Source organism: Neofelis nebulosa, chromosome 7 (assembly GCF_028018385.1).
Source record: "Neofelis nebulosa isolate mNeoNeb1 chromosome 7, mNeoNeb1.pri, whole genome shotgun sequence".
In the NCBI taxonomy this organism is placed as follows: Eukaryota; Metazoa; Chordata; class Mammalia; order Carnivora; family Felidae; genus Neofelis; species Neofelis nebulosa.
The window spans coordinates 19,484,852-19,728,644 of NC_080788.1; the positions used below are offsets into that span (position 1 = coordinate 19,484,852).

The 243,793-nt window shown below is 46.3% G+C and overlaps 2 protein-coding genes, 2 long non-coding RNA genes and 1 other non-coding gene across 8 annotated transcripts; 3 read left to right on the forward strand and 2 right to left on the reverse strand.

Annotated features, from left to right (window-relative positions):
- The first annotated feature begins 62,698 nt into the window (after positions 1-62,698).
- ALDH1A3 (aldehyde dehydrogenase 1 family member A3) lies at positions 62,699-101,622 on the forward strand. 2 transcript variants are annotated; one of them, XM_058736772.1, is made up of 13 exons: positions 62,699-62,950; positions 68,056-68,160; positions 70,144-70,284; positions 74,762-74,891; positions 75,648-75,709; positions 77,925-78,053; positions 79,620-79,733; positions 81,924-82,026; positions 84,671-84,855; positions 90,474-90,638; positions 91,836-91,993; positions 93,296-93,370; positions 99,719-101,622. In XM_058736772.1, exons 1-13 carry the CDS (start codon positions 62,852-62,854, stop codon positions 99,789-99,791), a joined length of 1,539 nt encoding a protein of 512 aa, XP_058592755.1. In that variant the 5' UTR covers positions 62,699-62,851; the 3' UTR covers positions 99,792-101,622. The 2 variants fall into 2 exon arrangements, with proteins under 2 accessions (XP_058592755.1, XP_058592756.1); XM_058736773.1 differs by lacking the exon at positions 62,699-62,950 and adding an exon at positions 66,962-67,063.
- Positions 101,623-104,982: 3,360 nt separating this feature from the next.
- On the forward strand, positions 104,983-239,257 carry LRRK1 (leucine rich repeat kinase 1). Of its 3 annotated transcripts, XM_058736774.1 has the most exons (34): positions 104,987-105,133; positions 110,473-110,688; positions 152,374-152,537; positions 161,083-161,254; positions 163,903-164,082; positions 164,765-164,913; positions 185,742-185,968; positions 187,198-187,325; positions 187,443-187,606; positions 188,431-188,568; positions 191,145-191,257; positions 192,345-192,421; positions 197,530-197,659; positions 198,342-198,454; positions 198,888-199,102; positions 201,141-201,305; positions 202,020-202,192; positions 203,233-203,353; positions 203,924-204,083; positions 204,471-204,747; positions 208,024-208,195; positions 210,951-211,114; positions 212,097-212,236; positions 214,029-214,278; positions 217,306-217,472; positions 219,780-219,977; positions 221,826-222,103; positions 223,747-223,941; positions 224,912-225,063; positions 230,774-230,891; positions 232,018-232,134; positions 234,727-235,574; positions 235,955-236,056; positions 237,859-239,257. In XM_058736774.1, exons 2-34 carry the CDS (start codon positions 110,592-110,594, stop codon positions 238,034-238,036), a joined length of 6,042 nt encoding a protein of 2,013 aa, XP_058592757.1. In that variant the 5' UTR covers positions 104,987-105,133; positions 110,473-110,591; the 3' UTR covers positions 238,037-239,257. The 3 variants fall into 3 exon arrangements, with proteins under 3 accessions (XP_058592759.1, XP_058592757.1, XP_058592758.1); XM_058736775.1 differs by lacking the exons at positions 104,987-105,133; positions 110,473-110,688 and adding an exon at positions 117,657-117,940; XM_058736776.1 differs by lacking the exons at positions 232,018-232,134; positions 234,727-235,574; positions 235,955-236,056; positions 237,859-239,257 and adding an exon at positions 231,038-231,392 and having other exon boundaries at positions 104,983-105,133; positions 230,774-230,988.
- On the forward strand, positions 153,194-153,357 carry LOC131518468 (U1 spliceosomal RNA). The gene has a single exon (XR_009265143.1). It is a non-coding gene; the product is annotated as a U1 spliceosomal RNA (small nuclear RNA).
- Positions 200,038-201,670, reverse strand: LOC131516137 (uncharacterized). The gene is made up of 2 exons (XR_009263913.1): positions 201,519-201,670; positions 200,038-201,389 (listed from the first exon to the last, which is right to left on the reverse strand). It is a non-coding gene; the product is annotated as an uncharacterized LOC131516137 (long non-coding RNA).
- Positions 232,965-234,730, reverse strand: LOC131516136 (uncharacterized). Its single transcript, XR_009263912.1, has 2 exons — positions 233,744-234,730; positions 232,965-233,039 (listed from the first exon to the last, which is right to left on the reverse strand). It is a non-coding gene; the product is annotated as an uncharacterized LOC131516136 (long non-coding RNA).
- Positions 239,258-243,793: the final 4,536 nt, after the last annotated feature.

Sequence of the window (243,793 nt, forward strand, 5' to 3'; positions counted from 1 at the left end):
GAAGTGCTGTAGATGTCGACTTGTGAGTGATATCTGCATATCATGCAAAACCATCTGTAAACCAGGCCCAACTTTTCCCTTCCTCTGTTAGCTGATTGTGGAGAGCTCCCCATTAAGCCATAGGTGAAGACAGGGAAAGAGGTTAGTATTGCAGGAATAGGGAACATGGGTCTTTGTGCCACTTCTCCATGTGATTTACTTGCACCTTCAGGGTCTGCTCTGACCCAATCACATATATGCCACTTCATTTGATGATAAAGTGCCACTGTGCACAGCCATCTTTATGGCTTAGTGTGTCAGACAACACCCAGTTCATCACGAGTGGCTCAGGTCATATGGTAACTTGGTGGCCCATGATTAAATGTCCAGTCTCTAATAAGGCCTAGGTTCAGACCAAGAGCTGTTTCTCAAAATAAAAGTAGTTATCTACAGAAGTGAAAGGGCTTTGCTCCAAACCTGACTGTTATGGTTCTAGAAGCAAAGAAGTATATATGCGTGTGGGGCGGGGGGTGGGGTGGGGGGTGGGTGGGAGGGGGCGGAGGGTCTGAAAAGAATCAGCATTGTCTTGCATGGCAATTGTCTCAGGGAGACTGTGACCATTTCCTCTGGCAATGTATGGTTAATCCCTTCAGATGGGGGATAGAGAGGCTGCTTCTACTGGGAATGGAAAGGCTGCTTCCACTGGCAAAGAAAACTCAACAGAATTTAAGGACTCAATGTCCCCAGGTTCATCAGGGTCTTCCCCTATATCCCCATTCCAACTTTCTCAATGAAAATTACTTTAACAGTAGATACTTTGCAATATTGGGAATTAAATTTGCATTGTAAGTCAGCCACTCACATGAGGAGATACACTCTTTGGTTTTCAGCAATCTTAGTTCTGGAACTACTGGAGATATGGGTCCCTTTAAGAGTAGATGTAGGGGCGCCTGGGTGGCACAGTCGGTTGAGCGGCCGACTTCAGCCAGGTCACGATCTCGCGTCTGTGAGTTCGAGCCCCGCGTCGGGCTCTGTGCTGACAGCTCAGAGCCTGGAGCCTGTTTCCAATTCTGTGTCTCCCTCTCTCTCTGCCCCTCCCCCGTTCATGCTCTGTGTCTCTCTGTCCCAAAAATAAATAAAAAAGGTTGAAAAAAAAATTTTAAGAGTAGATGTAGAAGATTTCAGTTCATTCATTCAACAACTGAGCTAGAAATTTGAATCTCTGAGCTCATCCTTTTCTTTTCCCACTTTGCCCAGCAATGTTAGGAGAAATCAGCCAATCTCATTATACTCATTAGTTTGATAAAAGTGTTTTAAAGTATCATATATATGATACTATAGACTCTTGCTTTTTATAAGTTGATTAAGAATATCCACTGGTGATATTTTGCATATCTCTATTGCCAGATCCTGCCACAGACTATCAGTGCTCTGTTTACTACCAGAAACAAAGTGATTGTGTCTTTAAACCTAATCAAATTAGAGAACCAATTCTAGGAACCCTAGCACCAATTCAGAAAATTTATCCTTAAGAAATTTTGTTCCTCTAGAACCACTCTTGTTACCAAAATCTGGTAACAAAATCTAGGTTCCAGGCTCTGAGCTGTCAGCACAGAGCCCGATGTGGAGCTTGAACCTACAGACCATGAGATCATGACCAGAGCTGAAGTTGGATGTTCAACTGACTGAGCCATTGAGGCACCCCAAAAAAACTATGATTTTTTAAAAAAAAATTTGGCAAATCAAGAAGTGAATTTCCTCAGTCTGATAACGGGCATATACAAAACAACTACAGCTAACATAATTCTTAACAGTGAAATCTTAACTGGGAGACACAGTTGGTTGGTTAAGCATTCAATTCTTGATTTTAGCTTAGGTTTCACAGTTCATGCAACCAAGCCCCATATGTCAGCTGTCAGCACAGAGGCTACTTAGGATTCTCTCTCTCTCTCTCTCTCTCTCTCTCTCTCTCTCTCTCTCCCCGCCTCCCCTGCTCTCTCTCTCAAAATAAATAAATAACCTTAAGAAAATAGTAAAAGACTGAACACCTTTCCTTTAAGCCTGGGAACTAGGCAAGACTGTATACTTTTACTGCTCAGTACCATACTGGAATGTTAACAAATGTAATAAGGCAAGAAAAAGAGTTAAGAGATATTCAGATTTGAAAGAAAAAATAAAACTATTCCTATTCAGAGAAGACATTATTATCTTTGTAGAAAATCTCAAACAACCTATTTTAAAAATAAGCTCCTTGAACTAATAATTGGGTTTATCCGGGTCATAGCACTTAGGAGCGAATATACAAAATCAATTGTATTTCTATATAATAATAACAGACAATTGGAAACTGATATTTTTACAAAATAGTAATATTTACAGTAGTTTTCAAAAATTAAATAGATATAAATGTAATATTTGCAGGATCCGAATTCTAAAAAATACAAAATCCAATGAAAAAGATCAAAGAAGACCTAAATAAACAAAGTGATGTACTGTGTTCACAGATTGGAAGAATTACTTAAGGTTAATCTCCCTAAACTGATTTATAGATTTAATCTTAGTAAGATTCTTTGTACATATAGACCAGTTGATTCTAAAGTGTATGCACAAAAGCTAATGAAATAGAATAGCCAAAACAATTTTGAAAAAGAACAAAGTTCAAGGACCCGTATTATCTGATTTTAAAGCATATAATGAAACTCCAGTGATCAATACAGTGTAGTATTGACAAAAGACTAAAGATACACATCTCAGTGGAATGGACTAGAAAATCTGGAGATAAGTCACACAAATATGGCCAACGGAATTTTGACAAAGTTGCAAAGGCAGTTCAGTAGAGAAGGAACAAAATTTTCATTAAATGGTTCTGGAATGTCATGTGCAAAAAAAAAGAACCTTGATTTTCACCCCACACCATATTAAAAACTGTTATTTTTAACTCTTATTTGAGTTGAAAAGTTAACTCAAATAAGATTATAGACCTAAATGTAAAATATAAAACTTTTAGGAGAAAAATCTTCATGACTTTAAGTTAGTGAAAGAATTCTTAGATATGACACCAAAAAGAAGTTTTTCCACAAAAGAAAAAATTGATAAATTAAATCCAATCAGAATTAAACTTTTGCTCTGCAAAGGGTACTCTTTAAAGAATTAAAAGATGGGGCGCCTGGGTGGCGCAGTCGGTTAAGCGTCCGACTTCAGCCAGGTCACGATCTCGCGGTCCGTGAGTTCGAGCCCCGCGTCAGGCTCTGGGCTGATGGCTCAGAGCCTGGAGCCTGTTTCCGATTCTGTGTCTCCCTCTCTCTCTGCCCCTCCCCCATTCATGCTCTGTCTCTCTCTGTCCCAAAAATAAATATTAAAAAAATAAAAAAATAAAAAAAAAAAAAAAAAAAAAACGTTGAAAAAAAAAATTTTTTAAAAAAAATAAATAAATAAATAAAATAAAGAATTAAAAGACAAACCAGGGGTGCCTGAGTGGCTCAGTCTGTTGAGTGTCTGACTTTCGCTCAGGTCATGATCTTGCAGTTCATGAGTTCGAGCTCCACATTGGGCTCTGTGCTGACAGCTCAGAACCTAGAGCCTGCTTCAGATTCTGTGTCTACCTCTCTTTCTGCCCCTCCCCCAATAACACTCTGTCTCTCTCCCAAAAATAAATAAACACTAAAAAAAAAATTAAAAAGAAAAACCACAAACCATAGGCTGGGAGAAAGTACCTGCAAATAATGAATCAAAGAACTTGTATCCAGAATATGTAAAGAATTCTCAACAAAGAGAAAATAATAACAAGATGAACAAAACATTTGAACAGATACTTTATAAAGAGGATATATGGATAGCAAATGAACACATGAGCAAATGCTCAATATCATTAACTATTAGGGAAATGCTTATTAAAACCACAATGAGATACCACTACACACTTATTAGCATGGCAAAAAATAAACAAAAAACCCAAAAATGTGAACAATATCAGGTGTTGGCAAGGTTGAAAAGCAATTGGAACTCTCATACATCCATTGTTGGTAGGAGTGCAGAATGTACAGCCACTCTGGAAAATAGTTCAGCAGTTTGTTTTAACAAGCTATTGATATGCACGGCAACTTGGATGAATGTCAAGGGCATTATGGTAGTGGAAGAAGTCATTTTCAAAAAGTATTCACCATGTGATTCCATTTATATGACATTCTGGGAAAAGCAAAACTGTATTGATAGGGAACAGGTTACCTGTTTGCCATGGGTTGAGGGCAAAAGGAGGATTTAACTACAAATCCCTTGGCAACACAAGGGATTTCTTTGGAGTATTGAAAATGTTCTGTATCCTATAAGTAATGGTAGTTATAGGAATTTATGCATATGTAAAAACTCCCAGAACTATTCACAAAGAAAAGTAAATTTTATAGTGTATAAATTAAAGCATTAAAAATTCATAAGTTTCATATTGTATGTATATATTATAACATATAGATCTTATATATATATATATATATACACATATATATCATACACACACACATACATATATACATATGAGTCTCAAATCTCTAAAAGTCATTTTGTAATATGAAACTTTTACCAATGGGCTAGAAATCTTTTAAATGAGGAGAAAAGAAAAAAATCATTTTAGAATGCTTAATTATACATAATTTATTGATGAATAGAGTCTGTAGATTTTATAAAATGTTTTGTGGGCATTGGATTCCTAAAATTACAGTTGTCACATTTCTTGGGTATAATTAGGTGGGGAATAGCATTTTACATTGTTTAAAAAGAGGGAGTGGGGAAGAAATGTCAAAGCTTTTCTGTCTGGATTAAATGATAGGTCAAACTGCACAGAAATCTCTCTGGTTTTGGAAACTGGCATTTGGGTCTAGATTGTCCAATTATCTGAGCCATCAGCCTCAAGTCTGAGCTGTCCACAATGATGCTTTCTAGGCCCAAGGCCAAGGCCGCTAGGCCAGAAAAAACCTTCACTGACGTCAGGAGGCAAAACTGGAGAGGAAGGGAGGGAAGGACCCTGCAGTGATCTGTGTCTGCCTTGAAGGAGATATTTGACTGGTACTGTTCAGGATAAGAATTTTTACCTTTTCAAATTAGCTCATTATGATACGGCATATCGGAGCTCACTCAAAAGTCACAGTTCATACTTTGGAAGGAGCCCAAGATTATGCAGCTGGAAAACTTCTGTCTTGTTCTCTTTCTGACAGTATATCTGCTTCCCAACAAAGCCCACAGTGAAATCCCTCCCAAACTGTGGAGCCCTAAGGTGAAAGGCCCCCATCCATGCCAGCTCCTCAGAGACAAATCCACGTTGTATCCGGGGACAGTGTTCAGCTTGAGACTCCAGTATTTCAGGAAGGTTCCCATATTCCTCATGCTTGGATATGAATCTTATCTTCATAAAGTCATCACCACCTAGTTGGAGATAACTTGCCAATAGTTTGCTTTCTCACAACTTATTGGGTGATTTATAACTTGAACACTGTGCCAGCTTCTTGCAGCAGCCTGCATGGATTGATGTGAAGGGCTCTGGAAATCATCTGCTCTCTGAAATATCTTCTCCATTGGCCCCCAAATGCTTCTAATGTTTACTCTTTGGACTAAGTTATTAACATGCAAATGTTAACCAGGATGGAGTCATCCGTTAGGTCAACACCACACAGTAAGTTGGCTATTTTACCAAGAAGGAGAACCCTGGAGAGATGGGACTGAGAAGGTTTGACATCAAGGAAGAAAGCATTTAGAATATAGGACGTTAGGGTGGTTCTATGCACTGGGGGCCTGAGAGAAGGGGAGGAGCAAGGGGCAGGTAAGGGTACACCCCAAACCTTGCCATGTTTGTCATTCCTTGTACCAAGATGACCCTCCTCTCCTAGAGCATCTGTCAGGTGCCTGAGTGTGTATCTTTCCTTGAGTTTCTTGCACTGAGTGAAGAAAACCAGTATGATTCCTGCATCCTGGCAGCTAACACATCAGCACAGACCACACTGCCAGATCAAAATATTAGAAACAGACATCAATTAATAAATTGAGGGTTTACATTTTTATATTAATGAAAAGCAAATGGGTCTATGTGTTTGGTGAAAGAATGCGTGAGGAAGGAATTGTAGTAGGAAATCAACACCCGTTATCTAAATATTGGAGGAATTTCTTAGTGGGCATATATACCAGAAATATTTTAAGAACTGGGAAGCAGAGTACTTTAGTGAACTGGCAAAGAGAGGGCATTCCAGTGCAGACATGACTTTAGAGAAAGAGTGGAACAGAAATGGAATGTTAAAAGATAGGTGGATATGGGCAAAATGTGGTGGGGGGATGGAAGACAAACCTTGAAAATGATACAGCCCAGTGTGGGACAGACTTCTGTCTTGTGTACTTGATGTCCACTAGATTTGGGGTGCCCATGTCAGATCTCTAGCTCTTCAAAGGTGATGGTCTCTTGGAGGGACCCTCTGGCAGATGCAGCTCACCTTGGGCCTGAGATTCCAGTCATCCTGGACTGAGAAGTGGACAAGCTGGGCAACAGAGATTGGGGAAACTCTGCTGGTTCATGCCCAGGAACACTCAAAATTCATTTGTGCCTAGTTATCCCATCAAGAGCATCCCTCCCACCCTCCCCCAGCCCAGCCCTATGGGAACTTGGCCTGGCCTCCCTTCCTCCCTGGGCACATGACTTCTATTTCCTTTCCAGCTATCTTTGGGGACCACTTTAAAAAAACATTTTATTATGGAAATTTTCAAATATTCTCAAAAGAAGAGAAACTAGACAAATGTACCTACATGCACCAATCATCAGTTTCAACAAGTATTAAGTCATGGATAAGGTTGTTAAACCTATACTTTGACTCCCCCTCCACTTCCCCTTACTGCATTATTTCAAAGCAAATCCAAGATATCATACCATTTTGTCAGTAAATAATGAAATGTGCATACCCAAAAAGTTAAAGACTCGTTTTGAAAAAAAATGATAAGCACAATATCATTACCACATTTAATATTTTAACCCCCCCAAAATTAGTGTCATCAGATATATGGGATTTTTCCTGAGGGTCAGCCCTGGAATTGATGAAATGAGAGATATGGGTCAGGGCTCAGGCTCTGAGTTCCATGGTAAGGCCATCCTAGAAATCTGACAACCTTGGCAGAACCCAATGTTTTAAGCTTCATGCCCCTTGAGTTTGTCCACTCTCTTTGCCTTCCAGCTCTGTATTAAGTGTAGAATAGGAAAGAAAAAACAAAAAAAAAACAAAAAACAAAATCTACCTGTGCTTGATGAATGACCCTGGTCTCTCTTACTTATTAGCTGCCTGGTCTTGGGCCAACACTTAATGACAGTTTCCTCATCAATGAAACGTGACAATAGCGCATCATATGACAGTGATGATCACTGAGGACAACGATTTGTCAAATATTTATTAAACACCTGCTTCACAGTGGGAACTCATAATTGTCCCTCTAATTTTGATTCTGAACTTGATGACATCACTGATTTGTTGACTTAGCATCAGATATCAGCTTGTCTCCCGCCCACCCATGAGAAGTCCATCCCACTGGCTATCGTTTGACTTTAAACCCACCTATATCATTACATCTGAAGTAGGTTTCTTGTAGACAGCATGCAGTTGGGTCATAATTGTTCATCTAGTCTGCCAATCTCTGGTGTATTTACATCATTTACATTTAATGGAATCATTGATGTATTAGGGCCTAAGTTTGACACCTATTGTTTTCTGTTTGTTCTCTCTGTTTTCTCATTCCTCTGTTTTCTTTTTCTGGCTTTCTTGTTAGTTACTTAAACACTATTTAGAATCCTATTTTTATTTATCTGAAGTATTTTTTAATGTTTATTTATTTTTGAGATAGAGCATGAGCAGGGGAAGGGCAGAGAGAGAGGGAGACACAGAATCCTTACCAGGCTCCAAGTTGTAAGCTGTCAGCACAGAGCCCAATTCAGGACTTGAACTCATGAACCAGGAGATCATGACCTGAGTCGAAGTCAGATGCTTAACCAACTGAGCCACCCATGTGCCCCTTATCTGAAGTATTTTAAGTATATCTCTTTGTGTCATTTTCTCAGTGGTTGCACTAGGTTTTAAAATATACATACATAACTTATCATAGTCCGCTGGTATTAATATTTTTACAACTTCAAGTGAAATGCAGAAATCTTAACATTTACCTTAGGTCACTTTAGCACTCCCCTCTCCATTTACAACAGAATTCCCTTAAATATTTCCTTTACATACACAGTAACATATCAAATGATGTGACAGTTTTTGCTTCAACCATCAAACTTAAATTTAAAAACTCAAGAGGAGAATACTTTATTTTATTTAATTCTGTTTTTACCTGTTTCATTATTTCTTACTTCCTGATGTTCCAAGTTTTCTTCTGTTATCATTTCCTTTCTGTCTGAAGAAGTGCCTTTGGTCATTCTTCCAAGGAAGGTCTTCGAGTAGCAAATTCTGGTTTTCCTTTATCTTAGAATGGCTTTATTTTCTCTTCATTCCTGAAGAATATTTTTGTTGGATATAGAATTCTGAGTTCACAGTTCTTTCCTTTCAGCACTTGAACAATGTGTCACTTTCTTCTGGACTTGGTAATTTCTGATGAGAAATGCACTATCGTTGAAATTTTGTTCCCCTATAGGTAATATAGTATTTCCCTCTAGGTGTTTTTCCTATGTTCTTAGTTTTCAAAAGTTTGATTATGATGTATCCTGGCCTGGATTTTTTGTATTTATCCTATTTGGGATTCACTAAGCTTCTTGAATCTAGATTTATGTTCCTTTCCAAATTTGGGGAAATTTCAGGAATTATTTCTTTGAATATTTTTCCAGCCCCATTCTCTTTTCCCTTTACTCTTGGGACTCTGATAACGTGAATATTAGTTCTTGAGGGCCTGTTCATTTTCTTTCAGTCTATTTTCTGTCTTTTTTTTTCAAAGTGGGTGATTTCTATTCATCTGTCTTCAAATTCACAGATTCTTTCTTCTATTACCTCTTATTATCTACATCAACCACATCCAGAATTTTAAAACTTTGGCTATTTATATTTTTCAGTTCTACAGTTTCCACCTAGTTCTTTTTTATATTCTTTATTTTTTTCCTGAGCTTTTCCATTTTTAGATTTGTTTCAAGAGTGTTCCTAATTGCTTATTAGAGCCTTTTTTTTATGATGGGTGCTTTAAAATCCTTGTCAGAAAATTGCAGCATCTGAATCATCTCAATGTTAGCATCTGTTGATTGTTTTTTCTTAAGTTGTGATTTTTCCTGGTTCTTGATATAACAAATGATTTTTTTTAATTATATCTTGGACATTTGGGGATTAGGAGACTCTGGATTCTATTAAAATCCTCCATTTTACCAGGCAGTCATCTGTTTAGACTTAGCACACAGGTCTAGTCTGCTTCATTTGTGTTACCTTGAGGCTAATCTGAAAACCTAGGTGATATTTCCTACTGTAGTGTTCAACCTTTTGTCATGTTAATAATGGAGGTTAAATATGTTAAATATGTGGGTCACTTGGGGTCATTTCATATACAGGTTTAAAAAGCTCCCTTCTCAAGCTCCTTTCACTCTGAAATCTTCCTGAGTCTCTAGTTGGGAAAGGAGGAATACAATGCCACTTCTGAGTGCAGATGGAAGTCCATCTCCTTACTTGGCCTCTTGAACTCCACCCTAGCTTGGGAATGAAAGGGCTTCCTGCTATTGCTGAATAGGGAATGGAAGTCAAGGCTCACCTCTCAGCCTCCACTGGCACTTGAGGGCTGGGGAAAGCTGGAACTGGGTGGGCATTAACAAAATGGTTTCTGTTCTGCTGTGCAGCCCTTTTCCTTGTCCTTTGGCTAGAGAGACCAGGCTTTTATTGTGACTTTAAAAAATCTGGACCTTTTGGTGTTTTCCAGTTAGAAACTTTTCCAGCACCCAATTCAGGACATCTGGGAGATAAAAAGAAAATCCAGGAACACATTACTATATCATTCTTTAAGGCCCAAGATCCCTAGCCAGTCTGCTCTATTTTTCCCCATTATTCAGAGGCTTCCTATGTTTGTTTGTTGTATCATAGCCAAGGTTATTAGTTGTCCACATGAGAGGAATATAAAGAAATGGGCCTAACACCATTTTGTCTGGCTTGTTGCCTTCAGAAGACTCTCTGGGACAAGGCAGAGCTGGCACCTCTTCAGTGAGAGGAACCACACCCTGTTTTGCCTCTGCCTTGGACTTAGGCATTTTCCCCTGACTTTTCCAGGATAAGGGATCTGCTTCCCAACTTGGGATGGCTCCTCTTGAAAGTTCAGGGTCCTTGGGAGTCTTGGAACCATCATGGAATTCTTTCTGGATTCCACAATCATGTACAAAAATGACTCTGTTGGCCAGAAGCATCTGGCTTGCCTGTGTGCATACTACCTGCCCCTCACTGTATTGGGGAGGTAATAGTCAAGTATCAACCACAGTATTCTCACCACAGGACTTCTGTCCCCTGAATTTCACAGCTGTGCCATAGAATTGTCCTGTCTTCAGTATCTGGAGACTAAAAAAGCCAACAATTAGGAAAAGAAATCGGTCCCAGAACTGCCATTTCAACCCTGTGAACAGTTGCTAACTAAAAAAAAAAAAAACAAAAAAAAAAAACAACTCCCCAGATCATTCCAAAGGCAGGTGCCTGCAGTGTTTCTTTATCTTTACCTTTGTCCCAGAGCAGAAAAATCACACTTATGTAGTGAAGTATTTCCTTTCAAAAGGAAAGTCTCATTTGAGGCTCCAATACTCATGTTTTCTCAGAGAAATCTATTACCAAACAGAAATCCTATTGCTGTAGGTAATCTTTTATCATGTGAACTTTTTTTTTTAGTTGTTGGATTTAGAAGTTATTTCCCCAAACATTCCATATCAGATATCCAAAAATATGCAGAATTTAAATCCTATAATTCACAGATCTCAGATGTGCTTACCTCCAGGCTGACCTATCAGGAAATGGTGAGTTTTCAATGAGGATTGCCTACAGCATCCCAGAGACACCCTACTTGATGGATGTGACTCCAGGAATGGGCTCACTGGGCTTGCTTCCTCAGGAGAAGGCCTCTTTCATTTCTGGATTTTATGAAAATTCATTTTCTTTTACTCTGTCCATTTCCCAGGAATTCCCCAAAGTAACTATTACCTGAGTATTAGTAGTTACTCAGGAGGCCTCTGCTTGTGGCTTAAATTATATGGGACTACACAGGATCTCATATGTTCTATACCCTCTTTTTAGAAAAATTAGGTAATTACCATTAGGTGGAAGTAGATAAGGTGTTCTTGTTTGGTACAGAATAAAATCAAGATCAAAGTCCTTTCTAAAATTACTATTAAAGTCCAGGACAACTTCTAACCACCCACTAGTCTCTCCTTCATCCCGGGAATTTTCCTCTTGAATGTGGATGTAAAGGTGAGGGGGCTTTCAAAGGAAAATCCCTTCCTTTTGGTGGAAATGTTACCATTGCTTTCTGATTCTACTCATCAGTTTGGCCCACCCACTTGTTCCTCTTGAGATAAGAATGAAATTCAAAAGACATGAAGAAAATGGATTAATAGTAAATCAAGTCAAATCGCTGATGGTTGAGAACCCACCCCCCTCATCCCTCATTTTGGGAGCATAAATGGTTCCCTAACTTTTCTTTGTGGAAAAAGCCTCTCATAAGCAGCTTTGAATTCCTTTTATAATTAATGTAAAACTGCAGAGTTTCCATCAACTGAATAGTGAATTCCAGCACCAGGCAGGTGATATGGATAATTTGCCTTTGTAATGACATAGAATGTTTAATCAGATGACCATGGGTAAGTCTGGGCATCCAGATCCTGGGAAATGTTCTGATTTTTGACAGTGGTCTTTGAAGATTGTCTCCTGGGGCCATTGAGGCAAGACGCAGCTCCATCCACGGAGATCTGGTTTAAGACCTGGGGAGCTTTAGAACAGGACATAGAGGCGGGATGGTGGATGCAGAACCAGGAGAGTCCTAGAGGCCAGGAAAAACACAATCCAAGTGCTGTCATCCTGGAGAAGATGAAAAAACCCTAAGCACCCATGGGAACAGGCAGCAGGAGGGAGTCAGGCCATCAGTTGGACTGCCCCAGAGCATACACAGATGTGTAATGATTGGATACCAGATGATTGGCTCCATGGGAAGGGAATGTGGTGAGTAGGGGATGAAGAGACAGGGAACCAACTTTCAGGTCTCTGGAGGCCAGCTCCACTAGCCTCACAGGGCACAGAAACAAATGCCTTCATGAAATTCATCCATTTCTAGCTGGCTCCCTTCCTAGGGGTGGTGCCAATCCCTATAAGCCCAGGAAACTGGTACAAAGTTCTAGTCTTAACACTTCTGGCTTTCCCGAATGATGATCTCCAATGATGCTGGCATTTTAAATGCTTCTCATTGACGCCCAATCCTCAGAATGTAACTCAGTCCATGAACAGATCACAGACCCAGACTAGACTTTCTGAAATGTAGAGGGGGTGCCTGTGTGGCTCAGTCAGTTGAGCGTCTGAGTTCAGCTCAAGTCATGATCTCTCGGTATGAGCCCCATGTTGGTCTCTGTGCTGACAGCTCAGAGCCTGGAGCCTGCTTCAGATTCTGTGTCTCCCTCTCTCTCTGCTCCTCCCCCACTCATGCTCTGTCTCTGTCTCTCTCTCTCTCTCAAAAATAAATAAACATAAAAAATTTTTTAATGAAATGTAGAGGATTTTATTCCACAATCTTTGGAAATCCATAAGGATTCCTTTAGCTTCTTTCTGAAAGGCTATTTTCATTGCAGATTCCACATCAAGAAATTGGCTTCCAATGACCTTTCCTTCACCTTCTATCTCCCCTCCTTCTTTCTCCCTTGTCTTGTTTCCTCCATCACCCCACCCCACCCCCACCCCCCGCTCTCTCTCTCATTTTCAGATTCCCCTGGATAAAGTCATCCAAAGATTGTTCATAAAACAGAACTCCAGAAGTTTCTAAACTACCATTAAGTCACATGCCTTCATTTTATTTTATTTATTATTATTTTTTAATGTTTGTTTATCTTTGAGAGAGACAGAGTGTGAGCAAGGGAGAGGCAGAGAGAGAGGGAGACACAGAATCCAAAGCAGGTTCTGAGCCATCAGCACAGAGCCCCATGGGGGCTCAAACTCACAAACTGTGAGATCATGACCTGAGCCGATGTCATACACTTAACCGACTGAGCCATGCAGGCATCCCAACATGCTTTCATTTTAAAGGAGGAAATTAGGGTACAAATCATGAACACAGAGCAAATAGTGCTCTGTCTCAGCCAAACCCATTTTTAAAATGAGCATACAAGCCAAATGCAAAGTCAGATATTAAAATTGCCTTCAAAGATGTTATCACACTGGTGACACATTATGGTGAGTGAAGTGTGGTGTGTAGCGTTTGAGACAGGGACAGGAAAGAACATGAAGTCAAACAAGCCTCAAATGACTGTTGTTTTGATGACGGAATTTGCAAGGTAAAAATATCAGAGACTTGAAAATTATAGTATTCCAGATGAAAGACTTTAAGTAGCAAAAGAATATTCATTACTATAATAAAGAGGGTAGAAATAATACAATATAGTAGGTTCTCAATGTTTGTTGAACAAATGATCAGAAATTCAAGTTAGAGTGAGCTATGGTTTCTAACTAATTATGATCACAAAGCATAGCTCAATCAAGTGGGTAACACACAAAGGATATTTCATGCAACATGTTCACAGGTGATCTGACGAGAAAAAAATCCTGTCTCCCTTTTCTCAGGGAGCTACCGAAGGATGTTTTCCACAAAAATGAGGGAATAAGCCAAGAAAGAGAAAGATGTGGGTTCAAGGAAATGAGATCCAATGAAGAAGAAGGTAAAGAAAATTTATAAGACAGTGACAAAGAATCAGAGATCAATGGCTGTGCAGCAGGCTTCAAGAACTGTCTGTGGAAATTGATGCAGGGTGGGGCATTGAGGCAGGATGGGTCTCTCACGCCATGGCCCGAGGGAGCTGACTGGCATCTGCATGTGGGAGCCGATTGTTAAATATTCGGGAATTTTACAAGCCAATTGTTAAACATAGCCATTATGTAAATGAATAATTGAATAAATCATACTAAAGATGAAGGTAATAAATATCCAAAATGCAATTCTTTCTAATTATTTTTACTTCATTTTACTAATATATTTTACTACATTTTACTAATATATAGTTCTTGAGGTTATTTGGTTTTCTGCACTTGGATGGTAGAAGGGTATCGTAGATGCAATTACACGTTCCCCCAGATCTGTGTTCAGTGATGTCACATTAAGTAGCTTGAAATTGGCCAGGGTGGGAATATTTGCACTGTGGAAATTGGCAAAAGCTGCAAATCAGGCCTTGATTTACTGTTTTGATTGTCTGTACTTATGAAAATAATGAAGAAATGGTTAACCACGCAGATTAAACTTTAAAGTGTATTATGTTTGAAGTTCCCTTCAAACATAAGAAAGCAGGGAAAAAAGCAAGGAAATACTTATTCTTCCAGCATTTGAAAACTAATATTTATTGCAGCAAAAAAGTTGCTCAAATCATTTGAACAAAATAAATGAAGTTCCAAGAAAAGTTCGTTGTTGTTCCACTTTTGTCTTACTTGTTAACATAAATGAAAACATCAATCGACCATCATGTAAGAACATTTATTATGGATACATAAGAGTTCAGCAAAAAGTAGTGAAAGCACTCTATGAGAACAGACGTTATAATAAAGAGTATTGCATATTGTACTATTAGCTGAAAATTGTAAGTTGGATGTTACATATTCTGTATGTCAGTTGCCATGCACTTTGGCCCACGTCAAGCAAGCTACCTTGCAGAGCTGCTGAGAGAGGTAACCTGGAGCAGGTGGCCCCAGTCTGCTGGTCCGCCTTCTTTCCCTTGCAGTCACATGTGTAAATATGCATAGACTGTTAGCATGCACATAGACTGTGCCGTGTTTATAGAATTTTTACAACGAGGCAGGCACTATTCTTATGATCCTTCATTTACAGATGTGGGAACTGAGACTCCCAGTGGTTCATATGCCCCACAAAGTCATACAGCATAAGCTCGCTTCCCCACACAGCCCTGCAAGAATCATGCCCCACAAAGCTATCTACCTCCCCGGGGTTGGGTTGGGGGTCTGGAGGTGACCAGGAGTGTGGAAGAGCACTCCCTGCCCACCCAAAACATTCTCTGTTCACCTAATGACATCATCTTCTGCTCTGTGTGATGGCGGCAGTCCTATCCACTGCGTGCTTTCCCTGAGAAAATAAGTTAAAGCAGGGTCCCTCTCTGTCCCCAACCTGCCTTCACAGTCTTTGTGTGAGAAAGTCCCTGCATCTTTAAGACCCTTTAAAACATGTATCTGTCTTTGGGTGGTTATTTCTAGAATTCGGGCCTTTGAAATTCCACTCAATTTACAAAACTTGTTTTATGTTTCATGCATCTCACTCATTCATTCTACACATGGTAGTCTTTCCACCCAGAGAAGAAGCTTGCAGCCAGTCTTGAAACACAGGCCTTTCCCACACACCTTACCAGGGCCCCACAACCTTCGTGACAGACTGGGAGGACACGTGGAACACCAGGGAGATCTTGGGGTTACACCCAACTAGGTCAGGGAACACATAGCACAGCGGAAGCACAGATGGACAGACTCACAGATGTCTACCCACTTTCAGGATTGGATGGGCCAGGCAGCCTCCAGCATGCCTCATCTGGCCACGTTCCAGCAGTCCAGGCAGAGTCACCTGCAGCCACAGATCAACTCCAGAACCTTCCCTGAATCCCATTAAGGCTGTTAAATCAACATCTGACTCTGGCCAGATGAAGCCCCCCTCCTGCACTGTTTGCAGGAAGAACTACAGACTTTGTGCCCAATGCTTTTCATTTTTGTCTGTGTCAAGCCAATGCTCATCTTACTGAGGCCTAATTTGTGCAGTGACTGGTGCCAGGACACCCTGGAAAGCCCTGATCAGGAGTACCCTCCCATGAGCCAGGGTGGCCCTTTTCCATACTACAAGGGTATCGAGAATCAGACTGTATTGCTTTTCTGTGTGCTCAGAAGAGTGACACCTGGGGATGGCCACCACCAGTTCAGACTCCTTGCATACACCTGCATCCACCTTGCTGCTGTTTACCGATCTCAGCTAGCATCTAGCTCCCGTCCGAACAAGGAAAGCCAGGTCTCATGGTAGGAGACCAAATCCCATACACCAGTTCATGAAACTAAAGAAGAAAGTAAAAAAGCAAGTGGAAAACTCATTGTAAGAACAATCACTGGTGACAACACTAAGTTGTTATGGGATTTGGGATTTATGCCAGTTGAGCTGAAAAAGGCAAGTTAGCTGAGGTGCAGTGGAGAGCTGCAATCTGAAGACAGACCAAGACTGAAATGAGTGAATTACATGATCTTGAACCAACCACACTTAGTATAGGGCTGGGCACATAGTTAGTGCTCAATAAATGTTAGCCAATGTTTTTGCCTATTTGCTATTATTATTAATATTTAAATTTATGTACAAATTGACTCTAACTTGATGTACAGTCCTATGAGTTTTCATCCATGTGTAGATGCGTGTAACCACCACCAGTAGGTTATGGAAAATTCCACCACCCCAAACAACTCCCTGGTGCTGTCCCACTACAGTCAAATTCTTCCTCTACGCCAGCCCCAGGAAACCATTCACCTGTTTTCCATCTCTGTAGTTTTACCTCTATGTCATCAATATCGATTTGGACTGCAGGGCACCTTCTGAGACTGGTTTCTTCCACTCAGCACAATGCCTTTGAAACATTTATGTTGCCATGTGTTATCAATAGTTCATTCCTTCTGACTGCAGAGTAAGTAGTGTTCCATGGTATACATGTCCATAGTTTGTCAATTCATCCATCCAAAAATACTGGGGTTCTTTCACTTTGGGGCAGTTACGAAGATTGTTTCTAGAAGGATTCATGAATAGGTTTTTGTGTGAGCGTGTTTCCATTTTTCTAGAACAAATACCTAGGAGTGAGATTGTTGGGTCACATGATCAGCAGGCGATCACATTTGTAAGAGACTGACAAATTATCGTCCAGAATAGCCAGATTCTCATCAGCAATGTATGAGAGTGCTTGTTGCCACATTCTTGCTAGTACTTTGTATTATCACTGCTTTTCATTAAAACCATTCTAGTAGGGGCGCCTGGGTGGCTCAGTCGGTTAAGTGTCTGACTTCGGCTCAGGTCACGATCTCACGGTCCGTGAGTTCGAGCCCCGCGTCTGGCTCTGGGCTGATGGCTCAGAGCCTGGAGCCTGCTTCCGATTCTGTGTCTCCCGCTCTCTCTGACCCTCCCCCGTTCATGCTCTGTCTCTCTCTGTCTCAAAAATAAATAAACTTAAAAAAAAAAATTCTAGTAGGTGTGGAGCGGTACCTTAGGGTGGTTTAAATCTGTGTTTCTCTAGTGGCTAATGATATTGAGCATCTTTTTATGTGCCTATTTGCTATCCTTACATCTTCTTGGGGGAAGTGTATATTCAAATATTTTGCCCAGTTTTAAAATTGGGTCATTTATTTTCTGACAGCTGAATTTTGAAAGTTCTTTATGTATTCTGGATATAAGTCCTTGATCTAAAAAATGATTCGTAAATATTTTCTCCCAGCATGTGGCTTGTCTTTATTTTCTTTAAATAGTGCCTTTTGTAGAGCAAAAGGTTTTAAATTTGATGAAATTCAATTTATGAAGTTTTTCTTCTATCCATCAATCATCTTGTTGATGTCATATATGAGAACTTTTTGCCTCACCCAATGCCATAAAGATGTTCTCCCATTGTCCCTAAGAGTTTTATAGTTTTACATGATCTATTTTGAGTTAATTTTTTATAAGGTACGAGGTCAAGGGTTTTTTGGTTGTTAAGGATTCTTGTTTTTGTTTTGTTTTTGTTTTTGCTTATGGATGTCCAATTGTTCTGTTAGCCAATATTAACACAAATTTTTACTCCTTCTATTTGACCCCCCTTTATATCAGTTTTTCTTTCTTTGTAAATTGAAGGTCATTTTTCTTACCTCAAATAAGAAGATATATATGTGAAAGGGACTAGCCCAGTGCCTGGTATGTGGTTCATGTAAATTTAAATAAATAAATACTGGTTTAAAAATACACACCCACTCCTAGGAAAAAAAAAATGGAAACAAGGCCAAATGTTAAGATCCATTACCTGATATTAAATTCTAGAATCACAAGGTCGCATTTGCAGGTCTAACTCAGCCACTAAAGACCAGTCATCACCGTCTCCAAGGGGCCTCTATGGAGACCCTTCCAGAGAAGAACATCCTTGCCTTCCTGTAGAAATGAAGTTGGTGCCTTGTCCACTTCAGTTAGTGGTCAGACAGGCTCACCGTTAAAATGCAATGACCTCAGCCAAAGTGAAAAATTGTCCTCTTAAGTTGCGTCAGGGAGCGTGCGTGCGGGCGCGCAGAGATGTGCGCACACGCGTGGGACGTGTACGAACCCCACGCCTTCTGGGCGGACTGCAGACCCACGGACTCTGCCCGTGCAGACCCCTCATGGGAGCTGTCTTCCTGTGAACGATTTACCCCGATGACTTCAAGACCACAGAACTCATCCAACAAAGGAGCTCATTTACTTTCTGACATGGTTAATGTCCTGATTTAATGACCCTCTTATATCACACTCAGCACCCTAAATTATAGGGCAGCCCGGGCAATTACGCTGCGGGATCTCAGACTGCACCTCTCCGGAGAGCTGCAGCGTGGTTGTCACAAGCTGCCTTCCAGTGCTCCAGTGAGCGGCGGGAGGGGCTTCCAGCCTGCCATGGGCCGCAGGCCTCTGTCCCATTAAAGTAATTGTTTGCACCTCCTTCTTACCCAGATCGCGATCTCCCGGGATTTTCAGCCACAGGAAATATTATTCTGAACATAAAACTGCACGTGTGAAAGACTAAAAAATGGCTTTCTTGTTATGACCAAAGAAGCAGAGTCCATGTTTCTTGACTGTGTATTCAAGGGGAAAAAATCCTGTCTTCCTGGCATGCTCCGAACTGTCTGTGTTATGAAAGCTCATTTTCCATAATGACACTTGGGGATGAAAGCAGTTATGGCAAGGAGTTCAGAAACCAGAGTCCCCGGACTTGCTCAGAGCACTGCCAGGCACAGAGCACTGCCAATTAATTAGGCAGGTTTAGCGCCCAGCGAAAATTCTCTCAGATGGGTTTAAGAGATTTTTGTATCCCTGGCATTAACTGTAAGGTTAATGTAAGGTAGAAAGGTAAAAATCCGATGTCCAGGACCCACATTCAAGGGCTTACATCCAAGAAAACTTGTGATAACTTACAGGTCCACACATTCTAAGAAGCATTTCTTAGCCTTGATCTACTGTTTATTCAGTAAATAATGACTTTCGAGGAAATGAAACAGTTGAAAACATAAATTGTCCCTGAAAAGAAAATTCACCTTGAAAACTAATGTCACACTCTAAAACTTAGACTCCACTTTATAAATATGAGAAATGAAATAATCTGTGTTTTGATGAGACAAAATAGGGAATGACAGGTTATAGAAATTAGCATTCAGAACAAGAAGAAATAGCTGAAAATCCTGTAATTATATCAATTTGGCTCACTAAAAATAGATCAGGTGGAAAGGAGAGCCCTCTTGAGAGAGAGACATTGCAGGCGGGTAACAAGGGGACTGGATTTTCTGTTCCAAACACTGCTTCACTCTGTCCTGAGTCCTCAAACTCCTGATGTGACTCTAGAAAGGGATGTGTCGCCACTTTCGGGGAAAAGATTCTTAGGAAGTCATAGAAAGGGAAATAACAATGGCTATTGTCTTCCCTTAGGGCACTGCAACAATTCTGGGCTTTATCTCACTCCCACCTGAGATGAATTAATCCCTGACAGCCCTCAGTTTCCTCATGTGTACGATGGGAATAAAAATTCCTGTCTTAAAAGAGTTGTTGTAGGCACTAACTGACGGAAGATCTGTGAGGCTTTTAGCAAAGACTGCTTTGACATAGGTTGAAGATTCAACAAAATTTAGCTAGTATCATTGTCATGGTTATTTGACGATACTTGAAGATGTTCAAATCGGGAGATTTTGCATAGTTTCATGAACTGATGACTGACCCAATTAGAGGCAAACCCTCTCTTCCTTCTCCTTCTCTTCCTCCTTCCCTCCTCCTCCTCCTTCTCCCTCTCTCCCTCTCTCCCTCTCTCCCTCTCTCTCTCTCTCTCACACACACACACACACACACACACACACCACATAGAACTGAATTTAATTATAAGTTATTAAGCATTAGAATGCCTGGTTTCTTTTGGGCTCGTAATTATAAAACAATAGTAATTACTTTAAAATAATAATAATTATTACTGAATGGCACTGAAGTCAAGTACTGGTGGAATTTATAAGGAACATGAGTGAGCTACTCTGAGATTCATAGACAGCTGTGTTTGCTCTAAAGGAAAAAGGAGCTGTGGAAAGAAAGAAACAAAAAAAAGACATTCAAGGCAAAGTATAAGGGGAGAAATAGTAGGTAATGTATTCTCTCTTCTATTCTGACCTGATGGACTAGGGGGACCCAGGCCATTCCCTCCAGCTGGCAATGGAAGGAAAGCCTGGCTCACAGGGGCAATATAGAAACCTTAATAGAAAACACCCCTCAGCCCTGTGGAACTAAGGCCTACTATAGTCGATAGCATGTAATACAAAACACATTTGTCATTTTCCTTTATATCTAAATAAATAAATGTCCAGGGGGAAGGGGAAGCTTACTACAGTAATCAGATTTGGTGATGTGTCTCAAGAAAGAATGCACACCCAAGGACTGGCACGGAAGATGTGGACAGCAACCAGCCAAGTGAAACAACCAGAAAAGACCCACCACATTGGGACAGGGTGGAAAATGGCAGATGGTGTGGGCAATGGAACCAAATGAATCCCCTGAGAATTATATCATTTTTCATCAGATTGAGTCATTGTGGGAAGATTTGGGGGAACAAATCAAACTCCATTACTTAAGGGAGCATTCAGGGCTAAAGTCACAGTTTTATAGGTTGGATGTGAAAATTCATAAAACCAAGGTCGGGTTTTAGACGCCACGTTTCTGAATGATTTGGGAGCAACACCTTCCCTTGGAGACGCATGGCAGAGGAGGGAGGCGTCTGTTGGAGAGGCTCTTGATGTCCATAGTGGCACATAGAAAAACAAGGGATGGAGTGAGAATCACTGCCCATCTAGGAAGGTAGCCAAGCTTATCTGTTCTGAGATTGTTGACTAGATTCTGAATTTCACTCCTTCCGCAGGGCACCAAAGGGCCTGGATTATTTCTAACAAGGATTCCAAGAACATCCTAGGTTAGTTCTGGGGGCTAGAGTCACGTGGCTTCCCCGGGTATGAAATTCACAGAGTTAGGAGAATATTTCAACACTTCTTTCTCCCCTCTATGTCCTATATGTCTCTATCTTCACAGATGCTAAATTTCTAAGCCCATGCAACCTCTCAAAATGGCATCATTTAACTCTGTAGGTCCTTTCATTTAACTGAAAGCTCAATCCCACCCCTGGTAAATTGGGAAAGTAAAGTTAAATAAGCAAGGAAAAGAAAGTCGAATTTCTCAAAGTGTCGGGGAGCATGGAAGAAATGAACATAAGTGTTTTGCTTTTATCTGCTTTTGATTTATCACAAATATTCAGGATCAAATAGCATTCATAGAGAAAAACATTAACAGCAGTTACTCACCTGTAAGGACTTTTTCACAAATAAATATAATCAATCTAGCAAGAGTTGTTTTTATTTTTTTAATTTAAATTCAAGTTAGTTAACATACAGTGTAATCTTGGCTACAGGAGTAGGACCCATTGATTCATCTCTGCATATGACACCCAGGGCTCATCCCAACAAGTGCCCTCCTTAATGCCCATCACCCATTTAACCCATCCTCTCACCCACCTCCCCTTAAGCAACCCTCAGCTTGTTCTCTGTATTTAAGAGTCTCTTCTGTTTTTCCTCCCTCTCTATTTTTATCTTATTTTTCTTTTCCTTCCCCTATGTTCATCTGTTGTGCAAGTGTTGTTTTGAAAAGCAACTGATACCCACAATTTTTAATAACTTTCTCTTTTACAAATCTCAGGCCCTAAATTAAATACAAAACAGAACTATAGAATATTAGAAAATAGGGGTGCCTGGCTGGCTCAGTTGGAAAAGCATGTGACTCTTGGTCTTGGGGTTGGAAGTTCGAGCCCCATGTGGGATATAGAGATTACTTAGGTAATAAATAAATAAAACTTTAAAAATATATTAGAAAATAAAAATACTAAGTATATATCATAAACTATATAATACAGCTAAAACAGTACTCTGAGTAAGTTTCATAGCCTCAGGTACTTAATAAAGTATGCACTTAAAAATATTAGGGAGAAAGTAATAAAATAAGTCTGAAGACATTTCAGGGACATAAATAGTAAAAATAAAAGGAGATAAGAGGAAAATGTGGTCCAACCACCAAATAAGTCTAAGAGATGCCTCACACCCCAAGGAAAAAGGAGTAAACTATGGGGCGCCTGGGTGGCGCAGTCCGTTAAGCGTCCGACTTCAGCCAGGTCACGATCTCGCGGTCTGTGAGTTTGAGCCCCGCGTCGGGCTCTGGGCTGATGGCTCGGAGCCTGGAGCCTGTTTCCGATTCTGTGCCTCCCTCTCTCTCTGCCTCTCCCCCGTTCATGCTCTGTCTCTCTCTGTCCCAAAAATAAATAAAAAACGTTGAAAAAAAATTTTTTAAAAAAAGGAGTAAACTAATTATTAAATTAAAAAATTTCAATTTTAAATAAAATAATTTACCAAATGGAGGGAAAAGGACAAAACCACTAGAAGAAAGAAAAAATATAAAAACAGGGAAAATTCTCAGCTACAAGGGAAAATTTTGAAATAATAAATGACTTCCCTGCCCAGTTCTACAAAAGTAAATGTGAAAACCTCTATGATTTTCCGACAAAATATAATTACTAAAAATAGAAACCAGAAGAGATAGAAATAGAAACAAAATGACTTGTATCGTAGATAGTTTACAAGTTATCAAAAGTTACTTTCCAGAAAACAGTCCAGTTGGTATTGTAAATGGATTCTACCAAACATCCGAAGTACAGATACTTACAGTGCTCTTTAAACTGCCATGGATCGGGAAGAAAGAAGGAAAGCTTCCAAACTACTTTTTATTTCAGAATTTTTTATTTGAAATACTGTTAGATTTATGGAAGAGTTGCCAAAGTAGTAGAAAAAGTTCCATATAGCCTTCTCCTAGCATCCCCTAATGTTAATGTTTTATATAATCAGAGTATATTTGTCAAAACTAGTTAACTAACATGGGTATAAAACTATAAACTACAGACTTTATTTGAATTTCACCAGCTTTTCTCAGTAATGGCCATTTTTTTAAATTCCAGAATCCAATCTAAGATACTGTGTGGGCATTTAACAATTTATTTTTATGAGGCAAAAATTAGATATTGATAACAAGATGTGAAAACATGCCCCAAAGGAAAGATATAGATTAATTTCACTCACAAACATAGCTCCAAAATGTCTAAATAATCCAACCATGTTTTAAAAGAAAAATATACTATAGCCAGATGGAGTTTGATCCAAGATGTGAGTATGTTCTAATTTAGATAATCTATTAACATAACACAAAGTAGGTCAAAGGACAAAAGTCAAATTAATTTATCTATAGCTTTGGGAAAGGCATTTATTAATTTCAACAGAATTCATAATTTAACATTTTTAACAAGTTTATAAAATAGACACTGGTGCTCACAATTTTTACACACACAGACACACATACACACACACACACACACAGCAAGCATTTTGCTTAAAGACAAAAAAAAATTGGCAGTATTTCTATTGAAGTCAAGAAAGAGATACAATTACTACAGTTATGAAAAACTTCACTGGAATTACTAGCCAATTTAATAATGTAATTAGACAAAAGAAACAGAATGCAAAAAAAAATTGAGAAGGAAGTAAATTTTTCATTATTTGCAGATGACAGAATAGTATGCCTCAAACAAACACATACACACTCACATACATACACAAGAGAAAAAACTGTTACAAACAAGGGAATTTAGTAATATGGCTGGTGAAAAAATTAAAAAAATTAATAGCTTTCTCATGTGAAAGCAATTACTCATTAGAAAATAAAATGGAAGTAAAGGTTAGAAAAAAGGATAGAAATGGAATGTCTGGAATCATACCTCATAATAAATGTGCAGGTGCTGTATAAAGAAATTTTAGGGATGCCTGTGTGGCTAAGTCAGTTAAGTGGCTGACTCTTGGTTTCAGCTAGGTCATCATCTCACGGTTTCATGAGTTCGAACCTCACGTGGGGCTCCAAGCTGACAGTGCGGAGACTGCTTGGGATTCTCTGTCTCCCTCTCTCTGCCCCTCCCCCAATTGCTCTATCTCTGTTTCTCTCAAAATAAACAAATAAACTCAAAAAAGAAGAAAATTTAAATGATATTAATGGTCATAAGAGAAGATTTTAAAGTGAGAGACATTACCTCATCGAGTAGGAAAAAACATGTAAAGATTTGTAAAGATGGTAATTTCCTTCAATTAATGTGATCTCAATAAAAATACCAACTAGATCTCCATAGCTTTTCTTTTTCATTCTTAGATTTTATTTTAAGTTATCCCTACACCCAGTGTGGGGCTCGAACTTACAACCCTGAGATCAAGAGTTGCACGTTCCGCTTGACTGAGCCAGCCAGGCTCTCTACCTTTTTTTTCAACTGCACAAGCTAATCCTGAATTCACATAGAAAAATAAATAAGCATTTGATTATTTCCAGAAAAACTGTTAAAACTCAAGAGCAATGAGAGGGAATCTGCCCTACCACATGTTAAAATATTATAAAGCTGTAGTTTGGTTTTTGCACACGAATGGGCAAAACGCAATGGAACTGTGTAATGAGTACAGAAACAGGCTAAATGCATATGGGAACTTGGCATATGATCAAAACTGGATTTCAAATCAGTGAGTAAAAGGGTAGATGATTCAGAAGTAGAGTTGGGGCATGGCATAGCTATCTGCAAAATACAATATGGAAATCCTTATCTCATTCCATTGAACCAAAAACTTCTAGATGGACAAAAGATTTAAACACATACAAGATGAAACTGCTGACATATTAGAATAAAACTCAGAAACATTTGAAAGAAATACCCTTGGATGAATAGGTAAAAATAATGTGGTCTTTACAAACAATGGAATATTATCCAGCTTTAAAAAAGAAAGAAATCCTGCCATATGCAATAACATGGATGAACCTGGAGGACATTATACTAAGTGACATAAACCAGGCACCGAGAAACAAATGTAGTATGATTTCATTTACATGAGGTATCTAAAATAGTCCAATTCAAAGAGTAGAATGTGTTTTCCAGGGACTGTGGGGAAGGGGATATGGGAAATTGCTAATGAATGGGTATGAAATTTCTGTTATGCAACATGAATAAGTTCTGGAGATCTGCTCGACAGCAGCGTGCCTATAGATAACAGTGGTGTATTGTACACTTAACAATCTGTTAAGAGGGTAGATCTCATGTTAAGTGTTCTTACCACAATAAAGAAAAAGAACTAAAACCCAGAAATTATAGCATAGCATAGCATAAAAAGGCATAAAGTAATTATTATGTATACTAAATAAATAGACAAATAAATACCTTTGAGTGTTTTTAAGAGGTCTTTCAACATAAGATATAATATCCTGACATAATAAAGGCAATGAATCTGACCACAAAATTTTGTTTAGGAAAACTTATCATAAACAGAATCAAAAAAGAAATGACAATCAGGGGGAAATAGTTGTTACAGATAAGATAGGAAAGTGGCTGATTTCCATAAAGTGGAATGATCTGTTGAGATTAAAAAAAAAAAAAGAAAGAAAGAAAATAAAGAATTAACAAAGAAATAAGTAAGGCTATTTTCATGTAAAAAGGAATATAAATGTCTGCCCAACCTTAGTGATAACGAAATAAATTTTACTTGATTTAGAAGAGTAAAACTTCTACTTTTCACAATGGCAATGATACAAAAGGTTTTTTTTTTAATTTTTTTAATGTTTATTTATTTTTGAGACAGAGAGAGACAGAGCATGAATGGGGGAGGGTCAGAGAGAGGGAGACACAGAATCTGAAGCAGGCTCCAGGCTCTGAGTTGTCAGCACAGAGCCCGACGTGGGGCTCAAATTTACGGACCGTGAGATCATGACCTGAGCCGAAGTCGGATACTTAACTGACTGAGCCACCCAGGCGCCCCGATATAAAAGGTTTAAATTTCACACTACTGTGATGAAGCGGGCCTCCCGTTCAGCAGCCACAACAGGTACAGCTTCTCAAGAGGCAAATTTGGCACCATCAACCCTTTGACTCAGTTGACCTAGGACTGTATCCTTCATTAAACTCACAGAGGAGTGCCAAGACTCACTTAGAAGGAGGTGCACAGCAACAAAATTTGGTCCAAACCACCTAAATGGCCATTGGTTAGAAGACAGATGAAGTCAACTATGGTACATCCAGACAAAGGAACACAACACAGTTGTGTAAATGAATGAGGAAAAGGCAAAAATGATGAGATCCTGTTTACAGATTATTACCTATAAAGTAAAATGGTATTTATTTTTTTATTTTACTTATTTACATTTGACTTGAAGTAAAATGGTTTTTATAGAGCAAGGTAGTGCACACGAACCCCCGTAGTGTTGGACAAGATCTGGTTCTAAGCAGCATTAGTAGGTTCAAAGGTCTGAGTTTTATTACTATGCTTAATACTATATACACTCCTTATAGGTCCTATCATACCTACCAAGTATTGTGCAGTAAGAGCTGTCTTTTGGAAATGAGGTGGCTCTGGGATTTCAACGTCAGTAGCAGTCACACAGGTTCTGAGTTCGGAATCCTGGGCTGGCCTCTCAGACCGGCGGCTTTGGGCAAGTCATGCCCCCCTCCATGCCTTTGTTTCCACATCTGTAAAGTGGTCTTAATAACTGTACCTACCATATAAGAGTGTCGAGGGGAGGAACTGAACTGAACACAATATCCTTCCTGCACAGAAAAAGAGCATGTAAGAGTCAGGCATTCTTGCAGCGAAGGAATGACCTACAAAAAGCGAGAGGCAGAAGTGGGTGAGGGGCCACTCCCTTTGGTGTTGTAGGTGGGGGAGAAGCACATTTTGTGAACTCCTGGAATACTTACGCCCACGTAAGTTGGGCAATAATGACTCCTCTGGAGAGAAGAACTCAACAGAGTATTTAGGACAGGATGGAGACTTGCCTTTCATGGTACAGTCTGACTTTCTCCCCACCATGTGTATGAATTCCTTTTTTAATTAAAAAATAAATCTTGCATTAAGCCAGTACTAAGCTGAAAGTTTTTCTGCTCTGGCTAAGAGGGATTCCACATGCCCACAGCCTTTCTCTCTGCCCACTGATGCTTAAGCTATCAGTAATCATGGAGCTTGATGTCATGCCAGTTCCCAGTGGTGTTGACAGACTCCGGCTCAAAAGTCCCTTTATTAGACCTTGTCCCTCAGTAAAGCTTGCAAATTGCTCTGATCTTAGCAGACAAAACCATCGCTCATTCTCTGAATCTCTGAGCATCCTACACAATAACGTAAGAATTGGCGAAAATTACCCGAGATAAAGCGTCCTTTAGAACATCAAAGTCCCTGATTTCCAGGCTGTAGGCTGCAGGTATGCGACAGGCCTGACAGGCCAGGTGGACGGCAGAGATAAAGCAAAAAGTGAAATTCTCCAGCCAGGGTGCCCGAGTTGGATTTGGTGCTAGGTTCTCTGCGAAGGGGATTAATGTTATCCTCGGAGGCGTGAGCACATTTTGCTTTTACCTTCAAACCCAGGTAATCAGCAGAGGATAACAATCAGCGAATGAAGCCTTTAAACCCAGCTGCAAAGGAAGCTGCAAAGTCTTCCTCCTGCCGGGTTTAATTTTGGACTGGGTCATTTCAAATTGTGTGCACATATTTTATTTCCCATGTTTTGACTAAATTCTTTGATTCTAACTTAATTTATGACGAGAGCATCTTTCTCTTGTTGCTTTTAGGAGCAAGAGCAGCCTATGCCTGCATTTTTTTTTAATGTTTATTTATTTTTGAGAGAGAGAGAGCGTGAGTGGGGGAGGAGCAGAGAGAGAGGGAGACACAGAATCTGAAGCAGGCTCCAGACTCTGAGCTGTCAGCCCAGAGCCCGACGTGGGGCCCAAACCCACAGACTGTGACATCATGACCTGAGCCAAAGTGGGACGCTTAACCAACTGAGCGACCCAGGCGCCCCTGCCTGCGTTTTTGAAGATGGATCCTGGCAAACTTACCACTTCACACAGTTGACATAGATATTGTACGTAAATACAGCCAAGGTGGAAGTTTACATATTTCCCCAAATACAAGCACATCCAGTCTAAAACCAGCAAGATGAGTTAGAAGTTTAGATATCTTCTTAGAGGAAAGTGATGGTGTTTTACAACTCACAGAGAAGTTGCCCAGCTTGACCACTGAGCTCTAGCTGTCTCCCTGGAAAGGAAAGATTTTACCACATAACAGAAAGAAATGTGAAGCTTTTTATATTTAACAGCTGGATTATTGGCTTTACCTTGACTATTTAAGCATTAGGAGTTCTGTTCATAAAAATAAACTCAAGTCATGGAATCGAATATGCCCTTGTTCCTTTAAGGTAGATTATGGGAAACTAACAAGAAAGAGGTCAATAATGTGGACATAATAACTGAAGGTTCTGGTAAAAACTTAGATGTGAAAAAAAATTGTTGCTGAGTTCAAAGTAATGTGGATGTAAGTAGAGTTTGTAAATGTCACTGATCCACCATAGCCCTGGAACAGTGTTTTTAAGGGAAGCAGAATATAATTCAAATAATTCCAGGGCTATGATCTCTGGCTCAGGAAATTTAATAATATATAGAATTTATCGTTTAGAGAAATGTTTCTTGAATCTGGAAGCAACTAAAATGCATGTGGATCAGTCTGTGGGGAAACGCTGTGAAGTAGAACAGACAGCAAGATGACGTGTGTCTGTCTGAGAGCACAGTTAGAAAGTGTAAGGCCTGACGAATGAAATAGAAGGATTCCCGAAAAGTTGAGTCCAAACCTGCACATTTAGTGGAGCACAGCCTTCCGAAGCCACCTCCTCAGGAGGCTGGACACCCACTCTCACAATGAAGCTTTGGAATATTCTTGGAAGTGCTGATTAATACACCTCATCAAAAAAGTGGTTTCATTCCTTTCTTAAGATTGCAAGATTTTCTTTTCTTTTTTTTTTTTAATTTTATTTATTGGGGGGTGGGGCGCGGTGCAGAGAAAGAGGGAGAGACAGAAAGAATCCCAAGCAAGCTTTGTGCTGTCATCTCAGAGCCCGACTCAGGGCTTGATCTCACGAACAGTGAGATCATGACCTGAGCCAAAATCAAGAGTCAGACGTTTCACCAGCTGAACCACCCAGGCATCCCTAGATCACAAGGTTTTCTTAAATAAAAAAATGGCATTACCAACTCACAATTATTTTTTTCACCATATCTGAATGATTTTACGCCTGTTTTCAAACATTAACATCACCCTCAAAGAACAAATATTTGTCACCCTTGAGAAAAATCAAAATCATGCAGCGTCAGCCCTGAGCCATCCAGTCACATGTTAGACAGAGCTGGATGGCTGGAATGAAGCATTGGTCCCCTGAAGAGCCCGCTCCTCTCAAGACAGCATTGGTTGTTTGTGTGACAGCAATGTGTTTTCTACACATTGGTTTCATGGCTTCTATTGACACCTGTGCACTATGTGGTCCACACCCTGAATGCTACCTACCCCCATGTCGGGTCTCTGGAATCTGATCTAGTGAAGGGCTGAAGGCCTTGGAATCTGGACAGGATGTACTGGTATCTTGCCTCACCTAGCCATACTTCACCATTGTCCAAAGGTCATTTAGAGCTACTGTCCCAAGGTGATATGGAGTCACTTAAGAGGGTTCCATCTACTGACCTAGTCTTGCTCCTGAAGGGCTCAGGTCACAGTTGCCTGATTCTGGCAGCTTAGGAAGGCCCTTCAGCATCACCAAGGGAAGCAAGGGAAAGAGGTGAGAAGGGTGAGCAGACAGCTGAACATGACCTTGTGCTTCACAACCTTCTCAAGTAGCAGAAGCTCAGACATACCAAAACCCTCCAATTGTGTATTTCAGAAAGACAGCAGGGCACCAGGAATTATAAGGCAGCTCAGTTTTTGGTTCATGGTTAGGTTCAGTTCAAGACCCCAATGAGAATAACTTTTTATTCACCTAAAATATCTCAACCCAGGGGCAACCCAGGGGCAACCCATGTTGAGCATCCAACTTTGGCTCAGGTCATGATCTCACTGCTCATGGGTTTGAGCCCCACATTGGGCTCTGTGCTGACAGCTCAGAGCCTGGAGCCTGCTTCAGATTCCATGTCTCTCTCTTTCTCTGCACCTTCCCTGCTCACACTCTGTCTCTCTCTCTCTCTCTCAAAAATAAATAAACATTAAAAAAATTTTTAAATAAGATCTTTATTAAAAAAGATATCTCAACCCAATGAACAAACAACAAAATGACATATTTTTCAACTCAGAAGCCATCCATTTTTAATGAAGTGGCCTCACTTAGAAATAGCTTCTCTGTCCTCACCTCTGGGAACCGACATTTAAGAATGCTTTGTAGTGTGTTTCGATACGGTTAAGGCATATGCACGTTTGGGATCTTAAACTTTAAAAAAAAATTTTTTTTAATGTTTTTATTTATTTTTGAGACAGAGAGATACAAAGTATGAGCAGAGGAGGGACAGAGAGGGAGACACAGAATCTGAAGCAGGCTCCAGGCTCTGAGCTGTCAGCACAGAGCCCGACACAGGGCTTGAACCCATGGAGTGTGAGATCATGACCTGAGCTAAAGTCGGACGCTTAACCGACTGAGCCACCCAGGTGTCCCTAAACTTATTTTTAAAAAGAGAAGAGAGTGAGTCCCTTCAGGCAGGTGAGTTGAGTTGGGGGAGCACTGGACAGGGCAGAGGCACATCAAGTGCTCAGCCACGCTTCATGAGCAGTCATCATTATGATGCTTTATAAGTCACCCATGCTTCATCCCCCCGGTTGCACCTGTTAATATTGTTTTCAAAGATAATAAAGAGAAAAAAGTAAACGTCTTCAGTTGCTCAAAAAGAAAACTTTGATACACACACCTACACACACACACACGCTGAAAATTATTCAGCCACAGAAAAGAAGGCATTCTGCCATTGGTGACCAGCATGGATGGAATTTAAGGGCATTATCCTAAGTGAACTAAGTCAGACAGAGAAAGACAAATACCATATTACCTCACCGATACGTGGGACTTAAAAACAACAACCACAAAACCCCCAGAACTTATAGATGCAGAGAACAGATGGGTAGTTGCCAGAGGAGAGGGCTGGGGGGTGGGCAAAATGAGCGAAGGTGATCAAAGTTACAAACTTCCAGTGAGAAAACAAATGAATCCTGGGGGTGGAATGTACTTCATGGTACTCTAGCTAGTAATACTGTATTGCATATTTGAAAGTTGTTAAGAGGGTCGCTCTTAGAAGTTCTTACCACAAGAGAAAAATTTGTAACTGTATATGGTGATGGATGTTATAAAAATTTTTTTCAACTTTTAATGCTTCAATTTATGAAAGAAGCTTTTTTTAATGTTTTTTAATTTATCTTTGAGAGAGAGGAACAACACAAGCAGGGCAGGGGCAGAGAGAGAGAGAGAGAGAGAGAGAGAGAGAGACGGGGGGGTGGGGAGGGAGACACAGAATCCGAAGCAGGCTCCAGGGTGTGAGCTTTCAGCACAGAGCCCGACACACAGGGCTCAAGCCCACGAACAGTGAGCCGAAGTCAGACACTTAACCAACTGAGTCACCCAGGTGCCCCAAAAGTTAAAAAAATTAAGTAAAGGTTGTTATTTACTAAGAGCCCATACTCACCAGGCACATGATCATCAAACACACCTGTGCTCTGCACTGACAGAGCTGTGTTACTGTTGTACAGAAGTAGCATCTGCAACTTTCAACACACCACCCAGCCGAGAAAGGTCCAGAAAGGTCCAAGCCAGGACTGAGGCTCGGCAGTGTCTGACCCAAAGCTGGCATACTGGCCGCGACCCGCGCCCTCTTTGAGTTGGACCATGTGTTGGAAAAACAGGCTGTCAGTGACATGGTCCTGACATCCTTTGTTTTTATTTGTATGCAATGTGTTGCTGAGGATTTTAAAAAGTAAATAACTCTCCTAACACATGCCTTAAGCTGAACAGAATTATGAACCAAACCTGGGACAAAGCTACTAATTAAAAAAAAAAAAAAAGATTTTGTTTTGTTTTAAAACAAAAAAGGGGAAATAATATATGAATAAAGACAGTTGCACCCATAATTTCACTGTCTTCTCTTTCAGAAGAGAAGTTACATCATAATTATTTTCCCCATTTCTTGCACTTACATAATTTTTAATTGCTAAATATCATATCATACATTTGGCCTATTGAGATATATATATGTATATGTATATATATTATATTATATTATTTTATATTATATTATATATATTATATATATATTAATTCCAGCTTTTCTGCTATTATATACTATAATGAACACCTTAACATATACAGTATTTTGTTGTTGTTGTTACCTTAGGATAAAGTCCCAAGTCAGCAGCATGGAATATTTTATAGCTCCTGATATGGAGCACGAAGTTACTTTTTCAAAATTCTAGGGCCAGTCCACTGCCACCAGAGCAACCACCATAAGCAGTACCACTGTTTTTGAACATTTTTTAAAATGTGTATTTATTTTTGAGAGAGCACAAGCGGGGGAGGGGCAAGGAGAAGAAGACAGAGGATCCGAAGCAGACTGTGCTGACAGCAGAGAGCCCAATGTGGGGCTTGAACTTAAAAACTGTGAGATCGTGACCTGAGCCCAAGTCGGATGCTCAACCGACTGAGCCACCCAGGTGCCCCCAGAAGTCCATTCTTATTACAACCTTGCCAACCCAAGTGGGCAAACCTTCTAGATAATACTAACAGAATGGCGTGATCATTAGCTGTTTAAGATGTCATATATTTTCTGAAATGATTACAGTGGAAAACAATGAAACATCAGAAGAAATGTAAAACAGAATTTAGGTATGATTCTAATTACTGAATTTTAGAGCTCACAAAGACCTCAGGAGGAGGGGAAAGCTGGAGACACTTCACCCTCATCCTTTATTTAGCACATGAAAAATCTGAGACTCATTTGCCTGAAGTCACAAATCAGGTCAGTAACAAAACAGGGTGGACAAACTGACAGAGACCTACTGAAGCTTTTGGTAAGAAGTCCAGAGAGATGAGCAGACTCCACCCCTCCTCCCTCTCAGGCAAAAGCCCCAGCAGGAGTCCACTACTTCCTCTGGAAGGGACATCCGAACATGTCCCTGTGATTCCTGGTGACCCAAATCAGGGTGTTAGAGCACTTCCAAAGTCACTGCACATGGTCTCTGAGTTGCAAGAGCAACATGTCCCAGACGACTACCCACTTGGATCTCACCGTCTCTCCTTCCTCCACCCTCCTGCCTTCTGTTTTTAATTAGGACCTTGGAACTCACTAGGTCAGATCCAAGCAATTTAAAGAATGACTTTCAAGTCGTATCTTTTAAGGAAAATGACTCTTGGTCTCCAGCCTCTATCAGTCATTATGCCCTCAGGGAAATTAGCAACCTGATTCTTCCCCCGGCTGTCATTTAAAATAAAAAGCCTTCTTATTTGCCATTCAAGAAAAAGTACAGTAAACCTAGCAGCAGGCGGATAGGGGTAATGAAACATAATTAACCGTATTCAACAGGTTCCCAGTATCATATGTACCTGCATGTTTCTTGGTGATGTAACTTGGGGAGGATGAGTATTGGCAAATTGGGATCACGCTGCCCGTGAGTGTGGAGTTTGTCTGGGATGGTGAGAGCAGTATGTCTCACAAAATGACCTCGGTGTTCCCAGGGCTGTCCACACTGCCCCTATGCGGGGTATAGAGAACCAGCATCTGGGTTCAACACAGAGCCCTCAATGAACCCCACCGTGTGGTACTGGGGTCTCTGCACAGAGGCTATTAGAATGGCATTTACCTCCTCTGATGATTGATCTCCTCTGGCTAAACACACGTTTCCTCAAACCTCACGTTAACCCGTGCTTACCGTGTACCACACTGTCCTGAGCACTTTCCAGGTATTAGTGTAGTAAGCCCTCTCAACAAAACTACAGGAAGATTCTGGTACTCTCCTCAGATAAGGAAACTGAGGCACAGAGGGGGCAGGTACACACCCAAGTTGCCACGGTTTGAAGCCAGGCAGCTGGGCTTCTGAGGCCACCTCTCCCGGTGGACAGTATTCTGGCTCTGCCTCTCAGGCAGCTGTGAGTACCCTACAGAGATCTGTACATGCACACCTCACCTGGGAGATATTCCTGCCAGTAACATGCAATCTGCATCCAAGCCAGTCTTTATTTATTGTTTTTTTTAAATTTTTAATGTTTATTTATTCTTGAGAGGGGGGAGGGGCAGTAAGAGAGAGAGGGAGACACAGAATCCAAAGCAGGGTCCAGGTTCTGAGCTGTCAGCACAGAGCCCAACGTGGGGCTCAAACCCATGAACTGTGAGATCATGACCTGTACCTAAGTCAGACGCTTAACTGACTGAGTCACCCAGGTACCCCTAAGCCAGACTTGGGATTGAATTCTAGCAGCACAAATTACAGAATGCCATGAGGAAATAGGACATTCAGTTTAAGTAAAGCATTAAGCCAATCTCTTAAACACACACACACACACACACACACACACACACACACACATATACACCAATGCCATGGCAGAAAGAGCAAGCAGAGGCAGGATGGCTGTTTTAGATGAAAAGAAACTAAAGAGACATCGTGTGTCTTCTCAGATGATGTTACAGTATCACAGGCACTAGAGTTATATGATATCTCAGTATTGTTCATTTTCTTAGGAGTGATTTTGGTGCCGTGTCATGCAGAAAAATGCACTTATTTCTAGGAAATGCTGAGGTCTTTAGGTATAAAGCATGATAGCGTCTGCAACTCAATTTCCAGAGGTTTACAAGGACACACATACACAAAAAACAAGGCAGATATGGCAAATGTTAGTAATTGTGGGATCCAGGTAGTATGTACACGGTATTTAAAGCTTTTCACAATTTAAGTTGGAAAAAAAATAGATCTGGCTAGACTTATTTTGGAGTGTGCTAACTGAAAAGAGACCCATAACCAAAATCTTAGAATATGAAATTGTTGGGAAGAGGAACCTGAGATATCACTCAGCCCCTCATCACTTTAAAAATGAGAAAAGTGGGATGCCTGGGTATCTCAGTTGGCTGAGCATCTGACTCTTGATTTCGGCTCAGGTCATGATCTCAGGGTCATGGGATCAAACCCCACATTGGGTTCCACACTGAGTGTGGAACCTGCTTAAGATTCTCTCTCTCTCTCTCTCTCTCTCTGCCACTCCCCTCATGCTCTCTCTCTTTCTCTCTAAAATAAAATAAAAATAATAATAATAATAATAATAATAAAGATGAGAAAAATGAATATGTTTCTTAGCTAAAAGCTATTTAAAATACAGTGTTATAAATATTTCTGTTAAGTATTCATCTTTTTAATGGCTTTCACAATTTTGAAGTTGGAAAAAAATGAAAGTGTAAAGCATCTAAATATTTTACTAATTATTTTTAAGACGTTTTAAAATTTTAACAAGTTAATAATACTGCTAGATAATCATGCAGTATAAATATAAGTGACTGGAGTATTTGGCCCATGTTGTAAATGAAAGTAAAGAACAGAAAAAGTCTGGGACTTTACTGGAAGAGTGAGTGGGCCAGGCAGTCTCGGGTTTAGTTCCAAATGACTAGAGTGGACAAAAGGCGAACATTTTAAAGCCTAGGAAAAGGGATGGAGAGAGGGTGTAATGTGATGATTTTACCAAGTACTTCTATGTTATTTATACCAACCAGGCAGCACCTGGTGCAATAAATAACTCTGGGAAGCCAGGTCCAACATGAAGGGACCAAAGCACATCTTAGCAGTCATTATTGATGTATTTCCAGATGGCAACTTTGTGACGTGACTGAGGTGCCCTGGTTGGACCAATGCAGTATGCATCTGTATCCAACATGGAGTGTGCCCAACTGGAGGTCTAGGATAGAGGTGGTAGGCCAGGAGCATGGATCTGGAAGTTACCAATAACTCAAAGTGCCTACATTCATGGTTTTCAACCTCTTCCTAAGCTACCCCCAACCTGTGTATGCCACCCCCAACCATAACTGTCCTCTCCCACTCCCCAAATCGACGACTGCGGGTCACACATCAGCTCTGGCTCCCCAACAAATGGTCTCAAAAGAATGAGAAACAAGGGTGCCTGGGTGGCTCATTTGGTTAGGCATCCAGCTCTTGATTTCGGCTCACGTCATGATCTCACCGTGACACCTGACAGGGAGGAGCCTGCTGGGGATTCTCTCTCTTCCTCTTTCTCTGTGCCCCTCATTCTCTCTCATGATAAATAAATAAACTTAAATTTTTTTTAAAAAAACAAACTTAAAAAAAAAAGAATGAGAAACAAACACATAATCGTTTTAACTGTTGGTTTACTACAATACCTGTCATCCAGGTATTTAAAAATTCTCCACCTGTTGTCCTTGTTATGTGCTTGAGAAAATGACCATGGGCACCTCTTAGAATTGTGAGCAAGAGTGAATCTGAGGGCTTGCAGAGCTGCTCCAGAAAGGTTTCCACTCTTCCAGCATTTTGCTTCCTGGCCCTGGACAGCAAGAACCAACTCTTTAAGAGTACTTGAATAAATACATCATCAGATCTGGGAACAGATAAAAACCTTCCTCGAATTACCCTCACACTATATGCAAGTGTTTCTTAATGCTCTTGGTCTTGGATAAAATATGTTCCAATAAATTAGATTTTAAGCCATTCATACATATCATAAATGGAATATACAATTATTTCAATTTCACTCTTGTTAATTGATATGAATCTTTATTTATATTTAATTGATATAGTAGTTCTAAAAATAAAAATTCCTGGAAAGATATGAATTAATAGAATGTGTTTAGAAAAATCTGTGGGTATTGTTCCAAGTCACCTTAAGTACTTTATAAAATTATGTTTTTCAGGTACCAGCTATATGACACCCCAACAAATCTGTAGCAGTTGACTTTCGACACTTTTACAGGTTGGAACAAATGCTATTTGTTCGGGCTGTAGAGTTACACATTAACAATCACTAGAAAGATGAAGTCAGATGGAATAATGCAGGTCATGGAAACTGTTTGGGATGTTATACTTAGAGCAATGCCAACTAAAGTTCCCTCCTGACCCTGACCTCAGAAGGCGGCTGGGGACCTGGCAGCCTATTGTAGGAGGTTCTGCTCAGAGGGCTCAACACTGACCCCACTGAACGTTGCATTAATGAGCTGGGATCTCCACTCCCCCCAGCTCCCGCCTGGAGTTTTCCCAGTTACTACATGAATCAAATTACGGGCACCTCTGCTGGGTTTCCTGTGAAATAACAGATCTTACTGTAACCAAATATTACCATCTCGGAAAAACTTTATGCAACTAGCGAGGACTCTTCATTCTCAGGCAACAGAGAAAAGCTTCTTTGTTTTGAGATTGAACACCTGGAACAAGTTATCCAGGGGGGCCTCCCGGCCCACAGTGGAGAGAGGGCTCCCAGGACCCAATCACATCCCTGCCTGTGGACGGCCAGCCGCCCAGAGCTTCCTCCCATCTCCGTCTGGCCCAGTTTCATTGGAACTTGCAGGTGGCTGTAGCCCCATGGCCAAGGAAGCCTTGCATCTATAAGGAAAGACGACAGTGATAAGGAGCCCAAAACTCCAAGGCAAGTTCCACAAGACAGAGGAGAAAGAGCTAAGGATTCGGAGATGGGAAGCATGGAGCCTATCCTGCCCCTAGACCGCTCAGACCCCCCTGAAGCAATTACCAGATAAGAATGCTGGCTGTGTCTCTGAGAGAGCAAGCAGACATCTGGCATGGGATCAGTCAGTGTGCGCATCTGTGCATGGCTTCCCTTGGAAACCAGTGAAACCCTGTGTTTCCACCTTTGCCTCAAAACATTTACTTTCCAGAAGAAAACCTTGTGTTGCTTCTTTTATCTCTACAACCATGGCTGATCCAGCAGTCCCAAGGAGGAATCTAACTTGGGCCAGGGTGGAGGCAGGAGTCAGGGCTGGTGCGGTAGGAGTTAGGATGCAGACCCTGGTGACCTCACCTGCCGAGAGGAAAACAAGACCACTCCTCAGTGTGGAGAACCCAGGCAATCATAAGACAGACAACCATCCACCCACAAACGCACCTTTTTGAACCCATCTTTGGTCACATCTTAATGAAATATGGGCTCCTTGCTGGAAACGACCAGCTCTCACCCATCTTTGGGCCCCTCATTTGCGATGCCCAGATAAAAGTGTGTGGTCTTCAGCACATATATGACTAGAACTAGTCTTTCGAATCCTCCTGTGCACAGCAGTGCCCTGGGGGCTGGGGACATGCAAATTCTAAGTCAGTGACAGGGTCAGGCCTGACGCAGCACTTTTCTAGCAAGCTCCCATGAGATGCTGGAGAGGCTGGTTCAGGTCACACTGAGTTAAGGGATGTCCTAATGACAGTTGTTTGCCTACAGAACAGGCAATTTCCCACATCCGTTGAAATTCCCATCTTTGACTGAGTATCCAAGATAGTTGTGTGAACATAGCTTCCCCCACCCACCACCAAATAACAACAAAGTGTAATTGTGTTTCTTGTTAATTCTTGTGTCATTAATTCATCCATTTATATGTGAATGGCAAAAACAAATCTAAGCAATTCCCTAGGAATGCCTCACAACACTTTAGATAGGACTTGGGAAAACAAAGCTGAGAAATGCACACTTTTTTACAGAATGGCAGGAACTGTATATTATTACCACTGAGATATTGCTATATTTAATAATTTTAAATAAATTTTAATAAAAAACCATTAATTCTTGCTAAATACACAGATGTGGGTTTTTTTTAAATTTTTTAATTTTTATTTATTTTTAAGAGAGACAGAGAGACAGAGCATGAGCCAGGGAGGGGCAGAGAGAGAGGGAAACAGAATTTGAAGCAGGCTCCAGGCTCTGAGCTGTCAGCACAGAGCCTAACGCAGGGCTCAAACTCATGAACCCCGAGATCATGACCTGAGCCAAAGTCAGACACTTACCCTTAACTGACTGAACCACCCAGGTACCCCTACACAGATGTGTTTTGAGAGGAACAGAAAACTAGTTAAAGCCACTCTGAAGACTCTATCCTTTGCACAAAAGTGATTGGGAATTTTTACCTGATTGATGCTTTAAAAATGTATTCCTTGGCGTGCCTGGGTGGCTCAGTCGGTTAAGCATATGAATTTGGCTCAGGTCATGATCTCACAGTTCGTGGGTTCGAGCCCCATGTTGGGTTCTGTGCTGACAGCTCGGGGCCTGGACCCTGCTTTGGATTCTGTGTCTCACTCTCTCTCTGCCCCTCCCCTGCTTGCAGTCTGCCTCTCTCTCTCTCTCTCAAAAGTAAATAAACATTAAAAAAATAAAAATGTTTTCCTTTACTTCTGAACTGTTGATAAAGGGCTCTAGCAGTTAGCAGAATGTTTCCTTAAAATGGTGGGGGGACTATTAATTCTTTCCTTCCCAGTGTTCTGTTTCAAGGGACCCGGTGTGATTTTACTCAACGAAGCTGGTCTTTCTAGCAAGATGCAATTTAGCTGCTTCTTCTTGCTTTAAAGCAAGTTTAATTTACTTGATTAAAAGTATGTCTATGTTCATCGTGTCTCCAAAGGGCCAGGGAGAGACATTCATGAAGACTTTCCCTTTGAAATAAAATATACAGATTTTGTTTCCCGGTGTTTCCATGTCGATCTTCCTTGCTTTGTTAGTTTTTATGTAGTATCCAATATCACAGAGGTTGGCAGGAGCAGGACATGGAGATGCTTCTGATGAGGGCCCATTCTCTGGGCTTGTAGGCGTAACATATATTTTACGGGAACAATGAGAAATCAGTGAGGGGTCCACTTGTCATGTCCCCATGGAAGAAATGCTCACTGCGGTAGAGGTGTGGGGGTGGGTAAGTGGCTTTGATATAAACCCCTCACCAGAAAGACAAGCACCCCCCATTCCTTGGGATTTTCTGTCACTACAGTCTCTTCCACAAAGTTCTTCTCCCTAGACTGTTCACACAAACCAGAAAAATTCATGAAGAAAAAGGAGCCCTACTGACCAGAACTCATTACCCATTTTTTTTTTAATTGAGTGTTTTTTATTTATTCGTATATTTATATCCTTCAGAGGAAAATAGGTGACATATCTTATTTTTACCATGATGTGCAGAAATTCCTTAAGCAAATACGTGATCAGGCATTTTGAAACGTAAGACGTATTTATTTATAGCTCACACCCACGCATTTACTTTTATTTATCCAAAAGATTAAAACTGTACTTTTTCCCTGGCCCTTTCTTTGGTTTCCTGTTAAAATATATAATTAGGCAGATTTTTTAATGTACCTAATAGCCCTGAGGAGACTAAGCAGTGATCTTTTTGAAACTTTAAAAATATTGGTAGGAAGCGGTTCTCTTTTCTTTTTTCCCCAAGTTCAATAGCTCAGCTATTCGTTTCCTGTTTCCAATAGCCGAGGTAATTAGACCATAATGAGAACTCTTTGCTTGGAAGATGACATCTGAAAATTGAAACTATTTGCTGCACCAACCTCAACACAGAGGGGAGGGGGCAGGGATCGCCTCCTTAGGGAGAGAAAATTCTACAACTAGAATATCATTCCTCCAAAATTATTTCTTCCTGGAAGGACTCTAGTCTGGGAGGTAAAGTGACATTGGTACTGTTTTTTTTTTTTCCTTTTTGGTTTTTTGTTTTATGGAGTGATCAATTCTTCATTGTCACAGAAACATCTCTAAAAGCTCCAGAAAGAGCCAGAACATACAGGAAACCTGTTCGCCACATTAACTGTTTTTCTTTCTAGGCACAGCACCCATACAGTAAAGTGCACGTCTGTCTTGATGGCACAGCACGGGGAATACAGCAGTGTTTTAACAGTGTTGTATCATGGTGTATGTTCACAGATGGTAGCTACAGTTGTGAGCACAGCATAACAGCATAGACTTGTCCAATGACTACGTTACACCTGAAAACTAAAGTAACCTAGTGTGTCAACTATATTTCAATAAAAAAGTATATCTTGATGATTTTTTCAGCTATGATGTACCTGTGAGGCTACCACCAAGGTAAAAAATTAGTGCATTTCCAGCTCCCGAAGGCTCTCAACCCGTTCCTGTCAATACCTATCCCCCAAGGGAGCCCCCATTCCTCCCCCAGAATGGTTTTGGCTGTCCTTGGATTTCACATAAATGGACCTATGAAGCATATACCCTGTCTGTCTGGCTTCTTTCTTTCAGTTCTGTATCAAATTCAGCCTCATGGTTCTGTATACATTGGGCTCTCACATTTTCATTGCAGTGTGTTTTTCTTTTCTTCATGTGGTTGTCCATTCTACCTTTCTATCTATACATTTGCATGTGTCCTGGTTCTTAGAAAGTTGTTATGAAAATTCCATGTCTTTGGGCAGAAGTGCTTGTTTCCCTTGGGTAGGAGTGGAACTCCTGGGTGTCAAGTATGTACCACACTGACAGATTCTGCCAAACCTCTTTCCAGCAAAGTTTTATCAACCATCCCTCCCACTGGGCACCCACTGAGCACTTGTGAATGGCAACAGGGGCACAGCCTCACCACTGGAAGTAAAGTCTCAAGTGTTCCCGAAAGGGAATACACTGGGAGTGAGTGACAGGAGAGGCAGGACAAAACAATTTACAAAACGAAAACTATTCCCCAGGGAGGAAGCTCGCCCTGGCTAAGTGGGCTTTGGTCAGGGTCCTAGAGGTCCTAGGGCTTCTCTGGGGGGATCATTTCCCATCCATGCTGGTCGGGAAGTCATGGCCAGTGGCACCAGCTGGGAAGCTCACGTCCTCAGGGCTTTTGGCCACACACACGTGGCCAAGGCTCTTCCCAGACAAGCAAGACTTTCTCAGGGTCACAGCCCTGAATAGGGACACTCACACGAGATGACTACTTGACTCAGTAAGTTACCCAAGCTTTTCTCATTTGGATCAAATTCCATATGTTCTCTTTTCCAATAATCTTTCTAATGATTGACCAAAGAGTGAATAGCAGAACTATTTAAGGAATAGTCCTTGTGGCCAGTAATCCCCCAACCCACAGTGGCCCTGCTGCCCTCTATGGGTCCTGTCTGCCTTCTGGGGACCACATCTCATCCTCTTGATTTATATGCAAGCCCCCAGAGGTTCCCAAAAGGGAGGCTTGGAGCTCTGGGCTCTACATAGGCCTGAATCCCAGGGGAGATAAGAATTCTAACCCCCACCCCCAGCAATTCTAGAAACAAAGGAGATACGGAGATTCCTAAGAGACCATTGCTCCTACCAACAACTTTTCTGAACAACTAGCAGGATGTCGCTTTTAGAGTTTAGTATTTCTGCTGCTCCCTCTGCAAATTGAGACTCCTCCGCAGATGGGAGCTGTGTGGGTTGTCAAAGGGTAACTTGGGAGGCCCTCCCAGCCACTGGAGGCCAGAGCCCCTGGGTCAAGGCCGGTGGCTGAGCAAATCTTGCCACCTCACTCCCCGCCTCCACCGCTCCATTTGCCAACTTCCCACTGGCTTTCTTCTCAGAGCTTCTGCTCTTTCCACTTCTCTGGAGCCCTGATGGGTTGAAATCTCTGCTGGGAGTTTCACACAGGCCAGGATGTTTCAGTTTCACTCAGGATGTTCAGCTGAAGTTTCACTCATAACTCAAAGCGTTACGTGCGTAGTCGTTTGTCATTTCTCTGTAGCACAGACTTGAACCCAGGCCCTGGCAAGCTTATGTGTTTCGTATCTACTTAGCTAGTGAAGGAGCCCAATTGTCAGTTCACCTTTTGCACAAAGAGCATCCCAATCTGCCCAGGCAAAGACCCCTGACTCCAACAGGCCATACCCACCAGTGGCAGAGTAAAACTGGCTTAAGCCAGAGAAGTTGGTAGGGCAACTTCAAGGACTTAAGTATTTCCCTTCTTTCTCTCTTTGTCCTTCTTCACCAGGAGTCTCTTTTGAAATGTTTGCACTCCTCCCCTCCCACTGTCCTCCAAGTTGGAGAGGAACAGGGATGGATGGAAAAGCCCTGGCTACAACTAAAGAGGGCTGAACTGGGGCCCTATGAACTCATGGCTCTGCACACTGGTCCCAGGCTCCAGACAGTTAGCTGGGGAGCACATGCAGGCATGAAGGTATTAAGATATAACCCCAGGTTCTTGAATACTCCTCCCTTCAAGAGACAGAGTCTAGGAGCACCTGGGTGGCTCAGTGGGTTGGGCAACTGACTCTTGATTTAGCTCAGATAATGATCCCAGGGTCATAGGATCCAGCCCCACATCAGGTTCCGTGCTGAGCATGGAGCCTGCTTAAGATTCTCTCTCCTCTCCCTCTGCCCCTTCCCCACACATGTGCTCTCTCCTTCTCTAAAAAAATCAAAAAAATTTTAAAAAGAGAGAAAGAGCCTAATTCTCTTCAACTTAAGTGTGGGCTGGACTTAATGTCTCCATTCTCCTGAATAGAAGAAAGCAGGAGTGATGGTGTACAACTCCATTATTTTTTAAAGTGAACTTTTTAAAAAATGTTTATTTATTTTAAGTAATCTCTACACCCAATGTGGGGCTCAAACTCATGATCCCAAGATCAAGAGTCACATGCTCCTCTAACTGAATCATCCAGGTGCCCCAATAGTGTACAACTCATAAGACTAGGTCCTAAAAGATACTGCAGCTGGCTGCTTGTTCTCTCTCTCTCTCTCTCTCTCTCTCTCTCTCTCTGTCCCTCTCTCTTTCTCTCTCAAATCACCAGCTTTGAGGAAAACCAGACTCCATGTCATGAGTACTCTTGGGCAGCCCAGGGAATGACCCACGTGGTAAGGAACTGAGGCCTCCTGCCAAAAGCCATGTGAATGTTCCATCTCCCTACAGCCCCAGTCAAGCCTTCAGATAACCATAGCCCCAGCCAACATCTTGACTGCAATCTCAAGAGAGACCCTGATCCCGAATCACCCAGCTACGCTGCTACCAGATTCCTGAGTAAGAAAATAAATACTTGTTGATTGAAGCCACAAAGTTTTGGAGTAACTTGTTACACAGCAATACATAACTAAATTAAAAAGTTACTGGTACTACTAACCAATACTTCTGGTCTACTTCCTAGAAACATAACAAGGCACCTCAAGAACCAGTGCACAGTCTTGGTCTCTTTCTCCCTCTACCAAACGATTGGTAAATTTTGCTGATAATGGGACAATGCCCCATCAGCCCAGGACCCAGAGTGGGGATGATGTGGTGCAGAGCTCTGAGCCAACCCACCACGGACATGTAACAGAAGAAGAAAAAAAACCTTTGTAGATTGTAAGCACTTACATTTTGGGTGTTTGTTACAGCAGCAGGACCAGAACTATATGAGCATAAGCAAGGACACAAAGGGGTCTCCATCCCTCCACCTCCATTTCTTCCTGCCAGCGTCTCCATCGAGGGCAGCAGGATTGCACTGCTAATGTGGGATCGCTACCATCTGCACAGGGAACAGCGCTCTCTCCGAGGAAGCCTCGTTCAGGAGTATGTTCGGAGGTCAGGCACTGTCACTGTGGCTCCTGTAGTTTAGTCCCCAGAGGATGGGAAAAGCTTGTGTGTGAGTTAGAGGAGTTTAAGGTGTTAACAGCCAATGTGATCCAGTTCTGAAAGTCACAAAGTCAACACTGATTGATCCTTTGCTTTCTTTTCCGGAACCATAGAGAATTTGGGGGAAGTTACAGTCTGGCCACCCAGAAAACAAAGGCCAGTTAGGATTTGTTTTATTTTCTTTTCTTCCCAGATCAATCCCCAGTTCCCCAAGGATCCGGTGTGGTTTTGAGCTTCCTCTGTGCCTGTTCTGCTCTTCTCCACACACCCCCTTCTCGCCCCTCCCAGCCACCCCCCCCAACCGTCTTCTCCTTCCTCACAGCCTCCTCTCCTTCCCCCTGTCCTCAGGCTGTGGCCTCCTCATTAGGAAGTGTTAGAAAGTTGCTGGAGTGAGAAATGAGCCTGTGAAAGCTCCTTGTCCTAATTAAACTTCAACGAGGAGAGTGACAAGAGGCGACGGAGAGGAAACGGGTGCCACGGGGGTCTCAGACTGGGTCCAAGCTGGGGAGGCCATTGTCCTGCAGAACAAAAGCCGCTGTTTGCATGTGTTAAACCTCATCAAACTTCATCAGACCCAGGTGCAAAAACCCACATCCCAAATGCCATCCCGGCTTATGCCACCTTCCAGAGCACTGTTGGGGCCCCAGCCGTCAGGCCTAATCAGGACAGGGCCCCACATCAAAGCTGCACTCCCTCCACAGACAGCTTCTGCTCCAAGATGCATTGTTGTTACGACTTCCTACGCTCAGCCCTTGCCCCATGAATTAGGGCACAGAGCCCCCCATGGCATGGCTGGTCCCTGCTGGCGTTGTTGTTAATGAGGTAGGAAGGGCGGGTTCGTCCTAGCCTGGGACTAACATAATCACATAAAGCTGTTGCTTTGGAACAGACCGAACTGCCCCAGAGTCAATTTCCCTGAAAGCAACGCAGAGCAGAGCTTCCTGGGAGAAGACACAATACTGTCTATTGTCTCTGTCATTTCCTCTGCACCCTCCCAGCGTTGAAGCATATAGTTGGGAGCCACGGCCCTTTGCAAAAGCTGTTTGCTGAGGCCCAGCCGCGGTTTTCTGAAAACCCCCGTGAGAAGCAGTTTTTCTCCGCAGTCATTGTTTCCAGACGGGCCAAGCCGGCTGGGGAGGAGAAGCCAGACCCAGGGAGACTGTCTTCCAGGCTCTGGAAAGAGGCCGGGCTTGCGACACAGGACCCTGTTTGCTCATGGCGTCTCAGGGTCTCTAGACGCAGCCCCGCATCTGGGCAGAGGCCAGGCCGGTGCCAGGCCCAGGAAGAGGCTCTCATGGGGCGGGGACCTGTGTGAGGGCAGAGCAGGGATTATCTAGGAGGTCCTCAAAATGTTGCTGGGCCCCTGAAAACGAGCCTCCGGGCCTTTCTGCTCACCCACCCCTCCTTCCTAATTACAGCCGGTTCCCAAAGGCGCCGGCCTTCTCCCGGAAGAGGCCAAGACTGGGCAGAAGTTCCCCTCACACCCACCGAATATACCCACGTTTCTCTCTCCTCCTCTTGCTACATGTTCCGAAGAACCCAGGCAGGAAGAGGGTGGGCTGGGGGATCCCCAGTGTGGGCCAAGGAGGGCCCAGGGCAACACTGGGGTCGGGCCGAAGTGCAAAATGGGGGGAACCTGGACAGGGTGTGGGTGCTTGGTCTGTGCTGAGTGCCAGATAGGAGGTCGGAGTTTGCAATGGAAGCTGTGACTCCCCATCTCTCCGGCTGTGCGTTTGGGAGGTTCTGCTGCATTCCCCAGGTCACTGAGAGCTCTGGAAGGCCAACGAGCTGCTAGGGTGATCAAGACATGGCTCTTCTCTTACCAGCCAGGAGATTGAACAATTAATCCTAACCCAAAGCAGAATTTTCTAAGGGCTGTTTAAAAGGTGGCCTGAATGAGGAACAAAGAGAAAGGTTTGATGTGGGAGGAAAGACTCCTTCCTGGAAAGGCTGCCCTCACTCAGGCCTCAGTGGCCAAGCGGATTTTGCAGAGAGGGAGCATAGGTGACAGGAAGGCTTTGCTAAAGCATTGCTTATGAAAGGGGTGCAATCACTTACTTCACTCCCAGCCCTGGATTAGCCTGTTTCTCCAACCGAGTCTTTGGCATCCCTAGAAAACTGTGCCTTTTCTAACCTATGGCCAGCCCACCGCATCCTTCCACGTCTCATTTTGCAGTCTGGTGTGTGTGGTGGGCACTCCAAGAATTCTTGCTGATCCTGAGGGTGAAGCCATACTGTGGGGCCCCTGGAAACCAAAAGGGCCTACTTAAGCAGATCACTCTTGGATGCTGGCAAGAGTGAAATCACTCGATAGGTATTTTGTCGTGTGTTTCTTTTTAACTATATAAAAAAAGGGTGGATGTGCAAACCCAACCCAAGAATACCTTGGCTCAGGCTCAACTAGATGAAACTTTAAAAAATGATTTAATGTTATGTTAGACTGTTGCATATTAAAGCAATGTAATGCCTTCTAAGAGATGAGAATCAGCTCCTAAAAGTGATGACTTGGACACATTTAAAGAGTTATAGCTCACTTATCAAAAGAGCAACAGTAAACATTTCGCCCAATATGTACAACAGGCTGGACCTCAGAGGAATGTATGGAAATGTCCTTTTCTTCCCAGATTATGATGCCATCACCTTTACGTCCTTTCCTGAGCTGCACCTTTCCAAACAGCAACTGTGTGAGGGGCAGGAAGCTCATGGGAGAAAGGGAGTATTTGGGACCATGTTGGCCCATGGAGTGGGGCTGTGTGATCACTGGTTTGCAAAGCCAGAATTCTTCCTGGTAAACACAAGTTTCCAATGCTGTCTGGCCAGGGTTGGTGGGGGGCAGGTGGCGGCGAGTGTATGTGTTGGGTATGTTGCAGCTGTGTAACCTTTTGGTACAGAGGCATTCGTGGAAAATTATTGGGCACTTGGCCCACAGCAGATGCGATGAGAAATCAAGCCAGCAGGAATTGGGATGCAGAGGAGACGAGACATGGAAGGACCGAGGAGCTTTGTGAGGTGACCACAGGCGGAATCCTGAAAAATGAAGACATTCCCACCAGTTCCAGAAAATGGGGCTAACTCAAAATGTAGGTTCTTTCCTTGGAGTGGGCTTGGCATACCCAATTGTTGAAAGGTAAAAATAATAAAATAAAATAAAATAAAATAAAATAAAATAAAATAAAATAAAAATAATAATAATTTGTTTTTAAAAAGAAAGGAAAGAAAAAAAATCAACATGTTTGACATTTGTCTAGCCTACAGATCTAGCTGAGTTCCCTCCAGGCCCCCTTCACATGCTGAAATGATGTGTGAGATCACAACAAAAGGCATTTAGTCTTTGCCATAGGGTCCAAAAGCTAGGGAGGCTGTAATGGGAAAATATTGTCTCACACATTCATGATGTGAAATCAGCAAACAGGTAGCCGCATGCTGGGTCCTCTTGGATGCCACCCGAGTCTCACAGCTATAGCCTCCCCAGCCATTGCTTAGGAGGGTCACGTGTGCCCCTTGCCCTCAGCCCAGAAGCCAGAGGAAAGGGTACATCTCCCCTCGCAGAGTCCTTTCCAGCACCTTAGCTCTTCACCTCCCTCCATCCTCCAAGTCTGTTCCTCTGTAGAGAGTGGAGACCTGCTTACGCCCTAATGTGAATGCCAACCCCAGATTTTTCTTAGGATGGATAAGAAGGCTCTTGTTCCCATTGGGCCTAAGCTAAAGTACACTGTTAAGCACATGAGGGAATTAGATTTAGGGGCAAAAGTTCCACACTGGACTCCTATGAGTTCCTTGAAGTCTCCATGAAATTTCTTACCCTCAGGCTTTATGCAGAAGTTGGTTCTCTCCATCTGCAATGCTTTCCACCTAATTGACTCATGCTTTCTTTCTACTTGAAGATGACACTTCTCCAGAATGGTCTTCTGGGATTAGGCGTGGTCTCTGTAGCAGAAACTGCTAGTTGTCTACCAACACCTATTCCCCTTTCCTCTTGACCAACAGACCCCTATGTTGTTGGGAGCAGCAGTGGGGCCAGCTGGAACAAACAAAACTGCATTTCCCAGGTTTAATAGATACCTGTGGCCAAGGAGATGTAAGCAGAAGACATTGGGAGGGCTTCAGAGAAAGTTCTTCAAAAGGAGGATAATTAAGCCAGGAGGCAGTTTTTCTTCTTTCCCTGTCTCCTTGAAATGTGGTCATGATGGTTGGGACCTCCAGCAGCCATCTTGGGACAAACTTGAGGATGGAATTTACAAGCTAAGATGGTTGAGAAGAAAGAAAGAGATGTCAGGTTTTCTGATGATTGAGTGTGGAGCTGTCTTATCAGCCCTTGACTTCCCATCTCTGTATTTCTTTTATGTGAAAACAAACTTCAGTCTTCTTTAAGTCACCATGGTTTCCAGTTTCTGTCGCTAGCTGAACTAAGCCTAAGTCCTCCTCTTTCTGCACTTCTCCTGATGGCTATTTACACTTCCAGCTCCTCCTTCTGAGTTTGTCTTCTCCCCAGTCTGTAAGAGCTATGAGGTCAGCAGTGTATCTGTTCTTTTCACCTTTGGAGCTTCAGTGCCTGCCTTGGAGTCTGGCTCATAATGGCAGCCCTATACATGTTTGTTGAATGAGAGGCCCCTGACCTATGGCTCTGCCTTTGGGTGGGCACACTTGGAGCCCTTTTCCATGGAGTTAATCCAGATTCCAGGATATCGAGAGTCAGAGCCCATGAGAAGTCCGTGTTTAGACTAATTTGGACTCAGAAGAGGGAAAACAGCCTACTTACATTTATTCATTTATAACAAAAAAAAATGTCTATTTTTGACCACCTGCCATGTGCCCCAAATATTGGCTCCCTCTGTCCCACTTCATCCCATTCTTTTAAGATTTCTCCCTCTGCATCATTGTTGCAGATTAAAATATATCCCCACATGCACCTTGCCTACCTTACCCTCTCCCTCCTCAGCCAGGAATTTCCCCCATTGAATCTCTGCAGGTGCAACAGGAACTAGGGGCCTCCCTGGGTGGGTGCTCAGGAGGTGGGAGACGGAAACATGACTCCAGGGCCCGGAAGAAGCCCCTGAAGTAAGGTCCCCACAGAGCTTGAGAGTTTCCTTTGTCCACCCTGCATCTATTTTGCCCAAACGTGTTTTTGGACGAACAGTTACCACGGAAGAGCAGGCCAGGCCCCCTGGCCTCAGAGCTCAGCCTTCAGGGTAGGGCAGAAGAAAGAATGTAATCAGAGTTATGGCTTAATGAAGTGAACCGTGATGACCATAAACAGACAGTTTGGGATTTGGTTTGTTATTTTGTACAAGGCAGTACCTTTCAACAGTGACTGGTGTTAGGGTCAGGCTTGCACATTTTCATGTCACCAACAAAAAAAACAGTAATGCCATTGTTACACTGCACTTTTCCACCTTAAAATGGGATTGGTTTTGTGGGTTGGGAAAGTTACCAAAACTAAGTTTCTTCTATCACAAAGGTTAGCACAAAGGAAGTTGCTAGGTCATTTGAAAGATGAGAGAGGACTGTAGGTAAGAAAGAGCTGTTACAGACAACAGAATGCCAGACCACCTATACTTTAGCTTCTTTATATTTAATGTATGTAATAGACAGTAAATGCAGCACAACTGGGGGAGAAAAGTACGTTTGTCTACTAGTCCTTATATGTGGGGCAGAGCCCAAGTAGTTATCTATATGTGATAGCTCATAGCTGTGTGCTATGCTTTAAGAAATAGCAATAACTAAAAAATGTTCTCCCCCTTGAGAACCAGCATCCCAAATGCAGCAAGCCCAAGATGGCCACACCAAGCAGCCCGACAATGGAGGGAGAGAGATTGGGGGGTGGGGGGGGGGGGGTACTACCTCTTCTTTGAAAAACGGCTCAGCTATAAATTGGTGGCCTTTATTTCACATCCAGACATGTAGGCACCACCTAGTGACAGCCCAAATCAGGCTATTTTTGGCACTTTCAGAGTTTACAGCCATTTGGGGATACCCTGAGGGGTTGTTCATATTTAAAGCATGCCCTAGAAATGCTTTGCATGGGAGATGCTGGGAGCCAGGCAGAAATGGCAGGTCTGAAGGATGACAGGGTGCTGAGGCCATACGTTGAGCCAAGACTTGCCAGGCCCACGGCCCCAGGGTGATCCTAACACCAGAGGTGAAGCTGGGACTCTGGCACCGTCAACGCAGCTGAGTCAATGCTGCCAGCTATTATTTTGTCAAAGTGAGTTGACAACACAAAGGTCCAAGTGTATGGCCTTGAATATTTCTCTTCTTAAAAATCTGCCCTGTACCCAAGAGTACCATCTCTTACCTCTATCTCTCCCCAGGAGGGCATATGATACATTATTCTACCTGGACATACTTTCCTAACTAAATTAGAAACTCCTTGAAAGCAAAGACCATGTCCCATTTTTCCGTAGTCATCATGCCCAGCTCATAAAATGCTTTAACAGAGTATAAAATCCTTTGGCTTCCCAGAAAGTCACTTCACTCAGGATTTACCTTTTTACTTCTCACAAGATAAAAACCAAGAGGGTGCTTTGGCATATGCAAGGGATCATGGATTTCCGCCTGGTAGAGAAGTCACCACGTGGCTGGGAGCCAGGTGGCTGGGCGTTCTAGTCCTGGCTCAGTCACAACTAACACCATGACTCTGGACAATGTTGGCCCTCTGTGTCCAGTGTGGATTTCCCTGTGAGATAAAGAAATAGGTTTCAGAGATCTCTGTGGTCTCCACCAGGTCTACAACATAGGCTAACCAAGAGAATGTCATTTCATCTATTAACATCCCAGGAATGGGTGGGAAAACAAAACAAAACTTGTTTGTATTATTCCAACTCAAGACCTTTAATTTGTTCTAGAAAGCAAATTGACCATGATGCATTCACTGCAGACTTACAAATAAGCTATCCAACTCACAGTTGATGAATGTACTGAACATTAAATTACCGTTTGCATTTTGAGTATTTGGGGCCACTTTCCATTATCTAGTACCAAGCTGCCCTGGGTCAATGATGCCCCCTGGTGGCTAGTGTGTGTGTGTGGGGGGGGGGGAGGGGGGGGGTCTCTGCAGTTTTACATTTGGATTCTAGAAGCAGGAGTCCAGACAGAAAGCCAACTTGACAGTAGAACAGAATGCTGTGAGGGAAGGATGTTGTGTGGGCTAGGCTGGGAAGCCTTTCTGATGAGGCAGCATTTGAGCTGAGACTCTCATGATAGAAGAGGTCCCCAAAGAGCATTCCAGGCAGAAGCAATTTGCAATTGCAAAGGCCCTGAGGTTGAAATTAGATGAATGTTTTTTTCAGAACAGAAAGACACGCTATACAGCCAGCACCTGGTGTGCATGGATGAAAGACAGATCAGGAGAAGCCTTGTGGGGTGTGAGGAGTTGATTCTGAGTGGGAGGGGTTAGGAGCCAAAAAGGAGAGTAACATAGTACCACTATGCTATATGCCTTCTTTTCTTTCTTTTTTTTTAATAATTTTTTTTAATGTTCATTTATTTTTGAGAGAGACAGACAGAGCGTGAGCAGGAGAGGGGCAGAGACAGAGGGAGACACAGAATCAGAAGCAGGCTCCAGGCTCTGAGCTGTCAGCACAGAGCCCAACATGGGGTTCAAACTCATGAGCCGAGAGATCATGACCTGAGCCAAAGTCAGACGCTTAACCGACTGAGCCACCCAGGCACCCCATGCCTTCTTTTTTTGCATGCTTCTCATACTATAGTCAATTCCACTCTAGAAAATATTTCTTTCTCTTCCAGCCTTTGTTCAAGTTTCTCAGAAAAAAAATTTCTTCCTTTAATTAGCCTTCCATTCCATCCTATCAGAGGCAAAATGACCCTGACCTTGGCCAATGTATGCACTGTGGCATTGGAGAACCCCTCTTTAAGAAGATGAAGAGTGAGCACCCACCCAGCCTGACCAGCTCCCCTCACCTGGACAGGCCCATTTCCAGAACAGCGGGGCACCTTGACACCAGCCATCCACATAGCTGTGTGCTGCTAAACTGTCCTATTTTACAGAGTAGGAAGCCAAAGATTAGAGGCCTGCCCAGATCACACCGCCAACAACTGCTGGAGCCAGGATGCTGGATACCAGAACCTTGGCCTAAGTCCGTAACATAAGATGAAAACAATGCATTGACTCAACATTTAGTGATTTCTTTCTTTTTATATCCGCTGTGATGGCCACTTGGCTAGGCAAAGAGGGGAGAAACTAGACAGTGTTCCTGCCTTCAGAGTTCAGTCTCTTAAAGGAGACCACCATCAAGGGGTGCCTGGGTGGCTCAGTTGGTTAAGCACCCTACTTCAGCTCAGGTCATGATCTCAGGGTTTGTGGGTTCAAGCCCCACGTCAGGCTGTGTACTGAAGGCTCTGTGCTGACAGCTCAGAGCCTGGAGCCTGCTTCCGATTCTGTGTCTCCCTCTCTCTCTGCCCCTCCCCTTCTTGTGCTCTGTCTCTCTCTCTCTCTTTCAAAATTAAATAAACATTTAAAAAATTAAAAAAAGAAAAGAAAACCAACATCGAATCAATGACTACACAAATAGATGTAAAATTATCTTTTGCATATACAAAATCATATGTATATTATAATGTAGCTACCCCATGAGCTGGAGTATATACAATGGCTAGAGTTGACATTCCTACAAAGAAACCTGTGGCTTGGTGCCATCTCCCTGCTCTGGCTGCTCATTTTCTCCAATGACTGTCCACTGTCCACATTTAACCCCTTTGATGTCACCACTTCATCAAAGGTCAAGGTAGGGGTGATCTTCCCTACCTTCTCCAAGTCTGTATCCCATTCTGCTAAAGCTGACTTCCTGAAGCCCCAGGATTCAACATCAGTATAAAGAACAATTTTTCCATGTAATGAAGTTACAACCTCTTCTTCATAGTATTGCCCTGGTGTTTCTGGTCTTTGATATTGTAAAGTTGTATTGATTATAATTCTGCAAAGCCATTCCTTTGGGAGACACTATAACAAGCCTCTGAAGAGTGGGGGGAGTTTGCTCTTGGCTAGGAGTGCATACTGGACCTTCCTTATGCTCATGGTGAAATATGAGCTTCAGGTGGATCTCCACTCTGAAAAGAAACAGAGACTCACGAGATACAACAGACTCATTTCAGCCATCCTGACAAAGTGGGCTTCAGGTAAGGGGTGGGGAGGGGTGCAGGTGGGGTTGGGGGTGCCTTTCATAAGTTGTCAGGTATTGGCCAACCGGAGACCAGAGCCTGGTGGCCCTCCTCAAGCCACAATGTGCATACAGAATTCCTGGGGCTCTGGTTAAAATGTAGATTCCATCTCTGTAGGTCTAGAGCAGGGCCAGAGAGTCTGCATTTCTAAAAAGCTCCCAGGAAATGCTGATGCTGCCAATCTAGAGAGGACGCTTCTTACACACTTGTTAGTAGCTGGTATGTAGTGCAGAATCCTGACCTCAGACCCATGAATTGCGTCTGCACACTCACAAAATCCCAGTTGATTCCTGTGCTTGGTACAGTGTGAGAAGGCTGGTTTCTAGGGCTTCCCCCTGTGCCCACAACAGACATTACTAATCAATCACCACACTGATGATGAGTTGAGGTCCTTCTCTGCAGTGCTGCAAGTGCCCTACTAATGCCTGAGAGTCAGCCTGGAAGAAAACCCTGTGGCCAGTACGCACTAGAAAATTGGGAAGAATCAGCCCTAACATACATCTGATGAAATGGGGGAGAGAGAAACAAGTTAGGGCAAAGTGGGACTTTCAGGAGCCCCCAAACCAAAAAGATTTCTAGGAGCCCAGGAAGTGTCTGCAATGTCAGGATGAAGCATAAATATATGTGGAGGGGATGTGTTTCAGGGGGAGTAGGCCAGGAGTCAGCCATGGAAGGGTTTCTGTCCACTGGCATCTGGGGCCACTGAAAGCCACTTATGACATCCATCAGAGAGAAAACCAGGAAGAAGGTTCTAGAAGGGCTGAGAAGCTGCCTACCCAGCTGGGGATTTCTTGGCCAGGGCTGAAGGAAGGGACTGGGGTCTGTCTCACTCGCATGAGCATCTCAGGTGGCATACATGGAACATTCACCATACACCAGGCAGAGACTAGGCCCTGTCACATCTGTGATCTCATTTACATTTCTCAGGCTGTGAGGGAGGTCCCACCATCCCCTTCTGACACATGTGGAAAGTGAAGCCCAGGAAGTTTCAATAATGAGGCCAATAAATGCCTTAATGGGAATCCTATCCAGTCTGTCTGCCTGTAAGGCTGACCTCCTAGGCTTATACATATTTATTCTCTGGCATTAAAAAAAAGTCTATTTCCTGCAGTCTCTCGGCAAATTTCCATTAGAGGGTCCTTGGCCATCTTGCCTGTGTGAGGGGCAGGAAAGGATGGCACCCAGAAGGGAGTGATGCCTGGGAGGGCAATGAGGACAGGGCTCTGGCATGATGCTGTCAGGTCAATTATGACTTGGGCAGCAGTGGTGTCTTCCTGTCTGTTTTACTGCAAGTGTGCTTGGCACATCACACCTGCTCTCTTGTTCATTCCTGTGACCTTGCTGGGAAGGAATTTTTACTCTCATTTTCAGAAAAGGAAGTGGAGGAAGAGGTGCGAAGCGCTTAGCTCAAGTGCCAGTCACACCCACATGTGTCTGATCTCAAAGTTAGGACCCCTTTTCAGGCTCATAAAGAAGTGAGTGGCATTCTGTGGGCTAGTCTGGGCACTAATCTCCAGTTCTAGCATTGTGTCTATGATACAGTTGAAGTTTGGGGCACTATCAATAAACTTTTGCAACACCATTTATTTGTAAGTTGGGAAATTCCTGTTTCTCACAGTGGGAAAAACTTTAGTGGCCACTTCCTACTGAACTTGGTCCCATGACATCTAGTGGCCACCCGGAGGAGTGCAGTGGAACCACCGGACATTGGCTAGCAGGTGCAAACGCTGGTACTTCCTGGGATAAGAGATGGGCTGAAATGCACAATAATTGAAGTGTCCATGGAACTTATAAGATGTACACTTAAGCCATGTGAAATTTGTAATTCTTATTTTTGTTCCCAATATTTACGCTTATTTACCATCACTGGTGGAAAATACACCTTATCCAGTCCATTGTCTTTTAATTGATAAACTATGTTTAATGATTATAATATAATGTAGTAAAATATAATATAATATAATATAATATAATATAATATAATATAATATAAACTTAATTCTTGCATTATGCTCAATAATGAAAAGCATTAGAAATTTGAAACTGCTACAGTTCACTAATTAGTCTATTCCCCTGGGAGTAGGGTGGCTGTTTTAGGATCACCATAAAACCGTATCAAAAAAAACCCACACGACAATATACCTAAATAGGCTTCCCTTCTGTTATGCCTAAACATATGATAAGACATGAATGTGCTTTATAGAGACTTTCTGATTACAGGGGACCTTCCAGAGCACTGCTTGAGTAATTTTCATACCACAAAGACGCAAAGGCAACAGGATCCCCAGGCTATTCTGTGAGAACATTGATTTTAACAACTTTTCTACTCTCCATCCCCATCTTTACCCCAGGATTCAAATAATGGCAAAGATCCAAAGGAAGATTCTTCTATAATTGATGCTCCTTTACAGGGAGTCCCGGCTGAAAGGCAAGAGGAAAGTCTTGTCACTGTGGGGCTAGGATAGATGAGTCCAAGAGTGATTCGCCAAACTAACACACTCAAATTAGTTTTCAAACATTTTGGGTTTGGCAAACTGCATCTTGCTAAGCCCCCTTTCCCAACATTTTTATACCCATGTGGATTTCAAGGGAAATTTAATATGTATGTTTCTGATTCACTTAGGCTTAACTGAGCACAATTGTTTAGTGAAAGCCACTTTTTGTCCAAGAATCTTCCAGAACCCTTTTATAAGCCCCTTAAATACCTTTCCTTCTAACCAGGAAGTGCATTTTGCCAGAATAAATTGAGCTCACCCCCCTCCCAAAATAATTCAAATTTGGTTCAAAACTCAGAATCTCTGAATTTCAAAGAGGGTTGCAAATTTTGAAAACAATTCTTCACGTCACTGAGAAAGTCCAGCGGCAATATTGAGAAGTGGGGAGTGTTCCAAGGGAGATGCAATGATTATATGTAGTGACATTTTGTGTACTTTAAAACAAGAAGTCTGGCCTGAGTGCTGGCCTGGCCAAGCAGCTTCCAGATCTGGGTCGCCCAGGGAATGGTGCGGTCATATCAGCAATCTGAGCATTGGTACCTTCCTCAGTAGGCTGGAGGGTGAGGCCCCAACAGCTAACACCCCCGGGCACCACAGGATGGTGAGCTACCTGCCCAGCCCCATGAGAGCCTTTGTACCAAAAAGATTCTCTTCCCTGGGAAGGACATCACCATCCAATTGAGGTCATCAAAGCTGTGGATGAATGAATGAGCTAGCTTCATTTATTCCATCCCATGGTTAGGTTTATCTTTGCTTTTTATTTTCCTATAAATCTGAGCGCAGACATTGAGAACATTTGCTTAAAGCCAAAGAAGGTAGAGATGGCGAAAGATTTCAGATGTGCTGCTCATTGTATATAGAGATAAAGAAAACATAATTACTCCACCAGAGTTTAGAAGAGTTTAGAGTTGTTTTTCCAGTCATGGTGATATAGCATGATTTAAGCAGCCAGTGGTATCACTTAGGATTAGGTTCAACCACATATTACAGAAAGCCCAAATCGCAGGCTGAAATGAGGTAGGATTTCACCCTGGGCTCACATGAAGGAAATCCAGGGGAGGAAATCCAGGGCAGAAAGCCTGGTTCTAGGATCATCAGGGACAAAGGCTCTTCTGGTGCATCTGCTCCAACTTCCTTATCATATAACTTCCATTCTCAGAATTGCTTTATGGTCATAAGACAGCTGCTGGAGCCCCAGCCCTTGTATCTATGTTCCAGGCAGCAGGAAGGAAGAAGGGCCTCTTAGCTGACTCAGCCCCATAAAAAGAGCTTCTTCAGAAGCCAAAACCAAAGACTTTGGCTTATATCTCATTAACCACTCCTGTCTGCGAGAGAGGCACGCTGTTCTCATCAAAGCACACTGCTGCCCTCAATAATATGACATTTTACTGGCAGGAAAGAAGAGAAGAATTGGGCGGTCAACCAGCTGTCCCTACTTTATCTGCCATACTCTTTCCTGGACTGATGACAACTCTTAATGCTTCTGTGGGCTAGTCTGGGCACTAATAGAAGAAGGTGTTACTGGTAGAAGAAGGTGGACCAGGGGGAAAGTTCCAGAAGCATAAACTGTCAGGCTGAGCATGTGTGAGGCCTCACCAAGGCCTGACCCACAAATATTTTGTGTATCTTCTTTGCTTTGATATAGTTGATTCTCTGCTTCTGCGTGGCCTAAAACTGATTTACCTCAGACCAATCTTGTGTGTGAAGATTTTCCCTCAGGTCCACAAAAGACCTGGAAAAGAAGCAGCTGGAAAAAGAGGTTTTGTGGCCCTTTTTGCTTTGACATGGTTGGGTGTCAGCTGGCTCATCTTCCTCAGGCCTGGATGCTCCTGTCTCTGGTGTGACCACGGATGAAAACTCACAGGAAAACAGCTCAGTTTGGTTGTTCCCTGAGGACAGAATGATGGGGAAGCGTAGAGCGGGCTTGACGGATCTTGAGTTATAGTGACTGTGAAAACCAAGTAGTTCCCTATTCAAGTCAAGTTTAGGCAATATTGAATAATTCGCATGAATGGTGGAATCCACTTCATGGACACCAATGGGGAGATGCTGGCAGTAAAGGTAATCTTCCCTCATTTCAAGGGCATCTATCAGCCCATTTTATAGTCAAGAAAACTGAGGTTAGGTCACCTGTCCTGAGGCACCGAAGAGCCTCACTGCTTCCCAACTGCAGAGAACCACCTTCGCCTGAGAAGCCTGGCTTTCCATGAAAGTGTTCCGAACGCCCATGGGTCCCAGAGCCTGGCCTTGACTTCCAGAAGCTGGGTGAGGTGAGTGGCCTTCGGGCGACAGCTCTGCAGCCAGCCACCAACTGTGGGGATGCTGAGAACCCTCCAAAGTCTCTGGGCACCCCCGTGGAGGCTTAGGTAGCAGACTTGAAATAAAGTATAGCAAAATGTGGGATCCATTACTGCTGTCATCATTGTTAATTACATTTACTGCAGACCTCAGTATCTCCCACAGTGTTTTATGAATTTAAAAATGGAATTTGGTTGAGCTTTCAATGCCGGGGGAGGAGTGGAGAGGTAATCTAACTTTGATTTTATCTTAGTTTTTGTCTTCATCATTACTTTTATCGAATGTCTCGGCAGCAACACAGGGAAGCTAGGGGTGCAAAATGGTAGCAAAGAAGCCAAGAAGCTTCAGCATGAAACGTCTTGGGCTCATAATTTGACACACCAGAAAGCAGCGCAATACCACCACAGAGCTGAATACAAAATAAAAATGATATTTTTTACAACGAAATTAGTAGAGTGACTGTTGATCCAGAGAAGTTTCCACACAAGTCAGAGAAGCTAGGAGACCTTGCTAACTTCCCAGAACAGCCAACTCAGAGGAATCAGTCTCCAAGGAGAACAGGAAAATGAAGAAGAGGCATGGATACGGCACTTTACAGTTCGTAAAGCATTCCTTCGCACCGTGTTCTTGCTTGGGCTTCCCCAGACACTCTAAAGTGGGAAGGAGATTATTTTGTAGGAAAAAAAAAACCCAAAACTGAAGGGGCACCTGGATGGCTCAGTCAGTGAAGCGTCTGACTTCAGCTCAGGTCATGATCTCACGGTCTGTGAGTTCGAGCCCCGTGTCGGGCTCTGTGCTGACAGCTCAGAGCCTGAAGCCTGCTTCGGAGTCTCTCTGTCTCTCTCTCTCTCTTTGTCTCTCTGCCCTTGCTCACTCACACTCTGTGTCTCTCAAAAATAAGTAAACATTTAAAAAGAAAAAAAAAGAAAAAGAAACTGAAGCTCCACGTGATGAAATGTCCAAGCCAAGAACACACAGCTGGAATCTCGATCGGGGATGGGGTCAGAAGGGGCTGGACCTCTGGTACCTTGGCATTCAGGCAATCTCTCTGGCACCCAGACACCCAGTGGCGGACTGTGGGAGAAAATGGTCCTTCCACCTCCCTCAGCACCTGCGGTCACCACCTCGGAGGCCAGGACCCCAGGGGCTGACCCCTAACAGGCATATCCTAGAGGGTCACTGCTCCCATTCTGTACCCCTAGCTTCCCTGTGGTCTATGCCACTCCAGAGACATGGGGCCACAGGCCACAGGTGCTCACTTCGATGAAAGAACATACAGAAGAAGGTAAGAGAAATCCCTCCTCCACAGTCTGCACCACCCACCCCCACACAGTCTGGCCTTGGTTTCTCCACGGCTGCCGATGTCTGGGGCAAGTATCTGCATGCCTCTGTTTACTCACCTGTAAAATGGGGAGAAGAGCATCTTGCCTTCATCCCTCCCACTGGGTGGCAAGACAGGGGAGCAGTGGTAGCCTGCTGGTCTAGACAAGTCTGGAACCAGGCCCATTCTCCTGATCTGTTCCCGGGGAGCTGCCTGCTGTGTCTGGGTGCTCTGCTCTGATCCCAGCCTCCCAGGATCATGTGGGTGGCTGTCAACAGGAGGAGCTGCAGGTGAGGTGGTCAACGTCACTGCAACTGGCCCCCGAGGCCAGATGCTGTAGGCCACAGGGGCGTCTTTGGGTGTGAGTTGAGGTGGCCTCTGTGTCTGACTTCATGATGAGCAAGATGGCAGCTGTCTAGCTCCGAGCAAACAGGCTCCACTCTCTGAGGGAGCAGAGTTCTAAGCCCCACCCTGTTTGCCTCCACCCAGACAGCCAGCAGTTATTTAAAAAAAAAAAAATAATAATAATGTTTATTTCTGAGAGAGACAGAGTGAGAGAGAGGGAGAGTGCATGAGTGAGGGAGGGGCAGAGAGAGGGAGACACAGAATCCCAAGTGGGCTCCAGGTTCTGAGTTGTCAGCACAGAGCCCGACGCAGGGCTTGAACTCACAGATCACGAGATCATGCCTGGAGCTGAAGTCAGACACTTAACCAACTGAGTCACCCAGGTGCCCACCAGTGGTTATTTAATAAACACAGTTGCTTCTACAAATCTTCAGACTTTTTTTTTAAAGCCTGGCACAAGTGATTTAAGTTCAACCATCCAGAGTCCCACAGAAACTTCTGGAATGAGAGTTCTGTTTAGAGAGTTTCTCAAACTTGCAGGCTTTGTCGTGCTTGGTGCACCCACCAGCCTTGCACCAAGCACGACAAAGGCTGCAAGTTTGAGAAACTCTCTAAACTGGGGCCTGGGCCCCAGTGCAGGGAGAATGTGCTGCCAGGACCCTGCAGGCCTTCCTGGGCTCAGCATCCAGCCAGGGGCCCTGACATGAGACATCCACCCACAGTTTTCCAAGAGCTGAATGGGGGCCACGGGGCCAGTCAGGCAGGGCAGGGAGCCCAGGGACTGGGAGGAGCATTGCTCCCCGACGCCTCAGTGTTCATGAGCCTGGCATTGAAGACAGACTCACTGATGTGGGTCGGCCCTAACCCACAGAGGGGACCCATTATCCCCTTCCCCTGCATCACCTGTGTGTTCTAACCCATAACAGCACCTGACCCTTTCACCCCCAGAGGGCAGGTGTTCTGATGAACAGTTTGTAAAAGTTTAAAAGCTTGTTTACTCCACTATTCAGAAGGACACACAGTAGCACTGCAGTGAGGAAAGGGAGAGGGACTCTGAGACCCGCCAAACCAACAGAGCATCAGGACATTAAGACACCAAGGAGTGCCGCCATTTCCGGTCTCCCCGTTGAGATTACTCACAGAAGGAAATGGACTGAGGGGCTGAGCCTAACTGGGGATTAAACCACTGCTTTTGTTGCCGAGTTCATGCCCCACATCATTGTTCCAGAAACCCGAGGTATGACAAGCATGAGAAGCCACTTCCATGTCTCAGATGGGGCCCGGGGCAAGTCCCTGGGGTTGGTGGAGCTTTTCCCAACGGGCAAACCAAGGGGAGATGAATATGCCTCGGCTTCCCTGGGAAATCAGGAGCAACCTACCAGACAACCGCCCAACTCTTAAAACACAAAGCTGCAAAGATCTGATGTGATTTCTCTCTGTTACTTCATTCTTTTAAATTGAGGTATAATTTATGCATCCGAAAAGTCCAGGGCCCCTGCTGCAGGGCGGTCCGCGCCTGTTAAGGACAGAGGCCCAGCTCGCCAGAGGAAGGGCTAAACGATTTTCTTGCCTTCTGGCCCTCGGCGTGTGAAGCCCCAGGGCCGCGGGGAAAGTCCTGGCCATCTGGGCCAGCAGGGCCCAGGAGGCCGTCCCAGCAAGGGGCCGAGTGGGGCGCGGCGGGCGTCTGTCCTGAGAGCGGGGACCTGGCGACCGGACTCCAGGCCCAGGCACGTGGGCAGCGAAGCGGGGCCGCCCCGTGGGGCGCCCCGACCCCGGACACGGCTCAGGGCCCGAGGCGAGGGGGGGGGGGGGCGCGCATTCCCGGAGCGCGGCGCGCCGACCGAAGTCAGCCGAGTGCGCGGAGCGGCGGCGGGCAGGGGGCGGCAGGTGCGGCGGGGAGAGCTCGCCCGACTCGGGGAAAGGGCCGGGCGCTGTGGCCCTGGCGCCCCCGCTCCCTACCCTGGCCCGCTGCGGGAGCTCTGGCACTTCCGGGGCCCGGTGGCTCTTCGGGGGAGCTCCTCCAAGGGCAGCCTCTGGGGCGGGGGAGCGCGCGCGGCGCGGTGGCCGGGCGGGGGGTGGCCGGGCTCCCGCAGGGGCGGCGGGCGGGGTGGGGTAAGGCGGGCCGGCCCCCTCCCCTCCCGCCCGCCCTCCCTTCCTCCGGTCCTGCAGCCAATTAGACGGCCCCCTTGGGCGGGAGGCGTGGGTCGCTCCATAAAGCGGCGCGGAGCTGTCACCCCGGGAGCAAGCTGCGCACCATCCAGGCCGGAGCCAGCGCCGCAGACTCGGGCGCCTCGGGCCAGGGAGCGCAGAAGAGCCATGGCCACCACCAACGGGACCGTGGAGAACGGGCAGCCGGACAGGAAGCCTCCTGCCCTGCCGCGCCCCGTCCGCAGCCTGGAGGTCAAGTTTACCAAGGTAAGGTGGGCGCCCATCCCACCCGACGGTCGCCTGGCTCTGAGCTGGGCAGTCCGGCCCGGGTGGCGGGGATGCGGAGCCAGGAGGCCGGGAGCCCCGCCGCTCCGCTCCGAGGGTGCCGGGTGCTGCGGGCAGCGCGCCTTCAGTCGAGTTCGCCTGGCGTTCCCGCGACCGGAGCCTCTCCGCTTGGGTCGGGCCCTCTCCAAGCGGCGTCCGGCGCAGGACATCCCCGGCGGGAGCGCGTCCACCGCGCATCCCGAAGGCGACTCCGCGAAGTGCCGTCCCAGACAGGCCCTCGGGCGGCGGGGCTCAGCGCTTTAAGCCACCGAGCCTGGCGAGGGAGGCTGCGCAGCGCCCGTGCGGCTCCAGGCTGCCACCGGCGCGGCCCCGACGTGCCCTTGCAGGGCCCGCTTTGAAGGCGAGTGGAGGTGCGGGCCGCGGCCCCTCGGGCCCGCCGGTCTCCCGCAGACCCTGCGACAACGTTTCCGGGGACGAGCGGGCCAGGCTTTGGGAGGGTCAGAGGGTGCCTGAGAACACCGAGAGAGTTGGTCACGGAGCTCGCACTGCACTGGGGACCCGCCACTTGGAGACTCCAAAACCATGTCATCGGGAGCCAACTGGAGAGACGTCGTACCTTCCGAGCCTAGCCTACCTGGCTTACCAGCAGAGCGAGGGGAAGTAGGAAGGTGAGCCCTGGTGAAACTGCCTTGGAGCTCAGAAGCACTGGTGCTGACAGACGGAGAATGTGTTCCCGAAGGTCTCCGAACTGGGCCTGGGAAGCCGCGCTGGTGGCAAGGCCCCGCCGCACCCCGTGGAGTCTCTGCTGGTTTGCGCCGGGCTGGGAGGCCGGGCGTCTGCAGGGCGGTGAGATCACCTGCCTAGGGCAGAAAGGAAGATGGCGAGGCCTGGAGAGCCGGCCGCGGAGGGCTGCCGGGAGCGCGTCCCGTGGGAGGACACGGAGAGGCTGTTTGGAGGCCGTGGACACGGGGAGCACTGCAGGGTCGCAGGCCGAGAGCCTCCGTTGGCATCTCTCTCCCCAGCTTTCCCTCCTTTTTATTTTTTAATTTGCATCTTATCCCTAGCCCCCAACTCCAGCTGACACAGCACTTAGAAAATTCCCCCCCAATTTTACTTTCAAAAGTAGCAATTATGCCTCTCAAATAGTTTTAATCAAGCGGAGAAAGTTGTAGGCCACTATGTGTGGCCTTCAGATTTGGGTCTCTTGGCACTTAATGTCGGCTCTGCCTCAGATCACATGACATTTAAATTAACTGTTTTCAGAGGGCTGTGTAATCAGTGGAGACACTTCACCATAAACGCTGGAGATTATTTTTAATGTAGTTTCCGTAAGTAGTATCAGCTTTGGAGCGAAAAATTCCACCACACGCTCTGGGAACATAAGAATAGTACCTACGTCTTTGTAGATCGTTAACACTGCTGGTGCTTGCTTGCCTGTTGGTGGTGGTGACGTTTGGTTTTATTTTTGTTTCGTAAGTTTTGGGCTTTTTTTAAAGGAGGCAGAACCCAGAAATCACCTGTTATTGTCCTTTTTCTTTCTGCCTTTTTGAGTCCTATCAGAACAAGGAAGCCACATGGAATGTTTCTTTCTCTGCGATTCTTTATGGCCCTTTACAAGTGTATATAGAGAAGGATCTTAGAAGATTCACAGAGCGACCAGTCTGTTGTCTTGCTGGGCACCCCCTTTTTCTTAGTGGAACAGAGCAGGGTATGTGATTAAGGCTGAGAAGAGATGGGGAGGGGGAGGCTCCAAAGAACCTGGAGACTTAGGGGCTCCCGGGTGACGATGGCTGCTGTGGCCTGATGTCAGGCCACTGTACTCTCCTTCCCTGTGGAGGGTAAGGCCTCTGCCTGTTTTGTCTTTGCAGACCCACCACCGCAGAGGCCTACTGCTAGCACCTGCAGGGCCCAGGCAGCCTGTGTGGCGGTGGCTGAGGGACAGCAACCCTGGCCAGCAATGCTGAGGGAGCCTCTGGCTGGAGAGACAGCAGAAGGGACCTAGGAAAGAAGCAGGAGACACAGAATTGCAGAATCCATCGAAGCCCGGGGCAGGCGGTGGGGAGGGGTGCAGTGTGTGAGCCAGTAAAGGCCTGTTATTTTTCAAACCTGACTCATGGTACTTCTTGCTAATGGAAGAAATGGCGGGTCTGAGCCCCAGCCTTGGGGGTGCCATTTCCTAGGGTAAGGCCAGTTTCCAGAAGGACGACCTTGTCGGAACTTCCTCATTTGTTCTCCCGTTTTAACACTGGGCTCTGCTATGTGACCCAGGTGTGAGGGAAGGATCCCCTTGGGCACCCCCTCCCAGATTCAGAGGATACCAAGCTCTTTCACTTCAGGGGGACCCTTTTCTTCCCTTATAAAATTTCTTCCGGTAACAGAGATTCTCCTTAAGAGTTTCTGGTTCACTAAAACTCCCGTTTTTATGATCTCTTTTGTGAAAAATAAACTGCCCTCAACTCTCCTTTTCTGAAAACATACTCCTCTGGAGTTTAGCCGAAGTCCAATGGAAGTTACTGTAAATGGCGCCAGCACACCTCCCTTGCACGACCCCTGTCTTCTCCACCCGGGACCCAGGTCTCCTCAGAGCAGCTGTGGTTTTCCAGCTCAGTTCGGAGAACACGCCTTTCTTCTTCAGGAAATTTCGAGTTCGCCTACAGCTTGGTGTAACAATTTCATACCTCTGTGAGGTTTATTTGATACCAATTCACAAGTGGAAGAGAACATTTTTTTTTTTTTTCTGGAGACTTTCTCCTTATTTGGGGCTCAAGACAATACAGGCAGCATAATTGGTGAGCCACAGACCCCTTCTTTATTTGTGTTTTTGTTTTGTTTTCGTGGAGAGAAAATCAACAGTTAGAAACCACTTCCAAGATTACTTTACTAGTGTAGCAGGAAGAAAAAAAAATCTTGCTAAATTGGCAGCATTGTGATGGGAAAATATGGTCAAAGTTGAGGAGTCTGAATGTTGTTGTTGTTGTTGTTGTTTTTTAAGTTGCTGGTTAGGAGGGACTACAGACCAATGTCATGACCTACCAAGTAATTTTTTTTTTTTTTTTGGAGGCACATGCTTGGAGATGAAGTATAACAGACATCTGATCGTTGCAATCTGTCTCCATCTTCCTTATTTATATTCTCTTCTACCGTCTTCTCATTTCCCTCCCCCTTGGAATTGATACCAGGAAGGACCCAGAATCAGCAGTTTTCACTAACAGTCTCTATTTGCTAACCCACGAAATTTCATCTTCCGACAAATGGCACCCCCCCACCCCCGCTCTGGCTCTGCTTTCGTCCCTGCGCTAACTGAACCCCTCTTCCCCACTTATTAATTTCTCGCTGTTACCGAGTGATTGCTCGCTGGATGGCAAAAGTGAACGCTTGGATTTGGTTTCAGCTGGAAGAATAAACCTGTAATTGTAGCCTGGCCTATTCCACGTGCTTCCCTGGGGGCCTGGCCTCATGTTGAAGAAGCTGAGCTTCCAGAAGTCAGACAGGCACGTCCTACAGGCAAGGGATGCCCTCAGCCCTGGATTCCACATGGGGGACAAGGTGCCTCTGCCCACCTGCCCCGGCAAGAGTTGGCCTTCTGTGCTTTGTCCCCGCCAGGATGAGACTTCCCTGCTTTCAGAGAGAGTTACCAAAACGGTCTTCCCCCAGCAGCTTCGCAGAGTGCGCTTCCTTCTCAGTGAGCTTTGGAATTTTTACAGCAGAGTCCAGGACAGAGACCGTAATCAAGCCACGCACAAGCTGGATGAGATGTCGCTCTGCCTGCCTATCATCACTGGGGAGTCAAGTGTTCCTAATGAATAAAATTCACGGCAATTGAAAATAGCCCTTGGAGTGACACAATTCTTTGAAAATTAATGAAAGGGAAGCAAAAGATACGCATATAGATGTAGAAACGGACTTTGATGAGCTAGCTTTGTACTTAGAAATTATTGATGGAAATGCTTCTTAGGTGTCTTACCCACGTCTGTGACTGGGGTCTTTGTGACGCCATGATGGGCTGTGATGACAAGGCTGTCCCAAGCTGGTACAGCAGCAGATCGTCTGTCCTCTCTGGGTTACGGGGGCCTCCACGCTGTCAGAACGTGTTTTGTATGTTAGCTGTCACCTCTGTTCCTCATTCCTTTCCCAAAGCCCTCTCTTTTAATATGGTGCTTTTTTTAAGGTAGTTAGCAGCTAGAGTAAAGTAAGAGTAAATAGTACATACATTTCAGCGTGGGAACTTTGTGAATTCCTTTTCGTGTGCTCATGATGTCTTTTTATTTTTAACATCTTTCTTCTCAGTTGTGTTCTAGGTAATTGAGGCCCCGAGCTAAATGATTTCTGTGGGTTAATTCCTTGGTTCTAGATATAGTATATGTGCTGCCAAAGCGAGCACTCCTTGGTTCTAGATATAAATGACTATTTGCTACATCTTTTCGTATAACCAGACCATTTCCTAACCCAGATATTTATCTTTGTATTCCAACACTGACTTTTATCAAGCCCAACATGAACATAGACATTTTAAAGAGAATGGGGGAGGAGTGCCAATGTACGTTTAACAAAGATTAGGGATTATGGTAAGATCCTTGTAGAAAGCCAATTCCTTGGCAATCTGGCTGGGGGTTTCCGCAAGAAGGAGGCAGAAGGGAGTGCTCACTGCCGACCTACCCTTCAGGGGTAGGTGATTCCTTGGCACTTATAGGTCCAAACCTATTTAGTCTTCGCCCAAACTCTATGAGGGTGTTGGATTTAACCTATACCCGCTAGCCATTCTTCCATGAATCCATATTAATGCTTTTTAAAAAGAGACAACATTTTAGAAAAATTCTAAATGACTTTAGTTTCATTATGACAAAAAGTAATTCTCTGAGAATGCATTAGAAGTTAGGAGACTTGGATTCTAATTCTGAGGGTGCTCCGGGGTGGGCGTGGGACTCCACCTCCCCTCCAGGTCTCATCTATAAAGGGGTGGGCGGGTGGGTAGGTGGCGGGGGGGGGGGGGGGGGGGAAGGACAAGACATTACCTAAGGTCCTCAGCATGTTGGAATGATATGATTTTGATTTAACCCTAATGCATTACAACTTCCTTTCCTGGTTAGATATTCATCAACAATGAATGGCACGAATCCAAGAGTGGAAAAAAGTTTGCCACATATAATCCTTCAACCCTAGAAAAAATATGTGAAGTAGAAGAAGGAGATAAGGTGAGTGCTCCACCTACCCCCCATCCCCCAAGTAACTAAATTGCTGATAATTAAAGGATAAGGAGGCAGTTTGGCTCAGTTGTAAGACAGAACGGGCCTGTCCTCCGGGTACGACCTAAGTTAGCTGCTTCCCAGACACATGGCCCAGAATGGGATCAATTAGGGACAATCCACTGCAAACAGTCACTCTCCTTTGATAGATGTTTCCCCATCTATAAGGATGACCTCAGCTTTCCTCAGCACAGGGATAAAGGAAAGGTTTTTATCAATTATTTGAACCTGGAGGCATTAAAGAATCTTTCCAGAAAGCATTTCCGGCTGGTGTGTTTCACCCAAATGCAGCATTCTGGCAGGAGACACTTTAAAAAAAAAAAAAAAAAAAAAAAAAAAGACTTGAAGGGAAAAAGACTCAGTGGCCAGATTTCTCTTCTGCCAGAACCTGAAATGATCATGTAAAGCTATAGTCTTTATAACTATTTATAACAACTATATAACCGTAAAACTATATAATTATGCATATATATCTATGTCTTCTGGATGTGTCCTTGATACGTTTCAAAGCCGGAAAGTATCTTTTAAATATACGTGCCATTAGAAGAAATGTTGAAGGTAAAGCTTTTCTAAGGAGGGAAGGGAAATTGAAACCTCTCCTCCACCACTAGAGTAATCATCTGATGTTCTTATAAGCGTATGGGTAATGTCGAATGTGGACAGGGTGAAAGACATGTGTAAAATAGGCTTGAATTTGATCCCACCAGTAATAGTTCTGTGCCAGGCAGGAAACACAGTGGTTCTACCTATACAGACCCTTCTGTGTGTAGTGCTTCAGGCTAAGCTGTATTTACAAAGATAATAGCATCGGGGAGCTCGTCTTTATATGATGTCAGTACATGGGGTGGCTGGGGTGTGGGGGCACAGAGCAGGATTCCCAGTGGGTGATTCCCAGGATTACACAGGAATCAAGGAGGAGAATGAGATCCCTGCCTCAGGCTCTGGCTTTTCTCTTGGTCTGTGTGAGTGCTCTGAGCCCGTGGAGTCAGAGGCTGTCCTGTCCCCTGTGCCTGGAGAGGCTCTGGCTCCCAGAGCCTAGAACAAGGAATTCAAAGTCTTAATATCTCCTTTGCCCAAGTTTTCAGTGGCCTCCAAGCATGCTTTGGAGACAGAGAATCTTGGTGGTGTCCTCCTCTTGATTGCATCCGGCATCACCTTCCTAGGGAAATGAGGCTCTGAGGGGCCTGGGGGATGAGCCGTTGCCCATCAGCAATCAGACCCTTGAACTCATTTTCCTGAAATAAGAATGGGTGACCTTAAACAACTCTAAATAATTCTCACCTCCTTCCTTTTACGAAGAAGTTTTGATTATAATTCTATGGGTGCGCAGAAAATCCAGTTCCTTGTCTATAAAATGGTGCAATACTTCTGCCCCCAGGGGGGTAGGTGAGGCTGAAGGGAGAGAAAAGTTCCAGATCCTCCCCGTCTGTGGACTTTTCCGATGTGGTCAGTTCCCAAGAAGCACTCCTGCCCCATTCTCACTATGGGACCAGAGTCCTCAGCTTGAATACAATGCCAAGCTAAAATAAAAAGACAGACATTTCCCCACCTAATTGAATAACTGCGGGAGTGTGTGTCCAGACTGAGCTAGCAAGTGGAAAAATCTTTTCCTACTTGGGTCACCAAGAAAAATAATTAAGGTCGGTAGTTTTAGAAACTATTTTAAAACGCTTTTATAATCAGAAGGATGGTTCATGCTTGGCCATTGTAGGAATCTTGAAAAAGACCTAAGATGTAAAGAAGCAGAAAGTCACGCTGAAGCCCCGAACAGGTCCAGAGATTTGAAACGTAGCTGCCATTTTCCGATTGCCACCAACCCCCTTCCTCTGCTTGTGTGATGGAGGCAGGTCTCTGCTGTTCTCCAGAAGGGACAGCTGAGTTCTCCCAAAATGCAGTCACAGCAAAAGATGATACACTCACTCTGGTTTTCAGCCCGACGTGGACAAGGCAGTGGAGGCCGCACAAGCCGCCTTCCAGAGGGGCTCCCCGTGGCGCCGCCTGGATGCACTGGGCCGTGGCCGGCTGCTGAATCAGTTGGCTGACCTTGTGGAGAGGGACCGCACCGTCTTGGCTGTGAGTAGGCGCGCGTCGGCGGCGGGCAGGTGTGGGACGACTGGCTGGCCTCACAGAGGGGGCCTGTCCCCCACGGAGTGTGGGGGAGACCCAGGGCGCTGGTTTTGTGTGGTAGTGGATGTGTTAGGCCCTTTGAGGTATGGCTCTCTGGCAGTAGGCACGTGTCCACGCCCTCTGCCGTCACCTGTTTGGTTTTGAAGTCAGACTGTTGCCCCCTGAAGTTCACATTCGGGACCAAGAAGTTGCCTGGATGCAGTTCAGCTGCGTTGGCAGTTCCCAGACTCAGAGTCACAGCCAGCCAGTTGAGCTAGGCCATAACCTGGCCCTGCACCTGTATGTTTATGACATTAATTTTTTTTTCACATGAGATCTCTTTCAAAGTTAAGTTTAACTTCCTCCTAAGTGACAATATCCATGACATTACAGATTTAATGTGCTGGTGTATATATTTTTTGAATATTTATTAAGATAAATGCTGCCATTCAACATAGAAAAAACTGTTCCCCTATGACTTAAAAATCAATTCGGATCCCGCCTCTGCCACTTGCTAGCTGCGTGGCTTTGGACAAGTTGCTTTACTTCTCTGAGCATATATTTCTTTGTGGAAGATATCAGTAAGAATTGTATTTAAATGTTGTGAGAGTGCTCCATTTAAAATCCTTAGCAGAGGTCCTGGCATGCAGTAATCACTAACTAGATGACAGGTATTATTGGTAACAGCATTCCTCATAAATAATGAGGAATTATTCCCCATAAATAATGAGGAAATAATGAGGGTATAGAGCTTCTCACCCAGCTCTATACCCTCCTGGCCAGTAATTTCTAGTAATCTTAGTTCTGCTGCTGCAAAATGGGCACATGAATTCCGCCCACCCCATGAGGTAGGGCTGCTCCGATCAGACCGGACTGTGAAGGCAATTATAGGTTGTAAATGCATTATTCACAGGGGTCCTAAGACCTTCCTTTAGTCTTGCAATGAGTGAGCAGAGGAAATTTCAGGGCCATCTCCTGCCTTGAAGTCCTCTGCACCCTCCACATGCTGCCCTCCTATGGCTTTGACTCCTGTTTAAAACTTGCTCCAAACCTTGAGGCCCAGTTGGTAGGGGACAAAAATCTCCTTTTCAGCCTCTGATTTGGAAAAATGGTTCTTTCCTTTCTTGATCGGGTGTCTGGAACGAGCCATAGAATATCTACCGTCATGGAGAACAGCGTCATCCAGGACACTGAGATTGTTTTTGTCCCTGGATGTGTGTTTTGGGGGTGGAGGGCTCAAGAACCCTGCATCTCAGGTCCTGCTCTTAGGTGCAATGCCCAGAGGGTGTGTCTGCACAGAGACCTGAGCTCTCCTTCCTTCCTTCCTTCCTTCCTTCCTTCCTTCCTTCCTTCCTTCCTCCCCAGTCGGCCCTTGCCCGGTACGTGTGCCCCAAATCCGGGTGAGGGGTGGCTCCCTCTCAAGGTCAGCATTTCTGTCCGAGGAACCTCTGGTTTCTTCCTGCAACGAAAGCCAGCCTCAACTCTCAAGCTGCCAGACTGGCTTTTTCAAAAACATTTCTGTTTTCACCCAGCATGAGCTCATCAGTCTGCAATGTCCGTGGGGACTAATAGCAGGCGGGAGAGGATGTGCCCTGGGCACCCCTCCCCACCCTGTCCTCAAGTGTCAGTATCGTCTTAGGGAGCAGTGGCCATAGAACCACCTTCGCCGGCAGCCTGCTCCACGGGCCCGGCAGGACTGGGTCGTGATAGCAGACGGAGCGAGTTGCCTGTGTTGTCGGGACCTGGCTGTGCACGAGAAACAAGATCCGGCTCTTTGCCACATCGTGAAAGGAGCAAGAGAATTAGTGGGAAATATGTTTTTCAAACCAGGACCACATCATAGGAAAATACCCTCACCCTCCACCTTGATATGGTTTTCTTGCATTTTCATGCAGCATAGTGCTTCTTTCCATCATGTTCTCTTGCCGGCTCAGTGGTTTTGACAAAGCTACGTATTTACTTCTGTGTTCAATGTTTAGAAACAGATGTGGGCGATCCAGCAGCCCCAGCTTTCTCCCCCTTCCTGAGGCACCTGGGGCCCAGACTCTGGCTCTGTGGGTGCTCTCTCTGGAAGCGCCCCAAATAGAGGCCCACCCTGTTGACTCTCTTTTCAACCCAAGCCCCATTTCTGGGCCTCCGCATTTTCAGCCTTGGAATACTGACTCGGGTGAAGGGACAGGTTCCTTCGCACTTTGCCTCGTTCTTTAGTATCTCAAGGTTACGATGCATTCGTTTTTCTGAAGGCATATTTTTCTCTTAAAATGCTAGAGGAAGTAAACGCAGGAGCAGCTGCGGTTCACTCCTGGTCCAGCCACAATAACTGTTTACAAGTCCCAATCAGTAGCTAACACTTGATATCTCAGGTTCAACCCCGTACACTCATCTGCGATTCTTTTTCTTTTTCTTTTTTTTTTTTTTAACGTTTCAAAAGAATTTCCTGTCTAAACCTATTATGACCCTGGTTTTGCTTGGACAGATTCCATAAAACCAACCTGGCAAATTCATGTCATCCCTCTGGGAAGCAAAGTGGCCCAAGTTAATAGTGACAGCTAGCCGATGCTTGCTGAATCCTCACCATGTACCAAGCCTGTGGTGGGCACTTGGCCTGCGCATTCATTATCCCGTTTCAGAGATGAAGACACTGAGGCCCAGAAAGGTTAGGTAACCTGTGCAAGGTTATCCAGCCAGAGGAGGTAAGCCAGGACTGGAGGCAGGACTTCTCTACGATGGTACGCCATAGTCTTCTGCCTTTCTCCTCCTTGTCCCATCCCAGAAAAAGGCCAAGAATGATTCCCTCATCCCATCGACAGATATGCAGATGCCGTCAGGAGTAGGCCCGTCCTGGACTTTGGGGCGTTATTTACAATGCTTGGGTTTCCTGTGGGAAGATAAAAGTTTCAACATGGAATCGATAGGAGAGTAAGGGACGGCACACTGGATCTTACGTTGGCCTCACTTGGTCCCTGAACAGCATCCGCTGGGGGTGGGACACACCCCAGACCCAGACCAGCCCTGTCATCTTCAGCAACTCACAGTCCTCTCTCTTCAGTGTCCCCAAGTAAGGAATGCCCAAAACGAAGCCTCCCGAAAGGAAGATGATCATGATCATACAGCTGTCACCGGCAACAGTTAACATGGCACTTCCTGTGGGCGGGCCCTGCTCTAGCCCCCCCACTAGCCCCATGAGACAAGTACTACTATTAGTAGTAGTTATTAGTATTATTGTTATTATTATTATGATTATTCTCCTTTTACAGATGAGGAAACTGAGGCAGAGAGGGATTCAGGGGCTCGCAGTTCAACGAGGGAAGCGGTTGCTCCTGTTTAGAAATGCTTGGAACCCCAGTTCTGACAGAGCTGCCCCGAGCACCCTGTGTGGCCATTCTCCAATCTTCCCAGATGCAAATGTCTGGGGGCAGCCACCTCAGGAGTGGTCACTATGCCGGCTGGAAGTTTGATGCCCTGAATTCAGTGCCACTGACCCGCTAGGTGACCTTGGGTGTCACCTGGCTCTGTTAGCCATGGTGTCGGCACCTCAACGTGGGAACACAGGTGTCAAGCTCAGAGATGAGGCACACACAGGTGCACATGGAGGGGGCCTCTCTTCCCTAGTAAGTCACCCTCTCACTGCATCGACGCTAAAATGAGAATCCAGCCCCAGGCTATGTGTCAGGGTGGCCACTTCCTGCAGAGATGGATGAATGGATGACAGGCGGTCTCAGCGCTGGACTCAACTGGGGCCGCTTGTCCAAGGGACAAAGGGGTTCTCTTAAACCCCGGCTGGAAATAGAAAAGAATCCGGACCATTGAGTGGCTGCGCACTCGCCCTGGGTAATCACCTCCCTCACTGCCAAGGGCGAGCCTGCTCCCTTCCGACCGACAGCGCATCCGGCTTGGGCAGCCCAGTTGGGGAGGACTGCGCCTTTGGCTGGTGGCACTACCCTTCGGGGCTCTGTCACTCTTTCCACAGCCACAAGGGTCAGCCTAGCCAAGAAAGAAGAACCGCATCCCCCCTTTTGTCAGAGGAAGCCAGCTTTTGTCCAGCCTCCCCAAAGCCTAACCTTCCAGGAGCTTCCCGGGAAATGCGCAACGTGTGGCCAGGTCACAGAGCGAGACAACTGTGCTCCAGACAGAAGACCAAATGCTACTGTGTCCTCCTTCCCAGTGAGGCTCCAGATCAGACTTCTGTCCACTGTCCTTCACGGGGACACCTGCCCATGCTCTGGCCAGCCCCCCAGATTGAGGTGTTTTGAAGGGAAAGAAATCCTCGACCGTCTGAGATAGGTCTTATGGGAAATGTGTGTCTTGCTTTCTGAAGGGACACACAGAACATTGCACACACAGTGTTCTAGGGCTGTGCTCTCCTCCCCTGTCCCCTGTCTTTAACAGCCCAACAGCCAAAAGGGAAACTATGTCTAAAATAGATGTTGTCTTCATGTTGCAGACCCTGGAAACAATGGACACAGGGAAGCCATTCCTTCATGCCTTTTTCATCGACCTAGAGGGCTGTGTGAAAACCCTCAGATACTTTGCAGGGTGGGCTGACAAAATACAGGGCCGGACCATCCCCACAGGTGAGCCAGCGCAAGACTCCTAGCCTCATCTGAGCCTTCTGGGGGCCCTGTCTTCTCGTCACTCCAGGTAGCCTCTTCATAGCACCCCTGGTTTCCCCTTCAAGGCGCCTTCCCTGTCCCCAAAGGAAATGGTGCTGTGCTGATTTCTTCTCTTAAGGAGTTTTTTCTTTTTTAATTCTTTTTTTAATGTTCATTTATTTTTGAGAGAGAAAGAGAGCACGTGCGCGTGCGAGCTAGTGGGAAAGAGACACAGAATTGGAAGCAGGCTCCAGGCTCTGAGCTGTCAGCACAGACCCCGACTCGGGGCTCAAACTCACGAACCGTGAGATCATGACCTGAGCCAAAGTCGGAGCTTAACCGGCTGAGCCACCCAGGCACCCCAAGGAATTTTACTTAAAAAAAAAAAATGTTTACTTATATTTTAGAGAAAGAGAGCATGAGTGGGGGAGGGGCGGTGGAGCAGTGGCTCCAAAGCAGGCTCTGTGCTTATAGCACAGAGCCTGATTTGGGGCTTGAACTCATGAACTGTGAGATCATGACCTGAGCCAAAGTTGGATGCTTAACTGACTGAACCCCACCCAGGCACCGCCCCAGGAAGTTTGCTTTTAAAATTGAGTTCAAAATCACTTCTTTGTAGACTAGACAAGACTTGGAGCTGATCCCATTGTGGGCTTCTGGGTTTCTTGTTGTTTTGCTACGTAAAATCCTTAACCTAGATTAATCCCAGTGTGTTCTCCTCCTTGTAACCTCTTCCAGATGACAACGTTGTATGTTTCACCAGGCATGAACCTATAGGTGTGTGTGGAGCCATCACTCCGGTAAGTATGATGACTTTTCTAGATAGATCCATGTAGATCCTGCCCCACTCCCCTGTAGCCTTTGGAACCTGTTTCTGATGTGTTTTGATTTGATCACATCAGCATTAACTGAGCATTTGCTCTGTGGCATGGAGTTCAGTGCTTGAGAGTTATCAGGATAGATTAGATCCCGCTCCTGTTCTCAGGGGGCCGACCCCAGGAGCACAAGAGAAGGCACCATGGATTCCAAGCAGAGGGCTCAGGAATAGCAGGCTTAGCCTAGAGCAGTAGTTTCATAAGCCAGCCTTGAAGGATGAGAAAGAGTGGTTCAATAGGAAAGTGGGTTTTCTAAGCAGCAGGAATGGCCTGAGTGAAGGTGTAGGGTTGTCTGGGCTACTTGGAGGGCAAGGACAGCTTGTGAGGCCACACTTAGATGGGGACAAAGTGAGGAAGAGGAGGTGTACACATCAGGTGGTATAGACCCAGTGGGCTGTGGCTGCCAAGGGCCTGGGACTTTATTCACCTTGCAGTGGGGAGCCTGGCAGGAGCCAGGGAATGCGGTAATGCTGCCCGTCTGTTGGAGGAAGCCCCGGGCCACTGCAACACCAGGGCGGGAGGCTGGGCAGACAAGTGACAGTGTACGGAGAGGATTGGAAATGTGCTCCCAGGGACGAAGGAGATATGTGCACTCAGTAAACGGTTGAGAGTCCACTGTGTGCCAGGCATGGCACCAGGGTACCAGGTACTGAAGACCTGAAGGAAAAGGGTCCAGCCCTTGTCCCTGAGAAACTTGCAGGTCACTTAAAAGGCTGAGGGGGGTATCCCCGCCAAGAAAATGATAAGACAGGAAATATTTGAGGGCCTAGCAGAAGCATGGATTTGAAAGCTCCTAAGGACGTAGAGTTGGTGGAGTTCAGTGGCTGATCAGAGGTTGGGGGTGAGTCCTGGCTGGAATTGGGTGGATCGTGTTGCTGGTTGATTTGAAGAAGACGGGGGGAGAAGTAGGTTTGGGTGGAGTGAAGTGAAAGATGAAGGTAAGTCTGGGCAGGTGAGGCAGAGGGGCCAGTGGGTCCCATCAGGCATTTGTATATTTGGGTCTAGAGCTCAAGAGAGAGGGGAGGGCTGGAGCTACCCACAGGCGATGGTCAGGGCAAAGGTGTTCCCACCCATCAAGTTGGGAGGGGGGTCATCCAATGAGGGGTTGTAGAGTGACAGGAGAGGACCTGGGGCCAAATCCCAAAGACTATCAGGGGGTCCCACTGAGAAGTCTGAGTAGCAAGGGTCAAGGGCATCCCAGGAATGGAATACATTCCCAGACATTGATCATTCCTGTGATCAATGGGGTCACCTCCTTCCTTGAAATTAAACAAGACAGAAACACAGCTGTTAGATTTGCTCACCAACAGTGTTGTCGGGAAATTTGGGTGCAGCGGGAAGCCCCACTGCCGGGGCTTACAGGAGGGGACCTGGGCATGTGGGCACAGCTCTGCCAAGAAGCTTCGAGGAGAGGGAAGGGAGCTGCTGGAAGCAGTGCAGGCCAAGGGAAGGTGTGGCTTTGCTTGTCAGATGGGAAGGAGGATGGTATTTGCATGCTAAGGAGTGGAGATCCAGTAAAGAGGGGACCCCAATCATTAGGGGGGAACCCAAAACAATACCTGCCATCATTTAGCCAAGCATATCGACCCTTGGGAACTGAGATCTTATGTTTGTTGTCTATGGTAGGAATTCCAGACAGAGCTGGGGAAGAAATATATACATATAGCAGAAATATAAACATACAGCAGAATCCTCTTTGCAAAGACTACCTATTAACATCTCCCAGAATGCAGTTTAGGAAGCACTGGCCAGGAATGAGTTTCTTTTTCATTTTAATGTTTATTCATTTATCTTTGAGAGAGAGAGAGAGAGAGAGTATGAACTGGGGAGGGGCAGAGAAAGAAGGAGAAAGGGAATCCCAAGCAGGTTCTGCACTGTCATCACAGAGCCCAATGTGGGGCTCATCTCAAGAACTGTGAGATCTTGACCTGAGCCGAACTCAAGAGTCAGGCGCTTTACCGACTGAGCCACCCAGGTGCCACAGGAATGAAGTTCTGATCATTGCCGTCCCGTGTTACCTCTTATGCCCCAAGTCTAGACCAAGTGAAGCAAACCTTCAGGGAGGTATCGCGGGGCCTCCAGGACAGGGGAGTAGGGTGGATCTAGGCCCTCCCACGAGTTCCTCTGTGTTCTGTTGTAGTGGAACTTTCCTCTGCTGATGCTGGTGTGGAAGCTGGCCCCGGCTCTCTGCTGTGGGAACACCGTAGTTGTGAAGCCGGCGGAGCAGACCCCCCTCACGGCCCTTTATCTGGGCTCTCTGATCAAGGAGGTAAGGCATCCAAAAGAGAAAGACAATAGTGTGCGTTGTTGATAACATTTCCACTCCCAGGCACCAGGCCACCGGCTCCAGATAATGCTGCCCCATCGAGCTGGGCTGCGGGTGACAGTGCCAGCCTGCTCACAGCTGAGTGGGAGGAAAGGGCTTCTGTGTCTCACTTGGCAACTGTACATTCTTTCTCCTGCTTGCGGTCACTGAGCTAGAAGAAACTCCATTCCTCCCACTGATCCTAATGAGAATACTTAACTCTTATTATGGGTTCAAACCTATGGTTGAGGAGCAAATGTTGTGTCTAGAGAATTTGTAGGAGGGGCACTTGAGAGGGAGCCAAATATTTGGGGGTTCTTCGGTCCTTGCATTTGTGGCGTATGAAATGGTCTGGTTTTCTCCCGGAGGGACGGTCTTGCGGGCTCCCACGGAAGCGGCTGCCTGAGCCGGGCCCACTCACCAGTGCTCTTGCTCTCCGACGACCGTCCTCTCCCCCGGGACAGCCACCGTTCTGGGAAATAAGCCGCCCAAAGAAACACCTCCTTCCAGACACACCTGGCAACATGCTTCAGTCCTTCTGTGCCCAGCTTGTATGCTGCAAAGAGGTTAAAAAAGAAACAGGAAGGGAAGAGGGATGGGAGAAAAGATCCATTCATGTCACTTCTCAGCTGGGCGAATACGACCAGGAAGCGTGACCTTTACCGCTTAGAAGTAAGGCTGCAGCAGCGGCCAGGAACTGACCAGTTTCCCACTTTCCTTTGACTGGTGATGTTGGACATGATTACATAATATTCATGAGACTGACAGAACTGGTAAAACACAGCCCCTAGGACAACTAAGACTCAAGCACCATGTCCTAAATTCTTCCCTTTTAAAATAATGTGTTTTAAGAGCATTAAATATTAAATTAATTAAACATTTGTTAAATAGCATCCTCCCCCCCACCCCCCACCGACCTCATTCACTTGCGGTATTCTTGGTTAATAAAGAGGCCTCAGATGTGCAAAGCAGGAGGCATGAATGTGGAAGAGATGGCAGTCCCCACCTTGAGGACCTGCCAGTTCGGGGTGTGGCCTGAGAGCTTTGAGGGAGTGATTACACTGTTGCCATTTGGAACATTGATGAGGTGGGTTTAAAAAATGAAAAGCTGAAGGTCATAGAGGATATTTTGCAGGTGCCTCTGAGCCTTGGGGCTTGTGAGCAAGGTATCTCTCTTCTCCCAACACACACATAGACAGATACACACAGACACACTCATGCACACGCACGTGCACACGCACAGAATGGTGCTCGGCTGTGGAGGCTCACCGCCGTTTTGGTCAGAGGCCCTTTTGGGTTATTAAGTGCTGCCTGGAAGGAAGGGTGTGCACCTCACCCTGGCCCAGCCCACACACTGGCTGCATGGGGCTGGGCCCTGGGGTGGACGTATGACCCAGGCCCTGGCTTCCCAGTGAGGGTGCCGCTGGGCTCGTGGACATCCTACAGCGGTTGGCCTGTTGGCCCAAGCATGGTCTGTGGTAGACGCTGGTCCGTTGTCCTCCTCTGAATGCCACCTCAATTTCCATCCAGGTCGGATTCCCTCCAGGAGTGGTCAACATCGTGCCAGGATTTGGGCCCACGGTGGGAGCAGCCATGTCTTCTCACCCTCAGATCAGCAAGCTAGCCTTCACGGGGTCTACAGAGGTAACCTTCCTCACTGGCTGTGGGCAAAAGTCACTGCATGATCTGAGACCTGGGAACTTTTCCTTTGAGGAGCTGAACTATGGTTTATTATCCTTCTAAATATGTCCGTGTTATTTAATACAGAACAATCAGTAAAAATAATAACGTAATAATAAGTAAATAAATAAAGTCACTGGTCCAGTTTCCAAACTAAATAAATGTCTAATAGAACTCAGAAGCCTTAGAAGAAAAGATTGGTAGATAAGATAAAATAAAAATGTAAAACATCCAGAGGACAAACAACATCACAAATGAAGGGAAAGGATAAATAGCAAGCTGGGAGAAAACCAGTTATAATTCATGCAGCTCTCCGAGGCTTAAAATCCATAATATCCTTAAAAATCAAGGGGGGACGGTGCAGAAAGCACACTGAATGATAAGACAATGGGTAATTCAGAAAAGAGAAACACCGAATGTCCAATAAGCTTGACCTAAGTTCCTGGTTTTGTCTGACATGCAAAATCCAATGAAATTCAGATTCTTTTTTTGTCCATCAGATTGGTAAAAATTGGAATCCAGTGTCATTGACGTTACCAGGAAATGGGCACTCACCCACCCCAGTACCAGGATGCAGGGCAATGTTGCAGCACTGACCACAAATTTGAAAACGTCAAACTTGTGCTCCAGAAATGCCATTTCAAAGCAACTAGTTACAGAAATATTCCCCGTATACTGTCAGGTATACGGTATCCATTCTGTACGCCATGTTGCAGACCCTACAATAAGGAAAACTGTCCCGCTTCTGTGATTTCCCACAAAAACGTGGGAAAGTATCTTCAGGACGATCCCACTGGTAAAAGCATGGGTGTGGAGAAATAGAAATCGTTCATAAGGGTACCCAAGAAATTCTCAATTGTGGCCACCTCTAGGCAGGTCCTGGGCCACAGGGTGAGGGGAGATGAGAACTTCCCCCCTTTTTAACTGACACACATATGCGTGTCGAATTATTTTTTAATATTTTGTCCTTGAGAAAGAACACTGAACACAGAATAAACAGAATAAACACTGTCTGTACAGTGAGTGTCTCCTTCTTCCCCCTAAGATTTGTCCAGCTCAGAGCCTGAGAGGGCAGTACCATAACCACCCTCCTCTGCCGGCTGGGGTGAACCTGCTAGAGAAGCCTAGTCAGAACCGAATTGGGGTCCTGCATGGCGTCATAACAGCCGGGGGGCACTCAGCATGTTTTCCTACCCTAAGTGCCCCTGTTCCGTCCACCTGTGAGAGCACCCCTCAACCCCACAAGGAATCGCCAGCCCGTGGCAGACTGGTCTTGCTGTGGTTGCTCTCGGGGGACAATCACTGTCACTCTGGAACTATTCCAAGCATCATTCCAGTCCAGCAACCATGAGCTGGACAATTTTTAAAACACACTCACACTCAAGTTTTGGGGAAATGGCCTCAGCCCTAGAAGAGCCCAGCCCTGCCTCTTGCTAGCTTAGCTGCCTGGTTCCAAGCCTCTGTGTGCACATTGGTCTCTGAGAGTCTTCCCAGCTCTGAGTGTGCAGCACCAGCTGTGTGACGGGCCCAGCCTGGCTTCTAGCAGTACGTGGCTTGATAAGAGAGACCCGTCAGGGACATGAAGGAGGTTGGTAGGTGGTCCCTCTGTTACTGCACAGCGCACCCATTCTCTCCCTCCCCCCTGGGGAAGCCTCAGTCTTGAGTCTGTTTTCAGAGAATTGGCCCTTTCTCATCCTGAAGGTCGGCTTCCCTATTACCCCAACATTTGGAGGTTCCCTGAGATTATACCACAGAGCCACACGGAACCACCTCCCCTACTGGTGGGGGCTGGTCCCCTCAGGCCCCTTGCCAGACTAGCAGGACCAGCCTGCTGCCAGGATGGACAGGCACCAGGACAAGCGGGTAGCTGGCTGTGCCCCTCGCCAGCTGTGTGGCTGTGGGTGAACCGCTGGGCCTTCCAAAGGCTCCCACTCCACCCCTGTAAGTGGAACAGTTTGGACCAAGGATTCCAGTGATGTCAAGATCTGATGCATGAGATGCAGGGAGTGGGAAGACACTATCATGGCCCGGGGCACCTGGGCAGAGAGGCAGGGGAGCCCTGGGCATGCTGTGCTCACTGCCTCCTAGGCTGGAATGTTTAGGCCATGCCTGGCCCCATCTGAGGTTTCATCTGGTCTGTTTTTTATCCTGAAGGTTGGAAAGTTGGTTAAAGAAGCCGCCTCCCGGAGCAATCTGAAGAGGGTGACACTGGAGCTTGGGGGCAAAAACCCCTGTATCGTGTGTGCTGATGCCGACCGTGAGTCTCTCCCCTTGTGGGCATTGCTGGGGCTTTACGGGATCCATAAACCTCTCCCTGTTTCCTTGACCAAATTCAGGACCAATTGAGACAGACAGACAGACACACACACACACACACACACACGCACAGGCTGTTTTTCCACCTTGGGTTGTCCTGCCATAAGTAGGCAGATGGAGATCAAAACACCAGTTTTATTGCTGATAGAAAGCTGCATTGGAGGAAAATATGTCCCATGTGGTGGCGGAGAGGCTGCCTGTTTCTGCCTTTGAAGATTAAGTTTACGTCGCCTGTCCCTGCAGAGCTGGGGCCATGGGGAGCAAGTCCAGATTCTTCTCCAGAGTCCTGTGTGCAGGGAGGGGGCCAAGACAAGGAGGAGCAGGGCAGATGCTCCCCACTCACAGGCATTAATCACTCTACCCTCGCAGTCAGTATTTCCTACAGTGCTTCGAGGCTCTCCGAAGACTTGAGATGTTTCTTCCTCCTTTGTCTCAGGCCTGACGGATGAGAGGACAGTGGCAGCTGACCCTTAGAATTACCTCCCTGGTCTGAGTGCTGTCTCTCTCCCTCCACCTCGAGAAAGCAACCCTGCCCAGCTGCTTGAGGGCAGTTTGTGTCTTGCTAGAGCTTCATGGATGCACAGTATGAAAATAGATGCTATTCTTGGCTGCTGTGTCCAGAAGGAGGAAGAAAGGGCCACGTCGGGCATTCATTCACCTGTTGATAGGGTCAGCCGCCAAAAGGTGTCACTTCCCAAGTACCCTGAAGCGCCCTAAAGAGTAGCCTCTCCCACCTGCCCACTGGTGCCAGAAATTCCTCTCACGGAAAACAAAGCCTTCCATTCCACGCTCAGATAAGGTTGGAACTACAAATATCCCTGAGAAAAATGACCCTAGCCCAATATCTTGCTAAGGTGTAAATGACTGATATGACTTCCTCTCCTTGAAGCTGGCTTTCAATGGGAGAGTGGCCTGAGGGAGGAAACAAGCTTCAAGGAAGTAGAGGGAAGCTGGGCATGAAGACAGGACTCGTTTTTCACCTGGATTGGTAGCCCTTGTGGGAGCATCATTAGTGTTGCTGATGGTTTCTGGAGCCACATGAAACAGTTCTGGGTATTGCCACATTTGGGCTCCCCAACTCCAATCCTGAAGAGCCAGGACCCCTGTTTTGCATTCTTGTGCCACCATATCTGGGTGCCCTGTCTGCACCTCAGCTCATCTTCTTACCCCCTCGGTGAAACAAACAAACAAACAACAAAAAAAAAACAAAAAAAAAAACTGCAGCTAAAACACAAAACCCTTCCATGTTTGAGGCTTGGTTTTACAAGGGTCATAAACACCCTATGTAGCCATTTCCTGCTTCTCATCCAGGCAGCACCAGTCCACAAAAGTAAATTCAGACGTCGCTGGCATCCAGACATAGTGTCAGTGGTGACATGCCCCCATTCCCCACCACTTGCAGCCATTACCCCTGGCTCCTGTCAGGATGTGGGAGGGGCAGTTGGCACAGAGGGTCAGGGAAAGCCAGAACCTTACGGTGCTGTCTGCTGATCCAGAGACTTCTACAGACTGTCCTGCTGGAGAGCAATGGCTCGGTTCTCAAAGTGGAGGCCAGCAGTCCTCAGAGCTGCCCCAGAGCAGTGCTGGGTGTCTGTGGATCACCTGCTCATGGCAAAGCTGCATGTCTTAAGCAGCAGTGTGTGCATTGGAGGGGTGGGGGATGTGGAAAAACCAGCTAACAGTGGAGCACGCACAAGAGGCCATCCTGTGAGCCCTAAAGGGAAACCCACTGAGCACTTCTTTTTCATGAAGCACATCCCCAAAGGTTTTACTTACTAAGCACCCTTCTAGTTTTAACTCGGTGCCTGCTCTCCAGTTCAGATTCAACCCCCATGAGGCAGGATCCCTGCTTTCTTTTTTAACCCATATAAGTTCTACATGGAGTTCATGCTGCTTAGTAAGGCTTCATAAGCAAAAGAAGCTTGCTTAATAGGACTTGATAAGTGAAGGAAGCACAAGGTGGAAAATGTGGGCTGTCACCAATTGGGGGCGCCTCGGTGGCTCAGTCTGTTAAGCAGCAACTTTGGCTCAGGTCAGGATCTCAGGATTCCTGGGTTCCGCCCCACCACCGCTCTGTGCTGACAGCTCAGAGCCTGGAGCCTGCTTCCGATTCTGTGTCTCTCTCTCTGTCCTCCCCTCCCCTGCTCGTGCTCTCTCTCTTGCTCTCAAAAATGAATAAACATTAAAAAAAAATTTTTTTTAAGCTCTCACCAATTGGCCTACATCCAGACTTACCAAAGGTTAATCTATAGAATGGGGGTCCTCCCGAGAGGGGGAGGGGAGGGATCCACGAGCAGGTGAATGGAGGGGGGTGGAGGGGAGGATTACTACAACTCTCCGAGTTCATTAGCATAGTAAAGAAGTCCAGCAGTCCCAGGACTCACTTAACCCCCCACTCCCAGTGCACCAGAAAATCCCTTTTCCCATCCTCTCTGTTGGGAAATGCCGAGAATAAAATTAATTTCTGAAACGCAGCCATTCCGGGGCCTGTTTTCTTGCGCCGGCAATTAGAGTTGCAGCTGTCACCAGTCCGGCCCTAACGACTTAATCGCTTCCTCTTGCCCCCGCCGCTCCCCTCCCTCCAGTGGACTTGGCGGTGGAGTGCGCCCATCAGGGAGTGTTCTTCAACCAAGGTCAGTGCTGCACGGCCGCCTCGAGGGTGTTCGTGGAGGAGCAGGTGTATGCCGAGTTCGTCAGGCGGAGCGTGGAATACGCCAAGAAACGTCCCGTCGGAGACCCCTTCGACGTCAGAACGGAACAGGGGCCCCAGGTAACCTACCGATGTGTGGGAACCCTGCGTTGCGCGTCTGGAGGCTGGACCAGGCAGCCCCTTTGACCACAGCCCCTTACAGCTCTGGCGCTTTTTGATTCCACGGTCCCTCCCGAAGCAGAAGGGAGGCTGCTTGCCTCCTGAGGCTTTTGTTGAGGCGCCATGGAGGGACAGTGCAGTTCCACCAGGTCTCTGTGGGCTTCTAAAGTGGGAGTGGACACACACCCCTGTTTGTTGCTCTTTGCAGCAAATAATGCCAAGCTCAGGGCCTTGGCAGGAGGGAGGCGCTCCCAGATCAGAAGGCCTTATGCTTGCACCCTCCAGCCAAGAGGACCATCCAATTTTTGAGCCACCAGGATCCCCAGAGGAGAGACCCAGGCAGAGGCTGTCTGACTTGGCTGGTTTCCCTACAAAAGAGGGGTTGTAACCCTGGGCGAAAGGCAGCAAAGTGCAAGCAGAGGCAAAGTACCCAGAGCAGTCTCAGCCTCCGGGCCCTGGAGTTCACATGTGCTATAGGACAAGGTGACCGTCAGAAACCAAAGAGTCCCAGTGGAGAGGGCTCTGGGAACCAGGATGCCTCTCTGGGCCGGCGGAACATGTCACTGGAGGCCTGGTTTTCGAAACTAACGGCAGGATGAAAATGATCATAACCACGAGGTTTAATAACCTCTTTAAAAGGGCACATCCTGTATCACTTTCTTGCTAATTATGCAGTGCTCGCAGATGGATAAATATTTAAAAGAGGGCAGCCTGACCATCCCATGCATTACTGAAATAGAGCTCAACAGCAACCCACTTTTCTCGTAGCCAAAGTCCTGCCCCAGCCACGAAGTTTCAAATCACGTGTCAAGACTCACCTACTTAGGTCTACATCCTGGGAACTTGCTGCTTACCCACTGCAGTGGCACCATGTGTTTACATGGGAAGCCATGGATCTGAGTGCAAGTTTGGCTCTATGACTTTGAGAAAGTCCCAAGCTCCTTCCAAACCTCAGTTTCCTCATCTGGAAAATGGGAGTAATGGATGAATATTATGAGTATTTCAAGGCACCTAATAAGTCTTTATTTTTTAAGGAGGGGAGCTGAGCATTAAATGACAGCCTCCCTGATCTAGGTAGCAATGAATGTCTGTGCATGACTTCAGGTCACGTCGGTCAGGTCTTGCTTGACCATCCCGTGGGGATGATCTGGCTGGGGAAGGGGGAGGACCACGTGGAAAAGGTGCATTTCTGGCCACAGTGCCCATCTTTGCCTTTTCCCAGCCCACATGCTCTGTGGCTCCAATGCCATGTGACCCTGGTGGAGAGAAGCATCTCAGCTTGTGGCCAAAACTCCCCACCCTGCCAGACCTCAGCTCCAAACCCAGCGGCCAGTGACACAAAGTTGTCCAGTGGCCTTGGTTGGATTTCAGGTCTGAATGCAAACATGGCCACAAGTCATTATCAAACCCACCATCATTGTAAAGCTAATCCAGACTCCGTGGGAAATATGTGAGCTGATCCCATAGTAAGGAAACCCTTTCACCCCATCATTATTCATAAGTCTCTTTCCAAGGCTCCAGACTTGACTTTTGAAGCCAGATACAGAAACCTCTTCCAAGAGAGCAGATCCAAGCAGAATGGGTGTTGATTTCGTCGGTGCTTTTGATGCTGCTGCTAAAAGTCCTTTTGAAAGCTCACTTAAGCCGCCTAACCTCAGCATATTATTTTAGGACACTGTTGGATTTTTTTCTCCCAAAGTGCTTTTTCATCTATGGTAATAAGATTTTTACTCAGAGAGGATTTACAGCTGTCCAAATAGTCAGTCCTGTCTGTCTCATGCCTGTAAAACAGCTAGCTGACCTAGATCGGTGTCCACTGCAGGCAGTTGCTTTGCCGAATGCTCCAAAATCTCTTAGGTTTATTTGGCAACGAGGCACATAAACAGTGCACAGGCCACCTGGTGGGGGCAGGATCCGGTGCCCTCTCCAGCGGAGCCCAGTGCAGCTTTCCACCTGTCCTTCGGGGTCCGTCTGACTCCGTCTCTGGTGTTGTGCCCCACCGGGCCATTCACTTCTGGCAGGTCTTCTTCCAGCACTGGAAGTCACCAGCTGCCATTTCTTGGAGGACTATTAGATTTAGACAATGTGTTCACATGGACTCATCAGGAAAAGTTGAGTCTGGATATGCAGGCTTTCCACGGGGACCCCAGCACTGCCTATAGGACAGACAGGTGAGAAGTCTGGTCTTACAGGCAGAGAATGGTCACAGCCAGTCAGGACCCATAGTTTGATAAAGCCCTACAAGCCCTCTTGGCCTCTGGGGAGGAGGAAAGAGCAGTCCTGGAACTTTTAACCCAAGACCAGGTTCATCCAGAGACAAGTTGAGAGAACCTTGAGATATTCCTGGATCCATTACAGTTGTTTAAATTCATTCTCTAGGCGGGAATGCAGACATAGGAGTTAAAACCTAGGGCACATCTAAATGTCAATAGAGAAAAGTCTTTCTTCCATCCTTCTTCCTCTTGCACGGACCTGGTTCTTAACCTTCCCTCCGTGGGTACCCCACAGTCTTAGTTTCTCACATAGCCCTCCAGAATTTCTTTATGTATATATAAGCAAACAGGAATATGTGTTCTGATTTCCCGTTTTCACCCACAAGATAACTATGACATCTATACTGCTTGCACCTTGGTTTTTGTGTTCTCATAAGAAATTTGAAGACCTTTCCATACCAGGCCATGAGAACCTGCCTCATTCTTTTTCACAGGTAGATAGAATCCTGCTTTATGAATTCACCAGGATTCAAATCACATGTTCTTTTTTTTTTAATATTGTATTTATTTTTGAGATGGAGACAGAACATGAATGTGGGAATGGCAGAGAGACACACACACACGCACACAGAATCTGAAGCAGGCTCCAGGCTCTGAGCTGTCAGCACAGAGCCTGATGTAGGGCTCGACTCGAACTCATGAACCGAGAGAACATGACCTGAGCCAAAGTCAGATGCTTCACAGACTGAGCCACCCAGGCACCCTTACCATGTTCTTTTTCTAATTAAAGTTTATTTATTTTTGAGAGAGAGGGGGACAGAGCATGTGCATGCATGCGTGTGCTAGTGGGGGAGGGGCAGAGAGTGAGGGAGAAAGAATCTGAAGCAGAATCCTGATCTGCGCTGTCAGTGAAAATCCTGACGCAGGGCTCGATCCCACAAACTGTGAGATCATGATCTGAGCCCAAACAAGAGTCAGACGCTTAACCAACTGAGCCGTCAGGGCACCCCTCAAACGATATGTTCTGATGAACATGTCAGTATGTGCAGTTACACACGATGTTGTATGTCATTTTGTAAACATACAAGGACATCAGTGGGACGGAGTCCCCAAGTGGGATTACCAAGTGGGAGCACATTTGTAATTTCTGCAAGCATTGCCAAATTACCTTCGAAGAGGATGAACCAACTTATGTTATACCAACCTTGTGTGAGCTTGTCTGTTTCTCCAGCCTTACTAATAGGATATGGATTTTGCCCATCCGAGAGTTAAGAACCGTATCTCACTTAGTTTTAATACGCATATATCTCTTATAAGGAGTAAGGCAGAACATCTTATCATGTTTAAAAGCTATTTGCAGTCCATTTTCCATAAACTCTGCAGGTGCTTTGCCTATTTTTTCCTTATATTTCTGGTCATTTTTCTTATCATTTCCAAGGACTCATTATTTTACTTATTTATTTTTAAATATTTATTTATTTTTAGATAGAGAGCAGGGGAGGGACAGAGAGACAGAGGGAGACAGAGAACCACAAGCAGACTCTGCACTGTCAGCTCAGAGCCATAAGCGAGACTAGATCTCACAAGCCCTGAGATCATGACGTGAGCCGAAATCAAGAGTCGGATGCTTAACAGACTGAGCCCCCCAGATACCCCTCTAAGAACTCTTTAATTTTTTAAAAATGTTTATTTATTTTTGAGACAGAGAGAGACAGAGAGCATGAACGGGGGAGGGGCAGAGAGAGAGGGAGACACAGAATCTGAAGCAGGCTCCAGGCTCCGAGCTGTCAGCGCAGAGCCCGATGCGGGGCTTGGACTCACAGACCGTGACATCATGACCTGAGCCGAAGTTGGAAGCTCAACCGACTGAGCCACCCAGGCACCAGGAACTCTTTAAATGCTAGAGAAATTAGCTTCAGTTCTATGAAATGACTTGTCAGGTTTTTTTTTCCAGTTTGTTTTTTGCCCTTTGATTTTGCTTATGATGTTTTTGCATTTTTTTATATAATATACTCAAATTTATCATCTTTTCTTTTTGGCTTTTGGGTTTCACATCATAGAAAGACCATCAACACCCAATATTTACAGAAGCATTCTCCCACATGAGAGAATTTGAGAACTTCCCTGCGTTCATTTTTCATGGTTTAATTTTTGATCTGTTTGGAATTTATCCTGGTACAAGGATCCAAAACTTGGAATTTTAACACTGGATCCGCACTTCAGGAGATGACTGGTCTAGGGACGTGCATGATTTGTGCCCACTGGTTCTGAAAAAGCCAGCCTGCTCCTCAGGAACAGTCATCCAAATACACCATTGGGTTTGCTTATTTCTCTTTTTTAATTTAAAATTGTTTTAAGAAAACCAGTTTTTCTGTCTAAAAATCTCAGTTACCGCAAACCAATCACAGTCAAAACTCTGTCTCTCTCAGCCAAAGAGGAAGGGACTTAGCAGCTGGGTCATGGTCATGAACAGGGCATCCATGGATTAGGGAAGAAGGCCTACTGGGGATGAGGATAGCACTTCTTCCCTTGAGCACAGTCTCGCAAATAGGGTACCCTTTGACAGCTATTTGGGTGCCATGTCCAAGAGCAGAGTGTTAGGCTAGTGATACAGGGTGCACGCTAGCCCAGGAGATTCCTAGGCAAGGTGGCAGAAGGTGGAGCCTTTCTGATGACCTGGCTCCTTACAAACAAGCAGCCCATCCATCTCACCTTCAGGCTTACTCTGCTGTATTTCTGGGGGTTCTGGGTACAGTGGTTAGCTCTCCTTCCTACTTCTCCACATTATGGATGGAAAATTCCAGTAACTGTTACGCTGATCCATGGTGCCCTGTGCGAAGGGCACACGGGTGCCAGATAACATACATGGCACTCAACTAGATTTGACATTCAAATAAGCAATAAATGACGTTTACCAAACATTGGTTTGGTATATACTTATGCTGAAAACGTCATTTATTGCTTTTCAAAAATTCGAATTTAATTGGGCATCCTGTAGTTTTATTTGCCAAATCTGGCAGCCTTCCCAGGATGCGAAGAGTTGGGAGAGCAAAGAACGTGACCACTTCAGATCTTGTTTCATTCATGGATTTGCTTAACAGCATGGAAGAGGTCAGTCATATGAATAAACCCTACACCTAGAGAGGATGAGAAGAGCCTATCTCCCCCTCTCTCCCCTGCTCCAAAGAGCCTAGATATGTGCATCAGAGGAGTATTTGTATACAAGGCACATCTGCTCCATGACTTATGACTTGGCAAGAACATTTAGGGGTAGGACAGCTGATCATGTGAAAGGCCATTGGACTCATAAGATGGCAGCCACTGCCCAGAAGGAATCCAGGCTGTACTTCTCATTTTGTTTTGCAGATTGACCAAAAGCAGTTTGACAAAATCCTCGATCTGATCGAGAGTGGGAAGAAGGAGGGAGCCAAACTGGAATGTGGGGGTTCGGCTATGGAAGACAGGGGGCTCTTCATTAAACCCACGGTCTTCTCAGAAGTTACTGACACTATGAGGATTGCCAAAGAGGAGGTACTGGGCGCTGCAGGAAAGGCTTCATTCCATGGGGACTCTTATGGGACTCGAAGGGGGAGAGGGCTGGGCCTTTCAAACAGAAGTCTTCTCTAGGGCTTGGGCATCCCAGAAGTCTTTGTGCAGGGAACGTTTTCTTTTCTCCTGTGGCCTTCTTCCTCTCCTTTGGGGTCCTGAGAGAAGCCATCTTGCCTACCTGCCTTTGGGAACCCCAAGCACTGTATAGCAGGTGCAGAGTTTGTTCTAAACCCCCCATTTTCACACATCTCTAGGGATCAACCATCCCTCTTCTGTCTTCTGACACATCCTTGGGTTAGCACATGCTGGAAGGCTCTTGCTGCCTATAGGTTCACAGTCCAAAGCTGCCTTCATTCCCCCTAGACTGAACTGAAATGACAAGTGTGTTGATGCAAAGAACACCTCACGGCTGGAATTCTCTATGAAGTTTTCCACCATGAGCATCTTTGCAAATGGTCACCTCCATATGACTTCCTTATGACCTCCATAAAAGTGTGATTCTAACTTTGTCTTTCAATCTTACCATTAATCTAGATGGAAACTGGTTCCCACCTAGGGTCCTGGGTGGTTCGATCCTGGGATGTGGTCTTTTGGGACGTGTGAGAAAGTGAATCACTGCCTTCCTGTGGGGGTATTTTACAGACTTTCTCCTAGAGATTTTTATGGGATTTTTATTTTTATTTGGCATAACAAGGAACATTGTCTCATCCCCTCCCCTGGGAGTTATTAGGGAAACATTTTATGGCATCTTCATTGATGGAAAATGTACCACCAAGAGGTCGGGGCACACAGTTCTATGTGTGTTCCGTGCCTTGCAAACACCCTTGACAATAACTTTCTCCAAGAAAAACTTGGAAAGTTTTGTCTTCTGTGTATGTCAGTATGCAGGGTCTATGCCAAAGCTCAAGGGCTGGGGCTTCTCAGAAGCCCTGATGACAATAAGAAATCATAAGCCTGAAATATACTTTCAGTTGATATTTTAATTTTTCATTGTAATCCTTCCCTTCAGATGTCAACCATCACGTAAATAAAAAGATCTCTGGACATTCTTTTTCCTCTGGTCGTCATTTCTGCTGCATGTAGGCACATGGAGAAGGCATAAAACAAAGGCAGTGTTTGCTCAGAGTGTGTGCTTCGTTCGAACATGACTCTCATGGCCATTCTTGCAATTAATCCTAGATTTTTGGACCAGTGCAGCCAATACTGAAGTTCAAAAATATCGAAGAAGTGATAAAAAGGGCAAATAGCCTTGAATATGGACTCACAGCAGCCGTGTTCACAAAAAACCTCGACAAGGCCCTGAAGCTGGCTTCTGCGTTGGAGTCTGGAACAGTCTGGTGAGTAGAGGGTGTGCGTGTTTCGGCTCTCCTGAGTTGCTGACTTGCTAACTTCATTACTCTTCTGTCGACAGAGAGATGCTAGTTGTGTGTTATGTGTGAAGCACCACCTTAGTGCTTTGCTCGATACTCATGACTGCCTCTGAGACAGGGACTGTCATCGTCTCCATGTTACAGATGAGAAAATCAAGACACAGAGAGACTGGGTGATTTGCCTAGGGTCACACGGCTAGTACGTGGCACAGCAGAGCCCACAGCCCGCTGGGCAACTCTGGTGTCCGCGTAGCTCTGATGTCCATGTTCTTGACCACCGTGTCGTGCTGTCCCTTGGGCTTCACTCCCTCTCGCTTTAATTTTGTATTCTGGTTCTAAAAGCAGCGCATGGTCCTGTTCAAAGTGTGGGTGAAAGTCCCTGCTTTACCAGCAATCCTGCAGATGACATTATCCTCATTTTATTTTTTAATGTTTTTTAATGTTTATTTTTGAGAGACAGAGACAGACAGAGTGTGAGTGGGGAGGGGCAGAGAGAGAGGGAGACACAGAAGCAGAAGCAGTCTCCAGGCTCCGAGCTGTCAGCACAGAGCCTGGTGCGGGGCTCGAGCCCACGAACTGTGAGATCATGACCTGAGCCAAAGTCAGACGCTTAACCAACTGAGCCACCCAGGTGCCCCATCCTCATTGTAAAGATGATAATGCTGATAAACATGAAAGGGGGCTCAGAGAGGCTGGGTAACAAGACCAGAATCCTATGACCAAGCAGGAGAACTTTGAGGTCAGGGCTGGGTCATTTCAAAGCTGAATCTTACTCCCTTACGCCATAATTTCACTCTCCTTTCTTCTCCCCCTTGACATTCCCTTCCTATCCCAGTGAAGAGCTTTATCCTTGAGAATATTTGAATTTTAGGGGCGCCTGGGTGGCTCAGTCGGTTGGGTGTCCGACTTCAGCTCAGGTCATGATCTCATGGCTCGTGGGTTTAAGTCCCGCGTCAGGCTCTGTGCTGACAGCTCAGAGCCTGGAACCTGCTTCCGATTCCGTGTCTCCCTCTCTCTCTGCCCTTCCCTCGCTCATGCTCTCTCTCTCTCTCTCAAAAATGAGTAAACATTAAAAAAAATGTTCGAATTTTAGCTTCTGGTGGGAAGAATGAGAAGACAGAAGTTGAACACACCTGTTCCCATTATTAAAACTTAGACAAAAGTCACTCTTGAGGCAACAGTCTGCTTCAAGTGCCTGACAGCCGAGATGCACGCACCCCAGGTGGGTCTTCTCCAGGTAATCATGAACGTCTTCTGTTCTTCCTCCAGGATCAATTGCTATAATGCCATCTACGCACAGGCTCCATTTGGTGGCTTTAAAATGTCAGGAAATGGCAGAGAACTGTAAGTATTTCTGTTACTGCACGCCCACCAGCAGGTGGATAAAAAATATACTACATTCACAGGGTGGTGGGGACATGTACTCCAGTCCGGTGACCTTGCCCCGTGCTCCTGGGTGGCAGGCTGGGTCAGCTGTGTCAGGAAGGCTGGTGGCCCTTTCCCTCTGGGGCTGCGATGGATCCCTTCCATCCACCATCTCCTTCCCACCTTCCCACTCCTGCCCTTCCCTGCCCTCATTCTCATGCTTCCCTCCTTCTGGCCCCAGGACCAACCTCTAGCCTCAGCTCCTGTGTCCTCCCCAGCACCCACCACAGGTGGAGATGTTCCATAGAGACTTGGCATAGGCTCCTTGAGTGAGGACAGGGGCAGAACTGGAAAAGTGCACTCTTTGCCAGACTCCCACAAACTCTAGCCCTCAGCAGGGGAGATGGGCTCTCTCCCAGGTCGGGCTCTGGTGCTGTCCACCCTACCAGCAGAGGCTCTGGGGACAGACTCTGGGCTACTCTGGCTCCTTCTGGGTGCTGCTTTGGGAGACATACTGCCCCGTCCTCTGTGGTTCCATCAAACCCACTCATATTCCTCCAGAGCTCCTTTCCATCTTGCCTGCTGGGAAGATGAACTCCATGCGTAGACTAACGGACAGGCCTTCTTGTGTCTGGCCTGAGATAAAAGGTCCAGACACAGGGCTGGACAGAGCGTTCCGGGAGTGGACGCACTGCAGTTTCCAGCTGGACGATGCCTTCTCTCCCACATCCTTCGTGGTGGTGCTTGGGGTTTTATTAGTCTTTGTGGACAAACAGCTTGTAGGATCACTCTTCCCAGGGGGACCATCTGTGACAACATGCAGGGCTGCTCCTGGAACATCTCAAAGGGCTCCAAGCTCTTCCTCTTAGTTAAACAGTTTGTATTATTTATATACAAATGCATTACCTCGTCCTCGTTTGGGCATCTTCCAGTGGGAGCACTCAAATGCTTCTCCTCGGCTTGGGCCCTATTGGGGCTTTTGGGCAACTCCCCTTCCAGATTCTTAATAAAGATGTTATTATGAAACAGCGGGGCTGGCTTCCCTCCCTGAACAAATGCTTTTGACCAGTCTCCACAGCATTGGGGTCCCTTCCCCTGTGTTGGTCTTTCTCTCTAATCCATTTCTGAGTCATGGCAAATATGCCAGAACCATCTGAACATCTGAGTAGAGTGTATCCATTGGTGTCGTCCTAATTCCTATCGCTGGTTTTCCCTTCAGGGAACTTCAGTAAATTCTTGGCGGTGAAAACCCTTTGCAGAAATCATGTTTCATCCCCTGAGTGGCTTGTTTGTGTTGTGTTCTGTGAGTCTCTGCTTCATTTTCTTTTCACACCCTCCTGCCCGAGAGAGACATGAGGCCTGGGCCGGGGTCACCTGGGTCCCGGTCAGGGCCCCCCAACAGCCGTAGTATGGGTGACAACTGGCATTTGCTGAGAACAGAGTCGGCCAGGCTCTGTAAGAGCACTTTCGCGTGTGTTCATTGATTCCACGCTCACACCATCTATGAGATGGTGTCTCATTGTGCTCTGGTGGCTATAACAACACCACAGACAGGCGGGCTTGAACAACAGGCATTGATCTCTCAAGTTCTGGAGGCTGGAAGTCTGCGATCAAGGTGCCAGAAGATTTGGGGTCTGGCGGGGGTTACCTTCCTAGTCCATAGATGGCTGTCTTCTCACTGTGTCCTCACATGGTGGAGGGGTAGGGGAGCTGTCTGGAGTCTCCTTCATAAAGACGCTTATCCTATTCGTGGGGATAACCACCTCCCAAATGCCTTCACCTTGGGAGTTAGGGCTTCAGTGTATGAATTATAGGTGGGCACAAACATTGTCCACTGTAGATGGCTAGTACTACTACCCTAATTTTTGGATGAGGAAACCCAAGGGTGCTAGGGAGGGTCCCTGCCTTTCCCAGGTCACACTGCCCATAAGTGACAGGGGTGGGGTTGAACTCTTGGACCCACCACACCACAAGGCCTTCCTCAACAGGGATGTCACGCCTGTGAGCCACCTGGAATGAAGTCAGCCAGGACATTGGTGTCCTCTACTCAGCTGCCTTCGACCAGTGACAGCTGAGGGCCCCAGAACCCCACACAGTCCTCCTCCCAGAGGCCAGACACAGCTTCCTGCTGCAACAAGAACTTGGGCCCCCAACCAGACGGCCTTGGATATGGAAGCCGTGGCAAGGGTGTGTGGGGCCCACCTGACTTCTAGTGTGCACTCACTCACGCCGACTATTGCTCATTACTTTCCTCACCTGTGTCACTTCTGTCCCCCTTCCCCTGCTCTGACTGTGCCTCCGGGTCCTCAGCACCCCCGCCTGGCACGGAGCACAGCCCATGTTTCATCCTGCCACAGTCGGGACTTTTCTCGATGTGTTTTTTTGACCTTTGGCATATACTTTCCCAAGGCTTTAGATAAAGTACTTTAACATAATTCCCAGGGAGCCTGGAAACTGACTTGCAAACCAATTTCCATTTTCAGTCGTTCCTGATTAATGTCTTCATGTTGCATCTAGTTCTCCTTTTCTCTGTGCTGGAGCACTGCACGGTGGATTCCGTGGTTTTCCCCATCTCCGGCCGCCTGGACTGGGCTGGCTATCTGCCGCCCACCCACAGGCCCCTCCGGGGGCTGTTCCTGTGCAGGTCTTGGGCTGAAGCCTACAAGTCCTCTTCCTCCTGGGCAGTTTTCCTGGTTGTTGTGCAGTAACAACAACAGAAAGCAACAATGACAGAAATGCACACGGTAGAGGCATGTGGGAAGCCTAGGCTTCCCGCCACGGATCTTCAATCCCATTTGCTGGCGGTCACCACTGTTCAGTCATTCATTCTGTCCATGTGTTCCTTGGTTCACTCAGCAGCTGTTTAATGAACACCTTTAGCGCACCAGGCACGTGCTGGGTTCTGAGCACATAGCAGTGAACATATGATCCAGTCTGTGCCCCTTGCAACGTTATGATGAGGTCTACTAGGAGAATGGCTGGGCTCATGGATGGCTTTGCATGCCAAGACAGTCATGACTGGGCAGGAAACCCATTAGGAGACGCCACAGTGGGTTGAATGAGAGCAGCATGAACTTGAACTCTGGCAGTGATTGCAGCAATAGGAAGAACGAGGCGATTCATGTACTTCATCCTATAGGAATGGTTGAATACTGGAGTTAATAGTTCATGAGCTAATGCAGCGTGCTTTCATCATTTGGTGTACTTCTGTTTACTAAGTTGATAAATCCTGAACCACTTTGGATTTAAAAAAAATTTTTTTTGAATGTTTATTTATTTTTGAGAGAGACAGAGACAGAGCACCAGCGAGAGAGGGGCAGAGACAGAGGGAGACACAGAATCCGAAGCAGGCTCCAGGCCCTGAGCTGTCAGCACAGAGGCCGACACGGGGCTCGAACTCATGAGCCGTGAGATCATGACCTGAGCCAAAGTTGGACGCTCAACCGACTGAGCCAGCCAGGCACCCCAACCACTTTAGATTTTAAACAGTGCAACACAATATGCTCACTGTTAGAAATATTTTGTAATCTTTTCTAAATGTAGCACAAAATACAAAGGCCCTATGCATTTTCTTTGCATGCAGTGGGTGTGCATGTGTGCGTTCTTTACTGTTTCCAAATGAAATGGGAGAGAAAGCTACTTTTTGCTTTTGAGAATGGGCTTTGGATACCCTTCCGTCCTTTGCGTCTCCCATGATGGACTCTTGTGCTGTTTCCAAGCGCTTTTGCTATTACAAACCATGCTGGTGTTCTTTCTTGTGCAGAAATCTTTAGGCACTCGTGGGAGATTGTTTTCAGAATAAATTCCTAAAACTGGGTAATCCGCCACACGAAACATGAGCTTTCCACTCTTTTCGTTTGCCTGTCTTTAATTGTGAGGGTATCGAGCGCATTTTTAACACTTACTAAGTAACCTGTGTTTGTTTTTCTGTGAACTGACTGTTCATGCCCTTTGTTGATTTTTCCATTTGGTTGCGTGTGGGTTTTTTTTTTTTAATTGGGTTTTAAGAGCTCTTTGTATGTGAAGGAAAACAGCACTGTTTCTCACATAGAATTGTGAACATAATTTTTTTCTAGTTTGTCATTTGTTTGTGGGGGTGGATAGATGGATTTCCTGCTCTATAGAAGTTCAATTCAGCATTCTGCATAGGGCTTTTATATTTTGTGTTACGTTTAGAAAAGATTACAAAATAATTCACTCATTCTCATGGGTTCTTGAACTATTTGTTTTAGGGAACTACCAAAAACTCTCAGAGACATATTAATTCAAAATAATGATGTTACTTTCTGGCATTCATTTTTTGCCTAGCACATAGGAGGTGCTCTATACTAAATTATCTCCAATCATTATAACTGCAAGGAGGTGATGATATGCCCATTTTAAAGATAATGAAATGGAGGCTCAGGGAAGACAAAGAACTTGCTTAAGCTACATTGGTCTAAACCAGTGGTTCTCCAACTTGAGCTGCATCAGAATCCCCTGGCTTGTTAAAACACAGATTTCTGGGGGCACCTGGGTGGCTCAGTCGGTTAAGTGTCTGACTGTTGATTCCAGCTCAAGTCATGATCTCATGGCTTTGGGAGATCAAGCCTGGAGTTGGGCTCTGCACTGAACATGGAGCTTGCTTGGGATTCTCTCTCTCTGCCCCTCCCCCACTCGTGTGCATGCTCCCTCTCTCGCAAAATAAATAAGTAAACAAACTTTTTAAAAACGTTAAAAAAACACACAGATTTCTGGATCCCACTTTAGTAGCGTGTATTAGTTTTTTGTTACTGCTACAATCAATTGCCACAAAATTCGTGGTTTAAGCAGCATAAATTTATGATTTGATACAGTTCTGGAGGCTCCAAATCTGACAGTCAGCAGGGCTACCTTCCTTTCTGGGGACTCCAGGGAAAGAATATGTTTTCTTGCCTTTCCTGGCTTCTGGAGACTTCCCACATTCCTTGATTGACAGCCCCTTCCTCTGTATTCAAAGCCAACAATGTTGCACCTCTCTGAACCTGCTTCCATAGTCTCATTTCCTTCTGGCTTCCTTCTCCTTACATTTTTAAGGATCCTAGTGATTACATTGGGCCCATGCAGGTACTCCAGAATAACCTCCCTATTTTAATTTGCAAATTTAATTCCATCTGCAACCTTAATTCTCCTTTGCCACACAGGTGCAGCGGGTTGAGATGTGGTCACCTTGAAGGGGGGCATCATATCAAGGGCAGGGTAGGGGGCCTGAGAATCTGAATTTCGAGCAAGTTCTGAGGTGTTGCTGAGGCTGCTGGCCTGGGGACCACCCTTTGAGAACCCCTGATCTAAGGGGTGAAATGGAACCATGTCTCAAGTCTTCCTAGCGACACAGCCTCCAGGAGCCACCTCTGCGTCTACCTCTTTTCCTCAACAAGTACACATTTTTATGTGCTTAACAGCAGAGCAAGTGTTGGAGAGGCAGTTAAATCTGTCCAAAGTTGCATCTCAGTTCTGGGAAGAGGGACCGCCCAGAGGATGGCCCATGACGCCCGAGAAGGGTCAGCTGGGCTCTGCAAGACTTAAAGAAGGGACAGATAGCAGAGAGGCTAACTCAAAAGCTGTGGTCCCCCTTGTGTCCAGGCTGTGCTAATGTCTGCTGCCCTCACCGCTCTGGGCTGGCCTTATTCTTCTTACAGCTGGTCCCCAGCTGCAGACTCTGAGGTCAACTCCAGGCCCTCCATGTCTCTGCCCCTTGCACATCCTCAGGCCACATCTCCAGCTCCCCTCCTTGTTCACCCATGCAGGCCCTCTTCTCGCTCTGTACTCCCCACTCAGGGAATCCACCTCTTTATTTCCATCCCTTTTTGTTCTTTAAAGACAAGCACTTATTCCTTCTGAAAATATTTCCAAAGCATCACACACCAAAAAACGTGATACTTATTTATCTCTTTTATTTATTTAAGTTTATTTATTTATTTATTTATTTTGAGAGAGAGGAAGGGAGAGAATCCCAAGCAGACTCCGCACTGTCGGCACAGAGCCTCATCATGCGGGGCTTGAACTCACAAACTGTGGGCTCGTGACCTGAGCCAAAATCAAGAGACAGACGCTTAACCGACTGAGCCACCCAGAAACCCACCCCGAGAAACGTTATATTTAAACTTAACTTATAGATCCCGTTACTTAAACATAGTAATGATGTTACAGTCCTGGCTTCTCCTCTATAAAGTCATCACATTCTGACCTTTTGTGTAGACTCCGAACTGCCCCCCAGAGTAGTGACCAACCAAGCGTTTGAACACAGGTTCCCACAGAACGGCTAAGTGACATGCCCATTTTATATTCTCCTCTTTTCTGTAATCGCAGTGGTGAATATGCGCTGGCTGAATACACAGAAGTGAAAACAGTCACCATCAAACTCGATGACAAGAGCCCCTGAGGGAACGATGGGCTCCTGCCTCAAACGTTGGACAGCCGAATGTGGCAGATCAAACTTGCCGAAGAAAACGTGCATTGCCCGCCTTCCTGGGTCACTTTGTTGTGGAGACTTTACATCTACTGGATTTGAACGATTTTTCTTTTCCTCTCACACTCCTGTGTTATTGACCATTATGTTGTGTGTGAAATTGCAGTCCTGCCTGGGGGTGGAGCTATTGGCTGTTTCTGTGTTTCCCTTTCAACCAGGTCCCCAGGGACAGTAAAAAGGCTCAGGGTGTGGCCAACGGGAAGTGGCATTTCAAGTATCCAGCGGTCACTTACAAATGTTTTGCCGGCTCTGACTCCAGTAAGAACTTGGAAAAACTCCCGGGTTGTTCTGCAAACAGAGCCCTGCACCTGTGGCTTCCTCAGGGTCACCTGCCCACAGAACAAGCCCCTCCCAGCATTCAGTGGGAAAGAAACAGCGTTAAGTTAAAAACAAAAACAAAAGCAGGACTGTGAGGAGCCAAAGTGGGGAGTTCTGGGGAGTCCAGTACTATGGAAGGGTACTGAAGGTCTTGGGTGTGAATGGGCGTGCGTCTTCAAGGACTGCATCTCGACATTGACCATGGGACTCAGCTCAAAAACCAGTGTTCCTTTTGGAATATGATCGAATCAGCGCCCAAAATGCTTATCTAAAACTATGTCACGGTCGACCTTAACCAAGGCACTTTCTTAGGCAGAGAACATCGCTGGTGTCACCATTGCTGCTAAGGACCCAGTGCTCTGACACTACAAGAGCATAGCCAATGCTAGGATAATTAACTCTCGTGTTTGACAAATCAGAGCCACACTCCGCTTTTACAGAATATCAATTTCTACCTTGCATTAATGGTTTATGATCAGCCCTATGTAGTTTTCTTTTTCTCCAGTTTGGTTATCTGTTTTAGACTAGCAAAACATACACAACTGGAAAGGCCATTGGCCGTTGTTTAAATACAGCCTGGCTTTTTTAAAGTCCTATTTTGATATTAATTAATGATTAATTAACAAATAACACCCAGACTCCGTGGAAGAACTGGGTCTCCTACTACAGTGGCCTGAGTACTGCACTAACATGTTGCGAAATTTTCTTTTCCTGTGTGTGCAAATGCGTGCAATTCCAAGTTTTAAAGCGTTCCCAGATAGCTTTTAAAAAACGAAAACCAAACGTAACTGCGTTATTTGGATACTTTTACCGTTACTAACTAGTACTTTTCTAATGGTGCTTATGTTTGGGAATTAAATTATGTTTGAGAATTAAATTGGGGGGAGGGCAATAATACAATGAAAATCGACATCAAAAGCAGTGTACAGATGAAGAAAGTCCTATGTGAAATGGGTTTATCATTCTTGTCAGAAATAGGCAATACGGTATTCACCTTCTCTGCCTCAGTTAACACTTATCACTTAAACTGTCAGCAACTTGCTAAGTCAGGATTTGACTTCAGACACTGAATTTTCAGGATTTTATCTCAAGCAACTTTAGACACTAACCTTGATAGTAATACATTAGAGGGTTCTTAATCTTCTGTTGTATAATAATGCCTTTAATATGAAATGCTACATTATTTATAATTGGTATAGTTAATGTATCTTTTTATAGTTGTAAGTAAACAGAGGTGGTATATTTAACCTTCTGTAATATACTGTATTTAGAGATGGAAATCTATATAGTATTAGATTTCACTTCTTTTAAGGTTTACTCCTGTGGTATGGTTTTAAAAAATCTATTGGCCTGGGAATTCCGACCCTAACTGCAGATTGTGTTCAACAACGCAACGATGGTAAAATAAAATTGGATATTTGACAAACTTGTTTTTTCCTTTAAGGACCAAACTCATTTTAATTCTACGGGTGGCCTCTCTCTTTCTCAGACCTTCAGTACAAAATGGCTTGGAGTAAAGCAGTATCAGTAGTTGAAGATGAAAATTCCATTTGCTGAATCCATCAGGCCACGCATTTAGCCTGTGTGGGAAACCCGCTTGCGTGGGTTTGTGGGTGGAGGCAGGCAGCAAGCTTGGCTTCAGAGGCTGTGCGTCTTAGTTGGTGAAGTTGAAGCTGTCACCTAAGCTGCCCGAGTCTGTTTCGGTGAGGGTGTGATTGTGGAAAAGGGTGGGAAGGACAGCACAGGAATTGAGGGGAAACAGAATTTAGGGAAAATACTGCATCCCACTTCTGTGTGCACAGGTTTGCATTTTCGTCGCGAGGATCTAAGTGTTTGGGTCTCACCCACCTTAAGTTTCTAAGGCTTTGAACCAAGAAGCTTCAATCACCAAGTCTTGAGCTGACACAGGTTGGGCCAAGAGCATCCTTTGTTCACTTTGGCCATGAGGTGGCAGGGTGCCACCTTTTAAGAGAAAACTTAAGGGAGGCTTGGATCAGATCTCTTTATTTAAAAAAAAAAATTTTTTTTTAATGTGTATTTATTTTTGAGACAGAGAGAGACAGAGCATGAACAGGGGAGGGTCAGAGAGAGAGAGAGGGAGATACAGAATCTGAAGCAGGTTCCAGGCTCTGAGCTGTCAGCACAGAGCCTGACGCAGGGCTCGAACTCACAGACTGTGAGATCATGACTTGAGCTGAAGTTGCACGCTCAACCAACTGAGCCACCCAGGCGCCCCGAGATCTCTCTTAATGTATACACTTAATGTATGTATGAATTTCTTTAGAGACTTTCCATTTCTCAAGCTAAATGTCAGCAGAAAATTCTAGAAAAATGGACTTTTCCTTCATTTGGTTTGCTCTCTGATGGGAACCATTCTGGGGACACAGACTGGCCGCCATGTGTGTGGATGTACATGCCTGCACTTGTGTGTTTGTGGTGGGAGGGGGCCACCAGAGGTGGGCACATTCTCTAAAAGCAGACACTTTGGAATTTCCTAGATTTTCCTGATAGTGGATAAATAATTTTTTTGATGTTTATTTATTTTTGAAAGACAGAGTGTGAGTGGGGGAGGGGCAGAGAGAGAGGGAGACACAATCTGAAGCAGGCCCCAGGCTCGGAGCTGTCAGCACAGAGCCTCATGTGGGGCTCGAACTCCCGAACTGTGAGATCATGACCTGAGCTGAAGTCCCACGCTTAATGGACCGAGCTACCCAGGTGCCCCTGGATGGAGAATGTTTAATGTCCTTTCCCCTAGCATATATCCGACTTGAGCTTGAAGGTGGATAATAAGGGATTTTTTAAAATTTTATTTTAGAGAGAGAGAGAGACAGAATGCAAGTGGAGAGAGGCAGAGAGAGAGGGAGACACAGAATTCGAAGCAGGCTCCAGGCTCTGAGCTGTCAGCACAGAGCCTGATGTGGGGCTGGAGCTCACGAACTGTGAGAACATGATCTTAGCTGAAGTTGGCTGCTTAACTGACTGAGCCACTCAGATGCCCTAAGGGATTTTTTTTTTAGGTGTCCAGGAAGTAATGTCTGAGGAAAGTGAGTTCCCAGCTGAAGAAATGACTAGAAGACAGTGTGGGTGGGGTGGTGGGGTAGCAGTCAGCCACAGAAAACAGTGGGAGTGGGGAGGGGGGCAGCAGTCAGTCACTAGGCCTTAAGGAGGCAGAAATGTTAGGTCGGGGAGGTAGTATCCACCTGACTCCACCTTAGGAAGTATCATTCCAACATGAGATGCTGAGAAACCGGGTAGGCAGAGCAAAAGCTAGAGGACGAGCAGTCAGCGCGGGTCAAGAAAGCAAGAATAAATCCTAACTGACCTGTAATAACCTTCCCATGCAAACCCATGACAAATGCATGCCTAACGAATAGAGTTAAATGCTGGGATGCAATCAGCTCAAAGAAGTCCACTCGGCTGTTCCCTACTTTGTAGACATTCCCTAGCCTATTCCCAAACTCATGTAAAAAAGGGAAGTTCAGTTGCCCCCTGCCACACTGGCCACAGGAGCCCGAGTCCGCCCCGGGTACTGGGCGTGCTCTTCCTCCTGGCGCCGCTAGATGGCGGGGCCGTGCTCCTCGGAGCCGCCGCACCGCGATTGCCGCGCTCACTCAGGAAGGCGACGCCACGCCCTGCAAATTATTAGGGACTTTTCGGTAGCAATCACACTGCTGCCTTTTGAGTGTTGGAATTGGGACCGAAGTATTGAGGACAGGATTGCAAAACTGCACCCACCCTTTTGCAAGGGCGTTCCGTGGCAGGAGAGCTGGAGGCGAGGCCTCCTGGGAGCAGAGCAAAGCTGCCCGATTGTGCCCTTGCCAAGGGGCCACTACTGAGAGCGTCCTCGAGTTCGTGCGGGGGTCGTGCGGGGGACCCTGCGGCTGCCTGGCGTTTGTGAAATGGCAGTGAGGGTGATGGCGATTTGTCTGTCTTACGCTAAATCCTGGGAATGTTCCAGTCATAACATTACATGAGTCTAGGGTGCGGGTCCTGCTGGGCTGCAAACCATTTACTTTATTCCAAGCAGGCTTCTCTTGCTGGGGTGGGCACGTGGAGCCAAATCTGATGCCTGCCCGCAGCATGGACGTATGTCTTTGCGATCTGCGTTGGTATAATGGCCGCAGGGGTGTGATGAACATACTTAACATTAGGTTGAAACCTAAGAAATTGCCAACATTCCATGTTTTATCTCCCCCGCCAAAACGCCCCACCCAATTAAAAATGATTCACCAAATAGTGACATCCTCATACACACATCCATAATTAAATTGGTACATTCATGTGATGGAAGGGGTACAGTTTGCCTAATACGAAAGCTTTAAAAATATGTATTTCCATACCGCCCTATAGTTGTACATAAGTGAATATTCCCGGCCTTTTAAATATTTACTGCGAGTCTACGCCTAACAGCTGCAAGTCTGAGGTTAATTGGCATATTTAGCTCCCCGAGCAGAGCAGAGGGAAAGCTGGGTTGAGCTGAGAACCCACCAATCTTGTCGCTGAGCCTGCCCCGAGACGAGAGAGCAGGGGACCCAAACCTGGAGGAGACCTCGCGCTACAAGAAGGGCTCGCGGGCCTTGCGGCCTCCAGGGTAGGAGCGGCGAATCTTGGCACCTCCGGCTTTCGGCTAGGGAAACTGAGGCAGGCCACCGTAGGGACCCCTGGCGCCCCTCGTGGGCAGAAGCAGCAGCGGCCGACCTTCACCGCGCGCGCTCTTCGCGCCGCCCGCTCACCCGCCCGCCCGCGGGCCGCAGGATTGAGGAAGTGCGTCTGGGCCCTGCCCGGCCCCGGCGCGCGCGGCCGGAGGCGCAGGGGGGCGGAGGGCAGGGGGACGGCCAGGCCCCGGCCCGCTGGAGTCCGCCCCTCCCGGCCCGCGGGCCCAGCCCCTTGTCCCAGGCGCCCGGGGCCGTGCCCCGCCGCCGCCGCCGCCGCCGCAGGTAAGTGCCCGGGTCCGCGCCCCGTGGGGGGGCCTCGCTGCCTCCCGCGGCGGGTCGCGGGGAGCCTGACTCCGCAGCCCAGGCCCGCGCTCCGGGCGGCCTCGTGCTCCGCCCAGGTGGCCCTTGCCCGGGGGCCCCCGAGGGTGCGGGCGCGGGCGATCTCCGTCTGGCAGCCCCCCGGCCTCCCTGGCCCGCGGGGTGGGGGAGGGTGCGCGGTCCCGGAGGGGCGGGGGTGCAACCCCGAAACCCCGCGCGGGACGGGGCCGGTGGAGCCGGGGCAAGAAACAAAAGTCGGAGGCTACACCAGGGCGTCCACAGGTTTCCTCCGCCTTTGGAGAGAACCTCTTCCTTCAGCCCGGCACGGGCGGAGTGTGAGCTCTCTTGTGTGCGGGCGAGTGTGAATGCGTGTGCCCAGGTTCTGGCCGATCGTGGAGTGGTGGGGGGGGGGGGGGGGTAGGTTCTGCTGAAGGGGGCGGCCCAGCGCGCCTGCACCCCCCGAAGAGTCCACGGGACGCGCGGCTCTGCCCAGGTCCGGATAAAACCCGCCATCTCTGTGGCGGTCTCTGAGGGCCACCTTTCCTGGCAGGGGTTCGGAGACGGAGTGAGGACCGGGACGGGGCAAGGAGCGGAGCCTAGGAAGGCTGAGGCCAGAGGAAGATGGTGAGGGAGAGTTTGGGGACCTGTGGCTGGCTCCACCTGGCCCTGCACAGTTGGAGGCCAGGAAATTTTCTCCCCAAACAGATCCGCAGGAGTCAGAGAGGTAGAGAAACAGGCGCCTGTAGTGAAGTGTTCAGCAAGGCTCTCAAAGAATATGCTCTTTTTAGAGTTTGGAGGTCATCCAGCGATTGTAACAAAGTACCCAGACATTAAAGGGACAAGTGGACTAGCACGATTTTGGAAAACATTAACATTAAAATGCCTTTTGTGATTTGACTTTAATTACCTTTGCTTATGTCCCTGAAGAATAAAGGAATTAAGTTAAAAACATACAAACCTCACACCTGATTTGTCCCTAAAGGAGGTTTTGGAGTCAGCCAGACTTCCCCTCCCCCAAGCTTCCACATCTCAGGAAATAGCTCCCTAGTCAACTCAGTTGCTCAGTTGCAGGGAATTCGCCCCCAGCCTGTACCTCCATCCCTTGAATTCAGTGTTAGCAAGTTCTGTTGGGTTTACCTAGGTGTCTGGGCTCAACCCTTCCTTCCCACAGTCTCGACCCTAGCCCGAAGGTATCAGCATCTCTCTCCGGTATGATTGCAATCCTCCCCTCTCCAATTCTTTATTTGACAGCCAGAGTGATTTTCTTTTTTTTTTTTAATAAGTGAATCAGAATGTGATTTACTCCCAGAATGTGATTTAATGTGAATCAGTCCTCTGCTTAGAACCCTGCCATGGCTTCTCTCCTTGTGATTGGAGTGAAATCTAGGACACCTCCTTCCCCTCAGTTGATCCGGCCTCTGCCATCATCAACCACCTGGCCATTGCCCAAGCCACCCCTGCCCTCCACCAGCCACCCTGGCCCAGCTCACTCTCCAGCATGTGGCCTCTGCAGTGCTGCCCCTGGAGTCTTCACATGGCCAGCATGTTAAGCTCAGCCTCTTTCTCAACAACCCTCTCTCGCTGTCCTTCTGGAGCCTCCCCTGGTGTTGTGTTCCTTCTTCATGTATTTCATTTCTCCTTTAATTACCTGGCAGTCTCTTCTGGAGCTCCAGGGACACAGACCAGTATTGCTCACTGCTGGGTCTTCACTCCTAGAACTAAGAGGTGCCCAGGACACATGGTATAGTGATCGAATGGTGAATGGACAGCCTTAACCCGTTTGTGGTTTCAGACTCCTGAAGGGCTTCTGTTCCCAAACCCCTTGGGTGCTCATCTGAGATGGAGACCACACATTTCTCTGGTCTGCAGCTCCATGATATTTTGATGCTCACAAATCCATTAAACACATTTTGTAGCAAGCCAGTAACTAGTCAGGGAGACTAGCAGTGCCAAAAGGATGTCAAGGACCATGGGCCAACCATCCCTACCAGGCTTCTCATTCAAAGAAATTACTGGATAATATGAGAATTACTCACATGCTTTATTTGCAAGCGTCTTCCCCGTACTGGCAATCCTTTCCAAGCCTCCTGAAAAGACAGGTGAGGAGGTGCAGGTCCTCCTATGTTTCTCTCTATTTATCCTGTGTCTGAAACTTTGTAACTGTCCCTTCCTGACCAGCTGTAAGTTTCATGAATTACATGGCAGTTCACTCCATGGAAAGGGCCCAATGAAAACATCTGTACAATGAAGGTCAAGTTCCTTTTTTTCTTTTTTCGTTAAGTATTCAGGTTTATTCATTAATGCAGGTATAAAGAACTGGCAAATGAAAATTGGTGAGGTTTTAAAGATTATTAAAATAATTATTACAAAAAAAAATCCTCTCGAAACCCTCTTAAGAATGTATATACACCATGATGGCAAGATAGACCTGTAACTTACAACCATGATTTGTTGCATTGATCTAAACCCAAAAGGAGCAGGAAGAAGCAAAGATCCGTTTGAGGGCAAAAATTGAGCAAAAACTGAGTTACCTCATTTTAAAACTTCTACCTTAGAGTCTAAGCCAACATACAAATTGCAATTGAAAAACTACTCCAGTGGTAAAAAATCCTTCATTGGTAAAGTGATTTTTCAAAAGGAAACTGAAAATGAAAAGGGGAACAAAATGTGCTGGGCAAGGGTTGGCCTAAAATATTTTAACGATTTTTTTTTTTATCACTTAAAAGCATTCTATGGTAAGACACTTCTGTTTTCAGAAGGAACATCTACTAGCATTTGGATTTTGAGGTGTTGTTAGGTGTATGTGGTAGCTGATTTTAAGAGGTGTTTGAAAGCAGATAGGAACTGTGCCTCTTGGTTTCTGAATGTTACTGTAGGATTTGGAGCCTTTTTATTTATTTAGTTTTTTTAATGTTTATTTTTTTAGAGGGAGAGAGAGAGACAAAGCATGAGTGGGGGGAGAGGCAGAGAGGGATGGAGACACAGAATCTGAAGCAGGCTCCAGGGTCTGAGCTGTCAGCACAGAGCCTGATGCAGGGCTCGAACTCACGAACCGTGACCTGAGCCAAAGTCGTATGCTTAACCAAGTGAACCACCCAGGCGCCCCTGGAGCCTTTAATTTAAGACAGAGATTATTTTCGTCTTCAAGTTGATTTTCCTGTCTCAATTTGATTTTCCTAATCAGGTTTTGCAATCTACAGTGCTTTGATGGTCTCCTAAATTTTGTCCAGATTGATCATTTCTCCTTGGAATTTTTAGGCTCCCAAACTTCAGACACAGGCTTTCCTATGTATGGCTTCCTCAGACCTTTCACTCTTTAGTTCAGAAAGGTGGGGGTGCATCATGGACGAGTCCTCTGGGGCAGGCTTTCCAAGCTCCCACTTCCCCTGCCTGTAGGAGTACAACCCACCTGGGCCAGGTGCCCGATTTCCAGACTCTAAGATGAGACAGCCCCAGTGCTCTGCCCTCCAGCCTTGATGTTCTGAGCTTGTTAATCAGAGAGCAGCAGGGAGACCTTGCTGGTCTCCCAGGCCTCCCGCTGGTATTGTAGGTAAGAACCACAACTCTGGCCCTGTTGTAGAAAGTGATTCCAGAAAATTTACCTTACTTGAAGTCACATAGCCACCCCAAGAGGTTCCCTGGGTGAGAGGCTGCATGTCTATTTTTAACAGATGGGAAAACTGAGACACACATAAGTTTTGGCTTGAGGTTACACTGCTGATCTGTGACGGAGACAGTCCAAGCCTTTGACATCCAAACTGTGCTTTTTTCCTTTCCATATTGTCTTGGGTATGATTTATATGACCTTGATTTTTTTTTTTTTTTTACTACACTTTATCAGTCTCCATTTCAGAGGTATCTGTCTCAGAGAATAGTTGCTAATTACTTATGTAATGGTTCTAGAAGGTTCTGAGCAGGTTCTAGAAGGTGCCCTGAACAGTATGGGCACTGAGCAAGCTACCAAATAAGGCTGGAAGAGCACTGGGGCTGCCTCATCTAGAGCCTGGAAATCGGGCACCTGGCTCAGGGGGGCTGTACTCCTAAAGGCAGCGGAAGGGGGAGCTTGGCAAGTCTTGCCCCAGAGGACTTGTCATGATAGTATAGACTCTACACCAACACTAATAGAAACACACACATTTCATATACTAATCCCCTCCCCACTGTGCAATATATCCCATGCCAGGCCTGAGCTGGACCTGGGTCTTTCCCTCAAGGCAATGGATGTCACCTGTGTTGGGGGCACCCCCCCCCCCAAGTTCAGTGGGAGCCCAGCATGAGAGAACCGCACTCTGCTTCAGCATTTACCATAGTTGTGCTAGTTTGGGGCCAGATAATTCTCTGTTGTGGGTGGTGCCCTGTACATTATAGGAAGTTCAGTGATATCCCTGACCTCTACCCACTAGATGTCTGTAGCACCCAGGCCCTGAGTTGTGACGACCAAAAATGCCTACAGACATTGCCAGATGTATCAAGGCAGGCAAAATGTGGGGCTCCTTTCTGTTATCCCCCAGGGTGCACACTGACTTGTCTTCATAACCAGTACCAATGCCTTCTGGAACCCTCACTTCAGGACTGTTGCCTGGTTGCCTCTTTGGGATTACATGCTTGCCTCTGGGCTTCTGGAAGAGCTGGTCCTGGGCAGAGGGAAAACCTTATATTGTGACCAGTTTAAAGTGAGTCTGCCCCACCCCAGCTGGAGTGTGAGCCCCTGAAAACAGAAGCCTCATGTAGTCATATCGATGTCGCTGTGCAATTGACAGGGGTTATGTGTTGACTAAACAATGGCTGAGCCCTTACCAGTAGGTGTCTGTCATTGTTGGGGTTTCTTAGGACTGTTTTTAAGTAGACGTGATCAGCGGGGTGCAAGTTGGGGTGGGAGCAGCTCATCCTTTCACTGCCCCCACCTGACTGGGCATGGCTAGACAGACAGAATGTCAAGAATGTTGCAAGAAGAGAAATACCTGTGCGATGTATAAATAGTAAATGTATTGGGGCGCCTGGGTGGCTCAGTTGGTTAAGCGTCTGACTTTGGCTCAGGTCATGATTTCATGGTTCGTGAGTTCAAGCCCCGCATCAGGCTCTGTGCTGACTTCTCAGAGCCTGGAGCCTGCTTTGGATTCTGGGTCTCCTCCTCTCTCTGCCCCTCCCCCGCTCATGCTCTGTCTCTGTCTCTCTCTCAGAAATAAACATTTAAGAAAAAAACATTAAAAAAATAAAATAAATAGTAAATGTGTGCAAGGGTACAAGAAGGAACTTGACAATTAAGAAAAGCTTTCTGATTTTATAATGTTTTTCACCACCAGAACGAGACTGCTTTCTGCTCAGCCATGACGGCTTGTCTGTGCCTCAGTCCACCCTCCGGGCAGCGGTGGCGGCGGTGACCCTGGCCAAAACTGACTTGGAGAATAGCCACCGAGAGTTGATGGCTGGCATGTCTCGGCGACCGCCCAGCATGTACTGGTGTGTGGGTCCAGAGGGCTCAGCTGTGTGTCCAGAACGTGCCATGGAGACCCATAATGGTAAGAGCAGGGCCAGTCTCACATGCTGGGCACAACCTGCAGTTCCTGTCCTGTGGGGAGTCTAGAACCAGGGGTGTTCAACCCGCGGGTTAAAGTGAAAGTCTCATTATAAAACTTATCGTGGGATTCTCACTTAAATTCTAAACATTAGGGGGCTGTGAGCCAAAATTTACTATGGAGTCAAGGATCCTAAGAATCAGGGCATTACTTCATGTTGGTTAAAGGTTTTTTTGATGGGGATTTGGTTTCATGATAAAAATGATGCATATTTATTAAAAAAGAGAGAAGTTGGGGCGCCTGGATGGCGCAGTCGGTTGAGCGTCCGACTTCAGCCAGGTCACGATCTCGCGGTCCGTGGGTTCGAGCCCCGCGTCAGGCTCTGGGCTGATGGCTCGGAGCCTGGAGCCTGTTTCCGATTCTGTGTCTCCCTCTCTCTCTGCCCCTCACCCGTTCATGCTCTGTCTCTCTCTGTCCCAAAAATAAATAAAAAAAAAAAAAAAAAAAAAAAAAAAAAACACGTTGAAAAAAAAAAAAAATTTAATAAAAAAAAAAATAAATAAAAAAGAGAGAAGTAGGAAAAAAAAAATATTGCCCAAAGTGCCACTGCCCTAAACACAAGCACTGCTACTGTCTTGAGATGTTCTCTTCTAGTCTGCTTCCGTCTGGGCTTCAGGGATTTTGTTTTAATTTTATAGTGTATAGTTTACTATCCTACTTTTTTCCTCCTAAGTTCACCAGTCACCTAGCTCGTATGATCTGGTGAAACATCTTATGTGGGAACACTGTGTAACATGATTGACCTAGTCCTCACTCTCCTGTGGGGTGTGTGGGGATATATAGGTTGCTTCTAGTTGCTAAATCTTACCAAAAACATCCCCTCCTGTTTTTACACTTAGTCTTAAGACTATTTCCATAAAGTAGATTTGTAGGGAGATTATTAGGTTTGAACACTTTTAAGCCTCTTTATACGTATGGCCAGATTTCCACTAGAGTTAGTTGAGTTAGTTACACCACTTTTGAAAAATTTTTAATGTTTTATTTACTTACTTACTTACTTACTTATTTATTTATTTTTAGAGAGAGAAAGAGAATGTGAGTGGCGAAAGGGCAGAGAGAGAGGGAGACAGAGAGTCCCAAGCTGGCATCACACTGTCAGCACAGAGCCTGACACAGGGCTCTATCCCACGAACCGTGAGATCCTGACCTGAGCTGAAATCAAGAGTTGGACACTCAACTGACTGAGCCACCCAGGCGTCCCTATGTGTTTTACCACTTTTAACACTATTAACACAAGTTAAGAGGATGGCAGTGACACTGCTGAGGGTTTTTTTTTATTCTTTTTTTTTTAATTTTATTTTTTTTTCATTTCCTAATCAGTATTTTTTAAAATTTAAATCCAAGTTAGTGAATATATAGTATAATAATGGTTTCAGGAGTAGAACCCTGAACACTTACATATAACACCCAGTGCTCATCCCAGCAAGTGTCCTCCTTAATGCCCATCACCCATTTAGCCCATCCCCCACCCAGTACCCCACCAGCAACTCTCAGTTTGTTCTGTGTATTTAAGAATCTCTTATGGTTGGTGCCCCTTCTGTTTTTATATTATTTTTGCTTTCCTTCCCTTTTGTTCATCTGTTTTGTATCTTAAATTCCACATATGAGTGAAGTCATATGATATTTGTCTTTCTCTGACTTATTTCGCTTAGCATAAGACACTCTAGTTCCATCCACGTTGTGGCAAATGGCAAGATTTCATTCTTTTTTATTGCTGAGTCATATTCCATTGTATGTATATACCACATCTTCTTTATCCATTCATCCATCGATGGACATTTGGGCTCTTTCCATACTTAGGCTATTGTCAATAGTGCTGCTATGAACAATGGGGTGCATGTGCCCCTTAGAATCAGCATTTCTGTATCCCTTGGATAAATACCTAGTAGTGCAATTGCTGGGTCATAGGGTAATTCTACTTTTAATTTCTTGGGGGACCTCCATACTGTTTTCCAGAGTGGCTGCACCAGTTTGCAATCCCACCAGCAATGCAAAAGAGTTCCTTTTTCTCCACATCTTTGCCAACATCTGTTGTTGCCTGAGTTGTTAATTTTAGCCATTGTGACAGGTGTGAGGTGCTATCTCATTGTGGTTTTGATTTGTATTTCCCTGAAGATGGGTGATGTTGAGCATTTTTTCATGTGTCTGTTAGCCATCTGGATGTCTTTGGAAAAGTGTCTATTCATGTCTTTTGCCCATTTCTTCACTGGATTATTTGTTTTTTGGATGTTGAGTTTGGTAAGTTCTTTATAGATTTTGGATGCTAACCCTTTACCTGATAGGCAGAGATACTGTTGTTAACAATAAATATTTGTTAAGTCCCTAGTACATACCAGGCACTAGATTCAGTGTTTTAGGTTGTTGAATTCTCACAATGACCTATAAAATGGATATTTACCCCCATTTTATAGCTGAGGAACTTGAGAGTAAAGAGATGTGTAGATACGTGGTGAAGATCAACAATTTATAAGTGGCAGAACTGCTGTTTGAACCGTGTCTTAACTCTAGAATTTCTCGCCCTTAAAATCTAGGCCATCGTAGGATATGAGAGGGCCCATATGTTGGGTTTGAGAGGGCCAGGGTGTTTGTACCCTTCATCAAGTTAGCGATCCAACAGTGCACCTGGCTCAGCAGATATTGTCCAGTTACTCGAGTGTTTTTCTTCATTGAAAATGCCCAAAAGCTAACTAGGGTGATGTTCCTGGAAGATTTCTTTGTGCATAAATCAGATTATGAAATGGGAAAAGAATTTGTTTCTTGACATTGCCCAGCACTAAATGTTCCCAGAACGTTCGACTTGCATCCTTTGAAAAGTTATTTCTCTCTTAACGACGTATGTCTTTTTTCTCTCTCTCTTTTTGGCTGCTTGTTAGAAAGGTGACCTGTGGCAGAACATGATACCCGCTGTTTGGGTAGCACCTCTACTTTCCAGCTCCATTATTCTACCTATCTCTCCTCTTTGCAAGGGACATTGGGGTTTACTGGGTGGGTGACTGTGGCATCTGAAAAAACCCTAGAGGGGATCTGCCTAGTCCCCTTCCTGGTCAAGAGTTGATGACCTAAATGAGTGGCTCTCTACCCTCGCCCTCAGAAACACTGGGATGTCTAAACTACCATTGGCCAGGAAGCCCCTAGATATAAGCATTTAAAAGAAGTGTTCCACCCCCTCTCCATGATTCTAATGTGCAGCTGGGACTGAGAATCAATGGGTCTAAATGGGTTGGGTCCATAGAGCAGCACTTCCCAAATTGTAGTATATACTTGAGTCCCCGGGCGATCTTGGTGACCTGTGGATGCCCACTGGGTAGGTCTGGGGGCCCCCAGAGCCTGTGTTTCTAATAGGCTCCCAGGTCCTGCTAATGTTCTGGTCTACCCGCCAAGTGCAAGGCTGAGATGATACTTTCTGAGGTGTCCACAGATCCCCACTGATTCTTACAGATCCTGGGGACCTGGGCCAGTGGACTCTGAACAGACATGGATCCAGCCCTGCCTCCAGGCCTGAGATAAGACAGATAACCAGAAAATGTTCATGTGCACTGAGAGGCCAAGCACTGAAACTACCCAGCCCCCATTTTTTCTTCCCTTCGAGGTCTGTCTGGACTTTACCCTTCTCCCATAGAAGGGTTCCCCACTAGCTTAGAAGAAGCAGGCTCAGAAAAGTCTTTTCTGCTCCAGGGGCCTCTTTCCCCAGTGGAATCTCAGGATTTGCCACCACCCTGCTCTGAATGAACCATAGGACACACACAAGGGTACAGGAGCTTATGGGAGTCATGCAGCCCCCACTGGGGACTGCTCTAGGTGCTGGGGGTTGGAGGGAGGGGGCCCCCAGGGGAGGTGATGTCTTGTGAATCCCTGATGCTAAGGGAGGTGTTTACTTGAGGACAAAACATAAACCACAGAGTTGAAGAAGATAAGAGGAAAGTGGCCTGAAATGCATGGGACAATTCTGTCCTATGGCTCAGCATTATGGCAATTATTTTCTCTGTTAAGGAATTATAATAGTAATTGAATTCTCCTAAGGACTCCATGAAGAGGTGCAAATTTATGCCCGCACTCCCAAAGTAGAAAGGTACCACAGGTGGCTGCAGAGGAGCTGAGGGTGGGAGTCCCGCCTTGGGACCCTCAGGGACGACTTTCAGCACTCCCTTCCTGCTGGCAATGGGCTGCTTACTTGGTGGCCAGACGTCAGGCCCCTTCTGGCCTCCTATAGCCACCATTGAACCCCCGTGAGAGCAGTGGAAGAATGAGGGCAGAGGAGGACACCCCCCCACTCCTTGCCTGTCCCCTCCACAGAACAGCATCACCATGGGGACCTCCACAGGATCCCACAGGCACTGGGAATGTTAAATCTATTAACTGTGGCTCTGATGTTAAATCTATTACCAGACGCCCTGCTAATTGCATGTTCGCTAGAGTGACGAGGACTTCTGTGACTGTCTTGTTTGAACCCCACAGGTTGCTTCTGACGGTGTTTTCTTTTTTTTTTTTAAGTTTACGTATTTATTTATTTTGAGATAGAGAGAGAGTGCGCACACAAGCAGGCGAGAGGCAGAGAGAGGGAGAGAGAGAATCTTAAGCAGGCTCCACACTGTCAGCGCAGAGCCTGACGCGGGGCTCGATCTCACAGACTGTGAGATTATGACCTGGGCCAAGATCAAGAGTTGGACGCTTAACCAACCAACTTAAGCCACCCACGTGCCCCATGACTGTGTTCCTTTTCTTTTCACTGAGAGGGAAGCAGTGGGCAGACACACAATGGGATTCACACAATGTAAGGTCGGGGTTGGGGGAAGGGTGGGGGCTTAAGGGCCTGCCTGTGGGGTTAATCGGGACTGCATTCAATTCTTAGTGCTGGGTGACCTCCACTGAGTGGCTCAACTTCTCCGAACCCTGATTCAGGCAGACACAGGATCTCAGTGGGATGCACCAATGACAGTTTATTTCTGGCCTCCACACCGGCAGGTGGCTGGGGGGGGCTCTATTGCACGGAGCTGTCTGAAGCTCTGCTTCACGTGACTCCTGTTCTTCTGAGACCAGGGGACGCTCTTCCCCTACCAATGGCAGAGATGTAAGTGGAGAAAGCAGAAGCATGCCAGGTCTCTTAAGGCCTTGGCTCAGAATGGCACGCCGTTGCCCTTGGCCAAAGCAAGTCACAGGGGAGAGCCCAAATCAAGAGCTCCATCTGTGAGGAGGCCGTGGCCAGGCTGTGGATACAGACAGACGTGAAAAATTGGTGTCCGCCGTTCCATCTGCGATGATGGGAGTTGGCGGGCTTCAGTCCTTTGGAAAATCAAATGTACCTTATGTATATATTCTTATTTATTTATTTATTTAAGCAGGCAGCAGAGTGCCTTCCTCCCCTGAACTCCTACCTGGAGCCTATGTAACAGCTAACAGTGGAGTTGCTTTGATGGGCAGTAGTGAGGGGTGGGCTTGGTGAATCCCACCTGTGGGTCTTCACCTTGACCCCAGAGCTCTGCAGGCCCAGTTTAAAAATATCGCGTGTTGGATTTTATTTTCACAAAATGCAAATACACACACCAAGACCACAGCCTGAGGGCAGGTGACACTCAAAGGGTAGCACAGTCACATGGAGATTACAGCCACTGCTCTGTGCTCACCTGCAGGGTTTATGTTTTCTGCACTGAACTTGTGTTCCTTTTTCTGTTTGCTTCTTGTTTGTTTGTTTTTTGTATTACGTTTGCAACCAGAAGAATAACACTGCAATTTATTTTTAAAAGTGTTGACTTTTTAAATACCAATGTGTTGCGATTAGGATCTAACTGGCACACCTCAGCGCTCACTTTCAAGGTCAAATCCACGTCAGCTGGCCTCTTTCCTCCTAATTTCTTTCTGGAACAAATGGAATATTTGACTCCATGAGCCTGAAGCTGTACCCGCCATCTGGGTTGTTCCCCCAGCAAATGGGCTGGCTGTGTCCTGCCCACCTTCTCCCAGACCTTCTGGGATCACAGGGAGCCCTGCTTCCCCACCCCCACTCCAATCCACCTAAGGAAAATTGCCAGGAAGCAAACCAATGAGACTCTGATTATAGTCAATGTAGGAACAGCTTGCTTTCACTCCAGAAGCTCTCTCTTTTACAAATGCTTGGAAGAGGGGTGCCTGGGTAGCTCAATCACTTAAACATCCGTTTCTTGATTTCAGCTCAGGTCATGATCTCACGGCTCGTGAGTTTGAGCCCGGCATCAGGTTCCGTGCTGATGGTACAGAGCCTGCTTGGGATTCTCTCTCTCTCCCTCTCTCTCTCTCTCTCTCTCTCTCTCTCTCTCTCCCCCTCTCTCCCTCTCTCTCTGCCCCTCCCCTGCTCGTATGCTCTCTCCCTCTCTCTCTCTCTCTCTCCAAAATAAACTTTAAAAAAATGGTTGGAGAATAACATACTTTGGAAATGATAAAGTTATTATGATGCCTCCAAACATAGTTTAGAAAAAGATCCAAACATTAACAAAAATCAGGAAAGAACTCACGTTTTACTTTCGGGTTTGGGGTGCTGAGACATTTTGTGTGTGTTTACAGATGTGTACGAGGTGTGTTTTTCATGCCCTTACCTGTATGGGTTGTATACCTCATCTTGTGCCTGTTTAGAATGACTAGCCCTTCCAAAGCCCAGGAAGGTGCAAGTACTTCACCAGTTGCCCAGTGGTCCCAGGGGGTTCTGCCTGTGCCTGTCCTGTGTTTGCTCAGCACAGCTGTGTCCCAGGAAGGCTTGTTGCAACCTTATTAGCTCTGTCAGCAGTCAGCTTGCCTGAGGTTCAAGAGGAGCATTTAGAAAGTGTGGAGGAGTGCAGAGTGTGTATGGATAGATCGAGGGTCAGTGAGATACTGGGCTGGGACTGTGGGGCCATCTATGTGAACAAACACATCATTATGCATTCTTCCGAGTCTGACACCAGTCAGAGTGGAAAAACCTGTCCTGCCAGCTGAGGTGAGGCTCCCTGGAAAGTTGAGAGGTGAACAAACTTCTAGATAATTCAAGCCAAGAACTCTTGGTGAGCCTCTTCTGGATCGTGGAGGGTGAGGGGTGCTTGGGCAGACGTCACTGGCGGTGGCTCACATACCCCACAGCTCTGTGAGCAGTTCTGACTTCAGCTGCCTGCCTCTCAGAGCACTGTCCTCCACTGAACCAGCATGGACCAAAGGAGGAGAAGGAACATTCCAGAAGCTCTTCAAATCCCAGGTTTTTACATAGCCGCTTTTAGCGTCCTTCTCTTTTTCTTTTGCCTTTTTCAAATCTGTATTAAAAATAGCTTCCTAAGAGCCAAGGGGTTTGCTCGAGTAGGGGCTCTCTTCTTGCCTTCCAGAAATAGAACAAGGAAACAGGCTGAAATAGGAAGTGCCACTCCGGTGGTAGTGTGCTTTCTTGGCGGGCCGCTGGAAGAGATCCTACAGGGGACAGGTCCACACTGACGTGTGCCTTCCGGAGTGGAACTGCCAGCCCATGTGCCTGGAGGCGGTGTCCTGCTGGCGTCTGCCAGGCTGTGTGCATACCACGGGAGCCAGGAGGGCGGACAGGGCTTTGCTTGGAAGGAGACCGAGGTCCAGGGGGATGTCCCAACCTCAGCCTGGCCTCAGGGGCAGCACTGGGCCTTCCAGGGACCACAGCCAGCATCCAGTAAGGAATCCCTTACTCAGTGAGGTGAAGGGAAGGGAGGCCAAGCCGTGGCCCTGGGGGTGGGAGAAACGGCTGTGGGCATCCGTCCACGTGGGTAGCAGTTGACACAGCTGTGCTTCATGCCCACAAAGCCCTGCCCCACTGCAGAAAGATTTGATGGGGATTTTAACATTAACTTCTGTCTGTGGCTTACATCTTCTGATTATTTGTCCAGAATGCACTTGCTTACCTCTAGCAATGGGAAACTGACTACTGCTCAAATAATGCCAGCCATTCTATGGGCAACTCTGTTCGGAAGTTTATGTGGTGGGACCAGTCCTGCCTTCCTTGCATCCAGCTCCACCCACCTTAGCTGATAAGAATCCCTTAACCCCTTTCTTGAAATAATGAAAAGCAGATGTCTTGTCCTCACTCCCTGCGGATTCCTTTTTTAGGCTGAGTAAACCATCCCGCAGCCTTCAAGAGCAAGAAGCCTTCCACTTGGTTATCACTGGGATTTTGCTCCTTGGTCTGTGCACCAACATTAGGCCTTGGCCACCTGGGCCCAAGGAAAGAACTGCCTCCCACCCACTCCCTGCATCTTGTCATGGCGGCTCTTGGGAGCACCCATTCTAGGTGGCAAGAGCCTGAAGGTCACCCAGGGCCTCGGCCCCTACCCACTGCCCATCTTCCCCTACCTGACATTGGTCTTTACTCGGTTCCCTTTATGAGAGATGGGCAGGGCGGTCCCACCTGAAAGCCTTTGTGCTCACTGGGGACCAGCCAAGACCCACCTGACATGCATTCAGTGGCCAAGAGAGGGTTTTTTTTTTTTTCCCAGCCCTGCACCTGGGCCCCTATGGAGCCATCAGTGGCCTGTGAGCAGGAAAGTATCTGTGTAGACATTGCCAGGTCCCAGTACAGAGGAACAAGGATTTTCTTCCACCTGTCTGGTTTCCTGGTCCACATGAGTCAGACCTTGAAGCAGCCATAATTAGGGATTTTTATGAAATTCTTTAATTCTCTGGGAATAGACCCCTCTGTCTGCAATAAGATATAAGTCCAAACTTTAGTGTATGGATTTCACACACATTTTCAGGAACCCTGATGAATGAAAATAGGGGGCTTCCAATATTCTTTGGAAGTCCTTTACCATCCTGGCCTCCCTTGTGTTTAGTTTGTCCAGATTCCACTTAAACATCTTGTTGTATATTGGCATTTATCATGAAGACAGAAGAAAAAAAAGAAAAAAAAAAAAAGCAGTAACACGCATCTCAAGCATCCTGAGCCCATAACCCTGATGTTATAGAAGAAATCATACATTAGCAGGGACGCCTGGGTGGCTCAGTCAGTTAAGCCTCTGACTCTTGATTTCAGCTCAGGTCATGATCTCATGGTTTGTGAGTTCAAGCCCCATGTCGGGCTCCGGGCTGACAGCACGGAGCCTGCTGGGGATTCTCTGTCTCCCTCCTTCTCTTTGCCCCTCCCCCACTCGCTTTCTCTGTTCTCTCTCAAAATAAATAAATAGTTAAAAAAAGAATTTATGTAAAAAAAATCATACACTTGTTAGAAATTATATTTTCAACTGTAAATAACTTCTTAGGATTATACTTAATTTTGCTCATTCTTACTGGGGTTGTGCTTAGCAGTCTTTATCCCATCTACCGCCACCCAACATCCAGTGGCCAGGAAACGTCCCTAGGTGTTGATTGAAAATCGTCCACCTGGTGGTTTCAAGAGAACCAAGAACAAAAATAACTTAATTTTGCCATCTTGAATTTATCAGAGACTTAGAGATATTTATTTTTATTTTATTTTTTTTAGAGATATTTAAAAGTATTGAAAAATTGTAGTGCATTATTTTGGATACAGAACCATGTGATAGGGTGCCAGGGTGGCTCAGTCAGTTTAGTGTCTGACTCTTGATTTCACCTCAGGTCTTGATCTCACAGTGTGTGAGTTTGAGCCCCACGTCAAGTTCTGCACTTGGGATTCTCTCTCTTTCCCTCTTTCTCTGCCTCTTCCCTGCTCACTCTCTCTCTCTCACAAAATGAATAAATTAAAAAAAAAACAAGAACCAATGTGATGATGTAAATTTGAGATTGGAATTTGAAAACAAAAGGACAAGAATTGACACTGGAAAGGTCCTTTTAGTAGCTTATTTTGGACTTGAGATGAGCGCTTAAACACTGGCAGGTGACCTCAGGTGGCTTCCTGCGGAGGAAGGCCAGGACAGGGCCCTCAGGCAATTCCACCTCAGCCTGGCGGTCAAGATCGAAAGTCTCCGGTGGGCAGTTGCCCATGTCTTGCTGCAGACATCACCAGCACCTATGGGTTCAAAAGCAAAAAGCAAGCAGAGAGCCCTTGCCCCACAGTGGGCAGGAAGCACCCCAAAGTTAAGAAAAAGGTTTTTGTGTATAATTACACACATTTCTCATAGAACATTCATACAATACAGATAAAGCCACTGTACTTTTTGGTTCCTTTTCCATCTTTTCCAAGTGATCACTGTTAACTGAGTGTGTTTCCTTCCCAGCCTCCCCCACACTTGTGCACATGCACGTGCGCACGCGCGCACACACACACGCCATTCTTTTGTATGTGTTTCTGGTTTTACATGCATGATATTCAATTGTACATGTGTTGTGCAACGTTTTTTCCTTGAGTTGTCTTGGAGTCTTTTTCATGTGCTCGTGCATAGCATGACTAGAATAAAATCGATGTAATCAGTCTTCCATTAAAGTGTCCTTAGATTATTTCTACATTTTGCTTGTTATTGTAAGAGTTATTACTGCCTGTGACCCAGCAGAATTGCAAGATCAAAGAATAAGCACATTAAAAATTATCGAAGTAATACACACCCCTGAGTAAAGAAGCGAGTGACATAGAACAGACATTAAGGCAAAGCGCCAGTGTCAACTCCCAGAAGGGTGTCTATTTCCTGTTTCTAATTCCAGTTCCTTAGGTCATTACCATTTCTCTACATAGGGAATATATGCCTGCACATCTGCTCCATCGGCTGAGCCAGTGTCCGTGGCCTGCCTGCCGTGATAAATGATTTCCTTCACTTCTGTGCCACGTCTCCCAGCTGCTTCACCCATACTGATTCTATCAGTGTTGACGCACCTTTGGGTTGCATTTGTGGTGTTCAGTGATATGTTCCCATTACTGCGATTTGGCCCAGGGACTCAGTGTCATCCTTGCCCCGTGGGGCCCAAGGGGTGAACACCTGTTCTCTTCTTTTTACTTCCACCCCCCATTTCTGACTCCTACTCAGAAGTCTTTGGCCCCTTGCTTATATGAAGCACATCATCCAGAAGACTCCTAGCACAGGCTTATGAGGGGGCACACAAGAGACTGGGCATTCCTGGAAGCAGGTTCACTTTGCCCTCCCTGGGTCCCAGCTGGAAATTGTCTGCCTTCATAACTTGGAAGAGCCCTCTCTATCGTCCTCTAATGCAGTTTGATTCTCCTTGCTTTGTGGATGACTTTTGTTTTCTTCCCCCCTCCTCTGTGGCAGCTTTTAGAATCTTTCGAATGCTTGGTCTTCTGAAATCTCATCACCACAAGATGTGGGTGAGGGTCTTTTTTTTCATTCATGCTGCTTGGCACTGCGTAGGCCAACTGTTTAGGCCTGGAAAATTTATTGTATTCTCTTTGATAATATCTTCCTCCTCTGCTTTTTGTCTTTGAGGTTTGGTTTTGTTTGTTCTTCTGGAACTCCTTTTAGTTACAATAGATGTTGCTTATCTTTTCTCTCACATTTTCTGATTTTTCTTCTTCTTCTGAAAATTGTAGACATGTTTTTTAAAATTTTTTAATGTTTATTTATTTTTAAGAAAGAGAGAGAGAGTGTGAGCAGGGGAAGGGCAAAGAGAGAAGGAGACACAAAATCCTAAGCAGGCTCCAGGCTCTGAGCTGTCAGCACAGAGCCCAATGTAGGGCTCGAACTCATGGACCTGAGCCGAAGTCAGACACTCAACCAGCTGAGCCACCCAGATGCCCCAGAAAATTTTAGAGATGTTCTTGACTTCATCTTCCATCTCCTGTACTGAAAGCTTCATTTTGGCATCCATTTGTGATTTCTGAAAACCTCTTTCCTATTCTTGGCAGTTTCTTTCATAGCATTCTGTTCCTTATGTGTGAGGTGTCTTCTTGAATTCTCCTGAGGATCGTAACTGGCATTTATTTTATTTTATTTCAATGTCAATCGTATTACTTTCTCAGCTCATTTTTAAATTGATCTCTTCTATCAAATTTATTCAAATAATTTTTTTAAAATGAGTTCCAGATAAACCAATAATTTGAACTGTGAGATCATGACCTGAGCCAAAGTCGGATGCTTAACTGACTGAGCCACCCAGGAGCCCTTTGGGGAGCTCTTTTTAATGTCCTTTGTTATCTGTGTGTCTTCTAAAGCCTGACTTCCTGTTTGTTGTACTAATTCAGCATTATCTTGTGAATAGGTATCAAGCATCTTTCTGTGGTGGACACTGTTCTAGATTCTTAGGACATAGCAGGGGTGTGGCCTCTGCACTCCTGGAGTTTGTAATTCTAGCAGGAAAAACAGACAACAAAGAACAGGAAAAATCAGAGAGTGATCCTTGATGAAGATAGCATTACAGCAACAGGAGGTACTCAAGAAACTGTGTGGCTATTTTTAATTGTTATTTGGTAAGATGTCTCTGAGGAGGTGACTTTGAATTTCAGGTCTGCTTTGGTTGGCCAGGAAGGAAGGGGTCATTGGAAGACTGGGAAGAAGAGAGATTTTGAAATACAGTGAAAATAATATAGCATGAGGTGCCCAGCTCTCCTTCCCATGCTCCTTCATTCACTCCTTCATTCACTCCACACTGTATCAGAACCTTCTACAAACTGAGCACTGGGAAGGTGGAAAAATGTCCTCCTAATACTTCTTTTTCCGGGGGTGGGGTGGGGGGATAAATAGACTGTATGCACCACTGTCAGGAATGAAAATTAACCAGTGTGCAGGGGATGGGGGGGTGATGGGCAGAGAACACGTCTTTCGATCAGATGTCAGGGAAGACATTTAGAGAGATGTGGCACCTACTCAGAATCAGGTGAATGGAGGGAGGAAGTCAGTCCCATAAAGCGCTGGGGAAAGGGCCCTCCTGTCAAGGATACCCGCCAGTGCATAATCTGTGAAGAGGGGCTGAGCTGGGCAAATTGGAGCAGCCACAAGATGGCCTGTGTGCCTGGAGCAGAGTGCTAGAAATGTCAGGTGGGACTGGAGAGGTGGGCCTTCCTGGCAGGCCAGGACAGGGGCTCAGATTTTATTCGGAGAGTAATTAGAGCTGGCGGTTGGATTTGGGAACTAGGGGATGGGGGGGCGGGGCATGACCCAGGTGGGTGGGGCAGGAGCAGGAGCAGGAAGAAGAGGCTGGACCTGGGATTTGTTCCCAAGCGAAAGCTATCACAACTTGTTTAAGTATTTACTGTTACACAGCAAGCCACTCATAATTCACTGGCTTAAAACAACAGCAATTTATGGCTTCCCAGGATTCTGTGGGCCGGGAACCCGCAGGGCACAGCTGGGTGGCTCTTCTGGCAGCCTTCCCACGACTGACGCCTCAGTGCTCCTCCGCATGACTTCTCCCCCTCCACGTGCTTTGTCATCATCCAGCCGCTTGGCCTGAGCTTCCTTCCAGCATGGCAGGTGGATTGAGGGCGTTGAGAAGCACAAGCTCTCAGGCCTCCCGGAAGGTTAGGCCCGGTGCTGTCTCTTCATCACTTCTGCTGCCCCCTGTTGGTTCAAACAGGTGAAAAGGCCAGTCCGAGTTCCGGACAGGATGGGAGAGATTCCACGGCTTAAAGGGAGGAAAAGCAAAAAGTTTGTGGCCATCTTTAACACACCACAGAACTTGATAATGGATTACAAGTGAGGAGGAAAAGAAAGAGGCATCATATGTATAACATGACAGGTGTAGTTAGAGCCCCCCACTTTGGGCGTCTCCCTGATTTCTGCCCTCCCATCAGCCCCCAAAGGTAGCCATTATTTTGAAAATAATTCAAACCCTTTGCCATGTTTTATAACATTGCTATATAGGTATATATAGATATTGATATAGATAGATATAGATATATCCATAAGTATGTAGTATTATTTCTGTCCTGCCAGATGAGTCCCCTCTGGGCTGCCACCTGGGTCACCATAAATTCCACAACATCATCTGCCTGGGTTGAGGAAGAGGCTTCAGTGAGGGAAAGGAAATCACAAAGCCTGGCTTTGCAAGGTGGATTGCATGTGGTCCCCAGGCTCTCATCCTCTCCTAGGGAGGCATGCCAGGCCTTCAAAGAGGTGGGTTCCAGTCCAGCAGAGGTTCTAGCATGGACCTGCCTTCTCAGAAGGCTAGCCTGTCAGTGGTGTGCTAGGTGTGATGCTGGCTGTGCAGCTTCGAGCCATGGGACGGAGCTATGGCACGTCACAATGCCTCAGCCCCTGAACCCACGGGAAACTGAGCATGGGCGCCAACCGTTTAGCTGAGAAAAGGGGGCACCCCTCAACTGGCTTGTTGTCTGTGTTTGTGGAATGGCTGCAGGGAGGGGGTGCTAACCAGAGTCGCGTTTGGCAATGCTGCTCCTCGCAGAATGGTTTCTGTGTTTAAATTTTTTATGTAAGTATTTTCATACCGTGCCAGTCTTTTGCTAACTTGCTCTTTCAACCAACATTAAGTTTGTACAGCATAAGAGCTGTGTTTTCCAAGAAGCGGGGTAAAACCTTTTGCCTATAAAACTATCACTGCCTGGTACTTTTTTTATGGGCAGATGTTTTACCATTGATTCCATTTCTTTAAAGGTTATATGTTGGGGTGCTGGGTGGTTCAGTCAGGAAGCCTCTGACTATTGGTATCAGCTCAGGTCGTGATCTCGAAGTTGTATCTCGCGGTCATGGGATTGAGCCCCGCATCGCACTCCATGCTGACTGTGGAACCTGCATGGGATTCTCTCTCTCCTTCCCTCTCTGCCCCTCCCCCATTCACATGCAGGCACATCTCTCTCTCTCTCAAAAATAAATAAGTCAACATGTAAAAAACTAAACAAAGGTTACACGTTTATTTAAAATTTCCATTTCATCTTCAGGTAAATTTGGCAATACGTTTTTCTAGGTAGCCGTCCGTTTACTCTAGATTTTCAAGCATGTTAGCATAAAGTTCATAGTAGCTTTGAGATTCAAAAATATTTTTAAATGATTTTACTCATTTGTCACAGATAAATCATACATTTGATATAAAGTTCAAAAGTGCAAAAATGGGGGACGCCTAGATGGCTCCAGTTGGTTGAGTGTCTGACTCTTGATTTTGGCTCAGGTCATGATCCCAGGTCATGGGATTGAGCCCTGGGTCAGACTCTATACTGAGTGTGGAGTCTGCATAAGATTCTCTCTCTCTCTCTCTCTCTCTCTCTCTCTCTCTCTCTCTCTCTCTCTCTCTCTCTCTCCCTCTGCCCAGCTCCCCCACTCACGCATGTGCTTTCTCCCTCAAAAAAAAAAAAAAAAAAAGTACAAAAGGGAATATAATGAAAAGTTTCTCTCCCACCCCGGCCCTCAGTCTTTCAGTTCCTTTCTCTTTCAAAAAACTCAGGGGAAAAAAAACACCCCCTCTTGATTTTCTTCCCCCTCAGAAACCACAATTTTTTTGGCCTCGATTTAAAACAGCTGTTTTTCTTTTCATAAATCTTTAGCTTAGGCAGAATTTTGAAATGTTATGTTTTCATCTTAGTTATTTTTCATTTTCTATATTATGAACAATTTTGGACACCTTACAAAAGTATCTTTGTATCTATAGCTCCAACTTCCAGAACTGTCACGCATAGCCAAACCTCCATCTCTCCATATCCCATTCCCTGTCTCTCTAGATTGTTTTAGAACCCAATTTGAGGCTTCCTATGTTAAGAAGACAAAAAAAAATCACAGTATATTTTACATACATTTTTAAAAAATGAAAACATGTTTCATTAATAACATCAGATATCAGTGTCCCTTGATTGTCTCATAATGTGTTTGTATCACTGTTTTGTCTGAATCCGGTTTTTTGAATCAAGATCCCTGCATTCTGTTGGGTGATTTGGTTCTTAATTTCTGCCTTTCTCCCTCACTTACTTTTTCCTTGCAATTTAATTGTTGATAAAACCACATTTGCAGTTTCCCACAGTCTAGATCTTGGTGATTACATCTGGTGGGTGTGGCTTCACAAATTCCTGTCTCTGTGTTTCCATAGATCCAAAGGCTTGCTTAGATTCAGTAAGATGTTTTGGCAAGAATGCGAGGTAGTTGGTTTATATTTTCTATTGCATCATTGCGGGAGTCAAATGATATCTAATTGTCTCTCCTCAGTGTTTAGATTTTTCAGTGATTTTGGGTGTTGTTGCTCTGATAATCCATTACGGAGGTCCTAACGGTTTTTCAGCTCTTCACCTAATAGTTTAATTAGTCATGGATCACTGCCTAGATCAGTTACTTCATTCGAGATTGCAAAGTGGTGATATTTCCAGTCTATCATTCCTTCTTCACCTGTTGGCTGAAATCCATCTCTAAAAGGATTTTCTCCCATCACCTCTGTGATGGGAAAGTCCAAAAAAATGTGTGATTCTTTGCCTTAATTTATTTATCCCTTTTCCTGAAAATGAGTCAATACCCTAGTAGTATCTTTCAAAGGTTACCGGTGAGGGATCTTTCTCTTAGTATCGTTATTAGCTCATGAATTTTAACTTACTTGATTTTTGATGCTAAAATTATTCATCTTTGGCCAGTAGAACCTCTTTTGGGTTGGTTCTTCTGTCTTTTCCCATGACCCCAAGAGTCCTTGAGCACCGTCTTGCTTTCTGATGTGAAAAGATATTCCAGGCTTGGAATTTGTTGCCTGATTCCTGCCATCTGCCATTTCCTTAAAGAACCCGCTTCCTGTGCTGATCTCGTGATTTAATTCTCTACTGTATAGTTTTGTCCCCTTTCTCATTGCAGACACTATTTCCTCTCTCTCCCTCCCCCTCCCCCCCTCCTCACCCCCCCAGCCTCTCTTATTTTTTGTTGATCAATCTTCTAATAAGATTGTTTCATGAGTCTTTTGAAAGAATCAGCTCTCTGGGTCCTGTTTTTTATTTCTCTTCTTTCTATTTTCTATTTCTTTTTTTTCTAAATTCCCTTTTCCAACTTGTGGAGTAGTATCCTCTCACTTCTGAGAGCTCATCTTTTTTCAGTGGGAGCATTCTTCTCATATATTTGAGTGTGTAGTTCTGGAATAATTACCAGACACGTTTTGGAAAGCTTCGAGCATCATCTTCCGTGTCTCTTAATTTTTTTGTCTGTACCCTTTGTGTCTGGGTGCCGCACCTTCTGGTTGGTCTCGCAGATGATCCATGTGTCCTCCAGCCCTGTCCATTCTTTTCCTGCCCTCCATTTCATGTGTTTTACAGTGCAACTCTTCTAGTGTTAATTTCTCAGCTTTTTAGTCAAGTCTTGTTTATAGATGCCACATCCTTCTATAGATGCCACATATATGTCTCTCCAAGATGCCAGTCATGTTCATTCTGAGGTCTTGCTCTTGTTTTATAAATGCAGGTTCTGGGTAGGGATGGATCCCTGAAGTGCGGGAAAGCCAGAGCCCAAGATTTCGCTTTGAGATGCTCAGGCGTGGACTCGTCCTTTCTTCCTGGATGAGGATAGTGGTTGTTTTATCAGGGACCGGGAGAGTCCAAAGTTTGCCCTTAACTGGATTATTTGTATAGCTCCCCGTGCCCAACCCCAAGCAGTGATGTAAGGGTGCAGCAAACAATGCAGGCTTTAAGATCTGGCAAGACCCTGCCTTGTACAGGCATTGCCACCGTCAGCTGCGCACTTCCCCTTGGGGACACTGAGGCCCGAGGAGGGCTGCGATGAGATATGCCCCAGCTTCTCCTGTCTGGGTGGTCAGTGTGCTCCAGTGGCCCTGGGTCCTCGGCTGTAAGCAGGGAAGTTAATTCAGCTTTACTTTCTGCGTGTGGGGGTGGGAGGTGGGAGGTGGGGAGGTCTCTTCCTGCTCACGTGTTGTCTGCTTGTTGGCTCGGTTGGTGAAACTAGGTGCTTCTCCTTATGGTGTTCATCTTCCTCAAATGTTTGTGGGTGCGTCGTTGGATGCTGATCTTTGTGGCTGGGACTCCCCGGAGCTGTCTGTGAATGCAGCATCAGACACCCAGCCCTGGGAGAAAAGGGCAAGGAGGCTGCAGTGGGCTTCCCTGGGCGTGGATGTGGGGCATGTCTTCTGGGGTTGGGGGAGCTCCATGTGCCTCCTGGGCGCCACCTGCCACCTGGAGTTCCACACTTCCCATCTGACACATAAGAGGTAGCTTTAAAAAGGAAAAGAAGGAGGGGCGCCTGGGTGGCTTGGTCAGTTAAGCGTCCAACTCTTGATCTTGGCTCAGGTCGTGATCTCATGATCTTGCAGTTCATGAATCCAAGCCCCATGTTGGGCTCTACACTGAAAGTGCAGATTAGGATTCTGTTTCCCCCTCTCTCTCTCTCCCTCCCCCCCCCTCTCTCTCTGCTCCTCCCCTGCTCTTCCTCTCTCTTCCAAAATAAAACAAATAAATTTTAAGAGGCAGAACCCTAGACCCCTCCACTGCCTGGCACAGGCTGGCTGGGGCTCCCTCTACCTGTGCTTTCTCCCTCCCTGCAGTCCCCTGCTGGTGACCTTGGTGGCCCTCCTACTTCCTTTGTGCACCCTCAGCAGCCTGGGAGCACTCCCCAAACCACCTCCAACTTGTACACCATGACCTCCTGTCCTCTTAGGTCTCCTTTTTGTTTTCTGATGCTAATATGGTTTGGTGGTAATTTTTTTTTTTTTTTTATAAAATCTCCAAGGAATTGGGGCAGGAGTTGATGACTGTATCAGGGTTCAGTCTGCTGTCTTAATTCCCTCTTCTAGCATCTTCTTGATAAGTTATTAATATCTCTTTGATATCTTCTTGATATCTCTGATATGTGTGATTTATAGGAAAAAGTGAGTGACAGTGTCATGAAGGTGGGCTTTGCAGTCAGAAGGAGCTGGATTCGAATCCTGGTCCCTCCACACACTAGTCCTCATCGGTAACACAGGCATCATGAGTGTATTTGCAGAGCACTTAGCACCACACCAAATGTGATCCACTGCTTGTATGATCCGTAGCCCCTCAATTAGTGTTTTCTTTCTCCTTCCCTGTTGGGCAAGTTATCTAGCCTCACCTGGACTGTATTTTTGCGAGTGAAAATGATAATAACATTGATGAAAAATATGGGAGTTCTTAAAAATGGAAGAGGAGGTAGTCTTTGATTTTATTTGAAGGCACAGGATTTAAAATGTGGCCGGTCCTCATTTTCGAATATGTGTAGAACTACAAAGTGATGAGTTCAAATCTAATCATCAAAATAGAATCATTTTACTTAAAATGGAATTGAATCAAAGGTTATTTAATTAAAGTTTTACATCCAAGACCTTTTCATTAATGTCAAAATCTTTCCTTGTCTCATGTTCGCAATGCTTTTTTTTTTTTTTGGCCCAATTAACAAAATGTGTATGTCTCATGGAAGAACACTCCTAGTAAAGCTCAAAATTCTAATATTCTTGAGTATCTTGAATGTTCAGCCGCAAGCTGTCCATAGGGAATTCCTTGAACACAGGTCACAGAAGCATCGAGAACGGAGGCGGGAGGCGGGTTTCGGTGGCCCAGGGGCCATGGTGGCAGAGCCCAGGCATTCTTGGGATGTTTGTGGTTACACAGAGTCATGGAGCTCCTTGCTTTAATAATGAGGATATCTCTCATAAAAACAAAGAGCCATATTGTCGTCCAGCCAAGGTTGTACTGCACTGAAGAAGCTTGAGCTACGCGCTTGGACATTTCCATACAGGAAGAGGCTGTGAAGGTGACAACCACAGAGCAGCAGGGTGCAGACTGAGCCACACACTAAAAACCCGGCCACAGAGGAGCCCGGCTCCCGGGAAAGTCAGCCCTTGCTCAGACTGAAGATCTCAGCGTTTCTGTCTTAGGGCAAAGGGGAGAGGCTGCCGGCATTCGATTCTGTTAAGCATTATCTCCTGCGCAGATGTGTCTGTGGCTTTTGCTTTTTAACTCTTCGGAGGCCACGTTGTAATCCCGCGTTGGGCTCCCCTCCAACCCCCACCCGTTAAGTACACCAACTCACAACTCTGCGAGCCACCGAGGAGCCCCGATCCTGGGTTTTGCTTCTTTGGTGTACGCCTGCTTTGGGATTTGGAAGGCAGATGGCAGTCCCAGTATTGAGGCGAATCAGCTGGAATCAATTTCAGTTGTGTGAACTTGAGGTTGTGTGTCTCTGCCTGAAGACATGCAGAGGAAAAAGAAGAGCAAATGACCTCATTTCTTCCCCCTTTGCCAAGATTCAGAAAACGTTGCTTGTTTCAAGGCGGATCACACGGTTCCAGAACCCTAAGTATCGGTCTGCAATTCTTAGATTCTTACATCATTCCAGAATCGCCTTATGTGTATACAAGCAAAACCAATTCCTATTTCTCCTCCTTTCACACGGAACATAGCTGATCACATCCACTGATGTGTACCTTGCCTGTTGCCTTCACACATTTGTACATAAAAGCTATCACAATCATCATTGTTCTTTTTGACAACCGCCTAGTATTCTATTGCACAGATGTCCCTCACTTATTTAAATAGCTTCCTTCCAAAAGGCATTTGGGGGGCGCCTGAGTGGCTCAGCCTGTTGAGCGTCCAACTTTGGCTCCCGTCATGGTCTCACGGTTCATGGGTTTGAGCCCCGCGTCGGGCTCCGTGCTGACAGCTCAGAGCCTGGACCCTGCTTCAGATTCTGTGTCTCCCTCTCTCTCTGCCACTGCCCTGCTCATACTCTGTCTCTGTCTTTGTCTCTCTCTGTCTCAAAAATTAAATAAACATTTAAAAAATGTTAAAAATAATAAAAGGCATTTGGGCCGTTCCTCGTATTTTGCTGTAATGAATAATGCTGGAATGTCTTTGCATGTACAGAAGCACACCCATGTAATAAATCCCCAAAGTGATGGATCAAGGGGTAGATGTTTCCAAAAATCTGCCAGGGACTGTCAGTCACCCTCACAGGAGCTGTTCCTGTTACCCCCTCCCCCACAGCTCACGTGCTTGCCTGCTTCCTATAGACCTGGCAACAGTATTTGTTCGCACACTTTTGGTTTTTCCCAGTCTGACCTGTGAAAAATGGTGTCTTGGTATAGTGTTACATGCATTTCTCTTACAATAAGGGAGGCTCGGCCTGCATTAGCATGTGGAAAACCTGGTTATATTTGCTTTTATTGAACCCCCTCTTCACACCTTTTGCTTCTCAGTTTCTAGGAGCTCTTTGTGTTAGATGGTATCCAGTGTTAACACATAAATAGATGCCCTCTAGAGATCCACTTTAAGAACCAAAAAACTGAGGGGCGTCTGGGTGGCTCAGTCGCTTAAGCATCTGACTTTGGCTCAAGTCATGATCTCACAGTTCGTGGGTTCGAGTCCCGCATTGGGCTCTGTGCTGACAGCTCAGAGCGTGGAGCCCGGTTCAGATTCTGTGTCTCACTCTCTCTCACTCTCTCTCTCTGTCCCTCCCACACTTGAGCTCTCTCGCTCTCTCTCTCTCTCTCTCTGTCTCTCAAAAATAAACAAATTGAAAAGAAAAAAAAGTACCAAAACACCGAAATGAAAATGTTGAATGTTCAAGGAGCTATAATGTTTTACTTCTGTTCTTAATTTAATTATTAAACTAATATTAATTAAATATAAAATATTCAGGGAAATAATGATAAATATACAGGGCTCGTCTGAGGAAAACTTCAAGCCTTGGACAGAAAGCATATTTGAGTAAATAAAATGACACCCCCTCCTCTTATAAAGGAAGACAACACTGTAAATATGCCAATTCTTCACAAGCTGGTTCTGTAGTTCAGAGCAGTAGCATTAGGATATTGGGGGAGGGGGGAACACGAACAAAATTTATTTTTAAAATATGGGTTTTTTTAATGCATATTTTTGAGAGAGAGAGAGAGAGAGACAGAGAGACAGAGAGACAGAGCGTGAGCAGGGGAGGGGCAGAGAGAAAGGGAGACACAGAATCTGAAGCAGGCTCTAGGCTCTGAGCTGTCAGCAGAGAGCCCAACACAGGGCTTGAACCCATAAACCGTGAGATCATGACCTGAGCCGAAGTCAGATGCTTACCCGACTGAGCCACCCAGGTACCCTAAACACGAACAAAATTGAATATGTTTTACCCGGAAAAATAAATGTGAGAGTCGCCACAAAAATTAAAATGGAGGGGAGGTTGGCTGAGAGAAGGAGGGGAGGTTCCTTCCACTACGTGTTTGAATTTATTACATCATAGTAGTGAAAGGGGTTGGAGACTATAGAGAGAGAGTGATGGAATGGAGTAGCAACTCGAAAACAGACCAAAACGCACATTGATTTTGCTTTACCGTTTGAGGTTTCACATCAGTCTAGAAAAGAAAGTGAATTGGGTAATAAGATAGAAATAACATCGCTTTCTCACTTCTGGACCAAAATCAATTTCGGATAAATCAAATATTTAAACATAAGAATTAACTCCATTAAAAGTCTAGGAATATGATAACTTAAAAATAATTTTGGAGCAAAGAAGGCCGTTTTCTCCCTAAAACATCAAACCTAGTTAACATAGAGGAGGCTAATAAACATGGTTACATAAGAGTTGAAACTATTTTGCAGAAAAGCCTCCTCAAATGACAAAAAACAAACAGGTAAAAACTGTTTTCAACATATACTATAAAGAACACTTGCAGATCATTGGGAAAAAGAACATTCCAGTTTCCAGATGAACCAAGAAATAGATGCAGAGAGTTTTCATTTGCTGAAAAAGATAGAAATGGTGGGTTGGTGTATGAAAATATGCTGAATGTCATTCAATGGGAAAAAATGCAAACCAACGCCAACGATGAGATGTTATTTTGCTTTTCAGATCCGGAAAAATCAGAAAGTTTGATGTTATTTAATATAGCAAGGATATAATTTTTGCTCCATTCTTCATATTAAAAAAATTTTTTTAATGTTTATTTTTTGAGAGAGAGAGGTAGAGTGTGAGTGGTGAAGGGATAGAGAGAGAGAGGGAGAGAGAGGGAGGGAGACACAGAACCCGAAGCAGGCTCCAGGCTCCACACTGTCAGCACAGAGCCCGATGTGGGGCTCGAACTCACGAACCGTGAGATCACGGCCTGAGCTGAAGTCAGACGCTTAACCAACTGAGTCACGTAGGTGCCCCTCCATTCTTCATATTTTTAACTGATGTTGGGTTGATAACTAAGTGAACGTTCAAGTGGTCCAACTTTTAGAAGAGCAAATTGACAATCTTGATAAAAACTAAAGCTCAATCTATCCGCTGCTCTGAATTAACCTGAAGATATAGTTCACAGGTGAGCAGAAACACACACACAGGATGTTCAGCACAGCATGAAAAGGGATTACAAAGACACTAGGAGTGCCCTAAAAGTCCATCAAGGAGGACAAAGAACCACCGTGAAATAAAATGTCTGGATCTTCATGTGCAGATACAGAAGAACTTTTAAGTCAGAAAAGCAAGTTGGAGAACATAACCCTATTATAATCTAATTGTTAAAAAAAATGAAGACAGAGAAGGAGGAGGAGAAGAGGAGGAAGAGGAAGAAGAGAAAGAAGAGAAATGAATATTTATGTGAGATCCAGGGAAATCTGAGCCACTTCGCAGCCTCTGTCATCACAATACAATGATGTATTCCAAGGAAGCTCCAGCCTACAATCTTAAAATGAAAAAAAACACCTTAAATCCTTACTAAAGTTTCTTGACAAGGCATCTGTGGGGAATTCCATTTAAAGCACACAGCCAAATCCCCGAACACCTCTGCCCAGATCTTCCTCAGAAATTCACAAAATATAGTCTCTGTGCTCAATCTCTAAGCTCATTCTGTCAAGAGATCCCCAAGTATTTCCCCCAAAGTCAGCTTGCCTTAGTGTTTGGATGTGTCTGCAACGAAGGTGCACTCAGACTCCGCCTGAGAGGTGGGGAGGAAAAGTGGGGACACCTCTTGGAGGTTCTGTCCCCACCATCAGTACTTATGGATGCGCAGAGATTATGGAAAGACATCAAGAGAGTCCTCGGAAGAGTGACCCGTGGGCACAGTCACAGGGAGGAAGAGAGCGGGCCTCTCCTTCCAAGAACAAAGGTCTCTTTATCGTCTGAGCAAACCAAGCCTGAGTGTCACAGCTACCCCACCGCATGGTGCCACTTGGAGGCATCGTTCAGCGTCTCATTCACCATCTGCCAAGCCTCTGTCTTCCTAGCTCCAGGATGGGGTGAGCAGACCCAGCACATCGTGTTATGGGGACTGCACTGTTGTCTGCTCACCCCCGGAAGGAGCATGCCCTGAGAATCATAGAACAATAGGAGATGACTCCAGAGTGGATAGAACTTCACTTTCCTTCTTACCACTGCACAGGACTCTCTTCTGTGCATATCCCAGAGTTTATTTAGTCATTTCTCTATGACATCTGCATTGCGTCCTCTGCAGCAATGCTGCAGTAAATAGTCTTGTGTAGATATCATTTTGCATTTTTGACATTGAATCTTTGGTGTAGATTTCTAAAAGCTAGAGTGTTGGCTAAGAGGGAAAATGTGGATATAATTTTGCCAGGTATTGTTAAATTCCCTTCCATAAATGCTGCACTATTTTGCATTCCCTCCAACAATGCAAGAACATGCTTGTTTCATCATATTGACCCTGTCTCTGTGATATAAGTTGCAGGTTTTTTTTTCTTATTTGTCATTTGTCTTCTTACCCTGCTTGTGTGTTTTGGGACACACAGATTTTTGTGGGAGGGGGGTTTCCTTACATGTTTAAATTTTATGTTTGGCTGTAAAACAAGCCTCAAGAAGTTTAAAAGGACTGAAATCATACAACCTATGTTCTCTGATTACAATGGGATGAAATTAGAACTCAATAACAGAAGAAAATTCGGGAAATTCACAAATATGTGGAAATGAAACAGCATGCTCTTTAAGTAATCAGTTTAAAGAAGAAATCACAAGAAGGGCACCTGGGTGGCTCAGTAGGTTGAACGTCCAGCTTTGGCTCAGGTCATGATCTCTCAGTTTGTGAGTTCGAGCCCCACATCGGGCTCTGTGCTGACAGCTCAGAGCGTGGAGCCTGCTTCGGATTCTGTGTCTCCCTCTCTCTCTGCCCCTCCCCCTGTCACGCTCTGTCTCTCTGTCTCTCTCTCTCAAAGATAAATAAATGTTAAAAAATATTTTAAAAAAAATCACAAGAGGAATTATAACATATTTGAGGTAAAAAAAAAAAACAAAAACACAACATACTAAAACTTAGGAGATGCACCTTAGGCAGTACTGAGAAGAAAATTTCTAGCTATGATCATCTGTATTTAAAAAGAGTAAAGATCCGAAATTGATAAACTAACCTTCCATCTTAAGAAACTTAGAGGAGGAAGAACAGACTAAACCCAAAACAAGCAGAAAGAAGAACAAAGATTAGAGCAGAATTAAATGAAATAGAGACTAGAAAAACAATAGAGAAAATCAGTAAAACCAAAAGTTGGATTAAAAAAAAAATCAACAGTATTGGCAAATTTTCACTTCGAATGGCCAAGAAAAATAAGAGAAAGGGCTGAAATTACTAATATTGGGGATGTAAAGAGGACATCACTACCAACTGTACAGAAATAAAAAGATTTATAAAATACTATGAGCAATTGTACACCAACAAATTCAATCAGCTAAATGAAGTGGACAAATTCCTAGAAAGACACAAGCTGCCTAAATTGGCTCAAGAAGGGATAGAAAATCTAAACAGAATTATAAGTAGAGACACTGAATTAGTAATCCTAAAACTCTCCACAAAGAAAAGCCAGACCCAGATGGCTTTTTAAACCATTTAAATCATTTAAACATTTAAAGAATTAATATCAACCTCACAAACTCTTCCAAAAACTGGGATAGGAGTGAACACTCCCCAGTTCGATCTAAGAGCCCAGTGTTACCCCAAAACCAAAACCAAAGACAACACAGCAAAAGAAGACTACAGACCAATATCTCTTATGAATGCAGATGCAAAAATCCTCAACTAAATATCAGCAAACCAAATCCAGTAATATATAAAAAGGATTATATAACATCACCAACTGGAGTTTGTCCAAGGATTGCAAGCCTGGTTTAACATCAATCAATATAATACATCATAGTAACAGGAGAAAAAAAAAACACGATTATCTCAACAGACACAGAAAAAGCATTTGGAAATATCCAACACCCTTTGATGATAAAAAATTTAGTGAACCAGTAATGAAAGGGCACTTCCTCAACCTGAAAAAGGACATCTGTTAAAAGTCCACAACTAATATCATATGTAATTATAAAAGACTAAATGCTTTCTCTCTCGCATCAAGAACAAAACTATGATGTCCACTATCACAGCTTCTATTCAACATTATCCTGGAGTGGCCAGCCAGGATAATGAAACAAGGAAAAGAAATAGAAGGCATCCAGATTGTAAAGGAAATAGTGAAACTATCTCTATTTGCAGATGACATAATATTTTATATAGAACATCCTAAGGAATCTACAAAAAATTAGAACTAATTAGCTCAGCAAGTTATCAAGATACAGGATCAAAATGTAAAAATCAATTTTAGTTACATATACTTTCAATGAAAAGTCTGACAATGAAATAAAAAAAAACACATTTACAATAGCATCAAAAAGAATAAAACAATTGAGAATAAATGTAATAAAAGACATGCAAAATTTATACACTGAAAACTACAAAACACAGTTGAAAGAAGTTTAACCATCCTGTGTTCATGGGTTGGAAGACTTAGTAATGTTAACATAGCAATACTCCCAAAATTGATCTACATGTGCAGCTACTATCAGAATTCCAGCTGAAATATTCACAGAAATTGACAAGCCAATCCTAAAATTCACGTGGAAATGCAAGAGATTCAGAATAGCCATAACAGTTGTGAAAAAGAAGGACAAAGTTGGAGAATTCAACACTGCCTGATTTCAAAATGTACTACAAAGTTAGAGTAATCGAGACTGTGTGGTATTGGTGTAAGGGTAGACTTGTAGATCAGTGGAATAGCATTACGAGTCCAGAAATAAACCTGTACATTTATGGTCAGATGAGTTTTGATAAAGGCACTAATACAACTTAAAAAAAATTTTTTTGATGTTTATTTTTGAGAGAGAGAGGCAGAGCACAAAAAGGGGGAGGGGCAGAGAGGGAGGGAGACACAGAATCTAAAGCAGGCTACAAGCTCTGAGCTGTCAGCACAAAGCCCGACGTGGGGCTCGAACTCCTAAACTGTGAGATCATGACCTGAGCTGAAGTCAGACATTTAACCAATTGAGCCACCCAGGCACCCTGGGCACTACTAATACAACTTAGAGGGAAAACAATCATCTTTTCAACAAATGGTTCTGAGACAACTGGATATCCATATGCAAAAAAAAAAAAAAAAAAGTTGGATCCCTACCTACACAATATAAAAAAAAAAATTCAAAATGGATCATAGACCTAAATGTAAGAGCTAAAATTATCAAACTCTTAAAAGAAAACAAGGGATTAAATCTCATGACCTTAGATTACGCAATGGTTTCTTAAATAAGACACCAAAATCACAAGTGACAAAAGGAAAAAAAATAAATTGGACCTAATAAAAATTAGAAGTTTTTATACTTGACAGACATCAGTCAAAAAAGTGAAAAGACAACTCCCTGAATGGGTTGAAATATTTTCAAATCGTATATCCTGTAAAGGGCTTGTATCCAGATTACGTAAAGGCTGCTTACGAGTCAACAATGACAACAAATGAGCAAAGGATCTGAATAGACATATACCAAAGAAGATGTAAAAATGGTCAATAAGCACATGAAAAGATGCTCAACATCACCAACCATCTGGGAAATGCTGATCCAAACCACAATGGGATGCCACTTCATACCCACTAAAATAGGTAACATTAAAAAAATGGACAATTCTCACTAAGTGATGGTCAGGATGGGGAGAATTAGAACCTATGTTTCAGGTGGGAATGTAGAATGGTACAGCTGCTTTGGAATATGGCTTGGCAGTTTCTCAAAATTTTAAACATAGAGTTACCATCTGGCCCAACAATTCCACTCCTACATATATACCCAAGAGAACTAGAAGAACTTGTACACAAATAATCATAACAGCATTATTCACAATAGCCAAAGAGTAGAAAAATCCAAATGTGCCTGGGTGCCCAGCTGGCTCAGTTGGTTGAGCATCCAAATTCAGCTCAGGTCATGATCTCATGGCTTGTGAGTTCGAGCCCCGCATTGGGCTCTGTGCTGACAGCTCAGAGCCTGGAGCCTGCTTCGGATTCTGTGTCTCCCTCTCTTTCTGCTCCTACCCACTTGGCGCTCTGTTTTTGTCTCTCTCAAAAATAAATACCCCCCCCCCTTTTTTTTAAATCACAGTAATCATTTCCTATCAAGGATTTTACAGTGATTAACCAAGCGGTTAACTCCGAACACTGCTTTCAGGATTAAAAACTATATTGACTATAACCATGTAAGGTTACCTCTTACATGATTATAACCATGTAAGGTTACCTCTTACATGGGAGTATTTTTGGGCATTTCTCATGCTTTTAAGCAAAATCACTGCCATGGTCTGAATGTTTGTGTCCCACTAAAATTTATATGTTGAAACCTAACCCCCAAGGTGATGGTATTAGGAGGTGGGGCTTTTGGGCGGCAATTGGGTCACGAGGGTGAATAGGATTAGTGTTCTCACAGAAGAGACCCCACAGAGCTCCCTGGCCCCTTCTGCCATGTGAGCATGTAATGAGAGGCCAGTCACCCAGAGGAGGGTTCTCATCAACCACACTAGCACCCGGTCTCAGACTTCTAGCCTCCAGAACTGCAAGAAATAAGATTCTGTTGTCGATAAGCCATCCAGTCTGTGCTGTTTTATTAGAGCAGCCCTAATGGGATAAGACAAGTTTTAAAGAAGAGTTATTAACCAAAATGAACTCTAAAGCCACTTACTTGAACTTGGCTGATCTCATTCAGCAGCATTTTTAGATAAGGGCACTGTTTGTGTAAACAATCGGGGCTCCCTATTTTGGCCGTTAGCATATTTATTGAGCTTCAGCTGTGTGCTAGGCAGCGTGCAGGGGCCTGGCTGTGTCCACTGGCACATACTACCCTGTCTGGAGTTGATTCCCAGGCATTTGGGGTGCCTCTGTACCCCTGCTCCCCCAAAAGTTCAGCAAGGGTGCTAGAGGAAATGACTTCCACTGTCTGGCCCCCACTCACGTCTGCCCCAGAGCTCAGTAAACAAGGTACAGAAAACAACCAACTTGTCCATTTAAACTCACATGATTTATCTTAGATGCCTGAGAAATAAGATGGAACCCCAGACTTCATAATTTTTAGACACAGGCCACATTTAACTTCATGTCAAAGAGCCATACTTAAGAGCTAGCATTTATCCAGAGCCCACTGAGGGTCAGGTAGTGTTCTAAGCAATCCCCATGCTTCCATACTTCCATTCATGTGACCTTACAACCACCCTTTGCCGCTGTCACCTCCAGGAGGCACAAGGAGGTGATGTGGATGTGGATGCCCAGCTGGGTGACCTGACCATTCCACTCTTCCACTCCTCTACGTGGCTCTCTGTGTTTTGGGGCCTCCTTCTCCCACTGTGTAGGACTAAGTCCTGGGCTACTTTCATGAGCTGGAAAGCCCCAGAGTATTATCTTGAAACAGTCTACATTTTGACCTGACATGAACCCCACCGCCGGAACACTGAAGCGGCCTCACTGGAGCAGGTGGGGTGGAGCGAGCACGGCCAGGTGGAAGTCGTCCATGGAAAGTAAATCCAGAAGGACCTGAAGGTGTCCTCCTCCTCTTTCACCAGGAGAATTCTGTGCCCCAGTGCCCGTGCTGAATGATACTACAGATGAGCCAGATTACAGGTGAAGAAGCCCCTACTGACACATAGAGAGCTCTGGAGGGTGGACAAATTGACTCCAAGAAGCTCTTAATGAGCATCTATGGTGCGAATGGCTCAGTGCTAGGCAGCACGACCCTGAGGAAGTGGGGCTCAGCCTGTGGCACTTCTGGGCAGAAAGGAGGTGGACAGACCCCTCACAAGAGGATGGTCCTGGTCAGGTAGAGGAAGGAGAAGAGAGCCCATGGAGAGCCCCCCTGCCCAAGTCCTCCCTGGGGGAGTAGCATCTGTGCTGAGCCTAGAAGCAGAAGGAGAATTTTGATAAATGGGGAAGGGGCAGGAGCTCCTTCCAAGTTGGAGAGACACCAGAGTAAAGGCTGAGGGAGCCTGGGGTCCGTGGAGGAAATGAGGGTGCAATATGGGTGGGGGGGGGAGCACACCCCCTGGAAATAACACTCTGTTTGTGTACCGGTCCAATTTTTTTTTTTGTCACGAATTTTGCAGTAGTTTTTTGGTTTTGTTTTTGTTATTTTTTACTTTTTAAGTTCATTTATTTATTTTGAAAGAGTGTGCAAGTGGGAAAGGAGCAGAGAGAGGAGAGAGAACCCCAAGCAGGCTCCACATGGTCAGTGCAGAGCCCCACGTGAGGCTTGAACTCACAAACCGCGAGATCATGACCTGAGCTCAAATCGGACACTTAACCAACTGAACCACCCAGCTGCCCCACAGTAGTTTTTTTTTTTTTTTCTGTGCCATTTTGTTGTTGTTGTTGTTGTTGTTGTTTTTTAAATGTTTATTTGTTTTCGAGAGAGAGACAGCACAAGTAGGGGGGGAGCAGAGAGAGAGGGAGACACAGAATCCGAAGCAGGCTCCAGGCTCTGAGCTGTCAGCATAGAGCCTGATGTGGGGCTCAAACTCATGAACTGTGAGATCATGACCTGAGCTGAAGTCAGATGCTCAACCAACTGAGCCACCCAGGTGCCCCTGTTGTTGTTTTTAAAAGAGATGACAATGGGGCGCCTGGGTGGCGCAGTCGGTTAAGCGTCCGACTTCAGCCAGGTCACGATCTCGCGGTCCGTGAGTTCGAGCCCCGCGTCGGGCTCTGGGCTGATGGCTCGGAGCCTGGAGCCTGTTTCCGATTCTGTGTCTCCCTCTCTCTCTGCCCCTCCCCCGTTCATGCTCTGTCTCTGTCTGTCCCAAAAATAAATAAAAAACATTAAAAAAAATTAAAAAAAAATAAATAAATAAATAAAAAATAAAATAAAAGAGATGACAAGATTCAAACATAAATACTTGTCAAAACCTTGCAGCCATTAAGCAGCAAAGATAGGACTTGACCCAAGTCGTCTCATCTGAGTTGAGTGGCATTTCCGTCACCACGTTTTAGCATGGTTCACGGTTCTTGGGGAAAAGACACCACTGGAAAGAATCTGGGTGCCTCATCCTTAGTTTCCTTCTAGACTGAGATATTTTCTTCCTTCCCCTGTGCCCATCTTTGCCAAGAGGAAGTTGGAGTCAGCCAGAAGTTTTACAATGCTAACCTGGAAAGTGTATTTTTATTTATTTTTTATTTTTTTATTTAAATCCAAATTAGTTAACATATAGTGTAATAATGATTTCAGGAGTAGAATTTAGTTATTCATCATTTACATATAACACCAGTGCTCATCCCTGAAAAGTATATTTAAAACACTACTTTTCCATTATAGCAGTAACATAAGTAACTGGAAAACTGAGCAAAGGGAAGGGATCGCCTCAAATGCCACCACATAAGGAAAGCCAACGTTATTCTCTTGGAGTCTTTCCTTTTTGTCAGTTTTCCTATGTGGTGTTGCATTGTCCCTCTGTGTGTTCAACATGATAAGCATTTATAATGCATTAGGTGCTTGGCATAACCTCCATTCTTTGCTCTACGAAACAATACCGCAATCAGCATCTTCATGCATACTGTTTTTTTTTTTTCCTTAGCACAATGTTTTTAAATGTGTAGAATTATTCCCTCAGAGTCAGTTCCCTAGAAGCTGGGTTGCTGTGACAAAGGATGGCCTAGCCCTCAGTGTGTATGCCCACGATCGCCTCCCCACAGTGTGACCACTTTCTTTTTCTGTCTTCAGATTGTGCCATTTTATATTATGGGAGTATTAAACAAAGGAACTGTCTTACTTCTGTGATTTTTACTTCCCCAGAAGGATGGTTCCTCTTTCTTTACCAGGGCAGTGTTTGTCTCTCGAGCATGCTTTCTGTTGTAGCTGTTTAAAATCTGGGAAGAAGACAGCCTCACACACTGGCTCTTCCCTCCGTCTCATTAGGCTGTGTCCCAAGGCCTAGCTCAGCATATGCTGGGTGTTAAACATTTCTAGAATGAATGAGCAATAAATAAATGAATATTTGGAAGAGGAACTAAGTATAGGAAAGAATTCATCTTTGTAGCTCTGTATTTCTGGGTTTTCTCTTCTGCTGCTGCAGAAAATTCATGGAGAATTTGACTTCCATCGTTTGCTCTCTGGTTTTTCCATCTAATGAGACAGGATCATCTCACCTTTTAGTTTCCATGTGTTTGCCAAGCACATTATGTTCCAAATAAGTATCCCATGTTTGGTTGGGAGCACACAGCCTGGGCGGGGTGGGGGGAGGTGGGGGGGAGGTGGGGAGGGTCAGGGGTTAGACTTTGGTGGCAGGTGTTGAAGGGTCCAAGTCCCAGCTGTGCTCTCTGACCCCTCAGAGCACTGGTCAGCTCATGAAGGACAGTGAATAGAACCCCTGCCTTCATGGGTTTGGCAGGAAGGTGGAAGTATGGAGGACGTTTCTTACAACATCAGGTGGAACTCAATAAATGGCACCAATTACTGGCATACTAAATATTATTATTATTGTTAGACCATTTTATTCTGTCTTTTAGAAATCTGTGACATGCTTACAGACTATTGCCCCAAGAGACTTTCTTGCTCTACCCAGAACCAAAACAATTGGTATATCCAAGACAAAGAGTTGTTTCAGCTTAGATAATGCCATCAAAGAATTGGTTTGTGAAGCCAGGTTGAAAATAGTCACCCTTGGGCTGAATATACTTTTTAAATTTCTTTTTCTGAAGTTCGAAGTCAATCCAAGCTTGGTAAGAAAAAACAATATTGGAAAACACAAAATTTTAAAAATCTCCATCCACTGCACCTGCTGAAGGCGTCTGCTACTGTCATATATACAGACTGAATTTTTATAAACAAAAATAATAGACTGTACACATTAGAAACCTTTTTTCTCCAAGCATTTTAATCCCATATAATCTAAATTCTGTTACTCTGCATATTTTCAAATGATGTCAACCAGTGATGCCTCAACCTGTGCCCCGTGTCCTACACTTTTAGCTAATATTATGTATGTATTTTTTATTATTAGTCTTCATTATTGTGTTTTAATGGCTCATAGTAGTTGCTCATTTTGAACTACCCTGAGTCACTATTTGAAAAGTCATCTCAGGCTGCTGTAACAAATTGCCACACGCTGGGTGACTTAGACAACAGACATTCATTTCTCACATTTCTGGAGGCTGGAAGTCCAAAGTCAAGGCACCAGCAGATTCTGTTTGTGGAAAGGGCCCACTTCCTGGTTTGCAGACAGCCATCTTGTTATTGGATCCTCACTAGGCAGAGAGCTGTGAAAAAACTCTCCTGTGACTTGTGCCACTAAATCCCATTGTGGGGGCTCCATCTTCATGACCCAGTCACCTCCCAAAGACCCTGCCTCCTAAACCATCACCCTGGGGATCAGGATGAAAGCATGGATGTTGAGGGTATACAAACATGCAGTCCACAACAGGCATTAAATGGGAAAGCAGGGTGGCAGGAATTCTATGAACTCTGGGGTCAGAAAGACCTGTTTCCACTCTTGCAGCTACCTGCCAACTCTGTAACTGTGAACAATGTCTGTATTCTGGCCCCCTTCATCTGTAAAATGGCAGCCATGACACCTACCCACAGCACTGCGGTGAGCATTTGATTAAATAACAAAAATCAAGCAGCAGTCAGTGCAGGGCACCTAGACATTGCCTTTCTATAAGCCATTCCCTAAAACCTGATATCGGCCATTTACCTGGTTAGCAGGTTCTTCCCTCTGCTGTTGTAGGTAGTTCTGCAAGGTAGTGTCATAGCTTAAGAGTGTATCTTTTTGTGCATGCCATGTTATTTCCTCAGATAAACTCCTAGGAGAATAGGGTGTTGTTATATAATATTGCTATATATATAACATATATATGTATACATGTATTATATATGTACATATACACACATATAATATTGCTATATATATGTATATATGGCTATATATATGCAATATATATATTGCTATGTATATATGACATAATGTATGCCAGAATATGTTATATATGTTATATATATATATATGTATATATGGCATAATGCATGTTATATATGTTATATATACACACATATATATGTATATATGGCATAACGCATGTTATATATGTTATATATATATATACACACACACATATATATGTATATATGGCATAATGCATGTTATATATGTTATATATATACACATACACATATATATGTATATATGGCATAATGCATCAACACCCTATTCTATATATAGCTACATATACTATATATATAGTATTGCTATTGCTTTCTGAAACAGTCATACAATTTGCCAGGCCTCCCACAGTGACAAATGTCACCACACTCTGGCCAGCCAATGCACGTTAGAATTCATTACACTTTTCGCCATGTCAGTGGGCATAACATGGCATCTTAAGATGAATTGTATTTTTTATTTCTAAAGAAAATAGCACTTTTTCTTGTGATTTTCTCTTGTGTGAGCTGTTTGTTTATATAACTGCTCATTCCCCCCCCCCCCTTATTAGCAAAAATCCATTTGGTGAGAATATCCTCAGAGAAGCTGTGCGTCTGTGCTGTGAGGCTCTGAAGCACGAGAAACACTCAGCGTCCATTGCGGAGCGCTGTTCTGTGTGAGCCATGAGCCAGGATGCCACCGCTGCCTGGGCTTTCTTTTCTGATGCTGGTCGATCCAAGTGGCCCGGCGTGATGGGGCTGAGCAGCAGCCATCTGGAGCTGGTGAGGAATTATCACCGAGGGTCACCCTGGGGGTCACATCACCCTCCACATCCCCCAACCTCTGCATCTTCCCCGAATAAATAAAGGGTTGGATTTCACCGTAATACGACCCAGAGATGAAAACTGCTACTGAGGCTAAAATCCTAGAGTGATAGCTGCAGAGAAAGAAGCATCCTTCCAGCTGAAGGTTGGTGAACCCAGGGCTACAGCAGGTGAGCCCCTGCAGAGCCAGGAGGGTGTCCCCTCCAGAGAGGGACAGCCCCTGCCCTCAGTGCTCTGGCCACCCAGGGACTCGGGGAAGGATGCAGGACAAGGTCCTTAAGCGATCATGACCAGGTCAGTAGCATCCTGAAGTTTACTTTTGTGTTGTGAACTGTGGGTTGAGAGATATGTCTTTACTTTTTGCTACTCTGTTGATAGAGATGAACGGAATAAAAAAAATCCATAGATGTACAAGTAAAATGTTAGGGTCTTTTCCAGGATATACAGAGGATGCAACAGATTTTGAATGGACAGACAGAATTCTCTTTCCATCATACATGTTTTCTTTGGTGGGGAAGAGAGAATTAAAAATAATATATATATATAACGATAATATATATAATTGTATATAATATATATTATTGATATAATTATACATAATTAAATGTATATATGAGAGGCCAACATTTAGAACTTAAAGAATTAAAGTCACTTTCGTATTACTTCTCCATTGTCCTAGATTTGTAGAAGAAAAACAGTAGAGAGAGAATTTTATTCTGATATTTGGGTGCGGAGGGATGACTTAACAAATGTTGTTCTAGAAGAAAAGGTAAAAGACTCTCCTTAGGACTCTCCTTAACGGACTCAGAACCAACAAACAAAGGAGGACTCTCTTTAAAGGGGGAGGTTCATGAGGAACTCTTCGTGTAAGTGATATGGCTTTTAGAGTTGACATCACTCAATCATATTCATGGAATTCTATTTTACTATGTCCCCAAAATAGAAGAGAAGAAAAATTTCCATTCATTTTCCTGCAGTCAGAATACTCTGCGTTTCCAAAACCTGAATTGCAGAAATGATATTTAGAGCCTGAATTATTGGCAACCGAAACCATTTCTCCTAGCAATGGCTGAATACGTAGAGCACACAGTGTTGCTGAAAATATTTCTTTTATAAATAGAGTACTACATTGAAAGTGATTCTCGAGGACAAAATAATATTCTCATGCCAGAGGCTAAAATACTGTTTTAACCAAATGCTTCTTCACATTCTGAACTTTAATTAGCATCACGTCCAGCATATTTAAATAACAGGCTATGCTGATATTATTGTTTGTCACCAACCAGGAATATGTCCACTATCATTTCACAGCTTACTGTAGATGTTTCCTGTGTTCTTGAATAGTTCTACATGGGCCAAATCCATAACCCTAGCCATCCACTCTATTTGTAGCCTCTCCTCACTAGCTCCTACTTCTAATTAATTGATTCCTAAAATCAAACCAAAAACCAAAATTGTGCTTTTGATTTTCCCTTCTCCTCCTTTATTTGTCTACTGACTTCATTAAGCATATTTATCATGTTAATTTTGCATTAAAAGCAAGTGAGATGCCTGTTTGTAGTGTATGTGAGTATGTATATATTCATATACACACACACACACACACATATATATATATATATATATATATATATATATATATAGGAGATTTTCATTGCTGTATAGGAAAATAATGACATTGCAATAGAGAACAAAAAGGGATTTTTTTTTGAAACTGAATCATTCTAATGTTCTACAATTATTTTCCTAGTGGTTTTAGTGACTTATTTGGTATTTTATTGAAATAGGATACATTTTGGGTGTTTATATTTTTAATACGAACTTTACATCTGTATGAACAAAATACTTAGAGCTGTCACATTTTACTGCAGAGAAGAATAGAATTATGGACAATGGCTGATTAACAGGCACAAATCCCTGAATAATCTTGAGTGGTGTAAATACAGTCCTCCGCTTTAAGTTTAAATCAGAAGTCACCAGTTGTCAAATACAGAGCTGTAGTATTTGGGGGGAAAAGTAATATGAAAGTAAATATTTACCTCAAGAAAGGTGTCTGATGGTGGGGAGGAAGGCTTCTGCTTTATTACATCATGAAGTTCTGTATTATTATTTTTTTCAGTGAGAATGTGCTCTTTTATTACTTGTGTAATTTCTTTAAGGTTTAAAACAAAATAGTCATCTATTTCCATTATGGGGAAATAAAGAACAAAAATCTTTTCTAATTCCATTATTAAGTCCACCCCAGCCCATCCTTAATACTAATTATTAGCATTGTGGTCTTTTTTCTTTCAATTTAAATATATGTTAACCATTATTTTTATAATTTCAGGAAATTAAGAGAAGTTGGCAGATTAAATTAAATGCATGCACATTAGTGGATTTTTTCCTGTAATGTCTTTCCAACAATTTGAATGTGCCAGACACCCCCCCCCCCGCCCCAGCCCTCAGCATCAGTGACAGTGGACGTGCATTGTCCATGCAACCTAAGAAAATCAGATGCAGAACTGAAAACACCACAACGTTAAAAATTATATAAATAGAATTGAGTAGAGTCTTGGTTCCGATTGCATCATTTACTGCACATATGCTGCATTATTTAAAAATCAAGTTAAAGTAAAATCACCCTTGTAATTTGACATGCACCCTATACCCTAGGTTCTGCCTTCTCAGTGTCACTCAATTGAGGCTCAAAGGTGAACTGTTTTTATTTATGTTTCTAACGTGAACAGAAGAGGTTACTTTATATTTGCTTGTGTACACACACATACCACATACACACACACACACACACACTCACGCTTGTAATCTACAGAGATAAGGGAAATATTTGTTTAATTTTGAAAGATGGGCAATGACATAATTAAGTGCCCCTCCCGATGGGTGTTGCTGCTGTTTTACCTCCTTCTTGCAACCTGCCCATGCTTTTCTCCTCCCAGTCAGCTCTCTGATGTCCCAGGGTCTCTGATGGTAAATAATTAATGGGACAGTTAGCTTGTGTTGGGGAGCAAAGCTGTCTTACTCACAAGTGCAACCACTATACCCTGAGCCGTTTTGTGATTCCTCTTTACAAAAATACACAACCAAAGATCCTCAGTAATCTCCACTCAGACACAGCAATCTTGCATTGGTGTTTTGGGAATGATGCAGATGGTGTGTGATGCTTATCCACTTCCGTGGATTTTTCAGAATGGTCCCTTTGAAGTAGTGAAAGTCATGGCTTAGAATCAGTTGTAAAGACCCTGAACAGTGTCAAGCGCCTTTACTGTAAGCCCTTGTCTTTGCCTTTCTACAGAGCAGGATTTTTCTGCCCTGATGGTGGCGCTTACACAGTATGCCATATGGTGGGCCCTGCATTTAGGGTATGATATTTTGATTCACTTCTGTACATTTTGTTACAAAAACAAACAAGCAAACAAAAAAACGTAAATGTGAAGTTGAAAGAATTGAACCATGTACATCCATTACCCACTACCTAAATTCTACCATTAACATTTTCTAAAGTTGCTCTCTCACATTCTATCCGTATTTGTATCCCTGTGTCCATCCATCAATCCAATATTTTCAGTACATTTCAAAGAAAGTTGCAAGCATCTGTACACATCACCCTCAAAATCTTCAGCACTTGTGTTATTAACTACAGTCCAATATTGTTTATAGTGCTTGTGGGTAAAATCCATATAGAGCAAAATGCACAAGTCTTCATTAGACTGTTTGATAAGCTTTGACAAGTAACAAACAGCAATTTTCTCATGCCCCCGCCCTGGTAAACTTCATGCTTGCCCCTGCCCCCCAGGAACCACCATTCTGATTTTTTTTCACCCATCGATTACAACAGCGTATAAACGGAATCATTTTGTGATCAGTCTTTCACTCAGCATTATGTTTTGAGACTGCCTGTCACTTATTTCATGGATCAGTAGTAGTTCATTCCTTTTTATTGCTGAGTAGTTACTAAACCACCGTAGTTGTTTATCCGTCCTTCTGTTGATGGACACGTGCTATTTACAGCTTGGAAACAGTATGAATGAAGCTGCTATGAACATTCTTGGATAAGCTTTTTAGACATATTTCTCTTGGCTAAATATCTGAAAACAGAATTGCTGGATCATAGGGTAGCTGTATGTTTAGTTTTATAAGAAACCACCAGACTTGTTTCCATTTTACACTCCATTTGTGCCATTTTACACTCCAGCCAATAAAGCACGAGTGTTCTGGTTGCTCCATAATCTCACCAACTATTGTAAGTCTTCTTAAATTTTGGTGATTCTGGTGGGAGTATAGCTGTGTCTGCTTCTGGTTTTAATTAGCATCTGTCTGATAATTAGTGATATTGAGCCTTTTGAATATATTTTTTTTAATTTATTTTTGGGACAGAGAGAGACAGAGCATGAACGGGGGAGGGGCAGAGAGAGAGGGAGACACAGAATCGGAAACAGGCTCCAGGCTCCGAGCCATCAGCCCAGAGCCTGACGTGGGGCTCGAACTCACGGACCGCGAGATCGTGACCTGGCTGAAGTCGGACACTTGACCGACTGCGCCACCCAGGCGCCCCAAGCCTTTTGAATATTTTTAATATCCTCTGCTGTTCCAATCTTTGCCCATTTTTAATTGGGCTGTCCTTTATTACTGAGTTTTGGAATCATTTTTGTATTCTGGATACCATTCTATTTTTTTCTTGATTTACGTTTGGTAAATATTTTCTTCCAGTATACAAGTTGCCTTTTCACTTTTAAATGGTAGCTCAATCTTCTGATGAGCAGAAGTTCTAAAATTTGGTGAAGTCTGATTTAGTAATTTTTCCTATGATGGTTATTGCCTTCTGTGTCCCATCTAAGAAATCTTTACCTACTCTCAAGACATAAATATATTCTCTTACGTCTGTTTTTCTAGAAGTTCCATAATTTTAACCTTTATGTTAGGTCCATGGTCTGTCTCAAATTAATGTGTGCGGGGGGGGCGGGGGTGAGAAGTAGGAGTCCAAGTTTCTTTTTATTCATTGTGGGTGTCCAGTCGTTCCAGCACCATTTTTTGAAAAGACTGCTTTTCTCATTGTATTGCTTTGGCACTCTTGCAAAAATCAATTGAATGTACAAGTATGGGTACATTTCTCAATTCTCTATGCTGTTCCATGGGTTTATTTGTCTATACTGGTACCACAATGCCTTTATTACTGTAGCTTTATAGTAAGTCTTGACATCACATGGTATCTATCTTCCAGGGCTGTTCTTTTTCAAGATTACTTTGGATATTTAAAATCCTTTGAATTTCCATACAGATTTGAAGATCAGATTGTTAATTTATACCCCCCAAAACCTATTAAAATTATGGCTGGGATTTTATTCAATCTGTAGATAAAATTGAGAAGAATTGACCTGCTGATAATATTGATTTTTCTAATCCATGAACATGGAATGTCTTTTCATTTATAGAGGTCTCCCCATCTTTGGTTAAATTTGTTTCTAAGCGCATAATTGTATGTTATTATAAATATATATTTTTTTAGTTGTCCAAATGTTAGCTGGTATAATGTGATTCACTTCTGTGATATGAGAGTTTGGAAGCTAACCTTGCCCCGCATTATTTTCACATGAGAAGAAGCTTCTTTTATTCATTCCTTCAAAGAGGTAGCAGAGATATGGAGGAGGTTCACCCTAGCCTGAGAGCTAGGGGTCCAAACTTCAGTTCAGGTTTGCCTCTTACTGACTATGTGAACTTGGCCAAGCATGGTAGGATTCTCCCCCTATTTCATTCAACACATTCAGAACATAACTCCTCATTCATTGTGGTATTTTCAGTAATATTTATAGAGGTAAAACTTTTAACTCTGATTCACTTGCGCATTTGGAAATCTGGTAGAAGACTTGAATTTTCTCCTCAGAAAAATGTACACACACACACACGTGCATGTGCATGTGCACACGCACACAGACACACACACACACACACAGAGTTTTGTGTCCAATTTAGGATGTTCAGGCAACCTCAGAAGGCTGTTCATCAACCTTTGGGGTCCACAAAACCCCTGTTCTAAAGGGAGAGCTCAGTGAGGGTAGGAGCTGACTTCCTTTACTTATATATCTTCAGCACCCAGTATGGTGCTCAGCCAAGCATGACTGCTCAATGAATGCCCCATCATTGCTGCAACATGCCTTCTGCAAAGCTCGCCTTTTTCCCAAGTAGCACAGCCAGTGTCACAATTAGAGGACAGCAAGATATTGCCTGATGGATGAGCCACATTTCAGATAAATAGACTGGCAGAATCAAGAGATATCTTAGGGACACCCTGGGCCAGTCACACTAGTGGCCCAAGGACGTCCCAAGGCCTAGAGTTTCAGAGGATCACCAAGATCAGAATGTGGCATATTTGTGCAGGGGTAAGTATGGATGAGGGCTGCTGATTCTAAATCCCACACCCTTAGTGGGGTTTTCTAGGCAGAGTGAGTATAAATTTCCAAATCCTGAATATTAGACCTGTCTTTCTTCCACCACTAGATACTATACCCCTGTGAGGGAAACAGAAGGGGAACAATTTGGCTGGACTTTCAGCTCTCCCACCAAACCCCTACTTTTCTGTCGCTGTCAGTGAGATCAGCCTGGCAGTTCCCAGCCAGGCAGCTGCCATAGGTGCCCTGGATCCACTCCACGGCAGGACAGTGTTGCTGCACAGACAGCCTGACTCAGCACCAGCCCCAGACAGAAAGTCCCTCCCACAGGGCTGCAGATCCCGGGGTCTGCTGTCCTTGGTGACACTGGCATTATTTCAGGGCAACCCTTTTCTCTTCCTAAAGCCCCAGATTTATTTCACGGAGAGCTCATCCTGCTCTCCTCTCCGTGATTCCCATGAGCGGCACTGGCAAGTGATGGTGACATTGTGTGTGTGCTTCCGTCCACTCAGGTGCTGGGGACATGGGCAGCAAACCGTCCACACCAGGCAGTGACCCCACAGCGCGGTGCCCGGGGACGGAGGGCATTCACGCTGCATACAAGCAAGGAGACCCCAGCAGGGCCCGGCACTTGCTCCGGGAGGCTTGTGATGACAGCACATCCCAGCTGGAGAAGGTAGGGTCAACGCCAGCTCCTTCAACCAGACTGGGGATCTGGCTTGGATGAAGGTTATCATTCAGATTATTTCCTTGTTATCCTCTAATCATAGTGGGGATTTTTTTTTTACCTCATTTCACATGTAAACTTAATGGCTGCCAGTCTTGTCAAGCCAGTTCTCAGCCTGCCACTATCTATGCACACCCTTTCACCTTACCAGTAACTGAAATGTGAACAACAAAAGGCCAGTCTGAAGGTTTAATGTACTGTATTCCTCTACATTTCTTTTCCATTATGAAATAGCGCAAGCTAACAAGAAAATTTAGAAAAATGTAAAAGTAGAGAGGAAAAGAATAAGAAAGTAACCATATTCCTAATGCAGCCAAACAGTCCCACTTAACAATTTCATTATATTTTCTCTCCATTTGCTGATCTGTGCTTACATTGTTGTTTCTAACAGAGATAAAGTCATTTTGTGTATATAGTTTTGCATGCTGCTTTTTCTCACCTAATATTATATCAAGCATTTTCCATATGATTATAAATTCGTGTGTGCTTTAAAGCAAGAAAGGTGTTTACACTTCACTTTAACTGGTGAAATGTTGAAACCGGTAGACTTGGTTAAGCTGTGTGTAACACCCAGAGCAACCACTTTAAAAACTATACAAAGAGGTACACTTACCTGGCAAGGGAGATACCATGATCACGAAGATGGTTTTCCCAGGGTGAGGCTCATCCATTGCACTCCAGATGTGCTGACCCCTGCGATTTCCCTAAATGTGGGAAACTGGACTACGTAATTTGTGGTAGTGGGGGACTGCGTTCGCACTTTCCCCTGAAAAGAAACAAAACAAAACCATACAAAGAGGTATACTCAAAAACACTATTGACCAATCAAAATGGGATTTGAAAAATGTTTAAGAAGCTCACGGGAAAGCAGGAAAATAATCAGAAAAATGAAAGAGTAAACAAAACAAAACAAAGAAATGCATGGCAGACCTTAGCTTTAATATGTAAGTAACTATATTAACATAAATTTTCCAAAAACATAAACTTGAAGAGACTGCAGAGTAGATCAAAATAAATAAATAAAAGGGGCGCCTGGGTGGCTCAGTCGGTTAAGTTGCCAACTTCAGCTCAGGTCATGATCTCACGGTCAGTGAGTTCAAGCCCCACGTCGGGCTCTGTGCTGACAGCTCAGAGCCTGGAGCCTGTTTGGGATTCTGTGTCTCCCTCTCTCTGACCCACCCCCGTTCATGCTCTGTCTCTGTCTCAAAAATAAATAAACGTTAAAAAAATAATAATAATTAAAAAAATAAATAAATAAATAACCATGAGCAGCTATATTCTGCCTATGGGAAACTCACTTCAAAGAGGATATATGTGGGTTGAAAGTAAATGTATAGAAAAAGTTATACCATGCAAATATTAATCAAAAGAAAGGAGTGGCTAAGTATCAGATAAAATTGACCTCAGACTAAAGGAAGTTGCCATGGACAGGGAGGAATATTTCATAACGTTGAAGGAGTCAGTCCATCAAGAAGACATAGCAATCCTAAATGTGCTTGCACCAAACAACAGAGCTGTAAAATATGTGAAACAAAAACTGACATAACTGAAAGGAGAACGAGATAAATCCACAATAATAATTGGAGACTTATAATTTGACACCCTCTCTCAACAAATGATAGAACAACTAGGCAGAAAATCAGTAAGGATACAGAACTTCACACCATCAGCCCACAGAATCAAACTGACATTTATAAAACATTCCACACAACAAGAGCAGAATGCACATTCTTTTCAAGTGTCCACAGAGCATATCTCTAGATAGACTGCACATCCTAGGCCATAAGATAAACCTCATCACATTTAAAAGAATTAAAAGCAGACAGAATATGTTCTCTAACTTCAGTGGAATCAAACTGGAAATTAATAGCAAAAAGATAATAGGAAAATCTCCAAGCACCTGGACTAACCACAAACTTTCAAATGACCCATGGATCAAAGACAAGGTCTCAAGGGCAATTTAAAAAATACTTTTAACTGAACAAAAATGAAAATACAACATGTCAAAATTTGTGGGATGCAGCTAAGGCAGTGCAGAGAGGGAAATTTATAGCACTAACTACTTACATTAACAAAGAGGAGAAGTCTCAAATTAATGATCCAAAACTTCCACCTAAAGGAGCTATAAGAAGAGCAAAATAAATCCAAATCAAGTGGGAGAAAGGAAATACTAAAATTAAGAGTAGAAAAATGATGAAATTTAAACAGAAAAACAATAGAAAAAGTCAGTGAAAAAAAGGTAATTTTTTGAAAAGATCAACAAAATTGACAAACCTCTAGGAAAACTAACATAGAGACAAGAGAAAAATATCTAATATCAAGAAGGAAACAAGGAATGGCACTACATACCCTACAAATATCAAAAGGATTGTAAAGGAACAACTTTATACACATAAATTTGACAACTTAGATGAAATGGACCAATCCTGGAAAAGTACAAACTATAACTCACCACTATAAAATATGTACATGATTTTAATACCCCTTTAACTATTAAGGAAATTCAATTCACAAGTTAAAACCTCCTAAAAAGAAATCTATAAGGGGGCCTGGGTGGCTCAGTCAGGTAAGCAACGGACTTCGGCTCAGGTCATGATCTCATGGTTCATGGGTTCAAGCCCCAGATTGAGCTCTGTGCTGACATGACAGCTCAGAGCCTGGAGCCTGCTTCAGATTCTGTATGTGTGTCTCTCTCTGCCTCTCCCCTGCTCATGCTCTCTCTCTGTCTCTCAGAAACAAACATTTTAAAAAATTAAAAAAAAAAAAAGAAATCTATAGACCCAGATACCTTCATGGGAGAATTCTACCAAATGTTTAAAAAAGAATTAACACCAACTCTACGAATACTTTTCAACACTTCTATGAGTCCAATATACCTGATACCCAAACCAGACAAAGACAGTACAAAACAGAAAAGTACAGACTGAGCCATCATGAATATAGATGCAAAAATTCTTAACATATTACAAATAGATTTCAACAATATATGAAAAGAGTTAAACACCATGATCAAGTGGGATTTATTCTAGAGATACAAGACTAGTTCAGTAAAGTACTCAATAATCAGCCAATATAATCCTCCATATTAATAGACTGCTACACACTGAATGTGTCCCCCCAAAATGCCTATGTTGAATAAAGTGATGGTGTTTGGAGTTGAGGCTTCTGGAAGGTGATTAGGTCATAACGCTGGAGCTCTTATGAATGGGGTTAGTGCTCTTATTAAATAGATCCCACAGACCTCCCTAGCCCTATTCTGCCATGTAAGACAGAAGAGATCAGCCACTAGGAGGAAGGCCCTCATCTGACCACACTGGCACCATAATCTCAAACATCCAGCCTCCAAAACTGTAAGAAATAAATTTTTGTTATTTTTCTGCCACTCAGTCTGTGGTATTTTGTTATATCAGTTTGAATGGATTAAGGCTTAAAGTGAAGAAGAAAAAATCACATTATCATATCACTTGATGCAGAAAAAACATTTGACTAAATTTAATACCCTCATGATAAAAACTCTTAGAAAATTAAGAATGGAGGGGAGCTTCCTCAGCCTGATGAATATCTACAGAAACCTACAACAAACGTCATACCTGATGGTGAAAGACTGATTTACCCCTAAATTGGGAATGAGACAAGGATATCTATTCTCAATAGTTTTATTTGAGAATAATTATATAAAATTATATTCAATATATTACTGGGAGTTCTGGCCAATGCAGTTAAGACAAGAAAATGAAATAAAAGGCATACACATCTGAAAGAAAAATAAAACAATCTCTTTTTGCAGATGACATGACAGTCTACATAGAAAATTCAAAAAAGAAATTATCCATAAAAGAAAAAATTGACAAATTAACAACTTTTGCTTTGAGAAAGACCCTGTTAAGAGAGAGAAAAGAGGGGCGCCTGGGTGGCGCAGTCGGTTAAGCGTCCGACTTCAGCCAGGTCACGATCTCGCGGTCCGTGAGTTCGAGCCCCGCGTCAGGCTCTGGGCTGATGGCTCGGAGCCTGGAGCCTGTTTCCGATTCTGTGTCTCCCTCTCTCTCTGCCCCTCCCCCGTTCATGCTCTGTCTCTCTCTGTCCCAAAAATAAATAAAAAATGTTGAAAAAAAAAAATTTTTTAAAAAGAGAGAGAAAAGATAAGCTACAGGCTTGGAGAAAATACTTGCAAATCACATATCTGACAAAGGACTCATCTCTGATTCATACATAAAAAATCTCCCAACATTCAACATAAAAGACAAACAATCCAGTTAAGTAATGTAGGAAATAGATGAAGAAACATTTTGTTGAAGAGTATATACAAATGGCCAATAAATCCATGAGAAGATGTTCAACATCATTAGCCATTAGGGAAATGCAAATTAAGACACAATAAAATATAACTACATATTGATTAGAATGGCTAAAATTAAAAAAAATAGAATGCCAAATTCTGATGAGGATGTAGAGAAACTATCTCTCATTCATTATGGTGAGAATATTTCCATTTCGGAAAATAGTTTGGCAGTTTCTTTAAAAACAAAAACACATAGGGGCGCCTGGGTGGCTCAGTCAGTTAGGCGGCCGACTTCGGCTCAGGTCATGATCTTGCAGTCCGTGAGTTCTAGCCTCGCGTCAGGCTCTGTGCTGACAGCTCAGAGCCTGGAGCCTGCTTCATATTCTGTGTCTCCCTCTCTCTGACCCTCCCCTGTTCATGCTCTGTCTCTCCCTGTCTCGAAAATAAATAAACGTTAAAAAAAAAAATTTAAAAAAAAAAAAACAAAAACACACTTACATTATGACCCAGCAAGTGCACTCCTGAGCATTTAACCTAGGGAAATGAAAACTTATGTGCGTGCAGAAATCTGTGCATGATTTGTTCTTAGCAGTTCTACTTGTAATAGGAACTAGATACTACATAAAACTCTTAGCAGATGAGTGGTTATACATACAATGGAATATAATATAAAAGTATACTACACATATATAAAATGTAATATATAGTATAAATATATTAAAATATAAATATGATACTAAGTAACACAAAGAAACTCTTTGAAATATGCAGCCATTCAGGTGGATCTCAAGGGCATTATGCTGAGCAGGATATTAAAAAAAAACAATCTCAAAAGGTCACATTCTGTATGATTCCATTCGTATATAAACATTCTCAAAATGGCAAAATTATAGAGATGGAAGAGACATTTGTGGCTGCTGGGGTTAGTGATGGTGGAGGGCAGTAAGGTGAGTGTGACAGTAAAGTGGGGGAGGGGAGGCTGGAGAGACTGGTCTCACAATGGAGTAGTTCTGTATCTTTTTTTCTTTTAAGTTTTTTAGTGTTTATTTTTGAGAGAGAGTGGGGGGGAGGGGCAAAGAGAGAGGGAGACACAGAATCCGAAGCAGGCTCCGGGCTCCAAGCTGTCAGCACAGATCTCGATGCAGGGCTCGAACCCACAAACCACGAGATCATGACCCAAGCCTAAGTCGGATGCTTAACCGGCTGAGCTACTCAGGCACCCCGGAGTAGTTCTGTATCTTGATCACAGTGGTGTTTGCACAAGTGCAGAATGATATACCCACATTTACTAACATCAAATTACTGGGTTTGATCTTGAAGTACAGTTGTGTAAGGTGTCACCATTGGGGGAAACTGAGTTAAGGAAACATGGATGCTCCTCAAGACTGTCTTTGCAACTTCCAATGAGTGTCTACTTCAAAGCAAACAGAAAAAAAAAAAAAAAGTGAAGTCTAATTCCACTTTTATAACATTTAAAAACTGGCCAAGAATGAATCTGTGGTGTTAAAAGTCAGGATAGTGGTTATTCCAGGTAGGACAGTGACTAGAAGGAGGACTTTGGAGCACAGATAATCTTAGGTTCCGAGGTCTGGATGTCCATTACATGAATGTGCTCATTTGTAACAGTTCATGAAACTGAACACACAATTTGTGTCCTTTTCTGTAGGTGTGTTATATGCCAATAAAAGTTATAATGACTGCAGATGCCTGGGTGGCTCAGTCGGTTAAGCATTCGACTTCAGCTCAGGTCATGATCTCAAGGTTCATAAGTTCAAGCCCCGTGTCAGGCTCTGTGCTGACAGCTCAGAGCCTGGAGCCTGCTTTGGATTGTATGCCTCCCTCTGTCTGCCCCTTCCCTGCTTGTGCTCTCTCTTTTTGTCTCAAAAATAAATAAACATTAAAAAAAAATTTTTTTTTAAAGTTACAATGACTAAAGTAAAAAAAGAGTTTGGTTTCATGTGGGACTACCCATGTGTTGATATGGATGAACATGTTCTGGAAGGCTGTGTAAAAGCACTTTCCTTTGCAAAAAGGTCATTGGGAAGTAGAGGTATGGAGGGAGGCCTCCTTTTTTATTTTATACTTTTCTGTGCTATTTGAATTAAAATAAATACACGCTATAGAGCCTCTGCGCTGTCTCCAGCCAGAGTGCCAGCCCTGACCTTTCCTGCCTTCTGGTTCCTCTTGGCTTCAGGCTGACTCCTAGGAAATTACCACTTCATGAGGATGGGGCTTTTAAGCCTCCAACTCACTAGCGTCTAGACAGCTGTTGGTTGTGTGCAGTGAATCATTTAATCAATCCCTGTGGTTTTTCTCCCTAATGCAAGTGCTTTCCTGGAATGGCAGGCCTCCCGGGCCCCACCCCGGGCAGATTGGCAGGCCAGTGGGTTTTGCTTTTTCGGTCATATTGAATGAGTATGTCACGTCACCAGCTCATTCACTCTCCTTCAGAGCCCAGGCCTCCCTCCAGGTCCCACAGTTCCTGGGAAGTCTTGGGTAGAATGGGGAGAACATAGGTTTGGGGCTAGACAGACCCCAGTAGTTCTGCAGACTGTAAATTCCCTCGCTGTGGGCAAGCCTCCATTTCCTCACCCACAGGATGGAAATACAGTGTGAAAATAAATAAAAGAAACCTCACTTAAACTGGAGTCTGGAAGCCCTGAAGGGGAGTTCTCACGCACTATCACTCACCTTCAGAAGCAAACCCTGCATTCTCCAAGGAGGCTTACTTACCACACCGCAGCTGGAGGAAGGAAGAATTTCTCCTTGCCCAGCAACAGCCCAGCCAATGGGAACTCAGTGAAACACCCTCCCAGCTTCTTCCTTTTTCCCTTGTAAAAGTAAGCCCCTCTCTTCTGTTCTCCAGACTTGGCTATGGTTCACTGTAGTTGGCTTGTCCTGAATTGCAATTCCTCTGCTATTCCCAAATAAACCCATTTTTCAGGTAAAATAAATGGCTCTTTACTTTTTAATTTTAAGTTTATTTATTTATTTTTGAGAGGTAAGGGGGAGGAGGAGCAGGAAGAGAGAGCATCCCAAGCTGTGAGAACAGAGCCTGACGTGGGGCTCTATCCCACAAACCGCAAGATCAATACCTGAGCCAAAATCCAGAGTCAGACACTTAACTGACTGAGCCACCCAGCCACCCCAGGCTCTTTTCTTTTTTTAAGATCAACAACAGATACAGTCCTCACAAGACTGTTATCAGGATGAAGTGTGACCATGTAAATAGGATGTTCAGTGCATGATAAGAGCTTAATATATCTGTCCCCATCCCTGGGATTCTGTTGACCCATCCCTGTCCATCTCACCCTACAGTGACTCCGAAAGCACAGGTTTCCTAACCTGTTCAGCAAGCAAAATGTGCTCTTTCATGCCGAGGATTGGTTCTGGCACCCTCAGTGCTCATCCCAGCTTCTTACACACAGTACGTCCTCAGTAAATGTCAGTGATGGCACAGACTGCCTCAGTTCCAATGTGGGTTCTGTGTGCACCTCCTTGAACACCGCTGATGCCCAAGTCCATGGGGAATAGTCAAGTTCCAGGAGGACTTCACATTTCAGTAATGCAGTCACACCCTGCACATGCCAATCCAGTGTTCTTTTGGCAGCCCCAGTGAGCCCATGAAAAGCCAAGGCCATTTTTATAGTCTTTGAAAGCCATTTTCTAGCTGTGTGATCACAGGCAAGCTACAAAACCCCTCTGAACCTCCACGTCCTTGTCCATGTATTAGTATCCTGCCTCAGATGGGGATATTCACATGGTCCCCATCCTCGTGAAGCTTATGGCAGCTTATGCTGTCCCAAAGAAACAGAATGGGAGCCACATTTATATCAAGTTGTCTAGCAGTCACATTCAAAAAGGAAATAGAAACAGATGAAATATTAACCGTATATTTTATTTAATCCAAATGTATTAAAGATCATTTCAACACGCGATCAATATAAAAATTATTGACGAGGTCGTCGACAGTTTTGGACTGAGTCTTTGAAAATTGATTTTCAAAGCGTGATTTTATGCTCCCGGCTCCTCTCACTTTGCGTGAGCCCTCATTGCAAGTCCCCAACACCCACATGCGACCCATAGTGCCATCCCAGACAGCACAGCCCAGTCTTGCCCACGGACTTGGCGAGGCATTTCGAATTGATTCTCTTGGTACTTCCTAACAGCACCCAGCTCCCCAAAGTCCTATTGTTCCTGCTCTGTTTTGACCAGGGCCGGCTCCTGAGCATCTCAGCGGCCTATGGGGATCTGGAGACTGTCCGATACCTTCTCACCGAGAGACGGGTGGAGCTGCCCACGGAGCCCACCGATGACAACCCAGCTGTGGTGGCAGCGCATTTTGGGCACACTGACGTCGTGCAGGAATTGCTTGAATCTTTGCCAGGTAAATGCCAGGGTGTGAGTTTCTTGGCTACCTCTCAGGACACCCTCTTCTTAGGAATCAGATCGGCATGTGGGGGGAGGGGGGGAGGGGGAGGCGGGGGAGGGCTTCCCCTCCAAATGCTGCTTTCTTCACACTTTTAACTAAGCAGGAGCTCCAGAAATCTGGGGCATCAAACTGACAACCAAAGTCAAAACTGCCTGCCAATGGCAACACCACATCCCACATCTCACTCCCTTTAGCTCAGGAGGTAAATGTTCTCATGCCATATTTGATAAGGAATGTGGATCTATGTCCCTTTTTAAAAAAAATTAAAAGGTTATATTCTTTAAAGCAGTTTTAGATTTTCAGAAATACTGATTTGAAAGGACAGGGAATTCCCATATACCCCCCTGCAAAAAGTTCCCCTGCTATTTTTACTTTGTATCAGTGTCATACATTTGTTACAACTGAGGAACTTGAGAGACATGGAGACTTTCAAAAGGTGGTCCTGGCTCTTTCAGAGCTCCTGGTCAAGCCGAGGAAATCAAAACAGAACGGAGTAACTCCGTGCAGTGTAACTGTGCTGAGGTTGAAGTATTTACACAGTGGTCTGTGTAAATACACAGACGCGAAGGGAATGTCTTGTCTGGGCGCAGGACAGGGTCTTCATAAGGAGATGACATCTGAGCTGGGTTTTGCAGGGTGAGTAGGAGTTTAGTTGGGAGACAAGAGAAGGAAGGGCTGAGGTTGCCTACTTTTGCAGAGAAGGGGCCTGAGCATGGCTGGACCTGAGCATTGTTTTCAGCTGCTCTTGGGGCATCCTATCTTCAACTCAACTAGGGACAGAGTTGCTGAGGACTGAAGGAGTCTAGAGCATTGTTCTGGAACCTGCAGGAAGTGCAGAGATGGGCGGAACAGTGTGTGTGTGTCCCTGTGAATTCCCAAACTGGAGGGGAGGGCAGCTATTGTTAGGAGTAATGTAAGACCAGAAGACACACAAGACACAACTAGAGAACAAGGGAGGGTTTGAGAAGAGGAGATTCGAGGCTCGCAGGGGGTGGGTACATCATTATGTAATTTCTGGTCTCTGTAGCTGAGCAGAGATAGCACAAGGGAGGAAGAGGCCAGATGGAGACCAAAATGGGGCTCTCTCTGAGTATCACTGGACTGGGACTTCAGAAAATACATGTGGGGGTTTCATATGGTTCAGAAAGAACCCTTTGGTTTCACGTGTTTAAACCTTTTAGTTTTGCATGGCTTAATCCTTGACTTTGCCATTTACTGTGGGACATTTGGCAAGTTCCCAGACCTCTCTGAGCTTTGAGTTCCTCATTCGAAAATCATAGCTTTGAAATATAGCCTGATACAGCTTCCTAAGACTTGTGTACATCCATCCTCAACAGCAGTTAGCAGCATGATGACTGGATTTCTCATCTCTAGATATCCTGGCGGTAAATGAGTTAGGGATCCCTTGTCAATATGTGTTCAAATACCACCTCCTTTGAGTTGTTAATTCTAGTTACCAGAGGGAGAAGATGGGACATTTATTTACCATCTGCTGTAGCCCAGGCACTGCACCGGATGCCCTTTGTGCTGAATCTTCATTTCTTCCACCCCCTCCTCACCCCTATGTCCTGGTCAATTTCTTACCATGGAGGGGAGGGTCCCCATCTCCATGCTTGGGACCACTTTGGTTCCTAAGGACTTTCAGCCTCTGGAAATGAGACAATGTTATAGTGCACTTGGCAAGTGTCAATGTGGAAGATGAGATCATTTTTCCATGGCAGCTACATCTAAAAGGCATTGCATTCCTTTGAACTTGAAGATATTGTAACACTTTAGCCCACACTGTCTCTGTTCATTCAGTGGACTAAATGTTACTTCATTCGGGAATTAAGTAGGTGGTTCTTGCAGGGAGTAATTCTCAAAATTCTAGGCTGGATAGTTAGATATATTTCTTTCATCACAGCTTTTTTCTTTTCATTTATGAAAGTAGTATATGTGTCTTACAGATATTTTCGAAATGCAGTAAAGTGTTAGTACTCTAAAAACATGATGACATATAATGAGTTAGAATGTTTTGAGCCAGGCACTTGACATACATTATGTCATGCAACCCTCACGTTAAACTTGGGAGGGTGAGTGTTATTATTCCCATTTTAGCAATGGGTAAACTGAATCATGGAGAGGCGAAGAAATTTGTTTTAAGATTACACCGCTGAAATGTTTTAACCCTAAGCTGCCTGTCTCCAAAGCCCGTGTCCCTGTATGTAATGCTATTGATGGGGATGGGGATGGGGAGAAGGATGAGGGGAATAATGGTCATAATCCCACTACCCAGAGTCAAAGCTGCAACACTGGGATGGTACCTTTTAGTCTTACTTCACACATACATTTTTTTTTATTCAGTTATAATTACACTATATATGCTGTTTCAAATGCTGCTTTTTCTCCTTTGGCATTATGTGATGAGCAAGTGGGTTTATAATGATGTGGGAAAGTGTCCCATGCAATTCAGAGGGACTGTTCCAGAAAGCAGCATCAACCTGACAGAAGGCACTTTCAGCTAGAGACAGGCCAGCTCTATCAATGGTCCAAGGGGACATGGGAGTGGGAAAAACCAGAACCCTTCAGTGACGCTTTCCCTTTGTCCTGTCATCTCCTCCCAGGTGCCTGCAGCCCCCAGAGGCTGCTGAACTGGATGCTGGCCTTGGCTTGCCAAAGAGGGCATCTGGGGGTGGTGAAGCTCCTGGTCCTGACACACGGGGCTGACCCGGAAAGCTACGCTGTCAGGAAGAACGAGTTTCCTGTCATTGTGCGCTTGCCCCTCTATGCAGCCATCAAGTCAGGTGGGTCCCCCAGCCAATCCTGCCCATGGGAAGCCTCAGAGTTTCCAGATGTGGGATGGTGGCTTCACCCTCACTTATAGCTCTTAAAGAGTCTGTATGGAGACATTTGAAAATTCCATTATTTGCCTCTTTTTCAAGATGTCTGCACCTTCCCTCATTTGCCCCACTCACCCCTGCAAGGGGATTTCAGTGACAGGGACCAACTGTGGCAAATGGGACTGTAGTAGGAGGCACACCACAGGTCAGGGTCCCACAAAAAGTCTCTCACTAACAGGAATTTGACGCCTCAAGGGAAGTAGTAGAGGAGCTCTACCAACACAACTACCCTTTGCGTTCCCATTTCACATATTAGCGTCCGCCATTTTGTTTTTTTTTTTTTTTTTAATTTTTTTTTTTTCAACGTTTTTTATTTTTTATTTTTGGGACAGAGAGAGACAGAGCATGAACAGGGGAGGGGCAGAGAGAGAGGGAGACACAGAATCGGAAACAGGCTCCAGGCTCCGAGCCATCAGCCCAGAGCCTGACGCGGGGCTCGAACTCACGGACCGCGAGATCGTGACCTGGCTGAAGTCGGACGCTTAACCGACTGCGCCACCCAGGCGCCCCTAGCGTCCGCCATTTTGGACAGCTGTGCCACACTCTACATATGAATGACCTTAGCTTCCCATTTTCTGTCCTTTAGGAAATGAAGACATCGCCATATTCCTGCTTCGGCATGGGGCCTTCTTCTGTTCCTACATCTTATTGGACAGTCCTGACCCCAGCAAACATCTCCTCAGGAAGTACTTCATTGAGGCTAGCACCTTGTCCAGCAACTGTCCGGGAAAAATGGTGAGTTGTCCCTGCCTATGGATGAATGGATAAAGAAGAAGTGGTACATATATATGATCGGATACTTTTCAGTCACAAGAAAGAGGGACATCCTGCCATTTTCAACTAGATGGATAGACTTTGAGGACATTGTGCTAAATGAAATGAGTCAGACGCAGAAAGGCAAATACTGTATGATCTTATTTATGTGAGGAATCAGAAAAAGCCAAACTCATAGAAACTCAGAGTAGATGCTTTGCCGGGAGCTGGAGGGTGCAGAAAATGCGGAGATGTTGGTCACACTGTATAAACTTCACTTATAAGACAAAGAAGTTCTGCAGATCTAATATACAGCTTTGTGATTACAGTTAATAATACTGTATCATATACTTGAAAGTTGCTGAAAGAGTAAATCCTAAATGTTCCACCCCAGAAAAGAAATGATGATTAGGTGACATGATACAGGTGTCAGCTAACACTATGGTGGTAATCATCTTGCAACATATAAGTGTATTAAGTCAAGTTGTACACCTTCAACTTACCCAATATTATATGTCAATTATATCTGAATTAAACTGGAAAAACATGCAGAATGTGGTTTTAGTTTTCCATTGTAATAACAAAAAATCATGTTGCGTTACTTCCATTATCATCAATTTGGCTTTTTATTTTTTTTTTAATGTTTATTTATTTATTTTGAGAGAGAGAGAGAGAGAGAACAAGTAGGGGAGGGGCAGAGAGAATCCCAAGTGGGCTCCACACTGACAGTGCGGAGCCCAACTGGGGGCTCGATCCCACGAACCATAAGACCATGACCTGAGCTGAAATCAAGGGTTGGATGCTTAACTGACTGAGCCACCCAGGTGCCCCCAATTTGGCTTTTTAAATCTAGCACTCTAGATCAGTCAATGTGGCTAAAAGCCATTCTTTTAAATACATGCCTGAGATGCTTAGGTGGCAGTTAAGGTCAGTTAAGGTCAGTTAAGCATCTGACTCTTGATATTGGCGCAGGTCATGATCTCACAATTTGTGAGATCAGGTACCACATCAGGCTCTGTGCAGACAGTGCAGAGCCTGCTTGAGATTCTCTCTCTCTCTCTGCCCCTCCCCCACTCGCTCTCTCTCTCTCTCTCTCTCTCTCAAAATAAATACATAAATAAGCATACATAAATAAATAATCAAACAAACAAATAAATAAATGTATCGAGTAAATGTAGCTTAGTTGCCTCCGCCCTTTTCCTGTTGGTGGACATTTGGGTTATTTCTCGGTTTTGCCCCTTGTAATACAGCCTGGTTTTCTAGGATATTTGCTTCTGTAGATCTAAATCCTAAAAGTGGATCACTTTCTCAAAAACCTATGGGGATTCACACTTTCACCAACATTATATGGGCAATCTCTGTTCCCTTGGCTCTAGATATCCAGAAGCCTTTTAATTTTCATCAGTCTGTCGGATGAAAATGTGAGCTCCTTGTTTTTTTGTTTGTTTGTGTTAATTTTTTTTAATGTTTATTTACTTTTGAGAGAGAATGACAGAGCATGAGCAGGGGAGGGGCAGAGAGAGAAGGGACACAGACTGTGAAGCAGGCTCCAGGCTCTGAGCTGTCAGCACAGAGCCTGTCGTGGGGCTCGAAATCACGGACCATGAGACCATGACCTGAGCCGAAGTCAGATGCTTTACTGACTGAGCCACCCAGGCGCCCCTGAGAGCTCCTTGTTTTACTGGCCATGCTATTATTATTAACAATATCAAACATCTTGTCATATCTTTATGAAGTATTTGCATTTCCCCTCATTCACATTAGTTGCTTGTTACTATTTGTTGATTATTTTCCTAAAGGGTTGGTCATCTCTTCTCATCTTGGAGGACCTTTTGTATATCAGATTTTAAATGTTTTTTAATCATACATATTGCCAATATTTTCTCCAATTCCTTATTTTTCTTTTTTGTTATCTTTTGTGATAACAAAGATACAAGAATATGTAATCAGGTATGTCTTTTTCTTATGGCATCTGGGTTATATAAGAAAGTCATTCCCACCTCAATTTTATATAAATATTCTCCTCCTGGGGTATCTTGTAATATTTTTATTCTTTTATTTTTTATATTTTAAGCTTTAATTTTTGTGATATGTATTTGTATGTGTGGTATGAGGGAGGGAATCTAGCTTTCACCTTTGCTAGATGGATGTTCAGTTATTCCAGCACAATCTTTTAAATAGAACTTCCTTTTCCTTCTGAATTGAGATGTCACCATGGCTATTTTCCCCAGGATCTATCTGTATGGATTTTGGGATTCTCTGTACTGGTCCACTGGCCTGTTAATCTATTTCTAGGTAAATGCCATACTTTTTTGATAATAGACATTTTTTTTTTTTTAGTCTTACAACCTATTAATGCATATTTTCTACTTGCTATTTGGGTTTTTTCTTTGAAAATATATTGACTGTTATTACACATTTGTTCTTCCATTTTGTGCATTTCCAGCAATGGATCTGTGTAGCTTTTATGTTCTTTAATGAGATTTTGAATTTTATTTTATATTTTTATTTTTCATACTTTAAAAAGATTTTATAGTTTTATTCATAAAGAACCTGGACCTGTCTTGTTTATTGCTTTTCCCACTATTTGAATAAAATACAATTCTTTTCCATGTCTGTTTTCAACCTGATGTTACTGATATGGAGGAAAGCTCTTTTGTTTATTTATGTTTAATCCAGTCCCTTTACCAGCTTCTCTTATTAATTCTAATAGTTTTTAGAAGAGTTCTTGAAACTTTTAGGCATGTGATTAAGTTATCTGCAAATTCCAAATAGGTTTGTCTCTCCTTCTCTAATATTTATATAATGCATTTTATTTCATGTCCTGTGGTATCACTAGAAATGTCAAAAGTTGAATCATCATGATAGAGATGCATCTCTCTTGTTCCTGATTTTAAAGGTCTTGTCCTGAGCAATCTATAGGCATTTGCTGTAGATTTTTGGTATATAGACTGTTGTTATATTTGGGTAGTTTCCATATCTTTTTTTCTGCTTAAGAGTTTTTATTATAAGGGAAGATTGTGGGATTTTGTCAAATTCCTTTTTGGAATTTTTGGCAGCTATTGATACATTCATGAAACTTTTCTACTTTAATTTGTTGATGTAACAAATGATGATGATAAATTTCCCTTTTCATTTATGATGTTGGACAGTTTTACTTTACTTTTTCTCTTTTAAACTTAGGGGCGCCTGGGTGGCTCAGTCGGTTGGGCGTCCAACTTCGGCTCAGGTCATGATCTCGCGGTCCGTGGGTTCGAGCCCCACATCGGGCTCTGGGCTGACAGCTCAGAGCGTGGAGCTTGTTTCGGATTCTGTGTCTCCCTCTCTCTGTGACCCTCCCCTGCTCATGCTCTGTCTCTGTCTCAAAACTAAATAAATGTTAAAAAAAAAAAAAAATTAAACTTAATCAGACCAGCCAGGGATTTATATGTTTTAGTGGTTTTGTCAAAGGACTTGCTAGATTTATGTATGTATGTATGTATGTATGTATGTATGTATTTAATGGTTTGTTTGTTTCTTATTAATTTTATCTTTATACTAAAATCATCACATCTCCCTCTTTGAATACTGTTTGTCTTTGAGTATTTTGGGTATCGCGGTGTGAGATTTCCTGGGCTAATCCAGGCTCCAGACTTCACTGCTCTAGGACCTTCATATGGTAACTTTACTTCTCTGTTTTGTTTCCTTATCTGAAAGATAAGAAAGATAAAGAGAGATAAAGTATCTGTCTCAGAGGGATGCTTGACAGTTAAATGTGGTAATATTTGTAACATTCTAAAAACAATGCCTGGCACATGATAAGTACCTAATAGAAAATAGCTATTATTATTGGAGTTCTTTTTTAGATTTACTAAATTAAATACTTCAGTCTTTTTTTCCCCCTAATTTTAGCTTGTCATTTGCATTATTCACATATTTTGTGTGCTATCAATTTGTGCTGGCTTTCTTTATCAGAATCTGAAATATACACATGGATGTACACATAAACATTTATAAAATACATGTTTATGTATTATGTGTATATATGTATTTCCTGCTTCTGATTTTTTTTTCTACCTTGTCACATGGTTCTATAAGTTTTTGCTTCATATGCCTGGTTTATGGCTTTAGGACCCATTTTGACTTATTTCATTATGTCAAATAACCGCTTTAATCCTGTTCATGCTTCTATCATTAAAATTGGGATTGTCTGCTCTTCACATGGCCCCAGGACATTATTTTTTTTTTTTTTGAATCAACCTTTTATAAGTTTTCCCAGACATTTATCTTCAGTTTTTTGATTGTCTTAGGTGTATTTTATAAACAGAATTTAGTTTTTAATCCCATCTGAGAGTGTGTCTTTCAGGAATCCACTCAATTCACATTTATGTGATACCTGTCATACTGACTTATTACTCCCATCTTTTTATATTCTATTCATCGCTATTTCCTTTTAACCGGTCCCTTATTTGCTGGTTTTGTAGTTTTTAAAGAATACCAGGGGTGCCTGGCTGGCTCAGTCATTAGAGCATGCAACTTTTGATCTTGGGGTTGTGAGCTCCAGCCCCACACTGGGTGTAGAGATTACGTAAAAATAAAATTTTTGAAAATAAATAAATAACATAAAGAGTACCAATATTCTTATCAATAGTAAATGTACAATAAATGTTAAAGATTAACCTCATGTTGTAAAGGAAATAGTGACCATCCAGCCTCTACCTTTATATTGTCCTTGGTGTTTTTCCCAACACCTTCTTACCCTATTTGATCCCTACAACACCTTGGTATGAACTGCAGGGATATAATCTGTTTTCCAGATGAAAATATTATGGTTTAGAGACATTCTGTTACTTGTCCAAGGACAGCAAATACTAAGCAGTAATACTCAGACCAGAACCTGAGTCTTCTGAACTCAGGGCTTTTCCCATTTCTTGATTCCTGAACTGTACCTCCCAAGTTCATCAGCGGTTATCATATTTCTCTGTACATGGACTCCCTGGGAACTTCTAAGAATCCCAGTGCTCCTGTCATACCCTACACTGATTGAATCTGAATCGTGGGTGGGACCTGCATCAGTTTAGTGTAAAACATTCCCCAGGTGATTCCAGTGTGCCCCCAAGCTTGAGAGCCAGTGACTTTGATTTTCTTGGCTAAAGGTTAAAAGCAGAAATGGTTGGCATCTATTTCTGCCATCTTTTCCAGGGTAAATCCTGCTACGTTTGCCAAGATAGTCATAGAGCATAAAAGTCATTATTGCGTGTTAGAAGGAGTAGACAAAGAAAAGACAATGTCACTTTTCTTCTCCGTGGCCCAGAAGAGAAAATGAACTTTACAGTGCAGACTGAGTCATAAGGATTTTTTGGGCTTCCCCAAAACAGGTGGTATTTTGATTATTCACGTGAATTTCAAAGGCAAGTGCCTTTGTGTCTGGCAGTGGGTGTGTCGGGCTGCCTGTGATCTCTAACCTATGATAGCACATTCCTTCCGTGCTTCTGGCAGAGGAAAGGGAGGCAGGCACAGTCCAGAGGGACCCAGCAATCAGGAAGGATGACTCAGGAGCCAGAGGTAAGTGCTGCTACCTTTCCAGGTGAGCAGTGGGTCTGAACTGGCATTTTGGGCTCAGAATATTAGGCAAGAGCCGTCGTTACAAGGGTGCTTTGCTGCCATGGATGCACGGCCTGAAAACTACCTTGCCTTTGCTGGTGTTCGCGGCAGTGACCTTGCAGAAGTAGTCCTCTTGTTTTCTGTGCCTTTATGCTCTGCCTCCTTCACCAGCTGGTGGGTATTTTGTGTATAATCACTGCCTCTGTGGAAGCCAGAGCCAGTGAAGGCTCAGAGCCTTCCTGCGTGCCTTCGGGTCAGACTGCCAGAACCTGCTTCTGCCCACAAATGGGGAAGTGCAGAAAAGTCCACATTGATTTTCCACTGGCAACAGCAGGTTGCTCAGGTTGTGTTAGTGTTTGGCGAGGAAGGTCCCAGAACCCACACCACGTGGTCTGGACATACTTTTAGAAGAGCAAACACAAAGCCAAGTCGGACCTGGCCAGAGCTGTTTCCTGGCTCTGGTTTGCTGGCGCCCCTCTTGAAAGCTGCCAAACCCTTGCCTGAAAGTTTAACGAGACGGCCTGTGTTCATGGCAGACGTCCTGTCAATGTTTGCTTTGTTGCCATGAGAAATAGCAACATTTGGCATGCCCAGAAAGGAACAGGAAAACTCAGAAATGCCAGGAAAGGCCTGAGCAGGTCCTGGAATAGCCATGATGTTTGTCTCCATTCAAGCAGTTAGTAGGCCTGGCAATAGGGCTTTCTGGGGCTGCTCTGAGTATTGCAAGTAGACAAGAACTGGAATTAATCTTGAGGCAACCCAATGGAGAAATTGTTAATTTCCTTCTAAAAGTCTCTAATGGTTTTAAATTGGGCAGCTTGCCTAGAGAGGAACATTGGTTATCATTACCATCATCATCATCTTCGTCGTCATCATCAGTTTTTAGATCAGCTCTGGCTTATGTGCCTTAAAAATTCCTGGTGGCCCACCATTCAGATGCCTGTGTCTGTGCCCAGGAACAAACGTTCTGGCTGCACATTTTCCGAGCTGAAGCAGCTCTTCTCCATCCACGTGATCTGGGGCAGGAGGGGTAGGGGTGGGGGTGGTGTCCAAGGATTTGTGTTTGCAGGATGCTCAGAAAGGATAGGAAGCAGCAAATATGGCCTCTTGGCTGTTGCTGGGGCCTTCATGAGTGGCTGACGGATTGACTGACAGGTCGGGTGAGAGCACCTGAAATCCCATGGGAAAGCCTTTTCTTTCTTCTTCTTTTTTTTAATGTTTATTTATTTTTGAGAGAGAGAGCAAGACAGTGTGAGTGGGGGAGGGGCAGAGACAGAGGGAGACACAGAATCCAAAGCAGGCTCCAGGCTCCAAGCTGTCTGCACAGAGCCCGATGAGGGGCTCAAACCCACGAACCGTGAGATCATGATCCAAGCTGAAGTCGGAAGTTTAACCAACTGAGCCACCCAGATGCTCCATGCAAGAAGCCTTTTCTGAGGGACACTGAGTCCTCTGGGGAACACCCTTGTCTTGGGTTAGGCCTACTGCTTGATGCAAAGAGTTTTTATTCAAGAGCTTTATGCTCTCCAGGGGCATCTGGGTGGCTCAGTCAGTTAAGCATCCGACTTTGGTTCAGGTCATGATCTACCGGTTCATGAGTTTGAGCCCCACGTTGGGCTCTGTGCTGACAGCTCAGAGCCTGGAGCCTGCTTCAGATTCTGTGTCTCCCTCTCTCTCTGCTCCTCCCCCACTCTCTCTCTCTCTCTCTCAAAAATAAGTATTTAAAAAAAAAGAGTTTTATGCTTTCCAGAGTATTTTGACGTATGCACATTCCCACCTTCTTAGACCCTCACACCCTCCTCATAGCTGGCAGTGTAACAGGTGTAGGAACTGGTGTCCCCAGAATTCAGTCTCTGGAGCAGCAGCACCCCAGCGGGTAGGAGGCGGCTCTGGGAGCAGACTCACCACCCGGGGCCTGGCCTTCTCACCACTTGCTTGTGTGAGAGGAAGAGAAAGCCTTTCACCAGACCCTCGAAAAGTCACGAACTCAGACCTCAGGACTGTTGCAGCCTCTGTCCATCAATTCGACCTTTCTTGTGCTTTCGTGAGGAATTTAGCTGATGATTCTACACGTGTCTGTTTTCTCCAGTTTCCAAATACTGAATCTTTCCCTGCCCTCATGCCTTCCTTCTCCGGACGCTTTCTGGCTATACCATCCATGCTGTTAGTTCTTCTTAGAACTTGAAATAGGGTAGTGAGGTTATACAGTAGAGGAAGTGAGCAAAGACACAGGATAACCTTTCAAGGAGGCTTTCATGACAGACTTCCTCCCAGATCTTAAACCATGATATGAAACAGCAGTGAAAGAAACCAGTTGTATTTAGTTAAAATGAAGAAACTGATGAATAAAACAGAGATGCAGAAATATTAAAACTATGATTTGAGCTTAAATGACAAACTGGAAAACACAGTAAGGAAAGAGTGCAAAGAAATAGTATCAGATGTGGTTGCTATGGTGGGTATCAGTATATAGACAATTACATCTGTAGCGATGCAAATACACTTCAGACAGGTGAGTTAAACACTGGAAACCCATCAGAATATATTTTTAAAAGGGCATTTATCCCAGTTGTGAAAGAGAGATGATTTTTTACAAATATATTTTATACAAATATACAAGTTTTTTACAAATATAAAGGTACATCACCAGAAATCAGATGAGTGATTTATATATTAAAGCCAAACACTTATAGGAAAATATAATTTTGAAAAGAAATATAAAAAAGAGAGCAATAGAAGATTTTTGAAAAAAAAAAACTGACCAAAACTTAAATTCAAAATAGATCATTGGTAGAATGTACATGGCAGGCGATAACTGAATTTAATTCAGCCAGTGTTTATAGATCACCTGCTACGTGCTCGGGACTCAGGGGTAACCAAGCCAGAACCATGGCCCTTGCCACCACATTGCTCATAAATTCTGTTGAGTAAGAAATTGAGAGAAATTAAGGATTAATTTACATATAAGAAAACACAGGCAACAAATCATGGCATGGATACATACATAAATTCAATGATAATTATAGAAAGTTGAATTAAAGCAACTTAAAAGAACTGACAGAAACCTGTTAAACTAGCAAAAATAAATATTAATGCTGAGTAAGACACTTGGCGGGGTCATAGAGAAATAGGCACACCAAGGCCTTACTGCTGGCACTGTAAATCTGTTCCGTATGTGTGCAAAGTTATTGGCATCATGTGACAAAAGCCATAAAACTCTTTCTCCCAGTGAACTGTTCTGAACTTGTCATTTCCTTTCTGAGAGATACCTCTAGGACATAATTTAAAAGGAAAAAAAGCTATTCCCACAAACGTGGTCAACACCCTGCTATTTATAATAAGAAATTAGGGGAAGGGAAAAAAACGTCCAGCAGCAGGCGAAATTGTACCATTCATGCAGGGTGGATACCACATAGCCAGGAAGAAGCATGCCTGTCTCCCCAGCACTTAGCACACACTGTTCCTTGACCTTAGGACACCCTTCAAATCGTAACCCCCACACAACATCCTCAGGAAGGCTTCCTTGATCCACAGGCCTGGTCAGATCCCCTTATATCTCTCAGAGCTTCCTGTCCATTGTATTCACAGCACTTAACAAGGTTTGAGATTGTCTGGATGACATTATTGTATAATGTCAGCTCTCCCATCTGACTGGAAGCTTCTCAAAAGCAGGGGAGTTAGCCAATTTGCTTTGTGTTTGACCCCCAGTGTAGGGCCTGGGAAAGATGAACAGATGGTTGCATGCGTGAATGGATGGATGGATGGACAGATGGATGGATGGATGGATGGATGGATGGATGGATGGATGGATGAAATTTTATAGATGCAGTAACCTCCCATTTACATAAGACTTCATAGCTGACAACTTTGGCAGACATTCTGCTTTATTCCCCTATACAGTCCTGGAAGGTAGAAATTTTTGTCTTTGTTTAAAAGTTGAGGAAGGGACGCCTGGGTGACTCAGTCAGTTAAGCCTCCAACTTCAGCTCAGGTCACAATCTCTTGGCTCGTGAGTTCGAGCCCCGCATCGGGCTCTGTACTGACATCTCGGAGCCTGGAGCCTGCTTTGGATTCTGTGTCTCCCTCCCTCTCTGCCCCCTCCCCTACTTGTGCTCTGTCTCCTTCTGTCTCTGAAAAATAAATAAATGTTAAAAAAAAATTTTTAAGTTGAAGAAGCAAAGGTTTGCTCAATAATAAGCTAAATAGTTTAGTTAACTGCAGACATTTTATTTCTTGTGTTCCCCCTCCCCCCGCCCCTTCTCAAATAGATGTTGGCAAAATTAACTTGGAACTAGTGACGGAATATTTCTTGTAAGCTTCCCATTTTTAAAAGGAATGACTGAAATACTACAGGGGGAAAAAAAACACACAGTGAATGTTTAAAGAAAAAAAAAAAAAGCCCTTCTCTTTATTTTAAAAAAATTTAGTGAAGAAAAAGTGATAAATTTTATTAAACACTTTTTGGCGTTCAGATACTCTTAACTATGGAGAACAAACTGAGGGTTACCAGAGGGGAGGTGACTGGGTGGATGGGTGAAGTAGGTGATGGGGATTGAGGGGTGCACTTGTCCTGATGTGCTCTGAGTAATGTACAGAATTGCCGAATCACTGTATTGTACACCTGAACTGATATAACACTGTACGTTAGCTACATTGGAATTTTTAAAAATTAATAAAAAAATAAAAGTTAAAACTTTGGGATAAAATACTAAAAAAGACACATACTGAATTAGGAAACTTTGGGCAGTGAGCCACTAGTTATTTTCCTTATTTGTTTGTCTTATGTACATGATTTTGTTTTTTCTCTGTTTATGTCACTTTGAGAATTTCTATCTTTGAAAGTGAATCTGCAATTTCAACATCTTTATTTGGTTTGTTACCTGTGGCCAAGGACAACACCTCCCATAACTTAAACATTGTTTTTACACGGTTGTCAGATGATCATTTTCATTCTCAGATTATTAAAAGTACATTTAAACTTTTTTTTATTTAGTCTTTTGTTACTGACTTTATTATTATTATTTCAAAGACCCTTGAATTCGCTTTATTTATCTTGGCTTTATTATCTTCCTTGTCTTCACTTCATTCTGGTTTTTCTGTGCTTAATCTATTTGTTCTAATTTTCCTGTTTTTCTACGCTTAGTCTAATTGGTCTAATTTTCCTGTTTTCTTTTAGCTTTCTACCTTGGGCGGGGCTGGTTTACAATGTTTCACTTTTTCTTTTTGCAATTCTGATCAGAGTTGTGCGTTTTCTTTTTCATTACTTGTAATGTTTTTGTTGTTCTAAAAATAGATTCTGTTGTGACTTGGTTTCTCTCTGCCACACACGCATTACTTGAAAGGGCGTGTTTTCATGTTCAAAGAATTGGCCACCTTCTAATCCTGCCTCCATCCTTGGTTCTACCTGTACTTTGCCGTGGTCTTGAGATAAAATACTATCTTCTGTCTCAAGAGATGTTTGCCTCTCCCTGCTCCCTTTTTTCCTTTTCCTTTTTCCTATTTACTTTTCCTTCACACTCAGAATTTAATCAGTAAATGTGCACCTTCCTATTTGAACACAAAACTCATTCTCCTGCCTCCTACCATTGGTGTCTCCCATTTTTATGGCGGTGTTTACCTGTAGAATTCCTCGCTTCATTTTTTGCTTAGTGGATCTGTCCTAGTCTGCTGGTACTTTTCTTCAATTTTCATTAGTTTTTCTTTGACCTTTTGCCCTGGGTTGGAGCACAAAGACTTAGCATGGCTGTATTTTGGGGTGGGTGTTGTTCGGGTATCTTTATTACTCTCAGGGAGCCTTGGTTATTTCTTGTCATGCCTTTGAGACAGTGTCAGCTTTTCCACGGCCATGGGAACATGGTGGTATGGTAGGATGGGACCAGACAGAGCACTGGTTCTGCATCGCCATCCTGGTTCTGTGACCTTTGAGCAGATTGTCTCCCTGAGCTTCTTTATGGACAAATGGTGCCTGACCTTACAAGGTTACTGTGAGAGTCAGCCGAAAGAGTGGGCAGGAAAGTCGGTACGTGCATCGCAGAGAGTCACCAAGAATGTGTCATCCTGTGATCCTAGCTCGACTTCCAGACGGTTTCCCTACAGTCTGACCTTGAGTGTGCCCTTGGAGGCAGCAGACAGTTCCGTGTATACTGTTGAACATGCCATCATTGGTTTGCTTGTAAGTTATTTTAGTACTTCTGTGTCCCATTGATCTGGTTTCTATGGTAATATTTCCTTGTGTTTGTTTGTCTTGAATGATATTGGCAGCGAACCACTATACTAATTCTGATATTGCAGCATTTTGAGCAGACATGCTTTTTCAGAACAGATTACATTGTTTTGCCTCAGTCATTTCATTAACTGCCTCATTAAATTAATCTTCCTCCTGAGTTTGAAAAGAAGGCTGACCTCCCCTTTCTCTTTAACTGTCCCTTCCTTTACTCCCTGTAGTTATTCTCAGGTCCCTTTTGAAACGCTCCTTTACACTATGGAGCCCTCCCAGGCTTTTTGCTAACTTCATGACCGATCTTGCTGTCCTTTCCCTTACCTTTTTATCATATTTCTAATCTACTTATCTCAATAGGCATCCTTTTGGACTTCAAGAATCTCTGTTTCTTTGTTTTCCTTTTTTAATGTGTGGGCCTCTGTTGATGGGATGTTCCAAGATCTCAGGTCTTGACTTCTGTAGTCTTTGTTTCACTTGTTATCTTCTATATCACTGCTACCGTGATATAGCTATATCAGCCCCCCCCCCCCCCCCCCGTCTCGGCTCCAGGGGAGGGTCCTTCCTTGCCTCTTCCTAACTTCTGGTCGTAGCTGGCAGTCTGCGACTTTCCTTGGCTTGTAAACCCGTCACCCCAGCCACGTGCCATTTTCCCCTGCACGTCTTTGCACCGTCCTCTCTCTGCATGTATCTGCTTTTGTGACTCAGTCTCCCCTTTTCAGAAGGACACCAGTCAGTCATATTAGATGAGGACCCGCCTTAATAACCTCATTCTAACTTAATTATCTCTGTAAAGACCCTGTTTCCAATGAAGCTCACATTTGGAGGTACTGGGGATTGGGGCTTCAACGTATCTTTTATGGGGAACGCAGTTCAGCTCATAACACCATCCTTGTGGCCGCCGCTCCATTGCCCTTGACCTGGGTCCACCACTCGTGCCCACTTTGTGTGCATGGGCAGACATCCAGTGTCCTGCTCAACTTTACATGCTGAATGTTCCCTCTCTTCTCGAGAGCCCTACACTCTGGCAGGGACTTGAGCGGCAGGGGTTTGGAAGGTCTCACATGGAGCGTTCCTCCTGGGGATGACGAGGCAGGCACAGACGGTTCTTATGTGTCATAGCCCTCACGCACACGAGGAGGCTGGGACAGAGCTGCCGTCCCCAACATGCTGGTCCTCTGTCCAGCCAAACCCTTGTCATCCATGACCTCCTCTCACAGTCTGGCTTCCCAGAGAACATTTGCAGGCATCTTCACTTTTAGGGTTTCTTTGGGTTTATTCCTCAAGGTTTTTAGCAAGTCAGTTCTGTTTAGATTAGACCCATTGGTTTTGTGGCCTCCGCAGCGGTCTGGTTGCCCTGACTGCTCCTTTCCCTATCAGAAAGTTGTTCCTGTCTTTCTGGCTGATTCAACAAGGAGAAGACCCCTCTGCCATCATCCCAGGAATTTTCGCTTAATCATAGAAAGAAGGGCTTGAGTTTTATGTTGGCCAAGGATTCACAAATACATTTTAGAAGATTCTATTTATCCTGCATCCCCTTTTATTTATTTTTAAGTTTATTTATTTATTTTGGGGTGGGGGGGAACCATGTGTGAGCAGGGGAGGGGCAGAGAGAAATGGAGGGAGAGAATCCCAAGGATGCTTCACACTGTCAGTGCAGAGTCCAACATGGGGCTCGAACTCACAAACTATGAGATCATGACCTGAGCTGAAATCAAGACTCAGATGCTTAACCGTCAGAGCCACCCACGTGCCCCTCCCCCATCCCCTTTTAACATGTACGTCTTGATTGAATAGACTAATTCAAGAAGCTGCCTTTTTGTGTCATTCCCTAGTGTCATGGAGCTCCAGTCGATTACCTCAAGGGATTTATAGTCTCTAGGAGGGAAGATTCTTACACAGTTAACCATAGGCCACAGGTCAAATGCTGACCAACTGGGAGGAACAATGAATTGGCAAGACAGGGAGAAGAGGTACGAATTCTGCTCTGTGGGCCCCCTGCAGAGACAAGTAACGATGTAACATTGAACCTCTACTCTAGTGAGGCTGCTCTCCACCTAACCAATGACAGAGGCCCTCAGCGCAACCCCCCACCCCCACCCCACCAACCTGCAACTGTCAACGTTAAAAACCAGGCTGAAAGCTTTGTAGACCACAGCCCTCCACTTACCAATTATTTTTCTTCCACCAATAAAGGTTGCACTGACATAAAAGCAACCATAAGTGATATCATTGTGGTCCACTGGCTCTCTCACCGTGACATTTTGTGTCCGGTGGCTTTAAGAAGGATTGTGTAAAGGCGGGTAATTGGACCGCAGCCTCCACTACGGGACAAGGAGGTTTTTCATACACACAGAAGCACCCCAAACATCACTATCCGTATTGGGCCATGCCCTTACATACACCTAGTCCTTCTTGATTCGATTCTAATCACTACCACTGTCCCAGGAAATATGTTTCTAAGCCATCACACTGTGCCTCCTAGAAGAGTAGTACTTCCTTCTCTTTGGCCCGAAATTTAAAGGGCTCGTGAATGAGGACAAACAGGAACACGTATCTGTCTGTTTGCTCTGGAGTGGGGGTGCCTTAACCACAGTGCTGGTGAATTGGGGGGGGGGGGGGTGGTCTCCGCATCCAGCTGTCTTTGATTTTGCAATTCCGCGTGCATGGATTTCATTATGCAATCGCTGGCTTCTGTCCCCCAGAACCTTGTTTATTGTGATCCTTCCCGGACTAAACACAAGTAAGTAATGAAGGCTTCGGGGCTTACCCGGCTCCGTTTCCATGTGACGTGTACTATTATCTTCTTAACTCTGCGTGGGTTAGACTCCTTTCACTGTTCCATAAACGCTTGGGCACCCTACAGTGTTTGTGCGCCCAAATAACTTTTGTAAATGAAAGTTTTCACACCAACCCAAGACCAGGTAGAAGTCTCACACATTTATTTGCAGCTCCCAAGCCCAGAAATCTTTTCACAAGGATGTTTATAGTCTTTTTTTTTTTAATACATGAAATTTATTGTCAAATTGGGACATACAACACCATACAACACCCAGTGCTCATCCCAAAAGGTGCCCTCCTCAATACCAGGATGTTTATATTCTGAGTGTGTTTTCCTGTTTTCAGACTTCTGCTTTTTCTGACTTCTCTGGGAGCTTGACTTTAACAAATTTCAACCCTGCAGAAGCTCTGGCGGGTGTAAGACCCAGAAAGAGCTAAATATTAGGAACTGGCAGCATCTGCTTCCCCCTCTTCCTCGTGTCTGGGGAATTCAATGGCACACAGCCACTCACTTGTTACTGATGATTTTCTTCTGCTAGAACAGTGCCCCCAAAAAGAAGCACGTGTGGTTTCCCTACAAGTGTTCTTTCGTGGCTGTGTGGTCAGCATCACCTGCTCATAGTCCATGAAGATCAAGAAACCCATGAGTTAGGGGCGCCTGGGTGGCTCAGTTGGTTGAGCGTCCGACTTCAGCTCAGGTCATAATCTCATGGTTCGTGAGTTCGAGCCCCTCATCAGGCTCTGTGCTGATAGCTCAGAGCCTGGAGACTGCTTCAGATTCTGTGTCCCCCTCTCTCTTTCTCTGCCTTTCCCCTGCTCATGCTCTGTCTCTGTCTCTCAAAAGTGAATAAACATTAAAAAAAAGAAAAAAGAAACCCATGAGTTAGGGCGACCAGATGCATATTTAACACACACACACACACACACACACACACACACACTTCTGTCCTTTAAACCATAATCTCCCTGCGCCTTGGTTCCACTTGGTAAGCCATTTCTCTCATCTGCCCCAGTGCTCACAGAATGGCTTACACGTCACAGTACTCCAGCAAACGTGGCTAAATGTACAAACGCAAGTGAAGCAAGGTGGTGTCCCTGTCACGTAACTGGAGGCGATGCAGACCCTGGTTGGGGATGAGGAAGGCAGTCCTTGCACTGAAGCTTGCACAAGTAGGATGTAGACAGGAGCTAAGAGGACTGTGAATTCCAGGGGAGGGAAACCGGAGCGGGGTGCAGAGCCAGGAGGAGGTTTCTTGCCCCCTTCATCGTAGTGGCAGAGCAGAGTGTGAAGGCAGAAGCCGGCCAGCCAGGCCTGCAGAAACTTGGTCCTTGAGTGACCTCATGACACCCACCATCAACAGAAGGCCAGTTTTCAGGAAGAAGCTTTTACAAAAAATGTCAGCGCCCACAATGTGTTTGCCACAGTGTCCAAGTGTTACCAAACAACGCACGTTCCGGGGGGACTATCAGCAGCCCCAGCAGCCCTTTGGCAGATGGGACAGTCAGTTACTGACAACAAGGCCACACTCCCTTAGTCCCCACAGCCTACCTAGGAATTTCAGTGTTGGGTCCACTTTCTGAGCCATGTGGTTCATTCATAAACAGGTTGTTGCTGTGCTTTAATTGGCGCTTTATCCTTGGCCTTGAATCCTCTGCTCTTGGGAGCATGCCCATCCCCCAACTTCTTCTACCTACAACAAATTATTAACTCCACAAACCTTCTGCCAACAGGAGCGCAAAGGGCAAGCAGAGGGCAGGTAGGAGACAGGGAGGTGTAAAGCTGGAAAGAGGCTGGGGAGACTGGCAATGTGGAGCTGCCCAGGGAAGGAGCTCGGATGTCCTGCTGCATTCAGGCGGGGGGTGTGGGGAGGCTGAAAAGTTCTGAGCAGACCTTGACATCTTAGGATGATCGATGTGGTTAGAGGTGTGAATATGGATTGGACTGCGGTTCGCGGTGGTTTGATTCTTGTCAGTGCACAAACATTTATTTAGTGTCTGCTACATGCTAGGCATGCTGCTGACCTTCAGACACTGTCAGTCAAGGCTCTGCAGGGAGGTGCACGCGGACCAGGCTCTGGACAGGCCATACCTGCTGGGGCATAGGAGATAGTTTGAGTTAGCACAGTACAAAATCAGCAGGCAAGTTCATATAAAGGGAGTTGAGCCAGACCAAGCCCAAGATGGTATTCACATCCACCGCGACTTGCCCAAGACCCCCACCTGGAGGGGCTCAGACACAGGGCTCAGAGTCTCCTGAGGTCAAGTCCCTGCTCTTCATGCACTTACAAGCTGCAGCTCTGGACTCCCAGAACGTGCAGGAGATGCTGGAGGGAGATTGCCATTGTGGGGAAAGAACACCTAAGCTCATCCACCAAGGATGTCTAATGCATTTGTAGCATAAGTGGTTTGTGTCACAGTAATACTCTGATGCATTTCTCATTTTCATTTACTTTTGATGGTCTTATAGTTTTATGTATGAGACTTTCAATAGACACCTAAGATTTATTGTTAAAAATCAAACCCAGGGGCGCCTGGGTGGCTCGGTCGGTTAAGCGTCCGACTTCGGCTCAGGTCATGATCTCACGGTCCATGGGTTCGAGCCCCGCGTCGGGCTCTGTGCTGACAGCTCAGAGCCTGGAGCCTGCTTTGGATCCTGTGTCTCCCTCTCTCTGTGACCCTCCCCCGTTCATGCTCTGTCTCTCTCTGTCTCAAAAATAAATAAACGTTAAAAAAAAATTTTTTTAAATCAGACCCAAATCAGCCTCCTCGTCAGCTTACATTTGGCTGCTGTTTCCATTCAAGTCCAATCCGCTTGATATTGATTGACCAGAATGGCCACACAGGGTGAGTGGAGAGTCAGATTGCAATCTGAGCCCTCTTGGCTTTGTGTCCAGCTGTCTGGGCCTGGGACCTGTGTGTGTCTCCAAGAACCCAGGAAGAGGAGGCAGCCAGGCCCTTGGAGGGCCTTCTTTGACTTGACATTGCAAAACCTGACACAGTGACCTTCCTGCCAGCCTGCTCCTAGGTTGGCTGTCTTCCTTATCCCAAGGCTCCCGGTAGGAGAACAGTGTCCTTCGAAGCACACGAGCCAGACAGAATCCTGGGTCCAGAAGTGACTTAGACATCATCAGGTCCAAACCGCTTATTTAACAGATGAAAGCCAATAATAGCCAGATGAAGGGTGATACAATTAGGAATTATGGAAAGATTAGGGAGAAGTGCATGTGGCTGGATTTGAAATGAAGGCATCAGGAGGGACTCCTGTGTAACACAGAGCTGTGTTGGATCAGTGGGCTGAGAAGCAGTGACACCCCAGTAGCAGTGGGTACACCTAACACCAGATCTTGGTTTCTAAATACCATTTTCTGCTAAAGGGAATCGGGGCTGATTCCAGGGCTGAGGGTTGGAAAGCACCAGAAGAGACTGGAGCACCTTATCTTGCCAGGAAGTAAGGAAGTGCCCAAAACATGTATGGACATGTCAGAGGAACACAGGAGCCCCGTTGATGGGACTCCCACTGGCCAAACTGGGGATGATCTGAGCAGCAAAAGAAATAATGATAATAGTAATGGCAATACTTTGAGTAAAAAAAGAATCCATGAGTCCATAGTGATACTTAAAAGGAGAGGGAGACACCCTTCTGCACAGAAGAATGCCAAGTAACAAGTGTAGAAGGAATGATCATTTTAGAAAAATCACTGTTTTGCAACCATCAGTGTACTAACTGAGTCAGGCCAGGGTCAACAGTGGATGCTGAAATCAGTGGATGAAATGATGTAGGAACACAAGATACTCACTAGTCTCAGAGTATCACCCCACAGCTTGCTCATTAGTCACAAAGAGCAAAATGTACCTTTATAGAGGAGGGATCTGACAGACACAACCTTCAACAAGAGGTCAGGCCTGGCATCACCAACAGGGGAATAACCTGACATCGGTTGCCCTCGCATGAGGTCCAATTGGTAGGACTCATCATTGTCTGAGATTTTTGCCAAAAATGCTTCACTTGAATCTCAACATTGGGAAACAATTGAGTCGATTCAGATTGTGGGGTATTCTATGAGACAACTGGAATGACTTGAAAAATTGCAATGCCAATGTTGGAAAAGACATAAAAAGCCATGAGGATTCTTCTAGCTTAAAGAAGAGTAAAGGGACATGACCAATAAATTCAGTGTGTGATTCTTGATGGGATCCTGGATCAGGACATAAAATAATTATAAAAGACATGTCTGGGACGGCTGGGACTGTTTGAATGTGGACTGTGGATTTGATAATATCGTATCGATTTCATTCCTTGAAAATGATAAATAATGGAGGTCACCTAGAAAAATATTCTTGTTCTTTAGAGATACATGCTGAAGTATTTAGGGGTTAAGTGTCCTGATGGCGCTAATTTACTTGGAAATGATTCCGCAAAAAATGAAAAGTGTCTGTGGAGAGAAAGGAGAGAAAGCAAAATGTGGCAACAGAGTAACAGTGGTATCTAGGTGCAGGGCATTTTAGGGGTGCTCACTGTGTCCAAGTTCAGCTTTTCTGCAGTTCTGAACTTTTTCAAAATAAAAAATTGTGGGGGGAACAGTAATGACAGTAGAAACAGCAATAGAATGACTTGTCTTTTTTTAAAAATCAGCTAAAGTTAAAACTCCATTCTTTTGTCCTGAAATCCAGTATGCCATCACCTGTCTCTCTTCATCCACGTGAATGGAGAGAGAAATAAGACAGAGACACAGTCCTTCATCCCCTGGTTCAAAGACCAGAGCTTTGAGAGGGCGTGATAGACCGACCCTTTCCAATCCTGGCAGCTCAGCTAAGGAGATAAAGACGACACACTATCACCATCTAGTGGCCACATAAGCAGTCTGCTGCTGCCAATTTTGAAAGCAAACTTTACCCCAAGTTATTACTGGTCTTTCCCGCCATGGGCTTGGTGAATACATTTTCCCATCTGCCAAGCCCTGGTTTTTGTTCCTCTAATTTTCTCATACGCCTTTCCAGCTGCTTTGGAGAAACAAGCCCAGAAGCTGATTTCCTCCTCCCGCCCCCCACCGAAACCTGAGCCCCAAATTCTTTGATAATCCAGAAGAAAGAGAAAAGCCCTGTTCGTGTGTACTTAACCAGATCTCTTTTTACCACCACACACCAGCAAGCTTCTGGCCTTTCTGACTCTGCCTTGTGGAAATAAACAAAAACTAACCCGATGAGGAAAGCAAAGGCGATTTATTCAGAGCTTGCTGTAGGAAGGGAGTCAACTACGTTCGCTTGTGTTTTGGCAGAAGAGTGAGAAAGCTTCATAGTGGGGAAAAGGGAAAGCCTTGGGTGTTTCCCAACTGGAGGCTCTCAATGGGAAAGCTGGAGGCAGCTAAATAGAAGCGGGGCTGGGGGGGGGAGGTTCTACATGTTTGGTTGGGGGAGCATTTTGGCTTTCTCTGGTTGGTTTAAGTTGGACATAGGGCCAAAGACTAGTGAAGCTGTCCATTATGAGTCAAGCCCTGGCGATTTGAGTTCAACTGTTCCAGAAGCTATTGTGTAGCTTCCTGGATTGATGTTAGCCATGGAGGCTTGGCTTCCTATGAGTCTGGCTTAGAACAGGCTGGCTTCCTGGGCTGGTTACTACAGATAAGGGGGTTAGTTTTCTGGGCAGGTTGCTGCTTGTGTGTCAAAGTTCCATTTTTTACATATGGCCTGGCCATTGTGTATTCAGTCTCTTTGTCTCTCTCTCTCTCTCTCTCTCTCTCTCTCTCTCTCTCTCTCTCTCTCTCTTTTTCTCTCTCTGCAAGCCCATCCACAAAGCACCCAACATGGGGCCCTCCATGTTGCCGGCAGCAGCATCTCTAATCACAGGGAAGAGGCCCCTGGAGGGAGGTCAGAAGACCTTCAGCCTTCTGCTCCAGTCTGGGGAGGTTCCTCTAAGTGTGGGTGGCCTCCCCCCTGTACACAGCAGGTGCCATTCCTGCTGATTCCTGCCCTGTGAGAGGTAACGCTTGCTCCCTCTAGAGGCCGGAGAGTGAGGTGGAGTCTTGCAGAGATTACCTGTGAGACACAGGTGCAGATGGGAACAGGTATGTCCCCAATGCCAGCTACAAGTCAGCCAAGATCCTGACGTCCAGGGACTCCAGCCGAGATGAACAGACAGACTCACACATGAATAAACCATTGCTTTATCCCAAGCCTATGTTGGCCGTGGGCTCACCATCCGTGGGTGCTTTTCTCCTTTCTCCAAATCCAGGCGCTGCGTGTGAAATGGTCCCATCTCAAGTTGCCCTGGGTGGATCTAGACTGGCTCATAGACATCTCCTGCCAGATCACAGAGCTGGACCTTTCTGCCAATTGCCTGTCTTCCCTCCCCTCCGTCATCCCCTGGGGACTCATCAACCTCCGGAAGCTGAACCTCTCCAACAACCACCTGGGGGAGCTGCCTGGCGTGCAGTCATCGGATGAAATCATCTGTTCCAGGTGGGCACTCGGCCCACTCAGGCCTCCCAGAGTGGGGATGGGGACCTCCACACCCAGCCGCCACCACTGCCCTCCTCCTACACGTACTCCCTAAGTGTCCTTTGTGGTTTTGAAAACAAACTCTCAGGAATGGGAGAGAAGTTCTGCCTGCCCTTATACAAGCTCTGAGGAATAAGGCCTCCCCGCTTTTTGGGGTGAATGCAGAGAAGTCTAGAGGGGCGGTTTGTCCGGCCCACATTTATACTCCCACTGGTGGCCATGCAGACCTGCCTGCCTGAGACATCCAGTCTTGGTCTCGCACACAGGAATCAGAGGATGCTGAAATACTCCTGGCTGGTGCAAAGCTTTTATTCCACCTCCCAGGGAAAGTTAAGTGAGAAAGGCGTCATAGAAAGAATTAACAGCGGGTGGATAGTGTGGGCAACTCCTGGTCTCCTTTTGCAGGGGGGAGGGAGAGCGTGGGAACAGGCCTGCACCTTCCCCCTGCAGCACATGGATGTACTGATGATACCTACCTGCAAAGCCCCATCTTCCGAAGGACTTGAGCCTTAGAGCTAAGGCTCTAAGCAAAGTTAAGGGAGAATGTTGCAAAGAGCATAGGGTCAGACATAACCCATGAGGAAGAAGGTTGCACACAAACATTTAATTTTTTAATGTTTATTTATTTTTGAGAGAGAGGGAGAGACAGAGCGTGAACGGGGGTGGGGGTGGGGGAGCAGAGAGATAGGGAGACAGAATCCGAAGCAGGCTCCAGGCTCTGAGCCATCAGCACAGAGCCCAATGCGGGGCTCGAACTCACAAGCCGTGAGATCATGACCTGAGCTGAAGTCGGACACTTAACTGACTGAGCCACCCAGGTGCCCCAACTGCACACAAACATTTAAAGGTCAAGTGCCATCTGAGCGGGGGTCCCTAACCAGGTTCCAGATGCCTAAAAGCACTGCCCTGTGGCCTTCCAGGAACTTTCAGGACACCAGCTTCTTTTGCTATCATATATTGAGAAAGGTTTGCAACCCTATGAGTCAGTGAGACCAGGGCCCACAAAAGAGACAGTTGATTTTCTTTGTCTACACAGTTAATGCAATGAATACCAATCCTACTCTGCATTTTCAACCCACACTCTTTAGCTTGGTGCGAGGGGAAAAGAGAAAGACGTGTGCAGAGACACGGAACCTTGATGCTTTACCTCTTTGTTCTGATGCCTTGCCTTCCTTCTTCCCCAACCACAGGCTCCTGGAAATTGACATTTCCAGCAATAAATTGCCCCATCTCCCACCAGGATTCTTGCACCTCTTAAAACTTCAAAAATTGACAGCTTCAAAAAACTACTTGGAAAAGTTGTTTGAAGAAGAAAGTGGTATGTTGGATCATCAGTAACCTGACTTACTTTGTTGTGGTGTACTTCTTGATAGGACCTTTTTCGTTTGTTTGTTTGTTTGTTTACTGATGCATTTATTTATTTATTTTCCCCTAGCCACTAACTGGATCGGTTTGCGGAAGCTGCAGGAACTCGACATCTCTAACAATAAATTGACGGAACTCCCTGCCCTTTTCCTTCATTGTTTCAAGTCACTCAGTTATCTGAATGTCTCCAGAAATAACCTGAAGGTGTTTCCAGATGCCTGGGCCTGCCCTTTGGTTAGTATTGTGCCAGAAGCTGGTCATTACCCAGGGCTCTCTCAGTGCACACACTTGCGCCCCCTGGGTGGCCACACTGGGTAGTAGCACTGCCGTCCCCCTCTTACCCTGGGAAGAGTGTCCCTCAAGAGCATCCAGCCCCTGAGTGTCTCAGGCAGGTAACTCACGTGAGACCCAGCACCTGGCTCCGGGCTTGAGGTTCACGCCATGACGCCCATAGAACTTTCCACAGTCACAGCTCATATGTCTGGTGTAGGAAGACTTCTGCCCCAGAATGGGGGCACAGTTCCTTTCAGATAGCTGTGAAATCAGAATAAAGAAGCAGAAATCATCTGCCTCCACAGCACTGCCAATTAAATGGTGGTTTTGCTTCTTGGGAAGTTTGCTTGTTAAAACAGATGGAATACCATAAAGAATATTTATGTTTTATTGCCATTGGTTTTGAACCAAGAAATTCTCTGTCACTAGCATTAACATTCTGGTGGAAACATATGTGTGTGGGAAACTGTTCCTCTCTGGAGCATGGTCCTGAATGATGCCATTATTTCCAAGGACAATGGGCCAGATGTTCTGGAATGAAGGGAAAGGACTATGAGCCACCTTTGTCTCCCTCAGGAAACCATTCCCGTCCCTTTCTTGGGGCAAAAGGACAGGAAAACGGGACAATAACAGTTTGTAGCGTCTTGACTCCGTTGCACTTATGACAGAAGCTTATTGTAGCATTCTGATTTTTAATATCGGGTTTGGAAACAGTCTTTCTCCTAGGCCCTCCGGCACTTGACAAGCTAACTAATGTCTCATTCTCTTTCTTGTCGAACTCTTAGAAATGTTGTAGAGCATCCAAAAATGCCCTGGAATCTCTACCAGACAAAATGGCTGTCTTTTGGAAAAACCACCTCAGGGATGCGGATTTCTCAGAAAACGCTCTCAAAGAAGTCCCCCTGGGGCTTTTCCAGCTCGATGTGAGTCGAACAGGCCCTCTATTTCTCATTTTAAGCCTTTGTGAGGAAATCGCTCTACATTGCAGTGCAATTCACATGCTTCTCCTGAGCTTCTGAGACCAAAAACAAAAAATGTTGAGCTGTCAAAAATGTGCATGTTTATGAGCAAAGATTGGGAGGAAGTGAGCCAAATGAAAACAGCTATGTGAAGGGGAAGGGGGAGCGTGGGGTTTTATCCACCAGGACTCTGCAGGGTTGAAACTTGTAAGCACAGCCCAGCAGCCCTCTGTCTGACCTGCTCTGGCTCTGTCCTTCCCGCCCCCGCCCCCGGGGCCCACTGAGGCCCGTGTGCAGAGCGGAGGGAGCACTGTAGGCGGGGCCTTATTGCCCCCCCACCCCCCACCCCTGTCTCCCTCCCCAGCTGGAATTCCTGAGGGTTAGAAGCTTCTTTGGATGTGAATTCAGGAAAGTGCCTTTTGCCACAGTCCCGAGTCCCCCCGCCCCACCCAACCCACCAACACGGGCTGCTTTCTTATCTTGGGGTATATGCAGACCTGTTCCCCCCACTCGAATGGGAGCCCCTAAAGGCCTAGAGCACAGATCATATTCATCCCTTGGCTCTGGGTCCTGCCCCAGATTGGGGCTGACGAGTGTTGCCGGAAGGCATCAGGGCAGCCCCGGGCAGAGGGCACAGGCCTCGGCCCTCAGTCCTGCCGCACCGGCTACCTGGGCCCTCACAGGTTCTCCTGCAGGGAAAAGTGAAGCTTCCCCCCATGTTCAGGGACCCCAAAAGGGCCAGGAGGGCACCTTGCATCTGTGTGTTCTCAGGGAGGATGGGCATCGAGTCTCAAGCCCCAAGGTGTGCATGTTTCAATGGGGACAGAAGTCACTGCTACCCCCAGGGGGACCCCGGGCCATATGCTCAGTCCACCGCCCCAGCTCCGCCCTTGGGGAGATCGCCTGTATCAGCCCCCAGCTCTGGGTCCATTTCTTCCCACCAGCAGCTTGCCGACTCGGTTTTCTGGTTCCTAGTGGGGCCAGAAGCCACAAATCAGGAGGGAAAGAACTCTGTTTGGGACCTTACTGCTCGGCCCCCGGGGGAATTCATGTTTGCTTGCGGTCTTCCCCTCCCAGTGGGGGTACTGGGAGGCCCTGCACAACTTTCGGTGACAAGCTGGTTGTGATGGCGGGGGTGGCGTGGACCCCCTTTGACAAGGGAAGAGACAAGTGCATGGAGTAAGGAGTTCAAAGCAGGCAGCCTGTTCACACTGCTAAGCCACCACGTAGAGGACAGGATAGTTGGTGTCCCCAGTGGTGGCATCAAGAAAGGTCACAATATGGGGTGCCTGGGTGGCTCAGTCAGTTAAGTGTCTGACTTTGGCTTAGGTCATGGTCTGGCAGTTCATGAGTTCAAGCCCCGCATCGGGCTCTGTGCTGACAGCCGAGTCTGGAGCCTGCTTTGGATTCTGTGACTCCCTCTCAATCTGCCCCTCCCCCGCTTGTACTTTCTCTCTCTCTCTCTCTCTCTCTCTCTCTCAATCTCTCTCAAAAGTAAACACTAAAAAATACTTTAAAACATAAAAACCTAAAAAAAAAAAAGGTCACAATCTGCCCCCTGTACTTCCAAGTAAAACACGTCACAAGTCCAAGGGTAGAGTTGGTGCCCCTCTGTGAGTGGTGGGTGGACAGAGGGCCGAGGGCCGAGTAGTCACCAGGGGGCACCACAGGCACACGGGTGGTGCCAGGCACCTGGCCAGCAGAGGGCACCCAGCTGGGGCAGATGACCCTCTGTGTCCCTGACACCCTGCCCCTGCCAGGGGCATCACCTGAGGAGGTCACGGGAGGCAGGGGGACCCAGCACTGTGCAGCAGCCCCCTCCCCTGGGGTGTGATGCCTCGGCTTCCAGGACCCTCAGCATCGGCTGCTGTTCCCAGGACGGGCCGTAAGTAACTGTTACTCTTAAGAAGGCCCAGCGCTGAGAAGCACTTGGACTCCTTTCAGCCTGAAATGAACTGCCTCCCATTGATCTGGAGGGAAGGATAGTGTATAAACTGTCCCGTTTGCTGTATTTGATACAATTTCATGAGTTCTTTTTTTTTTTTTGTGGGGCTCCATCCCACAACCATGAGATCATGATCTGTGCCAAAATCAAGAGTCGGACACAGGGCGCCTAAGCGTCTGACTCTTGACTTCAGCGCGGGTCATGATCTCACGGTTCGTGAGTTCGAGCTTGGCATCAAGACCTGTGCGGGCAGCCCTGAGCCTTCTTGGGATTCTCTCTCTCTGTTTTCCTGTCTCTCTGCCCCTCCCTCACTCTCTCTCTCTCAAAATAAATAAATAAAGTTAAAAAATTAAAAAAGAGTCGGACACTGGACTGAGCCACCCAGGTGCCCCAATATAATTCCGAGCTCTAAGAGACTATGAAGCCCCACACTATTGGAATCTTTGCTAAAGTGAATCCGTTACAATCATTTGTGCATTTTGTCAGGCACGTGACCTTTCTCTTCAGTTTCTGCTCCCTTTGGTGTTTGATGGTACCTTTGACTCTCTCTCTCTCTCTCTCTCTCTCTCTCTCTCTCTGTCTCTCTCCTTCCTAGGCCCTCATGTTCCTGAGGTTACAGGGGAACCAGCTCATGATGCTGCCACCTCAAGATAAGTGGACCTGTAGACAACTTAAAACCCTTGATCTCTCCAGAAACCAATTTGGCAAGTAAGCATGGGGTCTCCTTACCCTGGCGAGCTCGAAAATGTGCGTGTAACCACAGTCAAGCTGACCCTTGGCTTGGTGCCTTCCTTGGTGTGTTAGGGCCGCCATAACAAAGTACCTCAGGCTGGGGGGCTCAAACAACAGACTTTTATTTCCTCATGGCTCTGGAGGCTGGGAGTCTGAGATTAGGGTGCCAGCAAGGTTGCTTTCTCCTGTGGCCTCTCCCCTTGGCCTGAATATAACTACCTTTTCCCTGTGTCTCGCATGGTCTCCCTGTGTCCTAATCTCCACTTTCTTAGAAGGACACCAGTCAGACTGGATCAGAGTCCATTTGTATGACCTCATTGTAACTCGTGCACCTCTTTAAAGACCCCGCCTCCAAATACAGTCACATTCTGAGGTCCTGGGGGTTAGGACTTCAAAACATAATTTGGAAGAAAGAGGCACAACTCACCCAAAACAGTGTCCTGCCATCTCTAAGTTTTAAAGGCTCCAGGAGACTCTTCTCATGTCCACCTAACCTGTCATTCTGTTCCAAAATTTTGGCCAATCACTAGCCAAAATGAGCATCCAATGAATAAAAATCACTCCCAAAGCCTTCTAATAAAACAGGAAAATCTGAGGATGAGCACAGCTGGTCCTTGGGGCCCTGGAGACCAGACTCCCAATTTCATTTGCTGAAGTCCACTTCTTAGCAGAATTTACCCCACAAAGAGAGCCCCCCACTCCTGTGAGAATGTGTAATATGGAAGATCCACTGGAAAAGGCCTTCCTGCCAGGCACAGAAAACGCTCACATCTGCCTCAAATGGAGAAGCTCAAGAAAGGAAATCATCACTGATCATGCCAGTGTTTGATCACCTCCTTTAGAGGTTTTTTTCCCCCAAAGACTTGTGAACATCACTAGTGCAATTAACGGTCAGGGGCTATGGGTGCTTACATAGCAGCTGCAGGGGAGCCCAAACATCCTGCTGATCGACTTTTCTCCCTTATCTCTGCATGGCTTGGCGTTGTATAATCACAACAAAATAGTAATGTCTTTGCCATGCTTTCCTCAAAATCTGACCTTTTTTTGGTTTTGGCCCCGGCAGAAATGAAGACGGACTTAAAACAAAGCGTATTTCCTTTTTCACCACCAGAGGGCGCCAGCGTTCTGGGACGGAGACAGGTGTGTAAGGCGGTGCGGGCAGGAGACAGCTGGGCGGGTGTTCCCTGCTCCACCACCGGGGGTCGCCCTTGCATGGGGCTTTTCTCTCCCCGTTTGGCCTGCAAGTATCCCGAAGTCCCCTCTCCTGCTTGCGGTCCAATGAGACTGGTAGCTGCTGTGTGGGTGGGTCTGCCATGAGCGAGCACCGCCCTAGATATGGTGCACGTGTTAGAGCCTTTCTTGAAAGCCCACAGCATGAGGTATGGATTGGGGTTCCCCATTTTGCAGGTGAGGAAACTGAGGCTTCCACCGTCTTACATTCAGCTCAAACTTCCATAACAAAGCATCACAGACTGGGCGGCTTAGACAATGGAAATTTATGTTCTTACGGTTCTGGAGGCTGGCAGTCTGAGATCAGGGTGCCAGCAGAGTCGGCTCCTTGTGAGAGCCTTCTTGCTGTGTTCTCACAAAGACCGACTGACAGACCGAGCCCGCCGGTGTCTCTTCTTGTGAGGGTACTAATCCCATCGTGGGACCCTACCTTCATGACCTCATCTAAACCTAATTACCTCCCAAAGGCTCCAACTCCAAGTATCATCCCTCTGGGTGTTAGGGCTTCAACATATGAAGGGAGGAAGACAGTTCAGTCTGTAGCACCTGGCTGATATGCCCAGGTCACACGGCTGCTTGGTGACAACCAGCTTTCAGCCCAGCACTGTGGCACTCCAGCCCCGAGGTTGGGAAGGGCAGCACTGTGAAGTCCTTACTGCCACACAGTAGCATCCACGGGAAGTCCATGTGGGCACACAGTCACCCCACCCCCACCCCCGCATGCTATCCTGGCCAGCCTGAGACTCTGGGGGGGGGGGGGGGCTTAGGGTCTTCCCCCAAACTCATCAGAAACAGAACTTTTCTTAGAGTATTTTTACTGGTCTTAAAACCAGGCCAGTTCAGCAGACAATATTCCAGGAAAACAAATTTTTCTGGTTTCATTTTGTCTTCTGTGAGGTATGGGGGCAGGTGTGAACCTGTCCCTGGAGCTATTCAGCTGGCCCTTTTCTTTTTAACCTGAAAACTAAGACTTCTAAACCCAGCAGGGGTCACAGAAATATCCCTCAGGATGCTGTCCCGTAGAACCGGAACCAATATTTAGGTCATTTGAAATGTAACATAATGTTCTTTGGCTCGATTTATGCTGGCAAGTGCTCTTTCAGTACAGATGGTATAAGATGGGGACAAGAAATGCCAGAGGCTAAGACATATTGCAGGCATGACCCAAATGGTCTGTTCACCTGTTACGCCTTTTGATGAACTGATATGTTCAGTGTATATATGGATATATGCGTATATAGCAGTCACGTATGAGTGTGTGTGTTTACATATGATTGAAAAAGTAACATGTCAGCAGTGGAACAGACCTAAGTAAATATAGGAATTCAGTATATGACAAAGGTGGAATTTCAATTTGGTGGGGAAAAAATGTTTTATTGTTTTAATAAATGCTGTGGTGTAACTGCCTGTCCAGTTGGAAGGGGAAAAATCACAAGGCTGGGGTCCCTTCCTTATATCAACTACAAAAATTTCCATGTGGATTTCAGATTTACATATAAAAGAAAAAGAAAACAAGAAGCATTTAAGAGAATATATGTATAATCTGGGAGTGGAGAAGACCTTTAAAAACTAGGCGGAAAACCCAGAAGTCTTTAGAAAAGGACCAAAATCTTGGGCTTTGTAGAAATATGAAAGCTTTGTTCAGTAAAAGGCATCATAAACCAAGTCAAAATGCAAACAGACAAGAAATGTTTGCAACACAAATTGTTGCAACATAAACTGGCTTAAGTCCTAATGTACAAAGACTGCTTACAAATTGTTTTTGCTTGTAAAGACAAACCAATAGGACAAAAAAAAAAAAAAAAAAAAAAAAACAGGGGAGGGCAATGGATATAAACAGTTTGCAGAAAAGGAAGTCCAAATGGCCCCTGTAACAAATGATGAGGCCTCGAACCAACTACTGGGGACACACAATTAGGAATTTCATAACCGGTCCTTTTTTAAAAAAAATTTTTAACGTTTTATTCATTTTTGAAAGACAGAGTGCAAGCGGGGGAGGGGCCGAGAGAGAGAGAGAGAGAGAGAGAGAGAGACAGAATCTGAAGCAGGCTCCAGGCTCCAAGCCGTCAGCACAGAGCCTGACGCGGGGCTTGAACTCACAAACCATGAGATCATGACCTGAGCGGAAGTCAGACGCTCAACCGACTGAGCCACTCAGGCGCCCCTCATAACTGGTCCTTTTTAAAATGAAGGGCCTTGGGGTGGCTGGGTGGCTCAGTCGGTTAAGCATCCGACTTCAGCTCAGGTCATGATCTCGCAGTCCGTGAGTTCGAGCCCCGCATCAGGCTCTGTGCTGACAGCTCAGAGCCTGGAGCCTGCTTCACATTCTGCGTCTCCCTCTCTCTCTGACCCTCCCCCATTCATGCTGTCTCTCCCTGTCTCAAAAATAAATAAACGTTAAAAAAAAAAATTAAAAAAAAATAAAATAAAATGAAGGGCCTTGGGACTTTGGAAATTGAGTCCAGACATAAGGATTTCACTTGGAAGGAAAGAGAAACACACCCTTTCTTCTCGTCGATGCCCAAACGGGATGATAACACACGAGAAGTGTAGTGGAGGTGGATCTCAGTCATGTTTCCATTGCTGCGGGTTGAGCCTCGTACTTCATGAGTGGATTAGAAAGGTGTCTCCGGTTTAGAAATGTAGGCCGCGCAGACGGACGTGGGCCCAACGCTGAGCGGGACCAGACACTCCCTCATGAGGCTACCAGAGCGCAAGGCCAAAGGCACGCATGAGCAGCGTAACTGGAGCGTGCACCGTTCTGGAAAATGACCTTGGTGGTGGCCCCTCAGGAGCCTGTCTGGGGAGCGAAGTGAGGGGGGCCACACGGCTTGGCAGTTTCCCTGGCAGAGGTGGGCCGAGGCATCAGCACACGACAAAGTCCGCTTGAGTTCCTAACTTTCGCCTCGTGAGTTGAGGCCCACACCTGGGATTGCAAATTCTCCCTCGGTGGGGCGATTCTCTCAGGGCTGTTGATCCTTGGGTGAGGAATTATCTATAAAAGATAACTTATTTGCAGAAGGAGAGTAGAATTCCGAGGAGATTTATGTACGTTAAAGTAGTCATGTTTGTGTGGCGGCCTTGTCCAAAAATAATTTGGACAGCCGTTTTTACGGTAAAATTCAGACCAGCAGAGTCATAAATTACTTATGAATAAATAATTACAGTTCATAAATACCTCGAGCTGTGCTCGCGCAGCCCCGTTTCCATAGTTTCTGCACCGGGCCGAGAACTCTGTGACAGGTGCTCTCTGTTTGCAGTGGTAATTGCTTGTTCCCTCCGTCCGTTACTTAGAGAGGCTTCATAAACACCGAGGTCAAACTGGAAAATCGAGACGCGCAGAGGCCAGGTGTTGAGAACGTTCTCAGGGTAGAAAGGGAGCCTTTCTTATTGTGCGTGTGTTTTCAGTGTGTGTTGCGGCAGGTTGAAGTTGATCATTCTTTTTCACTGGGGGGAAAAAAAGAAAGTCCTTTTGAGCATCTTCCTATGTCCAAATCCATTTTTTTTAGAAAGCGTGTTACACCTTTATTTCTAAAGGAGCCCCTTCACTGAGTCCCCTCCCTGTGGCTGCTAGCTGGATCGGTTTTCCGGGCGCTGCTTTCAGTATTCTGTTATCGTCTCTCCCGGAACATTCTCTGATGCCAGGTTACCCCCATTAGCATTGATACCTCGGCTACATGTGTGGAGGAGAGCCAGAGGACAGGGAGGAAGTTGTGATCAAGGACAGCGGAAAGTCGCTCGGCCCAACAAAAGAATCCCAGCTTCTCTATCTCGCTTGGCTGGCAGAGGGCCGGAGAAGAGGGCTTTGGGCCAGTCTTTTATCTTGAGTTCTCAGAGCTGGAGCTGAAAGGGACCCTTGGGGGCCTGCAGTCCTGCCCCCCTCTGTGCCTGACCAGGGAGGATAAGGCACTTCAGAGATTCTGCTAGAAACCTAAGCCTCTCATCCCCATCAGAGGGCAAGCACAAGCTCCCTGCCACGGTCTTTCTCCGCCCCCACCCTCCGGTGCCCCTGGAAAGAGCACAGGTGACATGAGTTTAATGGGAATCTCCTAATTAGCCTAATTAATGAAATCACTGAAATACTAGAGAGCTGGCTACTTTTTCAGAGAATGCCATCTTAGGAAGCCTAAAAACTGAGCCCATCGTATTATTTTCTAGTTGCCTGGCTCTTTCTTAACTGGAGAGGTAATTCATGTCCGCAGTAAACAGAATTTTTGAACAGTGCTGAAGGTATGGAATGAATATCCAGCCTCCTAGTCATCCCCTTCCCCAGAGACAACCACGGAATTTGCTGTGTCTCTGGTAACGGATATGTTTGTGTCTAACATACTCGTAGAACACATATGTGCATACGTGCCTGTGTGTATCCACATGCCTATAGCAGCACGTAAAATGCACGCACATGGGTGGTGTGTGTGCATACGCCTATAATATCATATAGCACACTTATATACCTGTGTGCCTGTGTAGTGTGCACATAAACAGCATCAGATAGCATATCCATGTGCATATACCGCACATACATGTAACACATTCATGTAAATGCATGAGTGTGTGTTTGCTCACATGCCTGCACACGTTTTGGTGGGTCACAAGGTAAGCCTTCTAGATGCCTGATGCCACCTCCTTGCTTTTCAGTTCACCAATAGCTCGTGAGTATCACTTCATACCCGCACGTGTAGACCTGCCCCATGCTTTGTAATAGTTGAATACTATCCTATTATTCATTAGCTACCCCCCTTTGGGGCAGACATGTAAGCCATCTTTTGTCTTTGCTGTTACAAATAGTATGCCATCGAGTGTCCTGTCTTTGCATCTTTGCCACACGGACAAGGGCATCTGTAGGACCATTCCCTCGAATTAGAATCCCTGGGGCAGTCAGATGGGCACCTCATTCAGATTGCCTTGCCCAAAATACCCTCCAGAGGATGCACCATTTTGTATGGCCACCTGGCCTCCAGGCTGTGACGGTCCAGAATTATCTGCAAATACCAGTCTGCTTTGCCATTTCTTTGCAGCCGGTGTGCTGGAATTTCCGGCCTTCCTAAGTGAGTCTTTGGAAGTCCTTTGTCTGAACGACAATCATCTGGATGCAGTCCCTCCCTCGGTTTGCCTACTGAAGAACTTATCAGAACTCTACTTGGGAAAGTGAGTACCCAGCCAGAGCAGCCACACTGGCCCTTCTGGCCCAGGGAGGCAGAGTGTCCTGTAACCCATCTGAGGACACAGACACGGGGAAAGAGAAGCCATCTATGTACCAGGAAGCAGCAGGCGGACTTTGAGAACCGGGCTTAGTCAAAGAGTCGGGGTAGGGGGTGAGGGTGGGGGGAAGGCTGGCAAGTGACGCCATGATGCATCATTTGCTACTTGACTCAGTCGTAATGAAAGGAGTGCTCCTTCATCCTTCCATTTACTGGATACCTACTGCCAGGCACTGCTGGGGAGGTTCAGACAGTGTGCAAAACAATGAAAATATGAAAAAAAAAAGTTCAGGTTATGTTGCCTTTTTGAGAAGAGATACTAGTAATCTTTATGGATCATCGTAATACATAGAAGAGAGGTGGACGTTGGGGGTGGAAATCCAGTTCTAAGCCACAGGGCTTTGCAGAAGACAGGGCTCCCATTTGTACTGCTGGCTTCCCAGGGAGAAAGGCTTTGGAATTACTATATAAATGGGAGGCGAGAAAGCAGGGGCCCATGATGTCAGGCTTGGGGTGCGGGCCCCAGAGGCTGACAGGCTGCTGTGTGTGTGTGTGCACATGTGTGTGTTCTCCCACGGTGTGTGTGTGTGTGTGTGTGTGTGTGTGTGTGTGTGTCTGTGTGCCCTCAGCAATCCTGGCCTCCGAGAACTCCCTCCTGAGCTGGGGCAGCTGGGCAACCTTTGGCAGTTGGACATTGAAGACCTGAACATCAGCAACGTGCCCACGGAGATCAGAAAGGAAGGTAGGGCTTCCTCAGCACCGCCCCCTGGGAAAAATGACTCAAGTCCACTTGTTAAGGACCTTGGGGTGGAAGCTGCTAGGTGTCCCATGGAGCCCAACTGTGGGCTCCCATGGTTGGGAAGGTGCTGTAAAATTACCCAGAAAGTGATAGTTGCTGGGCACCGTGGTATTGCGATTGACCACATGATAAAAGTATCTTTGGTTCTGTGGGCAGGAAGGATTTTGTCTGGACGCCCTTGACTTTTGGACTCCACTTTTGGGATGATTAGTATCACACCTTTTCCCCATCAAACCCAATACTGCTCTCAACTTGCCCCATTAGAACATGTGCAAAGTGTTCCTTCAAGACAGGATGTTGTTTCCCAAGGGCCGTGAGCATGTTCTCATCTATATGTCCACAGTGTCTACTTTCCCCGCTCTGTGATTTTGCATAGGCCCCAAAGCGATGTTGTCTTACCTGCGTGCTCAGCTGCGGAAAGCAGAGAAGTGCAAGCTGATGAAAATGATCATCGTGGGTCCTCCGCGCCAGGGCAAGTCCACCCTCCTGGAGATCTTACAGACGGGGAGGGCCCCCCAGGTGGTGCACAGCGAGGCCACCATCAGGACCACCAAGTGGGAGCTCCAGAGGCCAGCTGGCTCGAGAGCCAAGGTCAAGGATGTTCGGTGTGCAGAGTCCCCCATGGGTGGGAGGGAGTTTTCCCTGGCACCTTCTGTCTCCTCTCCAGAGAGCCTGGGATTTTCACAGCCTGGTGTCTGGGGCCCAGGATATTTACAGGGGCCACTGTGTGCTGTTTCAAAGTTCCTGCCAAGGGCCAGTGAATAATTTCTTAATATGACCTCATAGTTCTGTTACAGTTAAGTTGAGGCTTCGGGCCAGTGGTTTGGTTAGATTTCTTTGATGAGCTTTTGAAGGCAGCAGTGGCCAGGCTCTGCCCTTCCTGGCTCTAAGGATTACAATTCAAATGGTCTGGGGTAGCTGCCCCCCAGAGCTGAGAGCAAACCGCTACCATAGACAGTGAGACCCAGCAGCACCTGCCCCTCGCGGGGAGGCTGAGAACCCACCCCCTGGAATGAATGCACTGTCCTGCCTAACACCTGCTTCCACCCCAAGTTCTGAAAAGTCTAGTTTTCAAGCCCCTATGTGGTGAACCTGTTAATCATCTTGTTTTGCGTTCAGCGTGAGACAAAGGAAAATGAAACTTGCCTCGCACTGGAATCAGAGAAGAGAGCCTGTAGAGGAATGCAGGGGTAGAATATCCTAGAATATAGAACGCTGGGAGCAACAGCTCAGGGGAGAACACACCCCTGGGATGCCTCCCTTACCTGTCGCAGTATTTGTAGGCACACAGAACCACACAGGGACCCAGGTGCAGGGAGGCTGTTCGGGGAAAACCAAGGGGCGTTGGGGCCAGAGGCTGCATGGTTTACCCGCCCCCTCCCCCAGCCCCAGCCCCCAGGACAGTGCCAACTAGAGACAACAATGTCTTGTTGCAGGATCTTTTTTACAAAATCACTTTCCAAGTGGGAAATTCCGGTTCGGGTCGTTAGGCATTGGCTGTACATTTTAGCAGACTCAGAAACCGGTCCTCTAAAGGGCAGAGCCCCGCCTTTTAATGCCATAACAGTCAAATAATACCAGCCCCACCACAACCCCCCAAAAGGCCCCAGGAGTGAATCTAACTACCCCGTGTCCAAAGGTTCTCTAAAGCCCCCAGGATCTCTGGATTCCCTCCTGGTTTTTTAAGCAAAACTACTCAATATCACTTTCTCCCAGCTATTCTTTAGCAAATGATTGTCTGACGTCTGGGGGGTGAATTGCAGTTTCCATTTTTCCTGTCCTTTGGCCCCTACTTCCTTTCTGCCGTTATTATCATTTCCCCTCCTTTAGTGGAAGGACAACCACCTGATGTTTCAGACGCCGAGCCCCGTAACGCCCTGTGTGTCTGGGCCTTCTGCCAGTTTAGAACAGCTGCCCGTTTTCATTTCTTTGCAAAAGCAGGTCAGCACGCCTTGTCTTGGAGGCCAAAATGCAGCATATTGGAAATGATTCTTTGCTACAGAAAACTGCAATCTTAGCTGGTGGGGCCAGACTCTTAGCTCATAGAACGATAGAGAAACCACCGTTTACACAGTCTTTCCCGGCAGCACTACAGCTAATCTTTTGTTTGATTCCCACGTCGGGGAAGTTTCCCATCATCCTTGGTGGGCGCCGCCCTCTGGCCTACTCAAGTCCGGAGGCCGGAGGCCCGTCTCCTTGGCCTTGCCCTTGCACAGATGGAGGTTAAGCCTTGGCGTGGGCGCTGACGTCAGCACCGGGGTTCCCTCCAGCAGGATGTCTCCTAACTGTCTGCAGCAGAGACAGAGGCAGGACAGAGCCCCCAGTGTTTGGCAGATACAGGTGGACGCGAACGGGAGCCAGCCATCCAGGAAGGCCTGCCCTCCCTCCTACCCCCGGGCTCTGTCAGGGGTAGATAGATGCTTCCAGAAGTCCACCTCCGCACTGCTGGGCCCCTTTCCCTCCCTTGGGTCACTTGCTTCCTGAGACAAACAGCAGGATGGGCAAAGCCCTTCCACTGCTGGGCCATTTTTAGGCCCCAATCCCAGCATCTGAAGTGATCAGCTATCCCGATAACTGTACAGCCTTGGTTCCTAAATGCCTCCTGTCGCTGCCCTTGTTGCTCAAGCAGGTTGAGTCCGTGGAATTCACCGTCTGGGACATCGGTGGCCCTGCCAGCATGGCCACTGTCAATCAGTGCTTCTTCACAGACAAGGCCCTGTATGTGGTGGTCTGGAACCTGGCACTGGGGGAGGAGGCCGTGGCCAACCTCCAGTTCTGGCTGCTCAACATCGAGGTGAGGAGACGCCAGCCAGCCCTGCGGTTGCCAGTCCTCAGAGTGTCACAGGGGTCCGCCACTTCTCTGAAGCATCCCCCTTCACTGAGGAAAAAAAAGAAAACAGAAAAGAAATGGTCAGGGAGAAACACTTTGCGTTTGGGCTGGTTTTCGGAGGACCCAGGATCCTAGGTCACGGTGAAACACTTCACAACCATCCTGAGCCAGGGGCACCTGGGTGGTTCAGTCGGCTAAGCACCCGACTCTTGATTTCAGCTCAGGTCACGATCTCATGGTCGTGAGATTGAGCCCTGCATCAGGCTCTCTGCTGAGCGTGGAGCCTGCTTGGGATTCTCTCCGTCTCTCTCTGCGCCTCCCCTGCTCATGTTCTCTCTCTCACTCTCTAAAAAGAAAAAGAAAAGTGAAAAACCCTCCTCACCCAGATTGTTGGTGGTGCTCTTGTAATTTTCTTCTACCTTAAATTTAAGAGCCCCCCACCCTTGGACCCAAAAGGAAAACAGAACTCCCCTCTCATGAGCAGAGGTGATGAGAGCCTGGATTCAGGCCACTGCCCCAGGGAGCTGACGTGCTGGCTGCAGGGATCAGAAATCCAGACCCTCCGGGGTGCCTCATGGAACCCCTCAGGGCCAAACAGGTTTTGCAGAGAGGAGTGCGGGGCACCTGGGAGCTGTTTCCCAGTGCCCCGATGCTCAGCCACGGGGTTCTCTCTGGCAGGCCAAGGCCCCCAACGCTGTGGTGCTGGTGGTTGGAACACACCTGGACTTAATCGAAACCAAATTCCGAGTGGAGAGAATCGCAACCCTGCGCGCCTACGTGCTGGCGTTGTGCCGTTCGCCCTCCGGGTCCAGGGCCACGGGCTTCCCGGACATCACCTTCAAACACTTACAGTGAGTGTCCTGCTTGCTCCTACCTTGTGCCTGAGGCTGCTGCTCCCTCCGGTGTCCATCTTTCCCGGGGACACTGGGATCCGCCTGCCGAGGGCTCCCCGAGCCGGGGGCTGGGCTCCTCGGGGGCCCCTTCCGGGCTCAGCCCCCAGAGCAGACTCGGCCCTGGGGAGGGCAAGGAGCCGCTAAAGGAGTGGCAGGGCAGAGCCTGGGCACACCCTCTCCACGCTTCTTTCCTGGTCCCCTCCTTCCCCGGGGCCAGTGCTGAGTGTGCATGGCCCCCACGGGACCAGGAGATTTGAGCTCGTGCACCACGCATCACATTTGCTGATCCCTGACCAAGGACAGACCCCATAGGCAGTCTTGGTCCTTGCATTGGGGCTGAGCGGTCTGGGCCAGTGCCGATGGAACTGGTGCCCTGGGCTTGTCACTTCTCTCACCTTCTGAGCTTGGACTCACGACAGCCCCGTGGGGTACAGGGACCGTTGTGCCCACTTCACAGATGGTAAAACAAGCCCAGCGAGTGAAGTAAGCGTTCTCTCAGAGGAATCAAGTGTGTGTTACTACAGCCGTGCCGGTGGCTCTCAGCTTCCCTCACTCTGGGTGCAGTGCCGCGGACCTGGGTGCAGGTGACAGCCTGGGGCCACTTCTGCCCCGCTCAGAGTGCGGGATCTGGCAGATCCTGACGCAGAATTTCCGGAATTCTTCGTGTGTCCTTGAGAACACCCCTGAGTCCTGTGACAATAGGAGCACTGGCTCTGAGCCAGACACCTGGGTCCACCCCAAGTCTGCTCCTTTCCAGCTTGGAGGTCACCTTGCACCCGTGTGCAAGGTGTCACCTTCCTCCTCTGTAAAACGGGCGCACTCAGAACACATACTGCGTTGCTCCTAGTGAGACCTGGATACATTTGTCCGTGCCCACCTCTCACGAGCTCCCTTGACTTGCCAGCATTAGGGACAAAACCTGGGGAAACAGAGACACTACAGGGCTTGGCAGAGGGAAGACGCGTGATGAGTGATCGCCTTCTGTGTTAAACTCGCAGCGAGCTCTCCTGCAAGAGTCTGGAAGGCCAGGAAGGGCTACGGCAACTGATCTTCCACGTCACGTGCAACATGAAGGATGTGGGCAGCACCATAGGCTGCCAGAGACTCGCGGGGAGGCTGGTGGGTACCCGGCGCTTCTGACCGGAACCAGAGGGGCTGCTCCCATTGCGTTGGGAACCCAAACTTCCCTCCCTCCCTGCTGTCAAACAAGTATGCTGGGTCCTCAGGCGCGGTGGTCCCAACACAAGAACCGTTTTCGGGAGGCGGGGGGGGAGGGAAGCAAGAGGATGGGGCAGTGAGGGGAGAGGTTCACCTACCCGGGGGACACCTGGGTGGCTCAGTCGGTTAAGCGTCCGACTCTTGATGTCGGCTCAGGCCGTGATCTCACGGTTTGTGAGTTCAAGCCCCGCGGCGGGCTCTGCGCTGGCAGTGTGGAGCCTGCTTGGGATTCCCTCCCTCCCTCCCTCTCTCTCTCTCTCTCTCCCTATCTCTCTCTCCCTATCTCTCTCTCTCTCTCTCTCTCTCTCTCTCTCTCTGCCCCTCCCCTGCTTGTGCTCTCTCTCTCTCTCTCTTTGCAAATAAATAAACATTAAAAAAAAGAAGAAGAAGTTCACCTGCTGGGCCTCAGGGGCTGGCAGGCAGGGCTGGGGACCTGGGGACCCAGCCACCCACCTGTCCCCGCCCCCCCAGATCCCCAGGAGCTACCTGAGCCTCCAGGAGGCAGTGCTGGCCGAGCAGCAGCGCCGAAGCCTGAGCGACGACGTGCAGTACCTGACGGACAGGCAGCTGGAGCAGCTGGTGGAGCAGACACCAGACAACGATATCAAAGACTATGAGGACCTGCAGTCCGGTGAGTGGGGGGTGGGGAGGCGGGCGCAGCAGCCCAGGTGGACTCCCACCGGCACAGGCGTGTCTACGAATGGCTGGCAAAGCACTTCAGGTGTTTGTGATTCGGAGGCCACAAAAAAAATTGTCAGGAGCAGGCAAGTGTGCCAAACTGGAACCCATGAGAGGTGGAGATCAACGGCCAGGGGCTCCCCCACTGGCCGCGTCGGATTAGCACGTGGGCAAGACTTACGAGACCGGGCGGCCGACCTGGCTAAAGGGCCATGCGTTTTGGGAGCCTTGGTTGCTTTCCTAGGAAGAACGTGTGGCCTGGGCCCCTCGGGATGAGGCCACCCCAGAGTCCTTCACCCCTTGTCTGACGCTGCTTCCTCCCGCCCGCTTCCCTGGGCAGCCATCAGCTTCCTCATAGAGACCGGCACCCTGCTGCACTTCCCGGACACCAGCCACGGCCTGAGGAACCTCTACTTCCTCGACCCCATTTGGCTGTCCGAATGTCTGCAGAGGATCTTCAACATCAAGGGCTCCCGCTCAGTGGCCAAGAACGGGGTGATCCGGGCCGAGGACCTCAGGATGCTGCTGGTGGGGACCGGCTTCACACAGCAGACAGAGGAGCAGTACTTCCAGTTCCTGGCCAAGTTCGAGATCGCCCTGCCAGTGGCCAACGACAGGTGAGCCCTCGGCCGGGCTGCCCGCACTGCTCCCTGGAGGAAGGATTTGGGACTGGGGGCACTGGTGGCTGGAACGAGATGTCCAGGGATGGGCCATAGTGAGGACCCGCCTGCCTAGGCTGGCTGCTCCTTCCTGTGCCGTGGGATTCCCTTTTCAGGGGATTCAAAGAAAATGCATTTATTGAAAAAGTGCAGGAAACCGTGCAAGAATGGCATTAAAAATATTCTGGGGGCTGGGGGAGGGAGTTCATGTTTTAGAGGGTTGACTGCTTGGGTATTTGGTGAATACATATGGGTTAAGTGACGAGGGTGCCCATGCTAATTACACAGCCTGGCTTCAAAAGGCAGAGAGGGCAGGGGCTGGGGGCCGGGTACTCATGGGTCTGAGCTAGTGATGATACATCTAACCCAGCTGGGTGCTCAGGGCCTCCTGGCCCTAATTTCCTCCTGGGTCTAATACCAGTGCCGCCCAGGAGGCAGTAGCCAGGACTCCAGATCCACAGACCAGACCACACAGACCAAATCCACCTACTATAGACCTTGTCACCACCCACCCCCGACCCCAGAGCTCTGGGTCTCGAGATGACCACTGGAGGTCATCTGGAGCTCCCGCGAAGCTGGCCTGGACCTGTGTGGCCAGCCCAGAGACTCTGCCTGCATAGACTGGGGCCTCTCAGGAGCCAGACCTCAGTCGCTGTGCCTGAGGCATGACTCAGATTTCCACTCAACCTTATAACTACAGGAGAGGGCCTCAGTCCTTCTTGTCGCTCCAGCCCCCTGGGGGCCATGAGTGAGTCCTAAAAAGAGAAACTCCAGAGAGGAACTGAGAGTCCACAAGATACCTCATACCGTGGCCCAGGGTGTGTCCTGGACTTTGGTCCGTGCAACATGAGGCAGCCTCTGAGTTGACAGCATTGCCAAAATCTGACGATTTTCTGGTTATTTTACCGACAGGACAGAGAAAGGTGGGAATTCCTGCACTCAGGAAAGGCAAGGCAGTTGTCCACACATGTGTGTCCGGGTGGACCATAAAATCAGCCAGGTCATGGCCAAGTGTCCAAAGAGGCTTATAGCACAGCGGGTCAGACCACAGAGCCAGAATGCCTGAGTATGAACCCCAACTGCCCTTCTTGCCTCATCTGTAAAATGGGAATAATGCGATTACCAACGAGTATTATAGTTGTTGTGAGGATTAAATACAACAATGCACGTTGGGGTACTTGGGTGGCTCATTCGGTTAAGCGTTTGACTCGATTTCAGCTCCGGTCATGATCTCATGGTTCATGAGATCAAGTCCCGAGTTCGGCTCTATGCTGACAGCACAGAACCTGCTTGGGATCCTCTCTCTCCCTTTCTCTCTCGGCCCCTCCCCTACTTTCTCTCTCTCACCCTCTCTCTCAAAATAAATAGACATTTAAATAATAATAATAATAAAATTAGATAATACACGTAAAGTATTCAAGGTATCTCTTGCACTTGAAGGCTCCAAAGACATCAGTACAACTTACTGTCACTCTTCCTTTGTGTTAAGTACTCAGAGCCAGTGGCATCTGGTTCCATATAAAGTAACGAATATCCGAGCATTTTCCATTTTAGCACAGGTGTGATGGTTCCCCTGTGCCCTAGGCTGAGTTCCATCTCTTTGCACATAAGCCTTTATCTGGTCAGTGATGCTACTGACCATCTCTGAGAGCTCCTGTCCCACCAAGGCAGTCATGGTGGTGTAGCATGAGTGAACCAGCTCCCGGGTACAGACCCGGTGCCCTGCCCAGGGTTTCATGGCTTTATGTTCAACAGGCACATGAACATAGCCCCCATCTTGCTGACACTGTGGTTATCCCCTGGTTCAGGCTTCCCAGCTAGTAATTGCTCTCAAGTAGGTCAGCAGGCGTCCGTGGTCTTGCTCCACACACCTTGAGAAGAGCTTCCGTTGCCAGTCTGGATCTCTTCGTTTACCATGCTGGCTTCTGAGTCATCTCTGCCTTTGGAAATATTGAGCCCCTGCTCTGTGTGTGCCGTGTTGCCTGCGGGGGCTCCTGCGTCCAGAGCAAGCTCTCTGCACTCACTCTCACACCTACAAAGATGTGGGCAGGGTAAGATCCAAGCTGAGTGTGATGTGGGCGGAAGAAGCGGAATAAATCATACAAGGCACTGACAAGGGCCTCCCACTTGGGGAAGAGACAGAACAGCTAGATAACAAGGACTTTTCAGAACATGAAGGAATAAATCAGGGTGTCCTGCTGGCCAAGGCCGGGGGTGGAGGGAAAGGTGATTGAGAAGGTCCTTTTACTCAAGATCTGAAGTGGCTAAAAAGAACCTAACACTTCATTGCCTGCCCCCTTTGGGCCTCACCTGCACAGCCCCTGTCCATCCTCCACCAACTCTGTGGGATAAGTGTCCTTTCTCGTCCCACGTCAGGGAGGTGGAATCTCAATACGGTTACACTGCATGCCAAAAACACAGAGCCGGGATTAAATATTCTTTTACAGTATTTTCGAGGGTCTCTTCCAGAAAGTTCTAAAGACATTTTATTGGACCTAAACTGATGTATTTTAAAAGCATCAGGGGAGCTGAAGGCAAGGCCTTTGTTGAGAAAAGGGCACACCCAGGGGCTGCCCTGTGCCTGCCTCCACAGCTCCACACACACACAGAACATGCTGGTTTTCAGGCACGCTCTCGGTGGGACCTCCCCAGGCTTCAGCTGTTTCCCACTGACCACAGTCATGAACAGCTCACTGACTCGGTGACTCAGCACTTTTACGATGAGCAAGAGTGCTCTCATAAACCATCCCTCTGTGCAAAAACACCCTCGTCCTGACTTTGAAGGCGATTGTGTTGTCTCAACTGTCTAAGAACAATAAATAGCTTCGAAGGCCAAAAATGTTACTCTGACCCCAATATCTGCATTGTCCTTGGAACCGTGCAGCTGTATTTGTTTTTCCTCCACCATCCAAAGTTCATTTTAAGTGATTTCCCCGATCACAACCCACTTTTACAGAGCGCGAACCGTGACTTGCTATGTCTGACGGGTTTATGACTACAGATGTTTTCATGTCTTCCCTCGGGATATCCTAGTCGCCATCTTAGAGACCTTCCTTGATACGTGTGCTTGCTGTGCCCATCTTCATTTTCTCTTGGAGCATTTATTCTCAATACAGAAACTACTGTCTCTTTATAAAAGTAAAATTCCAAAGGCCCCAGTGGGGAGGGACTTGGGCAGAGTGCCCCGGCCAGCTCGGGCCACGCTGTTCACCTGTCCCCTTTGTTGTGTTTCAGCTATCTTCTGCCACACCTCCTTCCGTCCAAACCCGGCCTGGACACTCACGGCATGCGACACCCCAAGGCCAATACCATTCAGAGAGTGTTTAAGATGAGCTTCGTTCCTGTTGGCTTCTGGCAAAGGTTTATAGCACGGATGCTGATCAGCCTGGCGGAGATGGACCTCCAGGTAGCTGCCGTTTCTGCATGGGGTTGGCGTAAGGGGGAGGGGGTGGAGAATGTATGCGCAGCAGCTGTAGCTGAGCCCTCGAGGGAAGGAGATGGCCCTTCATGGGAGGGGCTTGATCAAAACCCCTTTTCCTGCAGCAAAGCTACTGACTTAGGGCCAGGAGGCCAGTGTGGCACGGCTGCCTTCTCTTCTGTAGGCTGGCAGACCCATTTGAACCATTCTGCAAATACCAAATCAGCACCTCACTGGCTCAGAATACTCATTTTAGGAGCAGTGGTTGTAAATCAATCGATATCAAAATTCCCCTGGAGGGGTCACCTGGGTGGCTCAGTCGGTTAAGCATTTGACTCTTGAATTCAGCTCAGGTCATGATTTCATGGACCCCATGTCAGCTCCACGATGGGCTTGGAGACTGCCCGGGATTCTCTCTCCCCCTTTCTCTCTGTTCCTCCCCTGCTTGTGTGAGCATGTGTATGCACTCTTTCACTCTCTCCCTCTCAAAAAAAGAAAACAAAATCCCCTAGCTTGTTAGGACATAGATGGCTGGTCCCCCTCAGAGGTTTTGATCAGGTGGGTATGGACTGGGACCCATCATTTTGCATACCTAACCCTTGTCCCCAGTGATGCCACTGGGTGGTTTGGGGACCACACTTGGAGAACCATGGCTTTAGAACCATGTTTTTGCCCACTCAGGCTGTGCGCTAGAAGCCAACGTGAACCTGGGGAGCTTCTAACAGACATGGACAGAGCCCAGACGGCTTAACTTAGAATCTCTCAGGGCAGCACCCAGGCATTGGTAGTTTTTAAAGCTTGGCAGGTTATTTCATCATCCAGTCAAGCTTGAGAACCAGGAGTGTAGAGCTTTAACTTGGTCTGGAAAAAAAAGACCTAACCCAAGAAGTTACTTTCTGTGGGTTCACCTGGGGTGGTTGAAAGGTGTCCTGGCTGTCCGTCAACGTGAATTTCATGCAAAACAGTAACATGAAAGTAGCATTTGTATGGAGTGGTGTTTCTCAAAGTGGGGTTCCTGGACCAGCAGAGGCAGCCTTACCTGGGAGCTTGTTAGAAATGCAAATTCTTGGGCCCACCCTGGACCTACTACATCAGAACCCCCAGGATGGAGGCCAGCACTCTGTTTTTCACAAGCCTTCCAGGGGATTCTGACCCACTCTACAATATGAGCACCCCGGCATAAACTTGGACTATTGAATAATTGGCATTAAATTCAGAATGGATTTATTTTTTACCACATTGTAATTAAAAGGCTCTTATAGAATTAGCAACTCCTTGACTAATTAAAGATATTCTTTGATCTCCCCATTTTACTGAAATGTTAAAAAATAAATACAAGAGCCTGAAAATCATAACTGCTGTGGCCCATGTTATGGGGAGTTTGGGGGGGGGGGCGCTTGTTTGCAAGGCCTGGAGGGCGCACTGGTGGGAAGAGCGGGTGCAGGAGCTGGCTCATCTACAGTCCCGATTCGGTCACGCTGCCCTCCCTTTGAACTCATTGTCCTGCCACGTTCTAAGTGGGAGGTCACAACACAGCGTCCTCATCCTCGTCATCGTGTGGGGCCTGAGCTCCCAAGTGGGCTCAGTGTTGGGGGTGGGGGGCAGGCGCCCTTCCAGGCAGCATCCCTCACTCAAAATGAGGGGGAAAGTCCCATTGAAATTCAGATGAGAGGGATTTCAGTCTCAGGAGCAATCAAGGCGTACAAATTCAAGCGAGGATGAAATGCTGGCCACTTTTCACCTCTCAAATCAGCAAAGAGTAAAGCCATAGTAGCCCCCAGAATCATGACGCGGTTCATACCCTGTGGTCAGAGTGTATATGTTCTAATCGTTTCTAAAGCAATTGCTCAGTACACATCCAGGGCTAAGAGTATTCCAACCCTCTGATGCAATAATCCCACTGCTAACACTGTGAACTAAGGAAATCAGAGAAAGTTTTGTGACTTTTCACATTCTACTGGCTCACAGTCTGCATTATTAAATAAGGCTTTCTTTTTTTAAGTTTATTTATTTATTTTGAGAGAGGCAGAGACAGTGTGAGCAGAGGAGGGACAGAATGAGTGAGACAGAGAATCCCAAGCAGGCTCTGCGCTGGTAAGTGCAAACTTGGAGCTCGAACTCACGAACAAACCATGAGATTATGACCTGAGTGGAAATCAAGAGTTGGCTGCTTAACCAACTGAGCCACCCAGATGCCCTGGGAAGTTACTACACTTAGTAAAATATTGAGCTTTAGAAAAATGAATTTTATATGAGTTATTAATGGCATAGGAAAAGTGAGGTTTTTAAAAGCATACAAATTTAGAAAATTAGAAGTACAAATTTAGAAAATATGGCCTCAGCTATTTTCTAAACATACATGTAAACAGAAAAAAAATCCTGGATTAATATACACCAAAATATACCAAAATAGTGTTGTTTTGTGTTCTTTTGCACATTTGTCTGTATTTTCTACATTTTCTAACATAAATTGTTGCTCGTAAAGTCAGGGAGGGAAAAGATTTAAACAGAAGAAGCCTATTATTATCAATCCTTTGGGGAAAATGTGCTCCTAGAGTATCCTGGAGACCCGTTCAGATAATGCAGTGTTTAATTTGGCAGCAGGATGCGTGGTGCAGGAGGAGGGGGTGGGAAAGACGGGGGTCATTTATCACGATGGGGCCACACCGGTCTCTCCAGAGCTCTGTTCAGGGCCAGTGAGGAGGCCGGAATACTTAAGCAGCATCTTTTCTCTGTCTTTCAGCTTTTTGAAAACAAGAAGAATACTAAAAGCAGACACAGGAAAGTCACCATTTATAGTTTTACGGGAAACCAGAGAAATCGCTGCAGTACGTTCAGAGTGAAAAGAAATCAGACCATCTATTGGCAGGAAGGGCTCCTGGTCACTTTTGATGGGGGCTACCTCAGGTAGGAATACTTGAGAACCCACGTGACTGGGTCAACGTGGTGCCGTGGAAATAGCCCCGTGGCAGCCTCTTCTGGGAGATTGTCCACTGGTGTCCAGAGTTCTGTTCCCAAGAGCAGCTCATCATGGCAGTTTGCTAGAAATACGAGACTCTCCCCTGAAAATATCCAGAGGCTCCCTGTCTCCTCACCTCCTTCCTCTCCCTGTGAGAGAGGGTATGGTGACCACAGCCCAGGACTTGAGGGAAGTGGGCGGGCACTGAGCTCCAGCACCCCCCACCCCCGTAGTCACTTAGGTGACACCTGCAAGAGCCTTGCAACCATCTAGCCCTATCCCCTTGTCCTAAGTGACAATGGCCCGGGTGACCCCGCTGGTTCCCCAGCCCGGATCCTATGTGCAACATAACGAGTTACCTCATTTAGCTCCCTTTTCCTGTCTACCTTTTTGAGAGACAGAAAGACATAAAGTCAACTCAAGAGGTTTAATAAATGACTTTTAATCAGTTTTAATAAACACACACAATTATTTCATATTTACAATGAGTTTTTCAAAATATTCTTCAGTTGCATGAGAAGAGAAGAGTAATGTATCTTCTTTTGAGGGCCTGACTTGAGCCCCTCTCTTTGCCTAGGGTTTTCATGTAGATGTTCCCACTTAAAGCTCACAGCTGCCACCTGGCAGATGAGAATCTTGTGGTTCAGAGAAGGTGAGAACCTTCCCCAAGGCCACACCTGGAGATCTGATTCTAGCCTGAGCATCCCCTACTGCCAAGGCCTCATTACATCCACCTCACGGCATTGGGAAGTCGTGGGGGCACAAGGCAGGGTCAGGCACACGAAGGGGTCCCCTTGACAGTCCTGCCTGGGCACAGGGTACTGGGGTGGGATGGTGGGGTCCCTGGGGTTTAGGTCTTGCCCTGGAGGCAAGGAGATCATCCCAGGGCCCTCCACGGGCAGATCACAGTGGACTCTTTCTGGGTTGCAGTGTGGAATCCTCAGACGTGAACTGGAAAAAGAAAAAAAGTGGAGGAATAAAAATCATTTGCCAGTCAGAAGTGAGGGACTTCTCTGCAATGGCTTTTATCACAGACCATGTCAATTCCTTGATCGATCAGTGGTTTCCTGGTAAGAGAATGTTCTGGAACCAAGTCTTTGCTCATGTTAATATTTCTTTATGAATCAGGGTGGGGCACATTATTTAGGGAGCAGAAGTCTCACTGGGATTCAGCCCAAGGCAACCAGAGAGGTCCTAATGGCCCTTTGGCAGAATCCTGATCTCAGGGAAGTATGGCTGTGTCATGGGGGTGGGTGCTATGGGGAAGACGTGGGCCCGGGCCCCACAGGGTGTGTGCAGAACTTGGCCCCCTGGCTTCCCACAGTGTGTGGGAAGGAAGACTACCCTGGGTACCACGCATGGTCCAGGAAGACGTTGCGTGTGAACTTCACGTGGGTCTTTTCTGCACAGTGAGGCTAGTGCTGAAATCTGGGGGCACCGCATGGATGCAGATTTAACCCTTACACAGGGGTGGGGAGGCAAGGTGGGGAGCCACACCTGTCAAGGACCCCCATTTTTCTTTCCTGCCTGCCCCCATCCTCAAATCCCAGAGGTGATCAACCACCCACATGGCCCTTTGATCAGTTTCTCCATTGACAATCCACCCAAAGAAAACACTTTTTGAAGTGAAGCTTTTGAGGCCCTCTGTTTGTTTTGCTACCAGAGTGGAGACAAACCCGCAAGGTGTCCTGCAGAGAGGAGGCTGTCTGGGGCCAAGCAGGCAGCCTCTTCCCCATGAGCCCTCAACCCCTGAAGGCTGGCAGCTGAGAGGGCAGTGCTGGGTTTGGACACCAAGACCTGCTTGGCCAGCCTTCTAACCTCCCCAAGCTGGCTTCTCACTTGAAGCCATCCCTGCATCCCCGGGCAGGGGGTCATCGGAGGACACGGCAGGATGTATGCTTTGGACACCTGGGCCTGGGATCCTTCCAGGGTTGATGGAAAAGCTGACCTACAAGGCAAAAATCTTAGAAAGGAGCCTAAGAGAAGGCAGTTTGGGTGTGCTTGGCCATCCAAGGGAGCCTCCCTGGGCTTTTATGACTCCCCACCAACCAGAGAGCCCTACAGCAGGTGCTTCTGCAGATGTGAGGGGGGCGGGGCAGGGGGTGCATTAGATAATCACCTGAGACAGGAGGGGCTGGGCCGAGCACCTGAGACAGGGCTGCCCAGGAGAGAGCACCACCCGCCAGCTAGCAGAATATATTATACACAGGGCTGCAGATAGCAAATGTGCCCAGAAGCTTCTAAGAGTCCCCCTCCTACCCTGCACAAGACAGGCCATCAGCTCACCCTGAGGGTTCCTCTACAGGGGGGCCATGGAGCCTGTTTCTTTGCACCTCCTTTCAGAGGCGGGCAGCAAAGCTGTGTGTCTCCTGCCCAGGGGAACGCAGGTAAAATGACTAGGTTCTATTTTAATTTGTACTCATTTCTCCCCCCTGCATTGCTCTTCTAGGAAGGATCGGAGTAATTGCAAGCCTTATGTTTCTAATTTTAAGAACGGCTCCTTATTGGTTGTGGTTCGGTTGTTGGAGCGTGACATAGCTCCGACCCAGCCCGCAGCATCCTGTCAGGGCCCGGCTGTGCAGGAGGGATCCCCAACCTCTCAGCCCTGCCTCAGCCAGCCGGCTCAGGGTCTAGACCACCCACTGTCTGTCCAGTGCATCCCTGACCTTTCCCTATGCGCGTCTTTCCTGGTGAAGAATCTCGCTGTCCAAAAAAGAACCCAGGTCATGGTTCAGCCACTCCCTGGGGTCCAGGCAGGGGCACACAGACCCCCTCCCGTGAAAAGCCCACCCAGCCCAAAGTTGCAGGGTGCTACCTGCAGCCACCTTCATGTGAACTGTGTCCTTCTCTGTCCCCATTTAGCCCTGACAGCCACAGAAAGCGACGGGACCCCACTCATGGAGCAGTACGTCCCCTGCCCAGTCTGCGAGACCTCCTGGGCCCAGCACACCGACCCGAGTGAGAAATCAGAGGGCGTACAGTACTTCGACATGGAAGACTGTGTGCTGACAGCCATTGAGCAGGACTTCATCTCCTGCCCCAGACACCCTGACCTTCCCGTGCCTCTCCAGGAGCTGGTTCCTGAGCTGTTCATGACTGACTTCCCGGCCAGGTAGGCCACAGCACCACACTGCATGGCTGGCCCCCACCTTGGGGCTGCCCTAGCCATGCCCACACAATCTCCTGTGACCTTTACGTCCCTGTCCTAGGCTGCCCAAAGGGAACCAGGCTGTCAGCTTGCCATTTTTGAGGCCACAACAGGCTCAGCTGAGCCGATCACCTGGAGGGACACACCATTCTGGGTCCCCACACTGTGTTTCCATCACATCGCCTGAGCTCCTTTGCACTAAGTTTGCTATTCCCCCTGATTCCTCCTTTTCCTGCCGGCTCAAGGAATGGGAGGCAAATTCTCCTTGGCGGTGTTCAGGAAGGGGGCGCTCCAGACCTACAGCCGCATTTGCCTTTCCTGGCAAACGAGAGCATTTGGATCCCTGAATCTGTTCTCCTTTTTTTGTTGTTAATTTTTTTTAATGTTTATCTATTTTTGAGAGACAGAGCACAAGTGGGGGAGGGGCAGAGAGAGAGGGAGACACAGAGAATCGGAAGCAGGCTCCAGGTTCTGAGCTGTCATCACAGAGCCCAATGTGGGGCTCAAACTCAGGAACAGTGAGATCATGACCTAGGCCAGTGTTTGAGCCACCTAGGTGCCCCAATCTGTTCTTTTTTTTTTTTTTAAGTTTATTTATTTATTTTGGGAAGAGAGCACAAGTCGGGGAAGAGCAGAGAGAGAGGGAGAGAGAGAGAATCCCAAGCAGACTCCACACTGTCAGCACAGAGCCCAATGCGGGGCTTGAACACACAAACCGTGAGATCATGACCGAGGTGAAGTCAGACACTTAACTGACTGAGCTACCCAGGCGGCCCCTCTAAATCTGTTTTTAAAGTTGAGTCTATTCTATAACCCAAGATAATGGCTGGGCAAAGAATGCTAGAGAAATAGAGAATGTTTTGAGGTCCCATCCAACAGGAAACAGTCACAAAATCCAAGTGCTTGGTAAAAGAAGGAATCTTCTGTAGTCATGGAAACCAAAAGGTATGACTTCGTCTCCCTGGAGACAGTTTGACATTGGCCATTACCAACTATTTTGGAGTTATGTAGTCCTATTGTTATCTTATTCAAAGGATTGCTAGATCTGGCTTCTTTAAAGAAAAGTAAACTTTATGGGGTTATTTTCATTTTTCCAGATTGCCCTCTCTCCCAAAGAATAGACACAGAGCATTCGGAGATACTGCAGAATTGGGGTTCCAAAGCCTGCTTCTGGATGAGTCTATCAGATTAAGAAATTGCTTCCTGCATTGGTTGATGTCCCCCTCCCCACAGCCCTTTTCAATATCCCCAGTTACCTCACTGGTAGAAAGAACAATAAAATGCTATTCTTCTGCCAAATGAGCCCTTTATTCCTAGAATTCTAATGTGAGAGTTATCACTTCTCAGAGACCACATGCAAAGTTTTGTATATGTGTGAATCAGATTTCTTGGGGGGGGGGGGGGGGAGGGGTGCCCAGTTAGGCAGCTCCAAATGTTAGGATTTTCATGTATTTGCTGAACCTTGTCAGGTTTTATGCCCCAACTGCATCCAGGCTGTGGCATCTACTGTATGAAATCTGGAAAGCCAGTTTGGATGTCCCCATTGGTGTGGATCTAATTACAAGCTATGGCGTGGTTCTTAAATGACGGTACTTGGCTGGGACTTGAAAAGCCCAACAATGTGAACAGGATTCCCAACCTGGCAGAGGCTCTCTGGAAACTTGGGCAGTGGCCCCAACTGCAGCCCTGAAGCATCGCACTCCCCATGCTGCGAGTTTGGGCAGGTGGGGGTTGGGAGAGTGACTACGTGGCATCCAGGGAGCCCCATCCTGTGGCCCCGAGTTCACAGGAGTCCTAACCGGATGCCCTGAGGGATCCCCGATGGTCCTGCTGCTTCTCATGCCCATCCTGGGAGGCTCCCATGTGCCCACGCTGCCCAAGCAGGTGGTTTTGGGGTGGGAACTTGGAGAGCAGCCCAGCTCGTCTTCCGCTGCACCACTGAGGTCCACCGTGGGTGCGGCTGCACCCTCCTGGAGTGCAGTGCGTGCGGTTGAGCCGTGCAAAGTCTGAGCAGCTGCAGAATCTGTTCCTGGAAGGCGTGGGAAACAACAGCCTGGCAGGGTTGGCCTGTGGGGCCAGAAGGGCTTCAGTGGGTGCACCTGGCATAGGCAGCTGACCAGGAACCCAGACAGACCTCAGCAGAGCAGGGGGAGGCCCTGAAATGGGAAGGCATCTCCCCCTCCTTCCCTGCCTCCCATCACCCCTCTCCATCTCCCTCCCTTCCAGGAATGACGTGCAGTCTTTCCAAAGCCCCACAGAAATCTTCCCTTTACCCGGATTAGAACACACAGACCAGTGAGGTCTAAACTGCCTGCCCTTGGGTGAAATCCTAGTCATCCATTGTGCAGACACTGCTCATGACAGTGAGAAGCCCTCTGTGGCTGCCTGGGGCATCTGGGTGGCTCAGTCCATTGAGCATCTGACTTGATTTCAGTCATGATCTCACAGTTCATGAGTTCAAGCCCCGTGTCGGGCTCTGCACTGACAGCGCAAAGCCTGCTTGGAATTCTCTCTCTCTCTCTCTCCCCCCCCCACCGCCCCTGTCTCAATTGCTTGATAAAAAGAAATAGGGAAACAACTAACCTAGCACTAGATAAATGCAGTTTGATGGATACCAGTTCTCAAAACACAGAACCTTTTGGAGGAAAACATCCAGAAGAATTATTTTTCTATGTAGGCCACTTTCCAAGGTGTCCCCCAGTGCCAGCCACCATCCACACACAGGAGGCAGTTTCTATTATGAGCCCACTTTACAGAAAAGGTTTGTGGAGGCTGTATGACCTGCCCACGGCCAAGGTTTATCCCAGATCTGTCTGACCCCACCGGCGGCTTTGAACCATGACTCCCTGCAGTAGGAAGAGATGACCATGGGTGTCCTCACACCCACCCATCCTGGGACCTCCCCCCCAACCCCAGTGGGACCCTCTGGAGGGGTGGGTAAGGGAACGGTTAGGGAGGTCTGATCTGCCCCACATGCTGTGTTGCCGGCAGGCTCTTCCTGGAGAACAGCAAGTTGGAGCACAGCGAGGATGAGAGCAGTGTCCTGGGTCAAGGTGGGAGCGGCACCATCATCTACCGGGCCCGGTACCAAGGCCAGCCCGTGGCAGTGAAGCGATTCCAGATCAAGAAATTCAAGAACTTTGCCAACGCCCCAGCAGGTGAACAGGGAGGGCCCTATGTCCTTTCTTTTCAGACATGTGCTCCCATGGTCCAAACTCCCTGCCACCTTAGGGAGGAGGGTCAGTGAGGCCAACGGAGGCCCCTGGGTGGCCAACCTGCTTTATTCCTGGCAGGATGTGGGACAGGCTGAAAGGTCAGGCTGAGCAAGGCCCGGAAGTTGTTTTGGAAGATTGCTTCCTTGTCTAGATGCAAGCCCCCAAGAGCCTGGGCCATCCTTAAAATTTCCATCTGCTTGCTCCACGGCCAGCACAGGCCTGGCATATGGTGGGCACACACTTAGACCTCAGGTGGACCCCTTACCTTGCAGGGCCCCTCTCAGCCATCTGCGCTTAAGGAAGAGAAGTGATACTCTGGCTGAATGGATGGGGCAGCCAGCATGGGGTGGCTTCTACCCCACCCACACGAAGGAGGGGATAGGGTCTTGCCTTGGCACATCAGCTCAGAGATGCTCTCTACCTAGAGCAACCCATCACCTCTTAACACACAGCCAGCGCGGGTACTGGGCAGCCGCCTCGCTTCCAGCCAGCTGAGTTTCACATTTTCACTGCCCCTGGCTTAGCACATTCATCTTTATGACCACTAAGGTAATTTACACTCTTGGTAGAAAAAGCAGAATCCTAGAACAATCAGATCAGAAAGGAAGAGACAAGTTGTTGCTATGGGAAGAGAATGACTTCCTGCACAGAAAATCTAAGCAAATCCACTGGCAGAAATGAGAGCCAGGAAGAGTTCCACAAAGTTGCCAGACGTGAGCTCAACCTCAGAATTCAGCAGCGTTCCCACACATGGCAATGACCCATTGCTAGAAAATGTCCCCGTGGCAGCGATGAAACCACAAAGTATTGAGAGATAATTAGTATATACCATTCAATTTAGTTCCCATTTAAATCCTAGCAAGGGGTGTGTGCGTGTGTGTGCGTGTGTGTGTGTGCACGCGCATGTGTGGGCTGGGGGGGGAATCTCACTGATTCTGAAATATGCGTATGAAATGACAAAATCCCAAGGACAGCTGACAGCTGAGACAATCCTACAGTAGGAGACAAAGGAAAGCGGCCTGCCCAGCAGATGTCATGACTTAGAACCCTACAGACACGAAGGCAGTGTTCTCCAGGGCTCCGCCAGGCCCGCCAAGGGAGCAGACACAGCCTTGCGTGTGCGTGAGAAGCTGGCGCTTAGCAGAGGTCACATCGTGAGTCAGAGGGGAAAGGCTGACAGTTCCCTAACTGAGGCAGAGACTTGGGTCAGACTTCACACCGTAGTCAAAAATAAATTCCTAATGGGTTAAAGACCTCATGTAAAAAACAGAACCTTTGTGCTTGAAAAATAAATTTGGCCAGCCTGCACACAAATCTGACACAACTGATGCATTTTAACTGCCAAGGGTTTTTTCATGCTGTTTAAACCTCCATATCCAAACATCCCTGATTTTCAATTCTGAACGTAGGGGAGGAACAGAGAGGGATACAAGAGGACAAGAAAGACCTGGTGGACCCTGTTCGATGACCTCAGAGCCAGCCACAGACCAGTGGGCAGCACCCTGACCCTCCACTTGATGGGAGGGACCCCTCAGCGGGTGGGGGCGCAGGGGGGACTTTAGCAGCCACGGGTTAGACCGGTTACAGCGCAGACTGGCAATCGCCCACCACTGCCCACAGACTTTGCTCCTCTGGCCTGAGATGACGTGTCACTAGGCCTGTGACAGCCCCAGTTTTCTCTCTGACTGAGGAGAGAGTGCTGGTTCTTTCTGCCCTTGGCTGTCCTGGCTGCTGGCAGGGAGCCAGGTGAGCAGTGATGACCCAGTGCTCAGCCCCATTCTGGTCATGCTGGTCGAACCAGGCTCTGGGTGGCACTCAGGGATGCAGAACTGGAATAAGCCACAGCTATGACCCTCAAGTAGCCAGCAGTGGGTGTGGCGAGGGCTACGAGAGTGGCACCTGTGTGACAAGAGCAGGGACGTGCGTGGTTCTCCATCGAGGGGGCAGGAACTGCCCACTTTGTTGGGCCGGGTTTAGCACCTGAGGAGGAGAAGTTTGATACCAGCGTGGAATGCCTCAGGAATGCCAGCGTGTGGGGCCAAATTCTGGGTGACAGTGTTGCAATCCCTGATGTGTTAAGTGCCTTAGAGTATATATCTTGCCCTCCAGCCTCTCGAGTCCCCATGAGGCAGCTCTGAGTGTGGATGGCCCCCCACCCCGAGTGGCCCTAGAGGGGCTCCCAGCAAGGCAGCAGGTGCTGTGTGTCCCTCACCCCCTGGGCTGCGCTGATGGCTGTGCCCTCTCCCGCAGACACCATGCTGAGGCACCTGCGGGCCACGGACGCCATGAAGAACTTCTCGGAGTTCCGGCAAGAGGCCAGCATGCTACACGCCCTGCAGCACCCCTGCATTGTGTCCCTCATCGGCATCAGCATCCACCCGCTCTGCTTCGCCCTGGAGCTCGCCCCACTGGGTAGCCTCAACACCGTGCTGTCAGAGAATGCCAGAGGTACTAGCCACACCCAGAACAGTCCGGAGAGGGATTGCCTGGGGCCCCGCCTGGCCAGATATAGCCCCTCAGGGACCAGAGAGCCCTTGCTGGGCAGCACAGGCCCCAGGGAAGCTGTACCCTGGAGGTCCCCTCCTCCTGCTGGGCCTGGCTGCCTGGGGCAGAGCACGCCTGCCCCACGGCTCACGTGGCCAACTCCCCTCAGGCAAATACCTACCCTTCCCCAGGTCTACGCCCTGTATGGTGCTGTTGGCAAGGCTAGAGAAGCTTAGGGTTTGGAGTCAGATGCAACCATGCACGTTCCCAGACCTGGTTCTCAGCCATAATCCAGTGAATTAGTGCTTAGTTTGCTGGCCTATAAAAGGGGGATAATAATAGCCCCACTGAGGGGGCAGTTGAGGGCCTCAAGTGAGGCGGGCCAGGGAGGGCCCAGGCTGCAGCCTGGCCCCCAGAAGCCCACCAGCCACGTGTCCATCATCATTAAAACCCTGAGACCCTGGGGTGAGGTTTATCTTAGGTTTTTTTTTTGTTGTTTTTTTTTTTTAATTTTTTAATGTTTATTCATTTTTGAAAGACAGAGAGAAACAGAGCACAAGCAGGGGTGGGACGGAGAGAGAGGGGGACACAGAATCTGAAACAGGCTCCAGGCTCTGAGCTATCAGCACAGAGCCCAACGCGGGGCTCAAACTCAGAAACCGCGAGATCATGACCTGAGCCAAAGTCGGATGCTCAACCGACTCAGCCACCCAGGCACCCCAAGTTTTTAAGGAAATCTTAAAATAATTTTCCTTGGGAAATGAATTGGTAACTAAATTCCAAAGAGCTGACAGAAGGAGAGAGGTAGTTGTCTCTCGATTCAGGAAGAAGAAATGCAATTAAACTCAAATCGTTTCTCCCTCGATGGAAGAGAACTTTTTAAATTATTTTATTTATTTTCTAATTTTTTTTTAATTTTTTTTTTAAGTTTATTTATTATTCTTGAGAGATAGAGAAAGAGCATGAGCAGGGGAGGGGCAGAGAGGAGGAGACACAGAATCTGAAGCAAGCTCCAGGCTCTGAGATGTCAGCACAGAGCCGGACGCAGGGCTAGAACTCACGAACTATGAGATCATGACCTGAGCCAAAACCGGATGCTTAACAGACTGAGCCACCCAGGCGCCCCATAATGTTTATTTTTGAGAGAGCACAAGTGGGGGAGGGGCAGAGAGAGGGAGACAGAGGATCCATAGTGGGCTCTGTGCTGACAGCAGCGAGCCCGATGTGGGGCTCAAACTCACGAACTATGAGATCATCTCCTAAGCTGAAGTCAGACTCTAACCAGCTGAGCCACCCAGGTGCCCCGAGAGCTTTTTTACTTTTATTTTTTAATGTTTATTTATTTTTGAGAGAGAGACAGAGCACGAGCAGGGGAGGAGCAGAGAGAGAGGGAGACAGAATCTGAAGCAGGCTCTAGGCTCTGAGCGCTCAGCACAGAGCCCCAATGCAGGGCTTGAACTCACGAACTGCAAGATCAGTTCCAGGTGCCCTGAGAGCTTTTTTAAAATGAAGCTCTTACTCCTGCAACCCACCTCTTGACAATATAGTAAACTTGGCCTACAGTGAACTCTAGGAATTTTGAATCCTTGCTGTTTTAGTAAAAACACCAACAATTCCAGGCATGAGATACTGGGAATCAAGCAATGTCTATTCTAAATACTATTGCACTTCAGAAAGTCATTCTCTGTCTCCTCCTATATCCAGCATGGATAATGATGAGAAGTATCTGTAGAATATAAAGTATCTGGGAAGAGAAAAGGTTAGAAAAGACAGTTGTAATGATGGTTTGCTTTTTTTTTTTTCTTTGCAAAGATTCTTCCTTTATGCCCCTGGGACACATGCTCACCCAAAAAATAGCCTACCAGATTGCCTCTGGCCTGGCCTACCTGCACAAGAAAAACATCATCTTCTGTGACCTGAAGTCAGACAACATTCTGGTCTGGTCTCTGGACGTCAAGGACCACATCAATATCAAGCTGTCGGACTACGGGATCTCACGGCAGTCATTTCATGAGGGTGCCCTCGGCGTGGAGGGCACGCCCGGCTACCAGGCCCCAGAGATCCGTCCTCGCATTGTATATGATGAGAAGGTACCCACCCTGGCCCACTGCTACCCAGCCCAGCCCCACAGCCAAGCCCAGGCCCTGGTGAAGCCAGGAACCTGCAGCCTCTGAGCTCTGTGTTTCCCCAGGCACACGTCTGTCCCTTTCCTGTGCTCAACCAGGAGGGTATGGCTTGAGCCAGAAATGCACAGGGGCCTGTGTCCACCTAGCAATGTCAAAGTTGACCTCTCCTTAGCTTCAGGAATGGTGCTATAGCCTCTGAATTCTCTAACCTTGATTCAGAGACATAATGAAGGTGGTACACAGTGGACAGTGAGCCCAAGACAGAAATGGGTCTGGATTTGGGTCCCAACTCTGCCATTTAGATGGGTAAACTGGAGACAGTGGACCAGCCTCATGGGGACTCATGAGGGGCAGACAGAGTAAGGATGGCAAAGGCTCCCGGCCCATAGGTGCTGTCCACAAAGCATTGTCCGAACTGAATGGCAGAGATGGCCAAGACAGCATCCTCCAAAGCCAGAAGAGAGTGAATTCTAGCAAGACAGGACTGGACTCCCGAGCAGCTGCCTGGCCTGCCTCTGCCAACATGATGGCTAAATGTTTGCCTTCTTCCCTGAAATAGATGCAGGCACACAGGCAACTAAAAACCATGTTACAGCTGGTGCCATCCCTGCTTCACTAATCGCCCAGCACTGAAACTCCCCTGGTCTATAATTTTTCATTATTTGGTGATTTACAGATGAGTCATTGGCTAATTGCTTCAGGAACAGCCTAAATGGCAATGCTGGACATTACATTCCCATGTTATCTTATAACTGGAAGTTTGTACCACCTTCAAATAAAACAGGAAGAAGAATGACCTTAGCATGTGTAGGTTAACTCATCGCCTGTGATTATTAACCGAAATAGAAAAGGCAAATCAGTGTGATAAAAATAAGAGCTTCTTAAGTAGCAGGTGACACAGGCAAGGCACCTTGAAACTAAGATTATAACAGGGACCTTCACGTTGAAAATTCTCAGGTCTATTTCAGCCAATCTCCTGCTAAAATGTTATTTCTTGGCCCTCATGGAGGCCTATACTAACTTCTCCTTACTGGGCCTTTTGATAACATTAAAATTAGAGGAGTCAACATGTTATGATTTAGGAGACATCCCCCCTTTTATGATTTGCAGACACTGCTCTTCTAGTGCCTAACACATTAAGCTGAGGGTCCGTGTTCTCCTGCCTTGTCTTGATTCTCAAACATAAAAGAACATGACATCCTTGCAGCCCTTAACCAGTGGCTGGCAGTTAGCAAGTTCTCAGTGTGTGTTTATTGGATGGATGGGTGGGTGGGTGGGGGAATGGATGGATGGATGGATGATGGATAGATGGAAAGAAGGAAGGAAGGAAGGAAGGAAGGAAGGAAGGAAGGAAGGAAGGAAGGAAGGAAGGAAGGATTGAAAGATGGGTGGCGAAAGGGACAGAATGATGCATGGTCAGATGGTTGGCCAGATGTTTCGACAGGTAGGAAGTGATGGATACATTCATTGGTGGTTGATTGATGATTATATCCCTGGACAGGATCCCTTGTCTAATTGTGTCCTCCTGCTCCCTCCATCTCAGGGCCAGCTTCTGAAAGGTGCTGGGCTCAGGCAGGGGACCTGACTTGGCTTGCCTCTTTGCCCAGGTAGACATGTTCTCCTATGGAATGGTGCTCTACGAGTTGCTGTCGGGGCAGCGGCCAGCGCTGGGCCACCACCAGCTTCAGATCGCCAAGAAGCTGTCCAAGGGCGTCCGTCCTGTTCTGGGGCAGCCCGAGGAGGTGCAGTTCCATCGCCTGCAGGCACTCATGATGGAGTGCTGGGACACAAAGCCCGAGAAGGTACCGGGGGCCCAGGGCCTGGGGGACCAGACACCTCCTGCCACAGTGGTGGAGGGTCTGCGTCTCCAGAATGCACGTGTACAGCTAACTGCCCATCCTTCACTAAAGGTCTAGAACAAATGAGGCAACCCTCCTCTGCTCATCCCTTCTAGAAAGAGATGTTTACTGTCCTAATACATCCAGCTCATCTCTTTGTGTGTGTGTCACTCTCAGGAAAAATGAGCTTTTTTTCCTCCCCACTTTTATGTCACACCATCATGCAAGCAAAACATACCAGCCCCTTTATAGCGGTACAGTCCCCGTGTAAGAGCAGAGAGAATGTATGTATCTCTTTATATTTAAAGAAATGGGGAGCAAGTTTGCTCGTGAGAGCAGGAGTCATATTATCACTTTTTTTAAATGTCTATTTTTGAGAGAGAGAGAGACAGTGCAAGCAGGGGAGGCATAGAGAAAGAGAGGGACAGAGGATCTGAAGTGAGCTCCATGCTGACAGGAGAGAACCCAATGCGAGGCTCAAACCCACAAGCTGCAAGATCATGACCTGAGCTGAAGTTGGATGCTTAAGCAATTGAACCACTCAGGCGCCCCGTCTATTATCATTTTAAAACTTAGCTGTTTGGGGAAGAGGCCAGTGGTTTCAAGGTTAAAATGCATTCATCAAACTAGATGGTACTAATTCAATGTATTGGGAGTAAAAGAAGCTTCTGAGAAAAATCCTTTACAAGATTGTATGTCTATAGGCATGGAGGTTGGAATCTTAGAGTTTAAGCCAACCAGATGACCAAAGTTCAAGTTGCCATTGACAGTGATGACCCAGATACTCTGGCATCAGAAGTTGTTTCAGCCTCTTGTTTTGAGCAGTTTCTAGACCTTCCTCCCTTGTTCAAGACCATTGGTTTCATGGGCAATATAGGCATCAATCTGGTTTACGTGACCCTTGCTCATGGCTCTGGTGGCCTCTCTCCCTCAGCGCCCACTGGCCCTGTCGGTGGTGAGCCAGATGAAGGACCCAACCTTTGCAACGTTCATGTACCAGCTACCCTGTGGGAAGCAGACGGCCTTCTTCTCATCCCAGGGCCAGGAGTACATGGTGGTGTTCTGGGATGGGAAAGAGGAGTCCAGGTAATGTCCTGAGGCTTACTTTGCCCTGCTGGGGTGACCATGCACTTGGGGAGCAGTCAGGGCTGACCACGGTGAGAGATGTTTACAGACGGTGGGTTGGGAGCCTGATGGAGTTTGCTCCAGAGAGAAAACTGAGTCCATGCAAATGACAGGCATGTATGCATTTGTGCTTAAGAGGAGCAAAGAGAAGGTGGTGTCTGCCAGGGGTGGGGTCAACACAGGGCTTTGCTTTTTGTTGGTTTTTCCTTCTTAATCCCCATCACCTGTTTCATCCATTCTCTCACCCCAACTCCCCTTTGGCAACCACCAGTTTGTTCTCTGTGTTTATGAGTCTGTTTCTGCTTTATTTTTTCTTTTGTTTTTTAGATTCCACATATAATTGAAATCATATGGTGTTTGTCTTTCTCTGACTTATTTCACTTAGCAGAATACATCTAGGTCCATCCAAGCTGTTGCAAATGCCAAGATTTCATTCCTTTTTATGGCTGAGTAATATTCTGTGTGTGTGTGTGTGTGTGTGTGTGTGTGTGTGTGTGTGTGTATAAAGTGCCTTTATCCGTTTATCTATGGATAGACATTTGGGTTGTTTCCATATCTTGGCTATTGTAAATAATGCTGCAGTAAACACAGGGGTGCATGTATCTTTTCAAATCAGTGTTTTTGTTTTCTTTAGGTAAATACCCAGAAATGGAATTACTATATCATATGCTATTTTAGGAACCTCCATACTGTTTTCCTTTTTTTAAATATTTTTATTTTTGAGAGAGGGAGAGAAAGTATGAGTGGGGGAGGAGCTACGGTGGGGGGACAGAGGATCCGAAGCAGGCTCTGTGCTGACAGCAGAGAGCCCGACGTGGAGCTCCAACTCACGAACTGTGAGATCATGACCTGAGGCAAAGTTGGAAGCTGGTTAATGGACTGAGTCTCCCAGGCGTCCCCATTCTGTTTTCCAGAGTGGCTGCACCAATTTATATTCCCATCAATGGTGCACGAGGCTTTCCTTTTCTCCACATCCTCACCAACACTTGTTTCTTGTCTTTCTGATACTTGCCCTTCTGACAGGTGTGAGGTAATATCTCATTGTGGGTTTGTGTCATATTTCCCTGATGATGAGTGACGTTGAACATCTTTTCGTGTGTCTGTTGGCCATCTGGATGTCTTATTTGAAAAAATGCCTATTTAGGTCCTCTGCTCATTTATTAGTCAGATTGTTTGTTTTCTTGGTGTCGGGTTGTATGAGTTCTTTATATATTTTGGATACTGACCCCTTATCAGATATTTCATTTGCGAATATCACCTGCCATTCAGTAGGCTGCCTTTTCATTTTGCTGATGGCTTCCTGCGCTGTGCAAAAGCTTTTTAGTTTGATGCAGTCCCATTGTTTATTTTGCTTTTGTTGCCTCTACCTGAGGAGACAGATTCAAAAAAATATTGCTAAGCCTGATGTCCAAGAGTTTACTGCATATGTGTTCTTTTATAAGTTTTATGTCTCACATTTAGGCCTTTAATCCATTTTGAGTTTATTTTGTGTATGGTGTAAGAAGGTGGTCTAGTTTCATTCTCTTTCATGTTGCTGTGAAGTTTTCCCAACACTGTTTGTCAAAGAGACTGTCTTATTCCCATTGGACACTCTTTCCTACTTTTTCAAAGATTCATTGGGGCGCCTGGGTTGCTCAGTCAATTAAGCATCCAACTTCAGCTCAGGTCATGATCTCACAGTTCAGGAGTTCAAGCCCTGTGTCAGGCTCTGTGCTGACAGCTCAGAGCCTGGAGCCTGCTTCAGATTCTGGGTCTCCCTCTCTCTCTGCCCCTCCCCGACTCGTATTCTTTCTCTGTCTCTCAAAAATAAATAAATGTCAAAACAAATTCAAGGATTCATTGACCATATAGTTGTGAGCTCATTTCTGGGTTTTCTATTCTGTCCAACTGATCTATGTGTCTATTTTTGTCCCGGTGCCACACTGTTTGGATTACCACAGCTTTGTAGTATAGTTTGAAATGAGGGATTGTGACGCCTCCAGCTTTATTCTTTTGCCTCAAGCTTGCTTTGGCTATTTGGGGTCTTTTGTGGCTCCATACAAATTTTGAGATTATTTGTTCTAGTTCTGTGAAAAATGCTGTTCCTATTTTGATAGGGATTGCATTGACTCTATAGACCACTTTGGGCAGCATGGGCCTTTTAACATTAATTCTTCCAGTCCACAAACACGCTGTTCACTTATTTGTGTCATTTTCAATTTCTTTTCTCAATGTCTTAAGTATTCAGAGTACAGGTTTTTCACCTCCTTGATTAAATTTATTCCTAGGTGTTTTATTCTTTTTGGCACAGTTGTAAATGGGAACGTTTTCTGAATTTCTCCTTCTGCTAGTGTGTTAATAGTGTATAAAAACACAACAGATTCCTATATCATTATTTTGTATCCTGAAACACTCCTGGGGTCATTTATTAGTTGGAGTAGTTCTCCCGTCCTGAGGGGACTTTGTTTTAACATGGATGCTATTTGCAGCTTGATAGTCAAAGAAGTCAATGATGCTGGGGGTGGGAGGGAGAGGACAGTCACCAGAGTGCAGTTGCTGAGTCGCGAGAGGAGCAGGGGACCCAGAGCCAAGCACAACTGGTGCCCTTAAATGAGAGTTTGTGGGCCTTCCCTTCTAGTTGCATCTTTTTCTCAGTGAAGTGGCAGGAGGGTCAAAAGCATGGGGAGAGGTTTTGAATATTCGAGGAGAAAATGATGACGTGTGATGTGAGCAGTGACACATGAGACCAGGGTGATTACAGGATGGCACTGAGGCCCACTGGAGGTTGGAGATTGTGCATTGGAAATGAGACTCATCACAGGGGTTATGTTCCCCCAGCATGCTTTGCTGACCCACATTGCAAGATAGGCAACCGTTGGTTTTAAGCCGAGTTGGGTTTTTGCCAGGAAGGAGAGAAGGACATGGGGGGGGTGGGGTGGGTATTTTCAAGAGGCACATGACAGAGATGGATCATAGAACCTAAGGGAGGCCATAAAATGGATGAGGAACAATGGAATGTACCAGGAAATCCTAGGTCTTGGCAGAGTGTAAACCCGCCCCCCACCACACACACACACACACACACACACCCGTAATGAGTTATGGTAGTAGGTGGAGTGATCTGGGAAACCAGGAGGTAATGGTCAGAAAACAGATGCTTGACACTGAGTGGGTGGGAGGGATGAAAATATTAGGAAAGGCAAGATCTGATATGCAACTTTGGGAGAGGCTGGCTGGGGTAAAGTGGGGATAAGATCATTGAGAAACAAGGAGGAGGACCGGACCAAAATGACAGGGTATTGGAAAGAGCATCAAAGACTTTTCAGACTCCCTCAAATCACCATCTAATATGAGACCCGTCAGTCCTGGCCAAGGTGTGTGGTCTCTCCCACCTACGTAGTGTGACATCTTCAGAGCCACGAGAGCATTTCATGGCATGAGGAGTCTTCTAGTAAGCCTTGTGACAGACGTTTATAGGTGCTAAAATATGATAAGGCTTAGACAAAGTGAAGCTTGAGACACAATGAGATAAAGGGAAGGAAATTTGCCATTTTCCTTAGGTCAGCCTAGGTGAGCTTCACATCAGGTTTTATGGCACTGGGACTGAGTGCTCTGACCTAAGACACAGTCTAAGGAACCATGGCCTAAAAAAATACATATATGTGTGTGTGTGTTTATTAATTTCTATTTATATATGTAAAGATATATTTTTTCAGGTTTTACATCATTGGTAGCAGTGTTGTTATTGCTATTTTAAGGCTTTGCTTGTAATTGCAGGGCAAAGTGGGTAATTACAATGGTGTCACGCGTTGCACATTGGGCTCTTTGGCATGGAAAATATCAAAGAGAGGTTAAATAAAATAGCTGCAGTTCTGAATTTAAATTTTTAGGCTCATGATATATTGTATCTTTAAGAAAAATGAACTCATGTTTCCTCATCCTGCCCATTGAAAAGGCCTAGAGACGATGACCAGTTACCAATGATGAGCTCTGGGACCCACATGATGGTCTCAACGTTTTTTTTTTTTTTTTTTTTTTTTTTTTTTGGGACAGAGAGAGACAAAGCATGAACGGGGGAGGGGCAGAGAGAGAGGGAGACACAGAATCCGAAACAGGCTCCAGGCTCCGAGCTGTCAGCACAGAGCCCGACGCGGGGCTCGAACTCACGGACCGCGAGATCGTGACCTGGCTGAAGTCGGCCGCTTAACCGACTGCGCCACCCAGGCGCCCTCACATGATGGTCTCTAAGTACCATGAGGAAGCAAAGCTTATCTGAGAAGTGGCTGACTCCAGGTCTGGGACAGGAAGACAGCCAGAAATATCTGACACAGTAGAATCAAGGATGCCATCAGACACTTATGAGGGTAGATTAAAGGGATTTAGGAGCCAACCCAAAGAGGTTCCCACTGGCCAAAGATAGGGCAGTCGGCCGGCCATGAGTAAGAGGAACTGCAGTGGACTGAGGTACATCAAATTGTTTACATTCATGAGTTTCTAATGCTGTTTAGGAAAAACAAGCCAATAAACAAAAACCCCTCATTGATCACCATTGGAGGCTCCTAGAGAACCAACACATTATTTTGAAACTCGGCACATACAGAGGAATCAAGATTGTATCTTGTCTTTCCTATGTGTACCCCAGGGTAACAAAAGAGATAAAAGGAGGAAGTTTCTCTTTTGAGAATAAATGAAGCTAATAAGTGAGGAAGAAATGCCAGAAACAGAATGTCCGCCTTTTGTGATCTCTATTGAAATAATGCATGTAGACAATGATCATTAACGATCACAAAAGGAGTGAGAACCAGACATTCCCAATAGAAATCCACAGCCCCAATGAGGAAATGTTTGTACCTGAAAAAATCAAACAGAATACGACCAAGACTCGAGATTGGGGGCAGGGGGCTGAGACAGATGGCACCCCAGGATGTGAGGACCTCATAGGACACCCCCACCCCTGGAATCCTCAGCACATAACCTGCTGGAGAAAAAAGAGAAAGAGGGGAAGGAAGTCAGTCAACAGACAGACACATAAAGACCAGGGGAAGTGTGGACAAAAGATGTGTGTGACCTGGGTAAAGAACTTCAGTCTCTGCCTCAGACAGTGAGCACACTGGGATGCCACTGAGGACAGTGGGGAGACAGAAATGCTAGCGGGTGGCCAGACCTGGTGAGCACACAGCTGCCCTCATAAATGACAGCTTATTAGTTCTCAGAGCACCTAGGTTGGAAGGCGTGTTTTGAGGCCCCCCAGCCTACTATGAAATTCACCCAACTATCTTTAGTCTTGACTTCGTCTACTGTGATATTGAGGGGTTCCCCTGCTACTGGGGTGCAGCAGATGAGGCCAGTGGGAGGGCAGTGAATGGCTTTGGTGGAGGTATAGCCCCCTGTGCCCCTTCTTCACACTGGGGGCAGCTCGTTGAACCCTCCAACATCACAGAAGAGTGTCTCTCTTCCCAAAGGGAAGGCCCTTTCATTGCCCAGATGTTCGAGCACTACCAGTGGGGCCAGAACCCCCTTGCACCCAATGCCATGAACAGTTCTGGAGTCTCTCAGAACATGGCAAAATTCAACTCTGGGTTCAAGGCCTGTAGCCGACGTCCTCCTCCAAGGTGCTTCAGGCCAAGAGCCGACATAAGGGATGTGGCCCCTGGCCACCGTGAGCTGACCACACTGTGGTTGCCCATTGCAGGAACTACACAGTGGTGAACACGGAGAAGGGCCTCATGGAGGTGCAGCGGATGAGCTGTGCGGGAATGACACTAAGCTGCCAGCTCAAGGTCCAGAACTCTCTGTGGACGGCCACTGAGGTAAATGCCGCCATGCAGGGTGGGCCATCGAGGTGGGCAGCACAGGGTGCAGTCCGTGTGAAGCCAGATTTAGCAAATAAAAATATAGGATGCCCAGGTAAGTCTGAATATCACAGATTTAGCAAATAAAAATATAGGATGCCCAGGTAAGTCTGAATATCACAGGAACCCCATCTGCACATGTGAGGCCCCCAGCACAGTGGCAGCAGCCCTGGGAAGCAGCAGCGTGTCACCAAGGCCAACAGCCTGCCTTGTCCCTGCCTGGTGACTAAGACTCAGCCGAGATAAGTATCAGGGGCAGGATCGCAGCAGGAGAACCCCATTAGGTTAGTGGAGTGACCAGGTTTCTTATAACACAGCCGGATCTACACAGCAAATCCACTCAGCTCTGAAGGCTTTTTGCCTTCCCGTCAAAGAAGTCAGCGGAAAGCCCGAGAAGCTGTCTTCTGAGAAATGCAGAGAGGGATGCCCCAAACAAATGCTGTGAAGCTCCTGGTGGTGTGGGGCAGTGGGGGACGGGTGCAGCAGTGGGGGACGGGTCCAATGGGGGACGGGTGCAGCCGTCCCAGGTATGCAGAGAAGAGCAGGCAGACGTGTCTGTTCTATTGAATGTTCACCCCAGAGAAACACCTAGTCATGAAAACCTGGAAACAGCCTGAGCTTCTGACAGCAGGTTAGCCAGGCTACGGCGTCCCTGAGCAACGGGCAGCACAGAGGCACTCGGACACAGTTCCCTCACCAGCCAGACAGGGCAGGGCCTCCTCCCGCCTGCTGGGTATCGTCGCGAGATCAGTGAGGAAAACCAGCACAGTCGTGTGGTCCCACGTTTGCCCGGAATGCGGACACAAACACACAGATACCCAGAGGAAACGGAGTCTGGGCCCCACGTCCCCATGGCAATTTTCTCCAAATAATGGGTTATGGGCGATTTTACATTTCTTCTTTAAACTCTTCTGTAGTTTTCAACATTTCTGCCAAGAATAGGAATATGAAAGCAGACAACCAGATAGCCTCAGTACGTGTTACTTTTTAAAGCACAAAGGGATTCCCAAGGCAGAATGCACCTGGTAGGAAATGGCCGCCGTGTTCCAGCCTGAGTCTCACGTTGGCTCCTCTGCCTCTGCAGGACCAGAAGATCTACATCTATAGCCTCAAGGGCATGTGCCCCTTAAACACACCCCAACGGGCTTTGGACACCCCGGCTGTCGTCACCTGCTTATTGGCAGTGCCTGTTATTAAAAAGGTGAGGTAAGGGGAAAGGTGGTTGCCCGGGTGTCTGATTCCCCCTTCCTCTTCCGTTGGTGTGGGGCTCCCTCTGCCCACCCAGCTTGGGGGGAACAGTATGAGGAGTGGGAGCAAAGCCGGACCCTCTTGGACCACCAAACCCAGGGCAGGTCACAGTCAGCCTTAGGAGGACAGACCACAATTAGTGCCTTTTCAAGAACCTATGTAACCAGCAAAGCAAAACAGAGGGCTGAGTGGAAGCTTGCATTCCGCCTGCAAATGCCATGGTCCCAGAGTAAAAGAGCAGTTAGACGTGTGCCCTTCCCCTTCTGATAGTGGTGTGGGGGGTTACTTCCCCACCTGCAGGGCCAGCACCACCCCAGAGCCACTCAAGAGGCGCCGGTCCCCCTGCCCCCACCCCTGGGGAACAGTCGGTTCCCCCCACTTGTGGTGCCCACTGTCAGCCTGAGACCTGGGTCCCTCTTTGTCCATGTCCTTGACCTTCTAGCCCCCACCTCTCTGAAATGGAAGCCCGAGTGGTAATCTCCACAGCCCGGGGCTCGGGCTCTCCTGCTCCTCCAGTGGGACCCTGCCCTTCTGCAGGGCCAGCAAGCCTCCCCCTACTGGCCCTCTGCTCCCCACCTCATCCAGCACTGCACTCTGAGGAGACCCTGCCTGTTAGCAACAGTCCCACCCCACATACCCCTGCAGGACGACCTCCTGTTCAGTTCTCAAGATCAAAGACCCCCACCCTGCTCTGAGCAGCTGGCCTGCCCCGGCCCCAGGCCCCCAGTGGTGCTCTCAGGCCGCTCTGGTCGTCCTCTCTGCTCATGGTAGACGCTCAAGGAATCATTATCGGTGTCATTATTGGTGGTGTTTGTTTAAAACATGCTGGCTGTCACCATCCAATTTCAGTTTTCCCATCTGCAAATCGAGGATAAGAAGCAGTCAGAGAGGGTTCCCTGGGCATAACGTGCCCCAAGCTCTGGGCGCAAGCACTTGAGTAAATGTGAGCATTATTATTACTTCCTGGCAGTGGTGAAATATATACATTCTTCATCCTACTACAGTTTATTTCGTTAAAAAAAAAAAAAAAAAAAGTCTGAAATCCACCCTCGAGTCATTTACGACTGTGGCCCCACGGGTGAGGCTGGGCAGTGCGGGACCCGGTCCGCCCCAGAGCACAGGAGAACATGACACAAAGCGCTATTTAAGGCCACTGCTGGCCAGAGCCCCCGAGCCAGGGCACCACCGCCCTCGCGACCAGAGGGAATAAAGCCGGCTCTGTGCGGAGCCTCCCTGTCAGGGGCCTGCCCCTCCGAGGCCAGGCCGCCCTGTGGCCGCGACGGCGGCCCCTGCATTCTTGCACGCGCACGTTCACACCCAGCCGGGCCGTGGGGCTCGCTGCCCCAACTGGGGCCCAGGGCCGGGATCGGATAGAGACATTGCTCTTGTTTGCTTTGGCTGTTTTCTTCCCTAAAATTCTGAAGATGGATTTTGATAAATGTTCCTAGGGCTTGTTGACCTCACTGTTGAGCTCGAGCTGGTTCCCTTGTTACCTTGGACAGCCCCGCCTCCCGGGTTCCCAGGGTGCTCAGGTCCCAGAAAGGGGGCTTTCTGCCACTCACCCTTGCTGATACAGGCCTGGATCCCCACTCTGTTGTGGCTTTGGCTCTGTGCTCCCGAACCTCTCCTGTGCCACCCCAGCCCAAGCTGGGCATCCAGGCGTCAAAGCCTCCCTCTGTCCCCGGCTCCACAGGGATGCTCCTGGGATGCCTGGGGTGGGTCCCAGCATTTAGCACTGTCCTTGCAACTTTGCCCAGTGATCTCTGGTGCCGTAGAAGATCACATGCTTCACTGCAGGGGCGGAGAACAACCCACAGACCCTAGCACTGCCAGCTAGGCATTTCAGGGTAGGTGTGCTAATTGGGGAGTGTAGGCAGTGTCCAAGAAGCGCCTCCACAAGAGGGTTGAGTTGGAAGCAATTTCAAGAATAAATAAGGTCGGCAGGCTCGTATTGTCTACGGGCGCAGAAGACCGGGTGGAGCCAGAGAAACAGATGAGACGTGGCCCTTCCTGTGGCAGGCCAGCACCCAGGGCAAGAGGGTGGGGGGTGGGGGCGCAGAGCCTGCCCAGTGGGGCTGGCGGGCAGGAGATGGCAAGCAGCCCCACACTCTGCCCACAGCTACTGTCCCGTAGTTAATCAGCAGAGTTCACCGGCAGGAGGGGAGCCACATCCTGCCTCTGAAGGAGGCTCCTGTGGCCTGAAGGAGAAGGCAGACCTCTCCTGTCACACTGCAAGAACCCAGCCTGAGCCAAGGCGGGCCACGTGGTTCAGGCCACATGCACTCCTCCCCTGGGCGCCATGGGCCTCGTTCTCCCCAGACACGTTCCTCTCCTGCTCAGTGCCAGATGAGCAGGCTGGCTCGGCTGGGCCTGGGTTACCTCCCTTGGGAGCACGTCCAGAAGGTCCCACTGGCAGCCCCTGCCTCTTTAGGAGCCTTGCTCCTCTGGGGTGCACGGGGTGTGTGCCGAGATGAGTCTTGCACCCGTACTGTTTCCTCCCCTGGAATGCTTGCAACCAATGAGCGGTGCTGTCTTTTCCTTGCAGAATTCCTACCTGGTGTTGGCAGGCCTGGCCGACGGGCTTGTGGCAGTGTTTCCCGTGGTGCGGGGTGCCCCGGACGACAGCTGCTCCTACCTGTGCTCACACACAGCCAACAGGTCCAAGTTTAGCATCCCAGATGAAGACACACGGCAGAACCCCTACCCCGTGAAGGCCATGGAGGTGGTCAACAGCGGCTCCGAGGTCTGGTACAGCAATGGGCCCGGCCTGCTGGTCATCGACTGTGTGGCCCTGGAGATCAGCAGGAGGCTGGAGCCCTACTCGGCCCCTTCGGTGGTCACCTCGGTCGTGGGCAGCTCCGAGTGCAGGGGGGAGGAGGTCGTCTGGTGCCTGGACGACAGGGCCAACTCCTTGGTGATGTACCACGCAGCTACCTACCAGCTGTGCGCCCGGTACTTCTGCGGGGACCCCAGCCCGCTCAGAGACATGTTTCCTGTGTGCCCGTTGGGTCCAGAGCCCCGTGGCAGCCACACAGCCAGCCCCAAAGAGCCCAAGGGGGACTCCATCGCGGACGTGAGCATCATGTACAGCGAGGAGCTGGGCACGCAGATCCTGACCCACCAGGACTCGCTGACTGACTACTGCTCCACGTCCTCCTCCTCATCCTCCCCCCACCGGGCCCCCAGGTCGTCCTCAAGCCTGCCCTGCTCCCCGGCAAGCTCTGCCAGCGTGCCTTTCGCCGCCAACTACGAGGACTCCGACAGGCTGCACGAGCCCACCGCGGGCTCCGACAGGTCTGAGCATGACCTGACCCCCGTGGACGGGGAGGCTTTCAGCCAGCACCTGCAGGCCGTGAGGATCCTAGCCGTGAAAGACGTCATCTGGGTCCCCAGGTACATTTCCCGGGAGTGGGGCACATTCCTGTGCTGCCTGAGGGAGCTTTCAGATGCTGTGGCATCAGCGGCCATCAGGGGCCACCCCCTCTGTGCTGGGGCCTGGAGGGATCTCTTTAGCAAACCTGAGAAGGGCCGCGCTGACGCTCACCTGCCCGCAGGGAAGCCGCCGGCAGCACAAGGCAGAGCCGTGGTCAGCTGCGATTGGGTTTCCCGCTGGGAAAGGCCTTCTGGGGCCGGCTTCGGTGCCCTCCCGGTAACTCAATCCATTCACTGAGACTGCGCGTTTGTGGCCGTGCTTCTCTGCACGCCGGCTCCGTTTCCCCTGGAGAGCACAGCCCTGGACAAAACGTTTCCCCTTCTCGGTTTTGGTTTCGCAGGCGCGGCGGCGATGTTATCGTCATCGGCCTGGAGAAGGACGCCGGAGGCCAGCGGGGCCGTGTCATCGCCGTCTTAAAAGCCCGCGAGCTGACTCCACGTGGGTAAGACTGAGGGCACCTCCTTTAGGACCCGAGGTGTGATGTGGGGAATCTAGGCCCCTCCACCACATCCCCGCACAACGGCCTCTCGCCCTTCTGGCCTTCGCAAATAAATGCCGCATCTACCGGTGTGGCCATAAGGCAGAGAAGGAACAAAATGGGGTCCTCCAGGCAGCACCTAGGGGCTCAGCAAATACCATCTGAACCAGGCATCAGCCAGTGGTCATGGCTGTCTGTTTCTGGCATACCCCGTGCACCTGTGGACCAGGTCTCCTGACTGGGGTGTGTCTCCAGGGCTGGAGTTCAGCTGAAATGGAAACAGGGAGCCAGGTGATTCACTGTCCTCCCCGCCAAGTGGGAGGGCCCTTCCTGGGTGCTCCACCTGCCCATATAGCACCTACTGGAGCCACAGACCTAGCACCCACCACCCTCCACCATGCCCAAGCCCAGGCTCATCCATGGCTCCATACCTGTTGGGGGGCGTCCGACCGGGAGGCAGGTCATACCCCACTGTGAGGGTCATTCTGGGGCAGGACAGCATGGCTGTGGGCATGGGAGGCTGGCACCAGCTGGTATCCTCAGAGTCCCCTGCAGCCAGCAGTGTCCACACCTCACTTTGTCTACTGAGCCCCATGCTATAAATCTCGCTTATGGACAAACATCATTTGACCCATTTTCCCCAGAATGGGACAACAATGGGAGGGGAAACATCTATGGCAGGTCCCCTCCTTTGCCTGAACGCACTGAGCGTTCTCAGAGAGTCACCAGATCCATTGACCCCTGCTGTGCCAGTGATTGCAGAAACAAGATCTGGGTGTTTTCGCTGAGTCCCGGCTGAGTTTGTGGGCCAAATTAGTTACCAGATCGCAAGCGGGGCTTCTGGTGGAGCAGGCGGGTCCGTAGAGCCCAGGCCTGCTAACCTCAGACTGCCCATGATTTGTGTTCCTGAATTTTTCCCTGGTGTCATTTTTCCTATTCAGCCCCCAAAGACAGGTTTACTAGGAGCCAGGCATGTTCACTGTAGGGAGAAAGCAGCCCAGGCAGCCAGCTGACAGGCGGGCTGTAGCCTGAACCCTGCCCCCCAGCTCTCTGCAATGCATCTGAGACACTGATTCTCTCAGCAAATAGCTAGTGAGTGCCTGCAGTGTGCAAGGCCCCGAGGAGGCCAGAGGCCCTGTGCATGCCGGTTTGCGTGCTGGCCACAGGGCAAGGCAGTGAGGGCTCAGACGTGGGCTGTACGGCCCGGCAGAGGCCCAGAAGGAAAACCGGTGTGTGCACAGATCAGCAAAACAATCCACAGCTTCAAAAAACTAGTGTATGTAGTTAGGACATGTTGGCACAGGTCTTCTGCCCGATATACCACCCCGTTTCCCTAAGCTGGGCACTTTGCACGGGAGAAGAGCCATGCCTGAGCAGACGGCAAGGGAAGGGAGTCACTGCTTCAAATCCATCATGGGCCGTTCACAAGCAGGAGTCAAAGTTGGTGTTTTCCGGACACTTGGGAGTCTGGGTCCAGTTATAGAGGCTACCTGCTCTCGTTGCATCTGTGGCCTTCCTGAGTCCCTTATAGACAGTCCCCATCAATGTGCACTGCCATGCTAGGCTCTTCTTCAGACGGTAGGAAGTCTCTGCCCGCAGGCTGGACCACCCACGGAAGCAGGGCATCAGAGAACATCGCAGCTGCTAGGCCGGGATGGACAGATGCACCCGCTTAGCCAGGCTCCCAAGAAGGTGCAGGCTGGGGGTCCTGGCCCCGACTAGGTGGGGACCCCTGTAGGTTTTCTCAAACCCCCCTCTCTCTGTAGGGCGCTTGTGGATGCGGCCGTGGTGGCAAAGGACACGGTTGTGTGTGGCTTTGAGAACGAAAACATGGAGTGGTGCCTGGCTGTCTGGAGGGGCTGGGGCACCAGGGAGTTTGATGTTTTCTACCACTCCTACGAAGAGCTGGGCCGGCTGGAGGCTTGCATGCGGAAGAGAAGGTAATTCCTATGGAATGACAGTGGTGCAGAGTGGCCGCCCCGGGCCCACACCCTGACCCCTCTGCCTGCAGCCCACAGCCTCCTGAGGACCGAGAAGATGGACTGGGTTCTCCCGTGAACCACTTGCTGCTAGAAATGCTGAGAAGTTACCACCCTGGCGGTGGTTTTGGGGTTCTCCGGTTCTCCAGGGCGGAGTTAGCTGCCTACCTCCATTCTCCCATTGCGGAGAGAAGATGGGTGGGAGAAACTCTCCCTGCCTCCTGCATCCACTTCCAAAGAGCAGGGGAGGAGGATCCTGCTCTGTGCTGGGTCACACAAAGTAGGGGTGTGGGCTGGGCCTTTACAGAGCAGGCCTGCCCGTTTTCCTCCCCACGGCTGGGACAGAATTACACTAGAGGCTCTCAGTTGGGGGAGCAGTTCGGGGCAGGGTGAGAGGAGGGCGATGACCCTTGCCCCTTCCCCCCAGTGGCCTCCAGGCTCTCAGGACATTTCACAAGCCTCTGGGTCCCCGGGGCCTGGGGCCCCGCTTGGGCAAGCGGAGATCAGGTATCTCCCGCTCAGGAAAGTCTCTGTGTGAGAAACCCTTGGGGGAATGAATGAGTTCCTTCAAGTGACACAGCCAGAAAGCCCAGAGCTAGTCCAGCGCCCAGAGCACCGCCTCAGCCTTTACATTCTTCTTCTGCCGACAAAAGGCAGGGGAAACTCAATCATCGGGACTTGAGAAAGGGCTGTGTGTTTATAGCTTTGTAAAATACACTTGGACGCAGCTGGAACGCAAACCCTGTTTGTTTGCACATAATAATCTTGCTTATCACTTTAACAAATTAAGTAATAGCTCAGTGGTTGGGCCTCAGTTGTGAAGTCACATTGTATGGGGCTTCTACCAAATGATGTATTTGCTAAACATTTACTACACACGTGTACAGCAGAGTAGAAAAAGTGAAATTGTTAATGGGGGGTGTATGGGTGTGATGGCAAGAATTTTTACAAATGATGCACACACACGCACACACACGCACACGCACACATACCGTGTGGTTACCCAGAGTAACTGTTTGAGGCTGCTTCACCCGGGATGATAGGATGACCGTGAGGTCATACTCCAGTTCAAGTTGTTAATCTTTTTCTAAAATTAAGTTATGAAAACCAAGCTTAAGATTTGCTGGGGTATGCAGGCAAATGTGGTTCCTTTTATCTGAAAATAAACAGACCCTCTTGAGAACGATGTCACAGCCTCTGTCTTAGAGCCCGTGTCATAGCAGCACGGGTCTGTCCCACCCAGGCCCGCTCCCTGCAGGGGTGGAAAGGAAAACCACCCCTTGCCCACAGCTGCCCCCATGCAAGGAGTCCCACAGCAGATTCTGTGGGCAGAAACAGCCATGCTTAGTCTCCCCACTTCATTTTGCTGGCCTGGGCACTGAGTCCTACAGGGGCTGTTCGGCTATGCCTCCTGCCCACATCATCAGCATTGTCCTGCCCCGTCCCTGAACTGGGCCTTGGTGGTCACTGCTCTCCTCTCCTTTCCTTCTCATTCCAGCACACCACAGCTGCCCAGTTGCCCCCCAAGTGCAAACAGGGTCCTGTCCTTCCCCTGCCCAAATCCTGTGCCCTATAACCTGCAGCCAGACTGCTAGAGGCCAACACTCAGGGCCCCCATGATTCAGTCCTAACCTGCCTTTCTAATCTGGCCTCCTCCCAGCCCGAGGCCCAGGCTGCTGTGAGGAGAGGCCAGGTGATCAGCCAACGGCCTCACGGAACCAGCTCAGGGCACCTCTTTACAAAAGTTAGACACCGTGCAGGAAATGCGTAATGAAGTTCACTACCTAAAAAGTAGAAACCTTAAATGGGAAAAACTACCACAAAGTCAAAAGACAGTCAACTGGGAAAATATATTGGTGGCAAATGAGAGACAAATAGCTATTTTGTCTTATAAACAAAGAGTTCATACCTATCGGTAAGAAAGAAAACACAAAAAGGAAAAAAGGTAGAAGATATAAATAGCACCCATCACCCAACAGTCAGGAAATAGGAGGACAGCAACGAAATGTCATTTACTACCCTCATGCTGGCATCCTGTGGAGACCTGAGGGCACCAGGTCAGGAGATACACGCATGCAAAGGCCCTGTGGCCAGAATGAGCTGCTGTGCTGGAAGAAAGATGAAGAGCTGGTGGAGCATTTGGAAGAAGGGGGAGCTAAGGGTGGGCCCGCTAGGCCTGACTTTCTAGGCCATGGATCTCCGTCAACACCACTGGCAGTTTTAAGCAGGGTTGTTAGACGACCTATCTTTAAAGATCACATTGCTGAGTGGAAAATGGCCTAAAGGGGGCATATTTACAGGGGGGCCACCCCTAAGGGGGCACTTTGGCCATATCCATCAAAATTTCAAGTGCGCACACCCTTTGAAACCGGGTCCCGTCCTTCCCCTGCCCCAGCAGCCCTCCTTAAGCATTTGATCCTGAAATTTCCATGCAAGTGCCCAAAGATACAGAACAAGGGTGTCATTGCAGCATTGCCTATAATGGCCCCAAATGGGAGACCGCCTGAACCTCCCACAATGCCATACTCTGCAGCCGGTTAGAGAAGGAGGTGGTGCTAACCATGCTAGTCCAACATGTTCTCCAGGGTATAATAAATGCATTGTGTTTCTAAAAAGCAACTCACAGTGCAGTGTGTATAGAGTTACTATTTGCGCAGAAAATGTTGTCTAGCTACACGGGCACGCATGGGGAAACTATCCCACAGGATGCCCAAGAGTCTGGTAGACCTTGGTTACCTCTGGGGAGGAGAATTGAGGGGGCACAGAGTGGTAGGTCCTTAGCTTTCCCTTTATTCTTTCCTCACTGCACTGTTGGAATTGTATAGAAGTCTCTTCATGATGGTAAGCCAGGCTGGGAGGGACTTCTCTCCTGGACCCCAGGAAGGACACACCTCAGCCTTGCTGTCCGCAGGTAAAGGGAAGTCCCCCTCTGCCCGCTCTCCTCCATGAGGGCACTTGACCCCCACGGAGGGTATCAGGTCCCAGGGGGCAGGGCCAATAATCTCACATCCGTCTGACCTCATGGCATGACTCAAGCAGAGCCCACCCCGGCCACCTTTGGGACGTAGGCAGAGTCCCAGGCAGAGGTGGATGTCCACAGTGGGAGGACAGGTGGGAGGGGCTGGGGACAGTTGACAGAAGCCAGTGAGCTCTGACTCTGGTCCGCCCTTGCCCTGGTATTGTGAACATGGACAGCCCAGCTGCAGGGTCAAGACCCCTCCCGCAGCAGATAGCGCCCAGCTTCCTCCCACCCACCACCCTGCACTAGGGAAGGCAGCAGCCTTTTTTTTTTTTTAATTTTTTTAACATTTATTTATTTTTGAGAGACAGAGCACAAGTGGGGGAGAGGCAGAGAGAGAGGGAGACACAGAATCTGTGCTGACAGCTCAGAGCCTGACACGGGGCTCAAACCCACGAACTCGAGATCATGACCTGAGCCGAAGTCGGACACTTAACCGACTGAGCCACCCAGGCGCCCCGAGAAGGCAGCAGCCTTGCTGACGATCACCGGCTAGTCACTGCCACTGATTACTTGGAGTCTCTGCAGTGACCCTACCTGGGAATGCACAAGACCCCACGCCCCTGCACAGCACCTCGAGCAATGGGAGTGGGTCCTGCTTTCCCTGCTGTTCCTCTTGCAGAAAGCATCTGCTGAACCCCAGAGCAAGCACGATGACACGGAACCCCCACCAAGGCTACAGAAAAACAGCAGCGTGAAACCCCTCCAGATGCCAGCAGGCTGCTGTCCTGGAAGGAGCCACATCTCCTGGAGTGTCGGGGCCTGGGGCCTCAAACCCTCTGCCTCCCTAAGTGCCTGATGGTTTTTCCCATCCTGGGCAGAATGGGGCAGTCCTGAAGGAAATAGGGGAGGGGTGGGCCGTTCATTGAAATAGCCCTTGAAGAACCACTGGTAGAAACTGCTTGGTAACAGACCCTTCTTTTGTTGGCACATCAGTTCCCAGCCTCCCTTATGTGGGGGGGTGGGCCGGGGACTGAGCTCAGCCAGGGAGGGGTGGAAATGGCTGAGTAGAGCTTCAGGGAAGCACCCCCAAAGGTCTGACTCAGTGGGAGCCCCTTCGGCCCTGCCTCTGCCTCCCTGGTCCTCAACAGAGCATGATGGCAGGGCCCTCTGGGGAGGCCAGGAAGGCCTTGGGACAGTGATGGGGAGGCAGCCCTCCATGCCATCCCTGGAAGCTGACCTCCAGTCTCCTCATTACCTCACAGACCAGGAAAGCACTTCCTTGTTTAAATGAGTATTTCCCAGTTCTCTACCAGCAGCCCAGTGCCATATTCCTGGATGTTCGGGTACCTTTCCCACCAGCACAACCAGAGCCCTGAAGGTAAGCAAGTGAAGCTCTCAAGCTGGCCCTCACAGGTTTCTGTTCCAGTTCAGTCAGACGCACCTGAGCAATGATGGATTGGAACGTTCTGTGGCCAGACCTGCCCTGAGAGCTTCCTTCTGCACCATGAGGGCTGGACACGGTCTAGTTCTTAACACAATTACAAAGAGGTCCAGGGTTGCGGCCTGCTTACCCAAAAACCAGCTCTGATGTCCTGCAAGTTTAAACCTTCCACTCAGGGCAAGCTACCCCACCCCTGTGAACCTGGTTTCTTCTTTGTGAGATGGCAATGACAATTCTCACCCCGTCAGGATCAGGAGAGAGAGGGTATGTGATAGCCCCCAGCCCAGGCCCAGCCCGGTCCAACCCCAGGGCCAGGACGCCCTCCCTGCCCCCCAGTCATGACCATCCTCTCTCCTGTCATTACAGCCTAGGAAGGCTCACAAACACTTGGAAGAACTATGGCTATAAGTAAGAAGGAGGCTCATGTGAAACAAGGAAGATGTGAATCTAAGGCAGTAGAATTTGGGTCAGTTTTAAAGTACTCTTGGGTAACAGATGTAGTATTTTATGGTATTTAAAGCACTGAAGGTCATCTAATATTTCATACTCTGATTTTTAGTTGAATGTTTATAGGGGGATTCAATAAAACTTTAAATCAATATCTAATTGGATAAATAGATCAAAACTCAGGTGTTACACATTATATAAGGAGTATAACATTTAGAGATCAGTTGATTGTTTTGTATTTGATAGATCCACAGGCCTCATTAATCAGATATCAGACAGTGTACAGGCAGTAACAAATGAGCCTGTAGGATGCCCACAGCCCAATCCCCAGCCTTGCACCCAAGAAATGCTCACAGATCTGAGTTAACTGCAAGCAGAGGGAGACAGAAAAGAAAATACTTCAGGTTTGGGGGCTTAAAATTCTGGAATATTCCCCATCTCTCTGACAGGTGCCAGAAAGATCCAGAAGAAGATGGCATCCTATTCCCACCTTTCCCCCAAAGTCACACCCACCCCTCTCCAGGACAAACTCCCCACCTCCCCTCTATCTACAGAGGATGCAGAAGAGGTCTGAGTGATGAAAAGAAACATCAGCACAGGAGATCTGTGCATATCTGTGTGATTCTGCAAATGAACCTTCAAGGAGTGGAACTTAGCTGCATTTGGGGAGGCCAGGGACGGCCTGGCACCATCCCACCGGCCGTGCAGCTCTGGAACCTCCCTTTCCCACCCTGAGGGCTGCAGAACAGAGACCCCCACCAGAAGCCACAGTCTGCATCATGGCCCACTGAAGACAGTTTTATCCAAGTTAAGTCTTACCAGCTTGAAACAGATTATTATAAGATGTTTTATGTAAGCCTCATGGTAACCAC

What these genes read in the sequence shown, in the direction of transcription:
- ALDH1A3 (XM_058736772.1), top strand. Translation starts at nt 62,852, where the DNA reads ATGGCCACCACCAACGGGACCGTGGAGAACGGGCAGCCGGACAGGAAG. An exon ending in CCTTCACGGGGTCTACAGAG is followed by an intron (nt 79,734 to 81,923) that starts GTAACCTTCCTC and finishes TTTATCCTGAAG; the next exon opens with GTTGGAAAGTTGGTTAAAGA. An exon ending in GAACGGAACAGGGGCCCCAG is followed by an intron (nt 84,856 to 90,473) that starts GTAACCTACCGA and finishes TTTGTTTTGCAG; the next exon opens with ATTGACCAAAAGCAGTTTGA.
- LRRK1 (XM_058736774.1), top strand. Translation starts at nt 110,592, where the DNA reads ATGGCTGGCATGTCTCGGCGACCGCCCAGCATGTACTGGTGTGTGGGT. An exon ending in TTTGATGGGGGCTACCTCAG is followed by an intron (nt 211,115 to 212,096) that starts GTAGGAATACTT and finishes TCTGGGTTGCAG; the next exon opens with TGTGGAATCCTCAGACGTGA. An exon ending in GGGACACAAAGCCCGAGAAG is followed by an intron (nt 223,942 to 224,911) that starts GTACCGGGGGCC and finishes TCTCTCCCTCAG; the next exon opens with CGCCCACTGGCCCTGTCGGT.